Raw genomic sequence first — 247,596 nt, forward strand, 5'->3', positions numbered from 1 at the left:
TTGATTTAAATATATGGCCATGGACCATCGCAAGCCAAGATGCCATACAAATTAAGGCATTACCTATTTTTTCCTCGTTTAGCCAATTTGTTCATACGGTCTGCTGTTTGATTTTTTTTTTTTTTAGATATCTTATTACATGTTACATACACAATTCCATCTTCTTGGCCATGCAACAAAACAGGGGAGCTTAATATGTGGTTTCTCATTTCATAGAAAAAGCAACGGCTGCAATTTCCTGCTGTTGCAGTTGGTTTCCTCTACTGGTGCTCTGAGCAACGCTTTCTCAGAATAGAAAAAAGACCGTCTTTGAAGAAGCAGGGTTTGATTAGACGTGCTGTAGCTGCTCAATAACCTGATGAAAATAGATTGCGACAGACAGATACAGTAGGCAAAACATTTAGTGAAGGGGTGCAGTTGTAGAAAGGGTGTGGCTCAGTAAAGGTGTTTTAAAAAGAGGGTGTGTTTCCCCCTTTTGTTCAATGGGCAGATTCGATTATGCTGAGCTGCGGTGCACCCGTCTATGGCCGATGACGTTTCCGGGCAAAAGCAGTGAGACAGGAGCGACCTTCTCAAATGAACAGTAATCTGCGCAGCTCCATCATGTTGTCAACAAGGCAGCATGGTGCATCATCCAGAAACATACATCTCTTTTCCATAAAATATATGTTTGAATTGTCAAACAAATTTTAACTGGGAAGGCGGATAAATCGTTTTTATCAAAAGCAATCACTTTTACATCTGAAAATACAGAATCCTACTCGTTACTCCACGTGCTTAATTATGTCACTTTTGTTTTGGGCCAATTTCGCTGTGGGCTTTGAACGGGCTCACGAATGCAATCAAGCTTCACCCGGTGTAAAACACGATAACGGGCGCCCGGGCCATATTAATCGAATCCCCTCAGTGACTGCACCTGCGCTCTACTGTAATTTCCCGGTCATTACCAAAAGTGCCGATTTCAATCATCACTGACGAACATTTCCGTCAAAGCACGAATATATTACCATTAACTTTAATCTGAACAATGTATCGAACATCCAAAGAAACCAAGTGAATCTCTCCCCGGGAAAATGCCGAGCGAGCAGACAAAAACGGCACCTGGGAACATTACAGAGAAAAAATCAACACATCAACAAGGGGTAAGCAAGGAAACAACCTGTTGTTAGTTAACATAAACTTTTTAAACGTCGTTAAAAGGTCTAATTTCACCTCTTTGTGAATATTGGATTGTTTTGGAATTTATGGAAAACGAATGGAACCATCGTTATTTGTATTTGTAGTTCTATAAAGTAATCTAACCCGTATGTCCTCATTCCTCTGACATCCGATGTAGTGGAAAGTGCCTATAGGTCACCATTTTCTACCTCAGTAAAATTAGTTTTGTACTGGATATTCGGTTTTCTCTACCCGATAGCTATTGAACCAAGCATACCATGACAATGAAGATGATGTATCCTGAATCAGGAGTGGATGGATAAAAATTCACAGCTCTTATTGTTGTTGAAATGTGGGGCTTTTAATCTTTAATATCTCTTACACAACACGTTCCATGATAATGAAAATGATATATTCTGAATCGGAACAGGATGGACAAAGATTCACAGCTATTTTTGTTCAAATGACATTTTATTTTTGGGGGGAGGCTTTCAATCTTTAATAACACTAACACAAAGCATGCCGTGACTATGAAAAGGATATATTCTGCATCGGTGGAGGATCTACAAAAATCTACAGCTTTTGTTTTTAAACATTTTAATTTTGATCACCTGCCTCCTCCATCTCACCAACCTGCTATTTAACATTTTACTGCAGTGGGCTAAACCAGGGCCACACAGTGATTCTTAGTAGTCTTAAACAAATCTACTTTGAAACAAAAGTATACACCTCACACATGGTTATGGGCCTAAAAAAATATGTTAAATGTGTTCAATTTTGAGTTGCATTGTATATAAAAAGTAATATTGCATCACTAAATATAACACAACTGTTTGACATAGAAACACCAGACTTGTCAGTAAAAAAAAACATTGAGAGGTTTATACCCAAGGTAGTTTTATACTGGATATTTGAACCAAGCATGCCATAACTATGAAGATGGTATATTCTGAATCAGGGAAGGATGGACAAAACCCACAGCTTTTAAAAAAAATCTGTAATAGCTCTTACACAAAACGTGCCATGACTATGAAAATGATATATTCTGAATCGGGGGGAGGATGGATTAAAAATCCATGGCTTTTGGTTTTTGGAAATTCTGATTTTGTTTTTGAAGGGTAGGGGATTCAATCTTCAATAGCTCTTACACAAAGTGCGCCATGACAATGACAATTCTATATATAATTGTCATTGTCATGGTGCGTTCAGAATATACCATCTTCAGAGTGATGGCATGCTTGGTTCAAATATCCAATATACAACTACCTTGGGTAAACCTCTCAATGTTTATTTCAGAGACATAATCAAAGTTAAGACAATCAACATTTCAGTTGATACAGACTTATCATCAATCCATCACATTGATCTCATTTTATTGTTTGTTTTGCATAACCTATTGTAGCCCATTGTGTAACAACTACCTGTAGGCTACTCTTTCTACTCCTTTTATGACTTACAATGTGTCATGATGATGAGGCAGGCGGATGGTAGTGGCCTAAATCAAATGAATGGCAGTTCTCAAAACTGAACTGCCATTTTCACCTGACCTCCATCCTCTTGGTGTCCTTAGTTCTTCTATTTTCTGTCTGTTTAGCCGACTGGTCCACTGACAACACACACGCATAAATAGAGGCAATAGTTCCTATTTTGTTGTGAGTTAAATTCTTTGCCTTGCTGGGGAGGAAGCAGAATGAGTGCTTGCATCAGTTGCACTGGAAGGCACAACAGTGACACAGCTCTAGAGGTCACACGCAATGGTTTACAAAGACTGCATGACAATGTCATATTTCCTGATGTGTGAACCACACCCATATCTGTAAACCTGGACTCTATAGCTATGCCTACCATTGTCACTGACTGTGTTCACCTTAAACAATGTGCAGTCCCAGTGTCTCATACAAGTTAAAATAGAGGGGGGGTACTTTACTTGTGACATGGAATCCAACTTTTCAACATTAAGGCATGACATCGTTATAGGTTATTCTGATAGAGGATCTGTCTGACAGTTTTGAATGTGTTCTATCTGTTCTAGAGTCCAGCACAGCTGAATGGGTTTAATTTAGCTCATGATGTCACCAATCCCTCATCCCAGCCACAGTTTGAGTCCCGCCCCCCGTCCCCTGCACCCCCACCAGACCCACTTATTCTCCCAAGAGAGCAGTGGGGTGGGAAGTATGAGTTTCTGCTCTCCTGTATCGGCTACTGTGTGGGACTGGGGAATGTGTGGAGGTTTCCCTACCTCTGCTACCGCAATGGAGGAGGTGAGTAACCCACAGCCAAGCTGGCTTTTAGCCCTCATACACTTCACACTGCCCCTCAGACTCTAAGTATGAATGAAGCTGTATTATTGTATTGAAATGGATGTGTATTATGTTACCTTGGCCTTCCGGTCTGCACTGACCTCTCCTCTCTGTGGATTGTGCTGGAGAGTTCATCTGAGAGTGGAAACCAAAGCCACGCAATCACAGGCAGCCAGTGGTGCTAGAAAGCCAACACACACCTGTGCACAGAAAAACACACCTTAAGACAGTCTACTGAATGGTTCATTCAAAACTATAGTAAACAAACTTCAGCTCCCTGTGTGAAGCTAGCACTTGCTGAGACTTCAATAGTTGAGGGATAGAAAAACCCTCTGCTGGCTGGCAGCTTTCCAGATGTAGTAAGTGATTATATAGCCATAGTGCTATTTGTAGGACATACCCGTACATGCCATGTTTCCGTGTAACTAGCAGCTCAGTGTTATAACAATCAAATTAATGAGGGATGTCGCCTCTTGTATCATCCCATTTCCTGTTTGACTTGTGGCCTCCTCTGTCCGCAGGTGTGTTCCTCATCCCCTACTTCATCATGCTCTTCTTCACCGGTGTCCCCCTCTTTCTCATGGAGCTAAGTCTAGGCCAGTATGGAGCTGCTGGACCAATCACAGTGTGGAAGTGCTGTCCCCTCCTCAAAGGTAAACCTCCACGACCCCCATGCCTCCATTGTCCTCTCAACACTCCGTAATTGTCCACCAACACTGATTAGCCTCAATCTTATGTTCGCCAACATCGAAAGCTCCCTCATCTGGACTACACACATCAATCTGCCTGTGTGTCTCTTTATAGGCATTGGCATTGGGATGCTTTGTGTGTCTATGCTGGTGTGCCTCTACTACAACGTGATCATAGCCTGGACCTTCTACTACCTGGGCAGCTCTTTCCAGAGCCCCCTGCCCTGGTCCTGTGATGCCCCAGCCAATGCTTACCTCTGTGGGAACGCCACACTGAACAGCTCCTCTGGCAGAGCCCTCAGCCCCTCAGAGGTCTTCTGGAAGTAAGGGCTCTTCCATCACTGTAGAGTGTTTTTCGCAAAAAATGATTGAATGTCTTTTGCATGATTGAATTCAGATTAGGATTGGTTTATCGTGGGGGAATTAGCGTCATGCTGGCCCTCAACTGTATTGAAATATTGACGACCATGAAATGCCTGAAATGTTCTCCTTCAAAAAGTCTGTGCTGTGTGTACACTGTGCTGTATGTGTTCATGTCGTTAAGGAGATGAGCTGACTTTACTATATGATGTAACATCAATCTCCTGTTAAAAATGTCTCTGTTAGCTGGGTCTATCCAACTAGTTCTGGCTAGAGGTCTGAATACTCTGTGTGTGTTTGCTCTGTGTGTTGTGTTCCAGTGAGCGTGTTCTGGGTGTGGTGAACAGTAAGGGCCTCCATGACCCTGGTCCTGTCAGGTGGCCCCTGGCTCTCTGCCTCCTAGCTGCCTGGGTCATCATCTTCTTCTGCATGCTCAAGGGCATCCGCAGCTCTGGCAAGGTGATATAACACACACGTCATCAGAATACACACACACCTTTAAACACAGACATACTCATGTTACGCAAACATGCCCTCAAAACAAACATCCTTGCGCTTGGTGTTGCTATGTACTTAAGAGCTGTTACTTTAACTTTGTAGGTGGTTTATGTGACTGCGACGTTCCCGTACTTCGTGCTGATCGTTTTGATCATCAGGGGTGCTACACTGGAGGGGTCACTTCAGGGTGTGGCCTTCTACCTCACCCCTGACTGGGGCCGGCTGGCCAGTGCACAGGTAAACTACATCCCCCTAGTGGAGACAGGCTGGTAGAATCTCTAGAGTAAAGTCAAGTTAGTTTGTTTTTTGTGTGTATTTGTCTACCTGTAATGATGAGTGTCAAGGCTCTTGGTGCTGGCCAACAAAGTAGACAGCATGTCTTAACTGTCACCGTTCACCTTGTAGGTATGGAACGATGCTGCCTCACAGGTCTTCTACTCGTTGGGGATTGGTGTTGGGGGGCTGCTCTCCATGGCCTCCTACAATAAGTTTGACAACAATGTCATCAGGTCAGTTGTACTCTACTCTACTACTGTTCTCTCTGAGGCTACAGGCATGCTGGGAAATTGAGTATATCAAACATTGTGTTGCTTTCAGGGACTGTCTGGTCATCACCATAGGGAACTGCAGCACCAGCTTCTTTGCGGGCTTCGCCATATTCTCAATCCTGGGTCACATGGCCTGGAGGAAGGGAGTGCCTGTTGGCGAGGTGGCAGATACAGGTAGCTCTCGATGAGCCAGTCACTCCACTTGTATTAACAAGCAATCAATCAAATGTATTTATAAAGCCGTTTTTACATCAGCCGATGTCATAAAGTGCTATACAGAAACCCAGCCTAAAACAGCAAGCAATGCAGATGTAGAATCACATTTCTGTTACGGTTATGACATGGTTATAACAATATACCCAGTTATTATCATGGCATTAAAAAGCTATTTTTATGGCAAAAATAAGCTCATTATTGTTCTGGCTCCAGGTCCTGGTTTGGCGTTTGTGGCGTACCCAGAAGCCCTTGCTTTACTGCCAGGATCAGTGTTCTGGTCCATCCTCTTCTTCCTCATGCTTTTCATGCTGGGGGTCGACACTCTGGTAAACCACAGCCTTGTTCTGTATTGAACCCCTATCTCTTTGAACTAACAAAACATATACATCTAACATCCCGCTCCCTGTCTTCTGGCCCTGTTTTCACTCTGTAGTTTGGTAACATGGAGGGCATCACCACGGCCGTGCTGGATGAGTTCCCACAGCTCAGAGCTAACATGAAGCAGAAGTCTCTGTTCCTGGGACTGCTGTGTTTCGGCTTCTATCTAATGGGACTGCTGTTGATCACTGATGTGAGTTTGTATTGAAGTATTTGTGTGTGTGTGTGTGTGTGTGTACTGATGTCTGTCTCTCCATAGGGAGGGATTTATTGGTTCACCCTCATCGACTCCTTCGCCACTAGCTTCGGCCTCATCATCATCACCCTCTTCATGTGCATTGGCATCTCCTTCTTCTATGGTACACCATGCAACTCCAGCTCCATACCCTGCATGCTACATTCCACATACTAACTAAACATACTAACCACTATTCAGACATGCCACACACTTACTGTATGTCAATAGTGTCTTCAGATACTCTGACTAATCAGCATGCATGTGTGTCTGCATACCGTAACATTCACAGGAGTGAACCAGTTTTGCCAGGACATCATTGACATGATCTGTCGCTGTCCTCCCTGGTGCAGCAAAGTGCTGCTCTACTTCAAAGCATGCTGGGTATTCTGCACCCCATTTCTCCTACTGGTGAGTCAGACCCTCTACCTTTACATTATGTCTCTGAAAAAGCATCCCTCTGTCTAAAATCCACCCTTTGTTGCACCCTGACAGTGGTGAATAATTTAAAGAGACTGACATTCTATCCCCTTTTCCCCCGGCTGTGTTCTCTATGGGTTTATTTTCAATCACCCCTCATGTATGCACAGTCTGTCTGATATGTGTATTTGAATAAAAAAAACATATGTAGTAGCTGTTGAATAGAAACATAAATGAGTGAACTAACCAAGTGTCCTGAGCCAGAAAGAGAGAATGGATCATACCATAGAGGCTCTGCCTGGATTATCATACAGACGTCTGTTTAAGAGTCTGTGCATGCTCAGCCGCACTCTGCTGCGTCTGTCTGGGTGTTGGTCTATCTCTCCAAAGCTACTGTGAGTTTTTGATCACTGCTTTGATTCCATGGTTGCTGTTAAACTTTCTTAGTGTAGTTGCCTTTGTTTCACATGCCCCTCTGTTTCTGTGTTCCTGTGCATCCAGATCATTCTGACCTATATCTTCATTGAGATGTACAACACCCCGCTGCAGTATGGTGCCTATGTGTATCCTCGCTGGGGCAAGGCACTGGGCGTGTGCATGGGCGCCACCTGCTGTCTGCAGATCCCCATTTGGGCCATCGTGGCCATCAGCAAGGAGTCGGGGACACTGAAAAACGTCAGTAACGTCCGCCCCATTTTCCCCTTGTCTGTCATTACACAAGCCATGTTACATGGCTATACGAATTGTCCTATGGTGACAAATAAATCTGTATTGAAATGACTTGAATACTGAAGCCACACTAAGAACACATTAAACACTTGATAGGTTAAAAGGATGCCAGTGTGCAAATAATTTAAGGGTTACATCAGTAATGAAAATAAACAGTCACATGCCATTCAGTTTAAAAATCTCTTTATTAATCTTTCTCTCTCCATTCAGCGTTTTAAGAAATCCATTCGACCTCTAAATTCCTGGAGGGGGAACAACTTGAACAACAGTGGAGGAGGAGAGGAACGAGTAGAGCCGGAGAGGATGGAGGCACCGTTCACGGTAAACCTGACAGACAGAGACACTGTCAACCTTACCGAGGTGGATTTCACAGCTATAGCCTGGGAAAATGGGACAGAGGCATGACCCTTCCTCACTGGTGGAGCTGAAGAGTATATCATCACCTGCAGAACTTTGTATGAAGAGACAAAGTAAGGATGTCACTGTCCAGGCATCATACCCTGCCAGCCAGAAGGATACCATTTTGCCATTTGCTATACTGACACTTTAAAGATCATTTTTAAAACAAAGACTACTTAGAAAATGTATCGGATTGTCCTTCAGGACAATGTGAATTGGTGGTTTTATTTATGCTTTAAAAATACATTTTGCATTGTCTATTTGCAATTGTGTTAGTGTGTATATAGTCTAAAGGCCATGGCTGCAGCATGCATACACAGAGACCATGGGTATATTCACTAAGAACTTAACAGAATGAAACGGGGAGGGACCTACCGGAATTGCTCCAATAGAAACTCGTTTTTACTGCAAAACATTTTAGTCTACACTCTTATCCTGAGCGATTTACAGCCTTGCTCAAGGGCACATCAACAGATTTTTTTACCTTGTCAGCTCAGGGATTCAAACCAGTGACCTTTCAGTTACTGGCCCAATGCTATTAACTGTTAGGCTACATTTTTCATTTGAAATAAATTGTTTCTGTTGCCAAATGTTTTGGTCTAATGATTACACCCCATGTTTTTCTTCATGAGAGGACAAATGTAGCGGTGCAGGGCTGTTTCAGTGTCCGCTAACAAAGAGACGTGCTATAGGACGAGAATCACTGTGTGTGGTCTTAATCTCATCTCTATTCTGATCTGTTGCTCACCAGAGGACTAGCTGTGCAAAGAAATAAAACATATATCATTTTAATATTAGGCTACTGTACATCTGTTTTGTCATGTTTTAGTGCTGGTGGTGGGTGTACAGAGGGCAGTTCTTTATTGACTGTATAGCTAGGTGAAACTTTGACTACAGAGATTTATTTTATTTGAACCTTTATTTAACTAGGCAAGTCAGATAAGAACAAATTCTTATTTACAAAGATTGCCTACCAAAAGGCCTCCTGCAGGGAGGGGGCTGGGGTAAAACATTTAAAATATAGGACAGAACACACATCATGACGAGAGACACCACAACACTACATAAAGAGCATGGCAGCAACACAACATTGGAGCAGCACATGTTTGGGGTTTCTTGAACATTATTTTTTTGTGTAGTTTTTACTAAGACATTTATTTTGCCCCAATACATGGCACAATGTATAAATTGCTCTGGTGGTTTTACATTTGGACCTACACACAGATGGCGCCAAAGACGAATGTCACATTGGCGCGGAGATGACGTCTGGCGGATGTCACGTATGCGACATTTTCCCGCGGTTTCTTTCTTCTGAGAATCGAAGACCTGAATCCGTAGTAGGATTTCAGGAAGCTGACAAGTAACACCGGGGTTTGTACGGGACCAAATTGGGATATAAACGAAGTAAACTATTAAAAAGGCCATACAATAGAAAACAGATCCATTTGATAATTTAGCTTTAATAATCTGATAACCCACAAAGATGCCTCCCAAAAAACGCAACTCTGGAGCAGCACAGAACAAGGAAATGAAGCCCAGCATAAAAAACGCCTCCCCGGACAAGGAGAATCCAGATTTATCAATTGAAAAGTAAGCAGCCCGTCCATCCATCGTATTTAACAAGATAATTGTTAACATAGAACGTACCCGGTTATGTTACTGACTACAATGTAACGTTATTTTCTTTCCGTAAAACGATCGTTTGCTAACTATTTGATAGCTAGCTAGCTAACGTAACGTTACCAACAACACCCCCCCCCCTACGAAAACAAGTCAAGACGAACAGCTGGGAAAACATGCTAACTAGTTATCAATCAGTAGCTAGCTAATTATTATTTGGGAATATGTGACATGCCCATTGTCTTATTTGTTACAAGTTTACTTTTTAAGTTTAGTAACATCAAGCTGTTATTTTCCAGCTATTTGGCTATTTTAGGTGGCTAGATAGCTAGATTCTAAAACAAATTTGTTTCAGTAGCTAGCTACTAGCTAACTAAGCATCTTGCCAAATGACTAACTTAGCTACTATAGCCATCTCACGACAGTCATCACTTTCACTAATGGGAACACAACTTCCATAGAGCCCCTGATCACGGTTCATAAATATTATTTCCCACTTCAGAAATCGTGTTCAACGTTAGTAAGAATGGACACCGCAACATTTGGGTCTGAACTACAAGGCCTACCATTGAGTGTTGATGGTGTTAAAGCTAGAGTACGTAGTTGAAACCATAACAAAGGGGAACCCCTTGCCTCTGTTTTGGTAAAAAGATGAGGGATGCGCCAGAAAATATATCTGCTATCATATTCATAAACATCTATGGATGCAAGGACTGAACATCCATGATATCAATAGTATAGTTTTAAGCATGTTTTGAGGCGATATCGTTTGTTTACATTTACGTTATTTATAAACATTGGAGTAAAACAAGCTTATATTTGGGGTTCTGATGGGGTGCAACAATTGAACTATGCTCATGAGGCATTTATACGTTATATTATTTAAGAATCAATGGGTATATATCATTCATAAGTACAAAAATGGATATGGCAAGACAATGACAAAACACACTAATTCTACATCAACAACTACATGTACTTATTGCCCCCCTCACAAAATCATGACTGTCAAAAGTGAATTTGTTACTATTCTGAGTGCACCATGTCCAAACTAAGTATGGTTGATCTAAATGTGTCTGACTTTTTTTTTCTTTTTTTGAATCATCAGGCACCAAGAGAAGGATGCGGACTTTATGACTCTGTGTCAGAGTCTCCAGGTGATAGATGCTGTGTGTGATCGTGCTTGGACAATATGGAAGGCAGTTCAGGCCTCAGTGGACAAAGTGCTTGTATGTATTCACCCATTGTCTCCAAGTTACTAGTAGACTATACAATGTGTTTTACCTACTGATACCCTTTCTGTCTGCTCTGATGATGGAAAGCTTATAGTGAATAAACAACTGAACCATAACTCTCTGTCTCTGAAATAAACTATATTCAAGGCTATTCACACAGACTGACGATACATTGTTTTTCTTCTCTCTCTCTCTCGACACAGGACACTCAAAAAAGGCTTTGGGCTGCTTGTCTGTTTGTGGCTGTGATAGACTTGGAAGTTGCAAGTTTTACCTTTACTCAAATCCTGAAGGCAGTGGATCTGAAGTAAGTACTAGATTCAGGCGTTCCAGTAGGGCCTTTGTCAGTACCAGTTCCCAGATCAGTTGATGTTTTCCCCTGGCAACACTCTTTTGAGTCGCTTACTCACTGGCCGGGTTGGGGTGATTACTTTCTAAATGTAATCCGTTAAATTTACTAGTTACCTGTCCAAAATTGTAATCAGTAACAACTTGGGTTACTCAAACTCAGTAACAATCTAATTACTTTCAGATGACTTTCCCCTTAAGAGGCATTAGAAGAAGACAAAAATTAATATTACCAATTGAACATATATTGCAGGATAAATCAATATTAAAGTTTACATAGATGGCCATCATTGGATGTTCCATTTTAATTTATGGGTTGGTTATGTAGGCTTCTTCTAACCCATTTCTTTCTACAACAGATAATAATACAGTTAGGCTGTCTTTACATTATTACCCAACATCTGTCACATTTACTGTCATTACAATTCATTTAATACCCCTTGATCTTCAATAATAGGACATGGAAATATAGATTAGCCGAACTGTTTTACCTGAGCATAACCCAAAAACTAAGGACTTGTTAGCGTGCTCTGTTCTTGATTTTGTTGTCATGAACAACTGATTGGACTCATTGCTTTGAGTTGGAAAATAAATGCTGATTTCGGAATGGTATGCTTTGAGCACTACCAAAAAGTGATATTTGCATGTGAAATATGTATGCCATATGCCGCATTTGCTATAGGTCTATTGATTATGTTTTTGTTGGTGATATTTAAATAATCAACGTGTGAGTTTGAGCATATGTCTGTTAGGCCTATGGACTTTTTTTGTTGTTGCATGAATTAGGTAATAAATAAAAGCCCCACTCATGGTCTTCTTAAATTAAGCCGGTTCTTGACAGTATTGAGAATAAAAATAAAACTTCCTCAAACTTTTATTCTATTGGCTGGGATCCGCACTATGCAGGTGGTACAAGAGTGCATTTTTCACTGGCTGTCCTGGTCGCAAAAACAAGGATTGATAGGCAGCTTAAACTTCTTCAATTCAACTATTATTGGGTTAAAGTACACATACATTTGTGAACAGCCATCCATAACTACAATCTGTAAGGGGCAAATAGCTAAATGAGAGAACAGCAGTGTGATTCACATCAATGCACTTTGTAGCTATATCAATAATGTAAATCTGTATTGCCCGAAGGCTTCGCTGCTGTTGTCATTACCTCAGAACTTTTATTCAAATTGGATAATCTTTCGATGCCGACAGCAGTTGCGCCATTGAAAGACAGCTTGAACTTTAGCCTACAATAGCCTATTCCTGCTCGTTTCCCACGAACCGTGGAGTTTGGTCGGGGAGTCGTTGATGCAGCCGCTCTTCTGTTTTTCTGCCTCTTTATGCTGTGTGCATTAGACAAACTGGATGGATATTGATGATGTAGGCTAAATTAAGTATATCAAGCGTTAATTCAATGTTATGCTGCTGTGGCAGTACTGTGGAAATTTAAACTAGCTAGCTAACTACAGGGACTTGCCTGGTGACTGCATCTCTCAAGCCATGCATGTTTGGATACCGGGAGACAGGCTGGTAACCGGGTATAACCGTTCGTGCGAGCTCCGTACAGGACAAACCAACGGACAAGGTGGGGGACGGCGAACTTGACGGCATCACAATGACTTGCAGGCAGTGGGTTACGACACCAACAACACATTTTCTTTTGGGGGGGGGATTGTACTACCACCCAAAAGGTAACTTTAGAGACTGGAAGGGCAAAAGGGCATGTGCTCTGCTCCAGTAGAGCCCTATCTGTGCATGTGCCTGCCTCTGTTATAATGAGGAATGCATATATCAGCCGAAGTCTCTGTTGAAAGTTCAGGCCTTAACGCAAACATAACTGGTGTTCGGCCAAGTGAACACATTCCAATTCTTGTTTACAATTAGATGCAGTTCTAGCAGTTTCGTGTGTCCTCTTGTGTGCAGCGTGAAGCAGTTCCTGGGCCTGCTGAAGAAGATGGATGTGAACCTGGACACCATCAGCACCAAGGTGAACTCCGCAGTGACACGCCTGGAGAAGAAGTATGACGTGTCACGGGCACTCTACCAGAGGTTTGAGAAGTGCGTGGGAATATCGTAACGTCATGTTTCCTAATGCCTAGTTTTGATATCTAACTGTGCTGTACCTCTAGATGGCAGTGTAGTTTCTCTGGACCCTTTTGACAGCTTTTATTGTTATCCAACTTTAGATTTTCACAAAAATGCAAACTTCAGAGTACACAACCTGAACTTGAGCTGTTTAGTAATGTAATTATGTTCACAAAACGGTTTTGAAATGCAATATTTATCACCACTTATCTTGCTTCAGGACATGCAGCAAAATCTATGCAGAAGACTCAGAAGCAAAGTAAGTGAATAAAAAGTACAGGAATACCACTCATTTGAATGATAATCCCTGCCACAATGCTGATCATTGCTATCTTTTAAACCGTGTCTTCACTCAGTCCTGGTTATCCAATAGTAAATGAGGGTCAATGTTGATAATGGGGAGTTTGCTCCCAACATGTTGTGTAATGTCAATAATGCTCTCTGTTCCAGGGGGAAAGAAATACTGCGGAGCTGCTGGACAATGTTCCTTTTGGCTAAGGGTGGGTCAGCACTTGTTGATCACTAACGTTGTAAATGTTTTTTTCCAAGGCGAAGAACAACATACACGTTTGTAGATGTAGGGCTCTGAGATGGTTTCCATCTTCCACTCGTTATGTTTTCCCTCTCCATGTCTACTCAAGAGTTCTGGCGAGATAAACAGCAGGTTTCTGGCCATCGGTCTGTTTCTCCCATGACGCTGTTAAGACTAGCCGGTATTATGATACTGCTCCTGATGTGCGTTGTGTCTGTCTGCAGGAAGGGCTCTGCAGATGGAGGATGACCTGGTCATATCCTTCCATCTGATGGTGTGTGTTCTGGAGTTCTTCATCAGGCGTTGCCCGCCCAGCCTTCTGCAACCACTTTACCGTAAGACAGACTCCTTTCCCTCTACTACTGCAAGCCTCGGGCCCTGGGATAGACATGCTCTTCCATTTGCATTGGTCAACTGCCCCTATGAATATATTATCACTCTCATTACTCAACTAAAAACGGGAAAGTTACCTTTTTAACATAACACATACGTTCAGTGTGTTCTATTACCACAGGTCTGATACGTTCTGTAGATGAATGGTTATAAAATCTAACCTTTTACCCCTGCCCTCAGAATCGGTCATCAGCACAGCCCAAAGCCCCCCAACAAGAACCTCCCGTCGCAATCAGAGCAAAGCCAAACCCCGTCAAGCCCCGCCAGAGGTGGATGTGCAGCTCCTGGAGACCCTCTGCAAAGAGAACGACTGCAGCGTGGAAGAGGTTCACACAACGTTTTCACTCCTTTACACTTATGGCTTGTCAAGCTTGTTGTAGCTTTAGATCCCAGTCGCCCAGTCGTCAAAATTCACTACCCCTTTAGTGTTCTAAATAAAAAATCATTGGTAGTACTGGTGCTCCCAACTTAAAATATTTTTTACATTGCTTGAGATATAATTCATTGAGGCCCAATATAAGTGGTACACTAATATGTAACATCAAATACTTTTTTTTTCTTTAAATAAAAGCTAAAATGTTGATATGAATACCTGTCATCGAAATGACAGTCACATGTGGAATATTAGGTTTCTAAATTGTGTAAAAACACTATTTTCCTATTGAGGTGAATGTTGAAAATTGTGCACGGTCTCTTTAAAATCATCAAATTTGGGATAACGACATGCAAGCGATCTGTCATTTATTTATGCAGTCAGACAAGTAAGAAAATAATAATAATCAAAAATAGAACCACGAAATCACGAATGTCAGGGTGAATTTAGTTAACCCAAACAAAACTGTATCAGTAATCCATGCTTATATACAGCAGAAAGATATACGAAGAATGATATGTACAGTAGTAGATGTATTAGAATGAGCTATGTGAAGAATACAGTGCTTTTGGAATGTATTCAGACCCCTTCACTTTTTATACATTTTGTTACGTTAGACTTATTCTAAAACGAGGAAAAATTATGTAATCCAATCTACAGACAAAACAGCTTTTTAGAAATCTTGTAAATTAATAACAAAACTGAAATACTTTATTTACATGAGTATTCCATGTTTCCATTGCTCATCCTTGAGATGTTTCTACAACTTTTTTTTTTACTACACCCCTTTTTCTCCCCAATTTCGTAGTATCCAATTGTTAGTAGCTACTATCTTGTCTCATCACTACAATTCCCGTACGGGCTCGGGAGAGACGAAGGTTGAAAGTCATGCGTCCTCCGATACACAACCCAACCAAGTCGCACTGCTTCTTAACACAGCGCGCATCCAACCCGGAAGCCAGCCGCACCAATGTGTCGGAGGAAACACCGTGCACCTGGCAACCTTGGTTAGCACGCACTGCGCCCGGCCTGCCACAGGAGTCGCTGGTGCACGATGAGACAAGGACATCCCTACCAACCAAACCCTCCCTAACCCGGACGACGCTAGGGCAATTGTGCGTCGCCCCACGGATCTCCTGGTCGCGACCGGTTACGACAGAACCTGGGTGCAAACCCAGAGTCTCTGGTGGCACAGCTGGCGCTGCAGTACAGTGCCCTTAACCACTGCGCCACCCGGGAGGCTTGTTTCTACAACTTGATTAGAGTCCACCTGTGGTAAATACAATTGATTGGACATGGTTTGGAAAGGCACACACTGGTCTATATAAGGTCCCACAGTTGACAATGGATGTCAGATCAAAAACCAAGCCGCGAGGTCGACGGAGTTGTCCATAGAGCTCCGAGACAGGATTGTGTCGAGGCACAGATCTTGGGAAGGATACCAAAATATTTCTGCAGCATTGAAGTTCCCGAAGAACACAGTGGCCTCCTCCGTTCTTAAATTGAAGGAGTTTGGAACCCCCAAGACTATTCATGGAGCTGGCCACCCGGCCAAACTGAGCAATCGGGAGAGAAGGGCCTTGGTAAGGGAGGTGACCAAGAACCCCGATGGTCACTCTGACAGAGTTCCTTTGTGGAGATAGTTGTCTTTCTGGAAGGTTCTTCCATCTCTGCAGCACTCCACCAATCAGGCCTTTATGGTAGTGGCCAGGCGGAAACCACTCCTCAGTAAAAGGCATATGACAGCCCACTTGGAAAGTGGACTCTCAGACCATGAGGAACACAATTCTCTGGTCTGATGAAAACCAAGATTGAACTCTTTGCCCTGAATGCCATGCGTCACGTCTAGATGAAACTTAACACCATCCCTACGGTGAAGCATGGTGGTGGCAGCATCATGATGTGGGGATGTTTTTAAGCATCAGGGACTGGGAGACTAGTCAGGATCTAGGGAAAGATGAATGGAGCAAAAAAACAGAGATCCTTGACGAAAACCTGCTCCAGAGTGCTCAGGACCTCAGACTGTGGTGAAGGTTCATCTCCCAACAGGACAACGACCCTAAGCATACAGCCAAGACAACGCAGGAATGGCTTCGGGACAGGTCTCTGAATGTCCTTGAGTGGCCCAGCCAGAGCACGGACTTGAATCCAATCGAACATCTCTGGAGAGACCTGAAAATAGCTGTGCAGCGACGCTCCCCATCCACCCTGACAACGCTTGAGAGGATCTGCAGAGAAGAATGGGAGAAACTCTCCAAATACAGGTGTGCCAAGCTTGTAGTGTCATACCCAAGAAGACTCGAGGCTGTAATCTCTGCCACAGGTACTTCAACAAAGTACTGTGTAAAGGGTCTGAATACTCATGTAAATGTGATATTTCTGTTTTTTTTATATTTGGGAACATTGTCTTTATGGGGTATTGTGTGTTGATGGGGGGGGGACGACGACAATTTAATCAATTTTAGAATAAGGCTGTAATTTAACAAAATGTAGAGAAAGTGAAAGGGTCTGAATACTTTCTGTACACAGTGTATAAAATGGCTTAATGTTTGTGGTTCAGCCTGTTCATTTACAGGGCTGTGTTTGTTTGCGTGTCATCTCATTGGTTTCATTGGTTGTCTGTTGTACTTGTGTTCAAGGTGAAGAGCGTGTACCAGACCAGTTTCTCTGCTTTCCTGGACTCCATGAGCCTCTCTGGGACTCGGGACCTTCCTCAGGTAGGAACCACACACTACATTAAATGCTGGAGCTTATTGCTATGACCCAGGTTATATAGAAAATAAGTTAACTAACAATGGTGTCTGTTCAATAATCAGTGGCAAGTTGCTAGTAGTAATATCTCTAGCAGACCCACCATATTTCATAACTATATGACAGCCATCGCAAAACAGACCAGTGTTTTTCAGGCAGTGTGCGTGTCTGAAAGCTGTTCTGTCAGGATGTGTTTGTACTGCAATGTTTGGCAGCTGGATTTTCATTAGATGTGCTATCTCAGGACAGTAAATTACAGGGGCAGGTATGGAGAAGAAATAGGTTTTAATATTGACTTTGAATTGACAACGATTTGTTTTAATTCAGGACTATTTCCCCACTAGCCAGGAAACAGTCACAAGGGTTGAGAAAGGCGGCGGTTTAATGTGCTGTTTATCCGATCTCTGCCAGGACAGTAGCTACATTTTCACGTGTAATGTTGGTTTGTCGTAACGACTCGATAACGAATGGTCTCCAGTCATGGGTATTATGATTCATGGTGGCAGTCTGCCTAAATCGTCATGGTAGAGGTCTTTTCCACCCCCCCAACACAAAGCCACACCTTTATACTAAACTGCTGCAGTTTCTGTGTAATTGTGAAATTTACCTGGAATACCCATGATGTTAATGAATTCCTGTCAGAGCCTGTCTTGACCTCCTGTTGACGTTTCAGGCGACTGACCTCAGCAAGCAGTATGAGGAACTCTACTTCAAGAGTAGAGACTTTGACAGTAGGCTGTTCTTGGATAATGACGAGACCCTTCTCACTCCCAAAGTAGAACCGTAAGTAGAACCACAAGTAATGATGTTTACATAATTTTTGAAGTATTTTCTCTGACAAAGAAAGTCTCGCTATACCTAGTACTTTATAGTGTATAATGTCCCCTCACCTCTCAGAATGCCCGTGGAAAGGACACCAAGGAAGAACATGCCAGAAGATGTTGTTCTCATCCCCCCACAGACGCCTGTCAGGTGAGCCCCCTCTGACCTCCACTGGCTAGAACAGCGTGTTCACCTGGACCAACAGATACCTACTCCGATGATGTTTGAGAGTCCTGTCCACTGGGGTGTACTTGCACATCAACTGCTTCACACTACAGAACAAGGAGCTCCTGCCCTATGGGTTGTTCTGGCTCAAACGAGGCTTACCTACCTATGATATTTGATAGGTAGTTTTGCCTTCTCAAAGTCATGTGTATTAAGCAGAAACTATTGATAGAAAAACCCTGGCGATATGAAATGGGTTCTTAATTACTTCCACCTCTTCTCTTTATAAATGGGATTACCTGTATGGGTGTGCGTTGAGTCTGTAAATCTATATGTGTCAGTTCACGTGACCCTGAATACCACAAGGAGAGATCTGCTTTGATGTTTTGACGTGGCTCTTGCGTGTTTTCATTTGTGCGGCAGGTAGCCTAGTGGTTAGATCGTTGTAACTGAAAGGATGCTGGTGAAAAAACCAACACCGCTGTCAATCACTCTGAAGGGTCAGGGGTTGAAAATCACACACAAATGACTCAGTTCATGGCTTCGGATTTTAGTCCTGTGTAGATATTTCACACTCTTGCTAACTTCAGGTTTTCTAAAATTAGTGTTAAATCTTGTGTCCCTAGAAAGGTATACAAGTCACATGTTGGTCACGTTGCAAAATAAATGTACAAGTTAATCATTTCATCTAAACTTCTCGCACACGTCAACGAGCGTCTGCGTAGCCAGACTCTAAAATAGAACTTGTGGGTGATTGGAAAATGAACTGAGGTCCACACTCCAGTCCAGTTGGTGGTGGTAATGCACCTTCAAGTTGGTTGCCAACCGCCATATAAAGTCCACAGAAGAAGACTGATGGAGGCGAGATTACTAGAAACTAACTACGTTTCCCCTTTTATCTGTGGATTCATTGTCGAAGTAGAGGACTCAAAATGGGTCATAATTCTACAACAATCCAAAGATCTTAATAACACAATATTTACATTCCAGGACAACTTAGCTAGCAATATAGTTGGTTCAGAGTTTGTTTTTATATTTCAACCAGTGTCCTGATCGCGTCTGTGGATCGACAAAATTAACATGCGCACGTGGATGCATGCGTGTGCCCATTCTAATGCCAGTTGATTAAACCGTTTCTGTCTCGTAGAGTCCTAACATTATATTAATCATGTGTGTTTCACCCCATGTCTTTGCAGAGCTGCCATGAACTCCATCGCACAGTTGAGGGTTGATCTCATCACCTCTGGCGACCAGCCCTCTTCCAACCTGGCAGTGTATTTCAAGGTATTTTTCACCACGCCTGTGTTTAAAGGTTAACCGCACCTGCCTTACCATTGAATCATATAGCTCAAGTCATTTTGGGGGCATGTTCCTGCCCTTTTAACACTCTCCTCCTTCCCATCTTGTGACAGAACTGCACAGTGGACCCAACAGAGGAGGTGTTGCAGCGTGTGGAGAGTCTTGGTCTGCTGTTCAGCCAGAGGTTTGGTCAGGCTGTGGGACCACGCTGTGTGGGGCTGGGCAAACAGGTACCACCTGGCTTAAATACAGCACACTATACAGAGGAATTGCACTACTTGAGACAAGGGGGGTGGTATAAACTGTTCATACAGAGGGGTTTTTCCACTTTTAGACCTGACAGAAATACTTATCATGCCACCTTGTGAAACTGGTGTATAATGTTTGGTTGATACACCACACCCCATGATACAGTGCAGGCAGACAACACTATAGGACACTGTAGTCCTAAACTCACCCCATGATACAGTGCAGGCAGACAACACTATAGGACACTGTAGTCCTAAACTCACCCCATGATACAGTGCAGGCAGATCACACTATAGGACACTGTAGTCCTAAACTCACCCCATGATACAGTGCAGGCAGATCACACTATAGGACACTGTAGTCCTAAACTCACCCCATGATACAGTGCAGGCAGACAACACTATAGGACACTGTAGTCCTAAACTCACCCCATGATACAGTGCATGCAGACAACACTATAGGACACTGTAGTCCTAAACTCACCCCATTATACAGTGCATGCAGACAACACTATAGGACACTGTAGTCCTAAACTCACCCCATTATACAGTGCAGGCAGATCACACTATAGGACACTGTAGTCCTAAACTCACCCCATGATACAGTGCATGCAGACAACACTATAGGACACTGTAGTCCTAAACTCACCCCATTATACAGTGCATGCAGACAACACTATAGGACACTGTAGTCCTAAACTCACCCCATGATACAGTGCAGGCAGACAACACTATATGATACTGCGTAGTCTTAAACTAACCCCATGATACAGTGCAGGCAGACAACACTATATGATACTGCGTAGTCTTAAACTAACCCCATGATACAGTGCAGGCAGACAACACTATATGATACTGTGTAGTCCTAAACTCACCCCATGATACAGTGCAGGCAGACAACACTATATGATACTGTGTAGTCCTAAACTCACCCCATGATACAGTGCAGGCAGACAACACTATATGATACTGTGTAGTCCTAAACTCACCCCATTATACAGTGCAGGCAGACAACACTATATGATACTGTGTAGTCCTAAACTCACCCCATGATACAGTGCAGGCAGACAACACTATATGATACTGTGTAGTCGTAAACTCACCCCATGATACAGTGCAGGCAGACAACACTATATGATACTGTGTAGTCGTAAACTCACCCCATGATACAGTGCAGGCAGACAACACTATATGATACTGTGTAGTCGTAAACTCACCCCATGATACAGTGCAGGCAGACAACACTATAGGACACTGTAGTCCTAAACTCACCCCATGATACAGTGCATGCAGACAACACTATAGGACACTGTAGTCCTAAACTCACCCCATTATACAGTGCATGCAGACAACACTATAGGACACTGTAGTCCTAAACTCACCCCATGATACAGTGCAGGCAGACAACACTATATGATACTGCGTAGTCTTAAACTAACCCCATGATACAGTGCAGGCAGACAACACTATATGATACTGCGTAGTCTTAAACTAACCCCATGATACAGTGCAGGCAGACAACACTATATGATACTGTGTAGTCCTAAACTCACCCCATGATACAGTGCAGGCAGACAACACTATATGATACTGTGTAGTCCTAAACTCACCCCATGATACAGTGCAGGCAGACAACACTATATGATACTGTGTAGTCGTAAACTCACCCCATGATACAGTGCAGGCAGACAACACTATATGATACTGTGTAGTCCTAAACTCACCCCATGATACAGTGCAGGCAGACAACACTATATGATACTGTGTAGTCCTAAACTCACCCCATGATACAGAGCAGGCAGACAACACTATATGATACTGTGTAGTCGTAAACTCACCCCATGATACAGTGCAGGCAGACAACACTATATGATACTGTGTAGTCCTAAACTCACCCCATGATACAGTGCAGGCAGACAACACTATATGATACTGTGTAGTCTTAAACTCACCCCATGATACAGTGCAGGCAGACAACACTATATGATACTGTGTAGTCCTAAACTCACCCCATGATACAGTGCAGGCAGACAACACTATATGATACTGTGTAGTCGTAAACTCACCCCATGATACAGTGCAGGCAGACAACACTATATGATACTGTGTAGTCGTAAACTCACCCCATGATACAGTGCAGGCAGACAACACTATATGATACTGTGTAGTCGTAAACTCACCCCATGATACAGTGCAGGCAGACAACACTATATGATACTGTGTAGTCCTAAACTCACCCCATGATACAGTGCAGGCAGACAACACTATAGGACACTGTAGTCCTAAACTCACCCCATGATACAGTGCAGGCAGATCACACTATAGGACACTGTAGTCCTAAACTCACCCCATGATACAGTGCAGGCAGATCACACTATAGGACACTGTAGTCCTAAACTCACCCCATGATACAGTGCAGGCAGACAACACTATAGGACACTGTAGTCCTAAACTCACCCCATGATACAGTGCATGCAGACAACACTATAGGACACTGTAGTCCTAAACTCACCCCATTATACAGTGCATGCAGACAACACTATAGGACACTGTAGTCCTAAACTCACCCCATTATACAGTGCAGGCAGATCACACTATAGGACACTGTAGTCCTAAACTCACCCCATGATACAGTGCATGCAGACAACACTATAGGACACTGTAGTCCTAAACTCACCCCATTATACAGTGCATGCAGACAACACTATAGGACACTGTAGTCCTAAACTCACCCCATGATACAGTGCAGGCAGACAACACTATATGATACTGCGTAGTCTTAAACTAACCCCATGATACAGTGCAGGCAGACAACACTATATGATACTGCGTAGTCTTAAACTAACCCCATGATACAGTGCAGGCAGACAACACTATATGATACTGTGTAGTCCTAAACTCACCCCATGATACAGTGCAGGCAGACAACACTATATGATACTGTGTAGTCCTAAACTCACCCCATGATACAGTGCAGGCAGACAACACTATATGATACTGTGTAGTCCTAAACTCACCCCATTATACAGTGCAGGCAGACAACACTATATGATACTGTGTAGTCCTAAACTCACCCCATGATACAGTGCAGGCAGACAACACTATATGATACTGTGTAGTCGTAAACTCACCCCATGATACAGTGCAGGCAGACAACACTATATGATACTGTGTAGTCGTAAACTCACCCCATGATACAGTGCAGGCAGACAACACTATATGATACTGTGTAGTCGTAAACTCACCCCATGATACAGTGCAGGCAGACAACACTATAGGACACTGTAGTCCTAAACTCACCCCATGATACAGTGCATGCAGACAACACTATAGGACACTGTAGTCCTAAACTCACCCCATTATACAGTGCATGCAGACAACACTATAGGACACTGTAGTCCTAAACTCACCCCATGATACAGTGCAGGCAGACAACACTATATGATACTGCGTAGTCTTAAACTAACCCCATGATACAGTGCAGGCAGACAACACTATATGATACTGCGTAGTCTTAAACTAACCCCATGATACAGTGCAGGCAGACAACACTATATGATACTGTGTAGTCCTAAACTCACCCCATGATACAGTGCAGGCAGACAACACTATATGATACTGTGTAGTCCTAAACTCACCCCATGATACAGTGCAGGCAGACAACACTATATGATACTGTGTAGTCGTAAACTCACCCCATGATACAGTGCAGGCAGACAACACTATATGATACTGTGTAGTCCTAAACTCACCCCATGATACAGTGCAGGCAGACAACACTATATGATACTGTGTAGTCCTAAACTCACCCCATGATACAGAGCAGGCAGACAACACTATATGATACTGTGTAGTCGTAAACTCACCCCATGATACAGTGCAGGCAGACAACACTATATGATACTGTGTAGTCCTAAACTCACCCCATGATACAGTGCAGGCAGACAACACTATATGATACTGTGTAGTCTTAAACTCACCCCATGATACAGTGCAGGCAGACAACACTATATGATACTGTGTAGTCCTAAACTCACCCCATGATACAGTGCAGGCAGACAACACTATATGATACTGTGTAGTCGTAAACTCACCCCATGATACAGTGCAGGCAGACAACACTATATGATACTGTGTAGTCGTAAACTCACCCCATGATACAGTGCAGGCAGACAACACTATATGATACTGTGTAGTCGTAAACTCACCCCATGATACAGTGCAGGCAGACAACACTATATGATACTGTGTAGTCCTAAACTCACCCCATGATACAGTGCAGGCAGACAACACTATATGATACTGTGTAGTCCTAAACTCACCCCATGATACAGTGCAGGCAGACAACACTATATGATACTGTGTAGTCCTAAACTCACCCCATGATACAGAGCAGGCAGACAACACTATATGATACTGCGTAGTCCTAAACTCACCCCATGATACAGTGCAGGCAGACAACACTATATGATACTGTGTAGTCCTAAACTCACCCCATGATACAGTGCAGGCAGACAACACTATATGATACTGTGTAGTCTTAAACTCACCCCATGATACAGTGCAGGCAGACAACACTATATGATACTGTGTAGTCCTAAACTCACCCCATGATACAGTGCAGGCAGACAACACTATATGATACTGTGTAGTCTTAAACTCACCCCATGATACAGTGCAGGCAGACAACACTATATGATACTGCGTAGTCCTAAACTCACCCCATGATACAGTGCAGGCAGACAACACTATATGATACTGTGTAGTCTTAAACTCACCCCATGATACAGTGCAGGCAGACAACACTATATGATACTGCGTAGTCCTAAACTCACCCCATGATACAGTGCAGGCAGACAACACTATATGATACTGCGTAGTCCTAAACTCACCCCATGATACAGAGCAGGCAGACAACACTATATGATACTGTGTAGTCCTAAACTCATTCATGTCTTTTCCTTCTTTTCATCAGAGGTTCACCCTTGGCATCCGGTTGTATTACAGAGTCATGGAGTCCATGCTGAAATCGGTAAATGACCTGGTCTTATTCCTATTTCGGTTCTACCTTTATATTTTCTGAAATGTCTGACATATTCTGAAAAATCTATTTTTCCCCAAATAGGAAGAAAAAAGGCTGTCGGTGCAGAATTTCAGGTATGCAAGAGAACAAAATGTGCTCCTCTCACCAGAATTAAAAGGATTTGCTCTTTAATTACCCTCAACAAGCAAACATTTGAATAATATAGCTGCAGAATTTATACCGCAGTGTACTGCCCATTTCCCTGACCTAAATCATGTGATTTCCATTCCAGTAAACTACTCAATGACTCCACATTCCACACCTCGCTCCTGGCCTGTGCTTTGGAGGTCGTCATGGCAACCTATGGTGGTGAGTTTCTTCAGAAGCCACATTCACTCACTGCTAATGGATGCAGTTGTCTGGATGACCGTATAGATTATTCTACCGCCCTTTAGTTTCCATATGCTCACTTCTCATAGGACTCTCTAATAGTATTTAATAGAATTAGCAACATGCATATATGTTACAATGCAGTCTGTCATTAGTTGTAACTACTTCCCTTTTAATAACATTTCTAAACAGGATCATAATCAATATAACACTGATGAGCTATGAGTCATGATTTCACTGCCTCTGTTGTCCTCCAATCAGGGAGCACCTTCAAGAATGGTGGCTACAGCAACGGTGGTGTTCCCGTGGAGACGGACCTGTGCTTCCCATGGATCCTGGACGTGTTCCAGCTGACAGCGTTTGACTTCTACAAGGTCATCGAAAGCTTCATCAAGGCTGAGCCCAGCCTGAGCAAAGACATCGTCAAGCACCTGGAGCGCTGCGAACACCTCATCATGGAGACCATCGCCTGGAGGGAGGTAGGTCACACAGCAAGTCTTATCACCACGTAGTTACATTATGACACAACTGCAGCACTCAAGGACGGGTTGCATTCACTTTCTATCAGCAGTTTAACACCTCCAAGCCAGTGCTACCAGAGCAGTGCTTGGTTTGATTGATGTCAGGGGGACTTGTTTCTGCATGTATAGATTATAGATCGTACTGTAATAGAATCGACAGTCTCTCTGGGGTTAGCCCCAGCATTGGTCATCATTGGCAGCTGCCTGTGCTGCTGTTAGGCTCCCTATGCACCAGGCTGCAGGAGAAGTAGTAGATGAGTGGGTTGAGACAGCGGTTGGAGCTGGCCAGGGACAACACTACTGGGTGCAGAGCATTGGTGGTCCGAGCCAGGCCACAGCTGGGCAGCAGGCCCACGTGGGTCAGGGTGTGGCCCAGCAGGTTGAGGTGGTAGGGGACAAAGCAGAGCAGGAAGACCCCCAGCACCCAGTAGATGAGGGTGAGGGTGCACTGGCGGCTGCGGTGCTGCGAGCGGGAGCAGTGTCGAGGCTGACACCCTGCACCAGACACAGAGCCATGAGGATAAAGGAGCGCTGGCTTTGGGACGACGGGTCTAGAAGACAGGACTGGTGGTGGTGGGCCGCACCAGATCCCTCCGCTCAGCAGCCGCTGCACACAGCCTGCAAGGTGGTGTCATCAGAGGATGCACTATGGCAACATAACGGTCTACAGCCATGCAGACCAGGAAAAAGGTCCACCACGTCTGTCTGGTTCGTCAAATCCATGGATAGCTTTGGTCTTTCCAGTTGCGGCTCATTGCTTTGTCTCCCTCATGTCTGGGGAGAAAATGAAGGGAATATGAAGGAAAATAGGGCAGAATACCATACAGAACAGGTATACTATATATTTAATTAGATAGACTTTCATATTTTATTTCTGGTACTTTATGCTATTTCAATATTTGCACATCGGTGATCTTGAGAGTGGTGATCTTGAGAGTGGTGATCTTGAGAGCGGTCTGCTGGCACAGCTGTGGTGTGTTGAATGTGCCGGATGGGACGTGAAAAGTCTACAGCTCACAAGCGCACACACATGGGCTATATCAGGGTAATTTCCATCCCAGTAACTGTTCTCCCTAATAAAACACACTGTGCCTGTAAGGTGTGTAATTAACTTCAATGTCCTGTAGAAAAGAATCATTCATTTTAGTGGTTGATTTGCATTTTAATTTCCATGATAATCATCTGTATTGTAAAGGGATCAACTAGGACTTTGGTGTCTCAGTGATTGACTGGGAAAGAAGATGGCAGTCAAATTCCTCCTGTACTAAACAAGATAATATAAATCATAAGACAGTTATGTATATTCTTCTGTATATCAAATTATATATACATTAACTTAATTTCCTTTAAAGACTCAGACATTAGTTAGAATCTAAATATTGCACAATGTCCTCATTGAATATACACTGCTCAAAAAAATAAAGGGAACACTAAAATAACACATCCTAGATCTGAATGAATGAAATATTCTTATTAAATACTTTTTTCTTTACATAGTTGAATGGGCTGACAACAAAATCACACAAAAATGATCAATGGAAATCAAATTTATCAACCCATGGAGGTCTGGATTTGGAGTCACACTCAAAATTAAAGTGGAAAACCACACTACAGGCTGATCCAACTTTGATGTAATGTCCTTAAAACAAGTCAAAATGAGGCTCAGTAGTGTGTGTGGCCTCCACGTGCCTGTATGACCTCCCTACAACGCTCCTGATGAGGTGGCGGATGGTCTCCTGAGGGATCTCCTCCCAGACCTGGGCTAAAGCATCCGCCAACTCCTGGACAGTCTGTGGTGCAACGTGGTGTTGGTGGATGGAGCGAGACATGATGTCCCAGATGTGCTCAATTGGATTCAGGTCTGGGGAACGGGCGGGCCAGTCCATAGCATCAATGCCTTCCTCTTGCAGGAACTGCTGACACACTCCAGCCACATGAGGTCTAGCATTATCTTGCATTAGGAGGAACCCAGGGCCAACCGCACCAGCATATGGTCTCACAAGGGGTCTGAGGATCTCATCTCGGTACCTAATGGCAGTCAGGCTACCTCTGGCAAGCACATGGAGGGCCGTGCGGCCCCCCAAAGAAATGCCACCCCACACCATGACTGACCCACCGCCAAACCGGTCATGCTGGAGGATGTTGCAGGCAGCAGAACGTTCTCCACGGCGTCTCCAGACTCTGTCACGTGCTCAGTGTGAACCTGCTTTCATCTGTGAAGAGCACAGGGCGCCAGTGGCGAATTTGCCAATCTTGGTGTTCTCTGGCAAATGCCAAACGTCCTGCACGGTGTTGGGCTGTAAGCACAACCCCCACCTGTGGACGTCAGGCCCTCATACCACCCTTATGGAGTCTGTTTCTGACCGTTTGAGCAGACACATGCACATTTGTGGCCTGCTGGAGGTCATTTTGCAGGGCTCTGGCAGTGCTCCTCCTTGCACAAAGGCAGAGGTAGCGGTCCTGCTGCTGGGTTGTTGCCCTCCTACGGCCTCCTCCACGTCTCCTGATGTACTGGCCTTTCTCCTGGTAGCGCCTCCATGCTCTGGAGACACAGCAAACCTTCTTGCCACAGCTCGCATTGATGTGCCATCCTGGATGAGCTGCACTACCTGAGCCACTTGTGTGGGTTGTAGACTCCGTCTCATGCTACCACTAGAGTGAAGTCACCGCCAGCATTCAAAAGTGACCAAAACATCAGCCAGGAAGCATAGGAACTGAGAAGTGGTCTGTGATCACCACCTGCAGAACCACTCCTTTATTGGGGGTGTCTTGCTAATTGCCTATAATTTCCACCTGTTGTCTATTCCATTTGCACAACAGCATGTGAAATGTATTGTCAATCAGTGTTGCTTCCTAAGTGGACAGTTTGATTTCACAGAAGTGTGATTGACTTGGAGTTAGTTACATTGTTGTTTTAAGTGTTCCCTTTATTTTTTTGAGCAGTGTAGTAATATAGAGGGAATTACGTTTTTTTTTTAATGTTTTTTTTCAGTCAGTGGAGCAGAGGCGAACAGCCTCTACTGCAGCCTAGAGTCCATACTGCAAATCAAGCACCATTACTCTAGTGCAGCCTAGAGTCCATACTGCAGATCAAGCACCATTACTCTACTGCAGCCTAGAGTCCATACTGCAAATCAAGCACCATTACTCTAGTGCAGCCTAGAGTCCATACTGCAGATCAAGCACCATTACTCTAGTGCAGCCTAGAGTCCATACTGCAGATCAAGCACCATTACTCTAGTGCAGCCTAGAGTCCATACTGCAGATCAAGCACCATTACTCTACTGCAGCCTAGAGTCCATACTGCAGATCAAGCACCATTACTCTAGTGCAGCCTAGAGTCCATACTGCAGATCAAGCACCATTACTCTAGTGCAGCCTAGAGTCCATACTGCAGATCAAGCACCATTACTCTAGTGCAGCCTAGAGTCCATACTGCTGATCAAGCACCATTACTCTAGTGCAGCCTAGAGTCCATACTGCAGATCAAGCACCATTACTCTAGTGCAGCCTAGAGTCCATACTGCAGATCAAGCACCATTACTCTAGTGCAGCCTAGAGTCCATACTGCAGATCAAGCACCATTACTCTACTGCAGCCTAGAGTCCATACTGCAGATCAAGCACCATTACTCTACTGCAGCCTAGAGTCCATACTGCAGATCAAGCACCATTACTCTACTGCAGCCTAGAGTCCATACTGCAGATCAAGCACCATTACTCTAGTGCAGCCTAGAGTCCATACTGCAGATCAAGCACCATTACTCTACTGCAGCCTAGAGTCCATACTGCAGATCAAGCACCATTACTCTAGTGCAGCCTAGAGTCCATACTGCAGATCAAGCACCATTACTCTAGTGCAGCCTAGAGTCCATACTGCAGATCAAGCACCATTACTCTAGTGCAGACTGCACTCATTCATTTCCACACATTAGTATTGTTATCATTTATTTTATAAGGTATTACATTATTGGTGAGTTTAATGTTGGAGTGCATTTTGTTTTATAATGTATAAGAAAAATAGATGTTTAAGTGGATAGATGTCACGAAATGTATATGTAGGAAGTAACAAAAATGTCAAGGTTTTACTTGAACTTACATGAAACTTCACCCATTCAATTGTATTGTGTGTCGGTCAGAGATCCTGAAGCACATGCTCCAGGCAGAGAAAATATTTACAAATGCTGATGTGGTTACTCCATGTTAACCTGGAGAACAACCCTTATCCCAAGTGTCTCTCCTTCCTAGTTCCTTGGAAAAGGAACTCTTACACAATCCTCTACAGACTACAACCTCTACAGACTACAACCTCTACAGACTACAACCTCTACAGACTACAGCCTCTACAGACTACAACCTCTACAGACTACAACCTCTAGACTACAACCTCTACAGACTACAGCCTCTATAGACTACAACCTAATATTCTTAGCTGTGCAACATCTCAATAGTTTCCTCAGAGATGTTATTTATATTTGTATATTGTAGTTATTATAAATCCCATGCAGGAAAACAATCTTGAATGACACTTCCAATTTTTTGGGATGCTACAGGAATTGTGTGTAAAGAGTCATCTTTGAACAGATATTGAGGAAAGGAGCACATGACCTTATGTTTCAGAAAAATTGTGATCCAAATTCTCTTATTCCGTTAGACTGATGGTCAGTGGCGTATTGGTGTCCTGCCTCTGTCCTATAGTGAAATTATGCTTGGTTTGATTTTGCTGTGTTCTTGGTCCATTTTGAAATGGAGAGGCTACGGTAACCGTTTCATATCAGTTTACGCTCATGTATGGACACCGTAATTCCCAAATACATACTGTACATTCATTATCGGGGCGGCAGGGTAGCCTAGTGGTTAGACCGTTGGACTAGTTACCGAAAGGTTGCAAGTTCATATCCCCGAGCTGACAAGGTACATTTAGATTAGGAAATGCGTAGCCTAATGGTTGTGTTTGTATTCTTGTGATTGGGACCTAGTGGCAGCGTGAATGGACTGCTTATCCTGAACATCATGCTGTGTGTGCCTGCTGTCTTTCCATTTGTGCTATGCAGTGGTGTGGTGGTGCCTGGAGAAATGGGTACAAACATTATGCCCAACATTTCCCAAACAGCCTCCCCAGTGAAGGAAAGCACCCTGTGTGAAATATGCTATATTTTTCAACATAGAACATTTTTTAAAGTCCACAATGCTTAAACTACACCAGGAGAACATTTTGGAGGTCTGGGAAGAATTTATATTATTTTTGCCCAATCTGGTCGGGTGGGCCTGGCTCCCCAGTGGGTTGCCCTGTGCCCACCCATGCCTACGCTTCTGATGCAAACCAGGCATGATGACTGAATTGGACATCACAAATAGCCTACTAACCAAGATTTAGGACTAAACTTTTTCAATACCTGGTTTGCATACCCACTGTTGCCTTAGTTAGCAATTACTGGTAAATATTGTATGTTGAAATGTCTTTCATAACTACCCCACCTGCTACCAATGTCATTCTTCTGTGAGCTGCTCCATGCCAAAACCAGTTGGGCGCTCTTGCTGCCTGCAGATGATATTCTGCAGAAACGAGGCCGTGTGCGGCACACGTGAATATATTTCATGTGTAGGTTACTTTGTGCATGATTTCACTAATGTACTACATAATTGGTAAGTCATATACCTCCACTACACTACTTTGATGTGTATCAGTGGGGATTAAGTGAGTATATAAAGTGTCTATACCTGCTTATAGCCTCCAATACACCACTGGCCCTTTGTGTTTTACAGAAAGTGCACTCTCACATGAGTGGCTGGTATTACCGTTGCTGTCCTTTTTAAGCATCACAAACTTGTCACACACTGGAGGTCCAATAGGTTCACCACTGTGCAAACATGTCTATAATAGGTATTGTTTCAAGAAAGGAGTGTATCTATTTGGAAGCGGGTTTATGCTCTTACTGCATGGAAGCGGATCATTTTTCTTTTTTAACTCTGCTGGTCTCTGGAAGAAGTTACGTTTCCTCACTGTCCAGGACAGAGTCAAGACCGGGTTCAAATGTATCTGACACCGAGACACTCAATGTGGTCTCGACCAAGACCGATCTCAAGTACTACAACACACTGAGTTAAAGCCATAGATTGCTCAAATGTACAGTGCATTCGGAAAGTATTCAGACCCCTTCACTTTTTTGCACATTTTGTTACGTTACAGCCTTATTCTAAAAGTGATTAAATGGAGAGAAAAAAAATCCTCTTAACTCTACACACAATACCCCATAATGACAAAGCCAAAAGTTTCTTTATTTTTTTACAGAAAAAACTTTATTGCATAAGTATTCAGACCCTTTGCTATGAGACTCGAAATTGAGCTCAGGTGTTTTCATTGATCATTCTTGATGTTTCTTCAACTTGATTGGAGTCCACCTGTGGTAAATTCAATTGATTGGACATGATTTGGAAAGGCACACACCTGTCTATATAAGGTCCCACAGTTGACCGTGCATGTCAGAGCAAAAACCAAGCCATGAGGTCGAAGGAATTGTCCATAGAGCTCCGAGACAGGATTGTGTCGCTGCACAAATCTGAGGAAGGGTACCAACGCTCTTTTCCAGCATTGAAGGTCCCCAAGAAAAGTGGCCTCCATCATTCTAAAATGGAAGAAGTTTGGAATCACCAAGACTCTTCGTAGAGCAGGCCGCCCGGCCAAACTGAGCAATCGGGTGAGAAGGGTCTTTGTTAGGGAGTTGACCAAGAACCCGATGGTCACTCTTGAGTTCCAGAGTTCCTCTGTGGAGATGGGAGAACCTTTCAGAAGGACAACCATCTCTGCAGCACTCCACTGATTAGGCCTTAATGGTAAAGTGGCCAGACGTGACTTTCAATGAGTGGCTTCCATGACAGCCAGCTTGGAGATTGAAAAAAGGCACCTAAAGGACTCTCAGACCATGAGAAACAAGATTCTCTGGTCTGATGAAACCAAGATTCAGCTCTTTGGCCTGAATGCCAAGCGTCACATCTGGAAGAAACCTGGCACCATCCCTAAGGTAAAGCATGGTGGTGGCAGCATCATGCAGTGGGAATATTTTTCAGAGGCAGGGACTGGGAAACTAGTGAGGATTGAGGGAAAGATGAACGACGCAAAGTACAGAGGTCCTTGATGACAACCTGCTCCTGAGTGCTCAGGACCTCCGACTGGGGCGAAGGTTCACCTTCCAACAGGACGATGACACTAAGCACACAGCCAAAACAATGCAGGAGTGGCTTCGGGACAGGTCTCTGAATGTCCTTGAGTGGCCCAGCCAGAGCACAGACTTGAATCCGATCAAACATCTCTGGAGAGACCTGAAAATAGCTGTGCAGTGACGCTCCCCATCCAACCTGACAGAGCTTGAGAGGGTCTGCAGAGAAGAATGGGAGAAACTCCCCAAATACAGGTGTGCCAAGCTTGTAGCGTCATACCCAAGGAGACTCGAGGCTGTAATCGCTGTCAAAGATGCTTCAACAAAGTACTGAGTAAAGGGTCTGAATACTTATGTAAATGTGATATTTTAGTTTTTTGCAAAAAGTTCTAAAACTGTTTTTGCTTTGTCATTGTTGACTATTGACTGTGTGTAGATGTGAGGGTACATTTTAGAATAAGGCTGAAATGGAACAAAATGTGGGAAAAGTGAAGGGAAAAGTGTTCATAAGAAACCCTGATATGGGTTTGGTAAAAGATTATTGAACAGAACTACCCAGTTAAAACCCAATCTATACTGAACAAAAATATAAACGCAACATGTAAAGTGTTGGTCCCATGTTTCCTGAGCTGAAATAAAATATCCCAGAAATGTTCCATACACACAAAAAGCTTATTTCTCTCCAATTTTGTGGACAAATTTATTTACATCCCTGTTAGTGAGCATTTCTCCTTTGCCAAGATCATCCGTCCACCTGACAGTTGTGGCATATCAAGAAGCTGATTAAAAGGCATGATCATTACACAGGTGCATCTTGTGCTGGGGAGAATAAAATTTCACTCTAAAATGTGCAGTTTTGTCACACAACACAATGCCACAGATGTTTCAAGTTGAGGAAGAATGCAATTGGCTTGCTGATTGCAGGAATGTCCACCAGAGCTGTTGCCAGAGAATTTAATCTTAATTGCTCTACCATAAGAAGCCTCCAACTTCGTTTTAGGGAATATGGAAGTAAGTCCAACCGGCCTCACAACCGCAGACTACATGAAACCATGCCAGCCCGGGACCTCCACATCTGGCTTCACCTGTGGGATCGTCTAGAGACCAGCCACCCAGTATTTCTGTCGGTGATAAAGCCCCTTTGTTGTGAAAAACTAATTCTGATTGGCTGGGCCTGGCTCCCCAGTGGGTGTCCCTGGCTCCCAAGTGGGTGGGCCTATGCCCACCCATGGCTGTGCGCCTGCCCAGTCATGCGAAATCCACAGATTAGGGTCTTATTGATTTGATTTCCTTATATGAACTGTAATTCAGTAAAATTGTTTTTATATTTTTGTTCAGTGTATGAATAAGATGTTGATGCCCTAAAATACAGCATTGAGCTGTTTTTCTTTTCCATAATCATTGAGTGTTGAATCAATGTTGTATTCACTTTGGTTGACTTTGGTACATTTTGGCCACCCACCACTGGCAAAGTTAGTCAGTGTCACAGGTTTCACATACCTCTTGTCCTCTGGCTGTATAACAGAGGCCAGATGCGTCTCACATTTCCCTCATGGCTGATGCTGTCGAAGTAAATGTTTCTTCAGGTAGCAGCCCGTGGCTGTGGTAGTCTAGCTATTCTATGTTGCTGAACAGGGCCAGAATGTGTTCACAGCCTTATTCTCTTTGGTTTTCTCAAATATATATTAGTTCAATTTTTTTTGTTCTAAAATAACCACCCAGCAACCCATTAGATCAGACTTAAATCTACTTTCTTACTCTGTTTGTTTTTTGTTTCACCCCCTGAACTCAATTTTATGGTCTCGAAGGCGAGATTTAGTTATGGTGTGACACTCAACTTAATTAAACAATGATTTAACACATGCATGATGAACTGTATCAACAGCAAGCAAATCCTTCTTAACTCAGTTGTCATTAGCTAGCCAGACGTTCTTTGTCATGCTTGGCAATGGTTTGAGGTGGTTTCTGTGTGCACTAGCTATTTAGTCGTTCAGTTGTATGATTAATATGAGCAAGGGAGAACGTTATCGCTAAGCTAGTGAGGTGGCGTCATAAATCTGAAGGACTGATAACCACATGTCTTTGTAAAATGCCCTAAATATCTCACTCAGTTTTATTACCCACAAATCAATATATGGCGTGCAAAGGTAAACCTGGGTAATGTCATACATATTTACCACCGACTGTTCACTTCTGGTGACTCAACAAAATAGATGAGAACTTGTTTGCTTTCATTATTATTATTTTTTAAATTGGTGTCACAATCACTGTTGCGGGGACGGGGGGTGCAAGTAAAATGTGTTGCTCTATAAAGTGCTATTTCATTATTTTAGTTTATTATACAATATTCTGTACTTATTGTTGCAGGGAAAATACTGACCACTGCCTGGTATAAAGTATTTCAATAGAGCCACATTTAGACACCTGAGTCACTGTTTGACAAGTCACAAAGTGTGTTGTGGGTAAATGTTCACACTTTGTTTTGTAAATCTGTAGCACCACAGTCCAGGGTTCCCCCCCAGACCTGTATCATGTAGGAAAATCCTGACAGCCAACACCGCTATTGATGCAATCCTTAAGGGCAATTCCATGGTAACAGAGGGATATTGAGACTCAAATTTTTCACTTTAAATCTTTGTCAAACAAAAACCAACGATTGCCAAGTTAAACAAACCATACAACTATGCACAAGGACTACTTTTAACAATTACCACTGAACATTTTACAAAACACATTTACTTGAAGAACCGTGTAGATACGAATTTTGGTAACAACTTTTTGGTAACAATTTTAATTTGTTCATTCGATGTGGTGATCCTTTGTCTGTCTGTAAAACGAATTATATGAGAAATGGCAGTGGAAATGCCTTCATGCGCAAATGTTGATATAATTAACCATCATGTCGAAGTAAACTTGGCGTCGCGATAATGTGTGGTCCTCCCACTACGACTCGGGAAACCATGAAGTTTTATTAGGCTACAGATGAAATAAATGATTAACTTCAGTGTGGTGAAAGTGCACCCTGAGCTTCTTTCCAGTAAATATCGCGCCTCTTATTCTGTTGACATGATGACCGTTGCTTGACTGCCGTTTTTACAAAAAATATTCTCTCTCTTATCCAGAATAATCTCACAAGACTAGCCTACCCGCACAGCCTAACCGCACTGTTTCTGTCAGCTGTTGGCTGGAGCACAAGTGCCCAGACCAGAGTAGACACACGTGCTATTTAACACAACAGTTTTTGACAGCCATCGGTGGAGTTGAAAATGCGATGGAAACACTTTGAACTTTTAGATTTTTATTCGGTACATGAAAATGAAGAGAAATTACATTTTGTGTGCAGTATGGCATTACACAGAGAGAGATAAATATCTATCTATCCACCAGTTTGTTTGGCGGAAACGCACCACTGGTGGGTGAATTCACATTTTATTTGTGCAGATGTTTAGAATATTTGCATAAATCTTTCGCCAATTGAATGGAAACCTAGTTAGTGTCACTGATACCGTGGAATTGCCCTTAACACGACAACACTCAGAGCTGAGTCAGTGGACTTAGTGGGTACCCTTAATGCAACTGCACTTGCTTCCTGTGATGCTATGGTTCTTATAGAATCCACTCCAGACCACCGATCTCCCATCTTTTGCGTTTAGATCATCTGGGTGTGTTGCACCAACAATTGAGTCACCTGAAATATTGATGCCTCATCAAGGTGGTGACATCACACAGTGGATTCATTGTGAAATACTTTTTCTCTCAGAGTCGTCAGGTTGTTCTGCATGGTGCTGTGGCTCTTCAGCGTGTCTGTCTGAAGCCCCACGGACATCTTATTGTTGCGAACTGCCATCGACTTCCGTTTGATGGAGTTCTGGATGGTCTCAGATGTAAAGTAGTAGATGACTGGGTCAAAACAGCAGTTGGTGACCGCAATGCAGAGGGCGATAGGGTAGATGGTCCTCACCACTGACTCCACAGCGCAGCCTTCCAGCAGCTTGGTGCGGACCAGGGCATAGAACACCAGATTGACATTATAAGGGATGAAGCAGAAGCAGAAAATGAGGAGATGAACCACGATCATCCTCAGAATCTTCGTCTTGTTGAGCTGGCCACCACGGCTGATGGCCTGGGGCTGGCGCAGTGTTTGGAGGACCGAGACCGAGCAGAAGACGTTGAGTAACAACGGAATCAGGAATCCCACTGTCTCAATAAACACCACCACCTTGGACAGACTGGACTGCCACTGCTTGTTGGAGAAGTTCTCGAAGCAGTAGTTGACGGAGGAGTTGGAGTTTTCGTTTCTGAGCGAGGTGGTGTCCAGGAGGAAGCCCGTCGGCAGGCTGCCAGACAGCACCAACACCCACACGGCACAGCAGGCCAGCTTGGCGTTCCGTTTTGTCCGCAGCGCCTGTGATCGGAATGGGTAGACGATGGCCAGGAAGCGGTCCACGGTGATGCAGGTGAGGAAGAGGATGCTGCCGTACATGTTGGTGTAGAAGAGGGAGACTGAGAGCTGGCAGAGCACCCTGCCGAACGGCCAGTCTCTGTTGATGAAGTAGAAGATCCTGAAGGGCAGGGTGAGGACGAAGAGCAGGTCGGACACCACCAGGTTCATCATGTAGGTGGTGGTCTCGTTACGCAGCTTCAGCGTGCAGGCAAAGATGTAGACTGCGACCATGTTGAAGAGCAACCCGACTATGAAGACCAGGCTGAAGACTGAAGTGTACATAGTGTACTTGAAGCCGTCACTCTTAATGCAGCTCGTGTTGTTTTGGCTCAAGCCCAGAGAACTGATGCCATCAGTCTCCAGAGTGCTGTTATACATCTTTCGGGAGGAGTGGTGTAGGGTTTGGAGGATGGGAGTGTCAATACAAAAATGGGAACGTTTCTGTGGAAAGCAGCAATCACTTGTACAAGATAATTCCAAAGAATAGAGTACAAAATAAGTTTCCTTATTTTCAGGGGTACACATCCGTTGATGTTATCTATGTAATTTCCAGTTAAGATTTAGCCTCATCCCCCAGCATAAAAGTACACCATCATTTTCATTCTATCCAATGGTTTTTAAGCATAATAATGTGCTCTGATCCAAATACCACCGTCAACTTGCTTTTTCAGAAAGCCCAGCGTTTTAAAAAGAACAGCAAGCAACTCTGTCAATACCTGTGCTAGTATCCAAAAAGATAACAGTCCTCTCAGTTAATCCATTGGCAGGAGTAAGATGTATCTAGTTAAAGTAATTGTAAGATCCCAGGTCTGTTTTTATGTCCTGTGGTCTTCTTGTGAACAGCCTTGAGGTTGTCTTTTCTGAGTCTGGAGAGTTTCTTCTCTCACTCCAGAGTCAGTGGTGTTCCTTGCTCCAGTGAAAGAGGGGGGAGTCATGTGCCTCTCCTCGGGTCTGTGAGCTGAGAGGCTTTCTGCTGCCCCTCTGGGTCCCTCCCTCTCTCCCGGCCTCCTGCTTTGCCTCTGGCAGCCCTCTTCCAGTCTCTTCCTGCTGCAGCCCTTGGGGGCATGGTGTTCCTACTGACCCTACACTCGGCTCTGCTGCAGCCTGCCTGTCCACCGGTGATGCAGCCTTAAGTTCAGTGGAGTCAGTGTTCTGTTCTGAAGCTCTACCTTTAGACTGAAGCTTAACCGACTGTTTGCTCACACACTGGGAGGAGTAGGCCACCACGCCTCCAAGCCCGGCCCACAGCTTTAGCTGAAAGACCTACAGTCTTTCTCGCTCACTTTCTCTCTTGATGTTTGTGTTGAAAATGTCATCTTTAACCCCTTATATCCCCAGGCTGAAGTAACTCTAGATATGTGTTAGCTTGTTTTCTGTGCCCTTAGCATGCTGTCAGGATCTCATGAAAATATCAAATTTATATCAAGCAATGAAATGTAGTGTATTATTTTGTCTTTATTTTGTTTGATATCTAAGAGCTATCCTACCCCTGAAAGGAATCAGTTAAGTCATACTCTCATGTCAGCCCCAGAGCCCAGTGTACTTTCTTGAGCTGTTTTGGAGTCGGTGGCGTCACCGAAGCAGCTGCCTCAGAATGACAGGAAGAGGAAGGTTTCAGTGATGGCAAGCCTGAGCCTGCAGACTAACGTGATGAGGCAGGCGACTAGGTGCGGCTTTCACTGACTCCGATACAGAGCCGTGCTGTATGCGTCTATTTGTGTGCAAGTGTGGGCGTGCATGTGAGTGTTCAATAAATGTCATACCTTTGATCTTGGCCCAAAATGCAGCTTGACAAACAGCCACAGGAAGTTTGTCTGCCTTTTATGTTGCATATTGCACGGGGAACAACTGAAAGTGTTGAATGTGCAGTTCCTGGTGAAGTCTTAGCGTAGATAACCATATAGGCCTGCTTTCATAAACACACCCACCCTTTTGTATGAATATAGTTTAATTGAATATTACGTGTGTCTGATAACATCTAATACATAGAGGCTTAGGGAGTGTCCATGTTCCAAAGGTCAAACCCAATATCACCAGTGGCATGAGGACGGGATGTTAACCCTGTAGCAACTAATGTTATAAAATGCGATTGTAATAGTTGCTGATAATGTAATAACTTTTGCATCTATAATGTATTAAATTCTGATAATGTAATACAATGCCAATAATGGAGGTATAATGTAATAACTTTTAGGCACATAGTGTAATGTACATTGTGTTGATTATGACATTATGAGCTTTAGGAACAAGTTCCATGAAATTGGTATTACTTGCTGTTGTGTTTGTAGTGCTTCGGTGCATGTGTGAAATGCTGTAGTGCCTGTCTAATGAATGCTGTTCCGTGTGTTTCTCCCTAGGACTCGCCACTGTTTGAGCTGCTGAAACGGACCCGTGAGGAGGGTCCAGTGGAGCAGGCAGAGCCCCCTGCCACCCTCAACCAGCCCCTACAGCACAACCACACTGCAGCGGACCTGTAAGTCCCCACCCTCATCTGACACTAACGCACCTTATTCACAGTCTCCATTGTGAAATATGATGATGTCTGTGTTGTTTTGCATAATTCAAACTGCATTCAAGGTGGGCTTTCTTGTGTAATGGCTTCCTTCTTTCCACCCTACCATACATGCCAGATTTGGTGGAGTGCTTGGGATATTATCACATGCACATTTTGACCAGTCTTGGCAGTAAAAGCCTATCTCTCTTTCAAAGTTGCCATTGGACTCTTGGTAGCCTCTCTGATCAGTCTCTTACTTGCTCGGTCATCCAGTTTTGACAGACGGCAGGGTCTTGGTGGTGCCATACACATTCCACTTCTTAATTGAAGGCCTTTTGAAATATTTTTATACCCAACTCCTGATCTGCCTTTCCACTATTTTGTCCCAGAGTTCTTTTGAAGGCTCCGTGGTGCTCATGGTTGAGTGTTTGCTTTGAGTGTTTGCTTTCACTACCCAGCATAGGGAACTGCTGGATTTATCCTGAAATCATGTGAATCACTACAATTGAATAATATATATATATATATACACATTTTTTTTATTTTTATATATAATAAAAAAAATCTGAGATTAACTTTTTTACTGTAAATTAAAACATATTACACCCTATGTGTATAAAATCAACTATATATATGCATTGAGCTTGTCTGATGGTTTAAGCTCACTGTTTGATGAAATAAGACACATGACTCGAGGGAACCAGAGATCAAGATAACAAGAACAGGGAGAACTGAAGCTGTCCTGACCATTCTCCTCCCACTCCTACTGGCTTTTGTAGATTCTGCCATTACTCTCCTGAAGTTGCCGGTAATAGGCTACACAAGGAGTCGGTAAACTTTCTCATGTGGAATGCCAATTTATCTTACCATTTCTACCGATATGTGTGCCAGTTATGGTTTTCATATGAACATTTTCGTGGAACATTGTCATATAATTTATAACAACGTCTTTGTATCTCAATCAATTTCATTTGGTTAATCTATCTATTTCCAATTATGTAAAAATAGCCTATAAAGCCAACAAATGAAAACATTTGGCCCGCCTTTCCTTCCAGTTCTCTGTTGCCAATGACTGGAACGAATTACAGAAATAACTGAAGCTGGAGACTCGTATCTCCCTCACTAACTTTAAGCATCAGCTGTCAGAGCAGCTCATAGATCATTGCACCTGTATATAGCCCATCTGTAAATAGCCCATCCAACTACCTCATGACGATATTGTTATTTATTTTTTTGCTCTTTAGCACCCCAGTATCTCTACTTGCACATTCATCTACTACACATCTATCACTCCAGTGTTTAATTGCTAAATTGTAATTACTTTGCCACTACGGCCTATTTATTGCCTTACCTCCCTAATCTTACCTCATTTGCACACACTGTATATCAATTTTTTTCTACTGTGTTATTGACTGTACGTTTGTTTATTCCATGTGTGTAACAACTCTGTTGTTTGTGTCACACTGCTTTGCTTTATCTTGGCCAAGTCGCAGTTGTAAATGAGAACTTGTTCTCAACTGGCCTACCTGGTTAAATAAAGGTGAAATAAAAAAAATCTCAATGGCTGTAAAAACCAACTTTGCTTGCTGTTTGAGGTGAAGAAAACATTACTTTGAGAAGCTCCGCAGCTCATTAGTGGTTGTGCATTAAGCCAATCAGAAATACATTCAGATCCCCAAATGGACACATTTTTTTTGCCTACATTTGTGCGCAGACCAGGCAGCCTATAGGCCTACTTCTGTGCATAATCAGGTGCATGTCCTTACTCATCATTGACTGGAGGCTCCAAACAAAATACAATGAATAAATTGACAAAACTCATAAAAATAATGAAATAAACCAAAACTTGTTTCTCATAGGTGTAGCATAGGTTGTGCGCTCTGCAAACGTGTCCACTCCCTCTGACAATGAGAACGGTAAAAGGAATAATGTATTGAATGCATTACCGTAACCAAACAAACATTGTAGATTAGGAATAAGCAAACAAACGCAAACAATTCACACAATGAAGTTATGAAACAATGAATGTGCACAAATTGGTGGGAGAGAGTGAATTCTGGAGGGAGACCTGCATTGTCCAGCCACACTCCCTTTCTTGGACTGTGCCATCCCCGCAGTCTCTGCAATAGATTAGTCTGCCTCACAATGGATTAGTTCACTGAAATGGGTGTGAATGAAATGGGTGTCTCTTGTCCCATAAAATATATTTTCGGTACTTCTCGACTAAAAAAAATCGACTAAAGAAATACAACAGTAAAAAGACATTTGAAAAAAGTGACTATGCATATATGATGAACAGAGAGTAGCAGTAGCGTAAAAAGAGGGGTTGGCGGGTGGTGGGACACAATGCAGATAGCTCGGTTAGCCAATGTGCGGGAGCACTGGTTGGTCGGGCCAATTATGGTAGTATGTACATGAATGTATAGTTAAAGTGACTATGCATTTATGATAAAACACAGGGTAGCAGCAGCGTAAAAGAGGGGGGGGGGCACACAATGCAAATAGTCCAGGTAACCATTTGGTTGCCTGTTCAGGAGTCTTATGGCTTGGGGGTAAAAACTGTTGAGAAGCCTTTTTGTCCTAGACTTGGCACTCCGGTACAGCTTGCCGTGTGGTATCAGAGAGAAGTCTATGACTAGGGTGGCTGGAGTGTCTGACAATTTTTAGGGCCTTCCTCTGACACTGCCTGGTGTAGAGGTCCTGGATGGCAGGCAGCTTTGCCCCAGTGATGTACTGGGCCGTGCGCACTACCCTCTGAAGTGCCTTGCGGTCGGAGGCCGAGCAGTTGCCGTACCAGGCAGTGATGCAACCGGTCAGGATGCTCTCTATGGTGCAGCTGTAGAACCTTTTGAGGATCTCAGGAACCATGCCAAATCTTTTTAGTTTCCTGAGGGGGAATAGGCTTTGTCGTGCCCTCTTCACGACTGTCTTGGCGTGTTTGGACCATTCTAGTTTGTTGTTGATGTGGACACCAAGGAACTTGAAGCTCTCAACCTGCTCCACTACAGCCCCGTCGATGAGAATGGGGGCATGCTCGGTGCTCCTTTTCCTGTAGTCCACAATCATCTCCTTAGTCTTGGCTACGTTGAGGGATAGGTTGTTATTCTGGCACCACCCGGCCAGGTCTCTGAACCCCTCCCTATAGGCTGTCTCGTCGGTGATCAGGCCTACCATTGTTGTGTCGTCTGCAAACTTAATGATGGTGTTGGAGTCGTGCCTGGCCATGCAGTCGTGGGTGAACAGGGAGTACAGGAGAGGACTGAGCACGCAACCCTGGGGATCTCCAGTGTTGAGGATCAGCGTGGCAGATGTGTTGCTACCTACCCTCACCACCTGGGAGCGGCCCGTCAGGAAGTCCAGGATCCAGTTGCAGAGGGAGGTGTTTAGTCCGAGGTTCCTTAGCTTAGTGATGAGCTTTGAGGGTACTATGGTGTTGAACGCTGAGCTGTAGTCAATGAACAGCATTATCATATAGGTGTTCCTTTTGTCCAAGTGGGAAAGGGCAGTGTGGAGTGCAATAGAGATTGCATCATCTATGGATCTGTTTGGGCGGTATGCAAATTGGAGTTGGTCTAGGGTTTCTGGAATGATGGTGTTGAAGTGAGCCATTACCAGCCTTTCAAAGCACTTCATGGCTACGGACCTGAGTGCTACGGATCTGTAGTCATTTAGGCAAGTTGCTTTTGTGTTCTTGGGCACAGAGACTATGGTGGTCTGCTTAAAACATGTTGGTATTACAGACTCGATCAGGGACATGTTGGAAATGTCAGTGAAGACACCTGCCAGTTGGTCAGCACATGCCCAGAGCAAACGTCCTGGTGAACCGTCTGGCCCCACAGCCTTGAGTATGTTGACCTGTTTAAAGGTCTTACTCACATCGGCTACGGAGAGCGGGATCACACAGTCGCCCGGAACATGCCTCAGTGTTGCTTGCCTCAAAGCGAGCATAGAAGTGATTTAGCTCGTCTGGTAGGCTCGTGTCACTGGGCAGCTCGCGGCTGTGCCTCCCTTTGTAGTCTGTAATAGTTTGCAAGCTCTGCCACATCCGACGAGCGTCGGAGCCGGTGTAGAATGATTCAATCCTAGCCCTGTATTGATGCTTTGCCTGTTTGATGGTTTGTCGCAGGGCATAGCTGGATTTCTTGTAAGCTTCCGGGTTAGAGTCCCGCACCTTGAAAGCGTCGGCTCTGCCCTTTAGCTCAGTGCGAATGTTGCCTGTAATCCATGGCTTCTGGTTGGGGTATGTACGTACAGTCACTATGTGGACAGTGTCCTCGATGCGCTTGTTGATAAAGCCAGTGACTGATGTGGTGTATTCCTCAATGTTATCGGAAGAATCTCGGAACATGTTCCAGCCTGTGATAGCAAAACAGTCCTGTAGTTTAGCATCTGCTTCATCTGACCACTTTTTTTATAAACCGAGTCACTGGTGCTTCGTGCTTTAATTTTGGCTTGTAAGCCGGAATCAGGAGGATAGAGTTGTGGTCGGATTTACCAAATGGAGGGCGAGGGAGAGCTTTGTACGCGTCTCTGTGTGTGGAGTACAGGTGATTATTTTTTTAATATATTTTTTTCCCAAGTTGCACATTTAACACGTTGATAGAGATTTGGTAGAACTGATTTAGGTTTCCCTGCATTAGTCTCCGGCCATTAGGAGTGCCGCCTCTGGGTGAGTGGTTTCCTGTTTGCTTATTTCCTTATACAGCTGACTGAGTGCGGTCTTAGTGCCAGCATCTGTTTGTGGTGGTAAATAAACAGCCACGAAAAGTATAGCTGAGAACTCTCTAGGCAAGTAGTGTGGCCTGCAATTTATCACAATATACTCTACAGGCAAGCAGAATCTAGAGACTTCCTTAGATTTCGTGCACCAGCTGTTGTTTACAAATATGCACAGACACACTCTAATCCGAGGTGAGTGATCCCTGTCCTGATATCCAGAAGCTCTTTGTCTAATCCGAGGTGAGTGATCACTGACTGTCCTGATATCCAGAAGCTCTTTGTCTAATCCGAGGTGAGTGATCCCTGTCTTGATATCCAGAAGCTCTTTGTCTAATCCGAGGTGAGTGATCACTGTCCTGATATCCAGAAGCTCTTTGTCTAATCCGAGGTGAGTGATCACTGTCCTGATATCCAGAAGCTCTTTGTCTAATCCGAGGTGAGTGATCCCTGTCCTGATATCCAGAAGCTCTTTGTCTAATCCGAGGTGAGTGATCGCTGTCCTGATATCCAGAAGCTCTTTGTCTAATCCGAGGTGAGTGATCACTGTCCTGATATCTAGAAGCTCTTTCTCTAATCCGAGGTGAGTGATCCCTGTCCTGATATCCAGAAGCTCTTTGTCTAATCCGAGGTGAGTGATCCCTGTCCTGATATCTAGAAGCTCTTTGTCTAATCCGAGGTGAGTGATCCCTGTCCTGATATCCAGAAGCTCTTTGTCTAATCCGAGGTGAGTGATCGCTGTCCTGATACCCAGAAGCTCTTTTCTGCCATAAGATACAGTTGCAGAAACATTATGTACAAAATAAGTTACAAGTAACGCGGAAAAAAACACATAATGGTAAAATTGGTTGGGCTCCTGTAAAACTGCTGCCATTTCTTCCGGTGCCATTTTTCAACTCCCAAGATTAGGCTGGCAATACTAAAGTGCCTATTAAAACATCCAATAGTGAAAGGTATATGAAATACAAATGGTATAGAGAGATAGTCGATGTGTCATAATTCCTATAATAACTACAACCTAAAACTTCTTCAAATCAAATTTATTTATATAGCCCTTCGTACATCAGCTGATATCTCAAAGTGCTGTACAGAAACCCAGCCTAAAACCCCAAACAGCAACCCAACCCAGACAGGATGACCACATCAGTGAATCAACCCACTCAGGTGACGCACCCCCTCCAGGGACGGCATGAGAGAGCCCCAGTAAGCCAGTGACTCTGCCCCTGTAATAGGGTTAGAGGCAGAGAATCCCAGTGGAAAGAGGGGAACCGGCCAGGCAGAGACAGCAAGGGCGGTTCGTTGCTCCAGAGCCTTTCCGTTCACCTTCCCACTCCTGGGCCAGACTACACTCAATCATATGACCCACTGAAGAGATGAGTCTTCAGTAGAGACTTAAAGGTTGAGACCGAGTTTGCGTCTCTGACATGGGTAGGCAGACCGTTCCATAAAAATTGAGCTCTATAGGAGAAAGCCCTGCCTCCAGCTGTTTGCTTAGAAATTCTAGGGACAATTAGGAGGCCTGCGTCTTGTGACCGTAGCGTACGTGTAGGTATGTACGGCAGGACCAAATCAGAGAGATTAGGTAGGAGCAAGCCCATGTAATGCTTTGTAGGTTAGCAGTAAAACCTTGAAATCAGCCCTTGCTTTGACAGGAAGCCAGTGTAGAGAGGCTAGCACTGGAGTAATATGATAAAAAAAATGTGGTTCTAGTCAGGATTCTAGCAGCCGTATTTAGCACTAACTGAAGTTTATTTAGTGCTTCATCCGGGTAGCCGGAAATTAGAGCATTGCAGTAGTCTAACCTAGAAGTGACAAAAGCATGGATTAATTTTTCTGCATCATTTTTGGACAAAGTTTCTGATTTTTGCAATGTTACGTAGATGGAAAAAAGCTGTCCTTGAAATGGTCTTGATATGTTCTTCAAAAGAGAGATCAGGGTCCAGAGTAACGCCAAGGTCCTTCACAGTTTTATTTGAGACGACTGTACAACCATTAAGATTAATTGTCAGATTCAACAGAAGATCTCTTTGTTTCTTGGGGCCTAGAACAAGCATCTCTGTTTTGTCCGAGTTTAAAAGTAGAAAGTTTGCAGCCATCCACTTCCTTATGTCTGAAACACATGCTTCAAGCAAGGGCGATTTTGGGGCTTCACCATGTTTCATTGAAATGTACAGCTGTGTGTCATCCGCATAGCAGTGAAAGTTAACATTATGTTTTCGAATAACATCCCCAAGAGGTAAAATGTATAGTGAAAACAATAGTGGTCCTAAAACGGAACCTTGAGGAACACCGAAATTTACAGTTGATTTGTCAGAGGACAAACCATTCACAGAGACAAACTGATATCTTTCCGACAGATAAGATCTAAACCAGGCCAGAACTTGTCCGTGTAGACCAATTTGGGTTTCCAATCTCTCCAAAAGAATGTGGTGATCGATGGTATCAAAAGCAGCACTAAGGTCTAGGAGCACGAGGACAGATGCAGAGCCTCGGTCCGATGCCATTAAAATGTAATTTACCACCTTCACAAGTGCCGTCTCAGTGCTATGATGGGGTCTAAAACCAGACTGAAGCATTTCGTATACATTGTTTGTCTTCAGGAAGGCAGTGAGTTGTTGCACAACAGCCTTTTCTACAATTTTTGAGAGGAATGGAAGATTTGATATAGGCCAATTTAGTTTTTTATATTTTCTGGGTCAAGGTTTGGCTTTTTCAAGAGAGGCTTTATTACTGCCACTTTTAGTGAGTTTGGTACACATCCGGTGGATAGAGAGCCGTTTATTATGTTCAACATAGGAGGGCCTAGCACAGGAAGCAGCTCTTTCAGTAGTTTAGTTGGAATAGGGTCCAGTATGCAGCATGAAGGTTTAGAGGCCATGATTATTTTCATCATTGTGTCAAGAGATATAGTACTAAAACACTTGAGCGTCTCTCTTGATCCTAGGTCCTGGCAGAGTTGTGCAGACTCAGGACAACTGAGCTTTGAAGGAATACGCAGATTTAAGGAGGAGTCCGTAATTTGCTTTCTAATAATCATCATCTTTTCCTCAAAGAAGTTCATGAATTCATCACTGCTAAAGTGAAAGTCATCCTCTCTTGGGGAATGCTGCTTTTTAGTTAGCTTTGCGACAGTATCAAAAAGGAATTTCGGATTGTTCTTATTTTCCTCAATTAAGTTAGACAAATAGGATGATCGAGCAGCAGTAAGGGCTCTTCGGTACTGCACAGTACTGTCTTTCCAAGCTAGTCGGAAGACTTCCAGTTTGGTGTGGCGCCATTTCCGTTCCAATTTTCTGGAAGCTTGCTTCAGAGCTAGTGTATTTTCTGTGTACCAGGGAGCTAGTTTCTTATGATAAATGTTTTTGGTTTTTAGTGGTGCAACTGCATCTAGGGTATTGCGCAAGGTTAAATTGAGTTCCTCAGTTAGGTGGTTAACTGATTTTTGTCCTCTGGCGTCCTTGGAAGGACATCAAGGAGTCTTTGTGTTGTCTGTGAATTTATAGCACAACTTTTGATGATCCTTGGTTGGTGTCTGAGCAGATTATTTGTTGCAATTGCAAATGTAATAAAATGGTGGTCCGATAGTCCAGGATTATGAGGAAAAACATTAAGATCCACAACATTTATTCCATGGGACAAAACTAGGTCCAGCGTGTGACAGTGAGTGGGTCCAGAGACATGTTGGACAAAACCCACTGAGTCGATGATGGCTCCGAAAGCCTTTTGGAGTGGGTCTGTGGACTTTTCCATGTGAATATTAAAGTCACCAAAGATTAGAATATTATCTACTATGACTACAAGGTCCGATAGGAATTCAGGGAACTCAGTGAGGAACGCTGTATATGGCCCAGGAGGCCTGTAAACAGTAGCTATAAAAAGTGATTGAGTAGGCTGCATAGATTTCATGACTAGAAGCTCAAAAGACGAAAACGTCATTTTTTTTTAAAAAAATTTTGTAAATTGAAATTTGCTATCGTAAATGTTAGCAACACCTCCGCCTTTGCGGGATGCATGTGGGATATGGTCGCTAGTGTAGCCAGGAGGTGAGGCCTCATTTAACACAGTAAAATCATCAGGCTTAAGCCATGTTTCAGTCAGGCCAATCACATCAAGATTATGATCAGTGATTAGTTCATTGACTATAATTGCCTTTGAAGTAAGGGATCTAACATTAAGTAGCCCTATTTTGAGAAGTGCGGTACCATGATCTCTTTCAATAATGACAGGAATGGAGGTGGTCTTTATCCTAGTGAGATTGCTAAGGCGAACACCGCCATGTTTAGTTTTGCCCAACCTAGGTCGAGGCACAGACACGGGTCTCAATGGTGATAGCTGAGCTGACTACACTGACTGTGCTAGTGGCAGACTCCACTATGCTGGCAGGCTGGCTAACAGCCTGCTGCCTGGCCTGCACCCTATTTCATTGTGGAGCTAGAGTAGTTAGAGCCCTGTCTATGTTGGTAGATAAAATGAGAGCACCCCTCCAGCTAGGATGGAGTCCGTCACTCCTCAGCAGGTCAGGCTTGGTCCTGTTTGTGGGTGAGTCCCAGAAAGAGGGCCAATTATCTACAAATTCTATCTTTTGGGAGGGGCAGAAAACAGTTTTCAACCAGCGATTGAGTTGTGAGATTCTGCTGTAGAGCTCATCACTCTCCCTAACTGGGAGGGGGCCAGAGACAATTACTCGATGCCGACACATCTTTCTAGCTGATTTACACGCTGAAGCTATGTTGCGCTTAGTGATCTCTGACTGTTTCATCCTAACATCGTTGGTGCCGACGTGGATAAAAATATCTCTATACTCTCTACACTCGCCAGTTTTAGCTTTAGCCAGCACCATCTTCAGATTAGCCTTAAAGTCGGTAGCCCTGCCCCCCGGTAAACAGTGTATGATCGCTGGATGATTCGTTTTAAGTCTAATACTGCGGGTAATGGAGTCGCCAATGACTAGAGTTTTCAATTTGTCAGAGCTAATGGTGGGAAGCTTCGGCGTCTCAGACCCCGTAACGGGAGGAGTAGAGACCAGAGAAGACTCGGCCTCTGACTCCGACCCGCTGCTTCATGGGGAAAACCGGTTGAAAGTTTCTGTCGGCTGAATGAGCGACACCGGTTGAGCGTTCCTACAGCGTTTCCTTCCAGAAACAGTGAGAAAGTTGTCTGGCTGCGGGGACTGTGCCAGGGGATTTATACTATCTGCACTTACTGGTGGCACAGACGCTGTTTCATCCTTTCCTACACTGAAATTACCCTTGCTTAGCGATTGCGTCTGAAGCTGGGCTTGTAGCACAGCTATCCTCGCCGTTCTTAACTGGGAATATTGAAGAACTGGAACCACCAGCTTTCATATGTTCTGAGCAAGGAATTTAAACGTTAGCTTTTTTACATGGCACACATTGCACTTTTACTTTCTTCTCCAACACTGTTTTTGCATTATTTAAACCAAATTGAGCGTGTTTCATTATTTATTTGAGACAAATAGATTTTATTTATGTATTATATTAAGTTAAAATAAGTGTTCATTCAGTATTGTTGTAATTGTCATTATTACATATATATTTCAAACAACTTTTTGAGATGTAACTTAGATTCATTGTGAGAAAGCTGCTGTGGAAATTCTTACACAGGGACATTCTAAGTCAATCTTAAATTAATAATTGTCGGCAAGCTGGAGAGGTTCCAACAAACGTAATGCACCATTGAATGGGGCAGTCCCATTCCCTTATCTGCAGTATACGTCAAATTTGCATGATTTAGCTTATTCATCGTTCATAATTGGTTAACGTTTGCTTCATTCTTGTGACCGACCAATACCTCACAAAGCTTCTTCTCTCTATGTTGAGACCTTGAAACTGATAGCTTTTGTTCTCAAAACAAGGTCTGGGCTTACTGCCAAATTGCAGATACTGATAAGTGAGGATTTGTTCAATCAGTTGCTTACATGAATACAGAAGTTGGTACAATTTGTCACTTCTCAATGTCATCATCGACAATCTATGTCAAGCATCATCAATAGACGATGCTATCGTAATATTGCCCAACCTTAATTGGGTCATACACTCACAACCTTTCATTGACCGTTGTTTTGTTACAATGTTTTTGTTACAAAGCTGGAGTAAGATCCGGTCAAGCATGGATGGGTGCCAGAGATCTGAGTAGTAAATGTTGTTTGTTTTTCAAATGGCATCCCTTTCAGGCTTGGGAAGGCACGCAAGTTGTACTTCTTCCCAAAGGATTGATAACCACCAATTTGAGGTTAATAAGATGGATTGGTATGCTCTTGCATTTTAATGCTCACAAAAAAGCACGGTACACTTTCAGCCTTGTCTTCTTGTAACTTGCATTTAGGAACAACATGTATCTTATCAAAGTTGTTTTGCGGAACCCTGACAAAGCATAAACTAAGTAGTTGTGGAATGTTAAGTCTGTGAATGGGTGAAGTGAACAGGGTGGGGGATAATGGGCTTGTCTGGCCACATGAACACTGACCAACAGTAACCGATATCAAAGCCCCAGGCTTTGGGAAAGACTGGTCAGAGGTTAGGTTGAAAACCTGTGAAGATCTCTCCAGGACATTGACCATTTAACCTTTTTTAGAACATGGTTTAAGAAATAATTGTGCGTCACTGATCCATCTCATTGTTATGCTTGAAGCTTGTACTATTGTTTTTCTAATATTGTTATTCCTCTCTGGCAGGTATCTTTCCCCTGTGCGGCCCAGTAGCCGTACCCTGCCAGCCCCTGAATCTACAGCCCCACCCTCCTCTCAGCCCTCTGCCCCGGCGCCCCATCAGACCCCTAGGCACCCAAAGTCCAACTCTCTCAGCCTCTTCTACAAAAAATGTAAGATTTCACTAGCTGGTAGTTGGTCTACAGTCGTCGGTGGGGTGTTGTTTGTGTATGACTGGTTGTCTGTCTTTGTAACCCGGTTTCTAACTCGTTCTGTGTTTTTCCTGTAGTGTACCGGCTGGCCTACATGAGGCTGAAGATGCTTTACACACAACTTTTGACCTCTCACCCTGAGCTGGAGCCAATCATGTGGACTCTGTTCCAGCACACACTGCAGAATGAGTATGAACTGATGAGAGACCGCCACCTGGACCAGGTACTGTGCTGTGTTCACACACGTACTCTGATGCAATTTGTGCGATCAAAACACTCTATACATGATCATGTACAACTTTGACACCTGTGGCTTTTTTATCCCCAAACAGTTGATGATGTCGGCCATGTACGCCATATGCAAGGTGAAGAACGTGGACTTGCGTTTCAAGACCATCGTCACTGCTTACAAGAACATGCCCAACACCAACCAAGAGGTGAGTACACAGGGGTATGAACTATCTACTCCTGCTGTGGAGCTGTAGTGTAGACATGAGGGACTTAAAAGGACTTGCTCCATATGGCTAGTGTGGCAGGCTTTATTAAGTCAGATGAGAGGAAGGATTACCACAGATGCAGAACATCTCATCTCCCCGTCTTTCTTGCAGACATTTAAGCACGTGTTAATCCGGGAGGGCCAGTATGACTCCATCATTGTCTTCTACAACCTGGTGTTCATGCAGAAACTGAAGACCAACATCCTGCAGTACGCCTCTCCCAGGGTGAGACGGACAGTTAGCGTTTTCCTTTGTGGCACCGCAACATACTTCACATGGTCCTGATCTCTCACACGCAGGTTCAAAATGCTTGCCGTCTTAATGTTCTAGTATTCTCTACTGACACACTCCCTACGGTCTCTCTCCCCCAGCCCCCCACACTGTCTCCCATCCCACACATCCCCCGCAGCCCCTACAAGTTCCCCAACTCCCCCCTGAGAGTGCCTGGCAGCAACAACGTCTATATCTCTCCCATGAAGAGCCCAACACGCATGTCTCCAGTCATGACCCCACGTACCAGGTCAGTACCCTCCCACCCATGAACCAGGCTGACACCTTGTTTTGTATGCGCTTAGTGATGAACCGATTTTATAGCTGAGGCACATTTCATTATCTTGATGTTTCAGTTCCAAACTGGCAAAGATGTGAGCAAATTTTGTGAATTTCTCTCCTATTTTGTTATGGTAATGTCTGTTAAATTTTTTGCGTTATTAACTAGTAAATGTAAAAATAAAATAAAAAATCTCTATGAATCATTATTTTTTTTAACTTCCCCCCTGTGTTTTGTTCTCCACAGAATCCTGGTATCGATCGGTGAATCGTTTGGAGTAAGTGATCATTTTCATCAACATAGTGGAAAATATTCTTTCCTGAAATGGGCATTGTGTCCAGTGCACTAAAATGATGTTCTGTCTTGTTTCCTCTGCAGACCTCTGATAAGTTCCAGAAGATCAATGCGATGGTGAACAGCAGTGATAGGTCCTTGAAGAGGAGTTTGGATATGAGCTCCGCCCCCAAGCCCCTGAAGAGGTTGCGCTTTGATGTAGAAGGACAGGATGAATCTGATGAGAGGTAGGAGATAGCCATCTTTCATTTTGGTTATACTAGGCTGCAGAATGTTGTGTTCATGCAGAGGTGAGGCACGGTTGAAATAAGTTGCTGATCTCATCTTGCTCTCCTCACAGCAAACCTGGTGAAGAGTCGAGACTGATACAGAAACTTGCAGAGATAGGTACGTTTGTTTCTGGCTTTACCTGAATTCTGCTTTCATCATCCTTCGTTTTGTATATTATCAGTTCTACGTTTCTTTTACCATCCCTCAAACATTGTAATCCAATAGACTTTGCTTTTATCTACCTCAAATGTTGTAGTCTGTCTTTCTGTTAACTGTCTGTTGTTCTGTATGTATGCCATGAAACTCAAGGTTGTCTCTGTTTTTCAGGCTCCACTCGGACCCGTATGCAGGAACAGAAAATGAAGGATGATGCAGAGTCCGAAAAGGACAAGCCTTGAATTTCACTGAAGGACTTACTGTCCAGCACTGTTTGAGTGTACAGGTGCCAGAGACTACTCCCTACCCCTGACATGCTAGACCCCCAACCATCCCTTGAAAAAAGGAATACATTTTTTTCCTGTGCTTTTGTTTTTTTATATTTTAGTTTGGCCTGTTTTATATTTAAGCGATACTCTTTTGAGAGTAATTTGTGAATACAGAGGAGTCTTGTTTCTCTTTGTTGTTTAGTGTGGATTCTTTAACGGAGTGTTTAAAAAAATACATTTAAAAAAGATCAAGTGAGTATTACCATGTTTTATAGAGGGACACTAGTTTTAAAGGTATGTTATAAGAAATTGTTGTTTTGACTTGGTCTTCTGGAGTTTCATAAAGTCAGGGTGGTTGATGCAATATGTATTACATATCTCTTCCTGGTCTATTTTGAAGTAGGAACCTGACTTGAAATAACCTCAAGGATTCTGAACAGGCAGACCTGCGTAATGTTTTTTTTACAGAAACAATCAACACACCTTACCTTCATTGACATCTGACATGTTTTAAATCTTGTGATGTGACTGTATAACCTGGAACTTAATTTGCTTTCGGGAGCATTAAAGATGTGACAGTCTTGTTATAGTATCATTAGCAACAATACCTTTTCATTAGATCAAATCCATAAACTTGTATTCATATCTCTTCACATTGACTGTTGAATGGCTACATAGGAATGTTTGGTTTTTGTATTAAGGACATTCTTTACAGTTCAAAGGGACTCGGTAGCACTTTATTTTACAGAAAAGACCAGGTATTTACTCAAATGTTATGTTGGAAGTTATCCCAAAGACACCAATAAATAACATTTTGGGTAAATATGAATTGTCAGTTGAGTTCTTTATAGTAGCAAACCCAGTAACATTTACTACCTAGGTATTTATACTGAACAAAAATAGAAACGCAACATGCAACAATTTCAACGATTTTACGGAGTTATAGTTCATATAAGGAAATCATACAGTTGAAATAAATGAATTAGGCCCTAGTCTATGGATTTCACATGACTGTGCAGGGGTGCAGCCATGGGTGGGCCTGGGAGGGCATAGGCCCACCCCCTTGGGAGCCAGGTCCACACACTGGGGAGCCAGGCCCAGCCAATAAGAATTAGTTTTTTGCCACAAAAGGGCTTTATTACAGACAGAAATACTCCTTAGTTTCATCAGCTGTCTGGGTGGCTGGTCTCTCAACGATCCTGCAAGTGCAGAAGCCGGATGTGGAGGTCCTGCGCTGGCATTTTTACACATGGTCTGCGGTTGTGAGGCCGGTTGGACATACTGCCAAATTCTCTAAAACAGCATATGGTAGAGAAATTAATATTAAATTCTCTGGCAACAGCTCTGGTGGACATTCCTGCAGTCATCATGCCAATTGCAGACTCCCTCAAAACTTGAAATATCTGTGGCATTCTGTTGTGTGACACCTGCACATCTTAGTGCCCTTGTATTGTCCCCAGGACAAGGTGCATCTGTGTAATTAAGGATCATGCTGTTTAATCTGCTTCTTGATATATCACACCTGGATAAGGTGGATGGCTTGTCTGGATAGGTCAGGTGGATGGCTTGCCTTCAAAGGAGAAATGCTCAATAACAGGGATGTAAACAAATATGTGCACATAATTTGAGAGAAATAAGCTTTTTGTGCGTATGGAACATTTCTGGGATCTTTTATTTCAGCTCAGGAAACATGGGAATAACACTTTACATATTGTGTTTTCTATTTTTGTTCAGTGTATATATGAAATGTTTATACTTTGTACTGGCTCCAGTATGTCATAATACCAATTCTGTTCACCACCAGGGGGCGGTACACACAGTGCATTCAGGAAAGTATTCAGACCCTTGACTTTTTCCACATTTTATGTTAGTCTTATTCTAAAATTGATTAAATATTTTTTTTCCCTCATCAATCTACACATAATAACCCATAATGACAAAGCAAAACCAGATTTTTAGCAAATGTATAAAAAATAAAAAAAATACCATATTTACATAAGTATTCAGACCCTTTGCTATGAGACTTGAAATCGACAACACAGAGCCGTAGATGGATATTAATGAAACGGTTGCTCTGCCTTCAGACAAACATCCTCCAATCACTCGCCACCCAGTACTTAAAAATAAAATAGAGTAACGCTGTTGCAGGTGAGGAACAGCAGAAAGAACTTGGATAATCTGTAGAACCTGCCTTGTTGATCGTGCTGTTAAGAAGGTAGAGCAGCGCTTTATTATGGACAGACTTCTCCCCATCTTAGCTACTGTTGTATCAATATGTTTTGACCATGACCGATTACAATGCTTCTACACCTGCATTACTTGCTGTTTGGGGTTTTAGGCTGGGTTTCTTTACAGCACTTTGATATATCAGCTGATGTACGAAGGGCTATACAAATACATTTGATTTGACAGTCTAGTGTTACTCCAAGCAGTTTAGTCACCTCAATTTCCACATTATTCATTACAAGATTTAATTCAGGTTTAGTGAATGATTTTGTCCCAAATACAATGCTTTTAGTTTTTTTTAAATAGTTCTAAATAGTCCCATTCTGAAACTAACTGCAGTCCTATAAGGGTTGCAGTCATTTCAGTCGCTGTACTAGCTGACTTGTATTGTGATGAGTCACCCGTATACATAGACACACTTTCTTTACTCATCTAGAATGTCATTGTATGCTGTAGCGTTAAGATTTCCCTTTACTGGAACGAAAGGGCCTAGCCCAAACTATGAAAAACAGTCCCAGACCATTATTCTACCTCCACCAAATTTTACAGTTGGCACTATGTATTTGGGCAGGTAGCATTCTCCTGGCATCCGCCAAACTCAGATTCGTCCATCAGACTGATGGTGAAGCGTGAGTCATCACTCCAGAGAACGTGTTTTCACTGCTCCAGAGTTCAATGGTGGCGAGCTTTACACCATTCCAACCGATGCTTGGCATTGCATATGATGATCTTAGGCTTGTGTGCAGCTGCTCGGCCATGGAAACCCATTTCATGACGCTCCCGACGAACAGTTCTTGTGCTGATGTTGCTTCTAGTGGCAGTTTGGAACTTGGTAGAGTGTTGTAACCGAGTACAGACAATTTTTACGCGCTATGCGCTTCAGGACTTGGGGGTCCCGTTCTGTGAGCTTGTGTGGCCTACAACTTTGTGGCTGAGCCATTGTTGCTCCTAGTCGTTTCCACTTCACAATAACAGCACTTACAGTTGACCGGGTCAGCTCTAGCAGGGCAGAAATTTGACGAACTGACTTGTTAGAAAGGTGGCATCCTATGAAGGTGCATTGTTGAAAGTCACTGAGCTCTCCATTCTACTGCCAATGTTTTCCTATGGAGATTGCATGGATGTGTGCTCGATTTTATATACCTTTCAGGTGTGGCTGAAATAGCAGGATCCACTATTTTGTAGGGGTGTCCACATACTTCTGTATATATAGTGTAATTCCAAAATGCTATTAGAAACTCAAACTGCAGAGGAAGTCATTCATTGTAATGTCACTGTTTGTCACCTCTCTCACTCCTGTTTTATCCCCAGGTTGAACAACTGCGTAGGATTCTCCAAGTTCTTTCTGCTGTTCCTCACCTGCAACAGTGTTACTCTATTTTATTTTTAAGTACTGGGTGGCAAGTGATTTGAGGATGTTTGTCTGAAGGCAGAGCAACCGTTGCATTAATATCCATCTACGGCTCTGTGTTGTCGTCTCAATGGCTCTTTCTTTTTTCTCTTCTCTTTCTCCCTCTGTGTTTCTCTCTCTGAGGGGGCTCCCTAATGGGCCTGCTAAGTTACATGTTCTCTTCCTCATGCTGGTAGCTCTGATGTTCTTGGCGACTCTGTTCCTGTTTGGGTACCACTGCTGACTGGTGGCCAGGAACAAATCTACATTGGGTAAGTATAAATACCCAGAGTGTTCTGCCTTTACAGCTACACTCAACTCCAGCTTGATATATGATATAAACATTTAGCTAAATCAAAGATGTTTTAAGCATGCTATAGATTTTTTACATGTTCTTATCAGTTTACAACATGCAGAGGTTTGGGTGTTGTTTTATGGAACGGTGTGTTTGTCTTCATCGTCCTCTTTCCGCTCTTTTCCCCTCCCTCAGAGCCACTCTGCTCCTTTCTTTCCTGACAGGAATGGCTTCAATATTGGGCTCTTGGAGAACTTCCTCCAGGTGTTTGGAGAAGGTAAGATGCCCTGGTTCATTCTTACCTTTTCAAGGTGTGCTTGGCTATTAGGGCCAAAAGTCATGATATGCAGTTAGTTTTCTTGCATCGTACTGATTTTTATTTACAGCTACTGTATGTAAGAGTGCTGTTCATTGACTACATTCAACACCACAGTCCCCTCCACGCTCAGGACCCTGGGACTGAACACCACCTTCTGCAACTAGATCCTAGATTTCCTGATGGACCGCCCCCAGACGGTGAGGATAGACAACAACACGTCCGCCAACCTGACTATCAACTTGGGACCCCTCAGGGGTGTGTGCCTAGTGTCCTCCTGAACTCCCAGTTCAACCACAGCTGTGAGGCCGCGCACGACTCCTACACCATTATCAAGTTTGCTGAAGACACAACAGTGGATGGCTTGATCACGACGACGAGGGAGGGAGAAGGTCCCGAGACTTGGCATTGTAGTACCAGGACAACAACCTCTCCCTCAATGTCAGCAAGACCAAGGAGCTGATCATGAACAACAGGAAACAGAAGGGCGAGCACACCCCCATCCACATTGATGGGGCTGTAGTGGAGCGGGTCGAGTGCTTCAAGATCCTCGATGTCCACATCACTAAGGAATTAACACCTCTTCCCCCCCCAGGAGGCTGAAAACATTTGGCATGGGTCCTCAGATCCTAAAAGTTCTGTAGCTGCACCAATGAGAGCATCTTGACTGGCTGCACCACTGCTTGGTACGACAACTGCAAGGCACTGCAGAGGGTGGCGAGAGGGGCCGAGCTCCCTACCATCCAGGACCTCTATACTAGGCAGTGTCAGAGGAAGGCCCCAAAAATTGTCAAGGACTCTCAAGCCATAGACTGTTCTCTCTGCTACTGCACGGCAAGCGGTACCAATGCACCAAGTTTGGAACCAACAGGACCGTGAACAGCTTCAACCCCTACGCCTATAAACTGCTAAACAAGACGGCTAAATAGTTAATCAAATGGACACACCCACTGGAGTCTACCCACACACTCACACATACTTACACTGACACCCCAGCACCCCGAACACATAACACACACACAGAAATGCATACTGACGCCACACACTCACCTCATACGCTGCTGCTACTGTCTTATCTATCCTGTTGCATAGTCACTTTACCTCTACCTATATATTTTTTATTTAACTAGGCAAGTCAGTTAAGAACAAATTCTTATTTCCAATGACGGCCTACCCCGGCCAAACCCTAAACCGGACGACGCTGGGCCAATTGTGCGCTGCCCTATGGGACTCATAATCACGGCTGGTTGTGATATAGCCTGAAATCGAACCAGGGTCTGTAGTGACACCTCTAGCACTGAGATGCAGTGCCTTAGACCGCTGCACCACTCGGGAGCCCCGTATATGTACAGTACGTACTGTAGCTATATCAATTACCTCGTACCCCTGCACATCAACTCGGCACTGATACTCCCTGTATATAGCCATGTTATTACCTCGTACCCCTGCACATCAACTCGGCACTGATACTCCCTGTATATAGCCATGTTATTACCTCGTACCCCTGCACATCAACTCGGCACTGATACTGTATATAGCCATGTTATTACCTCGTACCCCTGCACATCAACTCGGCACTGATACTGTATATAGCCATGTTATTGCTATTCGTTATTCACTGTGTATTTATTCCTCGTCACTATCTATTTATTATTATTACCTTTAACTCTGCATTTTTTATTATTACCTTTAACTCTTTATTTTTTGGAACTATACTTAAGTAAACATTTCACTGTTAGTCTACACCTGATGTTTACGAAGCATGTAACAAAGACAATTTTATTTGAATATTCTTTGTGGCAGGAAATAGGACCTCTGATACCTACAGTTTAGTAAGTATCATTCCAGGCTGTGTTCCTTCCTCCATCTTGAATCTGGCCTCTGTGTTTGTTTCCCAGCCAGGGTGATGGACACAATTTTCCCACCAGGAGCAACAATGAATCCCACAATCCATTGTTAGCTAATGGGGGGTGGAGGGAGAGGGAGGCAGGATCTGAAGAGGAGAGCTTGGGTAAGTCGAGCCCAGTAGGCCAGGGGAATCCAAGGTGCTACTCTGGGCCCGGTTTCCCAAAAGCATCTTAAGGCTAAGTTCATCATTAGAACCATGTAGCTCTAACAATAAACTTAACCTTAAGATGCTTTTGGGAAACCGTCCCAGTCATTAGAATAGAATAAAACACTTCACAGTTACTGCAACCAATCCAAGGCAATTAATGTAGATGGACATCTTGGGGAGGTGCTGAACACTTTCCAGCAGAGAAGAGCTCTGTGGCGCCTCACCTCTGAGGATTACATAACCAGCTACTGTTCATCTGCCTGTGATTGGGTGAATGGCTTCTACGTTTAGTGAGCCCTTGGGGCAATAGGAAGGATAATATGGTAAACAGTTTCTAGGTGTCTATGGCAACTGGAAGTTATACTTTTCTCCCTGATTTAATGGCTAATGCAGTACTTGGTAAAAACCTAAGAGACTAGTTGCGCTGACAATGACGACATACCTTGGTGGTGGTCACGGAACCAAAAAATGACTTGCTATAAAAGCAGTCTCTCATTGGTGAATATTTAAAGCTATTCTAATGGGCCTTTGTCTTGATTGAATCTGATCCCTTGTTTTGGGAAATCATCATGTCTGTTGTTAATGTCTAATTCATCAACCTAAGTGTATGACTACCAGCAGTCCAGTAACAACCACACTCACTCATTGTAAAGACACACCACACGTTCGTTCACTGGTGTACCTATTGGTAATCTACATGTAATAGCAGTCCTGAAATAGGATAGGTTGGTTAGTATGATGACAGGCAGCCTTGCTAAATGGTCTGTGGATGAGATGGCTCCTTCTCTCTGAGCTCTTGGAAAGTACACTCTTAGATTTGATTAAGTGGTTATTTTCCTCTCATTTTATCCCAGACAGATAGACTCCTTAGAAGTCAAATTGTCACAATGCATGATGAACTGGCGACTGATGATTAAAAACAATCATGCTCTCTATCCTTGCCACTTAGACCTAAGAATGACATTCAACACAATGTAATGTGCATGAAAATCATGCCAGGCCACCAGAACATGTGCAGGTGTAGTGCTACCTAGTGGCCATAAGGTTTGTCATGGTGAGTGCTTGACAAAGTGCATAATCATTTCTCAGAAAACAAGGAACTGCGGGACTGAAATGTGTTTGCAGAGGTGTTGTGTTGTTTCTGTCTGTGTTTGGAGTATTGACATTTGATCTATTGTATGATTTCAGCACCTCTGAGAGACCTCCCTGATGTCAATAACAGAGCCAGTGAGTCATGGGGAGAAAGACATTCTATGAAGTGGGATTGGTAGAATCTGGTGAGGGACTTCTCTGTCGTTGTCAATAATGTTTTATTCTAAGTGTTTGCATGATATGAGGAATATGTTCCAAACCTTTACTTCTTTGTGGTTATTAGCTAGTAGTAACTTGTTTGTCTCAACAGCATTTGGGCCAGGCAGGCATATGTGAAGATGACTCTTCCCATACAAAGATGATACATTCCAACCTCAAACTCACTCTGAAAGAAAAGGGGTATGCTTTGTCAATACATCCAATAGACTGAATCATTTATCACAATGTAGTTAACCATTTATTTTTGTATATGGGTTTTCTGTGTATTCTTTATTTTTTTCTTGAATGATATAAAACGTACAAACAGCATACAGACACACAGAAACCTCGACTTCACACCCCCATATCACGGCCTCAAACTGCACCGTTTTGTTTCTTTCGCCCACGCACTTTCAACATTTAGATAAAGCATTTGACCTTTCCATTGTGTTAACGATGGAGGATTGATGATTCCTTAACTACACATAGATGTCATAAGGGCAATGTATTTCTGAGCTTTTTTTCCCAGCCTTTTCCACTCTGAAATGTCCAAATTGCATATTCCATCAAATTGCACTTCAGATCTGGCCAGAGTTTCTCTTGATTGGTTTGTTTCTTTTCGGTGTTATGATACATTAAATCTGTTTGTGGCAATAATAATGACAAAAAAAAAAAAAAAAAAAGACAAGACAATAGAATCAGAGTATGTGAGCAGAGCGTGCCCTTTTGACTGGAGCGCGGAGCGAGATTCCCAAAGGCTGGAACGTCGGCCTTCTCGCCCGCTCCAATTTCGCTCAAGTAGCGCTCACTTCAAGGACATGGCTGGCGTAGCATGCATTTGTAGTTTACTTGTGTGCTGCTATAGCTCACTAAATATTTTCATAAAGAAACTGATAGAACACACAGGTGCAAAATCAAGGTGACTTACAAAGATGATGACCAAGAGCAAGAGAGGGATTGTGGTGATGTAGTGTCCACAACTAAAGAATCATTGTGGAAACTGAAAACATATCCTGAAAGCACGATGGTGTACTTATTAAGTGCACATGCTAAAAGAAAGGAACTAAGTGTGTCATTGTAGCAAAGTATTTATAAACTAAAAGTTATGTTACATATATCTAGCTCTATACACACACACACACTAGGCCATAATTGATTTTGGCCCAATAAGCCTGGCATATTCCAACATTCAAGGAGCGTTCTGTTTTGATTGGGTTACTTTGCCTAAAAACCTTTAGGCCTACCAATAGAAAAATAAATATACAACTCTGCATCACTACCCAGAGTGGCCAAAAGGGTGTTTAGCATCCCCAGTGGCTCTGCAAGTTCAGAGAGGATATTCTCAGCTGCTGGCCTGCTCTCCACGCATCATCACATGAGCATGAAGCCACAAACTGATGTTTCTAAAAATAAATTCAAAGGCACTGTAGACTGAGCCTAATAATGTTTTCATTTAATTCTAAGTCACAGCCTAAAAGCACAATTTATAGACTAATGATTGAATGCAACTAAACGTTGTTTAAATGCTGAGCGCTTTGTCCCTATCAGCCTATTGTGTTGCACTCGCAAATGCTGCACAATGCATTTCTTTGTAGGCTATAGCCTTGAAATAACTGAAATATAGCCTAAATAACATGTTTTTGTTCCTTCTTAGGCTCCTGACCTGTTGAGTGTTTATATGTTGTTTAATATGACATGTAGCCTATTTGAAATGATGAGCGCTTCTTACATTCACCGTTTCATGTTTATTATAATACTTTTCATTCAAATCATATGGTTTGGTTTCAATACTTCAAAACCAAATGCTAGGTCCAGGTAGTAAAAAAATAGATGGTGATTTTAATGACTGGAGAGAATTTGGAGCGGCATTTTTCCCCCTGTGAGTGCGGAGAGGTTTTTAGCGGAGTGGTTGGAAAGGACGTGGAGCACCGCTCCATAAGCGACGAGCAGGATTTCCGTCTGCTCAACTCCGCTCACATACTTTGAATAGAATATATTGAAAAAATATATATTTAAATTATTTAGACTTTCAAATTAGGAAAAACAACCTAGAATGAACTACCATTACTGAATAAATAAAATGGCAGCAGTACATGCAAGCTCGCTAGACTAGTTCCTAAAAGACCTACATGGAATGTGCTTTTTTGTTGTTTCCAGGAAAATCTTTGCATTGTTTGTCAGACTGAGGAGCACAGGTTAAGGCGGCATACACAGCAAAGCAAGAATCTTCAGCAGGATAACAACTCCTTTTGAAATAAGTGGACAAACGGACAGAGGGACCATTCAATGGTTGGTTCTCATAGTATGGTGTCCCATTGAATGGCCCTAGAGGGCTGACTAGTCTGTCCCAAAGTACCTCTGGCCAAAGTGTGTGGGAGCCACAGGGTGCACCTCGGTGGTCAATATGGTGATTTCTGGGAACTCTTGAATGATGGATTTGGCACCTGGTGAGATGACACAACCATTAGACTTGCAGTGCTTTCAATAAAACTGAATGGAAAACAGGCTGAAGTAGTATGAACATTACAGAATCTACTTCAATATTAAGCAAGGGACTGTAGATGAGGCGTACCGTGAGGGGTGGAGAAGAGACTCAGGAGGATAATATGTTTGGGCTGAAGACCATGTTCAGTCAGAACTCTCACAGCCTCAATCACTGTGTTACCTGTACCTGAAGGCAGAATAGATGTATAGATAGCATAAACACAGGACAGATATCAGTGACTTGACAAAACAGGCAACATTATAGAAGTATTGAAGAAAAGTCTGCCCTTATTAGCCCTGTGATCATTACTATGACTCATCTGCTGCTACTTTCTATAAAAGAACAAAATGTAATTTTGATTTCTCAAGGCAGTTTTTCATCCTTTCAGAGAGGGATGTTAGTTAGAGGCCAAAAAGATTAACATTACTTCTCTCGGTGGCTTCATTTGTCCTATTTATCATTTTCATGGCCTTGCAGTGAGCTCTTTATGGTTTACCCCAAGCAGATAAACTTGTAATTATTTTCTTGGGGTAAATTATGATGAAAAATATGCAGCATGCTAACTACTAAGGTCATTATCAGAGCCGAATAAAAGACACCTTCCCACAATTATCTTAGAGGATGCCTATGATTACACTATTGTCTTGCTAACGGGAGCAATTAAGTCTTCATTTCTGGTTCATTAAAAAGAGACAGTTCTTCAGGCACAGGGCAGGGCAACACTTCACCTGAACTCTTTGTCCTCAAGAGGAGTTAGTACTGTATTGAGATTTTCTATTAGTGCTTTTCCACGGCAGGGTTTTACAACATACTTGGCCTAAAGACATGTAAGACATTAGTTGTTTACATGCGTGTAATCCCCCTGGACTTTGATTAAGGATGGGGAATGTGAGTACTACTCTCGCCATACTTACTGAGAATATGGGGTACACAAGTACCATATATCCATACTCACTGAGAATGGGGTACATGAGGAGGACTTTCCTCCTGCTGATGTCTGGGGGGAACTTTGCATAGTAGACTTTGGCCTTCTGGGTGTCCTCGTCACTCTGGATTAGGATCTTACCGATACGGATGGACCGGCAGCAGTCTCTGAGGCCCTGCTCCATGGCCTCGCCTACACACACAGCAATTAATAGATGTTGCATTAAACTCAATTCATTCAAGGGAAACCTCATACAAGATGTAGTAATGGTGAGCAAGTCAAACAGTCAAACTGATAGGTCAAACAGTTGAGTGGATAGCACTAGGTATGTCAGGTATAGGCAAGTCCACCAGCCAGGGATTCTATTCAGAGACCAATTCAGATGAATCTTCCTTTAATATCCTATATGATCAGTGCCTTACCACTTCTCATAATGCTGACACCGCAGTTGCCTTTTTCAAACTTGACACCATCATATTTATGCCCTGAAGAAGAGGGGGAAGGGGAGAGCAATTGAAATAGACAGTTCTGTTCTTGGTGAGAAATGTAACAGTAATCCTGTAATACATAGTATTCGCCCAATTTCTATCATTTCTGACGAATTTCATCTAATAGGTCTAACCTGTAGGAGTGGTCACTGTACACTCGCTGTATGGCAGCTGATTGAGTCCCTCTTCAACCACTAGTCTGATCTGTGGACAAACCGAGTGGGTCAAAACAATACAGTGTGCATTATACAAATGAGTCATTCAATTAAAAACATAATATATTAGTATTTAACCTAGAGTAAAAACAACAGTGTCAATTGAACCAAGACCGTTTCTTACCAATCTATCAGCACAAAATACAAAATCTCCCCTGCTAGTAGACCTGTAAAAGAACAAGAATAACATGTATGCTTACAGTAAGGGTTACATAAGAGGAAATCAATGCATGATCCACTTTCACCCCCCAAAAATGTAGGCCTATTCGTGGTATCACCTTACAACAGAAACTCAAATTGTGATTAGTGTACTCATTCAATGTTCTGTTATCACTATCGTCTATTGTTGTCAGTAGGTCTAACATGATTTGAAATTAAACCTCATGCTAGACAAAGAAGTTCTGGCCACGTTTACGCTAATGGGGCAGACTATAATGACATTTTGCCTAGGTCTTCATAGAAATAACCAGGTGTATTTACAGTTCTGGGTAACAAAGATCCCAGATAACGCTACCGTAACCATATAAGTGCAGTGTAATATGACAGTTATAAATAGTAACATGGCGTCGATTGGCCATTCACTTGGTTTACAATGCATCATTCAATTCCACATCATTAGACAGTTATCTGGTGCATGATAATACAGGTCCATTATCTGTCAGATAATGTGGTTGCTATCTTTGACAAAATATGATGACTCACTTGTCTCGAATGATGGTCTGTAATTCTCGTATTTGGTCATTCAAAGGAAGCAGTTTTAATTGCGATCCGATCTGCCTCTGTAGTTCACTGTTGAATACATTTTCACAAGTTTCGGCTACTTCTGCATCTCTATTGGACTCTGTCAGAACGCTGTTTCCGCAGCTAGCAAACCGAACCTGCTTGGTGCTGCTCATTGCCGCGTGTTCTTGTCTGTCATTGTTGTTCAGCTGCTGATTTTGACAAGGCATTTTGATTTCCGTAGCAATTCCGCTCTCAAAATACGTTTCCATAGAATTAAGAAAACGCTAAATAGTTGAGCAGTTTAGGCTCTCTGCGGTTTTGCTATTCATATAGCTAAATGTCTTGTTGGGCATTTTTGTCTTCTCTGATTCTGGGTCGTGGCCATTGGGTGGCCGCAGCAAAAAGAGGAAGAGGCGAAACGAGAGGGTTCACTCTCGCCTAAATCTGTTCAATAGAAGCGTTTCCCTTAGCGTTTCTATATGCTTATTTTGGACCATGTCGCCTGCCTTCCCGCTTTTGGGACAACGACTCATTGTTAGGGCGGAAACGAGTATCTCGTCATTATAAATACATCTATGTTAGTATAAACCTACAGGAACATAAACTTTGTAACAGGAAGTAACGTCACACCTGATTCTCGCCTCATATTGGCCAGAATGATGTAGGTCTAGTTAACACAGCCACAGAGTCATATATTGCATGAATGAGTTCTTATGTCAAAGGTTGACTGTGTTATCTAGTGGAAACCGGGAGCATTCTGTCAGCGCTTGAGAATATTTTCAATGCCTAGGCATTGATGGACAGTTAAGTGCCATTCTTTAAACATTTATCACCATTCACAAACCCCTAACAGAGCTCCCCAGCTTGTAGTCCTAAAAAACGAAAATTATTTACCTATGGTTCGTTCAGTCATTCCTATGGGTTTTGTCTAGAAGGGTACAGCTTTTTTCAAAATTGGCTTTTCGTAGCAGGTTATGGGAATTAACGTGGCAGGTTAGGATAATTAGGCTAAGGTTAGGAAAAGGGTTGGGCTTAGCTAAAATGCACAACAAAAAAAAAATAAAAACAAGTCCATTTGAAAAGCTGTATCCCATCTAGACATGACTGTTCCTAGGGGGGGAAAGAATGGGGTTTGGGATAAACACTGAAAATAAGGTTTTAGGTTTACACAGTTTAGGAGATTTTACAAGTTTTGTTCTATGAGATGATATCAGTCCATTAACCTGACCTTTATGAATTATGAAGCCTTTGTACTTGTTTTGATTACATAAATGCTTTAACATTCACAACAAGTGATGTTAGCTGATGAAGATTATATCATATAACAAAACATAGATCTTCTAAGCCTGTGTTTACTAACCACATACCTTATTTTCGGTGTTTATCCAAGAACCCTACAAAAAAATGGTTAACCATGGTTGTGTGAGCTATATGGATCACTCCAATATATTGGTATCACTCCGCAGCCGAGGGATACATCCGAGATGAGGATTTGCAGATTTACTCCCGTGTCCACAGCTGGGGTCCGCCCCTATATATAGACCTCATGGCTGCGACACACATTCTCTACATCAAACCAACCACAGAGGGAGGGCCTTCAGGAAGAATGAAGGGTTGGGGCGGAGAGATATACTCCTCCCACCAGGGTCCATCCAGTAGCACTCAGAACTTACCGAAAGAGCATGGAGCTCACCCACACTCTTCATGGAAGCAATCACTACCAAGAAAGCCACCTTAGGGGTTTCAGGGAGGCAGATTCCAACGGTTCAAAAGGCGGCTTTGCCAAAGCTGCCAAGACCACATCCAGATCCCAACTCGCCATTGAGTGGATCCTAGCTGGACGCAGGCGACGAACCCCTTCATAAACCTGGAGACCAAGGGATGGTACCCCACTGGCCTGTCCATCCACCCCACATGGCAGGCAGATATAGCGGCCAAATACCCTCTGTGTTGAGGCCCTCATCCACGCGAGACTGCAGATATTGGAGGACATACTGTACACCGCATGACTCGGGCACAACCTCAATACTAGTGCACCAAGAGCAGAACCGCCGCCAGCGCAACTGGTATGCCACGGTTGTAGCCGGTGCCCCTGCGATCTGCATGGTGTACATTACACCCTCCTGTAGTCCTAACATGGACCATTGGTGCCGTTCAGCGGCCAAGCCCACAGACTGAGGCAGTACGGTCTCGGATGCCACAGAGTTCCCCCGGCCTGAGACAGCAAGGTGTCCCAGACAACCGGGACAGGAGAAGGCTGAACCAGGGTCGTCTGGGCCAGTATGGGGCCATCAGCAGCAGACGATGCTCCGTCATCCTGGTACTGACAAGCACAGCTTGATGTCATATTTTGTATATAAACTGTTGTTCGTGGTTTCATGGCAGCGCGCTCCGAGAATAAATACTATTATCTAATTTTGATAAGACTGGTCTCTGTCTATTTTATGCAAATAAGAATATTACAAATTCTCATAAAATGGACTAAGTGAATTCAATTAATGAAAACATTGGAATTATGAAATTACATTAACACCAACAGCCGCTGGCCAACCTGCCCTTGGTCACATCTCCCCAGCCGATCTGGGAGTCGTCTGTGCTGACCAGCTCACCGCGGCACGTCCTCAGCATCTCCACCCCACCTGAGAGAAAGGAGCGATAATGCCACCTCAACAATGCCCTGAGGTACTGTGCGGTCACCTGCAGCTGGCGGTGACGGTGGCGCTTCGGGTGCAGCCGGTGGGAGTTGAACCACCGTTAGAGGCCGGATATGGAGCAGGCCCAGGGGAATCAGCAATTAGGCCGCCGTCAGCAACCTCAACAGGCGTTGGCAGGTCAGGGCAGATACCACCCGCCCCTGCCGAAAGTGGTCGAGGCAAGATAAGACCGCCTGGAACCTTCTGGTGGGCAGGCATGCTCTCATGAGGACTGAGTCCAGTTCCATGTCGATGGCCACCCTCTGGGTGGGCGTCAGACGACTCTTCTTGTAGTTTACAGTAATGCCCATCCCGCCAATGTGGGTCAGGGGCATCTCTGTCTGACAGGATCTAGGTCCTTGTCGGGGCACAAATCAGCCAATCATCCAGGTAATTGAGAATCAACCATCCTCGGTAGGTGAGATTTGCCAGGAGAGCATCCATGCACTTTTTGAAAGTAGAACAAGCCAGTCGACAAGTTGTGTAAGGTAAATTACAGTTTGTGGCAGCAAGAGCCACCATACTAATGGATGCACACAGAGTCATAGTGTAACGCTAACAAAACACAAGTACGACAAACCACGGGCAGAAGATACAGAAGAAACGTGCACTGTGAGTTGAGCACTCAAGAGGAGGGGCTGGCCATGTGGCCAGCTGCTCCAGGCTGCAAACAGTCGGGGAGTATACTTCCACACAGGAGATTACACTTACCAGTGACTTACCAAGCGAACTTCAGAAAGTTTGTACCTCAAACCATACGGACGTCCACCGAGAAAATGAAAGAGAACGTGTGTCGTGGCCATGGGGTCTATATATAGGGGCGGACCCCAGCCGTGACACAGGTGTACACGGGAGTAAATCTGTAAATCCTCACCTCAAATGTATCCATCCGCCGTGGAGTGGTATCAATATATTGGAGTGATCCAATATAGTGAAACATAACATGAATTTCCCCAGAGTTGATGCCTTCAAAAAGACGCCTTCACTATTGCTCTCTATATGCTATTTTCACATGCCCCATAAATCACAAATTCAAACCAATCTTTGGGTAATTAATATTTCCAGAAATTAAAACTAAATACCAGAACATGTTTGAATTTGCCAACTTGTCTTGTCAATAAATGCTTTAGAAAGAAGCCATTACATTAGAAGTTTATCGACAAAAATGCTTCCTATTGAAACAACGCCGTATTTTTTAACATGGTTCCAGTAATGAAAATAAAATAATCTTTCAAGTAGATCACCTGATCTAGTTAAACAAATATCTAACCTCTTGAGGAAAATAGACTCATCACTCATTGCCCTTTGGAAAACGTCAGAAGGTGTTGGTTCTTCTTTCGGGAGTGCTTTCGAAAATGAGTTTAGTTTTAGATTAGATATATTAACGCCATGTTGCAGTCTTAGGGTGCCATATTGCCTGGATTAGAGGAATTTGCACATGCATCTGAGACCGCAGTCATCCCAGTGGCAGCTGGCATTAGACAATAGGCAGCAGAGTAAATAGTCATGTTGGTATCCCTCTCTCTGCCTGCCTGACTGCGTCTCTACTGACAGACAAGTACCCCCGATCATCTGGAACCTGAGCTGCTGTTGTGTAGCACCACTTTACGCCACTAATTACGGTTTCAGAAAGGATACTAGTACTGGTACTCTCTTCACAACTGATGAGTTGTTGGTTTGAAGGTTGTGGACATTCTCATATTTTCACCTGAAAGCTGTCTTTTGTGTGTGTGTGTGTGTGTGTGTGTGTGTGTGTGTTGAAACATCTGATTTGGACTAGTGCCACATGAGAAGAAGACTGCAGGAACAACCTAGGTTGTGTCCTTCAGAGTTGAGCTTGCCAAATGATCAGTGAGGGGAAGGAAGGTTACTCTTGTGGTTTGGCTAATTGGTAAATGCTAATCTAATGCAAGGCCATTGATACTGATTGAGGGCAATGAGAGGGCAAACAGTTCCCTGTCACATACCACAAACTATACTCTAACTACCATTCATGTTTTTTAGGAATTAAAATTCATGTTTTTTTTTACAGTTTTGTGTAAGATGTCTGCTCATGGAACAGTTGTTTGTATGTCCTTTTCAAACAGGTGTTAGAGCTGTTGATGGCATCATCAGGGGTGATTGGCATAGTTTGTAACAGCAGTGTGGGAGTTATATTGCTTTTCAAAGCACTCTGGTGATGTGAGAATTATATTCCTGACGTATACAGCAAATGTACGTCTAATTTCTTGTCAAATTTCTCTGTAATTATTTGAATTTTATGAATGTTCATTGTATTGAAAAAGGCAGGGACAGAATCTCAAGAAGGTGGGAAGTATTGTTCATGGTGTGAGAGTGTGTGATAAATCCGTAGAACTCCTCGTCAAATTAGAGGGACAAATGAAGATTGACGACAGACCATTAACACGAAAGAATGTGCCCAGGGCTCCTGTGGCCCCTGTCAGGCGGTAGCTCCTAAACGATTAACACCAACCATACTGTATGTGGGTGAAAAGCCTGTGAATAAACCTCTGTGCTCTGTTTCAATAGAATGTCTTAATTTGGCCTGAAAGACAATCACACAGACAACCTAGATCTAAACCATTTACTTTCTATTTCGCCTTTGTATTTTCATTTGCATTTAGTTGAATGTATCTTTAAAGATATTAAAGTCTCAATGTATGGTTCACCTTATGCATGGTGTAGGTAGAGAATGAGAGAGATAACGAGCATGTTTCTGTGTCAGGGAATAACAACTTCTCTTTTATTGAGATCTATTCAAGAGGTGACCAGCATGATGCCTGGCATGTTTTGATCTACAGGCAGTGAAAGGCCAGTTCCAGATGTCATGATGAAATACACAGAATTGGCACCAAAACTGCATCACCCATGACAACCTCTCCCCTGGCTGCATGGCTGAGGAGCCAGCTTAGCTTAGTTGTCCCTTGGCAGGGGCTGGTTCCTCTCCGAAAGGTTGCTGAATCGTAGACAACAGCTGGTTTCTTACAGAAAAGCCATTTCAATGGTACTCTTATTTGCTGTGTATTGTCTAATTCTGCCCCTTCCCTGTCACTTAATGCAGGGTCTGGCTTTCCAATTGTTCACTTCCCTGTTAATTTGCTCAATTGTGACTGCAGGGTCGTTGGGTCTCGAAGTGAAATGTACCCGGGAAATTAGTGGCTTTGGCTTTTTTACAGGACATCTAATAACTGTTGCTGTTGTTTTGATTGGACACGTACAGTGCATTCGGAAAGTATTCAGACCCCTTAACTTTTTCCACATTTTGTTACGTTACAACCTTATTCTAAAATGGATTAAATACAATCTACACACAATACCCCATAATGACAAAAGCGAAAAAAGGTTTTTAGAAATGTTTGAAAATGTATTACAAATAAAAAACAGATACCTTATTTGTGTAAGTATTCAGACCCTTTGCTATGAGACTCGAAATTGAGCCCAGGTGCATCCTGTTTCCATTAATCATCCTTGAGATGTTTCAAACAACTTGACTGGAGTCCACCTGTGGTAAATTCAATTGATTGGACGTGATTTGGAAAGGCACACACCTGCCTACGTAAGGTCCCACAGTTGACAGTGCATGTCAGAGCAAAACCAAGCCATGAGGTGGAAGGAATTTTCCGTAGAGCTCCGAAACAGAATTGTGTCAAGGCACAGATCTGGGGAAGGGTATTAAAAAATGAACCTCCCCAAGAACACAGTGGCCTCCATCATTCTTAAATGGAAGAAGTTTGGAACCACTAAGACTCTTCCTAGAGCTGTCCGCCCGGCCAAACTGATCAATCGGGAGAGAATGGCCTTGGTCAGGGAGGTGACCAAGAATACGATGGTCACTCTGACAGAGCTCCAGAGTTCCTCTGTGGAGATGGGAGAACCTTTATGGTAGAGTGGCCAGAGAGAAACCACTCCTCAGTAAAAGGCACATGACAGCCCATTTGGAGTTTGGCACACCTAAGAAGACTCAAGGCTGTAGTCGCTGCCAAAGGTGCTTCAACAAAGTACTGAGTAAAGGGTCTGAATACTTTTGCAAATGTGATATTTCAGTTTTTTTTATTTTATACATTTGAAAAAATGTATACAAATCTGTTTTTGCTTTGTCATTGTGTGTAGATTGATGAAGGACATTTTTTTAAACTAAATTTTAGAATATGGCTGTAACGTAACAAAATGTGGAAAGAGTCAAGGGGTCAGAATACTTTGCGAATGCACTGTATATTTAAAAAGAGTGGATGCCCCACTGGCCACAAACGGGTTAAGTCAACATTGTTTCAATGTAATTTGTTAACATATTGTGATGTGGAATCTATCTGGAATATACATTGGATTTGAAAAAAGTAATCAACTGTTATTTTGAGGGTGAAATTTCAACCACAGGATTATGTCATCATGGTAACCAATTTTCAACATAGACAAACAAATATTCTATAATATATGTTGAATTTCTACATTTGAGACGTCAGATCTTCAAAGTTATATCCACTATAGGCTGGGCAGCACCTCCTACTGGGGAGTTGATTTATCTACAGCTATCCATTTGATCTCCCATTCAGGGTTTTAACCAAGCCTAGCTTTGATATTTGTCACTAACTACTACCAATGTGCTATCTTGAGAATGATTATTGAGAGATCTCTAAATAGATTCACTGTTGCTATCAAAGTCATTCCAAAGTGTCGGTTAAACAGAGCAATTTAAATGAAACCATACTTTATTAGTCATGTGTCATCAGGGATAGAATGTAGGTCTACAGCGATTGTTTAAATTCAACCCATAGTTCAACTAAAATTGACAATACATATAGTCAAAGGGTTCAAGCTTTGGTTGATTTCAAATTGTGTTTGGTTGTCAACGCAACCAAATGTCAAAATTTGAAGATGTATATTTTGTGCATATGACTTAGTCTGGGTTTAATTCCAGTTTTTCTATAAACAAATAATTTATATGTTGGATTCACCGGCTCAACCAAATATCTAAGTTAAAGGATAGGACTAAATCAAACTTTATTTAAAGTTCATTTCAAATTTGATTAGATTTAGTCCTATTCTTTAACTTTGGTTGAGATGGAGACGTGCATCCAACATGTAAATGATTAGTTTGTAGAATTAAACCCAGACTAAGTCAGTGGCACAAAAGATACATCTCCTTAAAATGTTGACATTTGGTTGTGTTGACAACCAAACACAATTCATTATCACTTTTGCAATACAGTAAATATCCTAATGTTATCTTACTTTTTCAACCTTAAAATGAGTAACACGTCCATGGCCACGTTTTCAGGTTACTGTAATTGTCTTGTGTAATCATAGAAAGCTTGCATGTTAAGATGGCATGCAAAGGGTGCAGTTCTGTGGAGACCTTTGCAATTGCTATAATAATAATATGTGCAGAATCTCCAATCTGTTGCAATGTAATCTTATTTGCAATCCAGGTAATTTGGTTGTGATATTAGATAAAGCGCAAATATAACACATTTTATAACGCTTTTGTAATATAGTAAATAACCTAAAGTTAAGACTATTTTGCAAACTAATGTAATATTCAACCTTAAAATGAGTAAGACATCCATGGACAGATTTTGAAGTTATTGTAACTGTGCATTTATTTTTATGTAATCATATAAAGCGTGCATGTTCAAGATAGCGTGCGTGCGTGCGTGCATAGGTCGTCACAGGTCTGTGGAGATATTCACAATTGCTGTAATAATCTGTGCAGAATCTCGAACAACATTGATCACTTGCAACATGTACTTTTAATGTAATCTCAACTGTAATCCAGGTCATTTGGTTCTGCTATTAGATGAAGCACAGTGATATCACAATCTGTGGTATAAAATAAAACAATTCCCATTTTTAAACTTTGCTGTGCTTTTAAATGGTTGAATGTGCAGTGGTAACACATTTAGATGACAACTAAACCAAAAATCAGACATTGTTTTTCCATTGGAATTTGATTTTAGATGGTTAACACATTGTTCAATTCCAAAACTTCTGGCTGTCTTTTTTAGTGGGTGAATAAAGGTTGAAATATTTTTGGTCAAAGTCTCAACCAAATATTACCCACATTTCCACATTGAAATGACGTGGTGTGCCCAGTGGGGCTTTATCATTCAACTTAATTATGGAAAAAAAGACATACTCTCAATAAATACAAGCACCCACTGTAGCATCTGTGAATGTATTCAATACATTCTTTAACATTTAAATTGTATTATGTTAATTTCAAATATCCTAAATTAATCCTGAACATCATCTCTTGACAGTAGCATTTGGCGGTATATGTAACTCAGTCTTTTGTATAATAAAATGCAGCACAGCAGCCTAAATTTTGCTGCTGCTGGATATTTTAATGAAACCGTTTTAAGTCTTGTGTATAGAACTCTGTGTGGAGATTAATTGGTTTTGTGAAAAGGGAGGGACGGCTCTTGCGGAAAACAAAGACAAAACACCATTTTTAAAAACAAATGACAAAAAGCCTGGCTCCTCAAATAGAATGAATGTAAGCAGCTTATTTGAAATGCTTCCAAATCTCCTCAGCATCCGAGTGGAATTGTGTTGCTAACTTTTCTGTTCCTTAATGACAGTAAAAACAGAAAAGAGCTTATTTTGTCAGATTATGTCAGTGTGCTGTGTGTTCCATCTCTGAATATGTTACATTTGTGCAATGTAACACTGGGCACCAGGAGCCTTACTAACACACTGGTCCTGTAGAAACTTGTGAATTGTCAGATTTCCATAAACCATCAACACTGAAAGCACATGGATATGCAAATAGCCTGGCTGGTTTCAGTGGGTCCAGGTCTGAGTAACCATGGCTGGCTATACAGTCCCACAGTCAGCATGAAAACACTTACAGTATTCCAACAACCAATGTGATATCTACATAACAGGACAGCTTCTGTGCCCATCCCATGTTAGTTCATTGTGAATTAAATGTTAGAAATGTATATTATTTATTTTTATAGGCAAGTCAGTTAAGAACAAATTTTTATTTACATTGACAGCTTACCCCAGTCAAACACAGACAACACTGGGCCAATTGCCTGCCACCCTATGGGACTCCCAATCACAGTCTGTTGTGATACAGCCTAGAATTGAACCAGGGTCTGTAGTGACACCTCTAGCACTGAGAAACAGTGCCTTAGACCGTTGCACCACCATGTAGGTATGATGTAAATGGAAAAAAATTAAATGTTTGTGCAAAACTGCATAATATGCTACAGTAGGAAATCTCCTTTGTAGAAAATGATAATGACTACAAGAGCCTTTTCTACAAAAGGCGCCTGTATGAACACTGTGTATTGACAACACCCAGGGTCAGAGCTCACCTGAGTCCCACCTCCTGTAACAACTCCTGATACTCCAGTCATAACGAGCTTTAGGTTCACCAGTGTCACCTGACTGCTGTAGCCCTCACTGTCTGTCTGTCTGAACACTGTGTTTCTAAGAAATGTAGACGGATTAACCCTCATTATTACAAAATAACCCCTCTGGATGGGGTATGGAACTCTGCAGCTCCAATCTTTTTCTGATTATACTAGTTAATGAGCATAAGAGACAGGAAAACTCTCTGGCCTATCATATTTTATTCCTGGACTAACCATCCTGAAAAATAAATACATACCCATATCCTGAATGCAACCTTTGTTTTATTGAGTGTGACGTTTCAAACAGAAGGTCTTCGTCAGTCTTTAGTTCCACTCTCTATTCAAATTCTACAAAGGGGCATAAACCAACAGAGATTACTCTCATTATACTGGTACTTGAACATCATAGATATATGACATGTAATATTTAAAATGGCAGTATAAAGAGTAAGTTGCTGTTAAACGTCTAGTCGCGTCTGAAGCCTTCAGGGTTAACTGCATTAATATCTGTGGAAAGTTTAGATCACTAAGGATTAGGGACATGGTAACCAGAGGGTGGCCTGTTTAGAGCTCACTTATTAGTGAAATAGTTGTGGTGGGGGAGTTTACATGTAGCCCTATAGTTTAACAAATGTATTAAACAATAAGTGGATGTTGCTTATATGAATTTCCACAAGACATAACCTTAGGAAAATGGGACCTGAATATTTTGGGTTTGTAACTTAATCGACGTAATAAGACAGTGGCTTGCGAAAGTATTCACCCCCCTTGGAATTTTTCCTATTTTGTTGCCTTACAACCTGGAATTAAAATAGATTTTTTGGGGGTTTGTATCATTTGATTTACACAACACGCCTATCACTTTGAAGATGCAAAATATATTTTATTGTGAAACAAACAACAAATAAGACAATAAAACAGAAAACTTGAGCAAACTCGATACTTTGTTTTTACAGCTGAAGTCTCTTGGGGTATGTCTCTATAAGCTTGGCACATCTAGCCACTGGGATTTTTGCCTATTCTTCAAGGCAAAACTGCTTGAGCTCCTTCAATTTGGATGGGTTCCGATGGTGTACAGCAATCTTGAAGTCATACCGCAGATTCTCAATTGGATTGAGGTCTGGGTTTTGACCTGGCCATTCCAAGACATTTAAATGTTTTCGCTTAAACCACTCGAGTGTTGCTTTAGTGTTGCTTAGGGTCATTGTCCCGCTGAAAGGTGAACCTCCGTCCCAGTCTCAAATCTCTGGAAGACTGAAACAGGTTTCCCTCAAGAATTTCCCTGTATTGTATCCATCATTCCTTCCATTCAGACCAGTTTCCCAGTCCCTGCTGATGAAAAACATCCCCACAGCATGATGCTGCCACCATCATGTTTCACTGTAGGGATGGTGTTCTCAGGGTGATGAGAGGTGTTTTTTTCTGGACACTCTTCTGTAAAGCCCAGCTCTGTGGAGTGTACAGCTTATAGTGGTCCTTTGGACAGATACTCCAATCTCCGCTGTGGAGCTTTGCAGGTCCTTCAGGGTTACCTTTGATCTCTTTGTTGCCTCTGATTAATGCCCTCCTTGCCCGGTCCGTGAGTTTTTGTGGGCGGCCCTCTCTTGGCAGGTTTGTTGTGGTGCCATATTCTTTCCATTTTGAAATTATGGATTTAATGGTGCTCCGTGGGATTTTCAAAGTTTCGTATATTTTTTTATAACCCAACCCTGATCTGTACTTCTCCACAACTTCTCCAACTGTTTGGAGTGCTCCTTGGTCTTCACAGTGCCCGCTTGCTTGGTGGTGCCCCTTGCTTAGTGGTGTTGCAGACTCTGGGGCCTTTCAGAACAGGTGTATATATACTGAGATCATGTGACAGATCATGTGACACTTAGATTGCACACGGGTGGACTTTATTTAACTAATTATTTGACTTCTGAACGTAATTGGTTGCACCAGATCTTATTTAGGGGCTTCGTAGCAAAGGGGTGAATTCATTTGCACACATCACTTTTCTGTTTTTTATTTTTTAGAATTTTTTTAACAAGTTCTTTTTTTAATTTCACTTCACCAATTTGGATTATTTTGTGTATGTCCATTGCATGAAATCCAAATAAGAATCCATTTAAATTACATGCAACAAAATAGGAAAAACAGGGGGTGAATACATTTGTAAGGCACTGTATATAATATGAGATTATTGTTGTCAGTCATTATATGAATCGATAGACAATCAGAAATGTGTAATCGCTGAGATACAAGGATACATTTTTTCTTGCTCATTAATTCCTTTCTCCCTCTGCATCTGTAATCTCAGAAGCGACTGCTCCCTCAGTGAAGGCTTTGTTGTGCCCCCATCCCAGTGCTGAGCAGGTTTAAAGACCCAGTTTAAAGCTGCCACTGTAAAGGGCCAGCCACCCACTCACAGTCTGTGTAACTCTGTGGGATAATGAGGAAGGGAGAACCAACACTTAGTTGGGCAAAACAGTATCATAACAACAGTATGGCAGTATTAAACAAAGTTCCCAACAGGGATAGGCCACTACACAGGGCATGATATAACAAGAGCACCTGCAGCATCTGGGGTAGAGAATATAGCAGATGTTTGAGTGGTTTCAGTAAATTAAATATGGAGAAGGTTAGTAGGAAGGTTGACCATAACCCCAAATTCCCAGTCTGCCAGCAGGGCTTGCTTCTTGTTATCCATATCTCTCATAAGATATTTCACAAGGGGTATCATACTCAGACAAAATAGACTGATTATATCAGTGTCTAAGCTATGCAGCATACAACTAAAATTAATTATGACATGAATTAATACAATTTCAGTGATGATTGATTTCAAACTGAAATTCGGGTCTCTCTGTCAACAGTCAGAATTGAGTCTTTAGTAAGCCTCTTAAGTCAATTAAATGTTTTACCTTACTGTATGTGAGCTCCAAAAGTATTGAGAGAAATAAGCTTTTTCTGTGCATATGGAACATTTCGGGGATCTTTTATTTCAGCTCATAAAACACTTTACATGTTGCGTTTATATTTTGGTTCAGTATATATAACTACTGCTGTACATATACTGACAGACTGACCAGGTGAATCCAGGTGAAGGTGTTCCTAATGTTTGGTATACTCAGTGAATATTAACATATTGTAATCATGTCTAAAAATGGGATACAAGGGATATGTCATTCTCTGCACAATATGTTTTTCTCCTCAAACTATGCCACTGCAGGTTATCAGAACTGCCAGTTCAGTTCTCTTGGTGTTATTTCTGGAAAATATGTATCATGTGGTTATAGTGAGTCAGGCACCATTGATGAGGAGAGCTCAGGTGCATTCATGTCAAATCTCAAGGATACCTGGGAAAAGGCTGCTCAAAATGAAAAGTTGGTAGTTAGAGGAAGGGTTAGTAGCTAGATTAGTATGGAGTGCTCTTATGTGACAAATGAAAAACACTTTGTTCACTTAACTCGAGGATCCTGCAGCCTCTCCAAAACGTAATCATAATTGCAGGTCTAGGTGGTCGACAATGATTATCGTCTGAGTTGAAGAAGAACTTAAAGATTAAAATCATCACATCCACAATTTGCCAGATTTTCCTGCATCTCTTTTGATTTGAGAATATGAATAGTTAAATCAGCCTGTCTCCGTACCTTTAACTAGATGGATCCATGCCAAGACAGCCCTGCCTTGGATGATTTTTAGGAGCAGCATATTCTCAGAGAGTGAATAAGAATATACCACTGAACAAAAAGCTCACCTGCAATTTATATTTATCCCCAAATGCCATTCTCTTACAAGGTTGGACATCTCTAACTCACATGCCCAGCTCCTTGAAGGTGGCCAGCCCAGGTTATTTTGGTTTCATCTTGCATTTAATTGTGCAGAAAACTGTTGTCCCATGACTGTCAGACTCTGGCCCTCTAGGACTGGAGTTGCACCCGGGAAAAAGGGTGCAATTGCAGCCCGCAATTCGTGGCGTTGCTGCATGTGGGCATTTCTGCATCTGCAGGAACCCCTCTTTTTATACTTCAATTGGTCCATTTTTAAGCTAGGACTGTGGTACACTCCAGTACAGTAGGCAATGCACCATAAAATTGGGTGGCAACCGCCGATAAACCCCACAGAAGAAGAGGCGGGGGTGACAACGGTAGCTAGCTAGGACACCGGTAAGGCAGTGTCTTCGCCCCTGTCTGTTGGGCACTGCTTTCCAGCAGTTCTGTTAATGACGGTGAGGGCAGGTGTTTGGCAGGCGGTAGCGAAGGACACTGTGTGCTAGGTACAAATAGTGTCCCTTGCACCCCAAAAACTCAGATAATACTTTTATTTCTCCTTTGACACACATTTTTATTGCACAGGCAATTAGTGGAAATCCAGAATATCAAAAGTGTCACACAGGCATGAATCGTGTGCTCGAGGGGCGGCATTCATGCAGGAACCAATGGGATGCTCGAGGTAGGGTGCACATGCAGGAACGCCCCGAATTGCAGGCTGCAATCATGCTTTTCATGTTAGGAAGAATGGTAAAACTCTAATAAATATAATCCATCCAATTTATAAGCCCATAAACTAGGTTCCAGGTTTAGCTAAATATACATTTTAAGAGAAGAGAGCTCTGCTTGTCATTTAACGTTTCAACGTGTGTGATGACATTGTAATAGCTATTTTCCTTGAGAACCAAACTGCACCGTTAAACTGGGCGCGTCAACGACGTAGAAGCGCGGTCACGAGTGGAATTTGTGGGCGCGCTCTTTATGGCAGGTCGCAAAAGAGGGGGAGCAAACTGACACGAGCCTGCCGTCGTTGTCAGGGACAGGGTGCATCTGGGAAAAAAATATATGGCATAACAATAGCAGCATCCAGTATCGGTATACATGAATCCAGGGAGCCTAATAAGAAATGAACATGGCCATGGCGCTTTATAAAACATGACCTACACATGACACATGGAATGGTCAAGATATTTTGTTTATTTCCTGGATTACAAAGAAGACTAGAATAAAATGGAGTGGTAGGGGGACCGAGGCGCGCTGTCTCCATCATAGGGAGGCGCGTCCACCTGCTGATACAGGGAGTCCGGGCTTGGGAAAAACATGGTGAGGTTGCTGCATAGAGGAGAAGATACAGTTTCCATCTGTCAAATAAACAACTGTGTAATTGAAATGCTGGCGACGGGAAAAGCGCAGCCGGTGTGAATATAGAGGTAAGTTAAATGTACAGTAACGAATATGGTTTTTCAGTTCAGGGAAACACTTGCGTGAAGAATATTCAACGTAGTCTGCAATTTCTTCATATGGCTTCATTCGAAATAAAAGGGGGCGGGTATTTCATGCATCACATTAGAACAACGTTCATCTGTTGGGGAATGTGTATTTTAACAATGTATTTCATGCATCACATTAGATCAACATTCATCTGTTGGGGAATGTGTATTTTAACCATGTATTTCATGTATTACAGTTACTTCACTTTTAAACTGAGAGGGACATCAATTGTTATAAAATGCATTAAGAGGCATCATTCCTTAAATGTTATGGTTTAAAAGTGATACCCTACATTGGAGCATTAGAGCACCTGCAAACTGCACCCCACATCCCATCCCCCAAAACAAACACACACACACACACACACACACACACACACACACACACAGAGACACACAGAGGCAATATGAGAATTGTCAGTACAGGTCGTGGACAACCCTTGCGGTATTTGGCAGTGCTTAGTTCAGTAAACAAGGTGCTTAAACTTGAACATTTCACTGAATAATGTGCTCCCCTTGGCATGAAATCGACCATTTCTCTGTGCTCCCAGATTCATTTATTTTCAGCATTGAGTTCCCAGCTTTTCATCTTCCCCTGTGGTTAGATGCTGTGTTCAATTTCAGTTCACATATGTATGTGACATAAGTTCAGACCGGCCACACTCAGAAATATACTCTCTTTGTGTACAATAATGACACACAAATTATTTCATTGTTATTATAGTATTATTATCATTGTAAGGTTTCATCTATCCTACTTCTCACATGTATGGCAATAACATACTTCAAGCTCTCTGCTGGATTGAGGGGAGGGAGAGCTCAACTAGATGATTCACCCTCTTTCCAGAATAATGCCTGGATAAAGGGCTTCTACTCTCTTTAACTCAACAACATTCCTTTGTGAAATGGCTGGGGAATTGTTTATCAGGCTTAATTATGCACAAGTGTTTATTTGAAATTGAAGGTTAATTCATTGGTTTTGTGTTTTGGAAAATACGTCAGATAAGAGGACCAAACTAACCCTGTTCATTTAGTTCAGAGTATCCCCATTAATAGGCCCTGAACATCCTTTCATTTGATCAGGTCTGTATATCAACTCAAGCATGGTTCCTGCTAAAGCCTACCTATCCCAGTGCCAGACCTAGTACGTGTCCTTTACTGTCCCAAGGGGTTGTGTTGCCCCAGGTCGCTCCATTGATGCAATAAGGTTTCAAAGTCATTTTGAAGAAATATGCTGGTCATTTTCCCATGCATCAATTCCTCTTTCCTTTCCTGGTCCTCCCATCCCATCTCTCCTCATGTGAATGAGGAGGCATGTTCAGGGTGAGACAACAACCATCCTCTTAATGTATCCTCTGTCCCACCGTTCTATGGGTTTTGTCTTCCTTACTTCAGCAGCCCAAGGTTCTCAGCCAAAGAGAGAGCAGGTTTCTGAAGGCTGGGCTGCACACAGCACTGCATTGTGTTTGTCTGAAAGTAGTGCCAGAGGGGGAGGAGTGAGGCTGCCTGGGAGGTTGGGTGAGGGGTTGTACCAATACCTGGGCAGATGTCACACTGATTTAATACATTTCAGTCTTCTATATAGGACCCTGTATGTATGCTATCAACTTGAATTTCACCCCTTTTAAAATGGCTATACAGAACATGAACAGACATGTTTTCATACGATTTAACCTGTTGAATAGTGGGCAAGTACCCTTGCACATTGACTCGCTGCCAGTACCCCCTGTATATAGCCTCGTTATTTTATTGTGTTACTATATTGTACATTTATTTTATTTAGCATTTTCTTATTCTGCATTGTTGGTTAAAGGCTTGTAAGTAAGCATTTCACAGTAAGATCTCTATACCTGTTGTATTTGGCACATGTGACAAATACAATTTGATTTGATTTGAAATGCTATTGTGCCTGGTTTTCTCTCATTCATTCCCTTAGAGAGCGCCCCCTCCCTCCCTCAGTACTGCACCGTTGCGGTGACTGCGGCGCTGCTCGGCGTCAGAGGGAGTGGAGGCAGTGTGCTGTAATTAACAGAAAGGTAACAACCCCGGGAGACGGGTGGCTCAGCCCCTTTTGATTGCTTTCATGACTGCAGGGAAAGAGTCTGAGCCGAGCTTCCTCTCTAGTGGGACAGACAGACAGACAGACAGACAGACAGACAGACATTAGAGCAGAGCAGAGTGCTGAGCTCTTTAGCTGCCCATGCTGGGCCTGTTTCATTCACAATGCTCCTCTATCATTCTCACAGGCAGGCAGATACCAACCCCACTGCTGTGGTCCTGGACTACTCTTGTCTGTATCTTTTTTTGGTAGCTCCTCCCTTGCTGTATAAAACACTCAAAACACCCATAGGGCATGAATAGGGCACACACACTCAAAACAACGGTGACTTGTTGTATATTTCCTAAGGTCTCCAAGCGTTAGAGAGTTAGTAGAAGGGAAGACAGTTGTTGCATCTCTTCCTTTAGAAAAAAGCTTTTTCTCTCAGCTTTGGTTGCTAAATAACCTACTACCAATGTCTCTTAGCTGAGGACTCATGCACGCTCTATTATTAACAAATATGTGACAAATGGCTTTGATTCACAGGGAGATTGAGGGGGGAGGTGTTGATATTGTAGGGTGAGTACATGTTGCCATTGTGGGCTGCTGCAGAATGTCAGGCTGTCCATCAGACGTCTTTCTGTAAAGGGGCCCTGTTGCCGTCGTTGTAGAGCCATGTACTCAGAGAGGCTTGGCAAAGACAGGTCCTGGTGAAAGCAGCAGCACAGAGGAATAACAGGAGGCTTTTGTGTTCCTCTCCCCCTTGAAGCTGGAGCCTCCGGTTTAATGCACTAGAGCTGTGTAGGGGGAGGAGTCGTTCAGCCAACCATTAATGACCTTGGTCATCAGAAAAGTTCCAGACGAAAATAACAGCAAGGTTTTACGTTTCTATTTGGATAGGGTCCGTGTTTTCAGAGGTATGGCAGTTATGTTCTGTCTCTCACAATCAGATACCTCAGAATATTGGTTAACCTCTCAGGTCAACCTCTCAGTAAATGAGCATACTCTACAGTCTCTGAGACCATTTTCTAAATGACATGTTGTATTGATACATAGGTCAAGGTTCAGCGGTGCATGGGTCAGAGGTTTGATAACCCTTTTTAAGTGGGGTAAGGATAAAACCTTTTACTCATTGTTGTTCTGCAACACCTAAGGGGAAGACATTAATCTTATTTTCAACCTTACCTTGCATTGAGCATATGATCAACAAAATGCAAATATCACTTCTCCCACAAAGATATTGACGGCATAGACATTTACCTTTATGTACTGTAATTCTGTCAGTGACATTTGCATAACACTTTTAGTAAACGATTAACTGATATTCCTCAAATTCCTTCCTTCTCCAGCCTCGTGGACATACAGTACAATCGAACCATGGTTCACAATACATCCATTATTCAGATAAATCTTTAAGGCTTGAAGAAGAAGAATTACTTTCAGCTGGTTTTCCCTTCTTCCATAACTCCTTGTCTGGGGGATCGTCTAATCCGTCTAGTTTCAGTCTTAAGCAAGGCTCTAATGCTGGATAAATATTAATCACATTTTTAATAAAAGGAGTTTGCTGAAGAAGCTGCTGTCAGGCCTGTCCGTCAGGGGAAGTGAGGTAAAGCCTAGTAAACAGCCCTGCCCTGCTCAAATCAATGGCTGTTTACTAGGCTTTGTACTGTCCTGCTCCTGGCCCACTCAGAGTTCTTATTATTATCTTTATTCAGCTCCTATATTTTTGTTTGGAGAGACGACAAGAGAAATCATACAAAGACCTCCTACAAAACCAAAGGGTGGGAATTAAAGGAGCTACAATATTGAACAACAGTTATACACTACATGACCAAAAGTATGTGGACACCTGCTCGTCAAACATCTCATTCCAAAATCATGGTCCCCCCATTGCTGCTATAACAGCCTCTACACTTCCTGGAAGGCTTTCCGCTAGATTTTGGAACATCCTGCAGGGACTTGCTTCCATTTAGCCACAAGTCGGGGACTGATGTTGGGCGATTAGGCCTGGCTTGCCGTCGGCATTCCAATTCATCCCAAAGGTGTTCAATGGGGTTGAGGTCAGGGCTCTGTGCAGGCCAGTCAAGTTCTTCCACACCGATCTCGACAAACCATTTCTGTATGGACCTCGCTTTGTGCACGGGGGCATTGTCATGCTGAAACAGGAAAAGGCCTTCCCCAAACTGTTGCCACAAAGTTGGAAGCACAGAATCGTCTAGAATGTCATTTTATGCTGCAGCGTTAAGATTTACCTTCAGTGGAACTAAGGGCCCTAGCCCGAACCATGAAAAAACAGCCCCAGACCATTATTCCTCCTCCAGCAAACTTTACAGTTGGCACTATGCATTGGGGCAGGTTCTCCTGGCATCCGCCAAACCCAGATTCTGCTGTCGGCCAGACAGATGGTGAAGCGTTATTCATCACTCCAGAGAACGTGTTTCCACTGCTCCAGAGTCAAATGGCGGTGAGCTTTACACCACTCCAGCCAACGCTTGACATTGCGGATGGGGATCTTAGGCTTATGTGCGGCTGCTCGGCCATGGAAACTCATTTCATGAAGCTCCCGACAAACAGTTATTGTGCTGACATTGCTTCCAGAGGCAGTTTGGAACTTGGTAGTGAGTGTTGCAACCAAGGACAGACGATTTTTACACGATATGTGCATCAGTGGTCCCGTTCTGTGAGCTTGTGTGGCCTACCACTTCGCGGCTGAGCCGTTGCTGCCGTTGTTTCCACTTTACAATAACAGCACTTACAGTTGACCGGGGCAGCTCTAACAGGGCAGAAATTTGACGAACTGACTTGTTGGAAAGGTGGCATCCTATGGTGGTGCCACATTGAAACTAAGCTCTTCTGTAAGGACATTCTACTGCCCATGTTTTTCTACAGAGATTGCATGACTGTGTGCTCGATTTTATACACCTGTTAGCAACGAATCCACTAATGAATGAAATAGCCAAATCCACTAATTTGAAGGGGTGTCCACATACTTTTGTATATATAGTGTAGTTGTCCCCTGACAGTTACAGTACTTTACAGGGAATCTTTACCAATTCCATGTAGAGATTATGCTGAAGAGGCCAAATACTTATCATCTCCTCCTCTTAGTCACTGTGCCATTGAATCTATGTAATTATGTCAGCACACCATCACACCAACTAATATAAGTTAGAAAATGTTCTGTAGCATTTTGGGCCTCTTGGTTCATCAGTATTTAGTTCTATAGATAGAGCACTGAGCAGTAATAGATTATAACACTCCAAAATATCCAAGATCTTCTGAGACTAGGTGGTTTGATAGGATATGAAAATGGAACTGAAAAGTAATTTAGTTATTTTCAGTTATCAAAATCTAAACCTCTAGCTTCACACATTCTGTTCTTTCCTCTCTGCATCCACTGAGCTTTTGACCCCCAGCCTTTCTCGCTCTCTCTCTTTCACACACACACACACACACACACACACACACACACACACACACACACACACACACACACACACACACACACACACACACACACACACACACCAGCTCCTTGGCTCCTCACTGGCATTTGGGCTGAGTGACAGAGCAGCCCATCGGTACAGTAATTGGTATTCAGAGGGGCAGCTGGGATGCACGCCTCGCAGACAGAGGGGGAATTTAGTGAGTCAATACACTGCTTCATTAGAGCTGTGAGTCACCATGCCATGCTTCAATTGTTTGTATTTGTCCAAGAGAAACCAATGCCTCCTCCCATGGAACCTGACTAACCCCATGCTAACCTCAGATTGGTGGTTAACTGGTCCCCTACTCATTTTTTACCCAATAATATATTTACTGTGGTACAGAGATTGAGATGTGGCGTCAATATGCTCACAGTCACACATCCACACCAGAGTTGTATGTTCATCGGTGTATTGTATTGGCCAGAATGGCAGTTTATCCACTTGTCTCAGGATACATCTCCTTCTGAGGCCTTAATCCTTGAGTCTAGGATGATATTTAATCTCTTCTAACAAATATATTTCATTCATCCTAATATTTTCATATTTTAACAATCCAAGCTACTGGGTGCTGAATATGTTAGCATATGATTATATCAGAAGATAAAGTGGGAGTATTCGGCTTCAGGACACAAATTGAAATGATTGAAGTGTGACCTGACCTCTGTATTGTGTTTTTTCAGCATACTTATTTCTCTGGTTATTGAACATGGGAATCAAACCTAAGCACTGTCAACCAATTGTGTATTGTACACAACACTATCTGAAATATAATTTCTTCCTTGTTACTTATGGTATGCGCTAGAGCAAGACAGATGGCTTATTGTCATTTCACTGCTTTTATTTTCTCAATTATTGGATTTTTTATAATTTTACTGCTTTTATTTTTTTAATTTTTTGATTTTTTTGTGCACTGGTATGCAAAATACATTATTAATCAACAAGATTAACAAAGTAAACTGGTTTTAAGACCTGTGGAATAGCACAGTAACACAGAATCAGTGTGCACACGCCATTAGTACAATCTTGTGTGTTCCACCCCTTTACTCTCATGTAAACTCAAAATATTTTGTCTCTCTCTGATTTTTTGGGTCCGAATTTCATATCCTAACCCCCATACATGGAGAGGTTGCTCTTCTGTTTGCTTTCTCCTGACCAGAAATACACTGTTCCCGTCATACATAGTGGATAGGTACAATGGTTCACATCCCAGGGACTATGAAGGATAAACTGTAGGGCAGGGGTGTTAAACTCATTATGCCACAGGGGCTGCATTCGGTCTTGAACGTTGTCAAAATCAGAAAAAAATCTGAAAAAAATAGTTTCATAGCTTCCATTTTGGTGATTATTAGCGAACTGGATCCAGTCCAGACACTGTATGAATTTAGTCATTTAAAAGTATATTGAGTTTATTAATTTTTTTACTCAAGCCACCCGCGGGACGGATTGTTTGACACCCCTCCTGTAAGGAAATGAACCCTCTGTGTCAACGGGCCTTGATTTGCATGCCGATGCATGTTAATTTCTAGGATCAGTAAAGGGTCAAAGAAAGTAGTATACAGTGCATTCGGAAAGTATTCAGACCCCTTGACTTTTTCCACATTTTGTTACGTTACAGCCTTATTCTAAAATGGATAAAAATATAAAAAATCCTCATCAATCTACACACAATACCCCATAATGACACAGCGAAACATAACTCGTTGCTATGAGACACGAAATTGAGCTCAGGCGCATCCTGTTTCCATTGATCATCCTTGAGATGTTTCTACAACTTGATTGGAGTCCACCTGTGGTAAATTTAATTGATTGGACATGATTTGGAAGTTGACAGTGCATGTCAGAGCAAAAACCAAGCCATGAGGTCAAAGGAATTGTCCATAGAGCTCAGAGACAGGATTGTGTCAAGGCACAAATGTACCAAAAAATGTCTACAGCACAGTGGCCTCCATCATTCTTAAATGGAAGAAGTTTGGAATCACCAAGACTCAACCTAGAGCAGGCCGCCCAGCCATACTGAGCAATAGGGGGAGAAGTGCCTTGGTCAGGGAGGTGACAACGAACCCGATGGTCACTCTGACAGAGCTCCAGATTTCCTCGGTGGAATTAGGAGAACCTTCCAGAAGGACAACCATCTCTGCAGCACTCCACCAATCAGGCCAGACCGAAGCACGCTTGGAGTTTGCCAAAAGGCACTTAAAGACTCTCAGAGCATGAGAAACAAGATTTTCTGTTCTGATGAAACCAAGATTGAACTATTTTACCTGAATGCCAAGCGTCACGTCTGGAGGAAACCTGGTACCATCCCCACGGTGAAACATGGTGGTGGCAGCATCATGCTGTGGGGATGTTTTTCAGGTGCAGGGACTGGGAGACTAGTCAGGATTGAGGGAAGGGTACAGAGAGATCCTTGATGAAAACCTGTTCCAGAGCTCTCAAGACCTCAGACTAGAGGTCGACCGATTATGATTTTTCAACGCCGATAGCGATAGCGATTATTGGAGGACCAAAAAAGCCGATACCGATTAATCGGACGATTTAATTTTATTTTTTTTTGTAATAATGACAATTACAACAATACTGAATGAACACTTATTTTAACTTAATATAATACATCAATAAAATCAATTTAGCCTCAAGTAAATAATGAAACATGTTCAATTTGGTTTAAATAACGCAAAAACAAAGTGTTAGAGAAGAAAGTAAAAGTGCAATATGTGCTATGTAAGAAAGCTAACGTTTCAGTTCCTTGCTTAGAACATGAGAACATATGAAAGATGGTGGTTCCTTTTAACACGAGTCTTCAATATTCCCAGGTAAGAAGTTTTAGGTTGTAGTTATTATAGGAATTATAGGACTATTTCACTCTATACCATTTGTATTTCATTAACCTTTGACTATTGGATGTTCTTATAGGCACTTTAGTATTGCCAGTGAAACAGTATAGCTTCCGTCCCTCTAGTTAGCGCGCGCTAACTAGCTAGCCATTTCACTTCGGTTACACCAGCCTCATCTCGGGAGTTGATAGGTTTGAAGTCATAAACAGCGCAATGCTTGACGCACAACGAAGAACCTTTGACTATTGGATGTTCTTATAGGCACTTTAGTATTGCCAGGGTAACAGTATAGCTTCCGTCCCTCTCCTCGCTCCTCCCTGGGCTCGAACCAGCAACACAACGACAATTAGCGCGCGCTAACTAGCTAGCCATTTCACTTCGGTTACACCAGCCTCATCTCAGGAGTTGATAGGCTTGAAGTCATAAACAGCGCAATGCTTGACGCACAACGAAGAGCTGCTGGCAAAACGCAAGAAAGTGCTGTTTGAATGAATGTTTACACGCCTGCTTCTGCCTACCACCGCTCAGTCAGATACTTAGATACTTGCATGCCCAGTCAGATTATATGCAACGCAGGACACGCTAGATAATATCTAGTAATATCATCAACCATGTGGAGAGGCAGGTCGTTATTGCGTTGGACTAGTTAACTGTAAGGGTGCAATATTGAATCCCCCGAGCTGACAAGGTGAACATCTGTCGTTCTGCCCCTGAACAAGGCAGTTAACTCGCCGTTCCTAGGCCGTCATTGAAAATAAGAATGTGTTCTTAACTGACTTGCCTAGTTAAATAAAGGTATACATTTTTTATTTATTTTTTAATCGGCAAATCTGCGCCCAAAAATACCGATTTCCGATTGTTATGAAAACTTGAAATCGGCCCTAATTAATCAGCCATTCCGATTAATCGGTCAACCTCTACCTCAGACTGGGGTGAAGGTTCACCTTCCAACAGGACAATGATCCTAAGCACACCGCCAAGACAACGCAGGAGGGGCTTTGGGACAAGTCTCTGAATGCCCTTGAGTGGCCCAGCCAGAGCCCTGACTTGAACCAAATCAAACATTTCTGGAGAGACCTGAAAATAGCTGTGCAGCGACGCTCCCCATCCAACCTGACAGAGCTTGAGAGGATATACAGAGAAGAATGGGAGAAACTCCTCAAATGCAGGTGTGCCAAGCTTGTAGTGTCCACCTACAAGAAGACTCAAGGCTGTAATCACTGCCAAAGGTTCTTCAACAAAGTACTGAGTAAAGGGTCTGAATACTTATGTAAATGTTATAGTTCCATTTTTTATTTATATACATTTGCAAAAATGTCTAAAAAACAGTTTTTGCTTTGATATTATGGGGTACTGTGTGTAGATTGACGAGGGGAAAAAACAATGTAATCAATTTTAAAATAAGGCTCTAACATAACAAAATGTGGAAAATGTAAAGTGGTCTGAATACTTTCCGAATGCACTGTACGTTTTCATCTCACGTGAAAGTAATTATACTTTAGCTAAAGTCCTTTCACATGGCCTTTTATTCCTTTTCAGATATTAGTCCTTTTCACATCGCCAGAAAACATGTTTCGATCACTCAACTACACAGTAAAGATACACTCTAAACTGAATGGAGTGGGGAGTTGATTTGTTATAGACGTCTCACTGTGTGGAGTTGTTTTTATTTCCATCATTTGCAACATCAGGCACCCCAGAATGAAGTCTTTGTGCTTCATAATGGAAAAGTTATCACATTTGTGACTAAAATGAAGAACTCATTTCAAAAGCCCTGGGATGGGGGTCTTTGCATGTTAATGAGCAGATTGAGCTTTTGCTCACTGGCGTACCATGCAGCCCCCTCAAAGCAGGGGGGCCAAGGGGCTCTGGGAGCCCACAACCCCCCCCACCCTACCCCGACCTGGAGGTCGCCCCGCCTCCCCAGATAGGATTTGAACATGTCATAAGCCATGGCAAGAATGTTTAGATATGAACATGTGGTTATTATTTGACCCTGCTGATCATCTATGAACGTTTGAACATCTTTAAGAACAATCTGGCCTTAATGACCACCGGCACAGCCAGAAGAGGACTGGCCACTCCTCAGAGCCTGGTTCCTCTCCAGGTTTATACCTAAGTACCAACCTTTCTAGGGAGTTTTTCCCAGCCACCGTGCTTCTACATCTGCATTGCTTGCTGTTTGGGGTTTGAGGTTGGTTTCTGTATTAGCACTTTGTGACGTCTGCTGATGAAAAATTCGCTTTATAAATGCATTTGATTGAATTTGATTGAAAACTGCACATTTCCCTCTCTGTCCCATTGCAAAATGTGTAGAATAGCATGAGATTAGCTATAAAACTGTACATGTTTCTCTCTGCCCCATGGTAGTATGTGTAGAATTGCAGGAAAATAGTTTTAAAACTGCAACATTTTCTCTCGGCCTTAAGGCAAAATGTGTAGAATAGCATGAGATTAGCTACAAAGGTGGGCTTGCTCAGACCTTACAGGGGGCCATGCGAAACTGTAGACTTTTGTTACAGTCACAATTGTTTTCCTTTTTTCGTCCTCTGGTTTGATTTGAAATAAAATGATAATCATACGCCTGATGACAAATAGGTTATAACAATGGAGGAAAAAGATATATGCAGTCACCAGCAATTCTGTTTTTGATTGTTTTTTGGTGGGTTTTTTTGCACCGAAAATTTGGGAGGAATGTAATACATTTCTTCAATGATGTACAAAATGTACACAATATGTATGAAGGCCTAAATAATACACTCTATTAGATTATACTCTCATAATGCATACGGTACATTTCATAGGAGGTGAACATAACTGCTCATTTGTCTTTTGAGCTGCTTCATGATTTGGAGTGAAACAGAAGAGGAAGCTGATGGGAGAATGAACGAAGGGCTGGTCAGCCAGCAATGTTGACAGTTCTCTTCAATACACTATTTAACACCCCAAACTGGTCAGAGGGATAACGAATGGCACTGTTCCACAGTGTGTGTAGTAGTAGGTTTGTTGTTTGTGTATGCTGGAGGTATTATTGACTGTAATAAGGAAGAGCTTCTTGTTTACTGCAGAACCTCCTCTTATCATGGGTATATAGTCCTTCCCAGTTCCCACCTGAAGGAATAAGGAGAAAACATGTTCTATTGTCAGGTCTCCAGTTCTAACCAGGACATCTCCTATATGGGCTGTATTGTGCAATCGGCATGCAACCCCTCTGCTTCTCTGTTCTAAAGCCCCCCTTTCTGTCACACTCCCCCCACCCTCCTTACCCGCCCCACTCTGTTTGAGATGTGGCCTGTGTGTGTAAGTGGAGGGGGTTGTATGGGTGCAGAGAGAGGAGAGGCTGAATCACAATTAGCTCGAGTTTTCGCCTCTTAATACAGCAGCACAAATGGGCCAAAGAGGCTTGGACTACAAAAGACGCCAGAGACGGGAAAAACAGGACCAGAAAATGTCACATTCTGTGGATTTGCTAGTTGAACATATTTGTTATTTACAACAAAAAATACAATAAATGTAGCACCCTTGGATAACATGGATTGCTCCATATGTTCTCTCTATATATTATTGTCTAAAAGGCAGAAATAATAGATGCTATGATTCAAGCCCTGGTCTGTCTCGGTGACTCCACTTGGAAACATTGAGAGAAATCCAGAATCATGAGTCATGCCGCAAACTGTAGCCATTATAATTGCTTATTGAACCAGATGAGAGCCGAGGCTTTTAAAGTCTCGGCTTTACAGCCAAGTTAAATGCAGTATGTTACTTATGTCACCTTTGCTTCATTATGTTTTGTGGAGAAAAATGAATGGCTGAAAACAAAATAATTTTGTTTACAAGGTTGTTGTTGCTATGATCTCCGGCCCCTCTTGTTGGGTTCTCTCAAGGACAACATCACGTTGACTCTCTTTTTAGTTCCAGATTCCACGCGTTGTTCAGCATAAATCCTTTCTCTATACTTGTAAATGACTCTACATAAGAGGTTGAGTCACGTGGGCGGCAGGTAGCCTAGCAGTTAAGAGCTTTGGGCCAGTAACCGAAAGGTTGCTTGTTCGAGTCCCCGAGCTGTCAAGGTGGGGGAAAAAAACTGCCATTCTGCCCTTGAGCAAGGCAGTTAAACCCCATCAACAACTGCTCCTCGGGTGCTGATTACCTTGATTAAGGCAGCCCCCTGCACCTCTCTGATTCAGAGGAGTTGGGTTAAATGCGGAAGGAACATTTCGGTTGAATGCAGTCAGTTGTGCAACTGACTAGGTTTTTCCTGTATTTTATTTTCATTTTATTGAACCTTTATTTAACTAGTATTGCAGGGCTTGGTCTCTGACTGTCACTTGGAATAGTGTAATAGCAATTCATAGCTATTACACTCTTCCCTTCACACTATCACTATTGATATCAGAATAAGAATGGTATGATGAAATGAAATGATAATAATAATAATGATAATAATAATAATAATAATAATGAAATGATCGTTACAAATGTCAACATTTTAACATGTTGGCCAATCCATCCAATCATCACTGCACATGCTCCTATGCTTTTAGCCAACCCTACGTTATCTAGGTCATTTGGCTTGCTTTGTCTTGTGTTCATTCTCCTAAAGTGAGATAAATGTGGACTACCATGCAGGTAGTTTCAAGCTGAGTTGCTGAGATGTTTTCAGATGTGGTCCCTCTCTTTTGTTCCCTATGACTGTGCTCTGTTCTGGACTAGTCGGCCATGTGGAGTTCCCGATCTGTCACTTAGGGTCCCATATGCAGTCAGTCTGCCACAGCAGTTCTTGCCAGACACGAGGAACGTTTTGAATAGATGCAATGCTGTCTGGTCATACAGGGGGATGGGTAGTTGAAATAGCCATATACAGATATGGGATCTTAATTTGATCAGTTTTGTCGCTGGTGTAAAAGGTTACTGTAGGCTATTGTTTGTGTGAGATCTAATGAGAGAAAGAGAACTGCAAGTTTTCATTGAATTTATGGAAATCTATAAGCGCAGGAAAATTATTTTCTGCAACCGATATTATATCTGTACATGAGCTATTCCTGGAGCTAGAATTGAGACCAAAATACCTACCGTATTGGGATGACCATCATCATCTTGGAGTATAACTTGAATGAGTTTGAGTCATTTATTTCAACATATCTCAACATACTATACATTCATAAAATGATTATCTGCAATATTTAACGATTGATGGGGTGTTGAAAGTACTAAAAGTGACCCATTGTCTTGTTTTGAAGTTTTTTAAACAGAGGGAAACTGGTGTTTTGGATTAACTGAAATGCATGTATTTGATTTTGTTTGCAAATGTATGCCCTGTGCTGTGTTTTCCTTCCATAAGTCAGTGGGTGAATTGACAGTTGAGGGTGGATGCAGTTAACTGCACTGTTAAGACCTTCTCATTTATTTTTTTTGTGTTGCTTTGTTTCTGCTGGGTAGGCAATTGGCAAGCTTTCCAAGTCTAGTGCACCATGCTTGGAGGGGGCGGGGGTGTCTATTGGAGAGCCAAGTCTTTACTTCCAGCAAAAGATAGAGGGCAAAATATAGTCTGTCAGGATTTAAATTTGCTTCAATTGTCACCAAATCATATCGACTAGCCTACATCCCATTCCCAAGCAACCTTTGTTTCTCTGCTTGCTTTTCTGACGTCTCTCAGGATATTTCATCCAGTATTCATTTGAGGGCTCTTAAATGACTTCATGTCTCAGAATTAGCTTTACAATTCTATGAAGTTTGAATCCAGTGAATCTCTCAGTTTGAGTCAGTTGCAGCGTTGGTATTTCCCCAGGAGAATACACAATCACAAGTGGAATTTGATATTTTTCAGAACTGTTAAAGAACGGTGCAGATGCGAAGTTTGGTAACAGAATGACGGCGCAAACAGTCATTCTGTTACCAAACTTTGCATCTTCACTGTTCTTCAAGTAAATGTGTTTTTGTAAAATGTTTAGTGGAAATTGTTCAAAGTAGTCCTCGTGCATAGAGTTGAATGGTTTGTTTAACTTTGCAGTCATAGCTTTTTGTTTGGTATACATTTTAAAGTGGACAATCTTAGCCTCAGTATCACTCTTACTGTGGAATTGCCCTAATATATGATGTCAAACCGTGCATACAGTAGCTAGCAGACAGATAAAGTACACTACATGACCAAAAGTATGTGGGCATCATCAAACATCTCATTCCAAAATCATGGGCATTAATCTGGAATTGGTCCCCCTTTTGCTGCTATAACAGCCTCCACTCTTTTGGGAAGGCTTTCCACTAGATGTTGGAACTAAAGGTCGACCGGATCCAATCTTGCAACCTTACAGTTAATTAGTCCAACGCAATAACGACCTGCCTCTCTCTCATTGCACTCCACAAGGAGTTACGCGAATGCAGTAAGCCAAGGTAAGTTGCTAGCTAGCATTAAACTTATCTTATAAAAAACAATCAATCACAATCACTAGTAACTACACATGGTTGATGATATTACGAGATACTATTTAGCGTGTCCTGCGTTGCATATAATCTGACTGAGCATACAAGTATCTGACTGAGCGGTGGTAGGCAGAAGCAGGCGTGTAAACATTCATTCAAACAGCACTTTCGTGCGTTTTGCCAGCAGCTCTTCGTTGTGCGTCAAGCATTGCGCTGTTTATGACTTCAAGCCTATCAACTCCCGAGATGAGGCTGGTGTAACCGAAGTGACATGGCTAGCTAGTTAGCACGCGCTAACTAGAGGGACGGAAGCTATACTGTTTCACTGGCAATACTAAAGTGCCTATAAGAACATCCAATAGTCAAAGGTTAATGAAATACAAATGGTATAGAGGGAAATTGTTCTATAATTCCTATAATAACTACAACCTAAAACTTCTTACCTGGGAATATTGAAGACTCATGTTAAAAGGAACCACCAGCTTTCATATGTTCTCATGTTCAGAGCAAGGAACTGAAACGTTAGCTTTCTTACATAGCACATATTTCACTTTTAATTTATTTTCCAACACTTTGTTTTTGCATTATTTAAACCAAATTGAACATGTTTCATTATTTACTTGAGGCTAAATTGATTTTATTGATGTATTATATTAAGTTAAAACAAGTGTTCATTCAGTATTGTTGTAATTGTCATTATTACGAAAGAATAAATAAAATTGGCCGATTATCGGTATCGGCTTTTTTGGTCCTCCAATAATTGGTATCGGCGTTGAAAAATCAGAATCGGTCAACCTCTAGTTGGAACATTGCTGCGGGGACTTGCTTCCATTCAGCCACGAGCATTAGTGAGGTCGGGCAGTGATGCCTGGCTCGCAGTCGGCATTCCAATTCATCCCAAAGGTGTTCGATGGAGTTGCGGTCAGGGCTCTGTTCAGGCCAGTCATGTTCTTCCACACCGATCTCGACAAACCATTTCTGTATGGAGCTTGCTTTGTGCAAGGGGCATTGTTGTGCTGAAACAGGAAAGGGCCTTCACCAAACTGTTGCCACAAAATTGGAAGCACAGAATCGTCTAGAATGTCATTGTATGCTGTAGCGTTAAGATTTCCCTTCACTGGAACTAAAGGGCCTAGCTGGAATCATGAAAACAGTCCCAGACCATTATTCCTCCTCCACCAAACTGTTTTTAAAAATGTATTATTTTACTTTTACCCCTTTTTCTCTCCAATTTCGTGGTATCCAATTGGTAGTTACAGTCTTGTTTCATTGCTGCAACTCCTGTACGGACTGGGGAGAGGCAAAGGTCGAGAGCGTCCTCCGACAACACGACCCGACCAAGCCGCCACAGGAGTCGCTAGAGTGCGATGGGACAAGGACATCCCTGCCGGCCAAACCCTCCCCTAGGCTGGACAACACTGGGCCAATTGTGCGCCGCCCCATGGGTCTCCCGGTCACGGACGTCTGCGACAGAGCCTGGACTTGAATCAGGATCTCTAGTGGTACAGCTAGCAAATGCAATGCAGTGCCTCTGACCACTGCCCCACTCGGGATGCCCCCTCCACCAAACTTTACAGTTGGCACTCTGCATTTGGGAAGGTAGCATTCACCTGGCATCCGCCAAACCCAAATTCCGTCAGAATGGCAGATGGTGAAGCGTGATTAATCACTCCAGAGAACGTGTTTTCACTGCTTCAGAGTCAAATGACGGCAAGCTTTACACCACTCCAGCCAACGCTTGGCATTACGCATGGTGATCTTAGGCAAGTGTGCGGCTGCTCGGCCATGGAAACCCATTTTATGAAGCTTCTGACGAACAGTTCTCGTGCTGACATTGCTTCCAGAGGCAGTTTGGAACCCGGTAGTGAGTGTTGCAACCGAGGACAAACGATTTTTACACGCTACGCGCTTCAGCACTAGGGGGTCCCATTCTGTGAGCTTGTATGGCCTACCACTTCGCGGCTGAGCCGTTGTTTCTCCTAGACATATCCAATTCACAATAACAGCACTTAAAATTGACCGGGGCAGCTCTAGCAGGGCAGAAATGTGACGAATTGATTTGTTGGAAAGGTGGAATCCTATGACAGTGCATTGTTGAAAGTCACTGAGCTCTTCAGGAGGGCCATTCTTGTCTATGGAGACTACAAGGCTGTGTGTTTGATTTTATACACTTGTCAGCAATGGATGTGGCTGAAATATATAGTGTATGTTCACTAACCCTGCGTTCATAGCCAAGTGGGAAGGTGGTATTTACCACATACAATGCATTTAAAAAAAATATTATACAAAAAATTAAATTCACTTCTATGCCCCTCCATCTGTTAATTACTAGTGGGAAACTTGTCTATCATCCCTGAACTCCGACTTCTTCCACATGCTGACCTCTGATGTCACTTACTGAGCAATTACCTCGATAACATAATTTTCGGCAGTTAAATGCAACAATAAAACATTACATTCGTTTTTTAACACTATAATTTGTTTGCAAAGCATGATAGATGTACTTTTATTTTATGGTTGACACAGCTTGGCCATTGCTATTCACAAGAAGCATTGCCTGATGTGAGCCATGCCTCTAACAAAAGAGATCTCAGAAGACCTAAGATTAATAATTATTAACTTGAATAAATCTGGAAAGGGTTGCAAAAGTATCTCTGAAAGCTTTTTATGTTCATCAGTCCACGGTAAGACAAATTGTCCATAAATGGAGAAAGTTCAGCACTGTTGCTACTCTCTCTAGGAGTGGCCGTCTGCAAAGATGACTGCAAGAGCCCAGCGCAGAATGTTCAATGAAGTTAAGAAGAATCTTAGAGTGTCAGCTAAAGACTTAAAGAAATCTCTGGAACATGCTAACATCTCTGTTGACGAGTCTACGATACGTAAAACACTAAATGATGGTGTTCATGGACACCACGGAAGAAGCCACTGCTCTCCAAAAAAAACATTGCTGCACGTTTGAAGTTAGCAAAAGAGCACCTGAATGTTCCACAGCACTACCGGTCAAAATATTATTTGGACAGATTAAACTAAAGTTGAGTTGTTTGGAAGGAACACAAAACACTATGTGTGGAGAAAAAAAGGCACAGCACACCAACATCAAAACCTCATCTCAACTGTAAAGTATGGTGAAGGGAGCATTATGGTTTGAAGCTGCTTTGCTGCCTCAGGGCCTGGACAGCTTGCTATCATCGACGGAAACATTTATTCACAAGTTTATCAAGACATTTTGCAGGAGAATCTGTTCGCCAATTGAAGCTCAACAGAAGTTGGGTGATGCAACAGGACAACAACCCACAACACAAAAGTAAATCAACAACAGAATGGCTTCAACAGAAGAAAATATGCCTTCTGGAGTGGTCCAGTCAGAGTCCTGACCACAACCCGATTGAGATGCTGTGGTATGACCTCAAGAGAGCGAATCACACCAGACATCCCAAGAATATTGCTGAACTGAAACAGTTTTGTAAAGAGGACTAGTCAAAAATTCCTCCTGACCGTTGTGCAGGTCTGACCCGAAACTACAGAAAACATTTGGTTGAGGTTATTGCTGCCAAAGTAGGGTCAATCAGTTATTAACACCAAGGGTTCACCGATACTTTTCCCACTTTGCACTGTGAATGTTTAATAAAGACATGAAAACGTATAATTGTTTGTGTGTTATTAGTTCAAGCAGACTGTGTTTGTCTATTGTTGTGACTTAGATGAAGATCAGATCAAGTGTTATGACCAGTTTATGCAGAAGTCCAGGTCATTCTGAAGGGTTTATAAACGTTTTCTTGCCCACTGTATTAGCTGACTACTGTTCCTTAGTAATTTAGACAAATTGGAAGGGCAATGATTATAATTTTAAACGTATTTTTGTTGGGTATTGGACACTATTATTGAGACACTTTGGAAATCAGAAGCAGATACAGGTAGGTGGATTTAACCCCAGTCTCCAGTGGGGCATGGTATTTCTGACTTGAGTGTTACCACTACACCACAGCTCTGCACAGGCAATGATTATTCTGAACACTGGAAATTCTTTCTCTGTAAAATATGTATCACAATGATCCGTTGTCAGCTCCTATATTGAGAGGCTGGTGTTTCAGGTTTCAGGATATGACAGCTAGAAAACAATGGTTGTGTCCCAAGTGTTTCAAGTCAGCAAAATGAGGGATCAAGGGGGTCATACTAAATGGTTATAAAGTAGCTGATGTTTTGTGTTCGTAGTACTCAAGTGTATTCAGCCAGGGAAGTCTTGTTCGGTCCGTATGTGGGTAGTGCTCCCTCCTCTCCAGCTCTCTGTGGAGTTTTGTTCTATTCTATTCTGTTTTTCTTGTGTTTATGCCTTGGTAGTGGAATCACTCGGGAAGTCTTTCATATCCCCACTCTGCGCTGCCCTGGCGGCTGTCAGTGTAATAGTATATGAGATGGATTATGGGGTTATTTCCCTGCAGTGAAAAAACTATTGTTGCATCAGTCAGTCAGTCAGCGCCTTCCCAGACTGGCCTCTTAGTACACTGGAGTTAAGCTTTGTCAGGATGCCCTCCTGCACCAGAATTATGAATCACTTCTACCTCCCACCTTCAGCTGTACGTGCTATACAGTGTACAAACACACACAGACACACTCTCACAGACAAATGTGTAGGCCCTATATACAGGTAGTACTCTATGTGGGACTGTCAATTTGAGTCTGTGCGAGTAATCAATCCATCATGCAAAATTGATTACATGAATCAGGATATGATGCAAGACAGAAGAAAAACCCGGCAGATATGGTCGTCTGTATGCTCAAAGTAATGTTCTTGGTAGGGGTAACGTTTCCGTAACCACAGACGCTGGGAGATGGGGAAGCAAGTACAGGGTGAGGATTTAATAATAAATAGACATGAAACTAAACAAGACCAGAGTCTGGACAGGAGAAACAAAACAACATCAATGCAGACACGGGAATGAAACTGAGGAATTGACAGATATAGGGGAGGCAATCAATGACGTGATGGAGTCCAGGTGAGTCCGATGAAGCGCTGGTACGCGTAACGATGGTGAAAAGTGTGCGTAATGATGAGCAGCCTGGCGACCTCGAGCGCCAGAGAGCGGGGACAGACGTGACAGTACCCCCTTCTAGGGACGCCACCTGGCGTCCTACCTGGGCGAGCCTGACGGGCCAGCCGAGGTGCGGGAGCCCGACGAGCCGGCTGAGGCGCGGGAACCCGACGAGCCGTCTGAGGCATGGCGTGGGACCCTACCAAGCCAACCGAGGCTTGGGAGACTGAAGAGCCAGCTGAGGCATCCCTGGTTGCTTCGGCAATGGCACCTGGACCCGATGTCACCAAAACAAATTATAATAACTCCCTGATGCTTCCAATTGTGGTGTCTACATTCTGTAACGGTTCTGTAACCACAGCCGCTGGGAGACGGGAAGCAAGTACAGGGTGGGGATTTAATAATAAATAGACATGAAACAAAACAAGAACAGCGTCTGGACAAGAGAAACAAAACAACATCAATGCAGACATGGGAATGAAACTGAGGAAGTGACAGATATAGGGGAGGCAATCAATGATGTGATGGAGTCCAGGTCCGATGAAGCACTGGTGGGCGTAACGATGGTGACAGTTGTGCGTAATGATGATGACAGGTGTGCGTAATGATGATGACAGGTGTGCGTAACGATGATGACAGGTGTGCGTAATGATGATGACAGGTGTGCGTAACGATGATGACAGGTGTGAGTAACGATGATGACAGGTGTGCGTAATGATGATGACAGGTGTGCGTAACGATGATGACAGGTGTGCGTAATGATGATGACATGTGTGCGTAATGATGATGACATGTGTGCGTAACGATGATGACAAGTGTGAGTAACGATGATGACAGGTGTGCGTAATGATGAGCAGCCTGGCGACCTCGAGCGCCAGAGAAGTGGAGCGGGGACAGACGTGACAGGTAGGGGTAATACTAATAAATAACTCATAAAATTCATAAAACATAATTTCATCCTCAGTACCTCCAGTTTCAGTTCCTCCTGTTCATCACCACAGGTTTTCCACCTCTGCAACCTACCTCTTTACTCTGTATTTACTCCTTTCTTCTAAGCCGCTTGTGGCTAGTCACAATAAAGTGCTATTATGGGTTTACAGATTAGAGCTTCTCTTATCAGGATATATATTAGCTGCTTTGATATGAAATACAGCCGCTCCCCATTGGCCTTGATACCCCTCTTGATATGTATGGAAGGTTGATATGTATCAAATCAAATCAAATGTATTTATATAGCCCTTCGTACATCAGCTGATATCTCAAAGTGCTGTACAGAAACCCAGCCTAAAACCCCAAACAGCAAGCAATGCAGGTGTAGAAGCACGGTGGCTAGGAAAACTCCCTAGAAAGGCCAAAACATAGGAAGAAACCTAGAGAGGAACCAGGCTATGTGGGGTGGCCAGTCCTCTTCTGGCTGTGCCGGGTGGAGCTTATAACAGAACATGGCCAAGATGTTCAAATGTTCATAAATGACCAGCATGGTCAAATAATAATAATCACAGGCAGAACAGTTGAAACTGGAGCAGCCTGGGCCAGGTGGACTGGGGACAGCAAGGAGTCATCATGTCAGGTAGTCCTGAGGCATGGTCCTAGGGCTCAGGTCCTCCGAGAGAGAGAAAGAAAGAGAGAATTAGAGAGAGCATACTTAAATTCACACAGGACACCGGATAGGACAGGAGAAGTACTCCAGATATAACAAACTGACCCTAGCCCCCTGACACATAAACTACTGCAGCATAAATACTGGAGGCTGAGACAGGAGGGGTCAGGAGACACTGTGGCCCCACCTGAGGACAACCCCGGACAGGGCCAAAGAGGAAGTATATAACCCCACCCACTTTGCCAAAGCACAGCCCCCACACCACTAGAGGGATATCTTCAACCACCAACTTACCATCCTGAGACAAGGCCGAGTATAGCCCACAAAGATCTGCGCCACGGCACAACCCAAGGGGGGTTGATTTGATTTGTTGCTATGAATTAGAACGCAAAACTATTGAAACAGCTTCTAAACTCAAGTCATGAACAACGATGGTAACAATTCATGAAAAAATAGATCCAGTTACATATCTGGATATTATTTTTGGGATATATCATATCTTACCATTTTGACAATATTGATAATATTATTTTTGCGCTGGTTGGCTGTACCTGCACCAACAATCCAGTATTTTTCCTTCATTGCTTATCCTCCAGATTATTTTTAAATAGGGAGCACATTTTTTCAGCAGTTTTATTTCCATGACTGTGTCACGGATCCCTCTGGAACTTTCATTGCGCACACCTGGCCCCTATTTCCACTGATTGTATTTGTATATATGTGCCCTTTGGTTTCCATTGAGCTGTCGATTATTGATACAATGTCCGTTGGTTCGTGTGAGTACCTGTGCTGTGTGGTTTGGATTTCATACCATTGTGGATTGCGCAGATGATTACGGGTCTCGTCCTGTGTGTTAATCATTGTGCGCTTGTGTTATTTATTCGAAGTACTCCTCGCTCTTTTGTTTGGGTTTCAACCTTGTGTGTTGTATACATGTTTGTTTGGTCTTCTTCCCCGTGCCCTTGCACGGCACGCCTTAATTTGGGTGTAATAAAAAAAAATATTACGCATTCCTGCGCCTGTCTCCCGAATCATACATACCGATGTGACAGACTGATCAAAACTTGTTTGCAGCAGACATATGGTGAGCAATATGTTTGAAACATCGAATCATAATAAAAATCACAGTATCGAATCGCAATACGTATCGTATCGGCAACTATGTATCGCTATAATATCGTATGGTGAGGTCCCTGGCATTTCCCAGCCCTAGTATGCATCCATGATTAATTAGGTGCCTACAGCCTCTCATACACTTACTCTACTGTATGTGTCCTCAAGTAAATTAAACCAATAAGCAACATTTCAGGAGATGTGTTTTTATTCCCTTGCTCAGCAGCTAAGAACACACTGTTTTTCCAAATTTTGCTCAATATGGCTTCAAACAAAGGAATGAGTGCATGCAGAGTGCAGTATGATGTAATATAGTCAAATATACAGTAACTATGCAGTGGTTGACGTAGTTCTCTGTAGGATTTTGAAAGTTTAATTATTGAAGACTTCATTTTCTATAACATCATCATACCTCTGCAATGGTGTACTGCTATGCCCCACTACAAACCCATACTGTAGTGTTTCATTATTTTAAGTGAAACTGGTCAATCATACGTTATGTTTGCTATGCTGTAGCCCAGCACCACCATTTGGCTGATTTCTGGTTCATCTAAAATTGTGATTTCAGTGTTTCTCTGGGAATTCAGTTGTTCCTCCTGAGAAGAAAGACTCAGTGTCACATATACTCCCATTTAGAGCCCTGATTGCAGCAGATGGATCAGGTGATGTGGATGTGGACTGAAAGTGAATCTCCTGCATTAGCAGTGATCCCTTCTGTTTAATCACCTCAGAGCCTCTGGGCCAGTGGCCCGCACTCTGAGCAGAGAGAAAGCTCTGATAACCTGGGCCTCTTAGAAATAACATCATTTCATTTCATATGATGGGATGTGTTTTCCTTTTCTCTGCATACAGAAATGGAAAAAAATAAATTGAATGTGCCTCACAAGGGTCTGATAACCACAGATGCTACCCCATGCCAGTAATGGATTCAAGTCTGGCAGTTATACTTTCACGCATTTGTCATCTTGGGCCCGCCAGGTGTTGTTTTTAGTTGTAAAAAGATGCTGAGCATCTCCCACTGAATAATTTTTCATGTCTCTGCAAACTCTCTCCCTATACTACTATGTTTCCAATGGTCCCTCTATGCAGTGCTGAGATTCAACAATTCTAATGTTAAGATTTTCAAACGGCTTACCAATGGCTCATACTGACTAGAGTCTTCCCAGTAAGATTAGTGGACAGTGGTAGACACAGACCCATGGCCAGGTTATCACACAGACCCATGGCCAGGTTATCACATAGAACCATGGCCAGGTTAACACACAGACCCATGGCCAGGTTATCACATAGAACCATGGCCAGGTTAACACACAGAACCATGGCCAGGTTAACACACAGACCCATGGCCAGGTTAACACACAGACCCATGGCCAGGTTAACACACAGACCCATGGCCAGGTTAACACACAGACCCATGGCCAGGTTATCACACAAACCCATGGCCAGGTTATCACATAGACCCATGGCCAGGTTATCACACAGATCCATGGCCAGGTTATCACACAGACCCATGGCCAGGTTAACACAGAGAGCCAGGCCAGGTTAACACAGACAGAGGCCCAGGTTAAAACATTGAGAGAACCAGGCCAGGTTCACACAGACAGAGGCCCAGGTTAATGACACAGAGAGCCAGGCCAGGTTAACACAGACAGAGGCCCAGGTTAATGACACAGAGAACCAGGCCAGGTTAACACAGACAGAGGCCTAGGTTAATGACATAGAGAGCCAGGCCAGGTTAACACAGACAGAGGCCCAGGTTAATGACACAGAGAACCAGGCCAGGTTAACACAGACAGAGGCCCAGGTTAATGACACAGAGAGCCAGGCCAGGTTAACACAGACAGAGGCCCAGGTTAATGACACAGAGAGCCAGGCCAGGTTAACAGTATCTTTCTAGCTGGCAGTGAGTCAGCACTGCGCTGGCAGAGAGTCTTGTTTCATGCGGCTCACAAACCTTTGTCGCAAATTGCCTCCAGGAGAAACAACATGGCTTAATAATGTGTTAAATTGGACATGATCGTTGGACATAGGGCTAATTTTATGCAACCTCTTATTGCTTCTTTTCCGTCTCCATTAATCTGGCCATTTGTTTTTTCTCCCTGGCTGCAAGAAAGGGGATAGTGGGAGGAGGACGGGGAGTTTGAGAGCGTGAACAAGAGAGTTAGAGAGCTAGTTAGAGAACAGAAATCATATTTTTTTGGGGCATGATTTTATACAATTGTTACTTCTGACATTTGCTTAGAACAATTATCATTCAGCAAGCATGTTATTGAGGAGTTTTGAGATTTGAGAAACACTTAAAGCGAGCAACAAAAGGCCAGGAGGATGTGCCTGCAATTTGCATGCAGACTGAGGCTCAGGTGTTTAAAAGCCTACTAGATACAGTATAAGGCAGTCTCCTATAATGGTGCCCAAAACAATATCCCTTGGTAGCCCATAGATGGGGACATATATTTTACAGGAACAAAGAGTAGAATCTTGGGCTAAAGGTAGAAATATAGCATCCCGAATATTCCCTGGCCTCTTTAGAAGCCCCAGAAAGAGTAGCTGCTGCTCATGCAGCAGTTGAGAAAGGCGAGAGTCAACAAGGGCTTTGCATGGCAGTATATATTATTATGATGACATAATACACCTTTTCCTTTGGTCAGCACCAGTGTTTTCATGTGTCTTGTGTTTTTCCTCTGCAGGTTGGATAGTGGTAATAATGTAAGGGACAAGAACCACGCTAAATTGATGGATGTTTTTCAAGAACCCAACTTTGCTGTGCTGGCTTCAAACCTGGAACAGATCAACAAAGGGGACGAGAATGGTAAAGACATGTGTATGTTGCTTTGCTAGAAACACATTAGGCCTACTTGAATTTTAAAAAAAATTAAAAAACAAATGGACACACCAAGACCTAATTCTTCTCCACAGGTGTAGCTATATTGTATCATATTGTACTGTATGTTATAGCATTTTACAATGTGTTTTTATGAAGGAACAGAGGGAATGCTGCTACATTATCACGGTACATTATGTCACAATCGTAGTACGAGTTCTTATATGGAACAAGATGCTCCAGTACGCATTGTTTTCACCTCCACTATTTAGCTTGGCTGTGACCTTTACAAAGCTGAAAGGCAAGAAGCCTCAGCCTTGATATTTAGTGACCTTAACCTTTGCTGCCTGTTTTAATGCCCAGAGACGGTCTAATGAATGTGTGGAATGTTTTCGTCCGTTTTTTTAATTCTGAAAGAACTTATCATCCTTTCGCACGACACTCCCATCCTTAACGACCCTGAATGTCAAAGGGTAAAGGCCACTCACACAGAGGAGGGGAAAGGTTATTACTTTGTCATTCCTTCCGTTCATCCTGTAAATACATCAACATAAAGATGTTCAATCAGAGTAATAGAAAAGGCCTTATTTAAGATTGAACAAATAGGCTAATGATTTCTATATTTCCACAAAATTTGTCCCATGATTACTTTCTATAATGGCTTTTATTTTATTCTCATTGCATTCTTATCACAAATTATAGAGCACAAGAAACACAATGATGATGATTAATGATGAGCATTTCATTTTTCTCAAGAAAAAGATGAATTCCCCTTTTCAGCTTGAATCAACTCTAATATGCCTCGTCTTTGTACAAAACTATTACTTTGTGCAGCCTGTTTGAAAAAAACATGACCTGTGCATTTTACCAAATGAAAGAGAGGCTAGGAACATACACTGAGTGCACAAAACATTAGGAACACCTGTTCTTTCCATGACTGACCAGATGAATCCAGGGGAAAACTGTGATCGCTTATTGATGTCACTTGAAAAATCCACTTCAATCAGTGTAGATGAAGGGGAGGAGACAGGTTAAAGAAGGATTTTTAAGCCTTGAGACAAGTGTCGACATGGATTGTGTATGTGTGCCATTGAGGGTAAATGGGCAAGACAAAATATTTAAGTGCCTTTGAAAGGGGTATGGTTGTAGATGCCAAGTGTGCCGGTTTGAGTTAAGAACTGCAACACTCCTGGGTTTTCCACGCTCAACAGTTTCCTGTGTGTATCAAGAATGGTCCACCACCCAAAGGACATCCAGCCAACTTGACACAACTGTTGGAAGCATTGGAGTCAACATGGGCCAGCAACCCTGTGGAATGCTTTCGACACCTTGTAGAGTCCATGCCTCGACAAATTCAGGCTGTTCTGATGGCAAAAGGGGGTGCAACTCAATATTAGGGAGGTGTTCCTAATGTTTTGTACACTGTGTACATTGAGCTGAAAATGAAAAATAATGAAAGAAAGGAAATAGTATAGTATATTAAAATGTCATCTTATATAGGAAATACAGTATGTTAAAGTACTCTCACATTGTGCATCAGTGAGTTCACAAGGGAATTAGTTGATATCTGATACTATCTCTTTGTTCCGCTCTACAGAATCACACAACCAGGACAGTTCTTTGAAGCTAGACAGTCCCGACACCACTCCTAAAGCCAATCTACCAAAAGGAGGCCCTGAGAGTGAGAGGACCTCACTTAGCCCATCCTCACCTCTCAGCCCAACAGAGACCCCTGAGCCCAGCACCACTACTGCTGATGACTCCTCCTCCACTCACACCATCTCCCTCACCTCCTCCTGCTCCACCAAGTTGGTGAGTCACTGGGCTCTTCCAGAGGACTGTAGTGACAAGGCTGCCTTCACCATGATGGAGACAGGGAGTGTCTCGGCCCTGTCTGGGGGGGACTGCCTTATGCCACAGAGCCGCACCTGCCTGGGCTGCTTCATTGAGAGCAAGGACGCTACAGAGCCTGAGCCAGGGCTGGACCTGGGCCGGGACTATGACCCCTGTCCTGTCTCCTGTCCTGACATGGCCATGCAGTGCATGAGTTCTGGTATCCGCTACGGGGATCAGCTACTCTCAGACCAGCTCCTCAGCTACCCAGAGCACAAGGTTAGAGCGGTGGAGAAGACAGATGAGGAGAAGTCAGCGGAGGACAGTGACTCGGAGGATGCCACGTCAAAGAGTATCTACGAAGGCCTGCTCCTGGACAAGTGCAACGGGGAGGAGGCTCTGCTGGCCAACTCCAGCCAGGACTGGGGCTGCTTTGAGTCCTTTATCAGCGAGAGTAAGATCGAGCTGCTGGACCTCTGCTCTAAGAACGAGCTCTCTGTAAACCTCTTCTCAGAAGAGGACGTAGACAACTATATGTTTGATGATGAGGACTCCACCCTGGGCAGCGACGTGTGCTCGCTGAAGATCCGCTACGAGTCCTTCCAGGACAACGTCCGAGAGAAGACCAACACCATTCAGGAGGAAACCCAGTTCAACTTCTTCCCAAGTGTCGTCGCCAAAAAGGAGGGAGAGGGAGCAGTGAAGAAGGAAGCTGAAGTGCCGCAGGTGAATGGAGAGAAGGTCGAAGTCTGGGCGGCTGGAGAAAAGGTTGACAAAAACAACAGCAGCAGCTCTGCTGAAGTGATGCCCAGTGTCAGTCCAGAGAGCAGCTACCTGTTTGACTTCAACAACTCCACAGAGGACTCTGGAGAGTACAGCGATGACAGCTCCTGTACTGGATCCTCCCTTGACACCTGCCAGACCAAACGGAAACACTGCTTCCTCTCCAGGGAGAACTCCAGCTCCTCCAGTCAGCTGAGCTATGGGCTGAGGTCCAAGAGGAAAGTCCGATACAGCGACGACTATCTGTACGACGTGGATTCTATCGAGAGCGAGAAGAACACGGAGAAAAAGGAGAAGCAGCCGGTGGGTCCAAAAAAAGAGGAGGATGACGACTGGTGTCCAAAGAAGAGGAGAAAATCCTCACGAAAAGAGCCTCCGGTGATAATCAAATACATCATCATAAACCGATTTAAAGGGGAGAAGCACATGTTAGTAAAGCTGGGAAAAATTGACACATCAGAGACAACAGTAAGCTTAAGTAAGGACTTAGTTCATAAGTACCATAGAATGGCCCCTCTGAAAGACTACTGGCAAAAGAGGCGCCAGGAAATGCAGGAGCAGCGCAGGCTGGCTGCTGGTGATAAAAACACATTTCCGAATGGCTGCAGGCGTTCCCTTAATTCTAGCCTGACAAAACGAAAATACAGGATTGCAAATAGAGTCCGGATTCAAAGAATTCACACTGTAGAGCTCTCGCCAAACCACGCCGATCACAAGCAAGAGGTGCGAGCAGCTGAGGATCAGGCTGCCTGTACAGATATGGCATCAATAACAACAACAACCTCCGACTGTGCTGCTAGATTAGACCAAGGAAGTGTGACAGGAAAAAGCAGATCGCTAGAGAGGGAGGGGAAAAGACTTGGAAATAAGATTTTGAAACTAAGGAAATTTAAAAGCGAGGCCAGACTGAAGTCGAAAAAAATGACAGAGGCTCAGCAGGAGGATGGTAAAACTGTGGTTCACCTACATGAGGTTGGCCCACTATCCCCAAGTCAGCACCCTGACATAGTTTACTCTAAAGCAGGTAGCCCCCAGCTTTGTGATGACTCTACTGTCAGTGTCGACCCCACTGAAAAGTCTACTTTTACACCAGCCCCCTGCTCCTCTTCCAGCACAATGACCCATCCTGTAAATGTGAATAGTGGTCTGCCTGTCATCCCCGGAGGCTACCTACAGACATTACTAGATGCCTCTGACTCATCCAGTAACACTGGACTGTCATATTACTCCCAGCAGCAGCAGCAGCAGAATCCCCGACAACAGTTTCCCCATGGGCTCTACCAGGAAGAGAATCCATTCACTAACCTACAGCTGGCCCAGAGCTGTGTTCTATCTCCTCCCTCAGAGTCCGAGCTCCAACAATCCCCCTCTAACTCCAATCAGATGGAGCCAAACTTCACTCACATATCATGGCAGTCTGGAGGTGAACAGCTACCATTTACATCTGACATTCCACCTGAATCTGCTGGCTTTTCCAACACCATGCCTTTGCCAATGACAAACAACTTGCCCTTGTCAGGATATAGTCAAGTCAATGTAGATGGTAACAGACTGCTGAATGATAAGGCACATTTACCTGAAGAGCCACCAGGACCAGACTCAACCCTACAGGCCAGCCGGTCAGCTGAAGAGGAACAGGTGCAGTTCCATATAGTCACTCTAAACACAGAGAACAGCAGGCTGGCCAGCTATGACTCTATGGGTTCACTGTCGGCCTCCTCTAGCAACTACAGCACTATGAGTCACAAGTCCTGTGAGAAGGAGAGTGAAGAGGATGTGAACGAGAACTTCTTGGCCCACTGTAGTCCCAAACTGGTGATCCAGCAAAGTACTGATGAAATCACTCCCCTTAGGGAGTCCACAGACCTACTGGACATCTCCAACTTCACCCCCGATAAGTTCAGGCACTCGTCGTTGTCAGAGATGTCGCCACCCGACACACCAAATCTCTCCCCACAGGTGATGGGTCCAGAAATGAGGGAAAGCCTAGGAAAGGCCAGGGAGTTTCAAGGAGAGACAGGAGACATGACTCTCTCAACTACACCTGATGGGACTAAGTGGGACTGTAATGTCCTGCCACAACAAAACCATGATGGCAGAGCGATAAACAATCATCAGTTCCAGTTCCATACTTTCAATGACAATGATGGCACAGGGTTAGGTGATAAGATTGACGGCACGGACGTCTTTGATGAGCAGGCTGAATCTATTGGAGACCGAACTAAAGGTCCCAAGTCAAAAAGGAAAACAACCAGTAAACAGAAAACCAAGACTCCAAGGGCCCCCAAGACAGAGAAGAACAAAGCCCCTAGACAGAATTCTCGATCATCCAAAAAGCTAAAAGCCCTGCTTGATGCAAAGGCAAAGGCGAAAGGTGAAGAAAGTGAAGGTCTTGCTGGACTGTCAGAAGACTGGCCTTTACTGGTGGAGCACGGTGGGGGCTGGGTAGATGGCGGAAACAACAACAACAGTGCTGTGGATGACGACCAGCGAGAGTTTGAGGAGCCCTCCAACATCCTGTCCAACATAGTCTCTGGGATGGCAGAGGTCGAGAGGTTTATGAAGGTGTCCATCGAGCCACTATGGGACCCCATGTCTGGACTCTGTCAGCCTCCAGAGGCCAACAGCCTTAAAACTAAGACACTCAAAATCCTGGCGGGCACAACAGCTGACGTCAGGAAAAAGGGTGGTTATGCCACCTCCCCTGGGGCAGGAAGGGGCAGGAAGGCAACTGGCAGGGGAGCCAAAAACCAATCCAAGTTCATTCCTTCAAACCCCTTCTTCCCCCCTCTCACTCTAGACTGCAACATGTTTAACAAGTCCAGCCTCGGTATACCTGGCATCTGTGGGCCCGCACACAAAAAAATGTACCGTCACAAAACCAGTGCAAAATTTGCTGGAGACGAAAACAATACAGGGAAGCGGGACTCGAGCAAGAACGTAGCTCTGATGGCCTCTTATGAGAAACTGAGGTAATATTTTGTAACAGTGGCTGCAAAATACGTCCCCCTCACTCTATTTCCTCCCGCCTCTTGCTCAGTTCCCTGGGTTCCCTTACTGCTCTCACTTTTTGACTTAAATCCAAGTGTTGCATGGCAAAGACATTAACCCTGACTACCCCACCTCCTTCTTTTACCCTGAAACAACTTGCATGTGAGCTTTTATTTGTTCCGGCAAAACTACCTATTGTGTGATTGATTGTCTCTAGCTTGACTGTGATTTCGAACTACCGTGGCTGCTTTTTGTTTCTGACTGCTGCTTGATTCACCTTTCTTGGTCTTTAGTTTGTTTTGTTTTTTGTTACTTTAAGTTTGACTTTTGTATAATAAGAAAAATTGCCTTGAACCTGTTTTGAAAACCATTTTTGTGATACTTAATGGTTTGCTTTGTTTTTTCAATTCTCCATTTCAGCGGAACAGATTGCCCCTCCTTAACAATGTCAAAATTCAGTTTGTGGCTCTCCACAAATGTTTAAAATAACAGTTCAAAAGTTGTCCGTCCTTACATTTAGTCAATGGTTGCCTTCAGTGTACAAAGCGAGAGTGGAGTAGAGTTAGTCATGAGGGAACAATAGAAGTGTCCTATCATTACTGATACCACCCAGCCATTCCATTTGTGGATGTTTTACTGGTGTAGGAGAACTGTATCGCTGTTCAGCTGGGAACCAGACTTTTCAGAATAAAAAAGGGACATTTTTGTATTAACGATAAGACGACTTTCTCATACTGTCCTAATTTTCTTAATATCTTGAAATGGCATTATTTGTCATTGGCTTTTTGCCATGGTTTGGGGAGAGGAGGTGGGAGGGTAAGTGGAGTAAGTACCCAGAATTGCAATTTGTTAATGCTATTGTACAGAGACATATGCACTATTTGCAGAATATGACGATAATTATAATTGTTAAAAATGGAATTATGTGCCAAACGTTGAACAAGTATCTGTATAAACATTTTCTATCTATATGTATATTGGCTGTTTCATGTTCTTTTTGTTAGGGTTGGGGGGTGGGGGTTCTGGACTTCGGTGGCCGGTCGACATTCTAGAGAACTTACACTTCATTCCGTTTGCCAAGCACCTGCAGCTGACAGTGATACACCTTTTACCAAAATGCAAATGACTGTCTTTTCATTCATACATTCCTATGAAACGATTGCCATCTGAACTCAAAATCAACAGCCAGCATGGCGATACAGAGAAGGGGATTAAATAGGTCCTGTGGAGAGCTGCCATAAGCTGTTTCAGCAACTAAAAAGTAGCACTGTGTCAATAAGAAATCTTTATGCTCTAACAGGTTAGTTCAATCTTGAGGTTTGAATTTGTACTCTACTCAAGGTTAGTATACTGCTTCATGTAATCTCATGTAATCTCATGGATTCACCTACCACTGCACAAACATGGAGCTCTGTATTAGATTTCTACAATTTATTTCAATTTACATGAATTGATACTATCCATCAGAGATTGAATATTTATTGTGAAGACCTTTTGTCTCTCGAAACCCCCCTTCCCCTCCATCTTCTCCAAGTTGCCAGGCTAGCCATTGAGACTGGGGATCAGGACAGGTGTCACCACCAGGTGGTGTGGAGTAGACTGCCTTATATCATCCCTGCCCATTGTTAATTGAATGTATTTGACTTCCTCTCCAACACGAGTTTTATATGATGTACCACTGTTGAGCTGCCTGTGAAAGGTGCTTGAAAGCAAATGAACTTACAGGTAACTGAAAAAAGGATGAAGAAATCCTCTGTGCCCTATTTATGAATGTATAAGATACTGTTATGTTTGATGTAATTCTGCCATGATTTTGACATTAATTAGAATTGTGTTTTGCCATTTTTGTTGAAAAGAATATTGAGCTTTATAAATATTGTCAGAGTTGTTGCCAGAGGGATTCCACAAGAACTCCTGACATCCTCCATGAATCTTGTATATTTTTCAGTGTGCCAATTTGTAAAATATTTTCTAAGTGTATATTTTTCTTAGAAAGTGTTGTGAAGTATTTGTAAATGTGGATACCCTTTTTTCGCCTTTATAGGCAGTGAAAGGGATGTATAATGACATGCCTTTGGTTTTAAAAACCAAAATAACAAACATGACAAAAAAAATTATAAAAGGAGAGAGGGAAAACACTGGGAAAAAAGTTGTAACATTTTGTCGGAAGTTTTGTAATCAGACCAATCTTGTTGTGGGAGTGTAGTGCTACTGTGTAAAAAGTATGATAAAACAAAAAGAAAAACTGAAATAAAGACATATTTGTGATTTTATTGCTGTTTTATAAATCATTCTAGTATCATTTTGTTTTGTTGTAACTGTTGCAAAGGTTTAAATATTTGTGAACAAGCCTGTATGGTGACAATGTAATATTGGTAACTTGCTGAGTTTTGTAATAATGTTTATGGAATAAATATAAAATAAAAATGAGGTTTTGATTCCTGCTTTCAGATGAGGTCTCCATTTTCTTCTCTCCGCGGACTGTATGACATCTTTCTGAGAATGTATACAGTCCTTATGTTGCATGGATCTTAAAGACCCTCAAAAAGTGTTGATATTACATTTTACTTGTAGTCTGTGTAGTTTGTCTGCAAATAGATTGACTCCACAAAATGCTAAATATGTTACTTCATATATAGTAACAGTCAAATGTTTGGACACACCTACTCATTCAAGGATTTTTCTTTATTATTTTTTACTATTTTCTACATTGTAGAATAATAGTGAAGACATCAAAACTATGAAATAACACATATGAAATAATGTAGTAACCCAAAAAGTGTTAAGCAAATCCAAATCGATTTAAGATTTTAGATTATTCAAATTAGCCACCCTTTGCCTTGATGACAGCTTTGCACACTCATTCTCTCAACCAGCATCACCTGGAATGCTTTTCCAACAGTCTTGAAGGAGTTTCCACATATGCTGAGCACTTTTTAGCTGCTTTGCCTTCACTCTGCGGTCCAACTCATCCCAAACCATCTCAATTGGGTTGAGGTTGGATGATTGTGGAGGCCAGGTCATCTAATGCAGCACTCCATCACTCTCCTTCTTGGTCAAATAGCCCTTACACAGCCTGGAGGTATGTTGGGTCATTGTCCTGTTGAAAAACAAATTATAGTCTCACTAAGCGCAACCAGATGGGATGGTGTATCGCTGCAGAATGCTGTGGTAGCCATGCTGGTTAAGTGTGCCTTGAATTCTAAATAATTCACAGACAGTGTCACCAGCAAAGCACCCCCACATCGTTACACCTTCTCCATGCTTCACGGTGAAAACCACACATGCAGAGATCGTCCGTTCACCAACTCTGCGTCTCACAAAGACACGGTAGTTGGCACCAAAAATCTCAAATTTGGATTCATCAGACCAAAGGACAGATGTCCACTGCTCGTGTTTCTTGGCCCAAGCAAGTCTCTTCTTCTTATTGGTGTCATTTAGTACAGTTTTTTTTGGCAGCAATTCGACCATGAAGGCCTGATTCACACAGTCTCCTCTGAATAGTTGATGTTGAGATGTGTCTCTTACTTGAACTCTGTGAAGGATTTATTTGGGCTGCAAGTTCTGAGGCTGGTAACTCTAATGAACTTATCCTCTGCAGCAGAGGTAACTCTGGGTCTTCCTTTCCTGTGGCGGTCTTCATGAGAGCCAATTTCATCATAGCTCTTGATGGGTTTTGCGACTGCACTTGAAGAAACTGTCAAAGTGTTTGACATTTTCCGGATTGACTGACCTTCATGTCTTAAAGTAATGATGGACTGTCATTTCTCTTTGCTTATTTGAGCTGTTCTTGCCATAATATGGACTTGGTCTTTTACCAAATAGGGCTATCTTCTGTACACCACCCCTACCTTGTCACAACACAACTGATTGGCTCAAACGCATTAAGAAGGAAAGAAATTCCACAAAAAAACAAGGCACACCTAAACTTAATTGAAATGCATTCAAGGTGACTACCTCATGAAGCTGGTTGAAAGAATGCCAAGAGTGTGCAAAGCTGTCATCAAGGTAAAGGGTGGCTACTTTGAATAATCTCAAATATAAAATCTATTTTGGTTTGTTTAACACTTTTTTGCTTACTACATGATTCTATATGTGTTATTTCATAGTTTTGACGTCTTCACTATTATTCTACATTGTATAAATGTTTTTTTTAATAAAGAAAACCCCTTGAATGAGTAGCTGTGTCCAAACATTTGACTGATACAGTATATATATTTTTCAGACATTGCTTTGATGAATAGGCACTTGTTTAGAGAGACTACAATATATTTACTTTAGATTATAGAAGCCTTGGATAAACCGGTCAAACTTGTTGACTAGTTATCATGAAGTTTTAGTTCCCCTCAGCAGATGGCAGCATTCAATCTTTTTTTCTTTATGAGGAATAGTTCAGACTATCCTGGTACATTGCTAGGCCCTGTAACATATGGTTAGCATGGATTATACATTGCACAATAGCTATGTTCATATACTTTGCTCATCCACTGCTGCATACATTTGAATGGAATAACAGCTAAATAGGAATGTGTGTGAATGTTGACTGCAACAACAAAAAAATCTAACCAAATGTCAAATATTCTGCTGTTTATCTATTATTTATGGTAACAGGCAAACCCAAGGTCAGAATGCTCAGTAGTCGAGTGAGAGGAGTAAGAATGTCTAGTTGTTTACTAATGAGAGGAACACAACAGATGGTTTATTAATGTAACTTGTAGGGGAGGGGGGGGGGGGTTCAGGGTGCATTGTACAACTAGTTGTTGGCTCCCTTTTTCCTCAAGGTAAGGAGGGGTGTAAAAATCACAAGGGAAAAAACAGACTTACACATAGGAGTTTCCACTAGGATGCATGGATGGAGGATATATGTGCAAACCAATGACTGTAGTATATATGAAGGTGCAAACCATTTTTATTTATTGCCAATACAGTTAGTAGACAGGTTCTGACAACATTTTGGCCTATGCAGATCAATGCACTACTAGGCCAAGGGCTTCACATTGAGAGGGGTTGTCTATCTCCTTGTCTTCATCAACACTGATCATGACAGGTGAAACAAATGCTTGGCCTCCAATACAATGCTTCTATCTATATTTCTTCCTGCAATGTACTACCGTAGACATTAGCCTACACTGTACTGTCCATCCCCGCCCACCACTGAACCAGAGCGGAGAACGAGCCCCTAACATTCCTATCCAGTCAGATTGTATGCGCATGTGTTTTGCCAAAAAATTTGACACACACGAGTGAGTGACAGACCTGGTAGGTAGTGTGGTGAAACAGAGACATGTGTCAGTTATCCTGTGAGAGATTTTGTTTCAAACCCATTATAGTGTTTTAGGTGCCAAGCTTATGGTCATGTTGCAGCAGTGTGTAGGAGGGATATTCCTAGATGTGGTAAGTGTGCAGGTGGGCATGAGTCAAAGGAATGTGTAGTATTGGTGCAAAACATTGTGTGTGTTAACTGTAAGGGTACCCATGGTGCTGGAGATCAGAAGTGTCCGGTGAGAGAAAAGCAGTTGAGGTTGCCAGGATCAGAGTAGTACAGGTGTCATATGCTGAGGCAGTGAAGAGAGTAGTAGAGGAAGATGGGTCCAGGGTGAGGGATCCTAAGAGGACCCCTGTGAGTAGGCCGAGGACAATAGACAGTGATAGGAATAACCATCAATGTGCTTCAGTAAGGTTGGTTTTATAGCCGTGATTACCCTTAATTGGTGCCATCAGCGTCAGGGTGTCCAGCCGGGTCCAGCACGTTCCTCCCCTCTATCACCCACCCCCAGGGTAGACCTCCCGGGATACCAACCCACCCCCGACCAGATGTGAGGCGTGCTCAGGACTAGGTTTGCGTGTGCTTAGGACTAGGTTTGCGTCCCTCCTGGAGAGGGCATCCACATTGCCGTGCCAGGCCCCCGACCTGTGGATAACAGAGAAAGAGAATCGCTATAAGGACAGGAACCAGCGGTTGAAGCGGTCATTCGTGTTCTTACCTCTTGCCATCCACATGAGTCGGGCATGTTGACCAAGATGAAATTCCTCCCAAGGAGGTAATATTTGAGGGTGTCCAGCACCCACTTCACCTTCTCGGCAATCGAGTACTTCTCCCTCTGGAGAACATACATGGAGTGCTCCTCGCCTTCCTGCTCTAGGGACAAGACGGCCTCCACCCGTGTCAGACGCGTTGGTGTGGACCAGGAGATTTTTTGAGAAGTCTGGGGTGGCGAGTATCGGGTGAAAACGGCCTGGAATGCCGACTCGGTGTCCTCCGTCCATCGCACCGTCTGGGGTAGGCGTGCCTTCGCTAGGTCTGTGTGGGGAGAAGCTATTGCGGCAAAGTTAGGTACAAATAGACTGTAATAGCCTGCTAACCCCAGGAACAACTTGCCTCCACCCTGCCTATTGGTTCGGGGGACCGGCCATTCATCAATGGCGGCATTCTTTTTCTTGGGGCTTCACATTTCCAGATAGCCCATGTACTCCACCTTGGCATAGCCCAGCTTGCACTTATGGGGGTTCGCGGTCAGCCCCGCATCCCTTAGCACATCCACCACCGCCTGTAGCCTACAGAGATGGGACTCCCAACTGTCACTGTGCACGATTATATCATACAAATTAGCAGCAGCGTACTCACGGTGTGGGCGCAGGACACTGTCCATGAGTCACTGGAAGGTTGCTGGGGACCTGTGAAGCCCAAAAAGAAGTACCCGGTAGTGGTATAGCCCCCCTGGGGTGGAGAAGGCCATCCTCTCCTGGGAGGCTGCTGCCAGCAGCACCTGCCAGTACCCCTTCGTCAGGTCCAGGATACTGACGTACAGTTGAAGTCTGAAGTTTACATCCACCTTAGCCAAATACATTTAAACTCAGTTTTCACAATTCCTGACATTTAATCCTAGTAAAAGTTCCCTGTCTTAGGTCAGATCACCCCTTTATTTTAAGAATGTGAAATGTCAGAATAATCATAGAGAGAATTATTTATTTCAGCTTTTATTTCTTTCATCACATTCCCAGTGTGTCAGACGTTTATGTACACTCAATTAGTATTTGGTAGCATTGCCTTTAAATTATTTAAAACTTGGGTCAAACATTTCGGGTAGCCTTCCACAAGCTTCCCACAATAAGTTGGGGGAATTTTGGCCCATTACTCCTGACAGAGCTGGTGTAACTGAGTCAGGTTTGTAGGCCTCCTTGCTCGCACATGCTTTTTCAGTTCTGCCCACACATTTTCTATGGGATTGAGCTCAGGGCTTTGTGATGGCCACTCCAAAACATTGACTTTGTTGTCCTTAAGCCATTTTGACACAACTTTGAAGTATGCTTGGGGTCATTGTCCATTTGGAAGACCCATTTGCGACCAAGCTTTAACTTCCTGACTGATGTCTTGAGATGTTGCTTCAATATATCCACATAATTTTCCATCCTCGTGATGCCATCTATTTTATGAAGTGCATCAGCAAAGCGCTGCACGGTTGGGATGGTGTTCAAGCCTCCCCCTTTTTCCTCCAAACATAACGATGGTCATTATGGCCAACAGTTCGATTGTTGTTTCATCAGACCAAATTACATTTCTCCAAAAAGTACGATCTTTGTCCCATTGTGCAGTTGCAAACCGTAGTCTGGCTTTTTTTATGGCGGTTTGGAGCAGTGGCTTCTTCCTTGCTGAGCGGCCTTTCAGGTTATGTCGATGTAGGACTCGTTTTTACTGTGGATATAGATACTTTGTACCTGTTTCCTCCAGCATCTTCGCAAGGTCCTTTGCTGTTGTTCTGGGATTGATTTGCACTTTTCGCACCAATGCACGTTCATCTCTAGGAGACAGAACACGTCTCCTTCCTGAGCGGTATGACGGCTGCATGGTCCCATGGTGTTATATATACTTGTGTACTATTGTTTGTACAGATGAACGTGGTACCTTCAGGCGTTTGGAAAATGCTCCCACGGATGAACCAGACTTGTGGGGGCCTACAATTTATTTTGATTTTCCCATGATGCCAAGCAGAGGCACTGAGTTTGAAGGTAGGCCTTGAAATACATCCACAGGTACACCCCCAATTGACTCGAATTATGTCAATTAGCCTATCAGAAGCTTCTAAAGCCATGACATATTTTCTGGAATTTTCCAAGCCATTTAAAGGCACAGTCAACTTAGTGTATGTAAACTTCTGACCCACTGGAATTGTGATACAGTGAATTATAAGTGAAATAATCTGTCTGTAAACAATTGCTGGAAAAATTACTTGTGCCATGCACAAAGTAGATGTCCTAATCGACTTGCCAAAACTATAGTTTGTTAACAAGAAATGTATGGAGTGGTTGAAAAACAAGTTTTAATGACTACAACCTAAGTGTATGTAAACTTCCGGTTTCAACTGTATATCGCCTTCCCCTCTAGTGGTCGATCAGTTCGTCCACCTGGGGCATGGGGTAGGTGTCAAATTTAATGACCTCGTTCAGGCCCCGGAAGTCATTTCAGAATTTGACAGTTCCGTCCGGTTTTGGTACCAGCACTATAGGGCTATACCACTCACTCTGGGACTCCTCCAGTACCCCCATTGCTAGTATTGGCGTCACTTCCCTCTAGACTGCCACCCTTCTGGTATCCAGTATGGCCATTCACACACTTTTTTGTCCCGGACGTGTGTGTATATGATGTTCCACAAGATCCGTGTGCCCTGGCGCCTTGGAGAACACGGTCGTATTCCACTGGACCAACTCTCAGAGAGCTTTTCGTTGGGTCGGGCTGTGGTCTTCCCCCATGGAAACTTCGATGGTTGGCGGACCTTATAATGGACGTCGCCTACCTGCTCAACGATGTCGTAGGGCCACGCAGCCAGGAATTTGCTCTCTGTTGTATACACGCTCCTAGGCGTGTTGCGCCAGGGCCATGTGCTCCCTCACCACTGACCAAATCACCTTAATCCTCTCCGTCATCTCCTCCACGTGTTCCACCACGCTGTAAAGGGGCTTCGGTTGGTCCTCCCAGACCTCCTTGGCTAGGTCCAGCAGTCCGCAAGGCCGACGGCTATACAAGAGCTCAAAGGGGGAGAACTCAGTGGACGCTTGTGGTACCTCGCTCACCGAGAACATCAGGTGGGGCAACAGCTGGTCCCAGTTCCTCCCGTCTCTCTCGATGACCTTCTTAGGCATCTGATTTAGGGTCTTATTGAATCGTTTCACTAGCCCATCCTTTTGTGGATGGTACACACTGGTCCTGTTTGATTCAGACATCTTTCATTACACGAGACATGAATGTGGTGCACTGGTCCATCAGGATTTCCCGTGGAATATCCACCCGACTGAATAGATGGAAGAGCTCCCGTGCAATACCTTTCGCTGTCATTGTGCGTAACGGGAGCATAAAATAGCCTCCAACACTCTACTCAACAAACTGGATGCAGTCTATCACAGTGCCATCCATTTTGCCACCAAAGCCCCATACACTAGCCACCATTATGACCTGTACGCTCTCGTTGGTTGGCCCTCGCTTCATACTCCTCGCCAATCCCACTGGCTACAGGTTATCTACAAGTCTCTGCTAGGTAAAGCCCCGCCTTATCTCAGCTCACTGGTCACCATAGCAGCACCCACTCGTAGCACGCGCTCCAGCAGGTATATCTCACTGGTCACCCCCAAAGCCAATTCTTCCTTTGGTCGTCTTTCCTTCCAGTTCTCTGCTGCCAATGACTGGAACGAACTGCAAAAATCTCTGATGTTGGAGACTCATATCTCCCTCACTAGCTTTAAGCACCAGCTGTCAGAGCAGCTCACAGATCACTGCACCTGTACATAGCCCATCTATCTACCTACCTCATCCCCATACTGTATTTATTTATTTATCTTGCTCCTTTGCACCCCAGTATCTCTACTTGCACATTCATCTTCTGCACATTTACCATTCCAGTGTTTAATTGCTACATTGTAATTACTCCGCCACCGTGGCCTATTTATTGTCTTAACTCCCTTATTTTACCTCATTTGCACTTAATGTACATAGACATTTTGTTTTCTTTTGTTCTGCTGTATTATTGACTATGTTTTGTTTATTCCATGTGTAATTCTGTGTTGTTGTATGTGTCGAATTGCTATGCTTTATCTTGGCCAGGTCGCAGTTGCAAATGAGAACTTGTTCTCAACTAGCCTACCTGGTTGAATAAAGGTTAAATAAATAAATAAATAAAAACGGGATCGCCTCTGGATACCGGGTGGTATAATCCACAATTACCAGGATGTATTTGTGTCCCCTCGTGCTCTTCACCAACGGACCCACCAGATCCATCGCCACCCGCTCAAACGGCACCTCTATAATGGGCAGGGGAACGAAAGGGTTTCTATAATATGCCCTCAGAGCTGTGATCTGGCACTTCCGGGCAGGTACGGCAGTAGTCCTCAATGGCGCACTTGACTCCGGGCCAGTGGGATTGATTCCCAATCTGCTCACTGGTTTTCTCCTTCCCCAGGTGTGGGCGAGCTGCAAGACTGTACTAACATACTGGTTGGGTATGAGGAACAATTATTTTGTCTCCTCATTGCGCTTTACTATCTGATATAATAAATTAGGCTTGATGGCGAAGTGTGGGTAGCGCCACTCACTTACCCCAGGTAACAGCGCGCCTTTCACCGCGATCACCTGCCCCTCGCGTTCTGGAGGTTGGTGTCCTCTAATTGGGCCGTTCCGAACTGGCCCGTGAGGATTCCTCTGTCGGGCGGCCCATTTGGTGCCTCCACCTCCATAAAGGGGACCCTGAGGTCCTCCTCTGACGATGGCTCGTTTCCATGCACAGGGTCATCTCCCTCCTCCTGGTCTGACAGTGGACACCTCATACGGCGGGACGTGGGTTGCGCAGGCGACAGTCCTCACGCGCCTCTCCAGGTCCCTCCTCCCCACTGCCTGAAAGATCGGGCAATCTCTACTGAGGAGATGGGCAGGTTAGGAACCCAAACGCATCTGCCCCCCCCCCCCCCCTCAGGGTGGTTATCCATACCAGCACGGTTGGGTACCTCTTCCTGTCCCCATGTACACAAGAGACCGTCATCTCTTCATCCCACAGTTCGTCTTTCCCCTCTTGTGTGAGCCCCTGCGGTTGGGCCAGGGTCACCATGCTGCCGGAGTCCAGCAGAGAACTGGTGTCGACACCATCAATTCGTACTGGAACCATCGGAGGGGCCGTCTCGGTGTGTGCCCAACAGGAGGTGACGTAACTCTCCATCCGGGTTACCCTGGAACTGGGGGATGCGGCAGGCATGGCTCCTCCCGGCCGGGGCAGCTCCATGCGAGGTGTCCCGGCTTGCCGCACTCAGTCGTGGACCAGTTGTACACGGCATGCGAGGCTGAATCCATAACAGCTCAGGATCTTGCATTTGAGTCCCTCATAATTTGCTGCCTGGTTGGCATTCAAGTCGAGGTAGGACTTCTGGGCCTTCCCGGAGAGGTAGGGTGCCAAAAGGCTGGGCCACCTTTCCCGCTGCGCCGTCCTCTCGAAGGTGCACAAATACATCCTTCTCCGTTAGCTTGACCAGGAACTGATTCGGGCTAGACTCCTGGGCCGTACCACCTTTCAGCTGGATTACCTAACCTGGAGAGCCTGTTGCTTCTGCTGGCTGAGGATAAACTGAGCCACCAGTTCCTCCATGGTAATCTGCGTATGCTCGACCCCACGGCACCCAAAGCTACTGAGATGCTTGTGTTCTCTACCGTATGTGGTAAACTGTGGAGTGTTGGGTTGAGCGCACAGAGATGGACACAGAGACAGGGACAGGGAGGTTCTAGTCAGAAAACACAACTTTACTAGGCAACAAAAAAATGGGTACCTCTACTCTGCGTCTCACAAAGACACGGCGGTTGGAACCAAAAATCTCAAATTTGGATTCATCAGACCAAAGGACAGATTTCCACCACAACATAATAACTTAGGGTTGGCTCGGTCCTTCTCATATTCAGCTCCGTGTCTCTGGGAGTTTTATTTCCCCCTATAGGCTCACCCCTTGCCTCTCTCTTTTTCTCTCTTGTGTTGCGCTACGGTGCTCCATTTATGTGGCCTGCGCGGCTGGTTGGCACTCTCCCCTAATTACCCCTAATTGGTGCCATTAGCGTCGGGGTGCCCAGCCTGGGTACTCCCAGCAGAGGGAGCCAACGTCGCGGCATGTACCTCCCCTCTATCACCAACCCCCGGGGTAGACCCCCCGGGATACCACAGTGCGTTGAACACGATAGGGCCAAGTAGTGGAATAGTGGTGAGGTTTTAATGGGTGTAGGGTTAGCTGGTAAGGCACATTTCTCTGTCCTTTTTCCCCTTCCCTTTTTGTGTCACAGACTGTAATGAATTCACACTCCAGAACAGTAGGAGGAAACACAGGGCTAGATAAGATAAATTGATTAATAGGGCGGCCTCACGATAGGAAGCGGGAAGATGGCAGAAATGGAGGTTTGGTTTGAAACTGCTAGTGAGTCGGGTGAAGATAATAGCACAGAGAGTGAGAATGAGAGGGTTACAGTGGCAAAGAAAAAGGGAAACTAGAGAAGTAAAGCTGTGGAGGAAAACAGGAAGCCACTTGATTTGTTTTACTCAGAGTGAGCGTTTTGAATCAATGCTACCTGGGAAATCCGTTTAACTTCTCGAGGAAGTGTGGGTGAGATTCACAAGAAGGGGGCTTTTTATGTGTGTGTGTCTGCGGATCAGAAGAAACTTGTTTTAAGACTGAAAAAGATATCGGAGTGGAATGTTTCCTGTATAGTTTTTTTTGTAGCAGTGCGCCTATCAAGGGTGTTATTTCTGGGGTGGTGCAAGAAGTAAAGGCTGAGGATGTAATTGAAGACATACAGTAACAGACAAAAGTTTGGACACACCTACTCATTCAAGGGTTTTTCTTTATTTTTACTATTTTCTACATTGTAGAATAACAGTGAAGACATAACAACTATGAAATAACATAAATCTTATAGTAACCCAAAAAGTGTTTAAAAAATCCAAATCTATTTTAGATTTTAGATTCTTCAAAGTAGCCACCCTTTGCCTTGATGACAGCTTTGCACACTCTTGGCATTCTCTCAACCAGCTTCACCTGGAATGCTTTTCCAACAGTCTTGAAGTAGTTCCCACATATGCTGAGAACTTGTTGGCTGCTTTTCCTTCACTCTGCGGTCCAACTCATCCCAAACCATCTCAATTGGGTTGAGGTTGGGTGATCTGATGCAGAACTCCATCACTCTCCTTCTTGGTCAAATAGCCCTTACGCAGCCTGGAGGTGTGTTGGGTCATTGTCCTGTTGAAAAACAAATGATAGTCCCAATAAACGCAAACCAGATGGTATGGCATATCGCTGCAGAATGCTGTGGTAGCCATGCTGGTTAAGTGTGCCTTGAATTCTAAATAAATCTCCTCCTCCATGCTTCACGGTGGGAACCACACATGCAGAGATCATCCGTTCACCTACTCGACGCAGAGTAAGTGAAAGGATGATCTCCGCATGTGATCTCCGCATCCGTTCACCTACTCTGCGTCTCACAAAGACACGGCGGTTGGAACCAAAAATCTCAAATTTGGATTCATCAGACCAAAGGACAGATTTCCACCATTCTAATGTCTAGTGCTTGTGTTTCTTGGCCCAAGCAAGTCTCTTCTTATTATTGGTGTCCTTTAGTAGTGGTTTCTTTGCAGCAATTCGATCATTGAAGGCCTGATTCACACAGTCTCTGAACAATTGATGTTGAGATGTTTCTAGTACTTGAACTCTGTGAAGCATTTATTTTGGCAGCAATTTCTGAGGCTGGTAACTCTAATGAACTTATCCTCTGCACCAGAGGTAACTCTGAGTCTGCCTTTCCTGTGGCGGTCCTCATGAGAGCCAGTTTCATCATAGCTCTTGATGGTTTTTTGCGACTGCACTTGAAGAAACTTTCAAAGTCCTTGAAATTTTCTGGATTGACTGATGGGCTGTCATTTCTCTTTGCTTATTTGAGCTGTTCTTGCCATAATATGGACTTGGTCTTTTACCAAATAGGGCTATCTTCTGATTGGCTCAAACGCATTAAGAAGGAAAGAAATTCCACAAAAAAACAAGGTGCACCTAAACTTAATTGAAATGCATTCAAGGTGACTACCTCATGAAGCTGGTTGAGAGAATGTCAAGAGTGTGCAAAGCTGTCATCAAGGTAAAGGGTGGCTACTTTGAAGAATCAATCAAATATATTTAGATTTGTTTAACACTTTTTTGGTGACTACATGATTCCATATGTGTTATTTCGTAGTTTTGATGTCTTCACTATTATTCTACAATGTAGAAAAAAAAAAAAAAAAAAACCCTTGAATGAGTAAATGTGTGTCCAAACTTTTGACTGGTAGTGTAAATGGAGTGGTTGGTGCACGTCGACTGGCCGGTTGGTGGACGGAGAAAAGAAATTCACTTCATCCATGCTACTGTTCTTTGATAAAGACTCTCTCCCTTCTCATATAAGTTAGGATTCCTAAGGTACCCTGTAAGAGCTTTTGTGCACAAGCCCCTTCAGTGTCATAAATGTAAAAGATTTGGTCACGTGTCAAGTGTGTGCAGAAGGGAAGAGTATCATGAAGGGAAATGCTGCAACTGTGGAGGTGAACATGTGCCTGAATTCCTGGGGTGTCTTGTTAGGGTGAGTGAGAATGAGGTGGCGAGGGTAAGGAGTGTCCAGTGTGTCTCCTATCTGGAGGCGGTGAGAAGATTGGAAGGAACGAGTGGCGGGGAAGAAGCAATGGTAGTAGAGCCTCCAAGACCAGTGAACCGAGGGATAGTGAAATGCTACATGTTAAAAAAGTGAACTTTGTATTATTTATTGCAGTGTTCATAATCTGTACAGCACAAGTGGAGAAGAAGTGGAAGTAAATAGGAATCATTGTGAATGCAGCTGAACCTTTTTTGTGGTCTTCGGGATTTCATAGCCGAGGACATTCAAGAAATCCTGTCGGTAAATGTTCCGCTATCACAGACCTCTGAGCCTGTGTAAGGATGTATTTTGGAGTGGACTGTGACTGAAGAAGTAGGATGGGTTTTATTAGTTGACGTGTCTAATTTGGTATTTTATATGATCTCGTTTTTCACGCAGTTTTTTAATTTTCTCATTCAATACCCCGTCCAGCTGGTGGCAGTAATGCACCAATGACATTGGATGCCAACCACCGGTAAACCTCATCGAGGTAGAAGTGGTCGGCCTCACACTCCAGTACAGTAGGTGGCGGTGTATGCAGCTTTCAGCTGGTTGCGATCCGACAATACACATTTTAATAAGAAGAAAGAATCCGAAAAAGACATGAGACAACGACCCAACTCATTCTCGTTTGGCAGCTGAAACTAAACCACAGCGGAAAAGAGTCACCGTCGCAAGTTCTAGGCTCCTGTTGGTGGGTTAGATACAGAGAAGCTAGTGAACTTGTTTTGCTTGTTAGCCGTGTATTTATGTGAGGGTGTTGTTTGGTTACTTAATCCCGATTCCTCCAAAATGCCTAACATAAAGATATTCAGCGGTACCTCTCATCCGGACCTTGGCCAAAAAATTTCCGACCGCCTGGGACTTGAGCTGGGGAAGGTTGTGACCAAAAAGTTCAGCAACCAGGAGACATGGTAGGTTAAAAGTGTTTTAAACAATGAATATATTTGACCGAGTACCAGCTAGCTACGGTTATTTATTTTACCAGTGGGTGAATGTTCTGCCTGGGAATGTTGCTTTGGTTGTTAGCTAGTCTACAGTAACGTTAGCCAGTTAGCTAAAGTTAGCCCACATGGCCGATTGAAAGCGCGAGTGAGTGTGGTAGTTATTGTTGCTAGTTAGCTAACTAAATTAGCTTACGGCCAACGTGTTCCACAACTAATCTAGCTAGCTAACTAGCATTACTTAGCTTTGTTGTTAAAAAAGTAGACGGTAAGGGCAGGAGGCCTAACGTTGGAACTGCAACAGCCCAAAATCCATGTGGACTATTGTAATGCCGGGCATACACAACACGTTTTTTGCCGGCCTAGACGAATTTCATGATCGGGGTGAAATCCTATGTATGAACTTGGACTAGGATCAGTACCTCTGGACTCGCGCAGTTTGAGCGGGTGAAGGGCATGCGGATGGTGGCTGTTGTGTTTTCCAGACCCTTGTCGGATGATAGTCCGATAATGTTTCTTGTAGTATGAGCAGTGCTACGACGCGATTGGTCAAGGACTACTGCCATTAGCCAATGTGCACTCAGCATGTTAGACCAAAACAAGGGTGGAAGAGGAAAGTAACAATTCGCAGGTTGTCACTGGTTACCACAGCCCAAAACAAAAATTGGGGTCATAAGGTTAGGGTTAGGCGCAGTGTAGTTAAGGTTAGGTTTCAAATCAGATTTTAATAATTGTTTGCAGAAATCGTAGTGGTTTAGGCATAATTATGACTCGAGACCTATCACAAAGGCCCAATAGTGTGTGATTGTGGCCCTGGGAGTTCCTGCATATGGGCCATTCCTGCATCTTTTTTTCAGGGATAAAGGACACTATACCGGTACTATGTACTCGCTGCCCAGACTTACATAATTAGACAGTGGAGATTCTCATGATTTTAAATGTAGAAATTGACATATACACACTAGAGGTCGACCGATTGATCGGAATGGCTGATTAATTAGGGTCGATTTTCAAGTTTAAATAACAATCGGAAATCGATTTGGCCGATTTTTTTTATTTTTTATTTTGCAACCTTACAATTAACTAGTCCAACGCTTCACCTGCCTCTCATTGCACTCCACGAGGAGCCTGCTTGTTACGCGAATGCAGTAAGAAGCCAAGGTAAGTTGCTAGCTAGCATTAAACTTACCTTATAAAAAAACTATCAGTCAATCATAATCACTAGTTAACCACACATGGTTGATGATATTACTAGTTTATCTATCTAGTATTTAGCTTACTAGCATTTTGGCAGAAAATGGTGTTTCACAAGGAAAGTATGCATATTTTCCCTGTTATTTATTATTTTTTTCGCCTTCTTACCATTAAATAAAGTTGAGGAAATTGAAGCCTACCGGATTCTGTAATGGGGTATGTTTTAGGTACGAACCGGTTCATGAGAGCGAGAGATACAAATGTATTGCAGGCTGCTTACAATGCATTTGGACGGTAAGATGACACTACTCAATACCGTCATCTGGTGTCCTTTGGGCTACAAAAGACCATAGCTCTACTGGTAAAATGCACATGAGGGTGTACTCTGGACCGAGCAAAATTGTGTAACCGGAAAGGGTAGGGAACCACTGCTCTACTAAGGGTAGTTGATTTGTAACAACTGATTTTCCCTTCAACATAATTGAAAGTTGTCTTATCAAACCAGTTATCTTTTCATATTGCCATATTACTTGCTACTCGTGAGTTGTTGTACTGTTCCTATTAGTGATATAAAATCCCATGATCCAGTAGTCTTTGACTTGCTTACCTGTGGCCGGTATAAGTAACAAGTGCCTTTTGAGATGTAAAAAGCCTGAGGAGTTGGTTTACCTGGAGGTTTGTAATGATGGTGCTGATCCTGAGCGTTGACATCCATAGGGTTGTTCAAACTCCACAGTTTCTTGAAGTTAAATGGTGGTGGTATAATATGCAGGAATCACTCTGCCATTTCCTGGTTGCTAAAATTCTAATAGTTTGCCTAATTTCAGTTTGTGAAGAAACAAGCAATGTATAAAATAGTCACTGTACCATCTAAACCGCTGAAAAATATATTCGCTAAAAAAAAATATTGTATTTTTCAGCTGTTTGAAGCTGGTTAACAAAACTGAAAAGTAAAAGATGCAGAAAATGTAAGAATGGGAAGTATAGAAAATGTCCACAAAAGGTATTTACTGCTCCTTAGTCTTGCATTTAAATGAGTGACCGATCTATAACTCAGATTTCTATGTGAATTTGGTTGGGTCGCCCAAACAATTACATATCGCAGCTTTAAACGACAGAATAAATGTTAGGACAGGAATGTATGACTGAATTAGGCCTGACCCCATTTAGTTGACTGGTTGATGGGCTGTTGGTCAACCTGAGATTGTTTTGTTGAGCAGTTGCAAAAAATGGCACGTCTTGATTGACGCCTGTTTCAGTGGACTAATCCATTGCGGAGGCCGCGGGGATGGCACACCAATACCACCGGTAGTACATTTACTGTTAATTCCCAGAATTTGTAACCTACAATGTTTGTTTGGGTAATTTCATTTCTGGTAATACATTCTTTATTATTATTTGTCTTTTACAGTTCCCATTTTCAGAGTTTGACACGTTGTTTGCAGAGCACACAACCTAGGCTACACTTGTGAAAAACAAGTTTTGGTTTATTTTTGCTCCATTTACGATTTGTCAATTTATTCATTGTTTTGTTTGGAGTGCTCCTGTCAATGTTGATTAAGGATGCACACCTGAATACGCATAGAAGTAGGCCTAGGCTACCTGGCTACAAATGTAGGCTTATAAATGTGCCCACGCTCACGCTCTGATCCGGTGGAAACACCATAAAATTGTCTTACCTGATTGCTTCTTATCTCTAGCGCAAATAGCCCACATCTGTGTCTGTCTGAAGCTCACTGGCAAAACTCTGAGGGTCCAGAATATTTTATACAATGTCTTAAGTTTATTTGTGCAAGCTTGTGGCTGGACCTAGTTGATACAATGTTTTCAAGTTTCTTGCAGACAGCCCATGCATAACCATGTGATTTTATTTTTTATCAGGATATTTCTTACTGCTGGCTGCAATATTTTTATTGTTGAATTTACGTAGGCTATTTTTACATAGATGGCAATGCTTACTTCTAGATTTGTATAATTCATTTTATATAATTTTTATTAATCACATGACAATGATTTTGCGATATGAAGGCTTTATTATAAAATAAATGAAACGCTTTCACAAATGTGCAGATGAAAATCATAACTGGCGAGCAGATCGTTAGAAAGGGTAAGATAAATTGGCATTCCAAATGGAAAAGGTTGCCGACCCCTGGTGTAACCTATTATCGGAAACTTCGGGAGCATAATGGCAGAATCTGTGAAGGCCAGTGGGAGGTGGTGGTTCAGGAACCCTTTCCCCCTGCTGGTTAGGCTATCTTGATCTCTGGCTCCCTCTTGAGTAATTTGTCTTAATTATTGAATCACCGTTTGCTTAAAGCATCAGACAATCTTAGTAGCCTACATATAGTTGATTTTATTGAGAGTGCGCGTGAGAGGGATTTTAAAATTTTGAACAGCATTTATTTTCTTTTTTTGTTGTGAATATATGGATCATTCGTTGAGTGTTTTTGTCTATTGACCTGGAAGCCCATGATGCCATGATTTATGTACATTAACAGATTGGTCTTCATGTTCTCTACCTGTCACCATGTTTAGCCTACTGTCTGACACAATCTATGATTTGATCCTGCAGCGTGGAGATCGGGGAGAGTGTCAGAGGAGAGGATGTCTACATTGTCCAGAGTGGTTGCGGTGAGATTAATGATAACTTAATGGAGCTCCTCATCATGATCAATGCCTGTAAGATTGCCTCTGCCTCACGAGTCACGGCTGTCATCCCCTGTTTCCCATATGCAAGACAAGACAAGAAGGACAAGGTGGGGGTGAGGGAGACTTAAATAGTTTGTTCTGTTCACAGCATCAACACACTTCACATCCATATAAATCAGTCTATTTGCTTTGATTTCATATATTTGACTGCTTCACAGAAATGCCATATTGGGCAAACCAATTTGGTTGATTCGAATATAACTGCCAAAGCTGATTCAGAAAGGAGATTGATCTCCCTCTTAGTAAATTGTTTTAATTGCATTTTCTCAATGGACCTTCTGCATGCATTGTATGAGAATAGAGATTAGCAATGTTTTTCTAAACAGAGTCGGGCTCCCATCTCTGCAAAGCTGGTAGCCAACATGTTGTCAGTGTCAGGAGCCGATCACATAATCACCATGGACCTGCATGCCTCGCAGATACAGGTGAGCCTTCTGGCACATTATTTGGTTTGTTCCATCTATATTGCAGTCACTAGTGTGACAACTAAGTACAAATGATTGATTAGGCAATGAGATAGTTAAGTACTATAAACGGGTTGCCTGACAACGTCACAAATGATGCACGCACATCGCAAGTGTAGAAGGCTGTGTTAGGATTCTGAGCGATCAGGTGTAATTGTTGCTTGACAAGAAGCTGTCTTGTGGGGAATCCTAGGTGGCTGGTTTCAGATAAATGTATTTTTGTAGTGCTGAGAAATAAGAGCTTTTTGACGTCTGTTTGGTTTTAGCTAGATTATTACAAAATAATCATGGTTTTCAGTTTCTATATTTGTTTTTGTATTTTACATTAAATGCATTATACAATTATTTAGAGCTTTTTAATGTAAAAGCCAGTCAAAAATGGTGAACATTCAATTGCCAAAACATTGAAAATATTCCCTGTCTGTCAGGTCCACATAGGAATGTATATTTTTTTCATTCCTAAAAGTAATCTCATCACTACTGAGGCAGTAGCAGCCAGCCAGAAAAACGTTATCTCTGTTCTCCCCATACTTTACTGTCTTTAGTCATCCTATTTAGCTAGGCCAGCCGGCCTAAATATGCTGCAGAGCTGTCTGATAATCATTCTGCTAGTTCTTCAAAGTAGATGAGGCATACTTTCACAAACTCTCTATCCCTCTTGTCGTTTTGTCTACATTCCTCCCGTGTGGTCTTGGGTGTATCTAACCTAATGTAGCAGGCATCAGTGAATCTATCTGTGAGCCGGAAAAGAACCGGCGCAATGGATTATGGTCATTGTAGTTAACTACTACTGTTCTGTGCTGAACTAGGTTGAATATTTTCTTAGTGAAAAGTACAACTCCCTTCAGCCCAGCATCCCATATAGTTCTTGACTTCATTTCTCTCATGACTGATTTGATGTCTCTAGATAAATGTTGCATTGGGCTCACAAAACCCGCCTGAACTAAATGGGATTCAAGTACGCTGAACCAAAATATAAACCTAACATGCAACAATTTCAAAGATTTTACTTAGTTTCAGTGAAATGAGGAAATCGGTCAATTTAAATGAATGCATTGGGCCCAAATCTAAGTATTTCACATGACTGAGAATACAGATATGGATCTGTTGGTCACCATATACTGTACCTTAAAAGGTAGGGGTTTGGATCAGAAAAGCAGTCAGTGTGACCACCATATTTTCCTCATGCAGCGCAACACATCTCCTTCGCTTAGAGTTGATCAGGCTGTTGATTGGCCAGTGGAATGTTGTCCGACTCCTCGTCAATGGCTGTGCGGAGTTGCTGGATATTGGCAAGAACTGAAACGCTGTCGTTACACCTTGATCCAGAGCATCCCATACATGCTCAATGGTGACATGTCTGGTGAGTATGCAGGTCATGGAAGAATTTTCAGCTTCTAGGAATTGTGTACAGATCCTTGCGACATGGAGCTGTGCATTATCATGCTGAAACATGAGGTGATGGTGGCGGATGAATGGCACGACAATGGGCATCAGGATCTCGTGACGGTATCTCTGTGCATTAAAATTACCATCGATAAAATGCAATTGTTCGTTGTCCGCAGCTTATGCATGCCCATACCATCACTCCACCGCTACCATGGGGAAATCACAATGTTGACATCAGCATTCTGATGCCACACATGCTGTCTGCATCTGCCCGGTACAGTTGAAACAGGCATTCATCCGCGAAGAGCACACTTCTCCAGCGTGCCAGTGGCCATCGACGGTTAGCATTTGCCCACTGAAGTCGGTTACGATGCTGAACTGCACTAAGGTCAAGACCCTGGACTACAAGCACACAGATGAGCTTCCCTGAGATTGCTTCTGACAGTTTGCGCAGAAATTATTTGGTTGTGCAAACCCTCAGTTTAATCAGCTGTCTGGGTGGATGGTCTCCGATGGTCCGCAAGTGAAGAATTTGGATGTGGAGGTCCTGGGCTGCCGTGGTTACACATGGTCTGCGGTTGTGAAGCCAGTTGGACGCACTGCCAAATTCTCAAATGACATTTGAGGTTGCTTTGCACACCCCCTCAACTTGAGGCATCTGTGGCATTGTGTTGAGTGACACAAATGCACATTTTAGTGGCCTTTTATTGTCCCCAGCACAAGGTGCACCTGTGTATTGATCATGCTGTTAAATCAACTTGATATGCCACACCTGTTAGGTGGATGGATTATCTTGGCAAAGGAGAAATGCTCACTACGGGGATGTAAACAAATTTGGTCACCATTTTTTTTTTTAAATGGAACATTTCTGTTGTCTTTTATTTCAGCTCATGAAACATGGGATCAATACTTAACATGTTTGTATAATTTTGGTTCAGTGCAATTGAACCGATGTTAGTCAGTTGTTTAATAACCGAAAACCGTCTCAAATTAAGTTATTTCCGCCGCACTAGTATCTTGTTCATGATACCATGTCTTATTTTGACTTATGCCACGTCTATGATATGACCATTTTGCTAACTAACAACTGTTACGATGTATTTGAGACTTATTTTGTAAACATGTCAACTGTATAAGTGCTTATTTTGCAAATGTATTTGTTTTTAATAAACATTTGGATCAAAATATAGTTTACATGTTGTCAACCCCGTCTGTATTGCCCCGAAGAGGTGCGTGCATCGGTTTTGTTTCTAAACAACATGCTGTCAATAGTGAGCCACGTGAAAGTTTCTCCAAAAATCTGTTGCAAGTAAGGCCGTTTGAAGACTCTGACTGACTAGCGATCCTTTATCTTATCACGGGTTTGCTCACTGTATGCCTCTGTAGGGGTTCTTTGATATCCCTGTGGACAATCTATACGCGGAGCCAGCTGTGCTGAAATGGATCAAAGAGAACATCAATGAGTGGAAGAATTGCACCATTGTGTCTCCTGATGCTGGAGGAGCCAAAAGGTAGATTGGAGGAGGCCAATGGGCCTGTAGATGCTTCATCATTACAGTGGGTCAAAATGACAGATTTGAGTTGTTAGAAATATTAGCATTATTGAAAGGATTGTTCTTGCTCAATTCATTATTTAAGGGATTTGTCAAGTTCACCTCATTCAGCCTATGGGAATGGGCTGAATAGGAAAGTAATAGGAAACTATTTTTGATACTGTCCTTACAGTGCTTGGATTAATCATAGAATCATAAAACTGTGTCTTACTATATATTCCCTTCCTCCTATAGATGTCAACCATTCCACAAAGTCACATCACTTGCAAGTACCATAACCGTACCAATCTGTGGATTCCCTTTGCAGGGTCACCTCTATAGCAGACAGGCTGAATGTGGACTTCGCCCTAATCCACAAAGAGCGGAAGAAGGCTAACGAGGTGGACCGCATGGTCCTGGTGGGGGACGTGAAGGACCGAGTGGCCATCTTGGTTGATGACATGGCAGACACATGCGGCACCATCTGCCACGCTGCAGATAAGTGAGTCACTACTGTGTTTAAGCTGCATACATTTACAGAGACTGAATATAACATATTTTAAATGTACAACAAATACAGACAAGAGCTATTACATCCGTTTTTAAGGAAGTCTCTGAAAAGAAAATGTATGGATCGCAAAGTTTTTTTATTTTTATTTTTTACAAACAGAATGTGAAGATTCAACCAAATGTTTTGTTTCTGAATATCCAGGCTAGTGTCTGCTGGAGCCACAAAGGTCTATGCCATCTTGACCCATGGGATCTTTTCAGGCCCTGCTATCACCCGCATCAACAACGCCTGTTTTGAGGCTGTGGTTGTCACAAATACCATCCCTCAGGAGGATAAGATGAAACACTGTTCAAAAATACAGGTTAGAATCGCAAGCTCATCACAGTAGCTCAACACCTGATGTTTCCTTGTAGTTGCAGAGTTTAGATCACTTGGGGAATTGAAACATAAACATTCCATTATTTTCAAAAATTATAAGTTGTTTTGACAAATGTTTTTCTTTCACAAATAACAGATCACATGACACTCAAGCACATACCAACCTCCCTCCACCTCATGAAAACAATTCAAACTTTGTCCAAACAATGTTCAATGATTACCTAAGCAGCAGGCTGTCAACAATCTTAATTTCAATGGCTCAGCATGTTGCCTGGACTACTTACATTTCTGCTTGATTGATTCTTACTGTGTCTAACTCCTTACTGTTCTGAACGTTTCCAAATCTTTGAGTTTAGTTACTGCAGTGTTTCCTCTGGAAGAATTTGTAATAGGGATTCTATAATATTTATGAAGGACTTAAACTCAATTCTGGTGACTTTTTTTTTAAAGGACCCCACCACCCCCGGTTACCACTACTCAACAAAAAATCTCATCAAAATCTCATCAAAATTGAAGTCACTCCCCAAAAATTATTTTGAGTTATGATGGCATTTTAACCCAAGTTACCCTACAATTGACCCGTGTTACATTTAGCCCCACTCTCCCCTATGCACTAACAGCAAATTGTGGAGTGGTAACACGCTTAACCATGCCACTGCAAAAAACTCAGGGTTTAAAATGGTGCAGTTCATGCATATTTAGGAGATGAGAAATAAAGTAGGAATCGAAAGCTAAGATCCCCCTGTTTTCCCCGTGATAGGAAGAATTGTTGTGCATTGACTGCTTGTCAGAATGCATGTTTCACGCCCTATGGCACCTGTAACTTGAATGGGCCTCGGAATATTTATCTCGCGTAAGAACACACAAAAACACGATGACAAAAAATGTATAAACTATTCTAGTATGGGGTTGTCTGAATTTTCTATTCATTACTCATTTTGTTTGCAGAGGAAGTAAATGTGGACTGATCCTGGATCTTCAAAGTGTGCCTTGGCAAAACATTTTGTTCAAAATTTTTTTGAGTGCAATGATTTTGCCTTGGCGCAACGCCACTGACCTACTGGTGGTGATGTTTCGTTAACCAATTGCTTTCTTTCTGGTTTGAAATGTTTATCTGTGGGGGAAATAAGTTTGGGTGATAATTTGGTTTATACATATTTTTTTTGTTCTCCCCCCACCCTTCAGGTTATTGACATCTCCATGATTCTAGCCGAGGCTATTCGCCGGACACACAACGGCGAGTCAGTGTCGTATCTCTTCAGCCATGTTCCCTTGTAACATCCCTTGAACAACCCCACCCTGCTTTCACCGGAAACCTGTACCAAAGGACGGATGTCTGGAGCACCACCATCATCTCAACCCATCCATTTATTCCCCATGGAAGGAAGGAAGGACATACTGTGGGGTCAATTTAAAAAATAGCTCCTTGCCAATATTCTGTTACAGTGCACTGGCTATCAACTGGTTTGACCTTTTGACTTACCAAATGAAGATTTTAGTTAATTGGTGTATTAATATGCCAGGCTGTTTCATATTGGCATTGTCTGCCATGTTTCATAGGCATTGTGTATTACAAGATTGAAAAGCTCTAGTTTACATTGCTGCTGAAAGCCATTTTGAGAGAAATGTTCACGCCAATATGGCATTATGTTTAAGGAGCTTGTTATTTTGTTACTGATCTGTTTTCCGCTACAGGGCGGTCTATCTACTTGCATTTCCTAGATAATGTTCTAATTTTGAGATGCTTGTACTGATAGAACTCTGCGTTTACACAGTTCAACAACAAAGCATTGTGTACTGTTTACATCCACGCTTTAGTTAGACTTTAGTTGTTTTCATGCCTTTGTATTTCAAGCTATATTCTAGGACGTGTTTGCAGTTCCAATTCCAAGTGTCCTTAGTTCTATGCCTTGGTGTGTTGATACCATGATTTTAAAATTTAGTTGCATGATTTTTATGTAGTTGTAATCAAAGCATGACTTGCAGTGCACACATACAGGTAACTGCCAAAATAAAGGAAACACCAGCATACACTGTAAAGTGTCTTAATAGGGCGTTGGGCCACCACGAGCCACGAGAACAGCTTCAATGTGCCTTGGCATAGATTCTACAAGTCTCTGGAACTATATTGGAGGAATGCGACGCCATTCTTCCACGAGAAAGTCCATCATTTGGTGTTTTCTTGATGGTGGTGGAAAACACTCAGGCACTGCTCCAGAATCTCCCATAAGTGTTGAATTGGGTTGAGACCCTTTAAACCCCCTATGCTCATTTGAGACCCTTTAAACCCCCTATGCTCCTTTGAGACCTCTCTTTCAAAGTCACTGAGATCTCTTTTAGACATGGTAGCCAAAATAATGGGAAACGGGGCATTTTTATACTTGACCCTAAGCATGATGGGATGTTTTAATTGCGTAATTAACTCAGAAACCCCATCTGTGTGGTTGCAACTGCTTTCAACATACTTTGAATCCCTCATTCACTCAAGTATTTCCTTTTATTTTGGTACCTAATGAATGAATGTGATTCAATATCATGCACATCTGCCATATTTTATTCATCAAGCAATAAGGCATGTAGTGCATGGAGCCTAATGTAACTGTCACATTATTTGAGCTTTACGAATCCAAGTGGTTTTGCGTAGCGGTATTGGAAATGTAAATTATATTCATTTCCACGCTAAAACTCGGGAATCCTAAGGGCACTCGCCACTTGGGGTAGCATGCACCCTTTCAAAACTTCAGTCTTCTATTTCGAAAACAATGGCTTGTGTAGCTCAAAGCCTGCCCATGTGTAAGGCCTGCTTACATATTTTTCTTTCGAGTATTAAGTATTGTCAGTCCGTCCTATAACTCTCAAACACGGCTGTAGCTGCTTCAATTCTCGGTAAATGCAATCCACACCAAGCCCATTATACCCCAGAATCGAATCTGATTTTACTGTTTAAGCCAATGTGTGTAAATGTGTCTGATTTTAGCTGAGATTATAGTTCTTTAAACCTACTCTGACACCTCTTGATTGGTTTGAGGATCCCTGTTGCCTTAAAGTGAGAATGTGCCAGATTTAATATTGTTTCTATAAGATTTCCTGCCTTCTCCACAACATCGAGACTAGAATTGAATGTATTGGGTTATGAACTGGGAACAATAAAATTATATCTGGAATTTTGAATAGATAAAAAGTTTATCTATGCAATTCAAATTACCGACCTGGGAGTGGGGAATTTGGCAGTCAGAGGGTTTAGTCTAAAGTCCCTGTTATGTTCATATGTATGCATTGTATTCCCTTGATGTGTAATAAAACCATTTCCTTTGGGATAGATGCATCACACAAAAACACTGCGTGCCTTCTACCAAATAATGAGTCAAGCAAGGTGTCCACAGCAGTAGTTGTGAAGCCTACCGGGCGCTGCTAACAATAAATACATCTCAATGGAACGCCGGGGGAGTTTCCGCCGTTGGTTACCATTATCAACAACAGCCAGCAAGCCAGGCAACAACATGATTGTGGTCCTTGTCTTGTGGATGGTATGAAATAATCCCTATCAAACAAAAGCAAATTTTTTGTACTAATGGAGCCATGTATCCAAGTGTCGGTATATAACGTGTAGCATGTTGGAATACGAGCATTAGCTAGCTAGAGATTAATTAAACCAGAAGTTTATATCGCTAGCTAACTTTTTTTTTAAACTTTGACGTTACTGTAGCTAGGTACTGTACTAGCCAAATGTGTGCTCTAGCTAGTATTTTCAGTCTTGTAGGGTATGTTGAGATGTAGATAAGCAAGCTATATGACTAAATCAAGACGGTTAACCCCATTTTATATCCTTGATTTAGTCATTGAAAAATGTCTTGACAAGTAGTCCCAGTGGGCGGTTTTATTAGAGGTCAACACTATCGGATCTGCTACAGTACAGGCTGGTCAAGTAACGTTAGGGGTATATTATGGCCGAGGACAAGATTGATGAGTGACTGGTGTGTGATCTGACTTCTCCTGTGTGATTGCTAGCAAGTCATTAACGTTACTCATCACTTATGACTGCTGTTGTCACCAAGTCTGATCCTTTCTCAGAGGCAGCTTGTCGACTCTTTAATCCACATAAGACCCTGACACTGCTTTAAAGCCATCCAAGCTGTTGAGTCTCCTGCTGCAAATCTGGGTCAGTACTGAGTGTAGTGGAGGTAACATTCAGTGGCTCTACATTTTGAGAGCTACTTTGGACATTGATATATCGCTTTTACTTGATGTCACTGAAATAAATGTTTGATTTGTGTTCTGAATTTAGTGTACAATTCAGCTGCTTTTTGTTTTTCAGTCAGTGAAAAGTGAAGAACACTGGAGAATTGGAGAGCAGTTTAGGCCAGATATCGGGATGGAGCAGGACATTGCTGCACTGGAGCTGGTAGAAGTTCGAAAGTTACATGAATTAGTGCGGAGACTAGAAATTCAAAATGAATCTCTAACGGAGAGGCGAAGAAATATCAACACCAAAAACCAAGCTCTCTCTGGTGTGCTTATCAGCTGTCCCTCTTCACTGGAGGAAAATCTAAATTGCTGTGATTTGCCAGACCCTGAACCAGCAGAGGTCAACGGTGGGGATGGTATATCTCCACCTCCTCTTGAAAGCCCCAGAGATACACTAGTGAGGCAGGATGGTTGTTATACACACTTGCCCCACAGTGACATGTTGGAGGAGACACACAGGCAGGGATGCATGGGGTCAGAGGAGCTGGTGGTCAGGGACACAGAGAAGAGAGCAGAGCACTCTTCTCTGGAGCAAGTGGACCTCCTGGACCTAGAGGAGTGTTGTGAGGTGGAGAATGAAGTGAGCTGGTAGGTACCTGCACAATGTGTTGATAAAACTAAACTGTATAGTGTCAAGAATTTGCAACTTCACTATTTTATGCAACATTTTTGTCCATGCCTTTGCAAACCACCTTTTTTAATACCTCAGTTGCTTAATTATAATTCAGTGCTTAAGTAGAATCTCTCATTAATCATTAGGTTATATGAGTCACCCAAGAAAGAGGCATCTGCTGAGAGAAGTAATGAGTCCCCTATAAAGTGGTGCAGACAGGTCCTGGACAACCCCAGCCCTGAAACAGAGGTGGCATGTCGCACACTAATTAATATCCTGGACCAAAGTAAGTACTGCACAGTATATTACAATCTCTCTCACACAAATGGACACAGACTAAAAGTGGCCATAATTCTTTATCATCTTGAACAGGTAACTCCTATTCATTTAATTTCCTTATTCTTTCCATTAGAGACGAGATGGAGTAGTATCTTTAGCAGTCGCTACCACAGACGTCCTATAGCCTTCCCTGACACTGGCCATCGATGCATGGGCTCACCTTCCCCTCGTTACCAGAGATCAACTGACAGAAGTCAACAAACCAACAAACCTAACAGCTCAGGTAGGGTGCAATCTGGAGAAAACAATTCCCAATTCGTAAAACTGTTCTCTCCCATGGGGCCTGTACATGCATTCGGAAAGTATTCAAACCCTTTGATTTTTCCCCCAAAAAATGTACGTAACAGCCTTATTCTAAAATACATTTTTTTTAAAATTCCTACTCATCAATCTACGCATAATACTCCATAATGACAAAGCAAAAACAGCTTTTTAGGAATTTTTGCAACATATACACAAGTATTCAGACCCTTTACTTGGGAATGATGCTATAAGCTTTGCACGCCTGTATTTGGGGAGTTTCTCCTATTCTTCTCTGCAGATTCTCTCAAGCTCAGTCAGGTTGGATGGGGAGCATCGCTGCACAGCTATGTTCAGGTCTCTCCAGAGATGTTCGATCGGGTTCAAGTCCGGGCTCTGGCTGGGCCACTCAAGGACATTCAGTGACTTGTCCCGAAGCCAGTCCTGCGTTGTCTTGGCTGTGTGCTTAGGGTCATTGTCCTGTTGGAAGGTGAACCTTCACCCCAGTCTGAGGTCCTGAGCGCTCTGGAGCAGGTTTTCATCAAGGATATCTCTGTACTTTGCTCCGTTCATCTTTCCCTCGATCCTGACTAGTCTTCTAGTCGCTGCTGCTGGAAAATATCCCCACAGCATGATGCTGCCACCACCATGCTTCACCGTAGGGATGATGCCAGGTTTCCTACAGACGGGATGCTTGGCATTCAGGCCAAATAGTTCAATCTTGGTTTCATCAGACCAGAGAATCTTGTTTCTCATGGTCTGAGAGTCCTTTAGGTGCCTTTTGGCAAACTCCAAGCGGGCTGTCATGTGCCTTTTACTGAGGAGTGGATTCTGTCTGGCCACTACCATAAAGGCCTGATTGGTAGAGTGCTGCAGAGATTATTGTCCTTCTGGAAGGTTCTCCCATCTCCACGAGGAACTCTGGAGCTCTGTCAGAGTGACCAAGGCCCTTCTCCCTTGATCGCTCAGTTTGGCTGGGCGGCCAGCTCTAGGAAGAGTCTTGGTGGTTCCAAACTTCTTCCATTTAAGAATGATGGAGTCCACTGTGTTCTTGGGGACCTTCAATGTTTCAGAAATGTTTTGGTACCCTTCCCCACATCTGTGCCTTGACACAATCCTGTCTCGGAGCTCTACGGACAATTCCTTTGACCTCATGGCTTGGTTTTTGCTCTGACACGCACTGTCAACTGTGGGACCTTATATAGACAGGTGTGTGCCTTTCCAAATCATGTCCAATCATTTGAATTTAACCACAGGTAGACTCCAATCAAGTTGTATAAACATCTCAAGGATGATCAATGGAAACAGGATGCACCTGAGCTCAATTTCGAATCTCATAGCAAAGGATCTGAATACTTATGTAAATAAGTTATTTCAATTTTTCATAACTTTGCTAAAATGTCTAAAAACCTGTTTTCGCTTTGATATTATAGGGTATTGTGTGTAGATTGATTTTCCTCATCAATCTTTCCAAATGCTCTGTAACTCCAACCAAATAAAGTTCCAGATTGTCCTGGTTGTATTTACTCAGTGTCTCTATTGCCTTGGTATTTCAGATGGCAATGATGCCATTTTACCACCATCAATGGACGAGAATGAGCCAAGTTTCTCAGATGACTCCATCACCATGGGCTACAGGCTGCAGGACCTCACTGATGTCCAGATCATGGCTCGCATGCAGGAAGAGAGTGAGTATGGAAAGTTTTGATTCATATACTGAACAAAAATATAAACGCAACATGCAAAACTTTCAACGATTTTACTGAGTTACACTTCATATGAGGAAATCAGTCAATTGAAATAAATTCATTAGCCCCATATATGGATTTAACATGACTGGAAATAGAGGTATGCATCTGTTGGTCACAGATACCTTAAAAAAAAGTAGTGGCGTGGATCAGAATACCAGTCAGTATTTGGTGTGACCAACACATCTCCTTCGCATAGAGTTGATCACGCTGTTGATTGTGGCCTGCGGAATGTTGTCCCACTCCTCTTCAATTGCTGTGTGAAGTTGCTGGAGATTGGCAGGAACTACTGCTGTCGTACACGTTGATCCAGAGCATCCCAAACATGCTCAATGGGTGACATGTCTGGTGAGTATGCAGGCCATGGAAGAACTGGGACATTGTCAGTTTCCGGGAATTGTGTACAGATCCTCCTTGCGTTATGGGGCTGTGCATTATCATGCTGAAACAAGAGGTGATGGCGGTGGATGAATGGCACATCAATGGGCCTCAGGATCTCGCCACAGTATCTCTGTGCATTCAAATCCCAGTCAAGTGACCACTCAATCTAAGCTGTTTAAGATTGCAAAGAGCAGAGGTAAAAAGAGCACCAATAACAGGCAACATGGAAAATCCCTTTTGACACACAAATATACACATCATTTTTTTTTACATATCAACAGCACTCTTTAAAGTGGTGTGATGTCACATAGAACATTCTTTACTCCTATCAGTTTATCATAATCTGCTATGTGTGTTTCACCCGATTGTATGTGGAATGGGAGTTAACCCAGAATGTTGTTGTAGAGGGTCTGAGAAGCAGCATGTCCAACCAGGATTCACCTCCTCGCACCAGCCTCCGCTCTCTCCAGGCAGTCAGGAACAGCCGCAACCTGGAGACCAATGGCCAGCTCCTCACAGACCACCCAACCTCCCGCCTCACCTATCCTGTAGCAGGTTCAACCAGATCTCCACCAGGTGGGTTGGCATTTTAGTAGGGATAAGATATGACTAAACCTTGCCCGCCACCATGTACAGTTGAAGTCAGAAGTTTACAAACACTTAGGTTGGAGTCATTAAAACGTGTTTTTCAACCACTCCACAAATTTCTTGTTAACCGACTTGCCAAAACTATAGTTTGTTAAGACATCTATTTTGTGCATGACACAAGTCATTTTTCCAACAATTGGAAACACTGTATCACAATTCCAGTGGGTCAGAAGTTTACATACACTAAGTTGACTGTGCCTTTAAACAGCTTGGAAAATTCCAGAAAACAATGTCATGGCTTTAGAAGCTTCTAATAGGCTAATTAACATTATTTGAGTCAATTGGAGGTGTACCTGTGGATGTATTTCAAGGCCTACCTTCAAACTCAGTGCCTCTTTGCTTGACATCATGGGATTTTTTTTTAAAAATCAGCCAAGACCTCAGAAAAAACATTATAGACCTCCACAAGTCTGGTTCATCCTTGGGAGCAATTTCCAAACGCCTGAAGGTACCACGTTCATCTGTACAAACAATAGTACGCAAGTATAAACACCATGGGACCACGTAGCCGTCATACCGCTCAGGAAGGAGACGCTTTCTGTCTCCCAGAGATTAACGTACTTTGGTGGTTTGAAGAAATCAGCTGTGGGAGCAATTATTAGGAAATGGAAGACATACAAGACCACTGATAATCTCCCTCGATCTGGGGCTCCACACAAGATCCCACCCCGTGGGGTCAAAATGATCACAAGAACGGTGAGCAAAAATCCCAGAACCACACGGGGGGACCTAGTGAATGACCTGCAGAGAGCTGGGACCAAAGTAACAAAGCCTACCATCAGTAACACACTATGCCGCCAAAGACTCAAATCTTGCAGTGCCAGACGTGGGAGAATGTCATATGGTCAGATAAAACCAAAATATAACTTTTTGGTAAAAACTCAACTCGTTGTGTTTGGAGGACAAAGAATGCTGAGTTGCATTCAAAGAACACCATACCTACTGTGAAGCATGGGGGTGGAAACATCATGCTTTGGGGATGTTTTTATGCAAAGGGACCAGGACGACTGATCCGTGTAAAGGAAAGAATGAATGGGGCCATGTATCGTGAGATTTTGAGTGAAAACCTCCTTCCATCAGCAAGGGCATTGAAGATGAAACGTGGCTGGGTCTTTCAGCATAACAATGATCCCAAACACACCACCCGGGCAATGAAGGAGTGGCTTTGTAAGAAGCATTTCAAGATCCTGGAGTGGCCTAGCCAGTATCCAGATCTCAACCCCATAGAAAATCTTTGGAGGGAGTTGAAAGTCTGTGTTGCCCAGCAACAGCCCCAAAACATCACTGCTCTAGAGGAGATCTGCATGGAGGAATGGGCCAAAATACCAGCAACAGTGTGTGAAAACCTTGTGAAGACTTACAGAAAACGTTTGACCTCTGTCATTTCCAACAAAGGGTATATAACAAAGTATTGAGATAAACTTTTGTTATTGTCCAAATACTTATTTTCCACCATAATTTGCAAATACATTCATTAAAAATCCTACAATGTGATTTTCTGGATTTTTTTCTCTCATTTTGTCAGTCATAGTTGAAGTGTACCTATGATGAAAATTACAGGCCTCTCTCATCTTTTTAAGTGGGAGAACTTGCACAACTGGTGGCTGACTAAATACTTTTTTGCCCCACTGTACATCCACAGGTACACCTCCAATTGACTCAAATGATGTCAATTTGCCTATCAGAAGCTTCTAAAGCCATGACATCATTTTCTGCAATTTTCCAAGCTGTTTAAAGGCACAGTCAACTTAGTGTATGTAAACTTCTGACCCACTGGACTTGTGATACAGTGAATTATACGTGAAATAATCTGTCTGTAGACAATTGTTGGAAAAATTACTTGTGTCATGCACAAAGTAGATGTCCTAACCGACTTCCCAAAACTATAGTTTGTTAACAAGACATTTGTGGAGTGGTTGAAAAAACAGTTTTAATGACTCCAACCTAAGTGTATGTAAACTCCCGACTTCAACTCTATTTACTATATGGAGACAGAAACATAAACATTTTACCTTATCATAAGTAGACATAATTGCAAATGATTAAATCCTTGCAATATACATTTTTAAAAACAATTTACTTACAAATGTAACTTTAATTAAATGAGTTGACTCTTCACATGGGATGATTTCACTGAACAACAAAAGAAAGGGAATATTGAATGATCCTCATTGATCCATCACATCTCCCAAAAACGTTTTCAACATACATCTGTAAAATGAGGCCTCATCTTCACTGTCACTTTCCAACCTTGTTGAGGATGGCTCGTTGTCAGGCTCAAAATGCCTCAAATTTGCCCGGATGGCCACCAGTTTTTCAACCCTTGACCAATGTCAGCCTGTTGCGTGTTTTGGTGTGTGTGTTCCTTAACAAGGACAAGTTGCGTTCTGAGGTGGCTGGTGTTGGTGGGATTTGGGGGATGATGGAGGCAACAGGGGAAAGAGCCTCAGATCCACAAAGTCCCTTCCACCAGGTGGCTGATGAGATGTAACAGACTTCGGGCAGAAGTCTTTAAGCTTTTTGATGTATTTCAGAATTGCAGTTTCCTCTGCTTGGAGCACCACTGAAGTGGGCAGGGCTGTACAGATGTCTTCTCTTACATCTGCAAGCAGAGTCTGAACATCAGACAGGGTGGCATTGTCTCCCACAATCCGTGCAATGGCTACTGCTATAGGTTCTAGGAGTTTCAGGCTGCTTACCACTCTCTCCCAAAATACATCATCAAGGAGGATCCTCTTGATGGGGCTGTCCATATCGGCAGACTGTGATATGGCCATTTCTTGGAGAGACTCCTTCCCCTCCAGGAGACTGTCAAACATGATGAACCACCCCAACAGGTGTTGCAGGGCAGCTTCAATGTGGTGCTCTTATTCTTCTCACTTTGCTTGGTGAGGTAGATTGCTGATAATACCTAACCATTTCCTTGGTTCTCTTGTAGAGTGTATCCATTGTTTTCAGTGCCATGATGTCCTTGAGGAACATATTCAACGCATGAGCAGCACAGCCAATGGGTGTGATGTGAGGGTAGGACTCCTCCACTTTAGACCAAGCAGCCTTCATGTTCACAGCATTGTCTGTCACCAGTGAAAATAACTTCTGTGGTCCAAGGTCATTGATGACTGCCTTCAGCTCATCTGCAATGTAGAGACCGGTGTGTCTGTAGTCCCTTGTGTCTGTGCTCTTGTAGAATACTGGTTGAGGGGTGGAGATTATGTAGTTAATTATTCCTTGGCCACGAACATTCGACCACCCATCAGAGATGATTGCAATACAGTCTGCTTTCTCTGTGATTTGCTTGACCTTCACTTGAACTCTGCTGAACTCTGTATCCAGCAAATTAGTAGATAACGCATGTCTGGTGTGAGGGGTGTATGCTGGGCGAAGAACATTCAGAAATCTCTTCCAATACACATTGCCTGTGAGCATCAGAGGTGAACCAGTTGCATACACTGCTCGAGCAAGACATTCATCAGCATTTCTCTGACTACGTTCCTCCATTGAGTCAAAAAAACTCTGATTCCAGGAGGACCATGAGCTGTTGCTATCGATAAGGTGTCTGATTCATCATTTTCACCTCAAATAGAAGTAGGGGGACTTTTGTCAGAGGTTGCTTGTTGTGAGCACTGAGGGAACTTTATGCACTTGGCCAGATGGTTATGCATCTTTGTTGCATTCTTCACATATGATTTGGCACAGTATTTGCAAATGTACACAGCTTTCCCTTCTACATTAGCTGCAGTGAAATGTCACCACACATAAGATAGTGCCCGTGGCATTTTCCTGTAAAGATGAGAAAAAAAATAGTAAAAAAATAACAAATACAATTCCATGTACAGATAGATAGTTAAGCAGTTAGATTAAACAACTCCTTTGTAAGATACATGTTTTAAAATAAAACATGTATGGAAACAGGTGAATTAACACTCCACAAAAGGGCTCAAGCAAGCTAAAACCCACATGGTAGCATCAACTAACTAGCAGAAATTAACAAGTTAGAAATGATTTAAACACATTTTGCTGTAGGCTACTATTTACTAGTTAACAAAAAAATAATGTATGTCATATAAAATATATTCACCCCACCCAGTATTGTAATCAAAAGCATGTAGTCCTTGGCTCAGACAGTGTAGTAGTGTGGACTCAATAGCATCTCATTAGTGAGCAAGATCTTGAAGATCAGCTGTACATGTGATGGAAGAATGCACTATGCATGCAAAGGGTTGCAATTCCATTGAATTGGGGATAGTTTAACCAAAATATGCCACAAGACCTAGAATTGCCTTTTGTGTGTCCCACAAAAAAAGGTTCACTGTAATAAGCAAACTTTTTTGATGAATTTAAGAAAAATTCCCGGTCTTAACTTGCCATGGAAAATTTCTGGAAATTTCCCGAAAAGTTTCCGACACTTTGCAACCCTAATCCTGAGGAGTGGCTTCCATCTGGCCACTCTACGATAAAGGTCTGATTGGTGGATTGCTGCAGAGATGGTTGTCCTTCTGGAAGGTTCTCCCATCTCCACAGAGGAGTTGGTTTTACTCCTGGCTCAGAGTTTGTCTGAGCAGTGTCTAGCCTTTTACTGCAGTGGGCTTAATCGGGGTCACAGAGTGATTCTTGGTAGTCTTAAACAGATCTATTTTGAAACAAAAGTATTACAACTCACACACATGGTTACGGTCTTAAAAAAAGAAGACACCTGTACCATGTCATTTATAGTTTAATTCAAATAAAAAAATGTATTGGTCACATACACGTGTTTAGCAGATGTTATTGTGGGTGTAGCGAAATGCTTGTGTATTCAATGTGGAGTTTGCATCCCAATATTTCACTTTATATACATCACAGAAGACTGAAATATAACAAAACTGTTTGACATAGAAACACCGGATTTGTCAGTTTAAAAAAAATTGAAATTATGAAAAATATGAACATTCCACCCATGAGGCCAAACAAGGCACTTTTGGTCATTGACTGCAGGATAGGGCTACCATCATCCTTAAACTAACTGACCTGGGAGTTTTTGTTGTTGTCTTAAAACAGGTTTTAACAGGATTCCTAGGAACTATTCTGCGATGCTTTGTGGATACGGGTTCAGATCTCAACCCAATCAAACACTTTTATAGAAGATTCTGGAGCTGCCTTTTTTTTTTTTACTTGGCTTTATTTCAGACAAGACATGTTTAGTCCATAACATTTCCAAACTTGTGATTGCCTCCTAGGTGAGTCTTCAGTCAGGCTTAGGAGTGGTGGCAGATCTTCATCCGTTTCTGCCAAAACCTTGAACTCCAGTGACCCCCCTGCAACTGGAGCAGCACGGCAGTCCCTGAGAGAATCATTTCAGGCCTTGTCTATTAGAGGGCTGCCGAGAGCCCAGTCCCTCATCCCCTCTGGTTTGAGGATCCCCTGTCCCAGTAAGGACTTTTCAGTTGGAGGGTACCTATCAAGTCATGTCTATGCCTCCCCTGAGAGGTCGACTACCATGGCTTGGGGCAGACTGGGGCAGCCTGCCAATACCCATAGGTAAAAAGGTATACTCAATGTTTCACAGTAATTCCTCAGTAATCTGTAACATACTCTCACTCAAAATAACTCCACTTAATGTATTAAAGCACTTTAAACAGTAGGTTTGGTTTCTGTGAATTTCAATTTAATTATTGTTTTCTTCTGCCAATCATGCAGTGCTGGTTTATTTTGTGTGGCTTCACAATCCCTTCCACTGCAATTGGACACCTTATCCATAATTTATCTTAAATGCAAGGTGCTGCTCAATGCTAAAATCCAAATGATCACCAATGAAATTAATCTTAATTTGATTCAAATTTGGGAATTGACACACAAATTCACATACTTAGAACTGATACAGTATATCATTATTACATTGTCACTGTAGAGTATCTCACAGGGCTTGGTTGTAAACACCATCTAATTCTGCATACTAAAAGTTATACCACAACATGTTTCAGTTGAAACTATCATAATTTAACAGAGGACAGTTACAGTATTGAGCCCTATTTAGTTTTTGTTGCAAATTGATCAGTTCTGGTATACACTACTGTGCCACCTTTTAGTTAGTGCATCCAGACACATTCATTTAATGTTTCTAGTCCTTACAATTATATTATTACGTATGTGAAGTTGTAAAAAACGGGCCAGCAGTTTTAGAATAAACTGTTGAAGACCGAGTGCAGTTTGTCACCTACTTCCCCACCGCCCCCACCCTTCCGAGCTAACAGCGAGCTACGTGATTGGTCCAGGCCTGAAAAACAGCCTTCAGGATCTAGAATGTTGTACAGGCCTTGCATTCGCACCATGAGAAATATAACCTAATTTAATAATACGACTGCGGAAATACTGTTCAAACCGGAAAAGTGGAATTAAAACAAGACAGTAGTGACTTGATTTGGTAAGTATATATTACATTTAATGCGATATGACGATGGGGCCTTGTCACGAAGGCTTATGGGCCTCTACCCAAGCCGAAAAAACAACAATGACTGCTAGCTAGCCTTCGATAGCTATGCTAACTAACGACATAGCTAGCTCGCTCGGAAATATGTGACTTTTGTAAGACGATAGTCATTTGTGCCATCTTCCAGTGCACACGTTCGAAAGTATGGTAGGTTTACTGCGTGTATTTTACTAATGATATCGATTGCAATTGCTGGGAATGCTATTGCTAGCTAGTTAGCTTGCTAATTTAGCCCAACAATGGCCCAGACTGGGCAGAAAATATGCATTACGGTCAGGATGTCGCAGAGCGTCAGTCTTGCACGCTTGTTGTTGGAGTCTTGAAACAAGCGCATAGCTTGGATTTCATTAAATTTAGCATAGATACGATTTATGCTTATCATTCATGCATAGCCATTAATTTAGCTAAATTCACCGTATGCACTCAAGCGCCTTTGTTGTCGGGATTCTGTGTCCACAATGTAAACAGAAGCCGCCATATTTAATGCGTCTGCGCGCGCTCTCTACGGTCAGTCAACTACTGCATTGGGCGAAAACAGTGCGTGTGACTTGCCAGCTACTTTCCCGTATCTGTCACTGCAACTACAGACACAGATAGAACAATATCTATGCTAGCGTGGCTCGGGGATTCTAACCAGCGACCTTTCGGTTACTGGCCCAAACGCCAGGTTACCTTCCGCCCCCAAACCACAATGTCTCCTGATACTAGGACATTAAAGGCACATTCTTATAAGTAATAAAGTGGTATTGATTCAGTAGGGAATCTGAATCAGAGGTGCTGCCTTAATCGACTTCGACGCCCGGGGAACTCAGGGGTAGAACGACAGATTTTTACCTGGTCAGCTCGGGGATTCGATCTAGCAACCTTTCGGTTACTAGTCCAACGCCCCATTACTATCACCCACAGTGCAAATAATGTTATATTGACAAATTAGCCCTGGAGGCATGTATTTGTTGGTGCCAGAAGTCTCCCTTTACTTGTAAACACCAGTCTACTCAATTTATCAAAACCAAGGAGTATCACCTGTGAGTGTGTGAATATAAACACATTGTAGCTTTTTGCTTCCCATTAGATTTATCATTGCATCATCAACCACCTTACTTGTTTTTTTAATTGAACCTTTATTTAACTATGCAAGTCCGTTAAGAACAAATTCTTATTTGCAATGATTGCCTACCAAAAGGCCTCCAGTGGGGACTAAAAAATGACAAAACACACATGACGAGAGAGAACACTACATAAAGAGAGACCAAAGACGACAACGTAATAACATAATATACTTCTACATTTATCAAATAGTTTACCCTCTCTAATTTTTTACATTTTAGTAATTTAGCAGACACTCTTATCCAGAGCGACTTACAGAAGCAATTAGGCTAAGGTGCCTTGCTCAAGGGCATATTGACAGATTTTTCACCTAGTTGGCTCTGGGATTCTAACCAGCGACCTTTCGGTTACTGGCCTAAACTCTAGGTTACCTTCCGCCCCCAAACCATAATGTCTCCTGATACTAAGACATTATAAAGTCACATTCTTATAAGTAATAAAGGATAATAGCAGTCTTCTTTATTTCCATTACCACAATTATATTTCAGGATAGATAAAATCATTGAAGCTGATGTATCTGTTATGTATTTTTCTTTTCTCTATTTCAGGTGTTTCTCCTCCCTAGCTGATTAAAAAAAACATAACACTTCCCTGATGGTTTGAGAGCTCAAAATCAAATATGGAGTGGTGAAATACTGTCATTAGCAATGTGTTTTTAATCTATCAGTATTAACATTTTGTTACAGCTTTAATGTCACATGAACGAGTACAGTGAAATGTCTTTCTTGCAAGCTCCAAACCCAACAATGCATTATTCAATGTTCATTCAGCGTTGAGACATTTGTAATGAGTTATGCATTGACAGAGGTCCTAATTGATCTGATAAAATTAGATCAACTTAATAATTTACATTACATTTACGTCATTTAGCAGACGCTGTTATCCAGAGCGAATTACAGTTAGTGCGTTCATAGCTAGGTTGGACAACCATATATCACAGTCATAGTAAGTCCTCAATAAAGTAGCAACCAGCAAAGTCAGAGCTAGTAAGAAAAATAAAATAATCCTCCTCATTTGTGTTGGTAGCAGACAGGATAAAAAGAGAATGGACCACGGTGGAGGGGTCTTGAACTTTCAGATGCAAGACTCAAAGATGCCACACACAATGATAATGCAGGATTTTGGTAAGTCCATTCCATCAATGCAGAGAACTAATAGTCCATGGCCTTTTGTTTATTTGATTGTGTCTGTGTGCTCGAACTGATAACAGTTCCTCCTGATTTTCCCGGTGGCAGGTATGGCCCACATTGACGGTGATCACATTGTGGTTTCTGTGCCAGAGGCGGTGCTGGTGTCAGATGTGACTGACGAGGAGGGAATCATGTTTGAGCATGACCTGGGGTCAGAGGTTGTAGAGGGACCAGACATCTGCTGCAGCGACGATCCTGACGGCATAATCATGACTGAGTCGGTCCTGGGGGCCGAGGTCGCCATTGAGGACGTGCTGGATTCTGACCACCATCACCATGTGCTGACAACAGATCTCATAGAGGAATCTGATAGGGTTCCTGACCAGGTGTTTGAAATTGTCACTGAGGAGGTCATGGTCTCCAACTGCAACTCAGAGACGTATGTGGAGGAGCAGGAGGAGATTGAAGACTCTGCAGTCACCATCCAGGAGCCGGACGACGAGGCTGGAGAGAGCGTCTCCGAGGACTACCTGATGATCTCCTGTAAGACACATGTCTTATTTTCTTGGTACTACTAGACTGCTCCAACACAAATTTTGACTCTAATAATAGGATGAATCTGATAGTGTAAAATGATGAGTGTGCTATTGTTTGTGCAGTGGATGATGTTGGGGAGAAGTTGGACATGGAGGACACGCCCCTGAAGATGGGTTCTGAGGTGATGGAGGATGGCTCCAAAGAGGGTGACTATGACTCTGAGTGCATCAAAGTCTACATCTTCAAGGCAGAGGCTGATGATGATATAGGTAAAGACTCTTACAAGTTCCGATCAATTTGAAAGATACACCTCTGTTCGGTTTCTCTGAATTCAGACATTTACTGTGAGTGCAGGTGGCACAGAGATTGTAGCTGAGAGTGACTTCCACAACGGTCACGCAGTGCTGGAGACTGGGGGCATAGGCAAGCTGTCTCGAGAGAAGATGGTCTATATGGCAGTGAAAGACCCATCGCAGGAGGATTCAGAGATCAGTGAGTCCCCTGAATTAGCAGCCTTTCCTCCAATCCCTTATACAGCACAACATATTAAACGATATGGCTGCCTTATTATTTTTGTCCCAATAGATGGTTGTAGTGTTAAATTAAGTGACTGAGTTTTCCTTGTCTGTGAGCAGACTGCACTGAGATGGCTGATGAGGTATACATGGAGGTGATAGTGGGAGAGGAGGATGCCCCTGCCATCCAGGACTCACTGGATGACTCCAGCCACAATAAGACCTTCGGCACTGTAGCCTGGGCTGCAGCTTATGGTAAAGCCTAATCCTTTTCTCCATAGACACAAGTTACTCAGATACATACATTCAGTATGGCGTAAGATAATTCTACATTTAGCCTAACATTTAGATCTGTTCATGTAACGATTTTTAAGTGTGTTGAATTGGTGTATACTTTTCCTTAGGTAACAGTCTGGACTCCAGGCTGGAGAACAAGACCAACACAGGGACACATTACCTGAAGATCAGCGACAGCCTGAGTACAAGTAGAGCTCTCAAACAGAAGATCAAGAAAAAGAAAAAGGGAGACACACGTCAGTGTCAGACAAGTATGGGGTTCTATGTTCATTAAAACATTTTCTAAAAGCTTGCATCATTTTGTAAGATTATACTTTTCTTTTTAGATGTAGGCCTAACAATTCCTGTTCTTTTTTGCCTCCACACTTTTCCTCAGCTGTGATCATTGGTCCAGATGGCCAGCCTCTGACTGTGTACCCCTGCCACATCTGCGGGAAGAAGTTCAGATCGCGAGGCTTCCTGAAGATCCACATGAAGAACCACCCCGACCACATCTTCAAGAAGAAGTACCAGTGCACAGACTGCGATTTCACCACCAACAAGAAGGTCAACTTCCACAACCACCTGGAGGGCCATAAGCTCATAGTGAAGAGTGACCGGGTCCCAGAGTTCACGGAGGTCACGAGGCGTTACTGTGTGGAGAGCCCACTCAGCTCCAATAAGCTCATCCTACGTGACCAGGAGCCCAAGCTGCACCACTGTAAGTACTGTGACTATGAGACAGCCGAGCAGGGCCTTCTCAACCGCCACTTGCTGGCTGTCCACAGCAAGAGCTTTGCCCATGTGTGTGTGGAGTGTGCTAAAGGTTTCCGCCACCCCTCTGAGCTCAAAAAGCACATGAGGACCCACACGGGTGAGAAGCCCTACCACTGCCAGCACTGTGAGTTCTGCTGTGCCGACCAGTCTAACCTGAAGACCCATATAAAGAGCAAGCACGGAGCGGAGCTGCCCTTCAAGTGTGGCCACTGTCCCCAGGCCTTCTCTGACGAGCGGGAGCTGCAGAAGCACATGGAGATATTCCAGGGCCACAAGACACACCAATGTCCGCACTGCGAGCATAAGAGCACCAACTCCAGCGACCTGAAGCGCCACATCATCTCCGTGCACACCAAGGACTTCCCTCACAAGTGTGACGTGTGTGAGAAGGGCTTCCACCGGCCCTCGGAGCTGAAAAAACACACAGAGACTCACAAAGGTGCCAGGTTGCACCAATGCCGCCACTGTGACTTTAAGACCCCAGACCCCTTCATACTCAGTCGCCACATCCTGTCCGTCCACACCAAAGACTTGCCCTTCAAGTGCAAGCGCTGCCGACGGGGCTTCAGGCATCAGCTGGAACTGAAGAAGCACATGAAGACCCACAGTGGGCGGAAAGTGTACCAGTGCCAGTACTGTGAGTACAGCTCCTCGGACGCTTCAGGTTTCAAACGGCACGTCATATCCATCCACACCAAGGACTATCCCCACCGCTGTGACTACTGCACTAAAGGCTTCCGTAGGCCCTCTGAAAAGAGCCAGCACATTGCGCGGCATCACAAGGACGTTTTCATGTAAAGTGCTTCTTCACACACCCTTTCCCATATTCAGAACAATCTGATTCTCACTCACTATAGAGCAGGGAAATACAATTATTTCAATGTGATAAATAAAGAATGACAATTGTCACATTTTCCTCGAACTGCATTAGTAATTTATTAACTTGTCCTCACATCACCATTAGTACTCAAACCTGGGGTGCTATTCAAACAAACCTCAAGTCAGATAAATCCTGAATCAGAACACTGCTTGAAAGCACACATTTTCTCAGTAGTATGCTTGTCTGGGTTGTTTGAATAGCACACCACTTGTCATATGCAGTATCAGTGGTAAGATAACGCTGTAATTTATCTGTTGACTGTATTCTCACTGTTGACCTTGGGGTAACCATTATCTGACAAGTCATTGTATGATTTTTAGTAATGCTACTGCTAGCAAATTGTGAAAAACATGCATTTAAAGACCCAGTTCTAATTTCAAACGTAAACAGTCATCTGTATCAGTTTTCTCTGTATTCAAAAGCATGAAAAGGGGATGTGGACAACCCAGCTTTTTACTTGTATTTGTCCTTTGAAATAATCGCTTGTCAAACAATCAGGGGTTTTAATTTTCCCATGTGTAAAATCATGTTGCTCAAAGCCAATAACATGTTTACTATCAGGAATGTCTCATGTATCAGATCCAAATCAGTGTTATCTATTCTCTATGTCTGTCAACTGAAATATTAGGAGCTTCTTTAGTAAATAAAGACATCTCCTGAATAATTGTTCACCTCAACCTATTACTTTCATTCACTCTTTTTGCCATCATTCAGTAACAAAGAATGTACCAACAAGTGGATTTGTGTTAAGATGACAGTATTTTGCATCTTACAATAAGGGCGCCTACTGACACCAAGTTATCCCATGATTGACCTAGAGGTGAAATTAAGATTGTATTTTGTTTATTGATTTAAAATGATTAACATCTGATTTGTAGAAAATAAATGCTCTTTTTGAAAGTATCTTTAATTGATGTTGCTTGACTTACCATTGTATACAACTTTTTTGTTTCATGACCAACCAATTGAGGTGTCTTGAGCGGTGAAAAAAATATACATAGAACATCATCTTGGCAGCAGAGAGAAGCTAATTTCCAGCAATTCTACACATTTTGCCATGGCGCTGAAATGAAAGGTTGCAATTCTATTCATTTTTCCAAGGAGCTGAGAATTTTCACTTAAGCTAATTTCAGTCAATTCTACACATTTTGACGTGTTCTTATCCTCAAACATAAAATTAATGGGTGCCTGATTATCTAGCTTTTATTTTGCTGATTGTAAATTCTCAGATTATAGGGTATTATCTTTTCTACATACTTTCAATTTGGTTTTAGTCGTTTAAGTTTACACAAAGCGGTTTTCCATATGTTTTTTTGTGTAGCTATACTGTAAATATAGAAATGTACGTTGAAATGATTTAAACCAAATCTAACTCGGAAATGTACAAATATTGAATTCCAATTAAATGAAATTCCAAATACTACATTTTTGTTTTACAATTCAAACAGTCTAATTCCAATTCCAAAACTTGAAGATTGTTGAAATTTGAATTGAATTCAACTTAAATTCTCCACTTCATAAGTGAATTCAAGAATTGAATTTGAATTTCAAATGAAATTGGAATTGACTCAAACCCTGTTACTTAGGCCTAGATTCAATCTGTAGTGTGGAAATCCGAGTTAAAGCGACTGGAAATTGGAATTGACTCAAACCCTGTTACTTAGGCCTAGATTCAATCTGTAGTGTGGAAATCCGAGTTAAAGCGACTGGAAATTGGAATTGACTCAAACCCTGTTACTTAGGCCTAGATTCAATCTGTAGTGTGGAAATCCGAGTTAAAGCGACTGGAAATTGGAATTGACTCAAACCCTGTTACTTAGGCCTAGATTCAATCTGTAGTGTGGAAATCCGAGTTAAAGCGACTGGAAATTGAAACATTGGAACATTGCCTTTACATTTCAATCGCGTGTATGGATCCACGCTACGGATTGAATCTAGGAATAATAACCTTTATTAGTAACAAAATTGTCAAACAATAAACCTTAAAACAGCAAAAATATGAGCCAATTTCATAATCAGTCAATGGGGATTACTCATAAAACTTAGCGGCCAGCCACAATACATTTTTTAGTACGTTAAATTAAAGTTTACAAAGTCCTTGAATGTTTACATTTTCCACTCACTTTAAATTATATACGAGTTGAACTTTTTTGAATAGTGATAGTGAAATTTGTTGCGTTCTAATTCAGGCCATGGTCACCCCTGTTTGTCCTCAGTAGTGTCTTCCTATCTGGGCTCTGGGAAACTGGGAACTGGGGTTGTACTCCAGTGCCGAATAGAGGGGAGCAGGTGAACTGGGCGCAGGATACCCAGACATGCCTTCTCTCTGGAAGATAGAAACAGATCTCATGTCAAACTGCTTTTCTATATCAGCCTGGTCACCTAGGGTCTAACTAATATGGACCTTTAGGCTAAGATCAAAACCAAATGTTTTAGCCAGAGTTTCACCCTGCAGTTTACTTGTCCAGTTGATCAGTTGAATTCATCCTACTGTTCACTAGGGGGAATCAATCACTCACCATCATGCCTTTGTGTCCTGGTGGGGGCTGTGTTGGTCTCATGTGCTGGTCGTCATAACAGTCTGGAGGTGGTGCTCTGTCTTCATACGGGTTCCTTGGCGATGGAGACTTGGGATGGGGGTTACCCAAGGGCTGCGTCATACCTGTAGCGTAGCTGAATCCAGAAAACTATTCAACTTTCAGAAGCAGACAAACCATATAAAAACAATTCTAATAATGTAGTTCAAAGGTCCCCCAATCATAACTTGTCATGGAAAAAAGAACTATATCAGCTTGAAAACACACAAATCAAAAGACAGAGGCTTCCTTGTATGGCTGGCTTTCAGGGTTGGATAAAGATGATCTATCTAAATTGGGTCGCATACTCGTGGACTTTTCCCTTTCTTCAATGACAACAGAGAAATGACCATGATGGATATGGATATACGCTGTATCGGCAGGATAGAACAGCGGCGTCAGGTAAGACAAGGGGTGGCGGACTATGTATTTTTGTAAATAACAGCTGGTGCACGATATCTAAGGAAGTCTCAAGGTTTTGCTCGCCTGTGGTAGAGTATCTCATGATAAGCTGTAGACCACACTATCTACCTAGAGAGTTTTCATCTGTATTTTTTGTAGCTGTCTACATACCACCACAGACTGATGCTGGCACTAAGACAGCATTGAATGAGCTGTATTCCGCCATAAGCAAACAGGAAAACGTTCACCCAGAGGTGGCACTCCTAGTAGCAGGGGACTTTAATGCAGGGAAACTCAAATCAGTCTTACCAAATTTCTATCAGCATGTTAAACGTGCAACCAGAGGGGAAAAAAAGCTCTGGAGCACCATTACTCCACACACAGAGATGAATACAAAGCTCTCCCTCGCCCTCCATTTGGCAAATCTGACCATCATTTTATCCTTCTGATTCATGCCTACATGCGAAAATTAAAGCAGGAAGCACCAGTGACTCGATAAATGTAAAAAAATGGTCGAAGAGAGGCGAAGTAATTACAATGGTTTTTCTAGCACAGACTGGAATATGTTCCGGAATTCCTCCGATGGCATTGAGGAGTACACCACATCAGTCACTGCCTTCATCAATAAGTGCATCGATGACGTCATCGTACATACATACCCCAACCAGAAGCCATACAGGCAACATCCACACTGCACTAAAGGCTTGAGCTGACCCTTTCAAGGAGCGGGACTCTAACCCGGAAGCTTATAAGAAATCCTGCTATGCCCTCCGATGAACCATCAAACAGGCAAAGCGTCAATACAAGACTAAGATCGAATCGTACTACACCATACAAATATGGGGATGAGGTAGGTAGATGCTTGGATGGGCTATTTACAGATGGGCTGTGTACAGCTGCAGCGATCGGTAAGCTGCTCTGACAGCTGACGCTTAAAGTTAGTGAGGGAGATATGTCTTTAACTTCAGTGATTTTTGCAATTCGTTCCAGTCATTGGCAGCAGAGAACTGGAAGGAAAGGCGGCCAAAGGTGTTGGCTTTGGGGATGACCAGTGAAATATACCTGCTGGAGCTCGTGCTACGTGTGGGAGTTGCTATGGTGACCAGTGAGCTGAGATAAGGCAGGGCTTTACCTAGCAAAGACTTATAGATGACCTGGAGCCAGAGGGATTGCCGATGAATACGTAGCGAGGACCAGCCAACGAGAGCATACAGGTCGTAGTGGTGGGTAGTACATGGGGCTTTGGTGACGAAACGGATGGCACTGTGATAGACTGCATCCAATTTGCTGAATAGAGTGTTGGAAGGAATTTTGTAAATGACATCGCCGAAGTCAAGGATCGGTAGGACAGTTAGTTTTACGAGGGTATGTTTGGCAGCATGAGTGAAGGAGGCTTTGTTGCGAAATAGGAAGCCAATTCTAGATTTAACTTTGGATTGATGCTTATTAATGTGAGTCTGGAAGGAGTGTTTACAGTCTAGCCAGACACCTAGGTATTTATAGTTGTCCACATATTCTAAGTCAGAACCGTCCAGAGTAGTGATATGGATCAGATGAAAGAATCACCTGCAGCAAGAGCGACATCATTGATATAAATAGAGAAAAGAGTCGGCCCGAGAATTTAACCCGCCCCCATAGAGACTGCCAGAGGTCCGGACAACATGCCCTCCGATTTGACACACTGAACTCTATCTGAGAAGTAGTTCGTGAACCAGGCAGGGCAGTCATTAGAGAAACGAAGGCTGCTGAGTCTGCCGATAAGAACACAGTGATTGACAGAGTCGAAAGCCTTGGCCAAGTCGATGAAGACGGCTGCACAGTACTGTCTTTTATTGATGGCGGTTATGATATTGTTTAGGACTTTGAGCGTGGCTGAGGTGCACCCGTGACCAGCTCGGAAACCAGATTGCATAGCGGAGAAGGTACGCTGGGATTCGAAATGGTTGGTGATCTGTTTGTTCACTTGGCTTTTGAAGACTTTAGAAAGGTAGGGCAGGATGGATATAGGTCTGTAACAGTTTGGGTCAAGAGTGTCTCCCCCTTTGAAGAGGGGGATGACCGCGGCCGCTTTCCAATCTTAAGGAATCTCAGACGATATGAAAGAGAGGTTGAACAGACTAGTAATAGGGGTTGCAACAATGGTGGCGGATAATTTTAGGAAGAGAGGGTCCAGATTGTCTAGCCCAGCTGATTTGTAGGGATCCAGATTTTGCTGCTCTTCCAGAACATCAGCTGTCTGGATTTGGGTGAAGTTGAAGCGGGGCAGGGGGCTTGGGCCAGTTGCTGTGGGGGGTGCAGAGCTGTTGGCCGGGGGTTGGGGTAGCCAGGCGGAAAGCATGGCCAGCCGTAGAGAAACACTGAAATTCTCGATTATCATGGATTAATCAGTAGTGACAGTGTTTCCTAGTCTCAATGCAGTGGGCAGCTGGGAGGAGGTACTCTTACTCTCCATGGACTTTACAGTATCCCAAAACTTTTTGGAATTAGTGCTGCAGGATGCATATTTCTGTTTGAAAAAGCTAGCCTTTGCTTTCCTAACTGACTGTATGTATTGGTTCCTGACTTCCCTGAAAAGTTGCATATAGCAGGGACAATTCGAAGCTACTGCAGTACGCCACAGGGTGTTTTTGTGCTGGTCAAGGGCAGTTAAGTCTGGAGTGAACCAAGGGCTATTTCTGTTCTTAGTTCCACATTTTTTGAAAGGGGCATTCTTATTTAAGATGGTGAGGAAAGCACTTTTAAAGAACAACCAGTCATCCTCTATGGACAGGATGAGGTCAATATCCTTCCAGGATATCCGGGCCAGGTGTAACGGATTTCCTCCTCTTCGTCTGAGGAGGAGTAAGGATCGGACCAAAACACAGCATGGTAAGTGTCCATATTGATTTATTCAAAAACACAACTGAACACTGGAACAAAATAATAAACGTGAAATATACAAAACCGAAACAGTACCGTGTGGTCCAAACACTCACACGGAAACAGAAAATAACTACCCACAAAACCCATGTGGGCAAGAGGTACCTAAGTATGGTTCTCAATCAGAGACAACGACAGACAGCTGTCCCTGATTGAGAACCATACCCGGCCAAAAACAAAGAAATACGAAAACATAGAAAAAATAACATAGAACACCCACCCTTGTCACACCCTGGCCTAACCAAAATAGAGAATAAAAAGCCTCTCTATGGCCAGGGCATGACACCAGGTCGATTAGAAAGTGCTGCTCGCAGAAGTGTTTTAGGGAGCGCTTGACAGAGATTACTAGTCTGTTATTACTAGTCCCCTATTACTAGCCTGTTCAACCTCTCTTTCGTATCGTCTGAGATTCCTAAAGACTGGAGAAATGGATCTTTAAAAGTAGAAGCTCAAACTGTTTGGGCACCTGGATAGTATGACAGAACTCTGCAGGCTACCTCTACAAAAGATTGCAATTTCGCCCCGTTTAGCAGTTCTGTCTTGATGGAAATTGTTGTAATTGGGGATGGAAATGTCCACATTTTTGGTGGCCTTCCTAAGCCAAGAATCACACACGGCTAGGACATCAGGGTTGGCTAAAGTGTGCTAAAGCAGTGAATAAAGCAAACTTAGGGAGGAGGCTTCTGATGTAAACATGCATGAACCCAAGGCTTTTAAGGTTGCAGAAGTCAACAAATGAGAGCGCCTGGGACACACAGGGCCTGGGTTAATCTCTACATCACCAGAGGAACAGAGGAGGAGTAGGATGAGGGTACGGCTAAAGGCTATAAGTACTGGCCATCTAGTGCTTTTGGAACAGAGAATAGGAACAGATTTCTGGCTGTGGTAGGATAGATACAAGGCATAGCGTACAGACAAGGGTGTGGTAGGGTGCGAGTACAGTGGGGGTAAACCTAGGCATTGAGTGATGATAAGAGAGGTTTCATCTCTGGAGGCGCCAGTTAAGCTAGGTGCGGTCTCCGCCTGTGTGGGGGGTCGGACAAGGGGGCTATCTGAGGCATGTTGAGCAGGACTAGGGGCTCCGCTGTAAAATAAAACAATAAGAGCTGCCCTAAACAACAGTATACAAGGCATATTGACATTAGAGAAAGGCATTTCCCTCTTTCCACTGGGATTCTCTGCCTCTAACCCTATTACAGGGGCTGAGTCACTGGCTTACTGGTGCTCTTTCATGCCGTCCCTAGGAGGGGTGCGTCACTTGAGTGGGTTTGAGTCACTGATGTGATCTTCCTGTCTGGGTTGGCGCTCCCCCTTGGGTTGTGCCGTGGCGGAGATCTTTGTGGGCTATACTTGGCCTTGTCTCAGGATGGTAAGTTGGTGGTTGAAGATATCCCTCTAGTGGTGTGGGGGCTGTGCTTTGGCAAAGTGGGGGGGTTATATACTTCCTCTTTGGCCCTGTCCGGGGATCTCATCGGATGGGGCCACAGTGTCTCCTGACCCCTCCTTTCTCAGCTTCCAGTATTTATGCTGCAGTAGTTTTTGTGTCGGGGGCTAGGGTCAGTTTGTTATGTCTGGAGTACTTCTCCTGTCTTATCCGGTGTCCTGTGTGAATTTAAATATGCTCTCTCTAATTCTCTCTTTCTTTCTCTCTCTCGGAGGACCTGAGCCCTAGGACCATGCCTCAAGACTACCTGGCATGATGACTCCTTGCACTACCTGGCATGATGTCCCCAGTCCACCTGGCCGTGCTGCTACTCCAGTTTCAACCGTTCTGCAAGCAGCTATGGAATCCTGACTTGTTCACCGGACGTGCTACCTGTCCCAGACCTATTATTTGACCATGCTGGTTATTTATGAACATTTGAACATCTTGGCCATGTTCTGTTATAATCTCCACCCGGCACAGCCAGAAGAGGACTGGCCACCTCTCATAGCCTGGTTCCTCTCTAGGTTTCTTCCTAGGTTTTGGCCTTTCTAGGGAGTTTTTGTGCTTTCTAGGGAGTTTTTGTGCTTGCTGTTTGGGGTTTTAGGCTGGGTTTCTGTACAGCACTTTGAGATATCAGCTGATGTACGAAGGGCTATATAAATCAATTTGACTTGATAAAGCAATCACAGGTGTTGATTGGGAGAGCTAAGACAACAACGGGTAAACAGCTAGGACAACAACAATGGGTAAATGGCGATGAATGGGCAGAGAGGGTCAGATAGCTACACACAGGCCCTGAGTTCAAGGCTGGGGCCGACAGATAAACAAAATGAAGTACCGTGTTAATGAACAGTCCAGCAGGCATCAGCTGTGTAGCCGAGTGATCATAGGATCCAATGCGCAGCAAAGATGAAACAGGGAGCAGCTTCAGGTAGTCGATTACTACGTAAGGAGAGCGGGAGACACAGCGTTCAGGAAGCTAGCAGGCCGGGGCTAGCAGATGGATCAACACCAACATCCACGACGCACATCGGCCGAATTACGTCAGCAGACCAGTCGTGATGGATTGGCGGGGCTCCGTGTCGACAAAGGGTCCAGGCCAATTGGCAAGAGAGGTATTGTAGTTGGTGTACTTTGTTTACTTGCAGGGAAATGGGCCTAGCTCGAGGCTAGCTGGTGCATGCTTCTAGTTACTACCCACTCGGTAGTAACTAGCTAGCAGCGAAGATCCAGTGTGATGGTCCAGAGCTTGCGGCAGGAATCTGGTGATGTAGTGTGGGGGGGGGGAATAAAATCAGTTCGATATGCTCAGGGCTGATATCGTGCTGTGCAGACCGGCAGGTATTATTCGGGCTATCCGGGCTAAAGCGGCTGGAGTCCGAGCAAAAGGTAAAGACCGCTAGCAGTGGCTAACAATTACTAAAAAGCTAGTAGCTAATTAGCTGGCTAGCTGCTGATGGAGGTTCCAGTTATAAGGTCTTAAAAAGAAAAAATAATAGCAGATCCGTACCACATTGGGTGAGGCGAGTTGCAGGAAGGTATATTTAATTTGAAAAAGGAAAAAAAAGAGATTGAGATAATGAAATGTATACAAAACCCCCCGAAAAATACAAGATTTTCATGGGACAAAAACAAGCATGTCTTACTGCTTCACCATCAATAAGCTAAGGACCCTGGGACTAAACACCTCTCTATGCAACAGGATCCTGGACTTCCTGACGGGCCACCCCAGGTGGTACGGATAGGTAACAACACATCCACCCCACTGATCCTCAACACGGGGGCCCCTCAGGGGTGCGTGCTCAGTCCCCTCCTGTACTCCCTGTTCACTCATGACTGCACGGCCAGGCACCACTCCAATACCATCATTAAGTTTGCCGATGACACAACAGTGGTAGGCCTGATCACCAACAACGACGAGACAGCCTATAGGGAGGAGGTCAGAGACCTGGTCGTGTGGTGCCAGGACACCAACCTCTCCCTCAACGTGATCAAGACAAAGGAGATGATTGTGGACTACAGGAAAAAGAGGACCCGAGCACGAACCCATTCTCATCGATGGGGCTATACTGGAGCAGGTTGAGAACTTCAAGTTCCTTGGTGTCCACATCACCAACAAACTAACATGGTCCAAGCACACCAAGACAGTCGTGAAGAGGGGACGACAAAACCTATTCCACTCAGGAGACTGAAAAGATTTGGTATGGGTCCTCAGATCCTCAAAAGGTTCTGCAGCTGCACCATCCAGAGCATCCTGGTTACATCACTGCCTGGTATGGCAACTGCCCGGCCTCCGACCGCAAGGCACTACAGAGGGTAGTGCGAACGGCCCAGTAAATCACTGTGGCCAAGTTTCCTGCCATCCAGGACCTCTATACCAGGTGGTGTCAGAGGAAGGCCCTATAAATTGTCAACGACTTCAGCCACCCTAGTCATAGAATGTTCTCTCTGCTACCGCACGGCAAGCGGTACTGGAGTGCCAAGTCTAAGAGGCTTCTGAACAGCTTCTATCCCCAAGCCATAAGAATCATGAACATCTAATCAAATGGCCACCCAGACTATTTGCATTGCTCCCCCCCCCCCCCCCCTCCCACTTTCTTGTTATCATCTATGCATAGTCACTTTAATAACTCTACCTACATGTACATATTACCCCAACTAACCGGTGCCCCCGCCCATTGACTCTGTACTAGTACCCCCTGTATATAGACTCGCTATTGTTATTTTACTGCTGCTCTTTAATTACTTGTTACTTTCAATTCTTATTCATACTTTTTTTAAAAACTGCATTGCTGGTTAAGGGCTTGTATAAGTAAGCATTTCACTAAGGTGTCCTGTTGTATTCGGAGCATGTGACTAATAAGATTTGATAAGGTCCGTGTCATCATGACTCATGCTCCTCAAATGACTGGGTGACTACTCATTCTCTGTCGAGGGGGCGTTGCCCTGTTGTCGTCTCTAATGTTGTTTCCATTTTTAGTCCACCACCCAGAACATGGTTATACGCACAGAATGGGTATGACATCACTGCCATTGAACAAAGTATCAGACAGAAAGCAAACACCACCAAGGTTCTTACTTGTATGGCTGGCTTGTAGGGTTGGTCAAAGACAATCTGTCTAAAGTGGGCCGCATGCCGTTTAGTTGAAGGCTAAGAGAGTAGAGAGATCAACATTTCAATGAAAGCACATTATAACATTGCACACTATAATAAGGGCCCCTATAATGAAAGTGAAAACCAATGGCATGTTGAATTGTGTTCAGACAGCTAACCTGTAAGGGCAGTTGGGTAAGTTGGATATGGGAAACCTCTCCTGGGTGGGCTGGACACTGGGAGGCTTTGGCCGATTCTGAAGAAATAAGAAAAATAGAAACAGTTTCCCAAGGCCATGTTTACTATGCAACATTGACAGTCATGTCTATTACTGAATGTGTCTGCTCTGAATCTGCACTTATGGCATCTTTACACTACACTACTTGGACGACACAAACCACGTCCAGGAGAGACAGTAGATTCAAATTGCTCTTTAAGAGATGGTGTGGAAGACATCTTGAAAAATAAAGGAGAGCCGCACACCCTAGGAGTCAGATGCAAAAATGATAATGTCCAACGTTTTGCCAGACAAGCTGTCTTCATCAGGGTATAATGACAAACATTGCAGGATGACTCATTTATATAGTGTGAGAAGACACACACAGGTGTCTGTAATCATGGCCGGGTGTGGCCTGATATCATTGGTTAATTCTCATATATTAAAATAGCATACAAAAAACATAAATGGATAGGCTACGGTCATAGACACAATTTGGCTGCATAAGCCTACAAACATTTACAACAGCAAAATCACAAGAATCACAAGAATGGCTTCAGATTAAAGTCTACATTGAGACCGAAGGGAGCAAGAGTCTTTAAATTAAAGATCCAAGCAGCCTCTCGTTTTAACAACTAATTATTGAGGTCAACCCTCTCCTAGGGAGGGTGACATGTTCGATGCCAGTATAACAGAGACGAAGTCGAGTGGTTTGCTTCCAAAAAGTGGGCCGCAACTGGGTAAGTCGAGTTTTTGCATCTAATAGTGCTACGACGATCTGAAATTCGTACTTTTAATTCACGCTTTGTTTTACCCACATCATTTTTACCACAAGGACAAGTTGTAAGATAAATAACTGCTTTAGTGGAGCACGTTATAACACCTTTGATTGGGATCTGTTTCCCTGTTTGGGTGTGAAGGATCTACATGTATAAGTGCCATTGCATTGAGCACAGCCATTACACTTGTATTTCCATCCAGTAGGGGCGCAAATACACGTTGTGCAGGGATATCATGGGGTGGTAAATCAGAGTTTACCAATTGATATCTGCCCAGCGAGAATTACTACCAAGGGAAGTTCCGAAAACACATTACCGATACTATCATCGGATTTTAGAATGTGCCAATGTTTGTGAACGATTCCCTTCATTTGTTCAGAGCACTTTGAATAGCGGGGAGTTAGAATGCTTCTTTTTGTAAGACTGACCTTGAAGAAAAGGTAATGTCTTGTTTAGAATTTTCTCAATGGCAGTATTAATTTGACCATTTTTGTACCCCCTCTCCTTGAATTTTCTTTGCATCTCAGCCATATTTCTGTCCAAATCGGATTGTTTTTAGCAAATTCTTTTGATTCGACAGAATTGGCGGTATGACTACTGGGAGATAAGGAAACCCTAACTTAGCAGGATCTCTGGATGTGACATCACCATTGGAAATACCATTTGGTATTTACTCAAGCTACTCACCGGCATGTCTGAGGCAAACACTGTGTTGGAGAACATGTCATCTTGGTTATTTTCATAATATGTTGTCGGTGACATTGCATAGTTTGTGTAACTGAAAAAAGTGAAAATTAAAATAGAAAGACATGATGAGTAGTCATATCAAACCTGAAACAAGACTGTGGACAAATATTAATCTATTTAGTTAATGCCCAACATCTTAATTTTCTTTTCTTATTATTTTTTAACAAGCCAACTTCCTGATACTAGGTGCCATGCACTGTGCAAAACACATGTAAATATTGAGCCTCTGAATTCTATCTTGTCCAAACCCTCTCCCCCTCTCACCCCGTTGTCCGATCCTTTTGTTTCTTTGCTGGTTTCCTTAAGTAATGGACACACTGGACCATCACACCAACAATAAAAGCCAGGGCCAGTCCTGGTAGAGATGTTACCAGGGCAAAGTTCAATATGGTCCACTCAAAGTCACACTTCTCCCCTATGTACCACTTGTCTATGTAGTTGTTACACCTGAAAAGAACAGCATAACAGAGTTAACTGTCATATTTATATAAGAATTTAATATATCTGAATTCCAAAAATAAACAAATATTGAGGATAAAGCTGTAGAGTCAAATGTGGGAAGCGTTGAAACGTACCTACAGAAAGGTTTCTTGTCCTTACAGTAGCATTTGCTTTTCTCAACATTGCATGGATATGCAGTTCCTGTGCACACTTCAAAGTCATCTACTGTTACACAACTTGCTGGATGTAAAAAGAAAACATGTAACTGAAACGTGATAGTGATCTGGCCCAGCAACATCATGAGAAAATGAAGACACAATTTGATAAAAAGCACTATCTTCAAACAGAGGGCCTAACCTACCCCCCCCAAAACCTCAAAAAGCAGCAGGACAACCTACAGTATGTTTACATGTTCATTTTAGAGGTGTCATCTGATTCAATGCTACAGTAATACATATCCTACTCATACTAAAAGACAGGCTTTCTTTACAGATTTCAACAGAAAAAAATTACTACTCACGATCTGGTGTCGTTTGTCCAATAACTGTGACAGGGGGCAGAAATATTAAACACAGCAAACTATAGCCCTTCATCTTCACACACGTACTGTACTATTTTATACTTAACACACTATCTACGTGACTCCTTACAATCATAATGAGTTTACGGTGGAGCAGAGTTCATGTTCAGCTTGTATGACCACTGTTCTAAGATATGAGCGAGGGCAAGCCTGTAAGGTATGGCAGGATAGGAAAAAGCAGGGAAACAGGAAGCACCTTGGTCATATAACACACAACAGACTTCTGTAATAACATTTAATATTATTGTTAATGCGTTAGTGCAGATTGGTATTCAACAGTGCCTCTTACTTTCGATAAGCAACACAGCATAACACGAAAGGACAACTTCAACGTGGTTACATCAGATACAGCTAACATTTATCCCCCAAAACAAACAATGAAAAGATGGTCTTATCTCTGGTTTTTATTTAGGATCTCCTTGGAAGTTTGAGTTTCCTAGTAACAGTGCTGGAAACATCTCAAATGCCTGAAAATCCAGGCTGCAATCATAATAGTTCATGGGGAATAACAGTATTTTTCGATCACTCAACCCAGTGTCTCAAGACAAAAGGTTGAGATGAGACGTGGCACTGAAAACAAACAATTGTCAAAGCTGACTATTCAAATATCTTCATTTTGGCCAAAGTTCTGCACAACCATAAAATAAAACGCTATTCAATTGTAAAAAAAAATATATATACATGTGTCGGTACACTGAAAAGAGCATAACCAGTAGAAAACATTGACTTAAAGCATCAACTCCAATTTAATCCTGCCATTATAGATAAACAAGCTCACTTCAGTTTGATTGAACATTTTGTACAATATTGATCTCACAGGAGTTTATCATAGAGACTTCATAGGTGTGGTAATGACCGGACAGCAAACAGTCTTAACTATCATTGGGGGATTGACTGACATGAGATAAAGTTATGATGACAGTACGTGCATGTAATTCAGCCTGCAATTTTAAGGTGTATTCTTTTAGTGAGCCTGAATTAATGTGTATGGATGTGGATCTGTCTGTTATAATGATTGTAGAGGACATTTGCATCTTTAAGTGTGTGTGTGTGTGTGTGTGTGTTGTGGAACACTTCTCTAGTTGTCTGAGTCCATGTCACTGTCACCCCCGATGGACCGGAACTCTTCACTGTCCTCCTCATCCTCACTCAGCTGCACCTGGGAAAGTACACTGGGACCCCTCCTTCGAGCTGCCTCTTTATCTTCCTCCTCTTCCTCACTCATGCCGTAGCCCTCTCCATTGCCCATGCTGGAGGTCTGGGTCTGGGTCTGACTCTCCGGCTCCTCATAGCTCCCATAACTATGGTGAAGGGGGAGAGAAAGAGAGGGATGGGTAAAGTGTGGGTTAATAGGGCCCAAGAGCCAACCAACGATGCAAATCCACCATGTACATAATGTCGGCCATGGTGGTTGACGGCTCCATGTTGTACCTGACATTACTGTCCTCCAGGTGGGTCTCATCCGGCACATCTTCCCCGTATGACATCATGCTGTCGTCCTGCTCCAGGCCCATGCGGGCTGTCTCTTGGTGGGGTCTGGGAGGGGGCAGGGGACGCACTTCCACCTCTCTGTCTGAGTCACTGCCACTCTCTGACAGGTGGATCGCTAGGGTGGGACAGGGCCGGATACACCATTAGAAACTCATATCTCACATACAGTCTGTAGTGTCCTACAGATATCCCCAAATCATAGGATGTAGGTTTTAATTAACCTTGATATACTTCTTAATGTCAATTTAATTTTTATTTATAATCTCACTCCATCCTATGACAATCTCCACCCTAGTGTGACTCACAGGAGAACGGGTTGTCTCCCTCCTCTTCGCTGGCGTCATCCTCTCCGTCTGACATGAGCAGGTCCTGGTACAGCACGCTGGCCTGGGCTGGCCGACTGGAGCCTTCATCCTCGTCATAATCATCATCATTGTGGCCTTGCAGTCGTCTGCGGGGCGGCGGCAACAGCATCTCCTCTTCATCATCCTCATCCTCCAGGTCTCCCTCACCATCCTCAGCCTGGGGAACAGTCATCATCATCAAAAGGACTAGTTTGTTTGTAGATCAGTCTGTCTCCAAATACATAATCCCTCCCTTTCAAAATCCATCCACTCTAAACCCCATATTGTTTCTCCACGATCAGAGTCTTACAGGCGCTGGTGTCTTGGGCTTGCAGTCATACTCCTCCTCCTCGAAGCCCTCGATGTCCACGTCTGACTCCTCCTCTCCTAGTCTTCTATGACGACCCTGGAGACACACAGAGAAGTTAAGCAACACTGACAGAGACATGAGGGATATTTCTGGGGAAAGACAGAGTGATGACTTGTGAAGCAATAGAGATGATGGCTGAAAATGGATAATTGTCAGGGCAAACAGAACACTAGTACGACAAGCAGTCACAATTAGGAGCAAAAGTAACACACAAGAAAAAACAGGCAGACACATGAACCAAATGAGTTATGGGGAGGAAAGGATGGATGGGAGGCGAGAGGGCGGTTAAAGGAGAGGTCAGACGCCGTTATACTCCTGGGGGATCTCTCCGTACCTTCCCTAACCCCCTCTTCTCTGGAACAGCCATAAGAGATGCCTTAACCTCAGAGAAGAGTCTGGGCTCTCTGTGCAGGCTCACAGAGGCACTGCTGTCAAACACATCGGCAGGCTGCACACACACACACACACACACACACACACACACACACACACACACACACACACACACACACAGGAAAGAGGGAGGAGAAAAGATAACCCACAGGGTAGGAAGGATAGCATGGAAATTAAGATATACAGAGGCTATAGAAACAGCTACTGAATTGCAGACAACAGTGCTAAAGAGGAACTACGAGGCAGAGAAAGACTAGAATGTGAAGAGGCTATGTAATAGAGAGACTACAGCAGACGGAGGTTAAAAAGTAGGTCCTTGGAGAGGAGTTGCATTCCCCAACTCTGGAGCATGTGAGGGTTGAGTTGAAGTACTTTATTTGGTGACTGGGGGTGATAGGGATGTAAGGGCCCATTGGTTGTATCTGTCTGGTTTCTGGCCCATACTTATGGGACAGGAACATTGCTACCTGTGATGTGTAGGTTCCAGGAGTCATGGGGTCCAGGCAATCCAGGTCTGCTGCATCCAGAGCTGCCTCTTTAGCTGTGGAGATGTCCTTCTCCAGCTGGGTCAGGTGCTCATCATACTGGGGAGATATCAAGCAACAGTCAAATGATCCTTATTGGAGGATCATAAACATGATTCGTCATTTGACAAAGTATAAAGAGTTTCATTATGTCCCTCTCTCGCTGTTTCATACACACACCTCTGCCAGGGTCTGCTTGCACACGTTGACTATCTCCAGGGCCGTCTTGGTGTAAGGACTGTCTGGACCGTTGTACTTGACACTGTTGGTGTGGACCAGGCTGACGTCAAACAGGAACACATCCCGGTTCTGGTACTTGTGTTTGGATATGTTCTGTTGGACCACAGCACACAGAGACTTTTAAATAACATACATTATTATATTACACATATTACCATCTACCACATTCTGTAATATATTCTGTATATTACATATACACTGAGTGTACAAAACATTAAGAACACCTTCCTAATATTGATTTGCGCACCCCCCCCCCCCCCCTTTGACCTCAGAACAGCTTCAGAACAGGGATGCTGGCCCATGTTGATTCTTTCCAAGTTGGCTGGATGTCCTTTGGGTGGTGGACCATTCTTGACACACACAGGGAACTGTTGAGCGTGAAAAACCCAGCAGCGTTGCAGTTTTTGACACAAACCAGTGCACCTGGCACCTACTACCATACCCCGTTCAAAGGCACTTCAATCTTCTGTCTTGCCCATTCACCCTCTGAATGGAACACACACACAATCCTGTCTCAATTGTCTCAAGGCTTAAAAATAATTATTTAACCTGTCTCCTCCCCTTCATCTACACTGATTGATGTGGATTTAACAAGTGACATCAATAAGGGATCATAACTTTCATCTGGATTCACCTGGTGAGTGTCATGGACAGAGCAGGTGTTCTTAATGTTTTGTACACTCAGTGTATAATCATCTACGACATATAGGTTTGATCCATCTTGGCATGGAAGGATCCAAAAGGTGTCTTTGTTGTGGTTTTCCTCAAAGCTGACACTGAAGTCCACTTCCCCTAACTAACTCACCTTGCGGACATTCTCCAGGTCCATGGGTTGGACTATCACTTTGTAGTAGTCTGGAACAAACTTCTTGTTGACTGGATGGTGGAACGGCCAAGACTGAAGAGGAGACAGAGGCAGAGTAAGGACAGTTATAACATCATCCAACTGAGTGCTTGATTGAAGTTTTGCCACAATTGTCAATATTTTAATACATTCAAAATAAATATTTTATTGCACATAGGTGCAGTGAAATGTGTTTTTACAGGGTCAGCCATAGAAGTACGGCACCCCTAAAGCAAATTAGCGTTAAGTGCCTTGCTCAAGGGCACATCTACATATTTGTGAACTTGTTGGTTCGGGTATTCAAACCAGCGACCTTTTGGTTTCTGGCCCAACGCTCTAACTGCTAGGCTCACTAAAATGACTTGGACACAGAGAAAATACTAATAGCAGATATTCTCTCTGTGACACCTGAAGCGTCCGAAAGAAAGTAGAAACCCTGACGACGGGTGGCTCCACTCACATCAGGCACGGCCATCATCTTCTGAGTGACGATGTTGTCCAGGATGAAGGAGAAGGCTACCTGGTCGTCATCGTCCAGCAGGGGGTTGATAGCTTTCTCCAGTCTCACCAGCCTGTCTTCCTTCTGCACAAGACAAAGGAATTTACCCCTTTAATAATAAACAAGTACTACTATTGAAGGCCACCTCCATTCTCTTCCAAGAGTTGCTGAACATTTGCCTCGTCCTTCTGCAAACAGCGCAGCAGACTTTGGGCGGTGTCCAAAATGGCACCAATCCAGGAATTCCTCTGCGTTCACACGTACCTCTTTCAGTTTCACATCACAAAGGTCCAGCATGGTCTGCGCCACCTGGGTTATTGGATGTTTGGCACCTGAATACACAAAAACAATTACAGTCTCAATAAGTTACATAACGGTCGCACAGAGTCCAATATTACAGTCATTCTCTAAGGCTTCAAGTGGTTTTAAGTTGTACCGTTGTATGTGGCGCTGTTCTTGATGATGAGCTCCACGTTCTCTCTGAACTCCTCCCGGGAGGGGTACACACGCTTGCGCACATTCTCCCGTAGCGTCTGCAGATCCATGGGACGAGGGATGACCCTATAGTAGTCCTTCACCACCTTGGCATTGACCGGCGTGTGGAAGGGGTATGTCTGTGCCGAGGTAAAGACAACACAATTGTGTGTTTATTTATTTATTTTACCTTTATTTAACCAGGTAGGCAAGTTGAGAACAAGTTCTCATTTACAATTGCGACCTGGCCAAGATAAAGCAAAGCAGTTCGACACATACAACGACACAGAGTTACACATGGAGTAAAACAAACATACAGTCAATATTACAGTAGAAACAAGTCTATATACGATGTGAGCAAATAAGGGAGGTAAAGGCAAAAAAAGGCCATGGTGGCAAAGTAAATACAATATAGCAAGTAAAACACTGGAATGGTAGATTTGCAGTGGAAGAATGTGCAAAGTAGAAATAAAAATAATGGGGTGCAAAGGAGCAAAAATAAATAAAAACATTAAATAAATACAGTAGGGAAAGAGGTAGTTGTTTGGGCTAAATTATAGGTGGGCTATGTACAGGTGCAGTAATCTGTGAGCTGCTCTGACAGTTGGTGCTTAAAGCTAGTGAGGGAGATAAGTGTTTCCAGTTTCAGAGGTTTTTGTAGTTCGTTCCAGTCATTGGCAGCAGAGAACTGGAAGGAGAGGCGGCCAAAGGAAGAATTGGTTTTGGGGGAGACCAGAGAGATATACCTGCTGGAGCGCGTGCTACAGGTGGGTGATACTATGGTGACCAGCGAGCTGAGATAAGGGGGGACTTTACCTAGCAGGGTCTTGTAGATGACGTGGAGCCAGTGGGTTTGGCGACGAGTATGAAGCGAGGGCCAGCCAATGAGAGCGTACAGGTCGCAATGGTGGGTAGGATATGGGGCTTTGGTGACAAAACGGATTGCACTGTTGCACCACGGACAATTATATTTTGAAGGGAAAGTTTTATTTATTTTCTAGGAATGACTGAAGTGCCAAGAGGAACTGCAGTGTAAGGCTGTTTTTATTATATAGCCAGCCAGCCAGCCAGCCAGTCAGTCAGTCAGTCAGTCAGTCAGTAAGCAAGCAGTGAATTGTGTGAATGTGTGTGTAGCTTACATTAGGGTGATCCCGCATGTCGTTGATGACGCTCTCCAGGACTGAGGACAGGGTGACCATGGGGTCAGTGCGTCGGCGGTGGATGGATTTGTGGGGCCTCTGTGAGAGGACGACAAGTAACAACAAAACAACAATCACAGTGTTAAAGATTTCTAGACCATGCTTGAACTGAATATACAACAACAGTCAATATAGTGACAACTAGGCTCACATTGAGGTAGTCACAGTGTACAGTGGTCCCCACACGTCTCTTCTTCTTGGGGGGAAGATGCTGTTTGGGGAACTTCAGCACCAGAGACTTCCTGCGCACCTCATCAGCACTGGAAGAGGAGACAACATGGTCCTTTACACAGCAGCACAACATGATAGATCACAAACTTTAGCTAGATTTCCATCCAATTTGTGACAGATTTCCATGTGAATATTCAGAAATATATTTTTTTAAATCCACCAGAGATGCTTTTCCATCAAACAGACCTTTTGCGGATAAAAGGCTGTGTGTGATGACATAGTACACAAAGAGCAAGGCGGCCCTATACGCTCACTACGCAAGTTGAGTAGGGCCCTGCAAATCATGCAAGGGCCCGCCTCCCCCTCGTGTCAAAGCGGGTGTCAATGTTTACAACTTGGATGAGAGGATGAAGCGGAACTACCCTTCTGGTCACGAAGAGAGAGAAACAAAACACAATGAAAGTGAATTGCGGGAACAGCGATCAGGTAAACTTCTCCAAGTTTGATGTCAGCAAATAACAGTAACGTTAAGTTGATCTGCTAGCTTGCAGTGTATCTCCCTCTCGTCTGTCTGTCTTGCTAACCTAGCTGGGCAGTGCATCTCTTGGTCTGTCAGTGTCTTGCTTGCCAGCCACTTCCAGGGCTGTGTTCTGTGACTTTATGCCTGACAAAAGTGATAGTGAAATACAACTATTTATTACATTTGATAAACGCCAACGGGCAATGGTGTTTATAAATTGCAGCTTGGGAAAAGATAACCGCGTCGCGTGTGAACATGTGTTCATATGTGCGTGCATGAAATTAAACTTGCGCTTTCCATGCAGCAACCTCTGTGGGGACCAGTCCAGACAATATATGGGCGTGATTGCACTCCTCATAGGCGGACATCATTTTAAAACAAGACAATGATTATCTAGTCTCTCAGTCAAGGTTTAGTTACAACTCTGGACTAATGCAAGAAGAAAAGCAATGGATTGCCCTTGACTGTTGATTTATATATTGAATTTAAAATGGTGATTAGCTGGGCATACTGTACAAAATGGATTGTGGGTAAATAATAACCATCAAGTATTCAGCCAAGCCAGAGTATAAAAAGTATTTTATATTTGAAAATTTATAAATGGAAATCTGGGGGAGCCAGTTTAAATGGGCCTGATGCAGCTGATAAAATTAATAATAGTACTGTTATCTATAATTGACAGGTGATTTGCTTAAGTTTGTCAGTAGAGGAGATTAGTCACCAGGAGCAAATGTCCATTATTCTGAGAAGCGTGGCTTTAAAGGGAAAGCCAGAGATCAAAGAGCACTTCCTCTACTTTGTGAATGTTGAGGTTACAACAGGCTTGAATCTGTCTACGGTCATCTGAGATGAGCTGAAGATTCCATTTGAAGATTGTAAAGGGCAAGCTTATGATAATGGGGCCAACATGAAGGGCAAGCACCAAGGAGTAAAGCCAGACTGCTCAAAAAACATTTGTTGTTGATTCTTCACAAAAAAATACAGTTTTATATCTTTATGTTTGAAGCCTGAAATGTGGCAAAAGGTCGCAAAGTTCAAGGGGGCCGAATACTTTCGCAATGCACTGTATGTGACATACTTTCTCCATTACTTCCAGACAGTCCAGATAGACTGGTACCCAGACAGGCTGGTGGCCATGCTGATGCTGAAAATTCCCAGGCTGCAGAGGGAACCAAAGTTAATCACACTGTATAGGCTTTATTGTGCTATTTTGAGACATATACAGTGCCTTGCGAAAGTATTCGGCCCCCTTGAACTTTGCGACCTTTTGCCACATTTCAGGCTTCAAACATAAAGATATAAAACTGTATTTTTTTGTGAAGAATCAACAACAAGTGGGACACAATCATGAAGTGGAACAACATTTATTGGATATTTCAAACTTTTTTAACAAATCAAAAACGGAAAAATTGGGCGTGCAAAATTATTCAGCCCCTTTACTTTCAGTGCAGCAAACTCTCTCCAGAAGTTCAGTGAGGATCTCTGAATGATCCAATGTTGACCTAAATGACTAATGATGATAAATACAATCCATCTGTGTGTAATCAAGTCTCTGTATAAATGCACCTGCACTGTGATAGTCTCAGAGGTCCGTCAAAAGCGCAGAGAGCATCATGAAGAACAAGGAACACACCAGGCAGGTCCGAGATACTGTTGTGAAGAAGTTTAAAGCCGGATTTGGATACACAAAGATTTCCCAAGCTTTAAACATCCCAAGGAGCACTGTGCAAGCGATAATATTGAAATGGAAGGAGTATCAGACCACTGCAAATCTACCAAGACCTGGCCGTCCCTCTAAACTTTCAGCTCATACAAGGAGAAGACTGATCAGAGATGCAGCCAAGAGGCCCATGATCACTCTGGATGAACTGCAGAGATCTACAGCTGAGGTGGGAGACTCTGTCCATAGGACAACAATCAGTCGTATATTGCACAAATCTGGCCTTTATGGAAGAGTGGCAAGAAGAAAGCCATTTCTTAAAGATATCCATAAAAAGTGTTGTTTATAGTTTGCCACAAGCCCCCTGGGAGACACACCAAACATGTGGAAGAAGGTGCTCTGATCAGATGAAACCAAAATTGAACTTTTTGGCAACAATGCAAAACGTTATGTTTGGCGTAAATGGCGCAACACAGCTCATCACCCTGAACACACCATCCCCACTGTCAAACATGGTGGTGGCAGCATCATGGTTTGGGCCTGCTTTTCTTCAGCAGGGACAGGGAAGATGGTTAAAATTTATGGGAAGATGGATGGAGCCAAATACAGGACCATTCTGGAAGAAAACCTGATGGAGTCTGCAAAAGACCTGAGACTGGGACGGAGATTTGTCTTCCAACAAGACAATGATCCAAAACATAAAGCAAAATCTACAATGGAATGGTTCAAAAATAAACATATCCAGGTGTTAGAATGGCCAAGTCAAAGTCCAGACCTGAATCCAATCGAGAATCTGTGGAAAGAACTGAAAACTGCTGTTCACAAATGCTCCCCATCCAACCTCACTGAGCTCAAGCTGTTTTGCAAGGAGGAATGGGAAAAAATTTCAGTCTCTCGATGTGCAAAACTGATAGAGACATACCCCAAGCGACTTACAGCTGTAATCGCAGCAAAAGGTGGCGCTACAAAGTATTAACTTAAGGGGGCTGAATAATTTTGCACGGCCAATTTTTCCGTTTTTGATTTGTTAAAAAAGTTTGAAATATCCAATAAATGTCGTTCCACTTCATGATTGTGTCCCACTTGTTGTTGATTCTTCACAAAAAAAATAAAGTTTTATATCTTTATGTTTGAAGCCTGAAATGTGGCAAAAGGTCGCAAAGTTCAAGGGGGCCGAATACTTTCGCAAGGCACTGTAGCTATAGCCATAGCCTATAGGCTTATATTTACATTGTCTAGAAAAAGCTAATTGTATAATATTGTGAGGACTGGACTAATTACCAGGCAGCAGAGCAAAAGCTCAGTGTTATATTTTATTATTTTCCAAATGTTATATTTTCTACAATTTCTTATTTATGTAAATTTTAATATTCACTTATCTTAAGATTCTATAGAAAATACTCCATTCAATAAATATTGACAGATGGAGCAAACTGTTTTAAAGGAGGGAGGATTGTAGTGGGAGCACTGGTTTGTCAGGTGTGACTGTGTGGCAGTGGTAAATGGTTTACATGTCTCACAGGTCAGGTAGGAGGGCCCCGTAGCAGCATTTTGCTTAGGGCCCCGGGGAGGTCAGGACCGGCTCTGTGTGCACATTACAAGTAACTGCCATTAAATTCCCATGTACTGAATGAAAAATACAAGTTACATGGGTTTCCATCACATTTTCAACTCTACTGGTTTGTCACAACAACTGTTGCGTTCTATAGAAAATGTGCCTCCCTTGGTCATGGCACATGGTCTCTAGCCAACAGCTCACAGATAGAGTGCGGGTAGGCTACCTACACTATGAGATTTTTATGGATAAGAGCAATATTATTTGTATTTGTCAAACAGCAACCAAGTATCGATCATCATCTCACCAGAATAAGACTCTCTCATTGGAAAGGAGCATCAATCTCATCACCGTGCACTTTCATCATCATTTACATCTGTAGCCTAATAAACTGCATGCTTTCCCAAGTCGTAGTGGGAGGACCACACAGCATATCATCCACCGCCTGACTCAAAGTTTACTTCTGTATTTTTTATTTTATTGAACCTTTATTTAACTAGTCATGATGGTATGATGGTTGTTATATAAATACATGCGCATCAAGGCGTTTCTGCCACCATTTCTCATATAATTTTTATTTTAAATTTTATAGACACAAATTGTCTGTCAGCATTTATAAAATTGTACCGCCATTTCATGTTCCATCAGCCCGGTTGTGACTTTTTTAATGTGACAGGTAATTCATCCGCATGAAATGGTTGGATGGAAATGTGGTTATTTAGACAGACGTACAGCGCATAATGGACAGATCTACAGAAGCTCAATTAGCTGTGCAATACCTTTTGGTGCTTCGAAGCTGGCATTACCGACTCAGTAAAAGAGAAAATATAGTAAAAAAAACTTTGGTCACTCTAGTAACATGGAAATATTTCAGTTTAAGTTTCCTTTTCTCCTGAATGTCTAGCCTGTGTGTGTTTGTACCTCTCGATAAGCTGCTTGCCGAGGACGATCTTGGTTCCCTCCACCTTGATGAGTTCCTCGTTGTCGTTGTGAATGACAGTCTTCTCCAGCTCCTCCTCCTGCTCCTCTGTCATGGCAACCGGGTTGGAGGGCGGGGCGTTGGTCTGGTAGTATAGCGGGCAGAACTTGTTGGTTCGCATGTGCCCGATGGCACCGCAAGCTCCGCACTTCAGCTAGGGCAGGGGAGGAAGAAAAGGAGATGTAGTTAACAATCAGACAAACACGCTATACAGGAATGGAAACTGCAACTCACTGCATCACATGGCACAATAACTGCCACATCACATGCAAACACTACATTATCATGCTTATTATAAGCAATATAATATATTGCTACTAAAGGAAAGTATGAAAACAGTGAGGAAGGTTTATCTTGAAATGAATGATCCTATTTTAGAAACAGAGCAGGTCAGCAGGAAAACAGACAGTAGGTTATGGAAAAGCAGGGGAGGATAGTCTTAGAGTTGAATCATTATGGGCTGGCAAGCTTACTTTTACCTTGAGGTCTGGCCTCTCCTTGATCTTCTTGGCCTTCTTCTCCGGGGGGCCCTTGAACCTGTCCTTCTCCTGGTTCCTCTTCAGCCTCCTCAGCTGTTCCTGGATCCTCCTCCGCTCCTTCCTCATCTCCTCTCTGTGTTGCTCGTCAAACACAGCAAACTTTCTTCTGTAGAGGCAGACAGAGACTTAGTGACAGGTTGGACAGAGACTTAGTGACAGGTTGGACACACACACTTGGCGTAGACACACAGACCGCATGCGCAGACACAACAGACCTCATGCGCACACAAACACACACACCACACAGACGGACGGACTCACATGAACTCATCATCCTTGGTGGTTCTGATTCTGGTGTAGGCGTCTATGACGGAGGGTTTGCGGACCGTCTCACAGCGGACATACTCCTTGCCGTCTTCGTCCCTGAAGGTACGGTAGATTTTGAGGCGCCGTCCCGTAGCGGACGAGTTCAGGCTGGTGACCGAGGACGTGTCGTCATCTTTATGGGAGCCTGTGGACAAGGCACTGGCTGCAGGGACACACAGAGAGAGATATAAGTCACACACACCAGAGTTTCCGTTAGCCGGCAATTGCCAATTTGTAGGTCATCATGTATCTGATTTATCTAACACAACTATCACGCGTGTACATTTTAAGCTGGATTTCACCTGCAGCTCCTCAGCTGGTTGCCGATGGAGTAAAACCTTTTTTTATCAGCCCATTCATTATGCAACAATTCTAAATGCAATTGTGTGTTAAAAAATAAAGAGAGCTATTTTTATTTCTCAACTGGTATTTAAAGCGCTCTCATTTGCCATTCAAGTGCAGGCAACAGGCTATCAGCCCGTCACCCACCACTTTACAATATGAGCTGGAGGCAGGATGCATTTTGAAAGCATACTTAATTGTTTGAAACTGGAATGTTATATTTCATATTATGAGGCATATCTTACCTTTCTACAAAGTAGCCCAAAGGCAAAATCCGACCACGGAAACGTGGAGGCAATTATTTTATAAGGACTTCCTAGGCAGCGCGTGATCATACACTGTGATCCATCTACAATGATACAAGACATTTGTGCATGGAACTCATAGCCTACAGGCCAACGCAGCAGTAGGCTGCATTGGCCTATAGCTCTTTCACACTGAGGAGTGGTGATTACCGAGGGGGAGATTGTTGGAAAGATTTTTCAAATAGCTTACTGTGAGGAAGTAATACTTTTAATATACACTGAGTGTACAAAACATTAAGGACATTTGCTCTTTCCATGACAAACTGACCAGGAACCCAGGTGAAAGCCTTGATTGTGTATGTGCGGCATTTAGAGGGTGAATGGGCAAGACAAAATATTTCAGTTCCTTTGAATGGGGTATGGTACAGCAGCGGTCGGTGCCGTTGAAGATGAGGGAGGATGATATATTTTTATGAGCATGGTCTTATTTCTATTACAGTATATTGGATGACTCTCATTCCCATTCACCCAGCTCGATGTAAAATCGATATGCTACTACATGATACTCAAATCTTCCCTATACCCATCATGAGGTTGCTACAACCTAGCCTATGAATGACAGTTTACAAAGGTAGGTGAGAGAAATTTGAGTAATCTAGGTGACAGACACTGACACAATCCATACTGCCTTGCACAATCCATACCGCCTTGCACAATCTATACCGCCTTACACCCTAGCTGATCTAGGGTGTAATCATTACACCAAAAGTTGCAAACGAGAGTTTCTATTGGACAAATTCAGGTATGATTATCCGTTTTGTTCCGTTTGCTTCCTTAACAAAACGTTTTTCAACAGAATCGTCCGTTCACTTTATTAGCAGCCACATACAAACAGCATGATCCCTTTGATCATTGGATAATTCCTTCTCGCATCTACACACTCTCCTCCTCTCACCTTTTCCCTTCGCTTGTGGACTTCAGTGTACAACACATCAGCTGTCTGTGACCAGGTGAAAAAAAACTTTCCAAGCCAATCCTTCATATCATAAACTGCTAACCACTATACACAGCCTACATCATTGTCACCATATTAGCTAACGTCAAGTAAACATAGTAACTAGGATTAACACGTTAGTAAACTCGCTACAATCACGCAGTACAGTGTTCAGTTAGCAAGCAGTTGAGCAGTTATACCGGTGGGACCCGGTGGGAATAAATTCATAAAACCAAAAGCTTACCTTGACTTGGAAGAGTTCTAGTGTTAGATAGCCATAGCCAGCTAGGTAAGATCGCATCCCTCTCAGTTTGAGCTGGGTGTTTGAGTAGGCTAAACTACACTGCTCCAAAAAATAAAGGGAACACTAAAATAACACATCCTAGATCTGAATGAATGAAATGTTCTTATTAAATACTTTTTTCTCTACATAGTTAAATGTGCTGATGACAAAATCACACAAAAATTAACAATGGAAATCAAATTGATCAACCCATGGAGGTCTGGATTTGGAGTCACACTCAAAATTAAAGTGGAAAACCACACTACAGGCTGATCCAACTTTGATGTAATGTCCTTAAAACAAGTCAAAATGAGGCTCAGTAGTGTGTATGACCTCCCTACAATGCCTGGGCATGCTCCTGATGAGGTGGCGGATGGTCTTCTGAGAGATCTCCTCCCAGACCTGGACTAAAGCATCCGCCAACTCCTGGACAGTCAGTGGTGCAACGTGGCGTTGGTGGATGGAGAGAGACATGATGTCCCAGATGTGCTCAATTGGATTCAGGTCTGGGGAACGGGCGGGCCAGTCCATAGCATCAATGCCTTCCTCTTGCAGGAACTGCTGACACACTCCAGCCACATAAGGTCTAGCATTGTCTTGCATTAGGAGGAACCCAGGGCCAACCACACCAGCATATGGTCTCACAAGGGGTCTGAGGATCTCATCTCGGTACCTAATGGCAGTCAGGCTACCTCTGGCGAGCACATGGAGGGCTGTGCGGCCCCCCAAAGAAATGCCACCCCACGACTGACCCACCGCCAAACCGGTCATGCTAGAGGATGCTGCAGGCAGCAGAACGTTCTCCACGGCGTCTCCAGACTCCAGACATCTGTCACATGTGCTCAGAGTGAACCTGCTTTCATCTGTGAAGAGCACAGGGCGCCAGTGGTGAATTTGCCAATCTTGATGTTCTCTGGCAAATGCCAAACGTCCTGCACGGTGTTGGGCTGTAAGCAGGGACTCTTTCCTAGCTTTCCTAGCTCCAGGGGGAAGCTGGTTCCACCATTGGGATGCCAGGACAGAGAAGAGCTTCGACTGGGCTGAGCGGGAGCTTCCTTCCCGTAGGGGTGGGAGGCCCAAGAGACCTAAGGTGGCAGAACGGAGTGCTCGTGTTGGGGTGTTTGGTTTGAGCATCGCCTGAAGGTTGGGAGGGGCAGTTCCTCTTGCTGTTCCGTAGGTAAGCACCATGGTCTTGGAGTGCGAGTTTTGACTGGGAGTGTGCGGAGCAGTGGGTTTACATGAGAGAACTTGGGAAAGTTGAAAACCAGGCGGGCTGCAGCGTTCTGGATAAGTTGTAGGAGTTTGATGGAACAAGCGGGGAGCCCAGCCAACAGCAAGTTGCAGTAATACAGGGAGATGACAACTGCCTGTATTAGGCCGAGTGACTTGGTGTATAGAGAGAAGAGGAGACGGCCCAGAGGACGGAAACTAGCTGTCCTCCGGCTACACCACGGTGCTACCCTACAGAGTTCTGTTGAGGATACTGAAGACCTTCATTGCAAAACAGCGTGATTAAATAAATTATTTGATGATGTGAATATAATTAGTATAGTTTAATCTAAAAAGGATAACTTTTTTAATGTTTCACTATTTTTATGAAATTCAATGAGGATGGTCCTCCCCTTCCTCCTCTGGGGAGCCTCCATTGGTATGGTAGTAGATGCCAGGCACACCGGTTTGAGTGTGTCAAGGACTGCAAAGCTGCTGGGTTTTTCCCACTCAACAGTTTCATGTGTGTATCAGGAATGGTCCACCACCCAAAGGACATCCAGCCAACGTGATAACGGTGGGAAGCATTGCCGTCAACATGGGCCAGTAACAATGTGGAACGCTTTTGACACCTTGTAGAGTCCATGTCCTGATGAATTGAGGCTGTTCTGAGGGCAAAAGTGGGTGCAACTCAATATTAGGAAGGTGTTCGTAATGTTTTGTACACTCCGTGTATTATCATTCGCAATGGATGTTAAAAAACACTTTCCTACATTTCTGCGCAGCAGGCCAGGTACTTCTACGCGTACTCAGGCACACTCTCCCTCAACATTATCAGAACAGATAAACCAGACATGTTCATTGCTCACAAGGAGCACTCCATGAAATAAACCAAAACCTGTTACTCAAGTGTAGCAGGGGTGAACTCTGTAACCAAATGACGGGGATTAACGGTATTTTTACTACTGGTACTGTATGTAATGAAGAATTGATAAAACATTTTTTTTTTTTTAAAGGGCAAACAATTCACACAATGAAACAATGTATGTGCAGCAATTGGCAGGAGACAGCTGACATTCTGGAGAGAGACTCCCTATATCTTCGCCACACACCCCTCCCCTTCTTCTTGTCTCAACATTTGAAATTATATTCAAGACACATTATCTTCACACATATTTTAGAAGTTTTTAACTGACAGTCGCAACTCAATAATCAGCTAGGACTATTGCCATGTGCGTTGCCACTAAGCTTGTGATTTGAAACGATCCACAGGATTTAAAAAAAGACGCTAATGATCATTGATTCCTTTGTGGCTAAGTCAAGCTTTCTTGTGAAGTATTTAGATTTGTTTTCTTTTTTTTCTGTATAGACAGGAGTCATTTCCCTTTACTTTCCTATTGGATCCACCGCTATGCCATTTCTCTCCTGTTCTATTGGTTTTCATCTCAACTTTCTGTTGATGTCCAGAAGCCAAAGGCACCATACTGTACTAGTCATAATAGCAACCCATCCTAGTTGTTGCATCTTTAGATTAACCCTCTTTTTCTAACTGAGATTTCATCTCGTTCACTTATGCAACCGTTATCAGGTGTGCTGTTTAGAAAGGTGGTTTCCCAGGTGTGCTGTTTAGAATGGTGTTTTCCCAGGTGTGCTGTTTAGAATGGTGTTTTCCCAGGTGTGCTGTTTAGAATGGTGGTTTCCCAGGTGTGCTGTTTAGAATGGTGGTTTCCCAGGTGTGCTGTTTAGAATGGTGGTTTCCCAGGTGTGCTGTTTAGAATGGTGTTTTCCCAGGTGTGCTGTTTAGAATGGTGGTTTCCCAGGTGTGCTGTTTAGAATGGTGGTTTCCCAGGTGTGCTGTTTAGAATGGTGGTTTCCCAGGTGTGCTGTTTAGAATGGTGGTTTCCCAGGTGTGCTGTTTAGAATGGTGGTTTCCCAGGTGTGCTGTTTAGAATGGTGGTTTCCCAGGTGTGCTGTTTAGAATGGTGGTTTCCAAAGTGTGCTGTTTAGAATGGTGGTTTCCCAGGTGTGCTGTTTAGAATGGTGGTTTCCCACAAATTGCATTTTGCCAAATGTTTGAAAAGTCAGTTTTATTGGCTGCTTCATTACATGAGTTGCTGTTAAGAGCATTACCATAATATAAATGTGATTTCTGTCATGCTGAGCACCGTGGGTGGACGCCATAATGTGTTATGCACCCATTGCATATGGGTCAGGTAAATTTGAATCTTCCTGGTCACGTTGTCCGGCGCCACATTTTCCTAGCATAAACCCTGACACATACACACTCCTGTAAACACATACTCCTGTAAACACATTTAAAAAAGCCTGAAACGCACAAACACAACACTTACAGAAGCCCTTGCGTCCCTTGTGGTCGCTCTCCTCTCCCATCAGCATCCTCTGCAGCTCCTTCCTCTCCTGCTCCTCCTTCTCTCTGGACAGCTGGGAGCTGGTCTTCTTGTTCTGCAGCATGTTCTCAATGTTCTTCCCCATCTCCTCAAAGTCACTGTCCTCCGCTGAGCTGCTGTCTGTGTCTGTGGACAGGACCTCTGTGGAATCCAATACTCTGGGGGGAAGGCAGACAGGCTGGAACATCAGATAGTGTACAACTACAGCATCCCTATAAGAAACGGGTAGTGAATTATGTTTAATTGGAAAAGGGGAGGATGGGAGGGCCTCACTTGTTCTGCAGGTCAAAGATCCTCTGGCACTCCTCCTTGTAGCGCTCCTGGTGTTCGGCTACAGAGAAGCGGGACCCACGGGCAAACTTGCTCATGGGCCCCTCACCAGAGCGGGCCTGCTCTGTGGACATGGTCCTCACCACGTCAATCACCTCCCAACGAGACAGCTTCTTTATCTGAAACACACACAGAAACACTGGTTTGAAAGATTGATATAGCCTTCATACGTAGGTTGGTGGATGAAATGAGGGAATGAAGACATTTAGGTTAAATGGCAGCAGGTAGCCTCAATGTTAAAGTGTTGGGCCAGTAACTGAAAGGTTTCTGGTTCGAATACCGGAGCCAACAAGGTAAAATAATCTGTTGCTGTGCCCTTGAGCAAGGCACTTAACTCTAAATGCTCCAGGGTCACTGTACAATCATGACCCTGGCCGTGACCCCACTCTCTGTGGGTGTCTCAGGGGGAGTTGGGATACGCAAAAAAACTCCTTTTCATTACACACTTGTGTGTAACAGGACCAATATAAGCACCTCCCAAATGATGATGATGATTATTATGTTATTACTGTGTTATTACCTCCTCCTCTGGGACACCGAACTTGCGCAGCAGCTGCTTGGCGTTTTTGAGTGACAGTCTTCTCAGATCAGCATCTGTCCCTGTCACAGTCTTCTTAGCGGGTTGTGGTTCCCGGTCGTCTTGGGCCTGAACACAACAAATAAAATAACCTTAAGCTTAAGTAATAATCACCAAACCACCGTTGAATGGTTAGAACAGAAAAATAGGTATTGTTTTTCTGGAGGCTATGAACGCATGAATGAAATTAGGGCCCCCTGATCTGGCAGAAGTGTTTCAGAGCACTGGGGGTAAGAGAGAGAAGTACCTTTTGTTGAGTGGGCTTGTTGGGTACTTTGACGTAAGAGAATCCCTCTCCACAGCCTGTGGGGTCGGCCACGCCCATGACCTCCAGTAGACACTTCCCCTTCATGGCAGCGATGAAGGCTCGCGTCGTGTTCCAAGGGGCTGTGCGGACCTAAGGTGAACCACAGAGAATATTGGTGAAATCATGGATCATCGTTTTTTCAACATCAATGGAGCATCAAAATCAATGTTTCGTGAAAGGGAAGCAGTAGAGCTGTACCTCATCATCAATCTTCATCTGGAAGTCTTCCTCGTTCTCTTCCTCTGGGGCAAAGAAGGACTTTTCACCATATCCAGCATCCTGGAGGAGAGAGAAAAGTTATGGTATAGTTCACACAGTGCCATAAAGAGAATCGGTATCACAGCCGGTACCTACACAAGGAGCCTGTCAGCCTTACCTTCAGTCTTTGCTCTGCCACCAGCATGCTGTAGTAGGCACAGCACTGTTCTGGAGACACCATGGCCCTGATCTCCTCCTCAGTAGGCAGCCTGAAGTCAGGCTTCAGCACCCACCAGTTAGAGTCCATCCCTGGGGACAGAGGCAGGGCAAATGAGTTTCAATCATATAACAAGTATTACTAAGTTCTCTTTAGTCCACCTTTACTTAAGATTCATGGATGCATTTTGCATGGCCAATTCCCCCCCTCCAAAGACTTTTGATTAGAAAGCTTCCCTGCTGCATCAAATTGACCATCCTTCCATTCAACTGAAGTGTCTTGTAGGCTTATAGCGGAGGTGTTGCAGGAGCAGAACAGCAGATATTAACGAAGGACCCTGCAAACCTATGGGTCCTTATTGATGCTTTCCTTAGACCACACCTTACCTCCACAGTAAACTCCATATCCATAATATGCTGACCTCTCTCTTTCCTGGCGCCTATCTGTCAAAGTAAGGCACACCATCTCTGAGCTCACACAGCTAAACACTCTCTCTTACACCTCAGCACTTCCCTGAGATCACATGGGAGTAGAAACGTTAAGAGGAAATCAGGATTGTTGGACAGTTGTGAGTGACAACGTTCACGAGGCATATTCACAGTTCTGCATTACTTATTCATCTTTGTGAGGGCAAACAATGAAGGACAGAGTGTCATACCGTACTATTGACAAACATGAGGCTATACGGTTGTATTGGGTTATGGCAGGGTTAGTTGTTTCTACCTGTACGCTTAAAGTCAGCACAGAGTTTTAGGCGTTTTCGGATGCTGCTTTCTGAATGTGAGGGGAAAGCTTTCTTTATGTCCTCCATGCGGATTCTCCTGGGACGATCTTTACTCTTCCAGAACAACCGATAGATAAACACCTGCACAGAAGAGCAGAGAAGACATGAGTGTAGGCAAGCATGTATTCTGTAAGTGTGCTTTCTCTTGTATGTGGGTCATTCCATGAAATGAGTCCCTTTTGCGTCCCTTTGATATTTGAAGTAGAAATGCTTGATTATAAAAGCCTGTTATATTAGATGAAGTGCCCTTTAATATAAACAGTGTGGGAAATTCTAAATTCAGCATTTTGAAGTCCCTCTGTGCACTCTTTGTGACTAGGAACATTTTAACCCACTTAACCTCCGAACTTCTAAAACATGTCACTATCATTGTAAAGTCCTAGTTATGTTTTGCTTTGACAAAGTCATTTCTGATGATGATTATTTATTTAATGTTATTAGTATTACATTTTAAGGTGAAAACAATAATCTGGCCCTCATTCTAAGGTCAACACTGTTACGTCAACTCAACTCTCATTAAATATTCTGTTCAAAATAAAACATTTAACAGTCAAATCATAGTTTAAAGCAGGTAAGCTGGTTTTACTCCAATTTCTGGTGTTCAGTGGTGGAAAACTGAGTAGGTCGGCAAAACACGTCAACCCTGTTACCATTGTTGCATTCTTTTGTCCCTCCCTGCTGCATACAACAAGCTGTTACAGTGAGATTTATTGCTGATTTAAGATGAAATCATCAACCCTGTCACGGTCAACCCTGTCACGGTCAACCCTGTCACGGGCAACCCTGTCACGGGCAACCCTGTCACGGGCAACCCTGTCACGGGCAACCCTGTCACGGGCAACCCTGTCACGGGCAACCCTGCCACGGTCAACCCTGTCACGGGCAACCCTGCCACGGTCAACCCTGCCACGGTCAACCCTGTCACGGGCAACCCTGCCACGGTCAACCCTGCCACGGTCAACCCTGTCACGGTCAACCCTGTCACGGGCAACCCTGCCACGGTCAACCCTGCCACGGTCAACCCTGTCACGGGCAACCCTGTTTATTTGGCACTTAAGACACATACTATGTATTGTTTTTATTTAACCTCTTGAGATGGGAAAACATGTTTTTCATTAAGTGGAACATGTACTCGTCATGACATAATTTGACAATTTTCTGAAATAAACCTATTGTTTGTTTGTTTACCTAAAAGGGACTTATTTTGTGGAACAACTCATTTGACAGTGTGTGTGTGTGTGTGTGTGTGTGTATCGTAAGGTATACCTGCAAGAAGTCTCTGATATGGGTGTTGGCTCGTTTGGAGTTGGGTCCAGGGACCTCATAGAGGGGACACTGCTGGCCGACCACAAAGATGTCTACCAGCTCTCTAATGAAGTAGCCCTGCCGTGTACGCAGCACCAGGAAATCTGTCTCTGGCATCTTGTGGAGGTAGATGGGGGCACGGAAAAGGTTGTTCTCAAAAGCCTAAAAGAAAGACACAGATTTGCAATTAGGTCTCTAAAACGTTCTCTTTCTAGGCATCAGGCTATTCACATTCACAGTGAATGGCTTTTTCAAACATCAATGAATTGTCATGCGACTGACTGTAATGACTGTGGTACTGACCGGCAGCAGCTGTCCGGGGTGCAGGGAGCCCAGGAAAGGTGAGGTGTGGCAGTACACGGTCTCTCCGTACTTACAGTCTGGAGCTCCAGGGTCCTTCCCTGGTTTCTGTGGGAGAACAGCCATGTTTCAAGTTAATTCGATCTTAAAATGCATTTTTTCACATAAACACAACTCATATCAATAGAGGAAGGAAAATAACCACTGAGGTGGTTCAGCTTATAGTAAATGCTAAACAATGTTGATACAAGGGGAATGGTAATTGAAAGACGACTGCAGTGACTCACTCTCTTGTAATAGTTCTTAATCTTGGTTGCCATGCCGACTTGCATGATGAGCGGAGGGTATTCCTCGCTGTACTCTGCCAGAATCAGGTCTCCGTCTTTCCCTGTCAGGTCCTGAGCTGTCCGCATGAAGAACATGTCACCTCCACCAGAAGCCTGGCGTTCCTGCTCTCGCATCTACAGGCACAAAAAGGGACATTTAACACAAATCACACAAACAAGGTTATCAACACAGACAGAGAAGCAGAAGCATTCTTGACGACCTGTGTCAAGACGGAGAGAAAGATGGAGGTGAATGAGGTGAGTGCTGGGGCCTCACCTTGGCCTTCTTCTTGATCTGTTTGAGTAGGGGCTGGGCTGCGTGGGGACCTGGCTGGGACAACGTCCCGAATGAGTACTTCTTCAGAGAGGGCCGGTGGAACCCACGCAGCTTCATGGGTCCCATGTGAGTAGGGAAGAACGGCTGCCTCAGCTCCACTGCAGGGATGGAGTGCTGGAGAGAAAGATAGACAAGGAAATGTTTCATATAGCGTAGGCTAACTACAGTGTTGTTAAGATTATCCTACAATATAGTTAACCCATAAGAGTCTAAGCCCTGTCTGAGACGGACGGACGGACGGATGGACGGACGGGGGGGTTCTACTAAGCTATTTTTAATACATGTATTTAACCCCTTATTTTTGGCAATAACCAGTCTAAGCTATGTGGAATTGTTTTAAGGTCATACCAAGGATAATTTTGCTATTTGATTTGGAATTTTAAGACCCCTTGAAGTAAAAAATTAAATACAATTTTTAAAAAATAGAACAAATTTCTTTCATGAAAAACAAAATTCAGCCTTACGGCTATTAGCCCATACAAATGCATTGAATAACAGATTTACTACATGGAACAACAGATAGTCCAGCCAAAAAATCTAAAGGAAGTTTGTTCTGAAATGTCTGTTCTACATCTGAGAGATACTGTATCTCTCTTTATTTAAGTCGTGTAGGCCAAACCATTCTGATTTTCGGGATGTCCCATGGTCTGACAAACACCTCTCTAGCTCTGTCACATTTCACCACAGATGCGGAAGTGTGGCACTGATGGATGTGGTGGATTGAGATGCATCCAATGCAAAAAAAACAGATCTCTATATTAAACTGACAGATTTTATGAGGATTTATTATTATGCTAATTAGATTTCCGCGGGGGTGTGGAAATCGACCTTAGGGGGTTAAAGCTACAATATGTAACTTTTTGTGCGACTCGACTAAATTCACATATAAATGTGAGTTATAGATATTTAATTCTAATTGAAAGCAAGTCTAAAGTGGTAGATATGTTCTATGTGCGCTATTTCTTGCTTCCCGTTACCAAGTTTTGCGTCTTTTACTTTGGGTTTTGTACACCAGCTTCAAACAGCTGAAAAAACTATAATTTTATGGAAAATATATTTCAGAGCGGTTTAGATTACTCTCTACACAATGACTGCTTGTTTTGTCACAAACTGAATTTATGTGAACTATTTGAATTTTAGCAATCAGGAAATTGCAGAGTGATTTCGGCATAGTGCATCTTTAAGATTATACGCTTTAACTGCTAATCAACCTGTATAGGAACAGAGCTCACAGGAGAGAATCTAGTGCCCACCTGAATGATGTTGCCACCGAAGGTGCCCCTCAGGCCTTGCTGCTTAGGATAATAGAACTCATCATTGGACAGGTTCCATGGGTCCTTCACCTCAGGCTGGGACATGTTCTGTAGGCAGCAGACAAAACAGAAAAGGAGATAGAGCAGGTTAGTTCAGGGACTGTAGTCCCTGTTGAATGGCAGATCTATGTTATGTTCCATGGTCCAGTCCTGTAGTCCCTGTTGAATGGCAGATCTATGTTACAGTGGGGCAAAAAAGTATTTAGTCAGCCACCAATTGTGCAAGTTCTCCCACTTAAAAAGATGAGAGGCCTGTATTTTTCATCATAGGTACACTTCAACTATGAAAGACAAAAAGATAATAAAAATCCAGAAAATCACATTGTAGGATTTTTAACAAATTTATTTGCAAATTATGGTGGAAAATAAGTATTTGGTCACCTACAAACAAGCAAGATTTCTGGCTCTCAAAGACCTGTAACTTCTTCTTTAAGAGGCTCCTCTGTCCTCCACTCATTACCTGTATTAATGGCACCTGTTTGAACTTGTTATCAGTATAAAAGACACCTGTCCACAACTTCAAACAGTCACACTCCAAACTCCACTATGGCCAAGACCAAAGAGCCGTCAAAGGACACCAGAAACAAAATTGTAGACCTGCACCAGGCTGGGAAGACTGAATCTGCAATAGGTAAGCAGCTTGGTTTGAAGAAATCAACTGTGGGAGCAATTATTAGGAAATGGAAGACATACAAGACCACTGATAATCTCCCTCGATCTGGGGCTCCACGCAAGATCTCACCCCGTGGGGTCAAAATGATCAAAAGAACGGTGAGCAAAAATCCCAGACACGGGGGGACCTAGTGAATGACCTGCAGAGAGCTGGGACCAAAGTAACAAAGCCTACCATCAGTAACACAGTACGTCGCCAGGGACTCAAATCCTGCAGTGCCAGACGTGTCCCCCTGTTTAAGCCAGTACATGTCCAGGCCCGTCTGAAGTTTGCTAGAGAGCATTTGGATAATCCAGAAGAAGATTGGGAGAATGTCATATGGTCAGATGTCATATGGTCAGATGAAACCAAAATATAACTTTTTGGTAAAAACTCAACTCGTGTTTAGAGGACAAAGAATGCTGAGTTGCATCCAAAGAACACCATACCTACTGTGAAGCATGGGGGTGGAAACATCATGCTTTGGGGCTGTTTTTCTGCAAAGGGACCAGGACGACTGATCCGTGTAAAGGAAAGAATGAATGGGGCCATGTATCGTGAGATTTTGAGTGAAAACCTCCTTCCATCAGCAAGGGCATTGAAGATGAAACGTGGCTGGGTCTTTCAGCATGACAATGATCCCAAACACACCGCCCGGGCAACGAAGGAGTGGCTTCGTAAGAAGCATTTCAAGGTCCTGGAGTGGCCTAGCCAGTCTCCAGATCTCAACCCCATAGAAAATCTTTGGAGGGAGTTGAAAGTCCGTGTTACCCAGCAACAGCCTCAAAACATCACTGATCTAGAGGATATCTGCATGGAGGAATGGGCCAAAATACCAGCAACAGTGTGTGAAAACCTCGTGAAGACTTACAGAAAACGTTTGACCTCTGTCATTGCCAACAAAGGGTATATAACAAAGTATTGAGATAAACTTTTGTTATTGACCAAATACTTATTTTCCACCATAATTTGCAAATAAATTCATTAAAAATCCTACAATGTGATTTTCCTGATTTTTTTTCTCATTTTGTCTGTCATAGTTGAAGTGTACCTATGATGAAAATTACAGGCCTCTCTCATCTTTTTAAGTGGGAGAACTTGCACAATTGGTGGCTGACTAAATACTTTTTTGCCCCACTGTATGTTCCATGGTCCAGTCCTGTAGCACCTGTTGAGGCTCATCTTTTATGACCCCAGTCTTCCCCAACAGGATGCGACTCTTCTTTAGTGATGACTCCTTCTTGTTCTCCTTGGACGGAGAGTGGGACATACGCTCAGACTCCTTCTCATCTGGGATTTCTGCAAGAGGCCAAATTTAGAGATTAGTGGATAGATCAAAGCATTCAATAGGTTACAGAGGTCATCAAGATATTTCATAACTTGTTTTAACTGACTGAAAAACAGTGTACACACAGTTCACTAAGAAAGGGGCAATACCTAAAATGATGTTCTCATCGTTGGGGTCTAGGGTGAGGACAGGGGGTGAGAGCATGCGGTCCATGGCCTGGTCATCCCAGATGATGTTGTCCTCCCAGCGCCCGTACACCAGCTCCTCATTGTCAATGGGGAAGATGGAGAACCAGGGGGCATCCTCTTCATGAGTGGCTGTGGAAAGACCAATAGGAAAACAAGTAGTGATAGATTCTCTCTCTCTTTAGAGCAGGGGTCGCCAACCTTTTCTAGCATGAGAGCTACTTAAAAAAAAATGTACATGTCACAAGCTACTCATTGTTTTCTAGCTCCTCTGCCCTGCAACTCTTCCCCTGGTCCTTGGTGTACAAGATAAAGTAGTGCACTGTTTTCTGTTAATATACCTGGTCAAATAATAGTTAATAAACAACTAAGGGGAACCCTACAAAATCAGTGATCCCCCCCCCCCAAATTCTGTTCTATATTTTCTCAAATTATGTTCTCAGTTAGATTTTTCCTGGTTTTAGAATTGTTGTTTTCCACTCTCAATTACAATTGTTCATAGATAAACAATTGAATTGGATGTTCTGAGTCCATATCAATGTTTAAATCACATCAAAATACCTTTTTTGTTTTAGGTCTTGGAGAAGAAAAAAATAAAATAATTGTGTGTGTAATCTGTCCCTTTACGTCCACATCTAGCGAGTGAGGAATGTGCCATGCAATGTGGTGGTGTAGCGATGGTTCTGGAGCCTATTGCTGCTGCTCATTTTATTGCAAAGTTCGCAACTAAGGAATAATATACTGAACAAAAATATACAACGCAACATGCAACAATTTAAAAGATGTTACTGATGTTAATTTAAAAGATGTTAATTCATATAAGGAAATCAGTCAATTGAAATAAATTCATTAGGCCCTAATCTACAGATTTAACATAACTGGGAATACAGATATGCATCTGTTGGACACAGATAGAATACCTTAAAAGGTAGAGGTGTGGATCAGAAAACCAGTCAGTATCTGGTGTGACCACCATTAGCCTCATGCAGTGCGACACATCGTCTTCGCATAGAGTTGATCGGGCTGTTGACTGTAGAAGGTTGTCCCACTCCTCTTCAATGACTGTGCGAAATTGATGGATATTGGTGGGAACTGGAACACCCTGTTGTACACGTCAGTCCAGAGCATCCCAAACATGCTCAATGGGTGACATGTCTGGTGAGTATGCAGGCCATGGAAGAACTGGGACATTCTCAGCTTCCAGGAATTGTGGGGTATGGGGTACTCTGTTCACAACGTTGACATCAGCAAGCCGCACGACCAAATGATGCCATACATGTGGTCTGCGGTTGTGAGGCCGGTTGGACTGCCAAAAACGACAGTGGAGGCGGCTTATGGTAGAGATATTAACATTCAATTCTCTGGCAACAGCTCTGGTGGACATACCTGCAGTCAGCTGACAATTGCACGCTCCCTCAAAAATTGAGACATCTGTGGCATTGTGTTGTGTAACAAAACTGCACATTTTAGAGTGGCCTTTTATTGTCCACCTGTGTACCTTTGCAATGATCATGCTGTTTAATCAGCTTCTTGATATGCCACTATAGGTGGATTATCAGATAGGTGGATTATCTTGACAAATAATACATCACTCACAGGGACGTAAACAAATTTGATCACAAAATTGAGAGAAATAAGCTTTTTTGTGCATATGTAACATTTCTGGGATCTTTTAATTCATGAAACTGGGGTCCAACACTTCACATAGAGCATTTATATTTTTGTTCAGTATACATACAATTTACAGTGCATTCGGAAAGAATTCAGACCACATTAATTTTTTTCACATTTTGTTATAGCCTTATTCTAAAATTGATTAAATGTTTTTTTCCTTCACTAATCTACACACAATACCCTATAACAACAAAGAAAAAACTGATTTTTAGAAAAACAACAACTGAAATATGACATTTACATAAAGTTGAAGTCAGAAGTTTACATACACTTATGTTGGAGTCATTAAAAGTTGTTTTTCAACCACTCCACAAATCTCTTGTTAACAAACTATAGTTTTGGCAAGTTGGTTGGGACATCTACTTTGTGCATAACAAGATATTTTTCAAAAAATTGTTTACAGACAGATTATTTCACCTATAATTCACTGTATCGCAATTCCAGTGGGTCAGAAGTTTACATACACTAAGTTGACTATGCCTTTAAACAGCTTGGATAATTCCAGAAAATGTCGTCATGGCTTTAGAAGCTTCTGATAGGCTAATTGACATAATTTGAGTCAACTGGAGGTGTACCTGTGGATGTATTTCAAGGCCTAACTTCAAACTCAGTGCCTCTATCCTTGACATCATGGGAAAATCAAAAGAAATCATCCAAGACCTCAGAAAAAAAATTGTAGACCTCCACAAGTCTGGCTCATCCTTGGGAGCAAATTCCAAACGCCTGAAGGTACCACGTTGATCTGTACAAACAATAGTACGCAAGTATAAACACCATTGGACCACGTAGCCGTCATACCGCTCAGGAAGAAGACACATTCTGTCTCCTAGAGCTGAATGTACTTTGGTGCGAAAAGAGCAAATCAATCCCAGAACAGCAGCAAAGGACCATGTGAAGATGCTGGAGGAAACAGGTACATAAGTATCTATATCCACAGTAAAACGAGTCCTATATCGATATAACCTGAAAGGCCGCTCAGCATGGAAGAAGCCACAGCTCCAAAACCGCCATAAAAAAAAGCCAGACGACAGTTTGTAGAAATGTCCTCTGGTCTGATGAAACAAAAATAGAACTGTTTGGCCATAATGACCATCGTTATGTTTGGAGAAAAAAGGGGGATGCTTGCAAGCCGAAGAACACCATCCCAACCATGAAGCACTGGGGTGGCAGCATCATGTTGTGGGGGTGCAATGACCCCAAGCAATGACCCCAAGCATACTTCAAAAGTTGTGGAAAAATGGCTTAAGGACAACAAAGTCAAGGTATTGGAGTGGCCATCACAAAGCCCTGACCTCAATCCAACAGAAAATGTGTGGGCAGATCTAAAAAAGCATGTGCGAGCAAGGAGGCCTACAAACTTGACTCACTTATACCAGCTCTGTCAGGAGGAATGGGCCAAAATTCACCAAATTATTGTGGGAAGCTTGTGGAAGGCTACCTGAAACGTTTGACCCAAGTTAAACAATTTAAAGGCAATGCTACCAAATACTAATTGAGTGTATGTAAACTCCCGACCCACTGGGAATGTGATGAAAGAAATAAAAGCTGACATAAATCATTCTCTCTAATATTATTCTGACATTTCACATTCTTAAAATAAGGTGGTAATCCTAACTGACCTAAAACTGGGAATTTTTACTAGGATTAAATATCAGGAATTGTGAAAAACTGAGTTTAAACGCATTTGGCTAAGGTGTATGTAAACTTCCGACTTCAACTGTAAGTATTCAGACCGTTTACTCTGTACTTTGTTGAAGCACCTTTGGCAGCGATTACAGCCTCGAGTCTTCTTGTGTATGACGCTACAAGCTTGGCACACCTGCATTTGGGGGGTTTCTCCCATTCTTCTCTGCAGATCCACTCAAGATCTGTCAGGTTGGATGGGGAGCGTCGCTGCACAGCTATTTTCAGGTCTCTCCAGAGATGTTCTATTGGGTTGAAGTCTGGGCTCCGGCTGGGCCACTCAAGGACATTCAGAGGCTTGTCCTGAAGCCACTCCTGTGTTGTCTTGGCTGTGTGCTTAGGGTCGTTGTCCTGTTGGAAGGCAAACCTTTATCCCAGGCTGAGGTCCTGAGCACTCTGGAGCAGGTTTTCATCAAGGATCTCTTTATACTTCACTCCGTTCATCTTTCCCTCGGTTCTGACTAGACTCGCAGAAAAACATCCACACATCATAATGCTGCCACCACCATGCTTCACTGTAAGGGCTGATGCCAGGTCATCTCCAGAAGTGACACTTGGCATTCAGGCCAAAGATTTCCAACTTGGTTTCATCAGATCAGAGAATCTTGTTTCTCATGGTCTGAGAGTCTTTAGGTTCCTTTTGGCAAACTCCAAGTGGGCTGTCATGTGCCTTTTACTAAGGAGTGGCTTCTGTCTGGCCACTCTACCATAAAGGCCTGATTGGTGGAGTGCTGCAGAGATGGTTGTCAATCTGGAAGGTACTCCCATCTCCACAGAGAAACTCTGGAACGCTCTCAGATTGACCATCGGGTTCTTGGTCACCTCCCTGACCAAGGCCCTTCTCCACCGATTGCTCCGTTTGGCCAGGCGGCCAGCTCTAGGAAGAGTCTTGGTGGTTCCAAACTTCTTCCATTTAAGAATGATGGAGGCCATATTTTGGTACCCCTCCCTAGATCTGTGCCTCGACACAATTCTGTCTCGGAGCTCTAGGGACAATTCCTTCCACCTCATAGCTTGGTTTTTGCTCTGACATGCAATGTCAACTGTGGGACGTTATCTAAACAGGTGTGTGCCTTTTCAAATCATGTCCAATCAATTTAATTTACCACAGGTGACTCCAATCCAGTTGTAGTAACATCTTGAGGATAATCAATGGAAACAGGATGCATCTGCCCTCAATTTCGAGTCTCATAGCAGGGTCTGAAAACATATGTATCTAAGGTATCTGTTTTTTATTTTTAAAACATTTGCATACATTTCTAAATATCTGTTTTCACTTTGTCATTATGGGGGATTGTACGTAGATTGATGAGGGAAAAATTAATTCAGTCAATTTTAGAATAAGGCTGTAACGTAACAAAATGTGGAAAAAGTCAAGGGGTCTGAATACTTTCCGAATACACTGTATATACTTACTCATGATATACTTCTTCCAGGTAAGCCTACTTTGTAGTTAGCATTTAATTGAGAAGGTTTTGGGGAAAGTATTTCTGCAAACTCACAAGATGGTTATCACATCAACTGGCTACACACGGGAGTGATAGACAAACGTGAGCCCACACAGACAGACAGGGACAATATTGTTGGAAATTAATTGGCAGATATTGTTTTAGGTTTGGCTTTTTTAGCAAATAAAGGCTAACCACGAGTTCAGGCCTTGGGATAATATCAATGTTGCATTGATTACATAGTAGCTGGGAGCTTGATGTGTCTAATACTTGTGAGATTTGTTTATGACAGTGTGCTGTGGAAACACGTGAAAATTGCATGTACTTTCAGAATTGTTTGGCGAGCTACTCATAGGTGGGCTGCGAGCTACTAGTAGCTCGCGGTCGACCTGTTGGAGACCCCTGCTTTAGTGGTACTTTTTAACACATAAATTAACGGAGATATGTAGGATATGTTGTAATATCACATTATTCATCATTCTAAAAGTAAATGACACTCTACAACAGATGGCAGGTAAAATAGACTCATAGTACCATGATGGTCGTGGTGGTGTTTGTCCCTCTTGGAGCCAGAGCCGATGGAAGGGGCTTTGGGCATAGGTGGAGGAGTGGGGGGCACCAGCTGAGAGTTACTCCTACTCAGACCTGTAGAGTGTAGATAGACATCATGAATACCTAGATAACCCAAAGTAGACAAATACACAACAGTTATAACAGTTTATATTTGCCACTTTTGTCCTAAGTCCCCTGGACAATTGGGGTTTATGCTTTGGTGATAGGATATCAATGAGGTAGGAATCTCCATTACGCAGGTCAGTCTGTTAATTGGTACTGGAGTGAGTGGGTCTCTCACCCTGCTGAGCGTTGTAGGCATTGGCATTGCGGGTCATGCTGGAAGGCAGCCACCCTGCCAGACTGGCTCGCTGGGTCTTAGTGCCCTTGTGTTTCACGTCCTCTCCGTTCCAAATGATGTCGTCCTCCCACTGAAGCTGGGTGACCATCAGGAAGAGCTCATTCTCCAGGGCCTGTTTGTCCTTTTCGTCACCACTGCCCTCCTAGACAGAAAAAGACAGAAATACAAACAAATAACATAGGTTTTTAAGTCATGTCTGTTCTCTTCTAAATTATTATTTACAAAACATTTTAGGGGGTAGTTCAGCTTTAATATTGCAAATTTAATTAATGTAATTGTCTGCATCATTTCCAATCCCCATAAATATTTTTTGTAAATATACAGTTGGAAATACTAATTGAGTGTACGTAAACTCCCGACTCACTGGGAATGTGATAAAATACATCAAAGCTGAAATAAATCACTCTCTCTACTATTATTCTGACATTTCACAGTCTTAAAATAAATTGGTGATCCTAATTGACCTAAGACAGGGAATTTTTACTAGGATTAAATGTCAGGAATTGAGAAAAACTGAGTTTAAATGTATTTGGCTAAGGTGTATGTAAACTTCCGACTTCAACTGTATATAGTACCAGTCAAAATTTGGGATACACCTACTCATTCCAGGGTTTTTCTTTATTTTTTACTATTTTCTAGATTGTAGAATAATAATGAAGACATCAAAACTATGAAATAGCACATGACTTGCCTAATTAAATAAAGGTTAAATAAAAAATAAAACCTTCAAAATATGGAATCATGTAGTCAGCAAAAAAGTGTTAAAAAAATCTAAATATATTTTATATTTGAGATTCTTCAAAGTAGCCACCCTTTACCTTGATGACAGCTTTGCACATGCTTGACATTCTCTCAATCAGCTTCATGAAGTAGTCACCTGGAATGCATTTCAATTAACAGGTGTGCCTTGTTAAAAGTTTATTTGTGGAATTTCTTTCCTTCTTAATGCGTTTCAGTCAATCAGTTGTGTTGTGACGAGGTAGGGGTGGTGTACAGAAGATAGCCAGCCCTATTTGGTAAAAGACCATGTCCATATTATGGCAAGAACAGGTCAAATAAGCAAAGAGAAACGACAGTCCATCATTACTTTAAGACATGAAGGTCAGTCAATCCGGAAAATTTCAAGAACTTTGAAAGGTTCTTCAAGTGCAGTCGCAAAAACCATCAAGCGCTATGATGAAACTGTCTCTCATGAGGACCGCCACAGGAAAGGAAGACCCAGAGTTACCTCTGCTGTTCAGAGGAGACTGGGTGAATCGGGCCTTCATGGTCGACCTGCTGCAAAGAAACCACTACTAAAGGACACCAATAAGAAGAAGAGACTTGCTTGGGCCAAGAAACACGAGCAATGGACATTAGACTGGTGGAAATGTCTCCAAATTAGATTTTTGGTTCCAACCGCCGTGTATTTGTGAGACGCAGAGAAGGTGAACGGATGATCTCTGCATGTGTGGTTCCCACCGTGAAGCATGGAGGAGGTGGTGTGATGGTGTGGGGGTGCTTGCTGGTGACACTGTCAGATATCTATTTTGAATTCAAGGCACACTTAACCAGCAAATGAGTAGATGTGTCCAAACTTTTGACTGGTACTGTATATATTTTAAAATATATTTTCCTTTATTTTTTCACCTAACCCTACCACCAGTCTCCTAATTGGAGTAAACTTAAGGACAACAACCCTTAGGCTTCTACTTCCAGCTTATACATACTATAGACTGTACATTTTACAATAGTTATCTTTTGTTTGTTTTTAGTCCCATCCTTCAGCTACCCTCAACCCCTCCCATCTACCTCTGAACACCATCCAGTTTTGATTTATATTTGCCATATATTTTTCAACTGTGTTGTTCTGAACCTTTCCAGTCTCATAGTTTCTACAGATTGTAAATTTAAGATAAATATTTTTGCTAAGAGTATAATTACATTACATCTATTTGCAAAGTTAGCTCCAGGTAATTGTTGCAATTCTTCAGCCATTCCTGAACCTGCGACCTAAAACATGCTGCATATGGACAGCACCAAAACAAATTATCTAATGAAAGTCTCTTCGCAGAAAAATCTGCTAGAAATGGGTGATTGATTCTTAAAAAGGGGCAATCTGCAGTTGCTACATCCATTTGTGGACTTATAAATTAATCAATGTACCCATTGATTATTGAAGAATATAACTTATTAATGCCTCATTAGCTTAGTTCAACAGTCATACTCCCCCAGAACCCAAAATATACGATTGTTTAACTCCAATGTTTGTAAACAAAGTAATATGTATAGCCTCACTACATGGTTAAAGCTATCAAGACTGGTTAGATTTCTCAAGCCCCATCCCTCAGCTTTTTACCAAAATAGTGGTGGGAGAGCGCTTTGTTATTGTTTCAACTGCTGAATGCCACTTTAAGGAACTCCATGATATCTAATCCTAAAGCGTCAGTGTAGTGTATGGGTGTTAACCTCTTTGGGATGTTGTAAAGGTGGCGGTGGTTCTGGCCTCTCCCGTTTCTCCTGTTCATCGTCCTCCTCCTCCTTCAGTTTGAAGCCGTAGTGGAAGCCACTGCCATCGTCAGGGACCCCCATCATGTCGTACCAGAGCTGGGCCGGACCGTAGCGCCACTCTGCCACCTTGGGCCTGGACTCTGTCACCTTGTCCCCGTCTCCAGAGGTCTGGGAGAACTTGGACTCTATTGGGGCCATCATGGTGATCTGGGGTCACAAGGAATGAACTATTGAAGAATATCTCATAGCAATCACTTTTGTCCATTTCCTTTTGTAAGGAGAAAGATCCTATACATAATTATACTGAGACTGAATCACATTACTAAACCTAGTAAACTCTCATAAATTAGCTGTGACAAACTATACTGGTAAATAACCACACAGTTTCAAAGGGATTTCAAACCAGTTTCCACAGTCCTGCATATCTTTCACTAAGACCATTGTTGTTGCACACTGACCTCGTCGTCAGACAGGCACTGTTCTGGGGGTGGAGGTGGGGCGTATTCATAGTCCCAGCCAGACTTCTTCTCTGGTCCCTGCTGCTCCATGGGCTCAGCGCCCTCTGGTGGGGGTGTCCCTGGCTGAGGGTCGCGGTGCTTCCTCTTCCTCTTTCTCCGTGCGCTCCGCCACACCGACGGCATGTTCTTCCCAGGGCCAAACAGTCGAAGGAACCGCAGCACCTGGAGGGATTCAGAGGAGTGGATAGGTATTCATTTTGAAAGGTTTTAATCATCCAATCACAACTCTCTGTTATGTGGTGTACTATATAGTGTTTCCAAAAAGGACAGCTCACCCTTCCAGGCCTGAACTCTGGGAAAAGCTGTGTGACGCCAGGCAGGGCTTTGGCAGCATCCTTCTGCATGATGCCAGCCAGGGGCAAGCTGAGGCAGGCTGGAGAACCCCCTGACCCAGGGCCTGCAGATGGCCTGTCTGTCTCCGATTCAGAATCTGAGGAACTGCTGAAGTCCACTTTGTCTACCAGAGAGGAAGGAGCAATGATGGAGGGCAGGATGATCCCGTCTCCTTCATCCCCAACTGTGGACAACACAATAGCATACACTAGGGTTAGAGCCCCTCTGATGAGTGCTAACTTACTAGCATGTATTCTTGACATTAAATACATCAATATCCATGTTTACTTTATAACAGATTATGAAGAATTATGCTTGTACAGTAATTATGCTTGTACAGAACAAAGTATATTTTCACTGGCACGAGATTGATCAAAGACAAAATTAATTACAGTTGACCGCCACCCTTTGCCCCTTCCTTATCTGATCCTTACCACTTGCAGCCGTGGGAGAGGAGTCGTCTTTCTTGCCACCAGGCGTGGGGAGACATGGAGGAGGTGGAGGGGGCATAAGCTTGGCATCAATATCCTCACAATCCGCATCATAGTCATCCTCATCATCTGAGACAGAGAGAATAAAAGTATCCAGTTACCGGCAGTGCAAAGTCTCTGATGACGATAGAGGAAATGAAATAAGCTTAATTTATCTGTTCTGGTAACCTAGGGTACAAGCACTCCTAGAGGTCTGTGTATAGTATAGTCGGAAGTTAACATACACCGTAAACAAATACATTTAAACTCAGTTTTTCAGAATTCCTGACATTTAATCCTAGTAAAAATTCCCTGACTTAGGTCAGTTAGGATCACCACTTCCTTTTAAGAATGTGAAATGTCAGAAAAACAGTAGAGAATTATTTATTTCAGCTTCTATTTCTTTCATCACATTCCCAGTGGGTCAGAAGTTTACATACACTCAATTAGTATTTAGTAGCATTGCCTTCAAATTGTTTAACTTGGGTCAAACGTTTCAGGTAGCCTACCACAAGCTTCCCACAATAAGTTAGGTGAATTGAGCTGGTGTAACTGAGTCAGGTTTGTAGGCCTACTTGCTCGCACACACTTTTTCAGTTCTGCCCACAAATCTATAGGATTGAGATCAGGGCTTGGTGATGGCCACTCCAATACCTTGACTTTGTGGTCCTTAAGCCATTTTGCCACAACTTTGGAAGTATGCTTGGGGTCATTGTCCATTTGGAAGACCCATTTGCAACCAAGCTTTAACTGATGTCTAGAGATGTTGCTTCAATATATCCACATAATTTTTCCTCCCTCATGATGCCATCCTTTTCGCACCAAAGTACGTTCATCTCTAGGAGACAGAACGCGTCTCCTTCCTGAGCAGTATGACGGCTACGTGGTCCAATGGTGTTTATACTTGTGTACTATTGTTTGTACAGATGAATGTGGTACCTTCAGGCGTTTGGAAATTGCTCCCAAGGATGAACCAGACTTGTGGAGGTCTACAATAATTTTTCTGAGGTCTTGGCTGATTTCTTTTGATTTTCCCATTTCCCACTGAATTTGAAGGTAGGCCTTGAAATACATCCACAGGTACACCTCCAATTGACTCAAATTATGTCAATTAGCCTTTCAAAAGCTTCTAAAGCCATGACATCATTTTCTGGAGTTTTCCAAGCTGTTTAAAGGCACAGTCAGTCAACTTAGTGTATGTAAACTTCTGACCCACTGGAATTGTGATACAGTGAATTATAGGTGAAATAATCTATCTGTAAACAATTGTTGGAAAATTGACTTGTCGTAACCGACTTGCCAAAACTCTAGTTTGTTAACAAGAAATTTGTGGAGTGGTTGAAAAACGAGTTTTAATGACTCATGTCATGTAAACTCCGACTTCAACTGTACATATATATATATTTTTTTTACCTTTATTTAACTAGGCAAGTCAGTTAAGAACAAATTCTTATTTTCAATGACGGCCTAGGAACATTGGGTTAACTGCCTGTTCAGGGGCAGAACGACAGATTTGTACCTTGTCAGCTCGGGGGTTTGAACTTGCAACCTTCCGGTTACTAGTCCAACACTCTAACCACTAGGCTACCCTGCCGCCCAGGTAACAACAGGTGTTCTTAATGTTTTGTATACTCATTATATGTGTCTAGTTGCATGCGTATTCCTGCACCTGTTCTCCTCGTAGGCTGCAGGCTGCCCATGGCCTGACGATACTTCTTAGTCTCATCTTCAGCCACTTCGTTGATGTCAGAATAATCAACTGCATCGGCATCGTTCTTCACCCAGCCTGCATAAGAAACAGGACACGAAACCGTCACTCGTTTATCACAGCATTTACAAACATACAACTTACAAACACAACTAAGGAGCATATTGACTGTTCATGACTCCTAGACATTTTCCTTTTTTTTGACTTGGAGAAAAATGGAGAAAAAAAAAATGGAAAATGTCTAGGAGTCATGAACAGTCAATATGCTCCTTAGTTGTGTTTGTAAGTTGTTTACAGCCTAAATTTAACATGGATTAAATTGAGATGTTGTGTCACTGGCCTAAACACAATACCCCATAATGTCACTATGTTGGAAAAGTCAATAAGCATTCAACCCCTTTGTTAAGGCAAGCATAAACATGTTCATGAGTAAAAAATGGGCTTAACAAGTCATATAATAAGTTGCATAGTGTTTAACATGATTTTTTAATGACTACGTCATCTCTGTTCCACACACATAACATTATCTGTAAGGTCCCTCAGTTGAGCAGTGAATTTCAAACACAGATACAACCACAAAGACCAGGGAGGATTTCCAATGCCTTGCAAAGAAGGGCACCTATTGGTAGATGGGTAAAAAGAAAAGCAGACATTGAATATCCCTTTGGGCATGGTGAAGTTATTAATTACACTACAAAGATACAGGCATCCTTCCTAACCTCAGTTGCCAGAGAGGAAGGAAACCACTCGGGGATTTCACCACGAGGCCAATGGTGACTTTAAAACAGTTACTGAGTTTAATGGCTGTGATAGGAGAAAACTAAGGATGGACATTACAACATTGTAGTTAGTCCACAATACTAACCTAATTGACACAGTGAAAAGGAAGCCTGTACAGAATAAAAAATATTACAAAACCTGATTCCTGTTTGCAACAAGTTCTAAAGTAATACTGCAAATGTGGCAAAGCAATTCACTTTTTGTCCTGAATACAACATGTTATGTCTGAGGCAAATCCAATACAACACAGTACCACCCTCCATATTTCCAATCATAGTGCATCATGTTATGGGTTTGCTTGTAATCATTAGGACTGGGGAGTTTTTTAGGATAAAATAGAAACAGAATCCTAGAGGAAAACCTGGTTTAGTCTGCTTTCCACCAGACACTGGGAGATGAATTTACCTTTCAGCAGGACAATAACCTAAAACACAAGGCAAAATCTACACTGGAGTTGCTTACAAAGAAGACAGTGAATGGCCGAGGTACAGTTTTGACTTAAATGTACTTGAAAATATTTATCTAGCAATGATCAACAACCAATTTGGCAGAGCTTGAAGAATTCTGAAAACAATAATGGGAAAATGTTGCACAATCCAGGTGTGGAAAGCTCTTAAGAGAGACACAGAAAGACTCACAGTTGTAATCGCTGCCAAAGTTGCTTCTACAAAGTATTGACTCAGGGGTATGAATACCAATGTAAATTAGATACTTCTGTATCTCAATAAATTAGCAAACATTTCTAAAAACAGGTTTTCACTTTGTCATTATTGGCTATTGTGTGTAGATGGTGAGATTTTTTTTGGTTTAGGCTGTTACACAACAAAATGTGGAATAAGTCATGGTGTATGAATACTTTCTGAAGGCACTGCACATGACAGAGAGCTCTGTAGGGCTAGGAACTAACCCACCCACAGCCTCACTCTCACCCTCTTACCTGTGTCTCCATCCTCGTCCAGATCGTCCTCCTCACTAGCAGTGATCTCTGTGATGAGGTTGCCCAGTCCCAGGGAGCCCAGGCCAGCCAGGTGCTTTTTGGATTCCTGAGGGTGTGGAGGGAAATACCATTGTCAAACAACCACAGCATTTGATATGCCAAAGTGTATTGGAAAATACCAGGTGTTAAAATTTCTGTCTAGAAAGACCATTTATAAAAGTACCATTGCACAAAAGACAGTGGACAAGTGATCAACATACTGTATCTCATACTGTATCTATCTCTCACTGTATCTCTCAGATATAGGACAGACACTTCAGAATTTCATTCAGATTTTTTGATGGATTGTTCACATACTTTTGTATATATAGTGTAACAAGAAACCCATAATCAGCAAATGGACATCTCAGTCCTGTTGTTAGGCATATTGTTGTGCGGGGATGGGGGAACTCAGCTGGGGAACTCTGCTTGCTTCGAGGCAAGTAACATTGAAATATGCATGAGAGCATCAGCTGTTCCGGATGACTGTGTGATCACGCTCTCCGCAGCCGATGTGAGTAAGACCTTTAAACAGGTCAACATTCACAAGGCCGCAGGGCCAGACGGATTAGCAGGATGTGTACTCTGAGCATGTGCTGACCAACTGGCAAGTATCTTCACTGACATTTTCAACCTTTCCCTGTCTGAGTTTGTAATAACATGTTTCAAGCAGACCACCATAGTCCCTGTGCCCAAGAACACTAAGGTAACCTGCTTAAACGACTACCGCGTCGGTAGCACTCACGTCTGTAGTCATGAAATGCTTTGAAAGCTCACAACACCATTTTCCCAGAAAACTAGACCCACTCCAATTTGCATATCACACCTAAATATCCACAGATGATGCAATCTCTATTGCACTCCACACTGCCCTTTCACACCTGGACAAAAGGAACACCTATGTGAGAATAATATTCATTGACTACAGCTCAGTGTTCAACACCATAGTGCCCTCAAAGCTCATCACTAAGCTAAGGACCCTGGGACTAAACACTTCCCTGCAACTGGATCCTGGACTCCCTGACGGGCCACCCCCAGGTAGTAAGGGAAGGTAACAACACATCCACCACCCTGATCCTCAACATGGGGGCCCCTCAGGGGTGCATGCTCAGTCCCCTCCTGTACTCTCGGTTCACTCATGACTGCATGGCCAGGCATGACTCCAACACCATCAGTAAGTTTGTTGATGACACAACAGTTGTAGGCCTGATAACCGACAACGATGAGACAGCCTATAGGGAGCAGGTCAGAGACCTGACCGTGTTGTGCATGGACAACAACCTCTCCCTCAATGTGATCAAGACATAGGAGATGATTGTGGACTACAGAAAAAGAGGACCGAGCACACCCCCATTCTCATCGACGGGGCTGTAGTTGAGCAGGTTGAGAGCTTCAAGTTCCTTGGTGTCAAAACCTATTCCCCGTCAGGAGCCTGAAAATATTTGGCATGGGTCCTCAGATCTTCAAAAGATTTTACAGCTGCAAAATAGAGAGCATCCAACCGGTTTGCATAACTGCCTGGCACGGCAACTGCTCGGCCTCTGACCGCAAGGCACTACAGAGTGTCCTCTATAACATGCCGTGTCAGAGGAAGGACCTAAAAATTGTCAAAGACTCCAGCCACCCTAGTCATAGACTGTTCTTTCTGCTACCGCATGACAAGCGGTACCGGAGCGCAAAGTCTATGTCCAAGAGGCTCCTATATAGCTTCTACCCCCAAGCCATAAGCCTCCTGAACAGCTAATTGAATGGCTACCCAATCTGGAACGCTGCTGCTACTCTTTGTTATTATCTATGCACAGTCACATTAACAACTCTACCAACATGTACATACAGTTGAAGTCGGACGTTTTAATACACTTAGGTTGGAGTCATTAAAACTGATGGCAAGTCAGGACATCTACATTGTGCATGATACAAGTAATTTTTACAACAATTGTTTACAGACAAATTATTTCACTGTATCTCAATTCCAGTGGGTCAGAAGTTTACATACACTAAGTTGACTGTGCCTTTAAACAGCTTGGAAAATTCCAGAAAATTATGTCATGGCTTTAGAAGCTTCTGATAGGCTAATAGACATTGTTTGAATCAATTGGTTTACCTATGGATGTATTTCAAGGCCTACCTTCAAACGCAGTACCTCTTTGCTAAACATCATGGGAAAATCAAAAGAAATCTTCCAAGACCTCAGAAAAATAATTGTAGACCTCCACAAGTCTGGTTCATCCTTAGGAGCAAATTCCAAATGTCTGACGGTACCAGGTTCATCTGTACAAACAATAGTAAGCAAGTATAAACACCATGGGACCACGCAGCAGTCATACTGCTCAGGAAGGAGACGCGTTCTGTCTCCTAGAGATTAACGTACTTTGGTGCGAAAAGAGCATATCAATCCCAGAACAACAGCAAAGGACCTTGTGAAGATTCTGAAGGAAACAGGTACAAATGTATCTACATCCACAGTAATGAGTCCTATATCGACATAACTTGAAAGGCCACTGAAGGAAATAGCAACTGCCCCAAAACCGCCATAAAAAATCCAGACTACGGTTTGCAACTGCACATGGGGACAAAGATCGTACTTTTGGGGGAAATGTTCTCTGGTCTGATGAAACAAAAATGGAACTGTTTGGCCGTAATGGCCATCATTATGTTTGGAGGAAAAAGGGGAAGGCTTGCAAGCTGAAGGACACCATCCCAACCGTGAAGCACGGGGGTGGCAGAATCATGTTGTGGGGGTGCTTTGCTGCAGGAAGGACTAGTGCACTTCACAAAATAGATGGCATCATGAGGCAGGAAAATTATGTGGATATATTGAAGCAACATCTCAAGACATCAGGAAGTTAAAACTTGGTCGCAAATGGATCTTCCAAATGGACAATGACCCCAAACATACTTCCAAAGTTGTGGGAAAATGGCTTAAGGACAACAAAGTCAAGGTATTGGAGTGGCCATCACAAAGCCCTGACCTCAATCCTGTAGAACATTTGTGGGCAGAACTGAAAAAGCGTGTGTGAGCAAGGAGGCCTACAAACCTGACTCAGTTACACCAGATCTGTCAGGAGGAATGGGCCAAAATTCACCCAACTTATTGTGGGAAGCTTGTGGAAGGCTACCCGAAACCTTTGATCCATGTTAAACAATTAAAGGCAATGCTACCAAATACTAATTGAGTGTATGTAAACTTCTGACCCACTGGGAATGTGATGAAAGAAATAAAAGCTGAAATAAATCCTTCTCTCTACTATTATTCTGACATTTCACATTCTGAAAACAAAGTGGTGATCCTAACTGACCTAAGACAGGGAATTTTTACTAGGATTAAATGTCAGGAATTGTGAAAAACTGAGTTTAAATGTATTTGGCTAAGGTGTATGTAAACTTCTGACTTCAACTGTATTACTTCAATTACCTCGACACCGGTACCCCCTATATACAGTCCCACTATTGTTATTTACTGCTTCTCTTTAATCATTTGTTATTCTTATCTCTTTTTGTTCTTCTTAAAACCGCATTGTTGGTTAAAACTTTGAGTGTAGGGGGCAGGATTTTCATTTTTGGCTAAAAAAAATGTACCCATTTGAAACTGCCTATTTCTCAGGCCCAGAAACTAGAATATGCATATAATTGTCAGATTAGGATAGAAAACACTCTAAAGTTTTATAACAGAACTGATATTGCAGGCGAAAACCTGAGGAAAATCAAACCAGGAAGTGCTGTTTTTCCTGAAAGCGCTCTGTTCCATTGGATGCCTTGCCTGCATTTAAAGGGATATCAACCAGATTCCTTTTCCTATGGCTTCCTCAAGGTGTCAACAGTCTTTAGACATGGTTTCAGGCCTTTATTTTGAAAAATGAGCGAGAAAGATAACATCGCGTCAGTGGATAGCTGGGTGTTCGCAGAGTTTTGCTTGCGCAACAGTGGGGCAGCCATTGTCTCTCCCTCTCCTTTTGAAAAAGTGACAGTCCAGGTTGATATATTATCGATTATATATTTTAAAAACAACCTGAGGATTGATTATAAAAAACGTTTGACATGTTTCTGTGGACATCACGGATACTATTTGGAATTTTCGTCTGCAATGTCGTGACTGCTCGAGCCTGTGGATTTCTGAACATAACACGCCAAACAAATGGAGGTATTTTGGATATAAAAATAATCGTTATGGAACAAAAGGAACATTTATTGTGTAACTGGGAGTCTCGTGAGTGCAAACCTCCGACGATTATCAAAGGTAAGCGATTTAATCTATTGCTTTTCTGACCTTCGTGACAAATCTACTTGGCTGCTAGTGTTTGTAATATTTTGTCTACTGAGAGAGATGTTCTTACATAAACGCTTGTTATGCTTTCGCCGAAAAGCTGTATTGAAATCTGACACGTCAGGTGGATTAACAACAAGCTAAGCTGTGTTTTGCTATATTGCACTTGTGATTTCATGAAAATTAAATATTTTTTGTAATTTAATTTGAATTTGGCGCACTGCAATTCAGTTGGTGTTGCTGAAAATTATCCCGCTAAAGGGATGGGTGCGTCAAGAAGTTAAAAACCTCTCTGAGATATGTGGGACGGTAGCGTCCCACCTTGCCAACAGCCAGTTAAAGCGGGGTGCCAAATTCAAAACAACAAAAATCTCATAATTAAAATTCCTCAAGCATACAAGTATTTTACACAATTTTAAAGATAAAATTCTCGTTCATTCATGTTACACAATACATGTATGTTTTGTTCGATAAAGTGCATATTTTTGTAAAAAAATCTCATTTTACATTAGCGCGTTACGTTCAGTAGTTCTGAAACATGCGGTGATTGTGCAGAGAGCCACATCTATTTACAGAAATACTCATTATAATTTTTATTTTTAATTTTACCCCTTTTTCTCCCCAATTTCGTGGTATCCAATTGTTGTAGTAGCTACTATCTTGTCTCATTGCTACAACTCCCGTATGGGCTCGGGAGAGACGAAGGCTGAATGTCATGCGTCCTCCGATACACAACCCAACCAGCCGTACTGCTTCTTAACACAGCGCGCATCCAACCCGGAAGCCAGCCGCACCAATGTGTCGGAGGCTACACCGTGCACCTGGCAACCTTGGCTAGCGCGTACTGCGCCCGGCCCGCCACAGGAGTCGCTGGTGCGCGATGAGACAAGGAGATCCCTACCGACCAATCCCACCCTAACCCGGACGACGCTAGGCCAATTGTGCGTCGCCCCACGGACCTCCCGGTCGCGGCCGGTTACGACAGAGCCTGGGCGCGAACCCAGGGACTCTGATGGCACCTTAACCACTGCGCCACCCGGGAGGCCTCATTATAAATGTTGATGAAAATACAAGTGTTATACATGGAATTAGAGATAAACTTCTCCTTAATGCATCCGCTGTGTCAGATTTTTAAAAAACTTTACGGAAAATAACAATAATCTGAGTACAGCGTTCAGACAACAAAGCAGCCAAAAAGATATCTGCCATATTGGGTGGTCAACATTAGTCAGAAATAGCATTATAAATATTCACTTACCTTTGATGATCTTCATCAGAATGCACTCCCAGGAATCACAGTTCCACAATAAATTTTGGTTTTGTTTGATAATGTCCATCATTTATGTCCAAATAACTTCTTTTGTTAGGGCGTTTGGTAAACAAATCCAAAAGCGAGTTCAGGTCCAGTCGAACGTCGGATGAAAAGTTCCGTTACAGCCCGTAGAAACTTGTCAAACTAAGTATAGAATCAATCTTTAGGATGTTTTTATCATAAATCTTCAATAATGTTCCAACCGGAGAATTCCATTGTCTGTAGAAAAGCAATGGAACGAGAGCTAACTCTCGTGACCGCGCCTCAGAGCTCAGAGAGTTTTTGCCTGCCATATGAGTTCTGTTATACTCACAGACATCATTCAAACAGTTTTAGAAACTTCAGAGTGTTTTCTATCCAATACTACTAATATGCATATATTAGCATCTGGGACAGAGTAGCAGGCAGTTTACTCTGGCACCTTATTCATCCAAGCTACTCAATACTGCCCCCCCCCGTCACCAAGAAGTTAAGGGCTTGTAAGTAAGTTACATTTCACTGTAAGCTCTACACCTGTTGTATTCGATTTGATTTGGTTTGAATCCAGGCTGCATCACATCCGGCTGTGATTGGGAGTCCAATAGGGCGGCGTACAATTGGCCCAGTGTCGTCCAGGTTTGGCAGGGTTAGGCCATCATTGTAAATAAGAATTAGTTACTAACTGACTTGCCTAGTTAAATAAAGGTTAAATAAATAAATAAAATAAACTGACCAGCAGACAGTGTAGTGGTTTCTCTTCCTTAGACAACCTTGTCCAAGTTATTTCTATAAAAACAAAATATTGATCTCCAAGGGGAGCCTATTCCATAGACAAATGCATATATAGAAAAAGGTGCTCCTCGCAGTACTGTTTACTCTTGCGATTTTACAAGACATAACACTAGCTCTGGTATTGTAACTGTGCTGGTTGACTAGAGATTGGACATTGGGAGGTAATATGCTGGGAAGCGGTGTATGGTGTGCTCGCCTTCTAAGTCTGACCAGTAGGCTGCTCCGTCTGCCTTCCCTGCGGAGACCGCCTTGTTTAGGATTGGCCTCTGAGATAAGATCCCACGTCCAGGGTGGAGGTCCGAACAAAGGATCCACTTTGGGAAAGTCGTATTCCTGGTCATAATGTTGGTAAATTGACGTTGCTTTTATATTCAATAGTTCTTCCCGGCTGTATGTAATAACACTTGAGATTGTTTGGGCTAACAATGTAAGAAATAACATATAAAAAAACAAATTACTGCAGTTTCCTAAGGACCTGAAGCGAGGCAACCATCTCTGTCGGCGCCATCTGACAGAGATGCTTGTATTGGATTACTGAATTACTGTTTTGGCAGATTTCACGGGCCTACAGACGACAAACAATCTGTTTCCCTTTCATTTGGGACTTATTTTGTTGTACTGATCAACATTAGCATAGAAATAACTTATTTGATAAAAGTCTCTTTAACCAGCTATGTAATTCACGAGGCAAGTGGGGTGCGGCCTGTCCCAGCCCTATTCACACACACTGACAGTTCACTGAGAAAATAGATAACCTTTGGCTGATGGAACGACATAATGGAGAGACCGATTAAGTGAATGAATAAAATTTTCGGTGGTAATCAGCTTTGAAATCAGCACATTTTGCGTTATGGTTTGCATATTATCACAAAGTACTAGGGTAGTGATTTGATGTTCACTTAAGCTGTAAGCTAGCAAGAAAAGTTTACAAAGCTGGAAACTACCAGCGGTATCTTGTTGCATTGTTCTCATCTGTATGGACATTGTTTAAATTTTTATACAAGCCGTGACACATTATTCAACGGTGTTAACTTCTGTGCAACATGATGCAGCCCAGACTCTCAGTACAGGCTAGCAATGAGTAGGTGGAGCTAACATGATGCAGCCCAGACTCTCAGTACAGGCTAGCAGTGAGTAGGTGGAGCTAACATGATGCAGCCAAGACTCTCAGTACAGGCTAGCAGTGAGTAGGTGGAGCTAACATGATGCAGCCCAGACTCCCAGTGGAGGCTAGCAGTGAGTAGGTGGAGCTAACATGATGCAGCCCAGATTCCCAGTGCAGGCTAGCAGTGGGAAGGTGGAGCAGGCACGTGGCACGCCTTGCGCTATAAGGGGACATCGGCTGCGCTGATAGAGTTGATACGTGGGACACATTTTGACAGAAGTATAGAAAGTAATAACAATTGGAATACCGAACCGTTTTTCCTGTTCTAGAATCGAAAAAAATAACCTAAGTTTCAGTATACCGTACAACACTAGCAGATTGCATGAAAGCGAACTCTAAAACTCCACTGTCAAGAGGGGGGCAGCTAAAAGGTTTGGGGGGAAAAGTATTTAGTCAGCCACCAATTGTGCAAGTTCTCCCACTTAAAAAGATGAGAGAGGCCTGTAACTCTCATCATAGGTACACTTTAACTGACCGACAAAATAAGAAAAACAAAATCCAAAAAAATCACATTGTAGGATTTTTTATGAAATTATTTGCAAATTGTGGTGGAAAATAAGTATTTGGTCAATACTTTGTTATATACCCTTTGTTGGCAATGACAGAGGTCAAACGTTTTCTGTAAGTTCACAAGATTTTCACACAATGTTGCTGGTATTTTGGCCCATTCCTCCATGCAGATCTCCTGTAGAGCAGTGATGTTTTGGGGCTGTTGCTGGGCAACACGGACTTTCAACTCCCTCCAAAGATTTTCTATGGGTTGAGATCTGGAGACTGGCTAGGCCACTCCAAGACCTTGAAATGTTTCCACCCCCATGCTTCACAGTAGGTATGGTGTTCTTTAGATGCAACTCAGCATTCTTTGTCCTCCAAACACGACGAGTTGAGTTTTTACCAAAAAGTTATATTTTGGTTTCATCTGACCATATGACATTCTCCCAATCTTCTTCTGGATCATCCAAATGCTCTCTAGCAAACTCCAGACGGGCCTGGACATGTACTGGCTTAAGCAGGGGGACACATCTGGCACTGCAGGATTTGAGTCCCTGGCGGCGTAGTGGGTTACTGATGGTAGGCTTTGTTACTTTGGTCCCAGCTCTCTATAGGCTATTCACTAGGTCCCCCCGTGTGGTTCTGGGATTTTTGCTCACCGTTCTTGTGATCATTTTGACCCCACGGGGTGAGATCTTGCGTGGAGCCCCAGATCGAGCAAGATTATCAGTGGTCTTGTATGTCTTCCATTTCCTAATAATTGCTCCCACAGTTGATTTCTTCAAATCAAGCTACTTACCTATTGCAGATTCAGTCTTCCCAGCCTGGTGCAGGTCTACAATTTAGTTTCTGGTGTCCTTTGACAGCTCTTTGGTCTTGGCCATAGTGGAGTTTGGAGTGTGACTGTTTGAGGTTGTGGACAGGTGTCTTTTATACTGATAAGTTCAAACAGGTGCCATTAATACAGGTAACGAGTGGAGGACAGAGGAGCCTCTTAAAGAAGTTGTTACAGGTCTGTGAGAGCCAGAAATCTTGCTTGTTTGTAGGTGACCAAATACTTATTTCCACCATAATTTGCAAATAAATTCATTAAAAATCCTACAATGTGATTTTCTGGATTTTTTTCTCATTTTGTCTGTCATAGTTGAAGTGTACCTATGATGAAAATGACAGGCCTCTCATCTTTTTAAGTGGGAGAACTTGCACAATTGGTGGCTGACTAAATACTTTTTTGCCCCACTGTATGTATGTATGTATACATATACATATATATACACATACACATATATATATATACACATATACACATATATATATATATACACATATATACACACATATATATATATATACACACATATATATATATATATACATATACAGTGCCTTGCGAAAGTATTCGGCCCCCTTGAACTTTACGACCTTTTGCCACATTTCAGGCTTCAAACATAAAGATATAAAACTGTATTTTTTTGTGAAGAATCAACAACAAGTGGGACACAATCATGAAGTGGAATTACATTTATTGGATATTTCAAACCTTTTTAACAAATCAAAAACTGAAAAATTGGGCGTGCAAAATTATTCAGCCCCTTTACTTTCAGTGCAGCAAACTCTCTCCAGAAGTTCAGTGAGGATCTCTGAATGATCCAATGTTGACCTAAATGACTAATGATGATAAATACAATCCACCTGTGTGTAATCAAGTCTCCGTATAAATGCACCTGCACTGTGATAGTCTCAGAGGTCCGTTAAAAGCGCAGAGAGCATCATGAAGAACAAGGAACACATCAGGCAGGTCCGAGATACTGTTGTGAAGAAGTTTAAAGCCGGATTTGGATACAAAAAGATTTCCCAAGCTTTAAACATCCCAAGGAGCACTGTGCAAGCGATAATATTGAAATGGAAGGAGTATCAGACCACTGCAAATCTACCAAGACCTGGCTGTCCCTCTAAACTTTCAGCTCATACAAGGAGAAGACTGATCAGAGATGCAGCCAAGAGGCCCATGATCACTCTGGATGAACTGCGGAGATCTACAGCTGAGGTGGGAGACTCTGTCCATAGGACAACAATCAGTCGTATATTGCACAAATCTGGCCTTTATGGAAGAGTGGCAAGAAGAAAGCCATTTCTTAAAGATATCCATAAAAAGTGTTGTTTAAAGTTTGCCACAAGCCACCTGGGAGACACACCAAACATGTGGAAGAAGGTGCTCTGGTCAGATGAAACCAAAATTGAACTTTTTGGCAACAATGCAAAACGTTATGTCTGGCGTAAAAGCAACACAGTTGAACACACCATCCCCACTGTCCACAAACATGGTGGTGGCAACATCATGGTTTGGGCCTGCTTTTCTTCAGCAGGGACAGGGAAGATGGTTAAAATTGATGGGAAGATGGATGGAGCCAAATACAGGACAATTCTAGTAGAAAACCTGATGGAGTCTGCAAAAGACCTGAGACTGGGACGGAGATTTGTCTTCCAACAAGACAATGATCCAAAACATAAAGCTAAATCTACAATGGAATGGTTCAAAAATAAACATATCCAGGGGTTAGAATGGCCAAGTCAAAGTCCAGACCTGAATCCAATCGAGAATCTGTGGAATGAACTGAAAACTGCTGTTCACAAATGCTCTCCATCCAACCTCACTGAGCTCGAGCTGTTTTGCAAAGAGGAATGGGAAAAAATGTCAGTCTCTCGATGTGCAAAACTGATAGAGACATACCCCAAGCAACTTACAGCTGTAATCGCAGCAAAAAAAATGTCAGTCTCTCGATGTGCAAAACTGATAGAGACATACCCCAAGCAACTTACAGCTGTAATCGCAGCAAACAAAGCTACAAAGTATTAACTTAAGGGGGCTGAATAATTTTGCACGCCCAATTTTTCAGTTTTTGATTTGTTAAAAAAGTTTGAAATATCCAATAAATGTCGTTCCACTTTATGATTGTGTCCCACTTGTTGTTGATTCTTCACAAAAAAATACAGTTTTATATCTTTATGTTTGAAGCCTGAAATGTGGCAAAAGGGCGCAAAGTTCAAGGGGGCCGAATACTTTCGCAAGGCACTGTGTGTATATATATATATATATATATATATATATATATATATATATATATATATATATATATATATATATATATACACACAGTGGGGCAAAAAAGTATTACACAATATATATACATACATACATACATATACATATATATATACACACACACACACACACACACACACACACACACACACACACACACACACACACACACACACACACACACACACACACACACACACACACACACACACACACACACACACACACACACACACACACACACACACACACATACATACATACATACATATATACACATATATATATATATACACTGCTCCAAAAAATAAACACATCCTAGATCTGAATGAATGAAATATTCTTATTAAATACTTTTTTCTGTACATAGTTGAATGTGCTGACAACAAAATCACAAAAATTATCAATGGAAATCAAATTTATCAACCCATGGAGGTCTGGATTTGGAGTCACACTCAAATGTGATGTAATGTCCTTAAAACGGATGGCGGATGGTCTCCTGAGGGATCTCCTCCCAGACCTGGACTAAAGCATCCACCAACTCCTAGACAGTCTGTGGTGCAACGTGGCGTTGGTGGATGGAGCGAGACATGATGTCCCAGATGTGCTCAATTGGATTCAGGTCTGGGGAACGGGCGGTCCATAGCATCAATTGTTTCCTCTTGCAGGAACTGCTGACACACTCCAGCCACATGAGGTCTAGCATTGTCTTGCATTAGGAGGAACCCAGGGCCAACCGCACCAGCATATGGTCTCACAAGGGGTCTGAGGATTGTCTCATCTCGGTACCTAATGGCAGTCAGGCTACCTCTGGCGAGCACATGGAGGGCTGTGCGGTCCCCCAAAGAAATGCCACCCCACACCATGACTGACCCACCGCCAAACCTGTCATGCTGAAGGATGTTGCAGGCAGCAGAACGTTCTCCACGGCGTCTCCAGACTCTGCCACATGTGCTCAGTGTGAACCTGCTTTCATCCGTGAAGAGCACAGGGCGCCAGTGGCGAATTTGTCAATCTTGGTGTTCTCTGGCAAATGCCAAACGTCCTGCACGGTGTTGGAATGTAAGCACAACCCCTACCTGTGGACGTCGGGCCCTCATACCACCCTCATGGAGTCTGTTTCTGACCGTTTGAGCAGACACATGCACATTTGTGGCCTGCTGGAGGCCATTTTGCTGGGCTCTGGCAGTGCTCCTCCTGCTCCTCCTTGCACAAAGGCGGAGGTAGTGGTCCTGCTGCTGGGTTGTTGGCCTCCTACGGCCTCCTCCACATCTCCTGATGTACTGGCCTGTCTCCTGGTAGCGCCTCCATGCTCTGGACACTACGCTGACAGACACAGCAAACCTTCTTGCCACAGCTCGCATTGATGTGCCATCCTGGATGAGCTGCACTACCTGAGCCACTTGTGTGGGTTGTAGACTCCGTCTCATGCTACTACTAGAGTGAAAGCACCGCCAGCATTCAAAAGTGACTAAAACATCAGCCAGGAAGCATAGGAACTGAGAAGTGGTCGGTCTGTGGTCACCACCTGCAGAACCACTCCTTTATTGGGGGTGTCTTGATAATTGCCTATAATTTCCACCTGTTGTCTATTCCATTTGCACAACAGCATGTGAAATTTATTGTCAATCAGTGTTGCTTCCTAAGTGGACAGTTTGATTACACAGAACTGTGATTGACTTGGAGTTACATTGTGTTGTTTAAGTGTTCCCTTTATTTTTTTGAGCAGTGTATATATATATTTATGAAATTGGGATCTTTCCCCCTCTCCCCTCCCAGAGGACCTGAGCCCTAGGACTATGACTCCGGCACAGCCATGATAGGCCTCCACTTAGAGCCTGGTTCCCCTCTAGGTATCTTCCTATGTTCCAGCCTTTCTAGGGAGTTTTTCCTAAACACCGTGCTTCTACATCTGCATTGTTTGCTCCAAAGGGTTTTAGGCTGGGTTCTGTATAAGCTCTTTGTGACATCTGCTGATGTAAAAAGGGCTTTATAAAATCAATTTGATTGATTAATGTTTCATGTAGATGCAGAAAGTAAACCGCATAGTGGGTCAATTTCCGCAACAACCAAGAGCTCTGAAGCATGATGCTCAACTTCTCTGCTCTTTTGATATCTCTGGCTGCCACACTGTGAACAGTGTGAAGCAAAAGCATGCGCAGATACTGTGTGTGACTGTGTGAGAGTTAAGTGTTGAACCTCGCTCATCCCAATATCCTAGCCTCTTCATTAATGATAGGCCCTGCTTCACTGTAGTTGCGAGACATTGCAAGCCAAGAAATTGTGAGATACAGCATTTCATTGTGAGATACAGCTATTGATTACCAATAGATTGGACTAGTGCACGGTTCTGACTGCCAACCTGCCTATACTGTGCTCCTCCCCTCCCTGTCCATCCCTCGCTAGCTATGAAAGATGCAAGTTTTTGTTTTCTAGGAAGTACAGCAACTAATTAGTCTCCTCCAGTGCTTGACCTGGACTGAAATACGAGCACGTACTCATTTTGTGGGCCGGTATTGTTTACACTTAGGAGCTCCACAATACTTTTGGGCAAATATTCTAGAATAAATAAATAAATAAGAGGAACGGGAGCTCAAGCAGTAGAAAATGTGAGGTGCCGGTACCCAGCCCCCGGTGAGCTACTGCTCAAGTCAAGCACTTGTCTCCTCCGTTCCAAAAATATTGAATCTTAGGAGTCGATTCCTTGCAGAGTTTAATCTTGACACTAAGAAATTGGAGTTGACACCTGGAGTCGAGGAATCGACTCTCCACTACTCTGCCAACCCTGATGTCCTTGCCGTGTCTGAATCCTGGCTTAGGAAGGCCACCAAAAATTCTGAGATTTCCATACCCAACTATAACACTTTCCGTCAAGTTAGAACTGCCAAAGGGGGAGGAGTTGCAATCTACTGCAGAGATAGCCTGCAAAGTTCTGTCATACTTTCCAGGTCTATGCCCAAACAGTTCGAACTTCACATATTAAAAATGAATCTCTCCAGAAATAAGTCTCTCACTGTTGCCGCCTGCTACCGACCCCCTCAGCTCCCAGCTGTGCCCTGGACACCATCTGTGAATTGATCGCCCCCCATCTAGCTTCAGAGTTCGTTCTGTTAGGTGACCTAAACTGGGATATGCTTAACACCCCGGCAGTCCTACAATCTAAGCTAGATGCCCTCAATCTCACACAAATCATCAAGGAACCCACCAGGTACAACCCTAAATCCGTAAACATGGGCACCCTAATTGACATTATCCTGACCAACTTGCCCTCCAAATACACCTCTGCTGTCTTCAATCAGGATCTCAGCGATCACTGCCTCATTGCCTGTATCCGCTACGGGTCCGCGGTCAAACGACCACCCCTCATCACTGTCAAACGCTCCCTAAAACACTTCTGCGAGCAGGCCTTTCTAATCGACCTGGCCCGGGTATCCTGGAAGGATATTGACCTCATCCCGTCAGTTGAGGATGCCTGGTCATTCTTTAAAAGTAACTTCCTCACCATCTTAGACAAGCATGCTCCATTAAAAAAATGCAGAACTAAGAACAGATATAGCCCTTGGTTCACTCCAGACCTGACTGCCCTCGACCAGCACAAAAACATCCTGTGGCGGACTGCAATAGCATCGAATAGTCCCCGCGATATGCAACTGTTCAGGGAAGTCAGGATCCCCGCGATATGCAACTGTTCAGGGAAGTCAGGATCCAATAGTCAGTCAGGAAAGCAAAGGCCAGCTTTTTCAAGCAGAAATTTGCATCCTGTAGCTCTAACTGCAAAAAGTTATGGGACACTGTAAAGTCCATGGAGAACAAGAGCACCTCCTCCCAGCTGCCCACTGCACTGAGGCTAGGTAACACGGTCACCACCGATAAATCCATGATAATTGAAAACTTCAACAAGCATTTCTCAACGGCTGGCCATGCCTTCCTCCTGGCTACTCCAACCTCGGCCAATCTATCCCCCCCCCCCCCCCCCCCCCCCCGCGCAGCTACTCGCCTATGCCTCCCCAGATTCTCCTTTACCCAAATCCAGATAGCAGATGTTCTGAAAGAGCAGCAAAACCTGGACCCATACAAATCAGCTGGGCTTGACAATCTGGACCCTCTATTTCTGAAACGGTCTGCCGCCATTGTCGCAACCCCTATTACCTGCCTGTTCTCCTTCGTATCATCTGAGATCCCCAAGGATTGGAAAGCTGCCGCGGTCATCCCCCTCTTCAAAGGGAGAGACACCCTGGACCCAAACTGTTACAAGCCTGTTACAGCCGTCTTCATCACCCTGGCAAGAATTTTGACTCTGTCAATCACCATATTCTTATCGGCAGACTCAGTAGCCTCGGTTTTTCTAATGACTGCCTTGCCTGGTTCACCAACTACTTTGCAGACAGAGTTCAGTGTGTCAAATCGGAGGGCATATTGTCCGGTCCTCTGGCAGTCTCTATGGGGGTACCACAGGGTTCAATTCTCGGGCCGACTCTTTTCTCTGTATATATCAATGATGTTGCTCCTGCTGCGGCCAATTCCCTGATCCACCTCTACGCCGACGACACCATTCTGTATACTTCTTGCCCTTCCTTGGACACTGTGCTATCTAACCTCCAGACGAGATTCAATGCCATTCAACACTCCTTCCGTGGCCTCCAACTGCTCTTAAAAAGCTAGTAAAACCAAATGCATGCTTTTCAACCGTTCGCTGCCTGCACCCGCACGCACGCCCGACTAACATCACCACCCTGGATGGGTCCGACCTAGAATATGTGGACATCTATAAGTACCTAGGTGTCTGGCTAGACTGCAAACTCTCCTTCCAGACTCATATCAAACATCTCCAATCCAAAATCAAATCTAGAGTCGGCTTTCTATTTCGCAACAAAGCCTCCTTCACTCACGCCTCAAAACTTACCCTAGTAAAACTGACTATCCTACCGATCCTCGACTTCGGCGATGTCTTCTACAAAATAGCTTCCAATACTCTACTCAGCAAACTGGATGCAGTTTATCACAGAGCCATCCGTTTTGTTACTAAAGCACCCTATACCACCCACCACTGCGACCTGTATGCTCTAGTCGGCTGGCCCTCGCTACATGTTCGTCGCCAGACCCACTGGCTCCAGGTCATCTACAAGTCTATGCTAGGTAAAGCTCCGCCTTATCTCAGTTCACTGGTCACGATGGCAACACCCACGCGCTCCAGCAGGTGTATCTCACTGATCATCCCTAAAGCCAAAATCTCATTTGGCCGCCTTTCCTTACAGTTCTCTACTGCCTGCGACTGGAACGAATTGCAAAAATCTCTGAAGTTGGAGACTTATCTCCCTCACCAACTTTAAACATCTGCTATCTGAGCTGCTAACCGATCGCTGCAGCTGTACATAGTCCATCGGTATATAGCCCACCCAATTTACCTACCTCATCCCTATAGTTTTTATTTTATTTACTTTTCTGCTCTTTTGCACACCAGTATCTCTACCTGCACATGTTCATCTGATCACTTATCACTCCAGTGTTAATCTGCTAAATTGTAATTATTCACTCCTATGGCCTATTTATTGCCTACCTCCTCATGCCTTTTGCACACAATGTATATAGATTTTTTTTTCCTACTATGTTATTGACTTGTTTATTGTTTACTCCATGTGTAACTATGTGTTGTAACTCTGTGTTGTTGTCTGTTATGCTGCTACACTGCTATGCTTTATCTTGGCCAGGTCGCAGTTGCAAATGAGAACTTGTTCTCAACTAGCCTACCTGGTTAAATAAAGGTGAAATAAAAATAAAAATAAAATGTCATCATTGTTAACAGTCTGAAAAATGGCAGAGAAAGGCAAGTGACAGCAGTGAAGTCCTGTATGGCAATACTCTAATTATAATACTCAATTCTCCACCATAATTTGCAAATAAATTAATTAAAAATCCTACAATGTGATTTTCTGGATATTTTTTTCTCATTTTGTCTGTCATAGTTGAAGTGTACCTATGATGAGAATTACAGGCCTCATCTTTTTAAGTGGGAGAACTTGCACAATTGGTGGCTGACTAAATACTTTTTTGCCCCACTGTATGTTTAAAAGTTAAGCATTTTTTTCTATCACATCCCTACTCTGGGTCCCCAAAAGGCTAGGGCCGGGTCTGACTGCATATATGAGTAAGGATGTAGCTATGCAGACCCCTCAGCCAATGCGGCCCTTCATGATGAGTTCAGACTTTTTGTGAACTCATCATGAGGATTGCCCATTCCTGCTTTAATGTATGCATTCAAAACAGTTGTGTTTTTTGCACTCTATGCAGAGTGTTTTCCTCTTGTAACAAAGTAATCACTCACAGTGTCCAGCACGCTGTCTCCTTCCAGCTGACCATCTTCATTGATGTTCCCGAAGAGGAAGCCAGTGAGAGAGAAGGGACGGTCTTGGTCTTCATCACTGTCTGAATCCGACATCCTGAGAGAAACATTTACTGATCAATTAGTCATATCAATGTGTGATTCGTAGATTCTCTCTTACATTGTTTATTTAGTCCTTACTTGTCAGGAGAAATGGAACGCAGTTAAAGGGGGTGTCAATGACATTCATGCATGCATGATCACAGCAAATGGGATAGAATGACAGACAGGAGTTGCATGCAAAAACAAAAAAATGGTCTGTTGAAGGTTTAATCTTACCTTGCGCTACTTTTACTCAGTTAGGAAGGCCAGTTGGCCTCGGGTTGAGGCCAGCTTGAAAATATCTTCGGACCCTAACCGAAGTTTAGCTTAGCAAGCTAACGTTAGCCATAACACCCTATGCGATCTCCTTTCACTACGCCATTATCCACACGGAGTAAAATGGTGAGTACGCTTGCACGTAGTCTAAAGTAATTCACAAGACCGTTATTTGGAAAGAAAATGTAATGGTTTCATTTATTTTCAAGTGTATTTTCAAGTGTAGTCCATGCAGACAACACCAACCAACACTGGTGAGATTGTTCAATGCGCGTGCGCATAATTCATTTCCGCCCCATGAAGGATTGCCCCCCGGCAGTTGTTTTCCTTTGGCGCGTGACGTGTCGCCATCTACAGGATAGCGTATTTGATTATTTTTGTACAGGGCCGTTCAATGCAAGCCACTGACTGTGAAGATAGTGTAGTAACACACTGACACACGTGATCAAAACAACATGATTAGTGTTGTTGTTACCTGATGTGACCTGACCTGACTCCTAGCCTTTAAGAAGTAACTAAGCTCACTGGTCTGAGAAAGAGAGCAAACATCCTTGGCTTGAGGTGTCTCTGCCTTTATGACAGTGTCTTGCAACATTTATTCTATTGTTCCCACTAAGAATCTGTGTGACAAACACCAGGGCAAGAGCCCAGTCAGCCATGCCCATCTCACAAAGCAAAGTGACAATGAGATGTTTGTGTACATTTTTGTCATTTAGCAGACACTCTTATCCAGAGTGACTTACAGGGACAATTATGGTTAAATGCCTTGCTCAAGGGCACATTGACATATTTCTCACCTAGGGAATTCAAACCAGCAACCTTTTGGTAACTGGCCCAACCTCTTAACCACTATGCTACCAGCATTACAGTGGTGTAACAGCAAGGTAGGATGTAAGATTGTTCAATGAGAATGCACTGCATCTACTCTCTCTGTCTTTTGTTGTGGGCTTTGAGCAAACTGTAAAACAAATCACAGAATATATTGAAAATGTCACAGACTATCTTGAAAGTGCTATTTAAAAAAAAAAATCTGGTGACTCTGTCAATAGAGGTGCTGAATGCTCCTCCTGTTCATAGAAAATGTGTATATTCTCATATTTAATCATTTTATCTGCAGAGGTGAGGTTTTCATCATTCAGTAGTGCCTCAAATACAGTGCCTTCAGAAAGTATTCATACCCCTTGACTTATTCTACATTTTGTTGTGTTACAGCCAGAATTCATAATTGATTAAATAGATTGTTTTCTCACCCAGCTACACACAATACCCCATAATGAGAAACTGAAAACATTTTTGTAGGATTTTTTCCAAATGTATTGACAATTTAATACAGAAATATCTAATTTACTTAAGTATTCACACCCCTGAGTCAATACTTTGTAGAAACACCTTTGGCAGTGATTACAGCTGTGAGTCTTTCTTAGTAAATCTCTAATAGGTTTCCACACCTGGATTGTGCAACATTTGCCCATTTTCCCTTTCAAAATTATTCAAGCTCTGTCAAAATGGTTGTTGATCATTGCTAGATAGCCATTTTCAGGTCTTGCCATAGATTTTCAAGTAGATTTAAGTCAAAACTGTAACGAAGTTACATTCATTGTCTTCTTGGTAAACAACTCTAGATTTGGCCTTGTGTTTTAGGCTATTGTCCTGCTGAAAGGTGAATTCGTCTCCGTGTCTGGTGGAAATCAGACTGAACCAGGTTTTCCTCTAGGATTTGGCCTGTGCTTAGCTCCATTCCATGTATTTTATATCCTGAAAAATTATTACAAGCATACCCATAACATGATGTAGCCACCACTATGCTTGGAAATATGGAGAGTGGTACTCAGTAATGTGTTGGATTGGATTTGTCCCAAAAATAACACGTTGTATTCACGACAAAAAGTGAATTGCTTTGCCATTTTTTTGCAGTATTACTTTAGTGCCTTGTTGCAAACAGGATGCATGTTTTGGAATATTTTTATTACATACAGGCTTTATTCTTTTCACTCTGTCATTTAGGTTAGTATTGTGGAGTAACTACAATGTTGTTTATCCATCCTCAGTTTTCTCCTATCACAGCCATTAAACTCTGTAACTGTTTTAAAGTCACTGGTTTCCTCATTCTCCGGCAACTGAGTTAGGAAGTACGCCTGTATCTTTGTAGTGACTGGGTGTATTGAAACACAATCAAAAGTGTAATTAATAACTTCACCATGCTCTAAAGGGATATTCAATGTCTGTTTTAAAAATGTAAAAAAATCTACCAATAGGAGCCCTTCTTTGCGAGGCATTGGAAAACCTCCCTGGTCTTTGTGGTTGAATCTGTGTTTGATATTCACCGCTCGACTAAGGGATTGTACAGAAAATTGTATGTGTGGGGTACAGAGATGAGGTAGTCATTCAAAAATCATGTTAAACAATACTATTGCACACAGAGTGAGTCTGTGCAACTTATTATGTAACTTAAGTAAATCTTGACTCCTGAACTAATTTAGGCTTGCCATAACAAAGGTGTAGAATACTTATTGACACAAGACATTTCACCTTTTCATTTTTTTTTTTTGTACAAATTTCAAAAAACATAATTCCACTTTGACATTATGGGGTATTGTGTGTAGGCCAGTGGCAATGTAAAAAAGATCAGGCTGTAACAAAACAAACTGTGGAACAAGTCAAGGGGTGTGAATACTTTCTGAAGGCATTATATACAGAACAAAGATGAAATACACACAAATGTAAACTTTTGCATTGATTTAGTAATGCAAGTGGGTTTGGTTGCAGTTCAAATTACAACTCACAAATCAACTTCCACAGTGCTTGAGTCAACAACCACACACTCCTTTGAGGCACTTCAATGCCAAGTCATTCCTTTCAGGTAGAGATTTTTTTTAAAGAAGGTAAAACTAGAGTTTTTGGCACTACCTAATGCTAGAATGTGCCTTTTCATGAAGTAAATCTGTACACTGATAGACCAACAGCAACCGATTCAAACGATGGCTGTATGCAGAAGGGCAAGTCTAGGTAATGCCAAATCTATGGTTTGGGTTCACTGTACCATACAGGACCGACCGAGCCTGTCAGTGATTTGTAAGTATAGGAGGTCAATTTTTTATTTATTTCTATGTTTTATTACCAGGTGACGTTTCCTTGATGCAACTGCTCTGACAACGCATTAATAGATTGAAGAAATTGGTTGCACATTCTTTTACATTGCCTTTTATTACTAAGCTTATATAATTAAAAGAAAATGGGTAAACATCTTATCAAAGTAATTATTTGTAAAGGTAATGCATGTGATTCTTTGTAAAGGTAACTAACTACACAACGTAAGGTAATCATTTATCTGAAATATTTATTGTACAGTACACACAGACTTATTGTAAAAAAGGATTGAATCAAAAATATATAAAGTTGAGTCTTTACACATAAAGGTAAAGACCATGACACTTGTATCTGGAATTAAATGGAATATAAAATGAATACCAAAATGTCTCTCTTGGATCATAAATACCACAACCAAGCCTCTTTAGTCTGCAGTACAGAATGGAATTGAGCGCCAAAGTAATAAGGGAATATGTAGGCCTACTTAAAAATACTTAATTGAACCATTATAACCTGTTATACAGGTCTCTGCCAACATAAAGGAAACACCAACATAAAATGCCTAAATAGGGCGTTGGGACACAATGTACCACCAGAACAGCATGGCATAGATTATACAAGTGTCTGGAAATCTATTGGACACCATTCTTACATGAGAAATTCCATAATTTGGTGTTTCGTTGATGGTGGTGGAAAATGCAGTCTCAGGCACCGCTCCAGTATCTCCCATGTGTTCAATTGGGTTGCGATCTGGTGACTGACACACACACACACACACACACACACACATCCTTTAAACCCCCATGCTCATTTGAGACCCCTCTTTCAAAGTAACAGATCTCTTCTAGCCATGGTTGCCAAAATAACAGGCAACTGGGCATTTTTACACATGGACTTAAGCATGATGGGATGTTTATTGCTTAATAAACTCAGGAATCACACCTGTGTGGCAGAACCTGCTTTCAATATACTTTTATTCCTCATTTACTCAAGTGTTTCCTTTATTTTGGCAATTAGATGTACATTTCATAGCAGGTTTCTGGTTAAAAAAAACTATTACATTCCACCAGAACCAATCTGTTATCAGTCAGTGTTGGGGTAGAATTAATTACATCTGTTTGAGAAGGCAAAGACTTCCACACAGAGGAAGCGCAACTTCAGTTCTCAAGTGCTAGACTCTGCAGGTTTCCACCACATGTATTGTCCAGTCAGCAAATTTCTATGAATTATACCTAAAATGCAATACTTCACACCACTAAATTGAATTTGGTCTGATGGGAAAAAACAGCTGACCCTGTGGCTCTTAATTACAGAAGCTGCACATCAACTCATTACAGATCCCATATGCCATCACAAAGGGACGAGGCAAACGACAGAAATATTCATACCAATAATACCACCAGACAATGAAAAAAATCCTGCTAGAGTAGTTTGGGTAAAAATGTAGGCCTATGCCTTCCACTCTCCAACAAGCATGTTCATGCAGCAAAAGTAACTGTTAGGATTGCCGCTCCTGTTGCAGTATTAGCCATACATACTTGCCATTACACTTAGATAAGTTAACAGTTAGCCAGGAATAAGCAGCGTTACTGCTGATATGTGGTACCTTCAACACGCGTTCCTCAATGAGGCCAGTAACACTAAACAACTTTTATGACATCCTAATGTGTAGCATTATTCAGCACCGATTTCAATGAGTTACAATAGAACATAGTTTACTTGTGGTTTCTGTTTGCCTTCAGACAAAAAATAAAGACTACCCATAAGCAGGTCAGCTGACAGCGAGTTAGACTTTGGGGGGGGGGGGGCGTGTTAATCACTAAACACTCAAATTATTGCTTCCTGACTTTTCCCACCAGCAATACAAAAATAACAATCTTTAGGGCATCTGTTTACTTAGCAGCTACCCAAATCTGTATTCACTCTGACACAATCAAGACTTTGTTTTGACAAAGCAGAATGGCAAGCTCATGGTTTTACAGAGTAAGAGAGTGTGTAACAGAGCAATAGGAGACAGACTGTTCTAATCAAAGTGTGCATGTGTTCAGGGTGACAGTGTCATACATACACCCGTGCTTGTCTCATACCAGCAAGGCTAGTTCGGCAGATATCATGTGACCCTGGCTTATGAACCACGTTAAAGGCAAACTATCTTATTGACAATCCACACTACAACTATTACTGTAATGGCACAGAGGAATGAACATAATGTTTAACAGTGGCTACTGATTGACAACATTCCTGTAAATCACATCAGATGAAAACAAGGGCAAAGTTCACAGAAAAAGATCAACACATTACAAGACTGGCCTGATGAAGGAGAAAAGCAAAGGTGTCAAATCAATTGTAATCTTCTTAAACATACAGCCAGTGAGGACAAGGCAGCAAGTTGCTGAGAAGGCACCATTGAAATCCCTCAGCATCGTCACTGTAGTTTTGAATTCAGAGATACAAAAAAATCCATAGGAAGGCTGTTGGCATCAATTAAAACCACATCTTAGTGGAGAGGACCTCTTGACAAACAACCAATTAATATTGAAGCCAGGCAATGCTAACAAGTGGCGAGGGTTAGAACGTGGAAGGCATATTGGGAGCCAAAATGGCAGCGCCAATCGTTAGTCTCTTCCCCCAGTCCCCCTACAGTCTAGGCACATAGTTATAACACAACACACTTCTTGCCATTTTTCTTGGTTACAGGGTAGAGCACAGCTCGCACGGCCTCTTCAAACACCTCCCTCACACCGTCCTGCATCAGAGCTGAGCACTCCAGGTATTTGACGGCGCCGATCTGCTTGGCTAAGGCATTACCCTGCTGTTGGTTGGTGGGGGCCAGGCCGTGCTCCTTCAACTTCTTCACCGCCTCCACATCTCCACGCAGATCCTTCTTGGTGCCCACCAGCAGCACTGGAACTCCAGGACAGTGGTGGGATACCTCTGGGTGCCACTTGTGTCGTACGTTGGCATGAGAGGAGGGGCTGCCGATGGAGAAACAGATGATGAAGACATTGGTCTGGGGGTAGGAGAGGGTGCGCAGGCGGTCGTACTCCTCCTGGCCAGCCGTGTCCCACAGGTTGAGGCTGATGGCGCGGCCGTCCACACTTATCTGGGCACTGTAGTTGTCGAACACGGTGGGGATGTACTCCTCCGGGAAGGCGTTTGTTGTGTAGGAGATTAGAAGGCAAGTCTTACCCACGGCACCATCGCCCACCACCACACACTTTATGGTCTGCATGCTTCCTTCATCCACACTGGCCACTAGGGTTCCTGAAACAAGGGGCAATATGAGAGAGAGCCACACACATAAAATGCTGATCATAAATGAGTAGTCATTGATTTTAGAGGAGAACACATGTTTTTGCAACACCTATTTTTTTTATGTGGTCCTCAATGGAAAGAGGCAGACAGGGCTTACCAATACAAAGTCAAAACGAAAACATTAGAAATAAGACAGTTAAATACATTACACAAACTGATAGCAAAACATTAGTTAGCTTATTTTGCTTGTTAACAAACAAGCTAGCGAACTATTTCTCGTTAACTACAAAGGTTGCACTAACGTTAGTTACATAGCTAACTAAGTACACAAACATACTAGTATTATTGAATGAAAATAAAACGGTTATGTACAGGCAGTACAGCCCAGGGATTTAGTTAGCTATCCGCCAGAAAAAAACGTCGATAGAACCTTGAGCCAGCTAGCTAGTTAGCCACTTAGCACGCGCTTGTGTTTCCGTAGCTAGCTGTGAACTTTAGCTGGCAATTTCCTTTGTAAAATTGGCCGAGAACACAAATAACTTTTGGGAAATAATCTTTAACCAGGTTCAATGAAGAATATAACTCACAGTGTATTTAAAAGGGATGTTGAAATGTCCCATTGGCTAACTGAGCTGAAAGTCAGGTTATCTTGATATATTGCCCCACCGCTTCTTTGACTCGCGCCCTCATCCTCATCCTCCTCCTCCTCCTCCTTCTTCTTCTTCTTCTTCTTGTGGTTTCCCGGCAGACTCGACGCTTCGTATTGCTGCATCTCAGTTTGGAAAGTGCATTGCACATTTGTTCACAAAAAACAATAATGGGGGCACCCTCCTTTCGTTGTAGCAGGTATTTCATCCGGGGATTCCTCCCCAAATAGTATTTTATTCTGGTTGTTGTAGTCGCTAGCTGCTACAATACAGTAGTGGAGAAGTGAGTTGGTCACACTTATTTAACAAAAGCCACACAATTTAAACACAACTGAAAGATCACTGTTTTTATTGTTTTGTGTATAGTTGGGACACAGAAATGTAAATACACTCTCAATGCATCTTCAATGATGCAGTCACCTCCAAGCACCCCACCACTCCATCTCTCATTTGAAATATGGAGAACTTCAATACTCATCAAAGTGGGTCTTATTCCTGACCAGATCCTTCTCTGTTTATCCCCTCTTCGCCCATTCCCTCTCTATCACTCCATATTCAAGTATCTTGTTGAATAACCCTAAGTACAACTTCCTGTATACCACCATATCCATACCTTATTTTTCCTTTCCTTTGCCTACTTTCGTTATTCCACGTTATTGAGTTATTTTATTACCTACCTTATAATATTTATCACACTTTCAGTACAAAGTCATTTCTAAAAAGATGCCTGATTACCTAGCTAAAGCCAATGAGGTGTGATATCAAAAATAAAGGTACTATTCTTGATTCCCTATTGGCATCTCTCCATATCAGATCTGAGGGTTTTTATGTATGTCTAGGTGGGTGTGGGCAGACTCACTTCCACATGGATAGTGGAATTGGGAGCTTTGACCTGGGGCCAGGCAGCTTTATAACTGTGGTCTTTGAGACTGCAGACTGGCTGCTCCTGTCCTTATTCACAGCCGCAGCGGCCATGAGGGCACAGCGTATGACCTTGGCACTGGTGGTCACCGAGGCCTGAAGGGCACGGCGAGGCAGAGAGGTATGAAAGTCAGGGTGCAGGGGCAGCTGCTTGGACACACACAGAGCTGACTCCATCACTGGCTCCACTTTGAGTTCCTTCTCTTTCCCCTTTAGCTTAGTTTTCATCTGCACCTTCTCCTTCGCCATCTTCCTCTCCTTCTCCTTCTCTTTCTCCTTGACCTTCTCCCTCTCTTTCACTCTTTTCTTCTCCTTCTCACTTTCCCTCTCCTTTCTCACTCCCTCCCTCTCCCTCTCTCTTTCACTCTCCAGCTCTCTTTCCTTCTTTATCTTCTCTCTCTCCTTCTCATTTGGTTTGGCTTTTTCTAGTAGTCGACGAAGAGGATGCTTTTTTTTGGTCTGCTCATTCATAGATTGCATTTTTCCCCTAACAATCCCTTCCGGTCTGACCTCAGAATGATCTTTGGAGGTGATTGGAGTTGGGGAACGCACTGAGTTCCTGAGAGGGAGACGTGAGGACCATGTGGAGGCTGCCTCTGACCTGCCTTGCATTTTGGGAATGGCCGAGGCTGTGGGAGTGGGGATGGCAGAGGCAGTAGAGGAAAGGGTGGAAGTGGGGCTTGTGGAGGGTGTGGAAGCCCTACTCCTGGGTATAGTTCTCTGCAGCCCAGAAGCTGGTGTGCGCACCTTTTTGTTCTGCACGTTGTCCCCCTGGACCTGGGGTGCTGCCGCTTTGTGGACCTGGGCTGCTGCCGCTTTGTGGACCTGGGGTGATGCCGCTCTGACCTGCTTGTCCCTCAACCGTAAGAAGCAGTGGGATCCTTCCGTGGGCTCCTCCCAGGGCTGTGTTGGGCTCAGGTTCTTATAGGAGCATAGGCCAGTCACAAGAGTGTGACACACTACTGTGTCTCCCATGCATGAATACAGACGCTCCCATTCCCCAGGCTTCTGTGACTGTCCCTTGGTGGTGGGTTGGGCAGAGGCTGTGTCATGCTGTTTCTCTGGGTCAGACATTTCTTGTAGACTGCACTGCTGGTTCACCACTTTGGATGCTACATGCTTCAGCAGATCGGCACTCTCCAGAGGTGACTGTGGGCTGTCCACTGGAGGGGTGGTCTCCTTGGCAGGCTTGGCTGACATACTGTTTGTGGGGTTAGAGGGGGGAGCAGACACAGTCTGCTGATGCTTTGTCTTGGGTGGGGGAGGTGAGTGAGCAAGGGTTGGTGGTGGTGTGTCACATGATTCTGTAGTATCATCATCATTGATGTTCTCCAGTAAGTTGTGTAAGGTTGGGCTCATGGCACGTAGTCGGCTGTCTGGGCTTCGCACGTTGTGGCGGCTCTGCCAGGTGTGGTAGAGGCTCCTCTCCAGAGTGCTCTCCAGGTCTTCTTGCTGGGTGTCCCTGAGTCCCACCTCCAGGGCTGAACAGGTGGCTATGGAGCGACGTCTCACTGTCCCATCCCGGTCCCTCTCCAGCCTCTCTCTCTCTGCTCGCTTCTGTTCCTGAAGCTCCCTCTTTGCATTCTCCTGAAACAAAATCAGAAGAGTTATCAAATTAAAATGAACAGAATCATTTAGGGCAAATAAAAGTGCATCAATGGAGGTCTTGCCAACCAGCACACATTATTGTAGCAAACAAATATTAATTAATATCAATGGGAGAAATGAAAACATGGTTGAACACCAACAGATGCTGCTTAGGTGCTGACCTCTACAGCTTTCTGAAAGCGAATGTTGAAGGAGTAAAAGATGCTGCAGGCCTCCTCCAGCTTGAACGTGACATCATCCTCACAGAAGAAGTCCAACAGGTCCTGTTGGGCCTGCAGTAGAGCCTCCACCTCCACCTCTGCCTCCTCCAGCCTCCCCTCAGCGCTCTGACAACAGACCACAACAAAAGTCTTGCAAACCACCTTTCACAACTTATGATTGTTAGTCCAAATTACCATAAATGTACTTTCAAATGACTTGCAATGGTAAGGTCCTTTATGAAACATTTAAGGGGCAGTCTTGTGGTCTTATTTTGACATATTATTCATTATTTTATAGCAGGAGTGTCAAACTCATTCCATGCAGGGCCTAGTGTCTGCATTGTTTTTGGTTTATCCTTTTAATTACGACCTAGACAACCAGGTGAGGGGAGTTATTTACTAATTAGTGACCTTAATTCATCAATCAAGTACAAGGGAGGAGCAAAAACCCACAGACACGTATTTTACAGGAAGCACTTACCTGGAGGAAGTATTTGATTTGCTGTTGGAGAACAGGTTCCGTCTGAATTCTCCTCTCTAGTCCAGTTAGTCTGCTGCACAGCTGAGACAGATCCCCTTGCACCACATCCACAGACAGTCTGATGGGTGAGAGAGAACAGTAAGGTGAGATTAGTCTGATTTAAAGGGACCTAACATTGTTATTAACAATGGACTGAATTAATGAATGAATGGAAGAATGACTCAATCAATCAATCAACATCATTGAGTACTTGGGTAAACCCCCAAAACATGCAAAAACAAAATTGTATATAATGCTGCTTCTTTTCTTTTTCAAGCATGTGAGAACTATGTCAGCAACTTGTCATGAAGCACTCATAACATCCTAAGTGTGTCACTGACCGGGAGGCGAGACCCACATGGCTCAACTTGAGGGGAAAGGACAGCAGGGTTGGGTCTTTCCTAACGGCTTCCTGAGAGAGGACAGACATATTGTATTATTTTCTTTTTGTGAGACCCAAGTAGATCTAGTAGTAGGAGTGTTGGGGAAAAGTATTTAACATCCATTTGTGAAATATTGATTCGATTTTTACCATGGCCACATAATGCAGCAGGTTCATGCCTGGTTTGTTGGCTTTGGTGTCAGCTAGCTTGAGCAGAGAGGCGATGCGGAACCCAGCAGCATTGCCTGCGTAACCTCCCTGTTGTTGAAGGTCAGAAGGTGTGACAAGATCAGATAACTTCTTCATACTCATGCACTCAACACATTTGGAAAAAAATGTAGAATATTGGTTGTCAATAAATCAACCAATCAGCCTGTCTGGCTGCACTGGCTGTCTAGGTGCCAGGTGACTGCGACTCACGGCATTCATGTAATTTCCTGCCCTCAGGACCAGCCGTAGGATGGAGTGCAACTCTGGGCAGCTCAAAAGCTCTAAGAGAGATAGATGGGATAGTAATTTATAGTATGTCACTAAGATAAATCAACATAAAAGTCGAAGGAATCTCACAAAAAAAGTTCAGGGATCTGGGAAAAAGACATTTCAATCACTCTGCTGTTTTCTCACCTGTGGCTGCAGACACCAAGCAGCGTGCTGACACACACAGAGAAGATAAGGCTGGGTCAAACTCCTGCTGCAGGATCATGGCATCCAGACGCAAGCGATAACTGACCAAGAAAAATAACAGGAGAGTATCGGAAAACCCACATTTTAAACAGCTTAAATGAGAGAAAATGGCGACAAGTTGAGGGGATGCAAAAGACAAGAAGAGAAATTAGATAAGGAGGATTCGATAGCATTGTCTTTTGGTAGGAGAAAGGTGATGACTAAACACCAACAATATGTTTAATCACCTGGGCACCTCCACTAGTAGGAGCATGAAGAGGTCAGGGTCTTCAAGATGGCTACGCTCTCCCCGGTATGCCCTCAGACGCCTCTCCTACAGAACAGGACACATGAGTTAGTACACTGTAGGACGGAAAAACAATGAAGATATAAAGACCACTAAATAGAGCCAGATGATATGGAGAGACAGACCGAACTCCACAGTACCTCCTCAGTCTCAGGCAGCATTTTGCACAGTTCACTGAGCATCTCACTCCCATAGTGCTGCCCATTACCCTGCCTGATGTCCTCCACTATCTCCCTGACTGCACTGTGAAGACATGAGTTATAATGAGTTGCCACGGATGACATTAAACATTTATCTGATAGTGACATTATTATGAAAACCTGATTAAAGTGGGCTTAAAATATCTCTCCCACCTCTTGAACTGCCGGAGGAAAATTCCCACATTCATACTGCGCTTCCCGTCCAGAAGTGATACCTACAGGGTTAGACAGAAACAGAAAATACCAGTCAGAACAACAATCAGCATACAGCCACACCCCAATCATTCTCTAAGGAAACAACCCACAGTATGGTAATAGCACCAACCTGGAATACACTTTTCATTACAATTAAGACTAATAGACATTATGCCTAAAACTGTGCATTTACATATGGAAACCAGTCCACTGACCTTTTCAGGTGCATTGCGTAGAGGGGAGCCAATAGGTCTGAGACCATGCCGTAAACTGCCATCCTTCTTGGGGGGCCGAGACCTCTTCTGTTGTCCAAACAGCTCGTCCAACGAGCTCAGGTCGAAGTGGAACTCATCTGGACTGTTCCAGACACTCTGACGGCCCTCTACCTTCTCCTTCGGAATGAGGTCCCAGTTCAGGTTGCGTAACTTGGACCGTTGCAGGACATCCCGACTGTTCTGGAGGCCACTGGGCAGTGGAGGAGGTGGGGGTGGTGGGGAGATGGCAGGGGGAGGTGGGGGAGACATGGTTGGGTGTGGTGTGTGAGACATGTTTGGAGGAGGTGGAGAGGACATGGATGTGGGGGGAGAGAGTGATGTCAGCTCAGACAGGTGATCCATGTAGGTCACTTCTATTCTAGGGTCACAAGAGTTAGGCAGTGGAGCTTCATTGAAGGGCCAGAGATCTGTATGGAAGTTAGAACAAGAATGTAGTTAGTGGAGATGTTGTTTTTGCCAGCCCAACTGTCTATAAAATGGAGAGAGGAGTTACATATAATAATAATGGTATACTATGCCATAATTACAACAATACAACTTTCAAACTAGCTACTCAATCATCTGTAAAATGTAGAGACAATAAACATATAAAAACTTAAATATCTCCTTGAAATTACTACATTTGTCAGTGACACACTTTGCAGGATGAATATAATTGTAGGAAACATAACAGTCCCATTTTTCAACATTTTCCTCTTGCAAGCAACTCGCCACAAGAGCATTCTCAAATAACACGTTTATGAGCCCAAGCATATTAGCTAGCCCAAACGGCCGGCAGATGAAGCGATGACAAACGACTGAAATTAATAATAGTGCAATCTGCCGGCCGGTTGGGCTACATATTAGCCTACTATTAGAATAACATTGCAAATGGAAACTTTTCAGACTGGTTGTCACGAATTATATCGCAAGAATAAAATAGCCTATCATGCTAAAAATAAATGTCATGCTAATATATTATCATAACACTCACCATAACAAATACATTGTCACTATATCTCTAAGCACCTGATATCAGTTCCCCATTTCATTAACCGACATTATTGAATATATAGCCTAATTTGTAATATAGCAATTCAATTTACATTTTTTGGGGCTGCCGTTCAATGTTGCCTCCAGCGATGTCATTCCACTATTTACTTTGATGTGTACTACTTTTAGAAGTGCTCGTTTCTAGACCAATAATACATATCTCCATCGTAAACATATTTACATTCACATACGTGCGCAGATATGCGGTGTTGCTCCAGGAAAGCTTTAACATTTTCGGACTATCCAAGCGCCAGAACCAGACGCACTGACGTAAATGAGGCTACCCCTTCCCATCACTGAGTATGACACACCGCTGAGCTTGGAGTTCTTCTTATCTTCTAAACCAAATCAACTTCTGACAATTGCACTATCTTGAACCTCTCAAAGTTTAAATCAATCACCCGAGTAGCAGTAAAACACTTTAACGTAAATATATTCTTGCCTGTGCAGTCGCCAAAGGAGAAGGAATCGGATATGGATAGGCACTGGGCAGTATATCTTATAACTCACAAATACATTGCTCGTAATATTAATGGTATTTCCAATATTAAGCACCTGTTATATAAATGTTATGAGGCAATGAGCAGTGGATTCCTTCAAGTGGCCTGATACTGTGTAGTAGACCATTGAAATGGAGCTGACCTCAGGTAGCTTTCATGACAGCCCAGTGAGCAAAATTACAATTGACATCTTTTCCAGAGTCTGATAAAGTATTTTAAAGCGTTGAAAATACATATTTTTTGGTCATTGTTTCTATGGCCGAATTTCAACCGTACATGAATTCACTTGTATCTGCGTTTCAAGGAAGAAAACATTATATCACCTTCCAAAAATGGAAAATGGAGCCAACTGAAGATTGCAGTGTGTAACATTTATGATTACTCCCATCTGTCACATGCCATTATGTTAGCTTTTCCAAAAGCTTTAAACTGGCAGTGATCATGTTCAACAGAAAAAAACAATAGAACACTTCAACTATAATAACATTCTCAGTAACAATTACAGACACGTTTTTCTTGCTTTGACTGTGATACATGTGACTCTACCTACATGTACATATTGCCTCAATTACCTCGACTAACCTGTGCACATTGACTCTGTACCGTTGTATATAGCCTCACTACTTTATTTTACTGCTGCTCTTTGACTATTTGTTATTTGTTATTTTTTACTAATCTATTTATTACCTAACACTTATTTTTCTTGAAACTGCATTGTTGGTTAAGGGCTTGTAAGTAAGCATTTCACTGTAATGTGACAAATGAAATGTGATTTGATTTGATGTGGTTTAGCACTGACTGTCATTTGCTCTGGATAACAGCATCTGCTAAATGACCAAAATGTCATTTTAAAAATGAACACTTTCTAGGCAAGTAAAGTACTATAGAGTACAGTAGGGTACAGTACAGTACAATACAGAGCATTATACTGTACCCTACTCTACTGTATTGAACTATACTCTACTTGTCTTTACTATACTTAACTGTACTGTACTATGCTGTGCTCTACTGTACTGTGCTGTCCAAACTTCAACCAAATCTGAACCAATCATAGCTGTTTTTTGGGGGACCAAATGAAGGCCCGTCCGGACCAAATCTGAACCAAATATAGACGTCTATGTTTTGGCCAAAACAAGGCCGGTCCGGACGGTACCGAATCATGTCTGGACCGGACGTCTGTGGACACTGAAATGAAGGCCGGGCTGGACTGGACAAGAAAATGACTCTGTGGACGTCATGTTTGAAATCTATGTACTGGACTGATTTCTCACTGTGAAAGTGTTCTAGACATAATACACAGCTTCCCACTCCCTGACTTCCTTCTAGCCAGATATTTACAAAAGCAAAATAAGAAAGCTACATGATTGAAATCTCCTTCCATACCTCAGACCCCCTCCTTTCACATAGCCAGAGTAAACCAGCTCAGGAAGCAACCCTCTTAATTCAAATACTTAGGCATTAGCACTCCTGGCACAGAATTCAAGGAAATGCCTCTGTGCTGTATAATAGAAACAAGGGCAGGGCTAAACAATCTCCAGGAGACATGACTTTATAACCCAGAGCCTGCTGAGATCTGGGATCTACGCTATGTTGTGAAGGGGGACTGATGGAGGGGTTTTATTGTGCCCAAATGGGGCGTGCCCACATGGCACAGTTTTGATTAGTCAATACTCTGTAACCCCTTATTATTTAGGTTCCTGGGAACATCCCAGTAACTTATCATGGCAGGGAAAGAAATGAGGAAAGAGAGCTTTTTTGAAAACATGAAATACACTAAATAATATAAACATTCGGTACAGAGAAACTTTCATCTTGATTAAAGGATGTAATTTCTGGATTGATCTCTGACCTAATTGCCCCATTTGTTTTGTACAGGGACCACAAGAGTGGTTTCTAAAAGTACTTAATGTCCATAAAAGATATAGAACACATTCTTCCCAAATACCTTCTCTCATGTCCTCAATGACCAAGAGACAAACAGGAGACTGGGATAAATAGATAGTCTCTCCTGGCCTTTGCTCCCTGCCTTCTCCAAAGCATTCTCTGTAGGATAAGTCATGTGTTATGCATGTGACAATGCATCACTCATGACTGAGGTTGAACTCAGGACAGACTACATGACGGATCGGGATTCAACCAAATCAAAGCAGTACCTTATCCTTCCAGGTCTATCGCCAAATCATTTGAGGCGAATGTCAGCTATTGGTTTATTATAAACACAATAAGACCTTCAAGTATCTGTGGAGCGCAGGACAATACTGATATAATTGAGAAAAAGTTTAACTTAACCCTTTCAGGTGATAGGTAAAGAAACCTCTTGCCCAGTAATCAGATTAAAGACTTGATACACATTGAACTGTGGTGGTAAGAATGTCAGTTGTTTTGGTTTGGTGGAGGTGGCATCTCCTGTAAGAAGGTTTTGATAGAATCACAGGAGCAAAGATTGGCTGTAGATAATGATGTTTTCCACTAAGGAGCAAAGATTTGAAAGCGATGGCAAGGCAGATCTACATACAGGTGATATTAGGATGCATTGTTCAAATCTATTGAACTATAATTATGAACATTAACATATTCAGAGAAACCCTATCAAAATCCCAAATAGTGGTATGAAGTATTAAAACTCAAAACCTAATGTTGCTCTCCAAAAGTCACATAGCCAGGGAAAGACCAGTGGATGACCCAACTGTTGAAAAAGCCCTGGCATAGATTATTTGATTGGATGAAGAGTAGGACAAATTGGGAAGGATTCCTTAAGCAGAGACTGTTTGGTCTGACAAGCTATTTCTCCTGGCAGAGAGAGAGAGAGAGAGCGAGAGAGAGCGAGAGAGAGAGAGAGAGAGAGAGAGAGAGAGAGAGAGAGAGAAAGAGACCACAGGTAACTTCCTCAAGGCTGTGAACAATCTAAGAGACAAGGCGAGAAGGGCGTTCTGTGCCACCAAAAGGAACATAAAACTCAACATCCCAATTAGGATAAATCAGTTATAGAACCGATTGCTCTCTATGGTTGTGGGTTTGGGGTCCACTCACCAACCAATAATTCACAAAAGGGGATAAACACCCAATTGAGACACGCATTGCAGAATTCTTCAAAAATATCCTTCATGTACAACGCAAAACCCCAAACAATGTATGCAGGTCGGAATTAGGACTATACCCGCTAATGATGCAACACAATTACATCCAACCAAAATATGAGAAAAAAAAGATAACTATTTGACACACTGGAAAGATTCAACTAAAAAAACTGAGCAAACTGGAATGCTATCTGTCCCTAAACAGAGAATGCACAGTAGAACATCCTTGACTATAAACAGACTCAGTCAGCATAGCCTTGCTACAGTATAGGCAGACCTGGCTCATGAGAAGAAAGGCTATGTGCCCACTGCCCACAAAATGAGGTGGAAACTGAACTGCACTTCCTAACCTACTACCAAAGGTATGACCATATTAGAGACACATATTTCCCACAGATCACACAGACCCACAAAGAATTTGAAAACAAATCAACATGGGTAAACCATATACAGTTGAAGACAGATGTTTACATACACTTAGGTTGGAGTCATTAAAACTTGTTTTTCAACCTTGTTTTCAGTCTGGTTCATCCTTGGGAGCAATTTCCAAACGCCTGAAGGTACCACGTTCATCTGTACAAACAATAGTACACAAGTATAAACACCATGGGACCACACAGCCATCATCATACCGCTCAGGAAGGAGACGCGTTCTATCTCCTAGAGATGAATGTACTTTGGTGTGAAAAGTGCAAATCAATCCCAGAACAACAGCAAAGGACCTTGTGAAGATGCTGGAGGAAACAGGTACAAAAGTATCTACATCCACTGTAAAACAAGATCTATATCGACATAACCTGAAAGGCCGCTCAGCAAGGAAGAAGCCACTGCTCCAAAACCGCCATAAAAAAGCCAGACTATGGTTTGCAACTGCACATGGGGACAAAGATCGTACTTTTTGGAGAAATGTCCTCTGGTCTGATGAAACAAAAATATAACTATTTTGCCATTATAACCATCATTATGTTTGGAGGAAAAAGAGGGAGGTTTGCAAGCCGAAGAACATCATCCCAACCGTGAAGCACGGGGATGGCAGCATCCTGTTGTGGGGATGCTTTGCTGCAGGAGGGACTGCTACACTTCACAAAATAGATGGCATCATGAGGAATTCAAATTATGTGGATATATTGAAGCAACATCTCAAGACATCAGTCAGGAAGTTAAAGCTTGGTCACAAATGGGTCTTCCAAATGGACAATGACCCCAAGCATACTTCTAAAGTTGTGGCAAAATGGCTTAAGGACAACGAAGTCAAGGTATTGGAGTTACACACACACACACACACACACACACACAAAACTGTAGTATGGTAAAACAACACTTTTAACTGCACCTATCCGGTGTACATGGCAATAAAAACATCTTACTCATCTAACAGTCATATTCCTCAAAGCTATTGGATTTAATTATCTCTAAAGTTGTTTTAATCATTCATCTAAATATGGTGTTTACCAGCAGAGCTGCATTACACTGTTTTGTGGTCACTGTAAAACTCTATTAGATTGAATTATTTACCCAACGTAGCTATTGTTGACTAGATGGACTGAGTAACACAGACCAGAAATCCTGATATTATTGTACAAACACATTCATCAGATGATGGGCCATTCTTCCTGCCAAAATTATGACTGGGCCAGGAGTCCTACGTCAACCTTTGCAGTACCGAGGAAACATTGTCTTTCTCCTGTCAGATACCACAACCTTATCCAGGCACTGTAGTCTCTTTGAGTTGAATGTACAGTGAAAATTCAGAATAGATGTTTGATATCAAATAGGGCTTTGACGGGAATACATGTCTAACATCCCCTCAGACAGGAATACATGTCTAACATCCCCTCAGACTGGAATACATGTCTAACATCCCCTCAGACTGGAATACATGTCTAACATCCGCTCAGACAGGAATACATGTCTAACATCCCCTCAGACTGGAATACATGTCTAACATCCCCTCAGACAGGAATACATGTCTAACATCCCCTCAGACTGGAATACATGTCTAACATCCCCTCAGACTGGAATACATGTCTAACATCCGCTCAGACTGGAATACATGTCTAACATCCCCTCAGACTAGAATACATGTCTAACATCCCCTCAGACAGGAATACATGTCTAACATCCCCTCAGACTGGAATACATGTCTAACATCCCCTCAGACAGGAATACATGTCTAACATCCGCTCAGACTGGAATACATGTCTAACATCCTCTCAGACTGGAATACATGTCTAACATCCCCTCAGACTGGAATACATGTCTGACATCCCCTCAGACAGGAATACACGTCTAACATCCCCTCAGACAGGAATACACGTCTAACATCCCCTCAGACTAGAATACATGTCTAACATCCCCTCAGACTGGAATACATGTCTAACATCCCCTCAGACTGGAATACATGTCTAACATCCCCTCAGACAGGAATACACGTCTAACATCCCCTCAGACAGGAATACACGTCTAACATCCCCTCAGACAGGAATACATGTCTAACATCCGCTCAGACAGGAATACACGTCTAACATCCCCTCAGACAGGAATACACGTCTAACATCCCCTCAGACTGGAATACATGTCTAACATCCGCTCAGACTGGAATACATGTCTAACATCCCCTCAGACAGGAATACACGTCTAACATCCCCTCAGACAGGAATACACGTCTAACATCCCCTCAGACAGGAATACACGTCTAACATCCCCTCAGACTGGAATACACGTCTAACATCCCCTCAGACAGGAATACACGTCTAACATCCCCTCAGACAGGAATACATGTCTAACATCCGCTCAGACTGGAATACATGTCTAACATCCCCTCAGACTGGAATACATGTCTAACATCCCCTCAGACTGGAATACATGTCTAACATCCCCTCAGACTGGAATACATGTCTAACATCCCCTCAGACTGGAATACATGTCTAACATCCCCTCAGACTGGAATACATGTCTAACATCCGCTCAGACAGGAATACATGTCTAACATCCCCTCAGACTGGAATACATGTCTAACATCCCCTCAGACTAGAATACATGTCTAACATCCCCTCAGACTGGAATACATGTCTAACATCCCCTCAGACTAGAATACATGTCTAACATCCCCTCAGACTGGAATACATGTCTAACATCCCCTCAGACTAGAATACATGTCTAACATCCCCTCAGACAGGAATACATGTCTAACATCCCCTCAGACTAGAATACATGTCTAACATCCCCTCAGACAGGAATACATGTCTAACATCCCCTCAGACTAGAATACATGTCTAACATCCCCTCAGACTAGAATACATGTCTAACATCCCCTCAGACTGGAATACATGTCTAACATCCCCTCAGACTGGAATACATGTCTAACATCCCCTCAGACTAGAATACATGTCTAACATCCCCTCAGACTAGAATACATGTCTAACATCCCCTCAGACTAGAATACATGTCTAACATCCCCTCAGACTAGAATACATGTCTAACATCCCCTCAGACTAGAATACATGTCTAACATCCCCTCAGACTGGAATACATGTCTAACATCCCCTCAGACTAGAATACATGTCTAACATCCCCTCAGACTAGAATACATGTCTAACATCCCCTCAGACTGGAATACATGTCTAACATCCCCTCAGACTAGAATACATGTCTAACATCCCCTCAGACTGGAATACATGTCTAACATCCCCTCAGACAGGAATACATGTCTAACATCCCCTCAGACAGGAATACATGTCGAACATCCCCTCAGACTGGAATACATGTCTAACATCCCCTCAGACTAGAATACATGTCTAACATCCCCTCAGACTAGAATACATGTCTAACATCCCCTCAGACTAGAATACATGTCTAACATCCCCTCAGACTAGAATACATGTCTAACATCCCCTCAGACTGGAATACATGTCTAACATCCCCTCAGACTAGAATACATGTCTAACATCCCCTCAGACTAGAATACATGTCTAACATCCCCTCAGACTGGAATACATGTCTAACATCCCCTCAGACTAGAATACATGTCTAACATCCCCTCAGACTGGAATACATGTCTAACATCCCCTCAGACAGGAATACATGTCTAACATCCCCTCAGACAGGAATACATGTCGAACATCCCCTCAGACTGGAATACATGTCTAACATCCCCTCAGACAGGAATACACGTCTAACATCCCCTCAGACAGGAATACACGTCTAACATCCCCTCAGACTAGAATACACGTCTAACATCCCCTCAGACAGGAATACACGTCTAACATCCCCTCAGACAGGAATACACGTCTAACATCCCCTCAGACTAGAATACACGTCTAACATCCCCTCAGACAGGAATACACGTCTAACATCCCCTCAGACAGGAATACATGTCTAACATCCGCTCAGAGCTGTGAGCTACACTTCTACATGATGGGCCTGAGAAGGGGCCAGACAGCCTGGTTTCTCTCATGGAGGCAACAACATCACCACCACCACCATCTAGTGGTGTAGAAAAGCACAAGCAGCAAAATATATCCTCAGGTCTTGATGGACGTTCCCACTGACAGCGAGGAGGACACGGACAGATTTATCACGATTTCCTGTTTGTTTTAATCGTAGTCATTATACATACCGGCACACCTATCCACTGTTATGTATCATATCTACAGTTGAAGTTGGAAGTTTACATACAGCTTAGCCAAATAAATTTAAACTCAGTTTTTCACAATTCCTGTCTTAGGTCAGTTAAGATCACCACTTTATTTTCAGAATGTGAAATGTCTGAATAATAGTAGAGAGAATTATTTATTTCAGCTTTAATTTCTTTCATCACATTCCCAGTGGGTCAGAAGTTTACATACACTCAATTAGTATTCGGTAGCACTGCCTTGAAATTGTTTAACTTGGGTCAAAAGTTTTGGGTAGCCTTCCACAAGCTTCCCACTGAGTCAGGTTTGTAGAACTCCTTGCTCGCAAACACTTTTTCAGTTCTGCCCACACATTTTCTATAGGAGGTCAGGGCTTTGTGATGGCAACTCCAATACCTTGACTTCGTTGTCCTTAAGCCATTTTGCCACGACTTTGGAAGTATGCTTTGGGTCATTGTCCATTTGGAAGACCCATTTGCGACCAAGCTTTAACTTCCTGACTGATGTCTTGAGATGTTGCTTCAATATATCCACATAATTTTAATTCCTCATGATGCCATCTATTTTGTAAAGTGCACCGGCCCCTCCTGCAGCAAAGCACCCCCA

The 247,596-nt window shown here is 43.0% G+C and overlaps 12 protein-coding genes and 1 pseudogene across 28 annotated transcripts; 6 read left to right on the forward strand and 7 right to left on the reverse strand.

Annotated features, from left to right (window-relative positions):
- Positions 1-273: 273 nt before the first annotated feature.
- Positions 274-8,722, forward strand: slc6a7 (solute carrier family 6 member 7). Its single transcript, XM_021618233.3, has 14 exons — positions 274-1,142; positions 3,191-3,419; positions 3,980-4,111; positions 4,263-4,470; positions 4,828-4,966; positions 5,108-5,242; positions 5,411-5,514; positions 5,603-5,727; positions 5,983-6,095; positions 6,203-6,340; positions 6,407-6,506; positions 6,675-6,793; positions 7,304-7,477; positions 7,742-8,722. The coding sequence occupies exons 1-14, from the start codon at positions 1,074-1,076 to the stop codon at positions 7,934-7,936; spliced, it is 1,980 nt and encodes a 659-aa protein (XP_021473908.1). The 5' UTR covers positions 274-1,073; the 3' UTR covers positions 7,937-8,722.
- A 549-nt stretch (positions 8,723-9,271) lies between these two features.
- Positions 9,272-53,927, forward strand: rb1 (retinoblastoma 1). Its single transcript, NM_001124256.1, is given in 27 exon segments — positions 9,272-9,520; positions 10,659-10,779; positions 10,989-11,092; positions 13,051-13,185; positions 13,433-13,471; positions 13,663-13,712; positions 13,969-14,079; positions 14,318-14,463; positions 17,150-17,227; positions 17,935-18,044; positions 18,159-18,233; positions 19,445-19,532; positions 19,661-19,777; positions 24,771-24,827; positions 24,921-24,952; positions 25,111-25,187; positions 25,470-25,687; positions 39,687-39,802; positions 51,234-51,379; positions 51,496-51,641; positions 51,751-51,855; positions 52,027-52,140; positions 52,287-52,435; positions 52,712-52,742; positions 52,844-52,986; positions 53,100-53,146; positions 53,357-53,927. Coding segments are annotated over 27 exon segments (2,733 nt in total). The 5' UTR covers positions 9,272-9,413; the 3' UTR covers positions 53,428-53,927.
- On the reverse strand, positions 24,990-31,683 carry LOC149980007 (P2Y purinoceptor 4-like; annotated as a pseudogene). Its single transcript, XR_016484065.1, has 3 exons — positions 31,666-31,683; positions 26,635-26,736; positions 24,990-26,320 (listed from the first exon to the last, which is right to left on the reverse strand). The product of XR_016484065.1 is annotated as a P2Y purinoceptor 4-like (transcript).
- On the reverse strand, positions 36,167-39,254 carry LOC110533743 (lysophosphatidic acid receptor 6). Its single transcript, XM_021618234.3, has one exon. It carries the CDS (start codon positions 37,852-37,854, stop codon positions 36,607-36,609), a length of 1,248 nt encoding a protein of 415 aa, XP_021473909.1. The 5' UTR covers positions 37,855-39,254; the 3' UTR covers positions 36,167-36,606.
- A 7,346-nt stretch (positions 53,928-61,273) lies between the features above and the next one.
- LOC110533744 (uracil phosphoribosyltransferase homolog) lies at positions 61,274-67,453 on the reverse strand. 2 transcript variants are annotated; one of them, XM_090186490.1, is made up of 7 exons: positions 67,231-67,453; positions 65,265-65,307; positions 65,060-65,129; positions 64,860-64,922; positions 64,468-64,629; positions 63,600-63,698; positions 61,274-63,471 (listed from the first exon to the last, which is right to left on the reverse strand). In XM_090186490.1, exons 4-7 carry the CDS (start codon positions 64,867-64,869, stop codon positions 63,365-63,367), a joined length of 378 nt encoding a protein of 125 aa, XP_090042616.1. In that variant the 5' UTR covers positions 64,870-64,922; positions 65,060-65,129; positions 65,265-65,307; positions 67,231-67,453; the 3' UTR covers positions 61,274-63,364. The 2 variants fall into 2 exon arrangements, with proteins under 2 accessions (XP_090042616.1, XP_021473910.1); XM_021618235.3 differs by lacking the exon at positions 67,231-67,453 and adding an exon at positions 65,843-66,510.
- A 13,175-nt stretch (positions 67,454-80,628) lies between these two features.
- Positions 80,629-114,560, forward strand: LOC110533745 (neurite extension and migration factor). Its single transcript, XM_090186491.1, has 4 exons — positions 80,629-81,099; positions 106,370-106,491; positions 108,101-112,091; positions 112,531-114,560. The coding sequence occupies exons 2-4, from the start codon at positions 106,416-106,418 to the stop codon at positions 112,592-112,594; spliced, it is 4,131 nt and encodes a 1,376-aa protein (XP_090042617.1). The 5' UTR covers positions 80,629-81,099; positions 106,370-106,415; the 3' UTR covers positions 112,595-114,560.
- A 12,434-nt stretch (positions 114,561-126,994) lies between these two features.
- LOC110533748 (ribose-phosphate pyrophosphokinase 1) lies at positions 126,995-137,928 on the forward strand. 4 transcript variants are annotated; one of them, XM_021618240.3, is made up of 7 exons: positions 126,995-127,692; positions 131,489-131,672; positions 131,952-132,050; positions 134,865-134,989; positions 135,339-135,512; positions 135,723-135,882; positions 137,085-137,928. In XM_021618240.3, exons 1-7 carry the CDS (start codon positions 127,571-127,573, stop codon positions 137,175-137,177), a joined length of 957 nt encoding a protein of 318 aa, XP_021473915.1. In that variant the 5' UTR covers positions 126,995-127,570; the 3' UTR covers positions 137,178-137,928. The 4 variants fall into 4 exon arrangements, with proteins under 4 accessions (XP_021473915.1, XP_021473914.1, XP_090042623.1 ...); XM_021618239.3 differs by having other exon boundaries at positions 127,266-127,692; positions 131,489-131,678; XM_090186497.1 differs by having other exon boundaries at positions 127,384-128,883; positions 131,489-131,678.
- A 1,265-nt stretch (positions 137,929-139,193) lies between these two features.
- LOC149980008 (SLAIN motif-containing protein-like) lies at positions 139,194-149,733 on the forward strand. The gene is made up of 8 exons (XM_090186495.1): positions 139,194-139,426; positions 139,971-140,058; positions 140,215-140,732; positions 140,904-141,043; positions 141,170-141,319; positions 142,893-143,024; positions 143,871-144,041; positions 149,330-149,733. The coding sequence occupies exons 3-8, from the start codon at positions 140,272-140,274 to the stop codon at positions 149,632-149,634; spliced, it is 1,359 nt and encodes a 452-aa protein (XP_090042621.1). The 5' UTR covers positions 139,194-139,426; positions 139,971-140,058; positions 140,215-140,271; the 3' UTR covers positions 149,635-149,733.
- Positions 149,734-150,270: 537 nt separating this feature from the next.
- Positions 150,271-156,704, forward strand: LOC110533751 (zinc finger protein 711). 6 transcript variants are annotated; one of them, XM_021618249.3, is made up of 8 exons: positions 150,271-150,513; positions 152,235-152,810; positions 152,922-153,359; positions 153,476-153,622; positions 153,708-153,845; positions 153,989-154,123; positions 154,273-154,416; positions 154,542-156,704. In XM_021618249.3, the coding sequence occupies exons 2-8, from the start codon at positions 152,732-152,734 to the stop codon at positions 155,717-155,719; spliced, it is 2,259 nt and encodes a 752-aa protein (XP_021473924.3). In that variant the 5' UTR covers positions 150,271-150,513; positions 152,235-152,731; the 3' UTR covers positions 155,720-156,704. The 6 variants fall into 6 exon arrangements, with proteins under 6 accessions (XP_021473924.3, XP_021473923.3, XP_021473926.3 ...); XM_021618248.3 differs by having other exon boundaries at positions 152,713-152,810; XM_021618251.3 differs by having other exon boundaries at positions 152,713-152,810; positions 152,967-153,359.
- Positions 155,833-169,168, reverse strand: LOC110533752 (uncharacterized). 2 transcript variants are annotated; one of them, XM_021618254.3, is made up of 8 exons: positions 168,923-169,168; positions 168,537-168,642; positions 168,226-168,408; positions 167,902-167,992; positions 166,398-166,474; positions 166,204-166,275; positions 158,321-158,474; positions 155,833-158,127 (listed from the first exon to the last, which is right to left on the reverse strand). In XM_021618254.3, the coding sequence occupies exons 1-8, from the start codon at positions 168,993-168,995 to the stop codon at positions 158,014-158,016; spliced, it is 870 nt and encodes a 289-aa protein (XP_021473929.3). In that variant the 5' UTR covers positions 168,996-169,168; the 3' UTR covers positions 155,833-158,013. The 2 variants fall into 2 exon arrangements, with proteins under 2 accessions (XP_021473929.3, XP_090042625.1); XM_090186499.1 differs by lacking the exon at positions 168,923-169,168 and having other exon boundaries at positions 168,537-168,809.
- A 35-nt stretch (positions 169,169-169,203) lies between these two features.
- LOC110533749 (transcription initiation factor TFIID subunit 1) lies at positions 169,204-225,790 on the reverse strand. 4 transcript variants are annotated; one of them, XM_090186492.1, is made up of 40 exons: positions 225,449-225,790; positions 225,113-225,227; positions 207,645-207,750; positions 205,889-206,005; positions 204,184-204,309; positions 203,692-203,933; positions 203,357-203,578; positions 202,857-203,105; positions 200,349-200,550; positions 200,030-200,140; positions 194,655-194,822; positions 194,386-194,516; positions 192,506-192,613; positions 191,193-191,366; positions 190,877-191,050; positions 190,593-190,697; positions 190,251-190,451; positions 188,924-189,065; positions 188,162-188,292; positions 187,984-188,064; positions 187,726-187,875; positions 187,422-187,547; positions 186,845-187,020; positions 186,515-186,729; positions 181,046-181,253; positions 180,725-180,890; positions 180,188-180,399; positions 175,512-175,620; positions 175,301-175,399; positions 174,124-174,301; positions 173,952-174,019; positions 173,649-173,771; positions 173,150-173,242; positions 172,285-172,437; positions 172,048-172,164; positions 171,522-171,635; positions 171,128-171,223; positions 170,779-170,995; positions 170,414-170,588; positions 169,204-170,283 (listed from the first exon to the last, which is right to left on the reverse strand). In XM_090186492.1, exons 2-40 carry the CDS (start codon positions 225,224-225,226, stop codon positions 170,061-170,063), a joined length of 5,922 nt encoding a protein of 1,973 aa, XP_090042618.1. In that variant the 5' UTR covers position 225,227; positions 225,449-225,790; the 3' UTR covers positions 169,204-170,060. The 4 variants fall into 4 exon arrangements, with proteins under 4 accessions (XP_090042618.1, XP_021473919.3, XP_021473922.3 ...); XM_021618244.3 differs by having other exon boundaries at positions 180,719-180,890; XM_021618247.3 differs by lacking the exon at positions 171,522-171,635.
- Positions 225,791-228,675: 2,885 nt separating this feature from the next.
- Positions 228,676-232,753, reverse strand: LOC110533755 (rho-related GTP-binding protein RhoG). Of its 2 annotated transcripts, none has more exons than XM_021618257.3 (2): positions 232,496-232,698; positions 228,676-231,838 (listed from the first exon to the last, which is right to left on the reverse strand). In XM_021618257.3, the coding sequence occupies exons 1-2, from the start codon at positions 232,599-232,601 to the stop codon at positions 231,231-231,233; spliced, it is 714 nt and encodes a 237-aa protein (XP_021473932.3). In that variant the 5' UTR covers positions 232,602-232,698; the 3' UTR covers positions 228,676-231,230. The 2 variants fall into 2 exon arrangements, with proteins under 2 accessions (XP_021473932.3, XP_021473933.1); XM_021618258.3 differs by having other exon boundaries at positions 228,811-231,838; positions 232,417-232,753.
- A 55-nt stretch (positions 232,754-232,808) lies between these two features.
- Positions 232,809-239,091, reverse strand: LOC110533754 (uncharacterized). 2 transcript variants are annotated; one of them, XM_021618256.3, is made up of 12 exons: positions 238,971-239,091; positions 237,688-238,154; positions 237,431-237,492; positions 237,218-237,320; positions 237,019-237,104; positions 236,732-236,832; positions 236,528-236,598; positions 236,258-236,365; positions 236,067-236,137; positions 235,687-235,804; positions 235,167-235,331; positions 232,809-234,984 (listed from the first exon to the last, which is right to left on the reverse strand). In XM_021618256.3, the coding sequence occupies exons 2-12, from the start codon at positions 238,087-238,089 to the stop codon at positions 233,332-233,334; spliced, it is 2,940 nt and encodes a 979-aa protein (XP_021473931.3). In that variant the 5' UTR covers positions 238,090-238,154; positions 238,971-239,091; the 3' UTR covers positions 232,809-233,331. The 2 variants fall into 2 exon arrangements, with proteins under 2 accessions (XP_021473931.3, XP_021473930.3); XM_021618255.3 differs by having other exon boundaries at positions 238,833-239,086.
- Between the last annotated feature and the right edge of the window lie 8,505 nt (positions 239,092-247,596).

Source organism: Oncorhynchus mykiss, chromosome 10 (assembly GCF_057628025.1).
Source record: "Oncorhynchus mykiss isolate SJ-2025 chromosome 10, ASM5762802v1, whole genome shotgun sequence".
In the NCBI taxonomy this organism is placed as follows: Eukaryota; Metazoa; Chordata; class Actinopteri; order Salmoniformes; family Salmonidae; genus Oncorhynchus; species Oncorhynchus mykiss.

Bases quoted from the DNA above. Each gene is read 5' to 3' on its own strand.
- LOC110533743 (XM_021618234.3), bottom strand. From the start codon at position 37,854: ATGTGTACCCCTGAAAATAAGGAAACTTATTTTGTACTCTATTCTTTG.
- LOC110533748 (XM_021618239.3), top strand. From the start codon at position 127,571: ATGCCTAACATAAAGATATTCAGCGGTACCTCTCATCCGGACCTTGGC. The intron at 127,693-131,488 runs GTAGGTTAAAAG...TTGATCCTGCAG, and splicing joins TTCAGCAACCAGGAGACATG to CGTGGAGATCGGGGAGAGTG. The intron at 131,679-131,951 runs GTGAGGGAGACT...TTTTCTAAACAG, and splicing joins ACAAGAAGGACAAGGTGGGG to AGTCGGGCTCCCATCTCTGC.
- LOC110533745 (XM_090186491.1), top strand. From the start codon at position 106,416: ATGGATGTTTTTCAAGAACCCAACTTTGCTGTGCTGGCTTCAAACCTG. The intron at 106,492-108,100 runs GTAAAGACATGT...TCCGCTCTACAG, and splicing joins CAACAAAGGGGACGAGAATG to AATCACACAACCAGGACAGT. The intron at 112,092-112,530 runs GTAATATTTTGT...TCTCCATTTCAG, and splicing joins GCCTCTTATGAGAAACTGAG to CGGAACAGATTGCCCCTCCT.
- LOC110533755 (XM_021618257.3), bottom strand. From the start codon at position 232,601: ATGCAGCAATACGAAGCGTCGAGTCTGCCGGGAAACCACAAGAAGAAG. The intron at 231,839-232,495 runs GTGGGGCAATAT...CCCTTGTTTCAG, and splicing joins GGGCGCGAGTCAAAGAAGCG to GAACCCTAGTGGCCAGTGTG.
- LOC110533752 (XM_021618254.3), bottom strand. From the start codon at position 168,995: ATGAAGGGCTATAGTTTGCTGTGTTTAATATTTCTGCCCCCTGTCACA. The intron at 166,475-167,901 runs GTGAGTAGCTTG...TTATTTCTTCAG, and splicing joins TGTTTGCCTCAGACATGCCG to AATCGGCCAAAGCCTCCCAG. The intron at 166,276-166,397 runs GTTAGCTGTCTG...CTACTCTCTTAG, and splicing joins TTACCCAACTGCCCTTACAG to CCTTCAACTAAACGGCATGC.
- LOC110533744 (XM_021618235.3), bottom strand. From the start codon at position 66,132: ATGGAAACGTATTTTGAGAGCGGAATTGCTACGGAAATCAAAATGCCT. The intron at 64,923-65,059 runs GTTAGACCTATT...CCTCTTCTTCAG, and splicing joins TACAGTGACCACTCCTACAG to GGCATAAATATGATGGTGTC. The intron at 64,630-64,859 runs GTAAGGCACTGA...CTGTGTGTGTAG, and splicing joins TGTCAGCATTATGAGAAGTG to GCGAGGCCATGGAGCAGGGC.
- LOC110533749 (XM_021618244.3), bottom strand. From the start codon at position 225,226: ATGTCGGATTCAGACAGTGATGAAGACCAAGACCGTCCCTTCTCTCTC. The intron at 206,006-207,644 runs GTAAGAGGGTGA...TTTCTTATGCAG, and splicing joins GGACGAGGATGGAGACACAG to GCTGGGTGAAGAACGATGCC. The intron at 175,400-175,511 runs GTGAGCCTAGTT...GTCCTCTCACAG, and splicing joins TACACTGTGACTACCTCAAT to AGGCCCCACAAATCCATCCA.
- slc6a7 (XM_021618233.3), top strand. From the start codon at position 1,074: ATGCCGAGCGAGCAGACAAAAACGGCACCTGGGAACATTACAGAGAAA. The intron at 1,143-3,190 runs GTAAGCAAGGAA...TATCTGTTCTAG, and splicing joins AATCAACACATCAACAAGGG to AGTCCAGCACAGCTGAATGG. The intron at 5,515-5,602 runs GTCAGTTGTACT...TGTTGCTTTCAG, and splicing joins TTTGACAACAATGTCATCAG to GGACTGTCTGGTCATCACCA.
- LOC149980008 (XM_090186495.1), top strand. From the start codon at position 140,272: ATGGAGCAGGACATTGCTGCACTGGAGCTGGTAGAAGTTCGAAAGTTA. The intron at 143,025-143,870 runs GTGAGTATGGAA...ATGTTGTTGTAG, and splicing joins GGCTCGCATGCAGGAAGAGA to AGGGTCTGAGAAGCAGCATG. The intron at 144,042-149,329 runs GTGGGTTGGCAT...ATTGCCTCCTAG, and splicing joins TTCAACCAGATCTCCACCAG to GTGAGTCTTCAGTCAGGCTT.
- LOC110533751 (XM_021618249.3), top strand. From the start codon at position 152,732: ATGGACCACGGTGGAGGGGTCTTGAACTTTCAGATGCAAGACTCAAAG. The intron at 153,846-153,988 runs GTGAGTCCCCTG...GTCTGTGAGCAG, and splicing joins GCAGGAGGATTCAGAGATCA to ACTGCACTGAGATGGCTGAT. The intron at 154,124-154,272 runs GTAAAGCCTAAT...ACTTTTCCTTAG, and splicing joins AGCCTGGGCTGCAGCTTATG to GTAACAGTCTGGACTCCAGG.
- LOC110533754 (XM_021618255.3), bottom strand. From the start codon at position 238,875: ATGACATCGCTGGAGGCAACATTGAACGGCAGCCCCAAAAAAT. The intron at 237,321-237,430 runs GTGGGAGAGATA...ATGTCTTCACAG, and splicing joins TTCCTCCGGCAGTTCAAGAG to TGCAGTCAGGGAGATAGTGG. The intron at 234,985-235,166 runs GTCAGCACCTAA...ATTTTGTTTCAG, and splicing joins GCTTTCAGAAAGCTGTAGAG to GAGAATGCAAAGAGGGAGCT.